Source organism: Lissotriton vulgaris, unplaced genomic scaffold, assembly GCF_964263255.1.
Source record: "Lissotriton vulgaris unplaced genomic scaffold, aLisVul1.2 SCAFFOLD_1570, whole genome shotgun sequence".
Lineage (NCBI taxonomy): Eukaryota > Metazoa > Chordata > Amphibia > Caudata > Salamandridae > Lissotriton > Lissotriton vulgaris.
Genome location: NW_028249592.1, coordinates 306,147 through 583,475, shown reverse-complemented (window position 1 = coordinate 583,475; position 277,329 = coordinate 306,147). Strand labels below are relative to the sequence as shown.

The 277,329-nt window shown below is 46.8% G+C and overlaps 1 protein-coding gene, 1 non-coding gene and 1 pseudogene across 3 annotated transcripts; all 3 read right to left on the bottom strand.

The window, feature by feature from the left end:
* Positions 1-33,962: 33,962 nt before the first annotated feature.
* LOC147663537 (uncharacterized) lies at positions 33,963-210,976 on the bottom strand (annotated as a pseudogene). Its single transcript, XR_015305299.1, has 2 exons — positions 210,905-210,976; positions 33,963-36,106 (listed from the first exon to the last, which is right to left on the bottom strand). The product of XR_015305299.1 is annotated as an uncharacterized LOC147663537 (transcript).
* Positions 209,003-210,955, bottom strand: LOC147663538 (uncharacterized). The gene has a single exon (XM_086950380.1). It carries the CDS (start codon positions 210,789-210,791, stop codon positions 209,823-209,825), a length of 969 nt encoding a protein of 322 aa, XP_086806506.1. The 5' UTR covers positions 210,792-210,955; the 3' UTR covers positions 209,003-209,822.
* Positions 210,977-261,305: 50,329 nt separating the features above from the next.
* LOC147663536 (U6 spliceosomal RNA) lies at positions 261,306-261,412 on the bottom strand. The gene has a single exon (XR_015305301.1). It is a non-coding gene; the product is annotated as a U6 spliceosomal RNA (small nuclear RNA).
* Between the last annotated feature and the right edge of the window lie 15,917 nt (positions 261,413-277,329).

The following is a 277,329-nucleotide window of genomic DNA, read 5'->3' as shown; positions in this document are numbered from 1 at the left end:
TGATGTCACCGCTGCTGGTGCTGTCTCTGCCGCCACTAACCCGGAAGAGGAAACCTTTCTCCCTTTCATACAGTGTGCATGTCCAGTGGGTTTCATCAGCAGGCAAGGAGCGCCCTCTGGTGGCCGCTGACGGAACTGCCGCCTCCAGGCTCCAGCAGTGAATATATTTCACACAAACAAGCATTTATACCTGTAAAGACCAGGGATTTCAGATGTCACAGACGTGAATGTTTTTAAGGGTCAGACCGTTCAAGTACAGGGCCTCACACTTGGCTGCTGTAGAAAAGTATTTATAGCTTCACTTCAGATGAGCATCTTCGAAACACTGATGTAAAGAACTTAAGAGTATTTACAGAAAGGTGACAACTGGAAGTGATAGTCTGAATTTCAATGAATATATCTGTATTTCAATGAATATATCAGTATTTTGGCTAGTTTGGCAATTAAACTGGGCAGCGTATTAATTTTTTAAAATTATTTATTTGCAGTTTTTTCAAATCCACAGCGTGGTACGTAGGAAAGTAAACAGAGAAAAATACCATGGAGTTTTAAACACCAGATCAGTGACAATGCAGCATAGGTCATGTGTCAAAGCAACAATTAAAGAACATACCTGCAAACTGTACCTGTAGTTGCTCGTGCTGCTGACCGAGGGTGCGCCTCTTCGTGGGATCCTTAGCGCTTCTTCTGGGACCTTTGACCTCGCCGGACCCGCTTCGCGGGTCCCGCAGCGCCTGGTCATCTGGGGCTGTGGTTGTCGAGTGTACACGGCTGAGGAGCGGGCAGGCAGAGGAGCCGGCGGGGCTGCGAGCACAGGCAGGGACTCCAGTATCCAGGAGCCCCTGCGCGCCCATTGTTCACACCTGGGCTGCTCTCCCCGCTGGCCACGCCCCCCGCCTTGGAGGTGAAAACCGGGCTGAGTCCTTCGACCTGTGGAATACCTGCAAACTGTACCTGTGGTTGCTCGTGCTGCTGACCGAGGGTGCGCCTCTTCGTGGGATCCTTAGCGCTTCTTCTGGGACCTTTGACCTCGCCGGACCCGCTTCGCGGGTCCCGCAGCGCCTGGTCATCTGGGGCTGTGGTTGTCGAGTGTACACGGCTGGGGAGCAGGCAGGCAGAGGAGCCGGCGGGGCTGCGAGCACAGGCAGGGACTCCAGTATCCAGGAGCCCCTGCGCGCCCATTGTTCACACCTGGGCTGCTCTCCCCGCTGGCCACGCCCCCCGCCTTGGAGGTGAAAACCGGGCTGAGTCCTTCGACCTGTGGAATACCTGCAAACTGTACCTGTAGTTGCTCGTGCTGCTGACCGAGGGTGCGCCTCTTCGTGGGATCCTTAGCGCTTCTTCTGGGACCTTTGACCTCGCCGGACCCGCTTCGCGGGTTCCGCAGCGCCTGGTCATCTGGGGCTGTGGTTGTCGAGTGTACACGGCTGAGGAGCGGGCAGGCAGAGGAGCCGGCGGGGCTGCGAGCACAGGCAGGGACTCCAGTATCCAGGAGCCCCTGCGTGCCCATTGTTCACACCTGGGCTGCTCTCCCCGCTGGCCACGCCCCCCTGTCCACCGACCAATGACAGTCACTGATAGGGAATAAAACGGAACGAGACACCCGCTGCGCGGGAACGCGCGGGAGGGCGCCGGGAGAAGCCCGGGACAAGGGCAGGACCGTTTGAGGCCGTTCGAGGACTGAGAGGACTGGACTGGCCCACCCCTCTTGGCTCAATATTTCTGGTAGCTAAATCATTAACTGAGGGGAAATAGATCTATCTTCGTCACAGTGCACCAGTGCTATGGATCCAAGGGTAACCCGTAGCAAGTCTTCTAAACGTGGGTCACTAATCAGTGGCCCCATGGATGACTTTATAACCCGCACCAACATAGCCATAGACGAAGAAATATCTAAGCTTCAAACCCGGGTCTCGCTAGAACTAGATGCCGCAAGAAGAGTGTCCCAAGTAATTGCACTTTCCAAGAAATCCTCCCTAGGCCACATAGCCACCTCTGTTACCCCTGAGCGCCCAGCCCGCCCACATTGCATAGTCGCTCAGGTAGATGTTCACCATTCACCGACCCCGGCTATTCCCTACCTGCCTCAGGAAGTAAGGATGAGGATATTCCATCGACACCTCTTAGTGTGCTCATCCCTGCTCCCATTGTACCTCTCCTGAATCTGTCTCATAATATCTCCAGTGGCAAACAACCAAAGAGGAAACGCAATTCTCGCTCAGCTTATTTCCGTAAGAAAGCGAAAATTGCTGTTCCAAAAGATCTGCCCACGAATAACATCACAGCATCTAATGCTGGAGCTGAGTTCACCCCTAATACCCAGTCATGTAGTGAGGGACAGGGAAAAAATCCATCCATTCCCCTCCTTAATACCACAACAGGCGAGGGCCCTGAAGTAGACGGGCTAACCAATAACAATAAAGAATTTATAGAGGTGCTTTGGGATACACTTAAAAAACTTTTGTCACCTCTGGACCTAAGACTATCAAGGATAGAAAATAACTTGTTAGAAATGGAGAAGAGCATTATTGCGCTGGCCACTCTTGGGCTGAAAAGTCTGGAAAACCAGGGCATTATTGCAGCTGACCCAATGCCACAACCTACCGCACCCCAAACCAATCTAGCTTCCTCTTCAGTACCACCTACAATAAAACCCGTTCCTAAACCAAGGACAGTCACGGTGGAGCAAGCTCGCGTTAAACCAAAGGCTTCTCCACGAGGCTCCACACGTAACTTGCAAACTCCCAAACACGAAACACCAATTAGACCGGTTCCTAGTGAAACCCAGGTCCCTCCAGTTAAAGACAACTTTAGAGGTGGCTATATTGACCTTCCCCCAGAGGCAAACGACTATGTCGTTGTCTTGACGGGTGTTCCAACGTTAGGTAATGGCCAATTTGAAAATCACTGGTCGCTTAAAAATAAAATAATGCACTGGTTAAATGTCAACAGACCAATCCCCAATGGCAAAAGAAGTAGGGTATTGATGGTTCGCAGAACTCCCTGGGTAGGGCCAACGCTGAAATCCAGTCCGGGTGACTGCATAGTAGTGACCTTCGAAGATCCACACACGGCGCACCACATTTGTAGTTGGCCCAGTAATGATGACTCCTTAGTCAAACCCAAGCTACTATCCTTTTTCTATCCTCCCCGACCTACCTGTAATCAGGGGGACAATTGGACATTGGTCCAGCACCACCAACGGCCGAATAGGTCCCGGGGCCACAGGGAGACCCTGCTACATTGGAATGGCCTCTCTACCTATAATAGATTTGGTGGTCTAGAGGAGGTGGATTGACTCCCTGTGCAAGCAGCCAAGCAACCCCGAAGGGTATTCTTAACTTCGCAAAGGCATCATTCCACGGATTGTCCTGCCCCTGAATCTGTAACAAGCCGAGTAGGACGATCCAACAACGCAAGGGTTGATGGGGTGACAACGTCATTGGACATAATAGCAAATTGTAACAGGGAAGATTGGCCAAACCCGCTCTGCGTGACCCCCCCTGCACCGACATCTCTTGAACAGTCGGATCCTACCTGCCTTGCCCCCTATGTGACCTCCAATCTCCAGCAAATCGAGCCACTTGTGAGGTCTTCAAAACCTGTGGGTGTGACTGTTTCTCTTATGCCCATGCCTATTGACCCCACCAAGGTCTCTCCACCATCTGACTCTGTCTTAAAAATTCTATCCTGGAATGTGGCTGGTCTTGGTCGTAACTTTGACATCCCTGAATGGAACGACTTCCTGGAACCCTTTCACATCTGCCTCTTTCAGGAAACCTGGTGTTTGGAGCCAAGACACCGAGTGGGATTCTCCACCTTTTTTATCCCCGCAGTCCAGGAACAAGGATCCAAAAGTCGCCCGTCAGGCGGCCTTATTATATGGATTAGTATTGCTCTAGGCTTCAGGGTAAAAGAAAGAAACACCCAATCTTCGGATCTCCAGTGGCTAACGATAACACACAAAGGGGGAAGAAGTATGGAAGTCTTTAACATCTACCTGAGGGGTGCCAAAGGCGGTGCATCCCATCTACCATCCACAGGTCTAAACCACAACCTGGCTGCCTGCGATGCAGATTCCCATATAATGCTTGCAGGGGATTTCAACTGCTGTTTTGAGCCCTTGGCCAGTGAAGATATCTTGGACACTTTTGAGGAGGACACCAGGAGAGGTATTCCTATTTTGAATCTGGACCCGATTCCCAAATGGTCGCAAAACGCAATAGAGATCAATGCCCTGTGCATGGAGCATAATTTGCGACCGACAAATGGCCGATCCAAATCTGACCATATGGGTGCTCACACTTATAACAGACAAGACCACACGTCTAGGATTGATTATATCATGCTTAATTACAACCTCTGGCAGCACACCTAGATATGGAGGTTATAGTGTCGGGTGATAGCGACCACAACCCCTTGTCGCTATCTATTTCATCTCCTTGGCAGGCTGGAAGGCAAGGCCTAACCGGTCATAAGTGGAAATCCTCCCATGAATTAGTCCCCACAAACTGTAGTAGGCGCTTAAAGTGGGCAAAAGTCTTAGCCGATGATACAAGGATGGCCCAAGCAGGGACAATTTTGGAAGAGGTGGAGCCCCGGATGATCACTTTAAGCCAAACCGATAACAAGATCCTACCTCTATTTACTGAGACTGTACTGGCGCTGAGTGACTTATTTATTGCTCCCCAAACCACTCGAAGGGGTCCCTTGAAATCATTGCCTAAACAGTCAGACAAGTGGTATACTCCAAAATGTCGTGAGGCTAAGAAGGAACTTGTTGTGACATTAAAGTCCAAAGATGCAGTTGCTATCAGGGCTGCTAGAAAATTTTACAAAAAAATCATAGTTGAAGCTAAACAGACTTATGATTTTAACTTTTGGGGAGATCTAGTAGAGGCCAGCGCTAGGAAGGATGCCAAGAGGTTTTGGGACCTATTAAGATCCAGGGAAAAGCCCATTGACCAGCAGCTAACTTGTAACATTACAGGGGGTGCATGGTTCGACAATTTTTCGCAACTGTACTCTGCTCCCTCAGGCCCAGCCCAGGTAGCTTGCCCACCCATGGGTTTTACAACTAACCTCCCGTGCCATGATGGCCTATTTACCAACTTAGAAGTAGAAAGAGCAATCCAATGCATTGTCTCGAACAAAGCAGCGGGTCCTGGCGGAATCCCAGGAGACCTAATTAAGAATTATCCATCTCCTTGGAGTAGATTAATTGCCTCGCTTTTGAATGAAGTGATGTTGGGTGGAGTCTTTCCTGACTCATGGAGGGGCGCTGAGGTTGTACCTATTTTTAAAAAAGGCTCTAGGGACGACCCAGCGAACTACCGCCCAATTAGTTTATTAGACTCTTCTCAAAAGGTAGCAGGAAAGGTGGTATTGGGCAGGATCATCGAGTGGGCAGACGATAATCACATCCTGTCAGATCTCCAAGCGGGCTTCAGAACAGGAACAGGCACAATCGAGCAGACGTTCCGCCTTCTAATGATCTATTGGAAAGTGGTGGTGCTGGGAGGGGGCAGTCTGTATTTAGTCTTCATTGACCTGCGGACTGCCTTCGACCTGGTACCACGCGCACTTCTATGGAACGTCCTCGATGGGTTAGGCCTCCCCCCCTATTTGCTGTCGCTGCTTGTAAAACTTCACGATAGGAATTTTGCCCAAATTAGATGGGGTGCACAGGGAGAGAAAACATCTTGTATCCCCGTGGACAGAGGTGTCCGCCAGGGGTGTGTGCTTGCCCCCACTCTGTTCTCTCTTTATATTAACGGAGTGGTGGAGCATCTTCTACAACAACCATCAGATGCACCCACCCTGGCTGGAAGGAAGATCCCAACGCTACTGTTCGCGGACGATACCCTCCTAATTTCAAAATCACCGATGGGTATCCAATCGTTGCTTTCCAGCTTTCAAACCTTCTGTAATGAAAGGGGTTTGGCCATAAATATAGGCAAAACTAAGTTTTTAGTCCTTAACCCGCCAAAAAAATCTGTTTATCCCCCGGTCCTAGATTCTGTCCCACTTGATCGCGTAAAAGAATTTGACTACCTGGGTATACGCATCAGTGATACTAAGAGCTGGAAGGCACACCACCAAAAAGTCTTCCTTACCCACAAAAGGGTGGCAGGTGCGCTTCTCAAGGAGCAGCGAGCATCATCATCAAAACCTATTGGGGCTCCCCTAGATATCTATAGGGCAAGGGTTGTAAGCGCGGCACTTTACGGTGCTGAGCTGTGGGGCACTCAAAGAGTTGACACTCTGGCCCACCTTGAGAACAACTTCCATAAAGACCTAATGGGTTTGCCCCACAGCACGCCAAAAATCCCATTGCTGATAGATGCAGGTACCCGGGCAATCTGCGACCAAGCGAAACTACGCCCACTCCTGTTATGGTCCAGAATATGGAATGTGCAGGAATTAAGTAGTTACGCAGATGCCTTGAACAACATTTTGTCATTACCGGGTTCTCATAAGATCATCTGGCTTAGGGAGGTTAAAAAGCTGCTCTACAAATTAGGCCTAGGAGAGGCTTGGTCCAACAAATCTGCACCCACGAAACAACAGCTAAAGAAGGTCTATTGGGCATGGGTAGACAGTGAGAGGGCCCGAAGCACAAACCATTGTTAATCTGTAGCTCTGTTTCTGTCAGCCAAGGAGTTACCGTTAAGGGAACCCTATCTAGACACCATTCAGAGCTCAAGGGACAGAGCACTGTACATCAAGTTCAGGTTGGGGATGCTTCCATTATGTGAGTTCACGTCCACTTGGAAACCGCCCGCTCAAACTGTACCTTATTGCCCCTTTTGTGATCTAAGGGTAGAGTCTGTGTCCCACATGTTGTTCGAATGTAGTGTCTATATAGCCCCGAGACGTAGGTGGTTGAAGCCCCTTTGCAGAAGTCTGGGAACTCGCTCTCACTTGGAAGCCCTGCGTATTTTACGTACAGATGCTAGACCCTTCTTCTCCACTTGCATGGCAAAATTTTTGGGTTGGGCTTGGCGTCTAAGAACTGCAAGAAAACTGTTAATCCAGTGAACGAGCCCACCCACCCAATATGCTGTTCTGGATATGAAATGTTTTTATGTTGATGATTGTTGTTAAAAATGTTTTTTAAAGATGTGTAAATGCTTTTATGATATGTTTTTATCGAATAAAGCTACTTACTTACTGCAAAGAACATAGCTGCCAAGGTTTCATATTGCTATGTGTGACATTTTCATAATTTCAGTGTGATTATGAGTGACATTTCAATGACAATGAGTGACACTTTTTTCGCGAGAAGAAATCAAGCAATGAAGACGAGGGAAACATATTTAATTAAAAAAAATTTGAGCAACAAAAAATCTTTAAACTGCTGCAAAGCACCTGAAACGCATTAAGCCTCAGGCTGAGGCGTAGAGAAGTCTCAGGCATAGCCAACAGCTAGTGCGCTGTACTGTTTATAATTTTATAAACGAGTCTGCCTCAACATTTACACAGTTGTTTCGAAGTTTTTCAAGGAATGGCTTGTTCAACTCGAGGCAGCTCAGCACGAATTAGTAAATAAATTTCCATCCACATGTTCCAATAATTGGTGTATTTTTGCTGCACTTTAGTTCAGCTAGCATTCATGTACCACACGTATACATTCAGGTACGAGCTGCCTCACAAACATGGGCACTACCTTCGAGAGACACATACCAGCCTCTTGAGAGGGCTGAATTTAATTTCCTATCATCACCCAAGTAAAGCACAATTTTGCTGTTGGCTCGCCAGGATAAAGTCAAGTGAAAACTAAGGGGGGGGGGGGGCAGACTGGAGCAGTAGCACGCACCCCAGGCATTTTGGTCGAGGCAGCCTCAGGCTCCTTGAAGCACACACTTAGAGGCTCATTATGATGGCGGGAGTATCGCCACCTCCGGGACGGCGGTGGCGATCCTTCCGCCATCAAATGTTGATTTACCCACCACCAAATTAAGATGACGGTGGGTACCGCGGTGGACGGAAAGTCCGTCCGCCGCATTTCTGCCAGTGGCAATCATTACAATTGTGAAATTTGATTTTAGCGATAATAAAGCATTTTTGAAAATGTGCTTATTTGTTTTGTACTATTCTTAGTCACCGCCTCTCCAGAGGTTATAGAGGGTGGTGGTGCCAGTGTAGGATGGGAGAGGTGAGCAGGAGCCTGCTGCCGGTACTGAAACGTTCATGGCACAGGGCTGTACGACAAAGACCGAGACAAAGGCAGCGCAAAGCCAGCATTCTGTTCCCTCTCTGCCCCCTTCCTTGCATATGTGCAGAACACTAAAATCCAACGGCCCTTGCACTTCAGGTACAGTAATACACACGCAATGTACCCTGCAAACACTAATAATCTGTACACGTGCTTTCTTGCACACAGTTGCCTATTTAGTGCCACACACAACCACGCAGTCACTCATGCCCAGGCCTCTCCCATACAAATCATCACGTGTGTCCTTTTACACTCCCATCACCATAGCAGCTAAAATTGTGGCCACAAAACAACACAAGAGAAACAGCGGAGGTGGTTTCACATGATAGAGCAACATGCCTGGCGGGTGGAGGGGAAGAGGATAGGAGGGGGAGAGGGGTTTGTTCACTTATTAAAACATTTTTTTTTTAAACAGCTACTTTTAAAACTGTCATTCTTTTTCCCCATGGTACGCTCCCCGGTACGCTTACCGGTGCGCGTACCGGTGCGCGTACCGGGCGCTCACCCCGCGAAAATCAAAAAAAAATTTATGTTTTTTTTTGCTCCGCGGGGCCCTTTTATGGCCCCCACATCAAACCTAGGGGGTCAAGGGAGGTCTACTCTGCCCCCTTATGGTCATTTCCCTCTTTGTTTTGGCCACCTCTCGTGTCTCGATCCTACCGAGACACAAGATGGCGGCCGCTCCGGACTGTTTAGAATGTTTACAGACACCCCAGAGCCAATCAGCTTTCTGCGCGCAAGTCGCGGTAAGCGCCCGGTGCGCGTACCGGTGCGCGTACCGGAGCGTGGCTATAGATATATATATTTTTTTGAACCTTTATTACTCAAAATCCACTGGAGCACATATCTTGAGACATAGCAAAGGCACATCGGGCTACCAGTCCCTACAATTTTGCCAAGTTTGGTGGAAATCCATTCAGCCGTTCGGGCTAAAAGTGAAATCGACCGCCCTATGGAAATTAACATGGGGAAAACGCGTTTTGGGACCCCCCTTTTATCTCGGCCCCCGCTTGACGAATCCCCCCCAAACTTTCAGGGAAGGACCGGAACGCCGCGAGGCCATTTTGAGGAAATTTTGAGGCAGATTCGTCAACCGGCGCCAAAGTTATTCCAAATAGAATTTTGAGATTTAACATTGAAAAAAATCCTAACAGGAACAGGACCAACAAAAAGGGGATGTGTCAGGTGACCTGCAACCGGTTAATGACGTATTTTGGTGCACCCAGATACAGCGAGTTCCCGTAGCCCAGCTGTGACATGATTAATGCTTGGATCACAATTCGACGAGATTGTTCAGGTAGGATGGGGAGAATTTTACAAAGCATATGGAGTAAGCCTAAACATTTGCCTGAAAGTTTCTTTGCTTGGGTCTCCACGCTTAAATGTTTGTCTAGCCAGATTCCCAGGTTTTTGATGGCAGTCTTGGGGGTTGGTGGTTCTCCCAACTGAGTAGGCCAGCTTATAAGATTCCTGGGGACTGTTTTGTTTCCCTGGAACATAAGTTCAGTTTTATCCCCATTCAGTTTAAGGGACTATTTACACATCCATTCAGCTATTCATGTCATGCAAGGCCCTAGGTTGTTGTGTAGGAAGTGGGGGTCGTTCTCACTGCTAATACAAGTTGTGTATCGTCCGTGTACGACACTCTGGATAGACCAAATTCTTGTACTATCCCTGTAAGAGGTTGCATGTGGATATTAAAAAGTGTGGGGCCCAGTGCAGAGCCCTGTGATTTGTCAGTACAGCAAAAAGCAGTGCAACCCATATATTGCCGTCATGCCGAAAAAAACAGCGTGGTGGGAACGGATTACTCATAGTGTAGTAAGACACAGTGTTTTCAAAATGTAGTACAACGCAATGCAGTGCTCCTAATTCCCATGGTGCAGTTAAAAGTAGTGCAGCTTTTACTTATTTCTCAGTGTAGTAAGATGCTGTGCAGTGTGCACAGATCATTCATATTGCAGCATGATGCAGAACAACATGCACACATTTCTTACGGTGTAGTTAGCACCAGGGCAGTGTGCACAGATTCCTCATAGTGCAGTAAGATGCAGTGCTGTGTGCACTGATCGCTCATATTGCAATAATAAGCAGTGCAGTGAGCACAGATTCCTCACAGTGCAGTAAGATACAGTGCAGTGCACAGAGCCCCTCTTTAACACAAATTATGCCCACAAACACCCCCAGAGCAGAAGGAAAGCCCACCAGGGCCCCCTGATAGAAGAGCCCAGCTCAGCCCAAGGGGCCCCCGGATAGAAGAGCCCAGCTCAGCCCCAGGGGCCCCCCAGATAGAAGAGCCCAGCCCCCACCCAGGGGCCCCTGGATAGAAGAGCCCAGCTCAGCCCCAGGGCCCCCGGATAGAAGAGCCCGGTTCAGCCCAGCTCCTGCAGAGATTCCCTCCAGGATTATTCAGTCTATTTCTACAAACACAGCAGAAAGTGCTGACAATCTCCTACCTGAGCAGAGACCTGTGCAGACATGTCCAGGCCCTCTCCTCCTCCTGGGGGGCTGATGGGGGGGGGGGCATCTGGGGTCTGAGGGGGGCAGGGGCAGATCTGGGGTCTGAAGATGAAGGTATCTGCCCACCAGACAGGGCTCCTTCCTCCTCTGCAGCAGGCTGGACACACCAGGAGAGGCTGGAAGTGATGTCACCGCTGCTGGTGCTGTCTCTGCCGCCACTAACCTGGAAGAGGAAACCTTTCTCCCTTTCATACAGTGTGCATGTCCAGTGGGTTTCATCAGCAGGCAAGGAGCGCCCTCTGGTGGCCGCTGACGGAACTGCCGCCTGCAGGCTCCAGCAGTGAATATATTTCACACAAACAAGCATTTATACCTGTAAAGACCAGGGATTTCAGATGTCACAGACGTGAATGTTTTTAAGGGTCAGACCGTTCAAGTACAGGGCCTCACACTTGGCTGCTGTAGAAAAGTATTTATAGCTTCACTTCAGATGAGCATCTTCGAAACACTGATGTAAAGGACTTAAGAGTATTTACAGAAAGGTGACAACTGGAAGTGATAGTCTGAATTTCAATGAATATATCTGTATTTCAATGAATATATCAGTATTTTGGCTAGTTTGGCAATTAAACTGGGCAGCGTATTAATTTTTTTAAATTATTTATTTGCAGTTTTTTCAAATCCACAGCGTGGTACGTAGGAAAGTAAACAGAGAAAAATACCATGGAGTTTTAAACACCAGATCAGTGACAATGCAGCATAGGTCATGTGTCAAAGCAACAATTAAAGAACATACCTGCAAACTGTACCTGTAGTTGCTCGTGCTGCTGACCGAGGGTGCGCCTCTTCGTGGGATCCTTAGCGCTTCTTCTGGGACCTTTGACTTCGCGGGTCCCGCAGCGCCTGGTCATCTGGGGCTGTGGTTGTCGAGTGTACACGGCTGAGGAGCGGGCAGGCAGAGGAGCCGGCGGGGCTGCGAGCACAGGCAGGGACTCCAGTATCCAGGAGCTCCTGCGCGCCCATTGTTCACACCTGGGCTGCTCTCCCCGCTGGCCACGCCCCCCGCCTTGGAGGTGAAAACCGGGCTGAGTCCTTCGACCTGTGGAATACCTGCAAACTGTACCTGTAGTTGCTCGTGCTGCTGACCGAGGGTGCGCCTCTTCGTGGGATCCTTAGCGCTTCTTCTGGGACCTTTGACCTCGCCGGACCCGCTTCGCGGGTCCCGCAGCGCCTGGTCATCTGGGGCTGTGGTTGTCGAGTGTACACGGCTGGGGAGCGGGCAGGCAGAGGAGCCGGCGGGGCTGCGAGCACAGGCAGGGACTCCAGTATCCAGGAGCCCCTGCGCGCCCATTGTTCACACCTGGGCTGCTCTCCCCGCTGGCCACGCCCCCCGCCTTGGAGGTGAAAACCGGGCTGAGTCCTTCGACCTGTGGAATACCTGCAAACTGTACCTGTAGTTGCTCGTGCTGCTGACCGAGGGTGCGCCTCTTCGTGGGATCCTTAGCGCTTCTTCTGGGACCTTTGACCTCGCCGGACCCGCTTCGCGGGTTCCGCAGCGCCTGGTCATCTGGGGCTGTGGTTGTCGAGTGTACACGGCTGAGGAGCGGGCAGGCAGAGGAGCCGGCGGGGCTGCGAGCACAGGCAGGGACTCCAGTATCCAGGAGCCCCTGCGTGCCCATTGTTCACACCTGGGCTGCTCTCCCCGCTGGCCACGCCCCCCTGTCCACCGACCAATGACAGTCACTGATAGGGAATAAAACGGAACGAGACACCCGCTGCGCGGGAACGCGCGGGAGGGCGCCGGGAGAAGCCCGGGACAAGGGCGGGACCGTTTGAGGCCGTTCGAGGACTGAGAGGACTGGACTGGCCCACCCCTCTTGGCTCAATATTTCTGGTAGCTAAATCATTAACTGAGGGGAAATAGATCTATCTTCGTCACAGTGCCCCAGTGCTATGGATCCAAGGGTAACCCGTAGCAAGTCTTCTAAACGTGGGTCACTAATCAGTGGCCCCATGGATGACTTTATAACCCGCACCAACATAGCCATAGACGAAGAAATATCTAAGCTTCAAACCCGGGTCTCGCTAGAACTAGATGCCGCAAGAAGAGTGTCCCAAGTAATTGCACTTTCCAAGAAATCCTCCCTAGGCCACATAGCCACCTCTGTTACCCCTGAGCGCCCAGCCCGCCCACATTGCATAGTCGCTCAGGTAGATGTTCACCATTCACCGACCCCGGCTATTCCCGTACCTGCCTCAGGAAGTAAGGATGAGGATATTCCATCGACACCTCTATTTGTGCTCATCCCTGCTCCCATTGTACCTCTCCTGAATCTGTCTCATAATATCTCCAGTGGCAAACAACCAAAGAGGAAACGCAATTCTCGCTCAGCTTATTTCCGTAAGAAAGCGAAAATTGCTGTTCCAAAAGATCTGCCCACGAATAACATCACAGCATCTAATGCTGGAGCTGAGTTAACCCCTAATACCCAGTCATGTAGTGAGGGACAGGGAAAAAATCCATCCATTCCCCTCCTTAATACCACAACAGGCGAGGGCCCTGAAGTAGACGGGCTAACCAATAACAATAAAGAATTTATAGAGGTGCTTTGGGATACACTTAAAAAACTTTTGTCACCTCTGGACCTAAGACTATCAAGGATAGAAAATAACTTGTTAGAAATGGAGAAGAGCATTATTGCGCTGGCCACTCTTGGGCTGAAAAGTCTGGAAAACCAGGGCATTATTGCAGCTGACCCAATGCCACAACCTACCGCACCCCAAACCAATCTAGCTTCCTCTTCAGTACCACCTACAATAAAACCCGTTCCTAAACCAAGGACAGTCACGGTGGAGCAAGCTCGCGTTAAACCAAAGGCTTCTCCACGAGGCTCCACACGTAACTTGCAAACTCCCAAACACGAAACACCAATTAGACCGGTTCCTAGTGAAACCCAGGTCCCTCCAGTTAAAGACAACTTTAGAGGTGGCTATATTGACCTTCCCCCAGAGGCAAACGACTATGTCGTTGTCTTGACGGGTGTTCCAACGTTAGGTAATGGCCAATTTGAAAATCACTGGTCGCTTAAAAATAAAATAATGCACTGGTTAAATGTCAACAGACCAATCCCCAATGGCAAAAGAAGTAGGGTATTGATGGTTCGCAGAACTCCCTGGGTAGGGCCAACGCTGAAATCCAGTCCGGGTGACTGCATAGTAGTGACCTTCGAAGATCCACACACGGCGCACCACATTTGTAGTTGGCCCAGTAATGATGACTCCTTAGTCAAACCCAAGCTACTATCCTTTTTCTATCCTCCTCGACCTACCTGTAATCAGGGGGACAATTGGACATTGGTCCAGCACCACCAACGGCCGAATAGGTCCCGGGGCCACAGGGAGACCCTGCTACATTGGAATGGCCTCTCTACCTATAATAGATTTGGTGGTCTAGAGGAGGTGGATTGACTCCCTGTGCAAGCAGCCAAGCAACCCCGAAGGGTATTCTTAACTTCGCAAAGGCATCATTCCACGGATTGTCCTGCCCCTGAATCTGTAACAAGCCGAGTAGGACGATCCAACAACGCAAGGGTTGATGGGGTGACAACGTCATTGGACATAATAGCAAATTGTAACAGGGAAGATTGGCCAAACCCGCTCTGCGTGACCCCCCCTGCACCGACATCTCTTGAACAGTCGGATCCTACCTGCCTTGCCCCCTATGTGACCTCCAATCTCCAGCAAATCGAGCCACTTGTGAGGTCTTCAAAACCTGTGGGTGTGACTGTTTCTCTTATGCCCATGCCTATTGACCCCACCAAGGTCTCTCCACCATCTGACTCTGTCTTAAAAATTCTATCCTGGAATGTGGCTGGTCTTGGTCGTAACTTTGACATCCCTGAATGGACGACTTCCTGGAACCCTTTCACATCTGCCTCTTTCAGGAAACCTGGTGTTTGGAGCCAAGACACCGAGTGGGATTCTCCACCTTTTTTATCCCCGCAGTCCAGGAACAAGGATCCAAAAGTCGCCCGTCAGGCGGCCTTATTATATGGATTAGTATTGCTCTAGGCTTCAGGGTAAAAGAAAGAAACACCCAATCTTCGGATCTCCAGTGGCTAACGATAACACACAAAGGGGGAAGAAGTATGGAAGTCTTTAACATCTACCTGAGGGGTGCCAAAGGCGGTGCATCCCATCTACCATCCACAGGTCTAAACCACAACCTGGCTGCCTGCGATGCAGATTCCCATATAATGCTTGCAGGGGATTTCAACTGCTGTTTTGAGCCCTTGGCCAGTGAAGATATCTTGGACACTTTTGAGGAGGACACCAGGAGAGGTATTCCTATTTTGAATCTGGACCCGATTCCCAAATGGTCGCAAAACGCAATAGAGATCAATGCCCTGTGCATGGAGCATAATTTGCGACCGACAAATGGCCGATCCAAATCTGACCATATGGGTGCTCACACTTATAACAGATAAGACCACACGTCTAGGATTGATTATATCATGCTTAATTACAACCTCTGGCAGCACCACCTAGATATGGAGGTTATAGTGTCGGGTGATAGCGACCACAACCCCTTGTCGCTATCTATTTCATCTCCTTGGCAGGCTGGAAGGCAAGGCCTAACCGGTCATAAGTGGAAATCCTCCCATGAATTAGTCCCCACAAACTGTAGTAGGCGCTTAAAGTGGGCAAAAGTCTTAGCCGATGATACAAGGATGGCCCAAGCAGGGACAATTTTGGAAGAGGTGGAGCCCCGGATGATCACTTTAAGCCAAACCGATAACAAGATCCTACCTCTATTTACTGAGACTGTACTGGCGCTGATTGACTTATTTATTGTTCCCCAAACCACTCGAAGGGGTCCCTTGAAATCATTGCCTAAACAGTCAGACAAGTGGTATACTCCAAAATGTCGTGAGGCTAAGAAGGAACTTGTTGTGACATTAAAGTCCAAAGATGCAGTTGCTATCAGGGCTGCTAGAAAATTTTACAAAAAAATCATAGTTGAAGCTAAACAGACTTATGATTTTAACTTTTGGGGAGATCTAGTAGAGGCCAGCGCTAGGAAGGATGCCAAGAGGTTTTGGGACCTATTAAGATCCAGGGAAAAGCCCATTGACCAGCAGCTAACTTGTAACATTACAGGGGGTGCATGGTTCGACAATTTTTCGCAACTGTACTCTGCTCCCTCAGGCCCAGCCCAGGTAGCTTGCCCACCCATGGGTTTTACAACTAACCTCCCGTACCATGATGGCCTATTTACCAACTTAGAAGTAGAAAGAGCAATCCAATGCATTGTCTCGAACAAAGCAGCGGGTCCTGGCGGAATCCCAGGAGACCTAATTAAGAATTACCCATCTCCTTGGAGTAGATTAATTGCCTCGCTTTTGAATGAAGTGATGTTGGGTGGAGTCTTTCCTGACTCATGGAGGGGCGCTGAGGTTGTACCTATTTTTAAAAAAGGCTCTAGGGACGACCCAGCGAACTACCGCCCAATTAGTTTATTAGACTCTTCTCAAAAGGTAGCAGGAAAGGTGGTATTGGGCAGGATCATCGAGTGGGCAGACGATAATCACATCCTGTCAGATCTCCAAGCGGGCTTCAGAACGGGAACAGGCACAATCGAGCAGACGTTCCGCCTTCTAATGATCTATTGGAAAGTGGTGGTGCTGGGAGGGGGCAGTCTGTATTTAGTCTTCATTGACCTGCGGACTGCCTTCGACCTGGTACCACGCGCACTTCTATGGAACGTCCTCGATGGGTTAGGCCTCCCCCCCTATTTGCTGTCGCTGCTTGTAAAACTTCACGATAGGAATTTTGCCCAAATTAGATGGGGTGCACAGGGAGAGAAAACATCTCGTATCCCCGTGGACGGAGGTGTCCGCCAGGGGTGTGTGCTTGCCCCCACTCTGTTCTCTCTTTATATTAACGGAGTGGTGGAGCATCTTCTACAACAACCATCAGATGCACCCACCCTGGCTGGAAGGAAGATCCCAACGCTACTGTTCGCGGACGATACCCTCCTAATTTCAAAATCACCGATGGGCATCCAATCGTTGCTTTCCAGCTTTCAAACCTTCTGTAATGAAAGGGGTTTGGCCATAAATATAGGCAAAACTAAGTTTTTAGTCCTTAACCCGCCAAAAAAATCTGTTTATCCCCCGGTCCTAGATTCTGTCCCACTTGATCGCGTAAAAGAATTTGACTACCTGGGTATACGCATCAGTGATACTAAGAGCTGGAAGGCACACCACCAAAAAGTCTTCCTTACCCACAAAAGGGTGGCAGGTGCGCTTCTCAAGGAGCAGCGAGCATCATCATCAAAACCTATTGGGGCTCCCCTAGATATCTATAGGGCAAGGGTTGTAAGCGCGGCACTTTACGGTGCTGAGCTGTGGGGCACTCAAAGAGTTGACACTCTGGCCCACCTTGAGAACAACTTCCATAAAGACCTAATGGGTTTGCCCCACAGCACGCCAAAAATCCCATTGCTGATAGATGCAGGTACCCGGGCAATCTGCGACCAAGCGAAACTACGCCCACTCCTGTTATGGTCCAGAATATGGAATGTGCAGGAATTAAGTAGTTACGCAGATGCCTTGAACGACATTTTGTCATTACCGGGTTCTCATAAGATCATCTGGCTTAGGGAGTTTAAAAAGCTGCTCTACAAATTAGGCCTGGGAGAGGCATTGGTCCAACAAATCTGCACCCACGAAACAACAGCTAAAGAAGGTCTATTGGGCATGGGTAGACAGCGAGAGGGCCCGAAGCACAAACCATTGTAAATCTGTAGCTCTGTTTCTGTCAGCCAAGGAGTTACCGTTAAGGGAACCCTATCTAGACACCATTCAGAGCTCAAGGGACAGAGCACTGTACATCAAGTTCAGGTTGGGGGTGCTTCCATTATGTGAGTTCACGTCCACTTGGAAACCGCCCGCTCAAACTGTACCTTATTGCCCCTTTTGTGATCTAAGGGTAGAGTCTGTGTCCCACATGTTGTTCGAATGTAGTGTCTATGTAGCCCCGAGACGTAGGTGGTTGAAGCCCCTTTGCAGAAGTCTGGGAACTCGCTCTCACTTGGAAGCCCTGCGTATTTTACGTACAGATGCTAGACCCTTCTTCTCCACTTGCATGGCAAAATTTTTGGGTTGGGCTTGGCGTCTAAGAACTGCAAGAAAACTGTTAATCCAGTGAACGAGCCCACCCACCCAATATGCTGTTCTGGATATGAAATGTTTTTATGTTGATGATTGTTGTTAAAAATGTTTTTTAAAGATGTGTAAATGCTTTTATGATATGTTTTTATCGAATAAAGCTACTTACTTACTGCAAAGAACATAGCTGCCAAGGTTTCATATTGCTATGTGTGACATTTTCATAATTTCAGTGTGATTATGAGTGACATTTCAATGACAATGAGTGACACTTTTTTCGCGAGAAGAAATCAAGCAATGAAGACGAGGGAAACATATTTAATTAAAAAAAATTTGAGCAACAAAAAATCTTTAAACTGCTGCAAAGCACCTGAAACGCATTAAGCCTCAGGCTGAGGCGTAGAGAAGTCTCAGGCATAGCCAACAGCTAGTGCGCTGTACTGTTTATAATTTTATAAACGAGTCTGCCTCAACATTTACACAGTTGTTTCGAAGTTTTTCAAGGAATGGCTTGTTCAACTCGAGGCAGCTCAGCACGAATTAGTAAATAAATTTCCATCCACATGTTCCAATAATTGGTGTATTTTTGCTGCACTTTAGTTCAGCTAGCATTCATGTACCACACGTATACATCCAGGTACGAGCTGCCTCACAAACATGGGCACTACCTACGAGAGACACATACCAGCCTCTTGAGAGGGCTGAATTTAATTTCCTATCATCACCCAAGTAAAGCACAATTTTGCTGTTGGCTCGCCAGGATAAAGTCAAGTGAAAACTAAGGGGGGGGGGCAGACTGGAGCAGTAGCACGCACCCCAGGCATTTTGGTCGAGGCAGCCTCAGGCTCCTTGAAGCACACACTTAGAGGCTCATTATGATGGCGGGAGTATCGCCACCTCCGGGACGGCGGTGGCGATCCTTCCGCCATCAAATGTTGATTTACCCACCACCAAATTAAGATGACGGTGGGTACCGCGGTGGACGGAAAGTCCGTCCGCCGCATTTCTGCCAGTGGCAATCATTACAATTGTGAAATTTGATTTTAGCGATAATAAAGCATTTTTGAAAATGTGCTTATTTGTTTTGTACTATTCTTAGTCACCGCCTCTCCAGAGGTTATAGAGGGTGGTGGTGCCAGTGTAGGATGGGAGAGGTGAGCAGGAGCCTGCTGCCGGTACTGAAACGTTCATGGCACAGGGCTGTACGACAAAGACTGAGACAAAGGCAGCGCAAAGCCAGCATTCTGTTCCCTCTCTGCCCCCTTCCTTGCATATGTGCAGAACACTAAAATCCAACGGCCCTTGCACTTCAGGTACAGTAATACACACGCAATGTACCCTGCAAACACTAATAATCTGTACACGTGCTTTCTTGCACACAGTTGCCTATTTAGTGCCACACACAACCACGCAGTCACTCATGCCCAGGCCTCTCCCATACAAATCATCACGTGTGTCCTTTTACACTCCCATCACCATAGCAGCTAAAATTGTGGCCACAAAACAACACAAGAGAAACAGCGGAGGTGGTTTCACATGATAGAACGACAATGCCTGGGGGTGGGGGATAAGGGGATGGGGAGGGAGAGGGGTTTGTTCCCTTTTTAGTTGTTGAGATAGATATGTGTGTAGATGAGAACAGACAACCGAGAAGCTGATCTCCGATATAAAGACAGTGAATGTAAAGTTACGGGAGTTGTTCGGAATTTGGGGCGTGGTTGCCCTTGCAGTGACAGCTATAAGGGGCGAGAAGCGGGGAGCAGGACTGAATAGATGCAACTGAACTTGTTGACACCCGCTGCTTAAGTTAAGATGAGACGCTCTTGTTGAAATGTACTGCTACTAATTGACAAGATGAAAATGAATAAAATATGTTTACAAAAAAAAGAAAAAGAGAAACAGCGGAGGTGGTTGCGACTGCAATCGCATCCTGAATAACAACTGGCTTCTCATCACCACTGTAGTGGCAGTGGTGCTTCGTATGTGCTCCTCCATCCCTCATTTCTCCACACAAATCCCATCAACACCAATGGTGACTAACCATCTCTACTTTTCACGGACTCTCCCGAAGAATGACTTTATACGAAGCCATTTGTCTGTAATTTTCATTATTTTGGGTGACAGCCAATGAAGCTGGGTGTTTCACCCTCTAATGGTTGCCCCAGACTTTTTGTGGAGAGCTACTATGATTGGCTTGAAAGCCATCAGCCAATCCTAGTGCTCGCTGCTCCACTGCAGGACTTATATGGGCCAATGAAAACAGCTTTGGTTACCCAGCCGTGGGTTGCTTTAGCTCCCGCAAATCACGCTTTCAGTGTTATTCTAAATTGTTTACAGGGTCCTGCACTTTTGAAACTGCAACTCCGTTTGCAACCGGCCACCAAGTCAGCCATGGGCTTCATTACCCCCTTCAATCAACTTCACCAAGGTAAGTAGAATAATTATGCTTTTCATGTTTTGAAGTTTTACATTTGCGTTTAGTTTCAGTAGAATGAAATGTATCTATGGTCACAGTGTTTTCACTCTTCCTCTCTGTCTCCACATGTGTACTCGTTCCTTCGCTCTTTCCATCTTTCTCTTTCCCTATATCTCTCTGCTGGTTCCCATTCGCAGTGCACTAGGTCTGACATTTACGAGAGTTTGTGTTATTGGCATTGTACATGATAATCCCTTTTATTTACGTTTTGTTTCTCAAAACATAAATAAAAGGCATTGTCATTTACAATGCTTATAGCTTAAACTCTTGCAGATAGGAAACCTATTGCATTGCAAATCATTGTTTAATTAATTTAGTATGTCCCTGAGTTTGGTAAAGGCTGCCAAAACATATTGTTCAGGTTGAAACCAACCAATCAAGATTGACTACTTCCTCTTAATTTGGTTAATCAGAGCACATCTAGACACCAACTGCCTAAATATACAATTATGTTTGACACTTCATTTCTCAAAAACTACTTATCGGATTTACACCAAATAACAAAAGCTAAATCTGAGGGCCAAGATCTAGCTTCATGCCAAAGTTAGTGTAATGCTGTTCAGCAGTTTTTGCTACAGCACTGTTTAAAGAAGTCTATGGAAAATACAAGGGGGAGACCCCTGCTTTTATCGCCCCCCGCCTGATGGGTCACCTTGAAACTTTCCAGGAAGGAGCTGAAATGAGAGGCCTCCTTGTTTTTTATAATGCCCCCGGGTGGGACAGATCCTGGGGGATAATAAGCTTCAAAATTAGGAGAGAGGGGGCACACTTGGCCCCACTTCCCCAGGCCAGTTATGGACCTGGAGATCACCACTCCCCAGCCATCGAAACTTCAGTTGAGGGGGCATCTGGCCCCTCTCCCGGGCTGATTTCAGCCCTGGGGACCACAACACCCCCAGAGCCTAGCTATCCAAACCAGACAGGAGGGGGCAGATGCCCCCATCCTGGGCCAATTTCAGACCAGGGAACCCCATTACCCGGGGCCCAGCCGTAATTGTACTGAGGGGAGCCATGCAGCCCACCTCCCCGGGCCGATTTTGGATCTAAAGGGGGCATCCCCATGCACGAAGCAAAAATCATGAGGGAGGGGGACAAGCAGCCAGCTCCACAGGTCAATTTCAGCCCCAGGGACCATCTGGGGCAGTGCCCTAAGGTAACTATAACTCGCACCCTGGCCATGCACTGCTAATTACCCCACATATTACATCACTCATGATAACTTCTATGCCATCATTGATGAAATAATTTGCAGCGAAATTATTGATAAAAAAACTGCATGGTGGGCGCACAAGTTATAGTTACCCGAGGGTACGAATTATAGTTTCTTGAGATAACTTTAACCATTACTGCTGAATTTCTATCGTTTTGTGTATTAATTGTGAACCGAACTATACCGTCCCGTAACCTTTGTTTTTGTAGCTAATTTCTCAGGTTTTTAAAATTCTATTTCCTAACTATAATGTCCCTGTAAACTTTGTTTTATTTTCCAGTGGATAAATATATAAATATATGTATATATAATATTGATAGTTAAGCACCAATAGAACTATGGAATTACTATCCCCTAGACAAACTCATAAAATTCTCTTTTACAGGTAACTTGGCAAAGGTGTAAGAAGATCTTACTCAGTAATCACAGTGAAGTAGCTCCATAGATAGGCTTTGCTAGGACTTTATCACTGTAAGAACAAACAGGGGCTCAGAAAAATAGCCTCTCATACTATGAGAAAAAGTATAAAATGATGAGTTATTTCGAGACCGAGGAGGAGCAACATTCTGGATTATGACCTTTGCTGAGCATTTCAACAAAAAACAAAAAAATCAAATAACCATTACTGTATAACTGCTGACCCTTCACCCTTACTTGGTGCTCATAGATTTATGAGAAGCTCTTTGTACTGAGCTCCTCCATTCCACAATAATTCCTATCAATAATTTTGCCATCATGCATTGATTCTGTCCTATAACCAGTTAGAATTTGGTTGAATGAGTCTCTGTAAATAAGGAACTCATAACATATATTTATACAATTCAACTCACCGTGACTCATTTACACAGCCAGCTGTGACCAAGATCCAGCTCGATGAAAAACACTTCTGTTATATATAATTCATCTAACCCCGACTCATTTACACAGCCAGTGGTGAGCCAAGATCAAGCTCAATTATAAACACCTTTGTTGTACACAATCCATCTAACCGTGAATCAGTTACATAATCAGCGGTTGATGAGTTAAGATCCAGCTCGATGATAAACACCTCTGTTATATACAATTCATCTAAGCATGACTCGTTTACAGAACTAGTGGTGAGTCAATATCCAGCTCGATGATAAACACCTCTGTTATATACAATTCATCCAACCATGAATCATTTACAGAGTCAGCGGTGGCCAAGATCCAGCTCGATGATAAACACCTCTGTTATATACATTTCAACTAACCGTGACTTATATACATACCCAGCGGTGAGCCAAGATCCAGCTCGATGATAAACACCTTTGTTGTATACAATCCATCTAATAGTGAATCAGTTACATAATCAGCGTTGGGTGAGTTAAGATCCAGCTCGATGATAAACACCTCTGTTATATACAATTCATCTAAGCATGACTCGTTTACAGAACTAGTGGTGAGTCAATATCCAGCTCGATGATAAACACCTCTGTTATATACAATTCCTCCAACCATGAATCATTTACAGAGTCAGCGGTGGCCAAGATCCAGCTCGATGATAAACACCTCTGTTTTTTTTTAAACATATTTTTATTGCAGATTCATAAACAAACATTGAATTATTTCGACCTTCCCGTCCCTGACCATCATAATTCCCAGATCAGCAATAAAACTGCACACAGCCATTCAGCCCACACCCCGGAGGCCAGGCGGCGTTAACCACTGATCTGTCAGAGATATCAAAGAAACCAGCTCACAGAGGCATCCGGTCAGCAACACAATTCAGTATCGGCTTTTCTATAACTCCCAACGCCCATCCCCAATACAATCAGCCGAATACAGTATTCCACAAACAGTGAATAATGTCAATGCAAATGCGACTCACCACAACCAATCATCCTCCGTGACATCTCTGTTTGAGATCTCTGAACCTTCCACAGTTAATCAATCTAAGCGTTTATTGAGAATCTGTTCCATGGGCATTCCTTCCGCTCACCCATGTCTGAGTCTAGCTTCCACTTAAATCCTTCCTCTATCTGTATCGGATCCCTACTAACCCTCCCTTTATCCCTCCCCCCTCAACTGCTGCTGACGTGGGCCATGTCCATATACTCTCAGTCAAAGCTCTCGCGACCTGAGGGATCCATACATACGTATCTTCGTGTCCCATGGAACCTCCCACACTGACTATTCCCTAGTCTTCATCTTCAGTTAAATAGTCCTTCAGGGCCTGCACTATTGCCTCCCAGCCCCTCGCCATTTCTAAGCCCTTCTCATTAGCTGTACGAGTGGCTTGTCGTGGCCTAATCACACTTTCACTCCGAGCCCATTTCTGCAATTCGCTCATCCATCTCCTGGCTGATGGGCCCTTCCTCGATTTCCAATGCCAAGTGATCTCTCACTGGGCCACAATAAGTCCCAAGTCAATGAATTTACTTGTGATTCTCGTCTTGGCCGTGTGAGGGAACCAGAGCAATAGACATGTTGCCATGTCGTACTCCACCTGTCGGTCAGTGACTGCGTTGAGAAGCTCCCCCACCTCCGACCAATACGTCCCCAGTCTTGGGCAGGCCCAAAGTAAGTGGTCCATCTCCACCTCAGGTGTTAAGCATCTAGGGCATGCTGCGTCATGCACCCCGAAATACTTCCACATCTTACCCGGGGTCAAGTAGGCCCTATGTATTACAAAGAAATGCACTTGCTGAAAGCGTGCATTCCTGCACCCCTTACATTTTCTCTCCAAGATGTGGCCCCAGATCGTGTCAGGTATGGGTTTTCCTATAATCTCTTCCGATTTTGCTTTCAGGGTTGTAAGCGGCTCCAGTCCCTCGTGCAACATTCTAGAGTGAAGGCAGGTAACCGCCTTAATTGTTCCCGCAGCCATTACAACATACTGGCAGGCCATGGTTGGGCAGGGTTCTGTTAACCCCGCCTTCCAGTGCTTCTGCATCGCTGCCGTCACCGCCGCATGTAACAGGAAACTTCCATCCGGGAGACCAAATTGATCCTGGAGCACCCTGAAGGGCGCCAACACCCCATCAATATACAGGTCCCCTACCACTTGAAGGCCCACATCCTCCCATTCCAGTAATGGGGACCAATCCCCCCCCATGTGGCAGCGCTGTCAGCATCCCCAGAGGAATCTCCGGTGCGTACGGGCGCGTCGCCCTCGCTCTCTTTATGCTCCTATGCCAGCATAGTCGCAAAGTCATCTCCTCCATGGTTAAGCTCCGCAACTCTAGCTTCTGTTGCATGATAATATATGATAGGATATGTCTCTGAATGCCTGTTCCTCTATCTTGGTCTGGACCCCTAAATTCTTTAGCGATATTCTGTGTTAGTGTCTGCAGTTGTGCTGCCAAATAATATAGTTCAAAATCAGGGACCGCCATTCCCCCCTCAAGCTTGGGTCTCATCAACTTATTCAGTGCCACCCTGCGCCTCCCATGTCCCCATAGGAAGTCGGTCGTCAGTGTTCTCAACTCCTTAAAAACCCGCTGGGGGATCCACACCGGCAACGTGCGAAAGTAATAGAGCAATCGGGGCAAAGCCACCATCTAAAGCAGGGCCACCCGGCCCTGCACCGAGAGGGGGAGGGATGCCCAAAAGGTCATGCACCCCCTCAAAGCCCTAATACCGCGTCCTATGTTCCCCTCCAGCATATCTGTAGCCTCGTGATATATGCGGACCCCTAAGTAAGTGAAGCACGATCCTTCCCAAATGACATCTACCGTCAGGGATGGACGGGGCATATCCGCCCGCAGCGGAAAGATACATGTCTTGTTCCAATTGACCATAAGGCCTGATAGTCTCCCAAAACTTGACAGCATTGTAACTGCTCCCTCTAACGCCGTCCCTGTGTCCTCCAGGAACAGCAGTAGATCATCCGCATACAATGAGACATAATGCGACGTCCGGTCATTCACTATCCCATTGTACACCTCCCCATAACGCGCCTGGGCCGCCAGGGGTTCTATTGCCAGCGCAAATAGCAATGGTGAGAGCGAGCACCCCTGCCTCGTCCCTCTACGCACCGGGTAGTCAGAGGATATCACAGTCCCCAGTCTCACCCTGGCTGTCGCGAAAGAGTAGAGAACCCTCGTCCAGCGCCCAAATTGTTCTCCTAAGCCGAACTTCTCCAGTACCCTATCAAGGTATCCCATTCTAGACTGTCAAAAGCTTTCTCGACATCCACAGATAACACAAGTCAAGTCAAGTCAAAGAATTTATATAGCGCGCTACATACCCAGAGGGTCTCAAGGTGCTTGAGGAGGGGTGGGGAATTACTTGTCAAATATCCACGTTTTAAGTTGCTTTCTGAATGCTAGGTGGTTCTGGGTAAGGCGAAGGTAAGTGGGAAGTGAGTTCCAGGTTTTAGCTGCCAGGTAGGAGAAGGATCTACCTCCCATGGTGGTTTTGTTGATGCGGGGTACAGTGGCAAGGGCTTGGTTGGATGATCGTAGCTGGCGGGAGGGGGTGTAGAAGGACAGTCGTGTGTTGAGGCATTCTGGTCCGATTTCGTAGAGTGCTTTGTGTGCGTGGGTTAGGAGCCGGAAAGTGATTCTCTTATTGACGGGAAGCCAGTGGAGGTTTTTCAGGTGACCAGAGATATGTTCTTTACGCGGGATGTCTAATATGAGCCTGGCTGAGGCGTTTTGGATTCGTTGGAGTTTTTTCTGAAGTTTAGCTGTAGTACCGGCGTAGAGGGTGTTTCCATAGTCCAGTCGGCTCGTGACCAGAGCGTGGGTGACCGTTTTCCTAGTTTCGGTGGGGATCCAACGAAAAGTTTTTTTGAGCATGCGAAGAATGTTGAAGCAAGATGAAGAGACGGCGTTGACTTGTCTGTTCATCGAAAGTGAGGAATCCAGGATGACGCCCAGGTTCCGTGCGTGGTCTGTCGGGATGGGTGCTTTTCCAAGGGCTTCTGGCCACCAAGAGTCGTCCCATGCGGAGGGGGAGGTACCCAAGATGAGGACTTCTGTTTTATCTGAGTTCAGTTTCAGACGGCTGTGTTTCATCCATTCGGCTACTTCTTTCATTCCTTCGTGTAGGTTAGTTTTGGCGGTGCTAGGGTCATTGGTGAGTGATAGGATCAGTTGAGTGTCATCCGCGTAGGAGATGATGTTGAGGTTGTGTTGGCGTGCGATGGCCGCGAGGGGGCTCATGTATACGTTGAAAAGGGTGGGGCTGAGTGAAGATCCTTGTGGCACGCCGCAGATGACTTCAGTGGCCTCTGACTTGAATGGTGGAAGGCGGACTCTCTGGGTTCTTCCGGTGAGGAACGAGGTGATCCATTCCAGAGCTTTTCCTTGGATTCCGATGTTTCTGAGGCGCTGTAGAAGGGTGCTATGGCATACTGTGTCGAAGGCTGCGGAGAGGTCGAGGAGGATGAGGGCGACTGTGTCTCCATTGTCCAGTAGAGTTCGAATGTCGTCTGTTGCTGCGATGAGAGCGGTCTCAGTGCTGTGTTTTGCTCGGAAGCCGGACTGTGAGGAGTCGAGGGATTTGTTGGCTTCGAGGAAGGTGGCGAGCGGGTTGTTGACTGCTTTCTCGATGACTTTGGCCGGGAATGGAAGGAGCGAGATGGGGCGGTAATTTTTGAGTTCGGTGGGGTCAGCTGTGGGTTTCTTCAGGAGGGCGCTGAGTTCGGCATGTTTCCAGCTTTCTGGGAAGGTGGCGGATTTGAAGGAGCAGTTGATGACGTCTCGGAGGTGCGGTGCTATGATGGAGTCTGCTTTGTTGAAGATGTGGTGAGGGCAAGGGTCTGTGGGGGATCCTGAGTGGATGGAATTCATCAGGCGGATGGTGTCCTCAGTGGAGATAGGGTTCCAGTCATTAAGGGTGTTCGAGGGGGGTGAAGGTCCAGTAGCTGGTTGGGAGGGTTGGTCTCCGGGTTGGTTGTCGAAGCTGTTGTGGATGTCTGCAATTTTGTTGTGGTCTGGCTCCAGTTGGCTCTCTAGTACTTGAACAAGGCAACGGATATTAGTTGAGGTGTTCCTAGTGGGAATGAACCCGGCTTGGTCTGTGTGAATCAGTGTAGTCATGTGTGGTAACAGTCTGGTGGCCAAAATGCGACTTAAAATTTTATAGTCCACCGTCAACATGGACAGCGGCCTATATGAGGTGACATCGTTAGCTTCCCTCCCAGGCTTCAGCAACGGAACTATCAGCGCCACTCTCATCGATTGAGGCAGATGCCCCAGTTCCAAAGCTTCAGAGTACACCTCTAGCAACTTGGGCGCCAAAACTTAGGTGTATTTCGCATAAAATTCAACCGGCAGGCCATCAATCCCCGGTGTCTTGTTCCTAGCCATCTGCTTGATGGCTACTCTAATCTCCGAGGCAGTTATATCACGGCCCAATTCCTTCGCACTGTTCTCATCTAGCACCGGGAGTTGAACGCCCGCCAGGTAGTTCTCTATGTCAGAAGCCTCAGCTTCCAGTTGGCTCCCATATAAGGTCGTATAATAACTCAAAAAGCGCAACAAGACTGCAGCCTGCGAATAAACCACTTCTCCCGTCACCTCCCGTATGCTCGGAATTGGACTCCCTCTAGGCTCTGGGTTTGCTAGTTTCGCCAACAGCGTACCCACCTTGTCCCCTTCTGCATGCACTTTGGTAGTATACAACTTATAGTCATAGCTCCTTAATCGTTCAGGGTCCACCAGATGGTTCGTGGCCTGGAAAGGGATTCCCGCCCTCACCCAGATCAACGCCCCCCTGGCCACGCCACCGCCTCTGCAGAGCATTACATTCCTGTTTGGTGAGATGTGTTTCTTGCAGTAGCGCTATTTGAATGCCACGCCTCACCAAATATGCATGCACCTCATAACGCCTTGACATGGTTCGAAGTCCATGGACGTTCCATGTAAGACATTTCAAATTAGGTAACGTCCCCATTGTAGTCATCCCTCATCCGCCTCCACAGTGTTTCCTGACCGCCCACATCATTGCAGCACAACCCCACACTCAAAACTCCCCCGAAAACTCCTGTATCCCACCCCCCCAGAACAGGACCAAATAACACAATATCAGCCCCCATCCAAACTTCCAGCACTACACACATACTTCTATTCTGTAGTCGCCACTACAGATGGCCTTAAGGGCAATAGGAGGGTGGTTCAGGGCCAGCGGGGGGCAGACCAAGCCCCCACTTCGAGCCCAAGATCCCATATAATGGTCCGTCACAGTACCTGCTGATCTGTAGTTTTCCGGATTAAACAGTTCCACCAGAGCCAGCTATCAGTAGTGCACCCCCGGTGTTGTCATTCATTAAAAATCCCATCTGCTGTTTGGGGGGTGACCAATGGTCCTCCAGCACTATCCGCATCCGAGAAGTCTGCTCCAGATTTCCCTCCTCCATCTTCAGATTCCGAGCCCACCGACTGCCCCTCTTGCTGCGAGCCCGTGATCACTGCCGTCTCCACCAGAGCCCCTCTTTTATCCGCTGCCATTCGGGCATCCTGCGTTGTCTTCTTGATTCTGTTGCGCTTGCGGATGCATTGCGATTTGCGCACCTGGATAGGCTTCTGCTTTTCTCGGTCCCCCCTACCTCTGCGGTCTGTACCAGCCCTGTACGATTCAAGCCAAGTCCATGCTTCATCAGGAGTCTGGAAGAAGTGTGTCGACCCATCCATAATTACTCGGAATTTAGCTGGGAAGAGCAAAGAATATTGTATTCCTTCATCTCTTAGTTCTTTCTTCACAGACAAGAGGCCCTGCGTTTTTGAACTTCCTGAGTATAGTCCGGAAAGATCGTGACCGCACTGTTGGCCACCTGGAAAGGACCTGCCGATCTCGCTCTCTGTATAAGCAAATCTCTGTCTTTAAAATGCAGAACCTTGACCACCACTGGCCGAGGTGGGCGGCCCGGTAAAGGCAGTCGGGCTGGAACCCTATGCGCCCTTTCCAAGGAGAAAAAGGAGGACAGGCCCTCTGTGGCCACTACCGTCTTGAACGAGTTTTCCATGTAAGCGACCATGTCATCCTCTTCAGTTTTTTCAGGCAGACCTACTACCCGTACGTTGTTCCTCCGATTATGACTTTCGGAATCTTCTGCCCTCTTTTCCAGTGTTGCCAAGCGATCCAGTACATCATTCAGCTTATGTTCCGCTGTCACCACCACAGGCTTGAGATCCTGAAGCAGTAGTTCATTTTCCTTCACCCTGTCTGCCAGCTTGGAATGATCAGCTCTCAGGAGACCCAATCCTGTTGCGACCTGCGCAATATCCTGATGCAGGGACTCCTTGGTCGCCGTTATGGCCTCCAGTATTCCATCCAAACGTTTGTTCAGTCTCTGCTCCTGCGCCGTTCCCTCCGGGTCGTTTTGAGCATTGCGGTCTTCTTCCAGCCCTTTCGCCTGATCTTGCCCCAGTTTCAGTTTCATCTCCCGGCTGTTCGTGGCCTTCCCGGTCACCAAAACCACCGTTTCTGTCACAGGTGTGCGGAATCCGCCAGTCAGTTATCTAGCGCCAGGTCGGTACCTCTTCAGTCAGCTTTCCGCAGTGACCTTGTTCTCTCTTCTGCACGTGTGCACCTCTCCAGGTATTTGAGTCGTCTGCGAACCTTGGTTGCTCCCACCACGCTATCCTCAGTAGGTTTTAGGTTTTCAGGATATATGTGGATCAGACAGTATTCTCCTCCTGCCATTTATCTCCCCGTGTTAGCCCTGGCCACTTTACATCAGTGCTATATCCTGTCAACGGGACCTGGCTGTGGGTCGTCACGGCCCTCCAGGTGCGTCCAATCCGGATCCCCGCACCCACGTCTGAAAGGGCCGTCCACTGTCGCACGCCCCCTGTTCTGGTGACCCGCTTATGTTCTCTAAGGGTTCTTCACCTCTCTCAAAGAGAGGGTCAACGGTGTATGAACGCTCCTCACCGTGGTGCACCTCTTCTACATGCGATCGGCACCCCCGAGATATTGATGGTCCATAGGGGCTCCGCACAGTATCCCTGCAAGTACGGGTAGGTATCCCTGATGGGGGACGACAGCGCCGTTCAGGTAGCCAGGACCATTTAATGCCCGTTAGCGCCCAGGGAGCTGCTCAGCGCGGTCCCAGGATGCCGCCTCTCCATCGCTCCTTTCCCTTCCTGCTGTGTCCCCTCCCGGTCCGGCCACGTGCCACACTGCTACTCTCTCTATCTGGTGCCGTCTCGTATCGCGGCATGTACCGGGGCAGAACTCCCAGCGTCCCGCCGTCCTCTGCTTCCAGTCAGCCTCCCAGTTGTACCTGCAGCCGCTGCTCTCCACAGGGTCGCAAAGTCTCGTCGAGGTCCCGGCGGGGGAACCGCCGACCGCCTTCAGTACTGGAGCGGCGGTCCTAGGCTATCACGCACCTGTGCCCTCACGGTGCCAGTGTTTCTCCTCGCAGCTGCTCTTCGGCAACCCACGGCCGGTTCCTCCCCAACAGCAGTCGTCTCGGACTGCACTCGGGAGTCGGGGCTCTCACCTCGCGGCCGCCATTTTAGTGAGCAGACGCCGCTTCTGCTTGTATTGTCCCTTGAGGCCGCGGGGGGTTCCCACCTTCTTCAGACCCCTCTCTCAGCTCCTTCGTGGTGTGATCTCTGCTCCGCTGGCCCTTCGAGCTTCTGTTCTCTGTGTTCCTCACTTCCTCGCCGCTCCGCTCCTCCTCATCGGTACTCCTCGGTTCGGGGCTGCCGCCATCTTGTGCTCGGATCGTGGCACCTCTGACTTTGCAAACCGCTCTCCTCACGCCACCTGGCAATCCGTTTCGCCGAGAGTGAGCACCTCAGCTGTTCCCGATGTTCCGCACAGCACGCCTGCACCGTGAACGGCGCTCAGGCAAGATAACCAGGAGAAATAGCGGGATAGGGCGTGGAGCTACAAGCTCACGCCACCATCTCCATCGGCGCCCAAGCCACGCCTTCAATAAACACCTCTGTTATATACATTTCAACTAACCGTGACTTATACACATACCGAGCGGTCGGCCAAGATCCAGCTCGAAGATAAACACCTCTGTTACATACAATTCATCTAACCGTGACTCATTTACACAGCCAGCGGTGACCAAGATCCAGCTTGATGATAAACACCTCTGCTAAATACAATTCATCTAACCGTGAATCATTTACACAGCCAGCGGTGACCAAGATCCAGCGCGATGATAAACACCTTTGCTACATACAATTGATCACCTCTGGTAAAGGGCCACTATGATGGGTCCATTTACAGATGCAACGATGGACATTGGCGTCACTTCTTCCATATCCGGGCTTGGGTGGTGAATGCCATGCACTGCAAGAATTAACCCTGAGAGTCACAGCTCACATTCTTCTCCTTTCATTCTTCCATGTCAGGGCCTGGGTAGTAAATGCAGTGCACTGCAAGCATTAACACAGAGAGTCGCAGCTCTCATTCTGATCCTTTCACTGGTTCCGCGTCAGGGCTTGGGTGGTAAATGTTGTGTACTGCAAGCAATATATCCGAGTGTGACAGTTCACATTCTTCTCCTTTCACTTTGCTTTTGGACACTGTTCTCTGGCCGCTGTCACTGAATCATTACTGTTGTAGAATACAACCAAACACCACAATCAGCTGTGACTATTCACCAGTGTGTGCTTGTTAACTTAGTTATTCTTGCAGGGACTCAGTCCAAGTGTCTTGAGTTTATAGGTTTTATCACTAATCCCTAAAGTTAGCTGAAAATACCCTTCTTAGTCCAAGCATTGTTTTGAGAGCTGCTTTTGTTGCGGGATTCTGCTCATGCACAGAACTATGCGCAGGAATCCAGGACCTCAGTGTATTGTGGTGTACCAAAAATCCACCTCAGTGCCCAGAAACCCGATCCGACTAGCAACAGTGTCTCATTCATTCTCCGTACTACAGCGAAGCTACCAATGATTAGACAACCCAGAACAAGCGACTTTAGGAGCTCTCAGGAATAGTGGGAATCAAGAACACTCTTTCTTTTTTTCGTATAGTTTAAAATGTTTATTTCAACTCCGTGCTCTAAGATGCAGTATCTTTGCTAACATAAGTAAAAAGATGCATAAAATCAATACAATCAGCATTGTTACAATTCCATAAAATACAAAGGGAGAAATCATATTATAATGATAGTGAAACCAGGTCTATAGCGCCTTGTGTACCACCTTTCCCTTGCTAGGAGCTAGGTATTATAATAATAGAAGATCTCTAGGTTAAAACAGGGAACCCCATACCTCCAAAGTCAGGTGAAGTGAATCACATCCCAGATCAGCACAGCTCTTTGTCGATTGAAAGGTTTTTTCCAAGTGCTAGTCTCATGCCTGCAGTGCAATATTAAAAGCACCTGAGTTTCAGAAATGAGCAGCTGTGTTCGTGTTGTGTTTAGAGCGTGGGCCGATCAACCTGCATCAACAGCATACATTGTTATTTTAGTCTTGAACACTTTGTGTAGACTTGAGGTCGCAGTGTGAGTCTAGAGATGTGAAAAACAGACCGTTCTCATGTGAAGTAAAAGCAAGCAGTTTGTCTTTATAAAAACAGAGACGTAGTGTCATGTGCAAAAGCAGAAAAATGGCGTTTTCGCAACTAACTCACTTATGCTAATATAGCAATGTGTGCAGGCAGAATCATATTCATCCCTACACTTTTACAGGTAGCATGAACAGAAACACTTGCATGTTTTTCTTTGTAACTCTTCATTGCCAAATAAAAACCACCAGTGTTTCTTTTCTTTTGTTCCACATTGTGCTAGTCTCCCAGTGGATGTCCTGTTATATCCCGTTGTTCTTTCTATGTGTACCGAAGTGAACAATCACTGGAAACAGACACTTTTATTATTCTACAAATCTTTGGTTTTCTTCATTTCTTCTAGTCGAGTCTTCATTCATCTGGTATTTGAATATCCCACATAATTATATATTTGTTCCTGTAATTCCTTCATCTCACAATAACTGCACTGTTCTGCTCCTGTCTATGTCCTCAGATGAGTCAATATTATTGTTAATGTTCTTAAGTTCTTTTTGAATTCACTGCATCTCTAGGATTATTTCTAAGTGAGTTAAATGAAGGTGTGCGTTCGCTGAGGCTATGTAGGATCAGAAATTGACAAAAGCTCGTCACACTTTTAGTGCAATTGTAAGGTTTACCCCAGGTGTGTTTGCAATTGACAACATCACTTCTGACATTCATTGCAATGCCCATTTTTACTCTGTGTATGTTAGTTGATGTATCCGTAGGTTTAATAACTGACAGAAGATATTCACACATTCACTGCACCTGAAAGGATTTTTCTTTGTGTGCATTAACTGATGAATCCTTAATGCAGAAGATTTCCTAAAGGTACTTCTATACTCACTACAGTTGTACGGTATTTACAGAGTGTGTGTAAGCTGATGTCTACATAGGCTTGATAATTGACTACATTTGTTCACACATTCATTGCACTTGAAGGCTTTTCTTCTGCATGTGGTCGCTGATGCCTGCTTAGGAGTGATAATGGACTACAGCTTTTCAAGCATTCATGGCATTTAAAAGATTTGTTACCCCTTTGTGAGCTCGCTGATGATTTCTTAATGCTGAAGAGTAAGTAAAACTACTTCCACATTCACTGCAATTGTATGGTTTTTCCCCAGTGTGTATTCGCTGATGTCTCTGGAGGTCTGTTAACTGACTGAAGCTCTTTACACATTCACTGCACTGGTATAGTTTTTCCCCGGTGTGTGTTTTCTGATGTGTGTGGAGGTTTGATTGTACCCTAAAACTACTTCCACATTCACTGCAATTGTATGGTTTTTCCACGGTGTGTGTTCGCTGATGTCTCTGGAGGTCTGTTAACTGACTGAAGCTCTTTACACATTCACTGCACTGGTATGGTTTTTCCACTGTGTGTATTCTCTGATGTGTGCGGAGACATGTAATTTGACTGAAGCTCTTCACACATTCACTGCAATGGTATGGTTTTTCCCCTGTGTGTATTCTCCTATGTGTGTGGAGCTGTGAAATTTGATTGAAGCTCTTTACACATTCCTTGCAATGGTATGGTTGTTTCCCCTGTGTGTGTTCGCTGATGTGTTTGGAGTTTTGCTAACGTACTGAAACTCTTCACACATTCACTGCAATGGTATGGTTTTTCCCCTGTGTGTATTCTCTGATGTGTTTGGAGGTCTGTTAACCGACTGAAGCTCTTTACACATTCACTGCAATGGTATGGTTTTTCCCCTGTGTGTATTCTCTGATGTCTATGGAGGTTTGATAATTGACTGAAGCTCTTTACACATTCACTGCAATCGTATGGTTTTTCCCCTGTGTGTATTCTCTGATGTGTTTGGAGGTCTGTTAACCGACTGAAGCTCTTTACACATTCACTGCAATGGTATGGTTTTTCCCCTGTGTGTATTCTCTGATGTCTATGGAGGTTTGAAATTAGACTGAAGCTCTTTTTACATTCGTTGCAATGGTATGGTTTTTCCCCTGTGTGTATTCGCTGATGTGTTTGGAGGTCTGTTAACCGACTGAAGCTCTGCACACATTCATTGCAATGGTATGGTGTTTCCCCTGTGTGTGTTCGCTGATTTGTTTGGAGATGTTTTAACCGACTGAAGCTCTGCACACATTCAGTGCAATGGTATGGTTTTTCCCCTGTTTGTATTCGCTGATGCTCTTTTAGGGTTTCTAATTCGCTAAAGTTCTTGACATATTCAGTGCAATTGCACGATTTTTCTCCTGACCGTGTTTCCTGAAGGGTCAGCATAGTTAATAAACCACTTGCGTTATTTTCACATTCCCTGTATGTGTGTGATATTTCCGATTTAACAATAAAATACAAGACTCACTAAATACCTGCCACATTCATAATATCAGTAAAGCTTCCTTGTGGGTGATTGCATCTTTAGATAGGATAATGGCTTCGCATGCTTGCGGGTAAAGCTTAATCTTCGTTCCGGTAGGTGCAAATTGGGACAATACTCTGCACTTCAGAGAGCAGATCTCCCCTTTCCTTCAGCCTTCAGTTGTTTGGCTCCACTTCGTTGTGCTTTTCCCTGGTGCCTGTGGTTTGGCTAGAAAGAGTTTGCAATACACCTAGAGCACTGAATGGTGGTCTGTTGCCAGTTTAGATAGCGAAGCACTGCTCTAGCCATATCATGATGGTGAAGCGACTCGTAATGTGTACAGCTACTCCCAAGAGTGTCCCGGGGCCAAGCAAAGGACAGAAAAGAAAGTAAATCTGTTTGTTTCAAACATGGTCAAAAAGCCAAGTTTTCAACCCTTTTTAAACATTATCATGTTGCTAACAGCTCAAAGCTGAAGAGGGAGTTTGTTCCAAGCTATGGATACCAAATAGACACAAGACCTTCCTCCAACTCTCATAACGGCCTCATGATCAAAGCTGGTGTTGGACGCTTGTTTATACACGAGGTGGTTTGTCAGTTTTGTTGTCTTGGTTTTGTTGAGGTAATTTCTTCGTCTTGGGGTGTCGAGGTGCAGAGCTCAGACTCGTACACTCACTGAATTGCCTTTGACTGCTTCTTCCTGGATATGTCCTCTAACTCTGATTGCTGTGATGTTTTTGGAGCTCCTTATTTTTGATAATTTTTGCAGGTTTGAAGTGTTATCTTCATTATTCATAATCAATCCGTGCATTTAAGGATTATTCTCTGTTGGATGTAAAGAAATGCAATATTACTAAATGCAAATGTAATAGAATGTGAATAAACAATATTTAACCAGCTGTAGAAGACATCTCTTCTCTACCATATTTGAAATTTAGTAAAGAACATTTTACCATACATGGATATTTCATTAAAACTGTGGTTGAACATGTCACATTGTATTTACTTCTGAAAAGGCAGTGATTTACCATTGTTCCAGAGTAAATTACTAACGAAAGGGCAGCCACAGAGCACTCATGCTACAGGTACAGTTTTAGGTAGATACACATGGACAAGATTTCAATTAACCAGAACAGATTGTGGAAAAAGAGAGGAATCAGGAAGCGCTGCCGTTAATTCAGTTTAGTTTAGTTTATGACATTTGTTAAGCGCTTGGTTGCACAGAGAACAGTGCGTCCCCGCGCGTCAGGGTCAGGAAGTCAGGGTCAGGGTCAGGAAGTATCTACCAAAGGTAGCTCTTCAGAAAGTGCATAACAAAGGTAACTCTTCAGGAAGTATTTCACCAAGGTAACTCTTTTGGAAGTGTATAACAAAGGTAGCTCTTCAGAAAGTGTATAACAAAGGTAGCTCTATAGAAAGTATATATGACAAAGGTAACTCCAGACACCTTTTTCCACAATGCTTTCCTGTTCACACTGGATCAGCTCAAATGCCAACTCCAGCCTTTACCTTGCAGCTCATTAAGAGCCTTACTACGAGTGTGACGGCCCTCATGATCGCCGTACTCAGGGTTGCGGTCCAAATGCCACCATCCTGGCGGACTGATTGCCGTATTATAAGTGTGGTGGTGGGACCGCCATCCCGCCAGGATCAAGGATCCCGCTGTGGAGGCAGTATGCAAACACCCTGAATATGTTGGCAGTGCAATGCCGACATCGCCAAGCATATTACGGTCTGCATATCCACTGCCCTTTTCCTGGCGGGGACCCCACCATGAAAAGGATAAAGGACATGCAGGTAAGGGGCCCTCACAGGGCCCCGGCCGATTCTGCTTCTGGGGTTGCATGCGGGGGGCACATGTTGTGCCACCCCATGGAATTGCGCCCTTGTTCCTGCACAGTGTGGCATGCATGACATGGTGCAGGAATGTGCTGCAGGCACTCTTAAGGTGGTGGTATGCTGTTTAGGCTCTCTAATGAGCCTAATACAGCCGCCGCGAGACCGCTGCTGCACCGCCCACCCACCCTGGATTTAGGTCATAATCCGGCATTGGGCTCACAATGGGCTTGGCAGTCTGCCTGGTACCGCCGCTGTGGTAGTCCCATTGGAAGACCGTCACACTCGTAATAAAGCCCTAAGTCACCTTCAACACATTTTACAGCCCTCCTGGCTCAAGCATTTCTAGATCCTTCTAACCGGGAAGACTGGAGCATTATCCTGAGTTGAGGTGGATTTTCTATCAGCGTAATATATATCCATCTCCCTTGAACTATTGACTGATTCTGGCCTGAAAGACAACTTAAAAAGTGAGTCTTTAGTTCTTCCTAAAGTAGGTAAAGTTAAGATCCTGTTGTATTTCAATCAGCAGCTCCTTCCAGGGTTTTCTGTGAAACAGAATGAGGGGCTGATTCCAATGGCCCATCTTTATATTGCGCACACAGATATGGCAAACAAACATTAAATCGTGTAATTTAATATTCAACGATATCAGTCATTTATTCCTTATAGAGAATCCATCACAAGCAATAATTTAACTGAAATATCCCCCAATCCAACAGATGTGTGCATATTAATAATTGCTTTCCATGTTCCTGTTTTCCATGTTATTTAACTTATTGTTGTCTGTCTTGTTGCGTGTTTACCTAGGTTCCTGATCGATACTGCGACCTTATGCCCCTATTCGGCTATAAATCCATTTATTCCCTATTTTGGCATAACCGTTCAAGTGCGATATTCAGAAAGTCATCTCTGGCCTCACACGAACAGAGCCACATTCCAGCATAGTTCTCTGCCACTTCCTTTGCAACCAATTAGTGCAATGACAGAGCAGAAGTCACTATCTGATATTCCTAGATTAACACTCCGAGTTCTTCAACAAGATAAAAACTCAGCAAACCTGGAAATCCCCGCTTGCTGTGTTTTGATTAGTAATGGAACTCTAATGAGCAACTAGCTATCACTTCCTAGTGACATCTTTAATTGACGTCTTATGTCCAGCAAACTTCGGTCAAACCAGGCACCTGTCAGGTATAAATACTACCAACGTTGCCTTAAGCAATTGCTGGTATCCCATTGCTGTTGTATGCTGTATGCAGTACGCTGATGCTGCTGCTGCTGTCCCTTTGGTGGTGAAGCTACTGATACCATTATCGCTGCTAAAGCGCGAACGATGGTGTGGTGAGCTTAGGAGCTGAACAGCCGTCCCTCTGCGAAGAGCCCAGCAGATGCCAAGCTGCCCGCGGACGCTGTCCCCCCTCCTTCCTCGACACGCTGAAGAGAGACGCTGCATTTCTTCTGCTGAGAAATCCAGCGCCAGCGTTTCCAGTTTGCCCTCGCGGGTGACTGGGATACCGAGTACCTCCTGAAGGAAATACCAGACTTCCATCATTCTATTCAGAGGTATGGTGTTGACTAAACCCTTAGTGAGAATTCTTGAAGCAAACCTTGGCAAAACCAACTTAACTTAAAGCTACTTACTTACTCCCCTTCCACGTGTTAGGCTTAGGTCAGGCACAATGGGGTAGGTGTAGTTAGGAGCACCAGTTGAGTATTTTAGCCTAATGTATATATGACTGTATATATGTTTTATTACTTTTAAATCATTGTATGGCTAAGAAACCATATCAATGCTTTTACAGTATTATTTCGCAATCCTTATCTTACTGTACGTACTTTTTATAATAACAAGTCTTGCAATTGTGGCAATACATTTCTCTTGTACGAGAAGAAAGACTGTTCAATAAATGTTAACCCTTTATTGACAAACGCCCGTCTCTCTATTCTCTACATCTCGTGAAAGTAAACTGCACTAACCTGACTGAGTGAAATACATGTCTATTGTTTCACACGACCCTAGAGATTGACTCTTAATCTGAGGAGCAAAGTTGTCATGTTGCACGGTTGTTGGAAAGCTGAATCCCTTCTTGTCTGTGCCAGGGAAGCTGATCACTTCCCATGCAGAGAAGAAAGTTTCCAGTGACCTCTGAGCTAGTTGGTAACACACCCAATTAAGTTTAGCATAGTCAGTGGAGGCCTGGAATATCCGCAGTTCCACGTCGATACTACTGTTTATGTTATTCCAATGCGCAGGGCCTAGTGGGAAACTAGGAACTACACTACATGGCGCCCAACGTCTGGTAAGGCGATAAACTAACGCAAGACGTTAGAGTAACTCAGTCGTGCATATTTCACAGACCCCTTTCTCCCGTAAATACTCCAATAGACGTCTGGAGTGGGTGAAAGGTTAAAATCCGCCCGACCTTAGTAGGAAGAGATTCCTATGTAAAGCTCTGGTTTATTCAACGTTGAAGGATACAGTGTTCCAAAATATTGTGCACCTAATCTTTGTCTCCTTGGAGACCAACTCTGCAAAGCCTGCATTTATAAAAAATGACAGACAGTGAAGAAGAAAGGGAAGCAGTTAGACTGGCATCTCTACTAATAGTGGAAGACTCGAGTCTCCTACAGACAGACCCGGGTGCAATTATCATCCCGGTCCACTTAAGAAAATCTATAACTTTAAAACTTATAGAAAACGGACTGACACCACAAGGTGGTACAGTAATTTTCGTGATAGAGGCTCACGAATATCGGCAGACAGAGGTATTCTATTCATGGATAAACATTCCAGCGGCAAACGCTACAACAAAAGAGTTTCACTATTACAAAATAGCGGAACCTCCGGAAGAGTACGCTCCTTTCGAGGAGATTGAAATTCCACTTAAATTTCAAGAGCACCTGCTCTGGTTTAATGGCGCCCTAAAACACAATGATCACATTACCAGGCTCGGTCCACTAGGTAGACCAGGAGCAACGTGGCCGGTTCTAGCCAGCTACACACCACATCCTGACATTGCAAAAATGTCAAAGGAAGAGCTGTTAGTACAGCTAAAAACATTAATTAAAATACATAGGCAATTAGTCCAATATGTAATGCGGACTGCAACAGTCCAGCCAGCTGTTAATGTACCACAGCTGACCCCTCATCAGGGGAACACTAATAAAATTACACCACAGAACATACAGTCATGTCTTGGTAAAACACCCGTAAAACGGGAACAAATTCCTTTCTGGCTAGCACAGAAAATCACTCAAATAGAGGCAGTATTTCCTGATACTACCCCTATAGAGAAACACAGAATCTTGACCATCTGCCTTCCTATGGGAATCGCACCACACGTGGAGGACTGCGACACTTGGGGTACAGTCTTTGCTTCCATTTACACAAAAACACACGGTGTTCCGTCTATGGCGGTAATACCAGAAGTGCTAAAACAGATTCAAATTGAATACGGTCCAGAGCCCGCTTTAAATCTAGGTATGAAATTACTGAAAGACTTCAAGCAGGTCTCGGCTATATTATTAGCCAACATAAAAGGAGAAGCAGCATCTGTGGCGATTCGCCAGAAGTTGAAGGAAACAGATATAAAAGATCCAATTGAGCTTGCCAGAATCATAGAAAAATGCTATGAAGAATTAGGTAGAGACAGCTTGGGTGGGAAACCAGTAAAGCCCCAACTGCTCGAAAATCCTGAAAAATTATTTATTAAAAATAATTTAATCACTCCTAAAAAGAGCTGGGATGGAAATAAACAATCCACTCCCAAGGAAAAAGTTTTTCAGTCCAGAGGAAGGTCTCCTCGACGGAGGGAAAGAACTCCGACTCGAGAACACCAGTCTCCCCAGAGGGAGCCCTCTGAGAAAAGATATAACCTTAGAAATAGGGATAATCTGAAAAAACCTGATAGATATCAAGTATTGATACACGTCCCTCTCGATCTTTTCCACAGAAATCGGAAAGAAGAGGACGGTCAGACTCAGGAGAGCACACCAAGTCCAAAGACAAGGAACCTGCTCAGAGTAAAAAATCTCAATTTCAGAAAAAGAAGGTAGCCAGTATTAGAGTAATCAACCATGCCGAGAATACTGAGGACACAGTTGAAAAACGGGGAGTGGGCATTGACAATGTTGGACAGTGCAGCAGAAATCAGTATAGCGCGCAAGATCCTGATGAGTCATCTGGAGACAGTGGACACGAATGAATACATTCAGGTTGAAACTGCCGACACCAGACTTAGCGAGCCCCATAGAATATACGAAATAACATTGCGTATGGAGGGTGATAAGACTAGGAAAATTAGAGGTCTGTTTTGGGATAAACTCTCAAAAGGCTATGATATTCTGTTAGCTGAAAAAGATTGGCCCCCAGAGTTTGTCAGGGAGTGCCCTCGTGGCGAAGAAGTGATTATGCCTGCCTTCTCGAATCACATTCCGATTCACAAAAAATATACTTATGCAAGGAAATGGGCAGTAGCCCAGGCTTCGGCATTGTATAAAAATCATGTAGGATGGGATGAGGACTCACCACCTCACAAAATCCAATTAAAAAGTGAACCAACTGCCCAACGGCAGTATCCCATAAAGCAAGAAGCTAAAAAACAAGTCAGGGAGATCTTAGATCAACTTGAATACCAGGGGGTGATTGAAACATGCACCTCTCAAATGAACAATCCGTTGTTTCCTGTCTCCAAGCCAGACAATTCATATCGTCTAGTTTTGGACTACAGACATCTTAATACTTGTTGTAAAGCTTTTGCAGTACAAAACTCGCATAGTGCAGCCCTAATGAATAACATAGTTAGGAAAAAATATAAAACAACATTAGACATATCTAATGGTTTCTTTTGTCAAAACATTGCACCAGAAAGCAGATATTTGACCGCTTTCTCTGCATTTGGGTCGCAGAAAAAAATTCTGTCAACTCCCACAGGGGTTCAAGAACAGCCCAGGACTATTCCCAGCTAGGGTAACAGAGTTACTACAAATCTATGATGATGAGGCATTATCTTACGTAGATGATATCTATCTCACAGACGACGACTTGGATATTCACTTGAAAAGAGTGAACACCATTATACTTGGATTCGCAGCAGAGGGTTACAAATTCAACTTTAAAAAGTCTCGAATTGCCCATCTGACAGTACTATTTTTAGGGTACGAATTATCAAGTGAAGGGAAAAGCCTAGCGGACAACTTCTTAGAGAAGTGCGCTGTACTCCAAGCTCCAAAAACGCTGAAGAATTTACAATCCATTCTAGGTTTTCTGAATTTCGGAAGAACATACATTCTAAATTACGCAGAGAGGGTTAAACCTCTCTACGAACTAATTAAACCCGATTTTAAACAAATCACCTGGACTCAAAAACACACAGAAATTTTGAGATCACTGCAAACAGACATGTTAGCAAAAACAAAATTAGATACACGTGACAACACACGTGATCTTGTAATCCGAGTCATCCCAGGAAGATGTGGATTCACGTACCTAACCTCTAATGAGGGAGAAAAGGTACCTATTTCAATTAAATCACACTTGTACACACAAGCAGAAAAAACATTCAGTCACACAGAAAGAACTGTGAAAGCAGTGCAAATCGCATTAGCAAATGAACGAGAACTAGCACACGGCAAACGGATTAATATCCTCACAGCGGAATCCGCCTTCGAGGCGCTATTCAGCCCAGTAAACCTGCCTACAGTGTCACTGGATCCGAAATGGATACAGTGTGTAGATTCTCTAGGAGCAGAAGATGTGAAATACTATTTCACCCCGCAATTCGAAGAACTGAATGATTTAGAATATGAAGAAGAATATCCTCTGCCAATCGAAATTCTGCCTCTCCCACAATACGCCTGTATAATCTATACAGATGGATTTGTACAGCATTTCAACGTAGAGAGAAAATCCTACGATGCAGCATGTGCGATTATTAAAGGTCGTTGGCTGTGCGGTAAATTCAGACCGAATGTAACAAAAACTGAATCTGTAAGAAACTGTTCGGTTCAGAGAACTGAAATCAGATGTTTAAAGATGGCGCTCGAAAATGCAGAACGTGAATTCCCAACACTTATCGTGTGCGATTCTCATTTTTGCGTCAACTCTTACAATAATAAACTGCAGAGTTGGATTGAAAACGAATACAAAAATGACACAGGTGACACAATAAAGCATAAATTGCTCTGGAAACAGGTAGCTCTTTTACACGAAGAACTACAAAAGACTCACGTGGTACACGCACGAGTCTTCAACGTGATGGCGTTCACGTTGCAGGGAATTCATTGGCTAATACAGCCACAGCGGAAGCAACTAAACCGGCTTCCGTAGCCACAAAAAAGCGTACAGAAAAATACATAGACGGGGAAACCATGCTGGCAGTAAAAACGACCGTAAAAGGCGACTGTGCAGCACTACCCGTAAACTATCCACTCAATTATGCATACATAATCGATGCAAACTCCGTTCCTTTTGCTCGAATCCCTGGAGTGGGGGACAGAGTAATTCCAAACATGAACAGGAGAATATTTTTAATAGCAGACGCACACATGGGATTGGGTCTGAGACACCAAACAATCAGGGACTCTCTGACTGAATTACAATCAGTATACTGGTGGCCGGGAATGAGTGTAGAACACCAATATATGCAAATAACTGTGAAAACTGCAATAGGGATCGCAGTAGTGAACCATGCTACCGGCTACCGATCAGAAACAGCGTAACGCTGCCTGCACCCCAACCTGCGTCCTATTAATCAGTTAAGGCTAAACACACTTGAATAATGTGGCCTCCAGCACTCGGCTGACGCTAGAACTGTTATAAAAGATTTGCGAGTCCATATCGGCATATACGCAATTACCACGTTCCATTCTGACCAGGGTCCTGCTTTCAGCTCTCGAGCTTATAGGGAGGCCATGGCTAGCATGGGAATTGGGTTGCAGTATTCTTGTCCGTCGCACCCCGAAGGGAATAGTGTGGTTGAAAGAAAAAACCGGGACATAAAGCGATCTATAACAGCGAAGGTATTAGGTTCAGGCGCTGGGTGGGTCAAACATTTAATAAGTGTCCAAACTAGTCTTAATAACTTGCCAAGAAATTATCTAAAAGGTTTCAGCCCATACGAACTATTGTTCGGAATTAGAATGAACATTCAGGACCTCGATAGTCAGATGTCAGTGGTACAAGAAAAAACAACAGACTTTGACATCAAAGATCGTTTGGCTGTTTTACAGGAACTGAATGAAACAAGAAAATCCTTAAGCAACATAAAGTTAAAGCAACAGCCATCTACCACTGACGAGGCACCACAAGCAACAGCCCCAGCAAGGCCTGTCTGGATTCCAAAGATTGGAGATCTAGTCAGAGAAAAGATCGCGGTGAAGAAGGAACTTGGGCCTTCTTACAGAAAAGCAGTACCTGTCCTGGCAGTCACCGGAACAAGATCAGTAGTACTACCGCCCCTTGCTGGTAAAAAGAAGAACAGAGTCGTGTCTATCGACCTGGTAAAACCACAAGCATGTGGCCTATAATCAACAGTAGGCCCAGTGGACTCCCAAGAAACAACAGAATACCCAAACTTGCAACAATCCAAGAGGTTCAAACTGAAAGACTCATCACATTCGATCAGCCTGCAGTGCACAATGAAGGACTATGCAATAATGCCATGGAACTCGTGCCTCTTGAGACACAGATTGAAACAGTTTGTCAAGAAACAACACCAGTCTACACTAATGTGGCATCAGAAAATGATACCGAAAGACAGATTGAAAGACCAATCCCAACAATTGACAGAACTGCCTCTGGTTATTTCATCAACTTCGACAACTTCTCTGAAGATCAAAACGACCCCGAAGTGATGCCAGAAACAAAACAGACTTTTAAAGAAAAAGCAACGGAACTCTTTCATCAACTGAAGGAAATCTACCTTATTTCACCTTGGTTAGAGTTCTGGTTCGGTCTAGGTGTATTTTTCCTCCTGCTTTGGCTCATCATGGTACTGTGTTTGGGAAAATTCATTGAGGGAAAATATATTACAATGGACACAGCAAGTCAGAACATCAACCTAGTCCTGAAACCACACAGATCATCCCATGTGAAGAAAAGAGAACTGTCAACAGTAAATGTCACAGCAATTCCAATACCTGGTGGGGTAGTATGGGAGAGAACTGACTATGAGATATATGGTCCGGTCGAAATCCTGAGGTATCCTCATCAACTGAAGGTTTCCTTAAGTGACCTTGTAACACCTAGTACATTCTCTGATGATTGGGACTTTAACAGTATTAATGACATGATGTCTGATTTAGTAATGTCAGCTAGATTCACAGATCATGATTATTTACAAGGTTCATCTAGTTATGAGCAGTTATTCTGTTACACACACTATGGTGATCATTACTTGCATAAATCTGCACAGCCTAGAAATGTTTTTATGTATAATCAATAGGAACATTGTGCTACACCACCTAAAAGCAGTTCTAAAGCATTTTTTGAGAAATTCAAATACTTCTCAGGGTTTAACACCAGTGATGCAGAAACGTTTTATTACAAACTGTTAGATAAAACAGGAATGAAAACAATGCTGACAAATTCTAAATTGATATATTCAGAAGCATTTTATGACAAAATGATGACATTTGGTTTTGATTATTGGAAAAATAACATTGAAACGAAAACAATTTGGGGTACAAAAGATTGGCAGGTACAAGGCATTGAAGCACTATTTAGAACCTGCATGATACCAGAACAAATGTTGTTTTTAAATGACACAATACACCAAACATCCTGTCTTGGCCCAGCTAAGATCAAAGAGCTTAAAAAACCGTCTATACCAAAGCCAATACCTGAAAATATAACTGCAGATATTGAATTAGACGTAACACAAATTTTACATTTTAACAGAACACATCCTGATTGGAAAAAGTGGTTAATCTGGCCTACTGACACAAACAGCTGTCAAGATAGATTCCTGAATAAAACACAGGGGTTAAAAATGACCAGACTAGACCCGAGATACTCCCAGAGACAACATCCAGGGATAATAACGGCATACAGTGTAGTGAAACTCTGCCTCGAATGGCTAACATCATCCACACTGGCTGAAATTAAGCAACACTTGTCTTTAATAAAAGATGGTGCTGATTTGCGCGATTTCATTCTTGGACCACGCAAACAGCGTCAAAAGCGTTTCATAGCGACCAGTATCTATGCTGCTTACAACGAGGCTTGGAAAGTCAAACAAATTGAAACAGCTGAAAAAATACGAGAAATTGATCGTATTAATTTGGAGAAATCACTTTCTGTAGTAGACAATGGGTTAATGACTCTGTCTTCCAGAATATATTAGTTGGACAATATTGTATCCTCTGCCTTTGATGTGATAGATAGAGACTTGCTAATGTTACAACATGGCCAGTCACAATTACGTTCTATTATACAATTAGGCTGGACGCTCCAAAATCTTCGTTCAGGCTATGTGCCTTGGCGTTTAATCAACACAACGTCATTATTTTCCATTTTTAACCTTACTGATAAACAGATCAGTTTGGCACAGAAAGGAGCAGACTATACAATCCTGAGCATCGAAAAACTCGAGAGATTACCATAGACAATGTCAGAGAGTCCTGTCATTGAATGGATAATACACGGAATTATCACTATTCCGATAACAACTTTCCGATTTAAAAAGTGCCTTGAGTACATACCTACTGGCCAGTATGAACAATTGGGTAAAGGATATGTAAAATCTGAATGGAAATTACCATACACACATTCTTGCTATAGTGACAGCGACAAAAATGTATTTCTTAGTGGTGACAACTGTAAACATTCACTAAGCTGTATACTTTTGTGTCAGGGTATTAATTTACACGGAGCATGTGATGGAAATTCTAACAACCTTTCATGCCACCAGCTAGTCACACCTGCAACTCAGATAGAGCCCTTCTTTATGCAACTCGCAAACGGGAGTTACATTCTTAGAACGGATCACAGATGTTGTGGCCTAGTGCCAGGGAAAAGTTATCTAGTAAGCGTAACATCCATGGTCAAATGCTGTATGCAAGCATTGTTCCCGAGTGGGCCTGCAGACACAGTGACTCCCATCTGGCCTCGTCTGAATCTCTATTCTATACAAATTGATACTTTAAGCAAAATGAAGTCTGTGCTTTTGCAGACAACAGTGCCTATAACGTCATCAAAAGAGACGTATGATCTTCTAGTTGCAAGGACAGCTACTGAAGTTCATGAACTTTTATCAACAAATTGCCCCGTGCATTTCGTAGAAATGCTCAGCCAACTTCTTAACATGTCTAGTGCCACGAGCATCCCAGGCATATTTAAGTCGATTTTTACGGGACTGCTAACACCTTTTCAGGCAATTTTGGGAATCGTTCCTAATTTTGTTCACTCTGTTTTTGGCGGCATACCATTATTTTTGGGACTTGTAGCAGGGATTTTATTTTTGACCCTCCTGCTTCGTTATGGCAAGCCGAAACTCAGACATAGCTCCCATGGGAATGGAAGAGTCAATCCTAGCAATGCGCTACCGGGACAGGATAACTAACGTCCTTGGATTGGCCAGGCTGAGAGATCTAAACATGACCTGGTTCCTTTCATTCAGACCTATATGGCAGAACTGTATCTTACCGGTACTAAGATGTATGCTATGCGGAGATGAATGCGTGTTGGACATCTGTCTTTCACTTCCATCAGCAGTACCAATGGACGTCGATACTTTGCTCAGTCCAATTGCGGCTCACGCATTGTGTTGTCCCCGGCGGCTACCAATCCTGATGACGGCATTCGTTGAGACTCCTGTACTACGACTAGGTGGTAACAGTGGAGCGAGTGACAAAAGCAGCATCACCCAGGTACGACCTTCTGTGAGCATTGCTGAACCCGACTATGATGACAGCAATCATTCTCACACCTGCCAAGTTACAGCACTATCGAATTTGGTTGAACTGTCACCTGATTTTGTAGACCAATTCTTTGAGAGCCTGTCTGATACGATGTTCTCACCCGTACAAAAATAATAACTTTGGAGAAGCTTTCCGACACACAGCGTTCCCATGAACTCTGAATTCGGCCTTCAGTTTTGATCAACAAAAACTGCAAAAAGCGCTGGAACTCTATTTCCCCGTTCAAGCAATAATTCTTTTGAATTGGACATTTTTAATATTGACCCTTTTTTTTGGCACGAACAATTCTTCGCTTAACGTAAAAACTATTCTTAGAGAACAGAAGCTTCACACTTCTATTTCTAAACACATCTAGAGACATAACAAACTTACATCAGCCTCTAGCACATTTATTGCAATGCATTTATATGTGATGATTTATCTCGCCCTTCTTCTGTTTCAGAGATACTTCATGTGTAATTCTTTATGCATAATCGTTCATTGATTTCATATGCAATAATTTTTGAATGATTTCTATGCTTCAAAAACGTACAGTACCTAAAAATTTCACGTATGACAAATACGCCTATTTCGAATGCATTTATGTATTTTGGGGTGGGCAATGTTACACATGCATCTAATTGCTCTAGTTTTAGTAATTTGATGGACATGAAAACGTGGAGTGGGTGTTGGACTTGGCCTTTTTCCCCCAAAATTTTTCGCTTTTGACCCCCTTATCTGGATTGTCTCCCCCATGGGATTAAACCTGTATAGGCCATGAGTGGTGTGAGACCCCTTTTGAAAAATGTAAATTACCTGACATAATGTGAGACACTTTGGGAAGATGTAAAATTACATGTTGTAAATGGTGCACTTGTAAATATCCCCATTTTGAAAACGCACCTGACTGAAATGTATTGTTTTTAAAATGGATGCCATGGCCATGGGTTTTGCCACCTGACTGACATAGGTCAGCTGTCTAGATAACATTACCCAGCTACCCCTAGTTTTGGAGGGAAAGCCTGGCACCCAGGGTGCTCACCCCCTCCCCTAGAACCAGTTTAGGCTAGATGTGCCAACGTTCTAGAAGGTCCTGGCACTGCCTGGGAGGAGGGTATAAATAGGGGAAAGTGTCACCAGAGGTTTAGTCAGCGCTGGGACAAGGAAGGGAGGGGGACCTGCTGTGAGGTGCGACCGCCACATGGGCCTGTGAGCTGGGCCCTGCACCCCTATAAACCCCCCCGCTGCTGTCCCCATGGGCCCCTGACAAAGGAGGGCCCCTACCCAGGTCACTGACGCCGTTTTGGACCAGGTACCACGTCAGCGCTGCGTGAAGAAGCGCCCAGGAGGTGAGGAATGTGCCCCTGAGGAACTGCTGTGGGACTGTCTGCCCCTTTGAAGCACCATGGGGAAGATCGTGCCCCCAAAGGAAATGCTGCTGGCTGAGGTGCTGTGAGGCCCTGTGAAAGCGCTGGGCCCTGGGACTGTTGTGGCCCCCTAGAGCTGTGAAGCCTATCTGACAAGCGCTATAACTGCGAAGCGCTGAGGAAGTGCTAGATTCCTGCCCCCCTGCGTAGTCTGAGGAAGGAGCTGAGGTGGTGGGCAGAGGGAGGAGCAGTGCGCTGTGAATAGCGCCGTTTTCGCTATTTTCTGAGGAGACTGGCAGCCTGTGAATAGCGCTGTTGTGGAGGCGCGCTTTGGCCGATATAAATAATTAATTAAAAAGGGAGCCTACCCCTTGTCCTGTCCTCGCGCTGTGTGGCAGCGCCGAAAATCACCGCCGTGGCCCGGCGCCGCCTTGAGGAGACCCCCCCCTGCTGGGGTGATCGTTGCGGCGGCCCCCGGTACCAGGAGAGGGCCGCCGAGGTGAAGAGAGGGCCGCGCTAGGCCCTGAGGCCGGCAGATCCCCCATCACGTGACGGGGGCCCGGCCGCGTCATCGGCCCGCCCCCGCCGCGCACTGATTGGCCTGCGCGGCCGTGACCTTTGAAGGCCGCGCAGGGATTGGTTATCGGCCGAGAAGGCCGGGAGAAGGGAAATCGAAGCCCCGGGTCCCCGTGAGGTAGGAGGGGGACCCGGGTGAAGCTCCGTTGAGGGGTCCCCATGACGAGGAGGGAACCCCGAGTGAAGCGACCGTCGCGGGAGGCTACCCCGCTGGTCTGTGCCCCCCGCGAGGGGCCGGTGGAGAAGGCGGGGCCGGGGCACGCTGTCGGTGCCGGCCCGCCAGATCGAGGAGAGCGTCGCCAAGCCCTAGGTCCCCGTGAGGCAAGGGGACCCAGGTGAAGTGTTGGTGTGGGGCCCCCGTGCCGAGGAGGGAGCCCCGGATTGGAGCGACCGGAGCGGGAGGCCACCCCGCCGGTCTGCGGCCCTGAGTGAGGGGCTGGTGAGAAAGGCGGGGCCGGGGTACATTGTCGGTGCCAGCCCCGCCCCCTCCAACGAAGCCGGCTGAAGGGGCAGACTGCCTGTGGGGCTCCCACGCAAACGAGGGAGCCCCGATTGCGCTGCAGGAGCCGTGTGACGTGGGAGGAAAGCCAGGCAGGCTTCCCCCACGGGTGCCCAGACACCGTGTTGAAGCCCCAGGCCCCTGTGAGAGAAGGAGGCCCGGGTGAGGCGAGTGTGGCCGTCCAGAGGCCGTCTTGGAACCCCTGGGCCCCGGGTGACGCCGCGGAAAGGGGGGCCTCGAGGCACATTGTCGGTGCCTGGTCCCCCCCCTACAGAGGAGACCCCAAAGGACGCCCCGCAGGACCTACTGAGCCCGGTGAGTGGAGCCTACGCTTAACGGTGTGGGGGACAGAGAGGGCAGCGGGGTACATTGTCGGTGCCCGCCCCGGGGACTGAGTTGCTTTATCAGGTGCCCAAATGACAGGGGGCACCTGCGACTTGGGCTCCAGATTTGCTGAACTGCCCTGACGTTCCTGAAACTAACTGCCCTTCTAGACAACTCAGGAGCAAGCTGGTTGTCCTTATAGCATATTCTGGGGTAGAGAGTTTTATTCTCCCTTAGTGCAAGTATAGGTCCCTGCTGTACGGGTTGCCCTGAGGTCCCCAGTTATTAAGGAACCCTGGGGAAGGAAATGTCTAAGGGAGTCCAGAAGTAAGGAGGGTTGACTGCTGTGTACACCCTGATGTTGATACCCCTTAGTTGATGGTAAAGGGAGCCTAGTTGAGTCCTGACAGGTGTTCCTGATCTAGGAGGAGGGCCCCTACCTGATACCTATGCTGGGCGATGTATGTTCCGCCTAGGTTGGTCAATGGGTTGGCCTGATGTTATTCCAGGCCCTTGTTATGTACCAGATTGATGGGCCAGATAGGCTGATTTATTGCAGGTGTTCCTGCCCATGTTATGCCGTGATGCCCTAATGTTTTCTTTCCCTAACAGGGTTGGGTTGGTGTTAACGTGCATGAGGTATTTCTATGCTAATGTAGAATTTTGCAATTACAGCCTTCCCTGTAGGATGAGACCCTGAGTTGGCCCCGCCAGATTGGCCCCAGGTCTAATGTTCACTTAACCAACCATTTTTATTACAGCATGGACTTTGGACTCAACCCTTTTTGTCCCATGTAAATAATTCCCCAGGATGTACTTGGCTCTGGCGCCAGTTGGCGCCTTGTTGTGATTACCAGTGTATTTTTCCTTTTTGCCTTGCAGGTTGGAGATACTAAACTGCTTAATTTTCCAACTCAAATTGGTGTCCCGCCTCTTGTGTAGTGTGCCTGGTGCGTTGACTGAGGGTACTGCGTGAGTGCTTCACATGTCCTCCAAGTTTGGCCTACCCGCTTGATGCCATGCTACCCCCTTTGAGACTTGGGCAACCCCCAATTCCAACAGTGTTGCGTGTTTATCTAGGTTCCTGATCGATACTGCGACCGTATGCCCCTATTCGGCTATAAATCCATTTATTCCCTATATTGGCATAACCGTTCAAGTGCGATATTCAGAAAGTCATCTCTGGCCTCACACGAACAGAGCCACATTCCAGCATAGTTCTCTGCCACTTCCTTTGCAACCAATTAGTGCAATGACAGAGCAGAAGTCACTATCTGATATTCCTAGATTAACACTCCGAGTTCTTCAACAAGATAAAAGCTCAGCAAACCTGGAAATCCCCGCTTGCTGTGTTTTGATTAGTAATGGAACTCTAATGAGCAACTGATAGCTATCACTTCCTAGTGACATCTTTAATTGATGTCTTATGTCCAGCAAACTTGCGTCAAACCAGGCACCTGTCAGGTATAAATACTACCAACGTTGCCTTAAGCAATTGCTGGTATCCCATTGCTGTTGTATGCTGTATGCAGTACGCTGATGCTGCTGCTGTCCCTTTGGTGGTGAAGCTACTGATACCATTATCGCTGCTAAAGCGCGAACGATGGTGTGGTGAGCTTAGGAGCTGAACAGCCGTCCCTCTGCGAAGAGCCCAGCAGATGCCAAGCTGCCCGCGGACGCTGTCCCCCCTCCTTCCTCGACGCGCTGAAGAGAGACGCTGCATTTCTTCTGCTGAGAAATCCAGCGCCAGCGTTTCCAGTCTGCCCTCGCGGGTGACTGGGATACCGAGTACCTCCTGAAGGAAATACCAGACTTCCATCATTCTATTCAGAGGTATTGTGTTGACTAAACCCTTAGTGAGAATTCTTGAAGCAAACCTTGGCAAAACCAACTTAACTTAAAGCTACTTACTTACTCCCCTTCCACGTGTTAGGCTTAGGTCAGGCACACTGGGGTAGGCGTAGTTAGAAGCACCAGTTGAGTATTTTAGCCTAATGTATATATGACTGTATATATGTTTTATTACTTTTAAATCATTGTATGGCTAAGAAACCATATCAATGCTTTTACAGTATTATTTCGCAATCCTTATCTTACTGTACGTACTTTTTATAATAACAAGTCTTGCAATTGTGGCAATACATTTCTCTTGTACGAGAAGAAAGACTGTTCAATAAATGTTAACCCTTTATTGACAAACGCCCGTCTCTCTATTCTCTACATCTCGTGAAAGTAAACTGCACTAACCTGACTGAGTGAAATACATGTCTATTGTTTCACACGACCCTAGAGATTGACTCTTAATCTGAGGAGCAAAGTTGTCATGTTGCACGGTTGTTGGAAAGCTGAATCCCTTCTTGTCTGTGCCAGGGAAGCTGATCACTTCCCATGCAGAGAAGAAAGTTTTCAGTGACCTCTGAGCTAGTTGGTAACACACCCAATTAAGTTTAGCATAGTCAGTGGAGGCCTGGAATATCCGCAGTTCCACGTCGATACTACTGTTTATGTTATTCCAATGCGCAGGGCCTAGTGGGAAACTAGGAACTACACTACAGTCTGAAGGCCAGGATGCTACTTTGTGACTCATCAGGGCTTTGGTAGAGCGGGAGGAGGTGTCTGTTGTCCACAGGTGAAGTCTCATTTCTCCATTCCCATATTTCTTTTATCCAGGTGTACCTCATTCCATGTCCTTCAGCTCCCTACTCCCCTCTGTTTGAGTACTCACTCTACACACTTGAAGCATGCACACAGCAGACGTCAGATAATAGTCATAGAATGATAGTGCAGAGGCCATGGTTGGTAGTATGGTGATCACAAGCTTTGTTTCAGAAGCTTATCTGGGAGGTACAAACAGAGGAGGCGAACAGGCGGGTGCTTATGAGGTACAAACAGAGGAGGAGCACAGGTAGGTGCTTATGAGGTATAAACAGAAGGTGCACAGGTAGGTGCTTAGGAAGTACAAACTGAGGAGGAGCTCAGATAGGTGCTGATGAGGTATAAACAGAGGAGATGCACAGGTAGGTACTTATAAGGTACAAACAGAGGAGATGCACAGGTAGGTGCTAATGAGGTATAAACAGAGGAGGTGCACAGGTTGGTGCTTATGAGGTATAAAGAGAGGAGGTGCACAGGTTGGTGCTTATGAGGTATAAAGAGAGGAGGTGCACCGGCAGGTGCTCATAAAGTATAAACAGAGGAGATGCAGTGGTAGGTGCCTATGAGGTATAAACAGAGGAGGTGCATAGGTAGGGGCTTATGATGCACAGAGGAGGCACACAGGTAGATGGGTGCACCCCTCTGCGTCTGCTTCCATATGTACTATTTACAAAAGGGGGTGGTGATGAACAGAGTGTCTGAATTGAGCAGACCACTCTTACCCAGTCCAAAGATCAGGGCTTGATCCATCACCGTTATTTATCTCACTGCCCCATCCCAGCTCAGAACATGGCTATATGCAAATCAGTCTGTCCCTGGCCCAGTGCATCATGGGAACAGGGCAGACTAAACTACCAAGCCAATTCTTTACCAGAAAGGAGACAAGCTACCGGGGACCGGTTTCTGGCATTTCAGCCTCTTCGGCCCGGCTTGCTTGAATCCTGATGGAGCAGTGAGAAAGGGACTCATGTCTGAGTATACCCTGCCACACCTATAGTGGCCAAAATCGATTTACAAAAGGGGGTGGTGATGAACAGAGTGTCTGAATTGAGCAGACCACTCTTACCCAGTCCAAAGATCAGGGCTTGATCCATCACCGTTATTTATCTCACTGCCCCATCCCAGCTCAGAACATGGCTATATGCAAATCAGTCTGTCCCTGGCCCAGTGCATCATGGGAACAGGGCAGACTAAACTACCAAGCCAATTCTTTACCAGAAAGGAGACAAGCTACCGGGGACCGGTTTCTGGCATTTCAGCCTCTTCGGCCCGGCTTGCTTGAATCCTGATGGAGCAGTGAGAAAGGGACTCATGTCTGAGTATACCCTGCCACACCTATAGTGGCCAAAATCGATTTACAAAAGGGGGTGGTGATGAACAGAGTGTCTGAATTGAGCAGACCACTCTTACCCAGTCCAAAGATCAGGGCTTGATCCATCACCGTTATTTATCTCACTGCCCCATCCCAGCTCAGAACATGGCTATATGCAAATCAGTCTGTCCCTGGCCCAGTGCATCATGGGAACAGGGCAGACTAAACTACCAAGCCAATTCTTTACCAGAAAGGAGACAAGCTACCGGGGACCGGTTTCTGGCATTTCAGCCTCTTCGGCCCGGCTTGCTTGAATCCTGATGGAGCAGTGAGAAAGGGACTCATGTCTGAGTATACCCTGCCACACCTATAGTGGCCAAAATCGATTTACAAAAGGGGGTGGTGATGAACAGAGTGTCTGAATTGAGCAGACCACTCTTACCCAGTCCAAAGATCAGGGCTTGATCCATCACCGTTATTTATCTCACTGCCCCATCCCAGCTCAGAACATGGCTATATGCAAATCAGTCTGTCCCTGGCCCAGTGCATCATGGGAACAGGGCAGACTAAACTACCAAGCCAATTCTTTACCAGAAAGGAGACAAGCTACCGGGGACCGGTTTCTGGCATTTCAGCCTCTTCGGCCCGGCTTGCTTGAATCCTGATGGAGCAGTGAGAAAGGGACTCATGTCTGAGTATACCCTGCCACACCTATAGTGGCCAAAATCGATTTACAAAAGGGGGTGGTGATGAACAGAGTGTCTGAATTGAGCAGACCACTCTTACCCAGTCCAAAGATCAGGGCTTGATCCATCACCGTTATTTATCTCACTGCCCCATCCTAGCTCAGAACATGGCTATATGCAAATCAGTCTGTCCCTGGCCCAGTGCATCATGGGAACAGGGCAGACTAAACTACCAAGCCAATTCTTTACCAGAAAGGAGACAAGCTACCGGGGACCGGTTTCTGGCATTTCAGCCTCTTCGGCCCGGCTTGCTTGAATCCTGATGGAGCAGTGAGAAAGGGACTCATGTCTGAGTATACCCTGCCACACCTATAGTGGCCAAAATCGATTTACAAAAGGGGGCAGTGAGCTAAAAAACGGTGTTGGATCTAGCCCTGATCTCTTGACTGGGTGAGAGCTTTCTATTTAATTCAGAGACTCTGCCCCTCACCACCCCTTGTTGCAAATATTTTTGTCCACCCTAAGCGTGGAAGGGTATTCTCAGATGTGAGACCCTTGCTCATTGCACCATCAGGATTCAAGCAAACCGGGCCGAAGACGGCTGTAATGCCAGAAACCGGTCCCCGGGAGCTTGTTTCCTTCCCAGTGTAAGAATTGGCTTTTGTAGTTTGGTTTGCCCTGTTCCCATCATGCACTGGGACAGGAACAGACTAATTTGCATACAGCCAGGTTCTGAAACTGGGATGGTGCAGTGAGCTAAAAAACGGTGTTGGATCTAGCCCTGATCTCTTGACTGGGTGAGAGCTTTCTGCTTAATTCAGAGACTCTGTCCCTCACCACCCCTTGTTGCAAATATTTTTGTCCACCCTAAGCGTGGAAGGGTATTCTCAGATGTGAGACCCTTGCTCATTGCACCATCAGGATTCAAGCAAACCGGGCCGAAGACGGCTGTAATGCCAGAAACCGGTCCCCGGGAGCTTGTTTCCTTCCCAGTGTAAGAATTGGCTTTTGTAGTTTGGTTTGCCCTGTTCCCATCATGCACTGGGACAGGAACAGACTAATTTGCATACAGCCAGGTTCTGAAACTGGGATGGTGCAGTGAGCTAAAAAACGGTGTTGGATCTAGCCCTGATCTCTTGACTGGGTGAGAGCTTTCTGCTTAATTCAGAGACTCTGTCCCTCACCACCCCTTGTTGCAAATATTTTTGTCCACCCTAAGCGTGGAAGGGTATTCTCAGATGTGAGACCCTTGCTCATTGCACCATCAGGATTCAAGCAAACCGGGCCGAAGACGGCTGTAATGCCAGAAACCGGTCCCCGGGAGCTTGTTTCCTTCCCAGTGTAAGAATTGGCTTTTGTAGTTTGGTTTGCCCTGTTCCCATCATGCACTGGGACAGGAACAGACTAATTTGCATACAGCCAGGTTCTGAAACTGGGATGGTGCAGTGAGCTAAAAAACGGTGTTGGATCTAGCCCTGATCTCTTGACTGGGTGAGAGCTTTCTGCTTAATTCAGAGACTCTGTCCCTCACCACCCCTTGTTGCAAATATTTTTGTCCACCCTAAGCGTGGAAGGGTATTCTCAGATGTGAGACCCTTGCTCATTGCACCATCAGGATTCAAGCAAACCGGGCCGAAGACGGCTGTAATGCCAGAAACCGGTCCCCGGGAGCTTGTTTCCTTCCCAGTGTAAGAATTGGCTTTTGTAGTTTGGTTTGCCCTGTTCCCATCATGCACTGGGACAGGAACAGACTAATTTGCATACAGCCAGGTTCTGAAACTGGGATGGTGCAGTGAGCTAAAAAACGGTGTTGGATCTAGCCCTGATCTCTTGACTGGGTGAGAGCTTTCTGCTTAATTCAGAGACTCTGTCCCTCACCACCCCTTGTTGCAAATATTTTTGTCCACCCTAAGCGTGGAAGGGTATTCTCAGATGTGAGACCCTTGCTCATTGCACCATCAGGATTCAAGCAAACCGGGCCGAAGACGGCTGTAATGCCAGAAACCGGTCCCCGGGAGCTTGTTTCCTTCCCAGTGTAAGAATTGGCTTTTGTAGTTTGGTTTGCCCTGTTCCCATCATGCACTGGGACAGGAACAGACTAATTTGCATACAGCCAGGTTCTGAAACTGGGATGGTGCAGTGAGCTAAAAAACGGTGTTGGATCTAGCCCTGATCTCTTGACTGGGTGAGAGCTTTCTGCTTAATTCAGAGACTCTGTCCCTCACCACCCCTTGTTGCAAATATTTTTGTCCACCCTAAGCGTGGAAGGGTATTTTCAGATGTGAGACCCTTGCTCATTGCACCATCAGGATTCAAGCAAACCGGACCGAAGACGGCTGTAATGCCAGAAACCGGTCCCCGGGAGCTTGTTTCCTTCCCAGTGTAAGAATTGGCTTTTGTAGTTTGGTTTGCCCTGTTCCCATCATGCACTGGGACAGGAACAGACTAATTTGCATACAGCCAGGTTCTGAAACTGGGATGGTGCAGTGAGCTAAAAAACGGTGTTGGATCTAGCCCTGATCTCTTGACTGGGTGAGAGCTTTCTGCTTAATTCAGAGACTCTGTCCCTCACCACCCCTTGTTGCAAATATCCATATGTACTAGGCGGTGTATTGGTGTCCACTGGATCCAATTCCTGCGGCCTCACGGGGAGACAACCTTTACAACGCAACTTTTACAACGCACTACCATTACGACGCAACTTTTACAACGCAAGTTATTACAACGCATTGCGCTGGGGGGCACTCTAGGATAGGGAATAGGTTTAATTTACTATCCAACACCTTCCCTACTATCCATGGGGACTGGAGTTGGAACAGTAAATTAAACTATTCACTATCCAGCACCCCAAAGCGCTATGCGTTGTAATGGTATGCGTTGTGAAAACAGCGTTGTAAAGGCATGCGTTGTGAAAGCATGCGTTGTGATGTCATATATCCGGCCTCACGTGGACACTTGCTGCGTGGATGTCACAACATCGACCCCTTAGTTCAGGGGAGCAGAGCCTCAGGAAGCACAACACCTGGTGGCCGTCTGCCTCGAGGGAGAGATCCAGGTGTGGGTTCCTTGTTTAGGACTAACTGCTGTCAGCTCATTGACACCTTTAGGCATTTGTTTGCGCTCTATAAATCCTTTTTATTTCATACAACGTTAGAGAGACATCAAGATGAACAGGAAAATGGAAAAGTGATGAGGGTGAAGAGGGAACACCAGGAGAACACCAGGCATAAACAAGCTATTGAAGGCTAGCGACATCTTAGCCCCCCTCACTAAATTCCCTCGGTCACGGCACAATCACTCCCATAAGTGGTATAACCCCGATCTTAAAAAGCAACATCTTGAACTTCGCCAACTGGAGCGTAGGTGGAGAAGGGACTACCACACCTCTAGCAGGGAGTCTTACTTGGCTGCGCGCAACAAGTATAAGAAAGCCATCATTGCGGCCAAATCTACATATATCGCGGAAAGAATCCTCTCTGCACCCATTCAATCCAAAGAAATTTTCAAAGTGATCGGGGAACTCACTACTGACACCAGGACTCTCCCTACCCAGGCCCCTACCCAGGAATCTTGCAATGCCCTTAGCCACTTTTTTGTTGAAAAAATTGTTATGATTAAGGACTCTATCACCACCCCTTCTCCTGACGCTGTTTCCACCCCGGTCCCCCATAACTCATCCTCACTTCTACATTTTCCTACTCTTGACTCGACCACTCTAGCAAAACTAGCTACCCGGGTCAAGTCTGGTTCCCCGGATGATTGTTGTCCCCCGTCTATACTGCGAGACATCTGTCTCTCCCTTCCCGAAAGCATTCTTCCATTGCTGAACTCGTCCCTTTCCTCGGGCATGGTGCCTGGCTCTTTTAAGGAGGCCGTTCTAGTTCCTCTCCTGAAGAAGCCAGGGGCCGACCCATCGGTCCCTGCCAATTACCGACCTATTTCCCTCCTTCCCTATTTCTCCAAAATCCTGGAAGCTCATGTTACGGCTAGCCTCTCACAGTTTGTCGAAAATTCGAACTTCCTGGAACCCAACCAAGCCGGTTTCCGACCCGGCCACTCCACGGAGGCAGTCATCTTAGCCGTGCTCGACACTCTGAGAGACAATGCTGACAAGGGCATCCCCCAGGCCCTGGTCTTGTTAGATCTGTCGGCCGCATTCGACACGGTGGATCATGACATCCTTATCCGCCGTGTCGAGCAGGCCGGCCTCCAGGGCCCGGCGCTGGCCTGGATCCACTCCTTTCTATCTGGTAGGTCTCAGACGGTCAGTCTGGGGACCTTTCGTGGACCCAAAGCCTCCTCCATTTGCGGTGTCCCCCAGGGTTCTTCTCTGTCCCCTCTCCTTTTCAATCTCTATCTTCGCCCCCTTCTTCTTTCTCTGAGGCAGTGGGACGTCACCGTCTTCAACTACGCTGACGACCTACAACTCATCTTTCCTCTCTCCACCCCTTCTGCTGTCTCTAATTTTCACTCTGTTATGTCCCACATTCTTCTCTGGATGAGCCAAAATCAGCTTAAGCTGAATCCTGGAAAGACAGAGCTCCTTCTTCCCGGCAGGAGCTCCATCCACTGGGGCCCACACTTCTGGCCTTCTGGACTTGGTCCCCCCCCTGTCCCTGTGACATCTGTGAAGAGCTTGGGTGTCATTATTGACTCCGAACTCTCCCTCAAGGCCCAAGTGGGGGCAGTGGTTTTGTCCTGCATGTTTCAGATCCGCAGGATCAGGAAGGTTGCTTACCTCCTGTCCCCCGCTGTCCTACTCCAAGTCACTCTGGCCTTAGTCCTGTCCCGTTTGGACTTTTCCAATTCTCTCTATCATGGCCTGCCTAAAACCCTGCTTCACAGGCTACAGGTCGTGCAGAACCAAGCGGCGCGTCTTGTATTCAGGACCCCCAAATGGCAGTCGGCCAAGCCCCTCCTCGCTAAACTGCACTGGCTCCCTATCAATCTCAGGGCAGCCTTCAAGATCGGCTGCCTAGTATTCAAGTCCCTTACTGGTTCTGCACCTAGCTTTCTGAAATCTCTTACCACCCCCTACTGCCCCCCCCGCACTCTCAGATCCTCCCATCTTCACCTCCTGGTCATCCCACCCTTCAAGCTTACAAGGATGGGAGGCCGAAGCTTCTCATATCTTGCCCCTACATTCTGGAATTCTCTTCCTCTTTCTCTCAAATCTGTCACATCACTTGTCCTTTTCCGTAAGTCCCTTAAAACCTGGCTCTTCCCCCAATCTGGATAAACTCTAATCTGCCCCTCTCAGTATCCCAATCAGCGCCAGGAAACTTATGGTGATAGTGCGCTTTACAAAAACCTCCTAACATAACATAACATAACATAACATAATGAGGACCAGAAATGGGGGCAGTGACAAAAATGTCAGCCTTGTTGGCTGCAATAAAGCACTTAAAAGCATTGTGAGAAAGTGAGGATATGCAAACTGAGCTCTCTTTGTGTTGTTGCATTTATTACAATCATTTCAGTTGTTGTTATTATTATTGTTAATGTATAACTATTATTGCATACACTAGGTCTCACAAGAAGAATCAAAGCACTAAGTGGTTCTCTCCTCCTGGAAACCACTGAAGGCTTCCAGGAGCACACAACAAACTCTGTGACATGCCCCGGTGTGAGCAACACTCTTAGATAAACTGTAACAAAAGCAATGCAAGCACTGGATAAATGCTAGCGCGGTACAGTATCTTGCAGGCACTGAAGGATGCATGGCTCAGCAGTCTGTCACCAAAAACCCTAAAGAGGCATGCATGACTCAGCAATTAGAGCACAAATATATCTGAAGAATGCATGGCTCAGCAGTCTGTCAGCAAAAAACCCTAAAGAGGCATGCATGGCTCAGCAATCAGAGCACAAATAATTCTGAAGAATGCATGGCTCAGCAGGGTCCACTATCACACTGTTGTGACGCATGCAGGCAGCAGGATTCTTGGATGAAGTTATGCTGTTCTATAACTCACTCTTTAACTTGTTATCATCCATGCTCCTGGTTACTTGTTCAGGGTCTAATGTAGTATAGGCCTCTAATCTTGTTTTGCCTGAAGAGCCAATGTCTCTCATTTAATATCTCTGTTCTGCCCATAGACGGTACTGCCGTCGCACATCCTAAGTTCTTACATTCGGGGAGGGAGGTAGGGAGGGGATGTGGGGGACAAGGGTGAGAATGGGGAGAGGGGTGGGGAGGAATTGAAAATGGGGTTGTATACTACACTGGTTGTTTCCTTCTGCTTTGTTTTCTGTTTCTTTTACGTTGCGAAAGATAACTCTTTTATAGTATCACACAGGTCCTGCGTTTACCAATGCCCACATACTAGAGATAAACCACGAACCCTTCGAATAGTAGTCTCATACCGCGCAACGACTGGTATACAGAGGGCGACTCTCTCAGCGACCACAACTCTTTAGATGGTTAAAACCAATTTCTTAGCTGAAAATCTCAATGTAGTCTCATTGAATGTCAAGGGTCTCAAATACCCAGTGAAAAGACGGAAGGGTTTTGAATACCTATCTAAATCAAAAGGCGATATCATCCTACTCCAAGAGACTAAGCTCTCAGAGGAGGACATAAGCTTTATAAACTTCAACTGGATCTCCCACACACTCTGCTCCTCGACAAACCACAAGAAGGGAGGAGTGATCACCATAATCTAAAAAAAATTGAACCTATCTGTTACCTCACACACACACGACACAGATGGAAGACTATTAATTACCCACCTGTTAATGGAAAAAGATCCCATTCATGTAGTAAACATATACGGTCCTAACTCTGATGCCCCAGACTTTTGGGAATCAGTCTCCCTAGCCATAGAGAACATCCCACAAGACGAACTCCTAATTGTAGGCGGCGATTTCAATCTCCCAATGGACCCTTTATTAGATGGACAATCAAAATGCATGTTCCAACCTTTTCGCTCCCACAAGTCACTCACTCCCCTGTGCACCAAATTCCTACTAAAGGATTCTTGGCGCCTCCAACATCCTGACGGGAGGGACTATACCTTCTACTCAGCCCCAAACAATTCATACTCCAGAATTGACTATATTTTAATCTCTAGCCCTTTCATTCACCTCATCGAGGAAATAGACATCGCTCCAAAGCTGATCTCTGACCACTCCTGCCTTAGCGCCAAACTCGCGGGCTCCCATTCGATTTTACCCCTAAAACACTGGCGATATAATGAGGAAATTCTATCAGACCCTGAAAGCAAACAACACATAGAAAACGCCATAAAGGAATACATCTCACTGAATGATTCCCCTGATATGAACACCTCAACAGTCTGGGACGCCTTGAAAGCCACAATTAGAGGGGTGATTATTGGCATTAGAGCAAGGACCAATAAAAAACTTAATGAATATCTAGACAAGCTTGAAAAAGACATCAAGATCCTAGAAACCACCCACTCGACTGACCTTGATAACAAACTGGTTTTAGAGCAACTGATCAATAAGAAGTACGAATATAACACTATTGCAAGCAGACGAGCCGATGTTTGGGTTAATAAGTTCAAAGCCATGAAACTATGCGAAGGGAATAGAGCTGGAAAACGTATGGCGTCCTACCTCAAACACAGACAAAAATTATTCACTATTTCATCAATCAAAGACTCCGCTAACAATACACACACCAAACAAGAAAAAATTGTAGACACCTTTAAGACCTTTTTATGAAGACCTCTACAAGAACAAGATGTCATTCGACCCGGTCGCTTGCACTAATTACCTAGATGCCCTGAACCTCCCCAAACTCTCTGATGAAGATAGTTCTACAATAGGGTCCACCATCAAAGACACGGAAATCCTGGCTTCTATTAAATCACTTAAAAGCAACAAAGCCCTCGATCCGGATGGGTTTTCTGGAAGCTTCTACAAAGCATTTGATAAGTCGCTCTCCCCCATGTTCTTAAAACTTTTTAACTCGATTGCCTCCTCTGGCAGTGCTTCGGAATCAATGGGCGAAGCCACTATAATTGTTATCCCGAAGGAGGGTAAAGGCCCCCTTCTAACTAAAAACTTTCAGCCCATTTCGCCTATAAATCTGGATTGCAAAATGTATGTGAAAATTCTAGCGAGTAGACTTAATGCCATTCTCCCCAAATTAATCAGTAACTCCCAGGTGGGATTTTTAAAACATTGTATGACCAATGACAACACAAGACTATTATGCCATATCCTTGAGAAAGACAAAATAATACCCACCCTAATTTTGGCCATAACCCTTGATGCTGAAAAAGCGTTCGATAGAGTATGTGGTGCTTCTTACATCACTGCATGAAAGCCTTTAATTTAGGCTTTAATTATGGGAATTCTTACATCAATATGGTAATGGCCCTTTATTCTTCACCGTCTGTTAGAATCGCCATCAATGGCTCCCTTTTGGACTCATTTCGTTTACAACAGGGCACCAGGCAAGGCTGCCCCCTCTCTCCAGCCCTGTTTCTCCTGGCCTTTGAACCGCTCATATCAGGCATAAAACAAAATAAAGAAATAGTGGGAGTGAGCTTCGGGGACACACAGGTGAAACTAGCTGCATACGCTGGCGACATTCTAGTGGCGATAGAGAATCCAGAGACTTCCATCGAAGCTCTCATGACAACCATAGAAAGATACTCGCTACACTCTGGGTACAAATTGAACCGTGGCAAGTCAGAGGTTAAGCCCCTAAACGTTTATGGTACCAGAGAAATGCTGGGTGCCTCAGGCCTCACATGGAAAACTGGTTTTATTAAATACCTGGGAATCGAATTCGGCATCTCCCTTCTCAAAACACTTCATCACAATGAATCCATCACTCTAGACAAAATTAAATCACAACTGGATGGCTGGTCCCCCCATTTTATAACTTGATGGGGAAGGGTCTAAACCATTAAAATGACGATCTCCCCTTTATTTAATTATCTCATTACAATGCTGGATCACTGAAAAAATATCGAGGGACAAAATATCGACTTGCCAAAATATCGTGGACAAAATATCGACAGTCAAAATATCGAGTTTGTATCTACAAACAGGTAAGTACAAAAATATCGAGTACAAAATATCGTTAACAATAATATAGATGTAAAAAATATCGACTTTATTAAAAACAGTGTTAAATTAAATTAATATTAAATTTTAATTATTAAAATATACTTAAAACTACTTAAATTAAATTATAATAATTAAATAATAAATGAAAATAATAAAAATAATTTTTTACAATCTTATTTGTTGACCCTGAACCCTAAAAATACCCCTTTACCCAAAAACCCAAAACTGACCCTGAACCCTAAAAATACCCCTTTACCCAAAAACCCAAAACTGACCCTGAACCCTAAAAATACCCCTTTACCCAAAAACTGAAAACTGACCCTGAACCCTAAAAATACCCCTTTACCCATGAACTGAAAACTGACCCTGAGCCCTAAAAATACCCCTTTACCCATGAACTGAAAACTGACCCTGAACCCTAAAAATACCCCTTTACCCATGAACTGAAAACTGACCCTGAACCCTAAAAATACCCCTTTACCCATGAACTGAAAACTGACCCTGAACCCTAAAAATACCCCTTTACCCATGAACTGAAAACTGACCCTGAACCCTAAAAATACCCCTTTACCCTAAAACTGAAAACTGACCCTGAACCCTAAAAATGCCCCTTTACCCAAAAACTGAAAACTGACCCTGAACCCTAAAAATGCCCCTTTACCCAAAAACTGAAAACTGACCCTGAACCCTAAAAATGCTCCTTTACCCAAAATTTATCAATATTATTTAATTACCAATTAATTATTAATTAAAAATATTAACAAACATATATTAATTAATTAATTATTAAATTACTTCCCACCCTATTCCCCTATAAACCCACAACCCGCTACAGAATTACATTACGCAAAACAAAATTCATTTAATAAAATATTTTATAACATTAATACACACTATTCACACATATTATTACATAAAAATACACTATAACATATTATATATTATTAAAAAATCGATATTTTTGCTATCTATATTTTATACAGTCGATATTACTTCACTTACCTGAAAAACGATATTTTTGTAGTCGATATTATGTCCAGTCGATATTTTGTCCAGTCTATATTTAAAACTCGATATTATGTCCAGTCGATATTTTGGAGTCGATATTTTGTCTCTATACCTACAATGCTCCCTCTCACCTTGTCCCAGTACTTCCATCACAAATTAGATACTCTACTTTCTAAATTACTATGGAAAGGGAAAAAGGCTAGAATTAGCCTAAAAAAGCTACGCCTCGACAAATCCTTGGGTGGGGTCAATAAAGCGGATTTTAAACTATACCAGATTGCCTTCCTTACCAAACAAGGCTCTTACTGGCTGGCACCACCAGCTGAATACGTTCCTGTATGGCTAAACATTGAGAAAACCCTTTTCAAAAATCTTGCTCCAGCGTCCATTCTTACTGCTAAAATGAATACGGGCGGTTGCTCAATATCCATTTTTAAAAATACAAGACTTGACCTCCTAAAAATTGATAAACTCCTGACTAACCACATAAGGTGCTCTGACTGGGAGTCGCTATGGCACAGTCAATTAATAATGTACAAAGGGAAACCACTACACAATGAGATCTGGATTAATAAAGGTATAGTTTTCCCACACCAACTGTTTAGTAATTCTTACCCATTCTCTTTTAAAGAACTCCAAACCAAATATGATCTAGAAGCAATAGAATTTTACAACTTTTGGAATAATAAAACAGGGAAACTGTCCAAAAAGCCGCCCTCCCTCCCAAGCTCCCTAGCTGCCTTCAATAGGCTGGGCCACCAGGTCTCCAGGCTTCACAAAATCCTACGGCCACAGCATTTCAATCTCAATAAAGACCTTCGGCAGTTCTGGGAATCATACTCTTCGGTACCAATTTCAGAAGTGGAGTGGTCCAAAACCTGGGAATCAACCATGAGACACAAATAATAAGCCCTACACTCTCCCAGACTAAGTTTTGGCATCTCCACAAAGCTTTTTGGACAACGGCGCATCTCTTTTCACACAATATTAGAGACAATGCCACATGCTGGAACTGCAACAAGAAAGATGGTGACCTTGAACACCTTTTACTAAGCTGTGTCTGTGTTACAGCCTTCTGGGACAAAGTCTTTGCATTCATTGCAAAAATTTTCTCCTTCTCCCCCACCAAAGAGTTGTCTACCTTAGTGCTGGGCTTTACCAGAGCTGATTCGCTCTCAGATGATGACAGGGCCTTAATTGACCTTTTGTTCACCGTTGCTGTGAAGATAATTCTGAACGACTGGAAGGAGACGCGTAAAGCCTCCTTTAAATGTTGGCTAAACTGGATCACCAAGCTGAGAGGTGCTAATAATATCTCTCTCCAAAATACCCCATGGCACCCTCCTCATAGACAAATATGGATTTCCCTTGACAATTATTTTAGCGTACATAAACCCCCATGATTTTTCACCACACTTCCCAACCTTCATGCCCATATGACCGCATATACTTACCACCAAGCCTACTCTGTAACGTACTTGTCGGCTTCAGGTAATCTTTCCCAGGGAACGTTGAAGTCTGTATTACCAGTGTCCATCACCCTTGTGTAGATACTATATATGATGTTTATGACGGTTACTATGCTGCTTCCATTTATTGCTTTATTTTTGTCTTAGTCTTAATTTACTCTGATTTTCTGTGATTGTCACTCCCAATACAGATATTTTTCCATTCATTTACTTATTGTCCCTTATGTTTTCTTACTGTATGTTTTTGTTTTGGAAACTACCAATAAACATTTGTGAAATAAAAAAAACTAAAAACAAATATACTCTATGTAGGAAGAATGAGAGTCGATTTCTGTGCGTGCGTGCACAAACTTATGGTATGCAAATGTCGTGCACGGCTCTTCTGTGTGCACACAACTGCGCTGTAGAGGATACAAACACAGCAAGCATAGCTTAACAGTCTTGTGCACAACTGCGCTGTATTGGATCCATACAAGATGTGTGTGGGGGGTGTGGTCTGGTGTGTGTGTGTGTGTGTGTGTGTGTGTGTGTGTGTGTGACTGGCACACGGGTTGAAAGCAGGATAGCGCAAGTGTGCACAATTGTACTGTGTTGTAGTGCACAACTGCATTGTACAGCAAACCAGGTAGGAGTTAACAGTGTGCAGAACTGCACCATACAGGAAGCATGAAAGGCGTAACTGTTTATACTCCGCAGCACAGCAGTCTATATAAAGCATATATGGTACTAAAGTGTGTGTACAATTGTACTGTGTAAAAAAGAACGCATGGCTCAGATGTAAGCAAACATTATTTTCACACTAAGCATTTAAGGCCTAACACTATCAAATCACATGATAGAATATTTATTAAGCGCACATATCACTCGAAGGTCTCATGGCGCTGGTGGATAACTCTGAGAAGAGCTTGATTAGGTGCAGTTAGTGCAGGTGGTGAGTGGGCGTGGCAGTGACCTTGAGCTGCTGCGTACGGTGCCTTCATTTTAACTACGCTAATGACTTTTAAATAATTGTTTGTCGCGTGTTGCTGCAATCTTGTGGGACAGCAGTATTTTAAGATTTTATTTCTGCTAATAAACTTCTGAAGCTTACCTGAGTGGGGGCTGCACACTTGAACCTGAAGGCTGATGACGATTTCCTCCTTCCCGCCCCGGTCCGACGCAGTGATTAGCACCGTTGCATGAAGGGTGAGGAAGGGAAAAGACAGTCACTTCCGGTGGGCTGGGGGGCCGGTTAGCAGTCTAGTGCTCTCGAGCTGTAGAGGCTTTGAGGGATAAAAGGCGGATGCTTAAACGACCGTGCAACGGACACAAGCAGTGGCAAAGACAAGCCCGTCTGTGCCCGTCTGTGGCCGGACGGGGGCAGGGGCCAGCTCTCCTGGTCGGTTAATAGTAGCTAGACTGAAATATAATGCGGAAGAACTGCGAGGTCTATGTCCGCCCATAGCCAGGGACTGCAGGCACAGTGTGATGGTTATCAAAGATAGAGCCTGCAGACATTGTGCGTTTAGGTGGAACTTGGAACACTTAAGGCAGTCAGAGAGTAGGGAACTCTGTGGGGGGTTACTAAACTGTAGATCCCTTAGCAAACACAGAACTGAAATCTTTGACCTGCTCCTGGATAGAAAGTTGTATCTACTGTTTCTTACGGCTGGCTGGCTTGAGCCCGACATCCTGGAAGCACTCCCCCCAGGCTATATGATAGCCAGAATAGATAGAGTCACAGGGAGAGGAGGGGGGATAGCGGTTATTTCTAAAACCCCCCTTGAATCCTCACTTGAAACCATTGCGGTATTTGAAAGTGAGGCGGGCCTTTTTTCGATTAAAGTTAACCCTAATTTCGCCGTAAAAGGATTCTTGGCATATAGACCCCCGGGCCCCCTACATGTTTGTTACCCAGTCTGGTTGAGGGTATTGCCCCTCTAGCTTTAAGACATGACAAGCTACTAGTACTGGGTGATCTTAATCTTCATTTGGAGGATCCCATGGAAATAAAGGCTTTGGAGCTTTGCCAGGATCTTAAGGCGTTTCAATTGAGCCTTAAATCTAATGCCCCTACTCACCAGCATGGGTATTTACTCGATCCTGTGTTTGCCAGCTGGGAGAGCATAGATGTAACTACCCTCATCCCTATCCCTTGGTCTGATCACTTTTAGGTCCCTCTTGTAGTAAGAGTACCTGAGATGGGAATGCAGGAAAAAGTTACCTCCAAACACCAACACAGGAAATGGAAAAAGTTTGTGCGAGAGGACTTTAACAAGGCATTTACTCTGGGAGGGCCCCCAGGGGGCGCAGATAGCAAAACCGCCTGCCTTAATTTAGAAAGGCGGATAGTGAATGCTCTTGATAAGGTGGCCCGCTACTCCCTAGTAAATCGATATGAAGGGCACATAAGTCGGCACCCTGGTTTACCTCCGCTGTACATGATGCAAGAGCTGAATGCAAGCGCTTGGAAAGGCAGTGGAGAAAGGAACTCCTATGTCAAGATAGATCCAAGTATAGTCAAGTCAAGTCAAGTCAAGTCGGAAATTTGTTTAGCGCGCTACCCACCCAGAGGGTCTCAAGGCGCTTAGGGGAGAGGGGTTTGCTACTGATCGAACAGCCTGGTTTTGAGTTGCTTTCTGAAGGAGAGGTGGTTCTTTGTAAGACGGAGGTGGGTGGGGAGGGAGTTCCAGGTCTTGGCCGCCATGTAGGAGAAGGATCTTCCTCCCATGGTGGCTCTTCGGATGCGTGGAATCGCGGCGAGGGCTTGGTTGGACGATCGAAGTTGGCGGGTGCGGGTGTAAAAGGTCAGGCAAGTGTTGAGGTATCTGGGTCCTAGGTCGTGGAGGGCCTTGTGTGCGTGGGTGAGGAGACAGAACGTGATTCTCTTGTTGACGGGGAGCCAGTGCAGGTCTCTCAGGTGACCGGATATGTGGTTGTGGCGAGGTATGTCTAGGATGAGTCTGGCGGAGGCGTTCTGAATGCGTTGAAGTCTTTTCTGTAATTTGGTTGTGGTTCCGGTGTAGAGGGTGTTTCCGTAGTCCAGTCGACTGGTAACAAGTGCTCGGGTGACCGTCTTCCTTGTTTCGGTGGGGATCCATCGGAAGATCTTTCGGAGCATGCGTAGGATGTTAAAACATGATGATGAGACGGCATTGACTTGTCTGGTCATCGAGAGGGAGAAGTCTAGGATGAATCCCAAGTTGCGAGCATGGTCCGTTGGTTTGGGTGCGCTGCCTAGGGCCGGGGGCCACCATGAGTCGTCCCAGGCCGAGGGGGATGATCCTAGGATGAGGACTTCCGTCTTGTCTGAGTTTAGTTTTAGACGGCTGTTCTTCATCCACTCGGCTTCGTCTTTCATCCCTTCGTGTAGGTTGGTTTTGGCGGTGGTTGGGTCTTTGGTGAGGGAGAGGATCAGCTGGGTGTCGTCTGCATAGGAGATGATGTTGAGGTTGTGTTGGCGTGCGAGGGGACTCATGTAGACGTTGAAGAGGGTGGGGCTGAGCGATGATCCTTGTGGTATGCCGCAACTGACTTTGGTGGCCTCTGATCTGAAAGGGGGAGGCGGACTCTCTGGGTTCTTCCGGCGAGGAACGAGATGATCCAATCCAAGGCTTTATCTTGTATCCCGACGTTCCTGAGGCGTTGTACAAGGGTGCGGTGGCAGACTGTGTCGAATGCTGCGGAGAGGTCTAGGAGGATGAGGGCCACTGTTTCCCCGTTGTCGAGCAGTGTCCGGATGTCGTCTGTGGCTGCAATGAGGGCGGTCTCGGTGCTGTGGTTGGTTCGGAAACCAGACTGTGAGGGATCGAGGGAATTGTTAGACTCAAGGAAGGCGGCGAGCTGACTGTTGACAGTCTTCTCTATGACTTTGGCGGGGAATGGGAGGAGCGAGATGGGGTGGTAGTTCTTAAGCTCGGTGGGGTCTGCTGTAGGTTTCTTCAGGAGGGCACTGAGTTCGGCATGTTTCCAGCATTCCGGGAAGGTAGCGGTGTTGAAGGAGCAGTTGATGATGTCCCGGAGTTGGGGGGCGATGATGGAGTCGGCCTTGTTGAAGATGTGATGGGGGCATGGGTCGGTTGGTGATCCGGAGTGGATGGAGTTCATCGTGCGGGTGGTGTCTTCGGTGCTGATCGGGGTCCAGGCGCGAAGGGTGGTGGTGGGGGGCTTTGGTTCTGTGGTTGGGGGAGTGGTCAGGTCGCCGAAGCTATTATGTATGTCAGCGATCTTGCTGTGGAAGAATGAGGATAGGGAGTCGCAGAGGTCTTGAGAGGGAGTGATGTCGTTGTTGCCGGCGCTGGGATCGGTGAGCTCTTTGACAATGCTGAAGAGTTCCTTGCTATTGTGGGCGTTGTTGTCTAGTCGATCCTTGAATGCTGATTTTTTGGTGGTGCGGATCAGCTGGTGGTGTTTGCGGGTGGCGTTCTTGAGGGCGGTCATGTTGTCTGTGGTTGGGTTTCTTCGCCAGGCTTTCTCGAGGGTGCAGCAGTTCTTTTTGGAGTACTTGAGGTCGCGTTGAACCAAGAGGCTTTTTTGCTTCCTGGCTTGTTGGGAGGGTTTTTCAAGGGTGGTAGTTCGTCAGCGCAGTGGGTGATCCATTGTGCGAGATTGATGGCTGCTTGATTTGGGTCCGTTGGTCTGGCGGGAGGGTTTTGTTTCAGAGATGTGGTGAGGTGGTCGGTGGTAATTTTGTTCCAGCTTCTGCGAGGAACTTGTTGCGGGTGGTGGTGGGTTGTGGTCTTTCTGAAGCTGAAGTGGACGCAGCTGTGGTCTGTCCAGTGGAGTCCCGTGGCGTGATTGAAGGAGATGTGCTTGCTGGAGGAGAAGATTGGGTAGAGTGTGTGTCCGGCATAGTGGGTGGCGGTGTTCACTAGTTGTTTGAGTCCGAGATTGGCGAGGTTGTCCAGCAGGGTGGCGGTGTTGTTGTCGTTGTTATTCTCCAGGTGGAAGTTGAGGTCCCCAAGGAGAATATAGTCATCGGAGGGGAGGGCGTGTGGGCTAATGAAGTCAGCGAGGTCTTCGCTGAATTGTGTGCGGGGTCCTGGGGGTCTGTAGCTGAGGGTGCCTCTGAGAGTGGTCTTGGGGTCGGTGTGCATCTGGAAGTGGAGATGTTCGGCGGCTATGAGGGTGTCGTCGGGGTTGGTCATGATGCGGATGGTGTTCTTGTGGACGATGGCGATGCCTCCTCCTGTTTCGTTGATGCGGTCTCTTCGGATAATCTTGTATCCGTCCGGGATGGCTATGGCGATGTCGGGCGCTGATGAGGCGTTCATCCAGGTTTCCGTGAGGAAGGCGACGTCCGGAGTTGTGGTGTCGAGTAGGTTCCATAGTTCAATGGCGTGTTTGTGAATCGAGCGGGTGTTGACTAGGATGCACTTCAGGTGGTTGATGTTTGAGCTCTGTTTGGCGTTATTGGTTGTAGTGTGGGTCCTGATGCAGCAGAACTTGTAGGATTGGCAGGTGAAGGGTCTATGGGTACGTCCTGGTGCGGCTCGGTGGCAGTCGGGGAGTCGGCCAGTGTTGAGTGAAGTGAGGGATGCGGCGTCGTATGTTAGGCGGGAAGGGTAGCTTTTGCGGGGGCCAGGGGGTCGGGCGCTGGGCGCGGTCCAGGCGTGGATGGGCGTAGACGGGCTAACCTTTGGCGCGCCTTCGGCGCGCATGGGGCGCACCCGCTGCGCGGACGCGACTCTGCCATAAGTGGAGAGTGGAGGGGGGTGGAGCGAGGGAGGAGCAGCTGGGAGGCGAGAGCGGGGTGGCGAGGGCGGAGGGTCGGAAAAAGCTGGAGGGAGCGGGGGTGGAGCCGCGGGGGAGCAGCGGCAGGGACGGGCTAAGGGCACAACAAAATGCAGGTCGCTGGCACAAATTAAATCAATGGCGCAAATGGCTGGCACAATTAATGACTAATAACAGTGAACGATACCAGGCAGCAACGAGATACCACACAGTGAACGATACCAGGCAGCAACGAGATACCATGATACCAGGCAGCAACAGGCAGGGAGGGACGAGCTGCGAGTGGAGCGACCGGTTCTGACCAGGTCAGGACGGTCACAGCTCCTTGGCTCGCGGGCTCAGTCTAGAGTTTGTTTGTGGGAGGGAGGAGCAGCTGGGAGGCGGGAGCGGGTTGGCGAGGGCGGAGGGTCGGTAGAAGCTGGAGGGAGCAGGGGTGGGGCCGCGGGGGAGCAGCGGCAGGAACGGGCTAAGGGCACAACAAAATGCAGGTCGCTGGCACAAATTAAATCAATGACGCAAATGGCTGGCACAATTAATGACTAATAACAGTGAACGATACCAGGCAGCAACGAGATACCACACAATGAACGATACCAGGCAGCAACGAGATACCACAATACCAGGCAGCAACAGGCAGGGAGGGACGAGCTGCGAGTGGAGCGACCAGTTCTGACCAGGTCAAGGTGGCACAGAAAAAATACTATGGTCTGATTAGATGGGCTAAAGCCACTTATTACCAGGCAAGAATTGGGACAGCAGAGAACTCGACTAAAGAGCTCTTTCAAGTCTATAAGGAGATTTCCTCCATTTCAACTAGGGCCACCCCAACAGAAGGCTCAGTGGAGTATTGTAACCGGGTTACGAGCTATTTTTCGGGAAAAGTGGAGAAAATGTACTCCTCTTTTTCAGGGACGGTAAGGAGAGGTCTGGAATTCGAGGAGACAGTGGATGTAGCCGTAACGGGTCAGACACTGCGCAATTTTACCATCCCTCCGGTGGAGATGCTCATCAAAATATGTCTCAGCATTAAGTCTGGCTCTCTGAGAGACCCCGCCTCACCTAAATTGTTGAGCAAGAGTATGGAGATACTTGAACCATACATTAGGCATGCTCTGGAAGTCTCACTTACATCATATACGGTCCCAGCGAGATGGAAAAGACCTGTTGTTTTGCCACTCCAGAAAAAGCCTAACATCAGCCAGGACATACTGGAGAATCTCAGGCCTATCTCGCTTTTGCCATATCTAGCTAAGGTAGCTGAGAAAGTGGTAAACCAACAGCTCATGACTTATATCGAAAACTCTAACCTCCTTCATCCGTCTCAATCGGGCTTTCGCACCGGTTACTCCACGGAGACCGCACTACTGCTGCCACGGAGTCCATCAGGAAGGGGGTTGACGCAGGACATACTATTGCCCTGATTATGCTCGATCTGAGTGCCGCCTTCGACACTGTAGTTCAATACACCTTGCTACAGTGCCTGAATAATAATAAGGGCGGTGTCTCAGATCTGGCTCTGAAATGGCTGAAGTCCTTCCTGACTGAATGCAGCTTTTAGGTTAGACGGGGAGCACACTACTCCAAGGATTTTAAACTAGAGCAGGGTGTGCCTCAGGGCTCTGCTTTGAGCCCTACCCTGTTCAACCTGTACGTAACACCGCTGGCGGAAATAGCGCAGGGTTTTGGTGTGGAGGTAGTCTCTTACACCGACGACACCCATCTGGTGATCTCCCTGTCGCGGGCACCTGACGTGGCTGCCTCGAACTTCAGTGCATGCATGCAGGAGCTTGCCTCCTGGATGGCTAATAACTGCCTGAAGTTGAATGGCAACAAGACGGAGGTGCTTGTGGTAGGGGTGATCAGACGGTTTGGACGTCTGCGTGGGGGCCTTGTAGTCTGGGCCCAACACCTATACCATGTACCCAGGCAAAAAACCTAGGGGTGTGGTCGACCCCAATCTTTCCTATGAAGTGCACACCAGGCGCGTAGTAGGGAAATGTTTTGAAGTCCTCAAAAGCCTCCGCAAAACAATGGATCTCCTGCCGATAGAGGCAGGAAAGACGCTGGTACATGCCCTTATTGCATCCCGTATGGATTATGGCAACATACTCTATTTGGGTGCCACTGCTAAATGTTTTAGTAGACTGCAGGTCATTCAGAATGCTGCTGCACGACTTGTTCTCATGCAGCCAAGGAGGGCTGCCTCTAAAAGAGCCCTCGATATCCTGCACTGGCTCCCAATAAGGAAAAGAGTAATGTTTAAAGCACTCCGCACCTGCAACCGCATCACCGAGGGATCTGGTCCCGCCTACTTGAGGGATCTCGTAACCAGCTATGTACCAGGGAGATCCCTGAGATCAAGTGGGACCGGTCTGTTAACAGAACCAAGGGTCAAGAAAGTCAGAATGGGGGGCAGATGCTTCCGGGTTCAGGCAGCCCAGATTTGGAATAAACTCCCGCTAAAACTCCGGATGGAGACCTCTGAAGTTAATTTCAGAAAGGGACTTAAAACCCACCTATTCGCTAGCTAATCCCGCAGCAGTCGTGTAACGCAGGCTGGGCTGCCCCCTCCTCTCTCACTACAGCGCGGGGACACGCCGAGATGGTGTAACCAGGCACTTTACAAAATTCATTATTATTATTATTATTAATATTATTTACAAAAATCATTATTATTATTATTATCGATGTCAAACAGCCATGTATTTAAATTCCTATGAAAACAGTTATGAACACTTGTGGTGCGTAGATATAAGAACAGTTTGTTCCAAAGAGACGGAGCAAGGAACGAGAAAGATTTCCCTCCATATGTGGTGCTACGAATTCTGGGAGATGAGAGGAGTGCTTGGTTGCTGGATCTCAAAGTTCTACCAGGTTGAAACCAGCTTAACTTTTTGGCCCACAAATCTGGACCTTTTACGTGCATATTCTTATGGGTCAACCAAAGAATCTTAAACAGTATACGTTTTGTTACAGGCAGCCAGTGTAAACACTTCAAACAGGGTGTCGATGGAGATCTTGGTGGAAGATTAAGTACCAGCCTTGCTGCTGTGTTCTGCAGAACCTGCATCCTTGAGAGAAGGTTTTCATTGGTAGAAGCTAGCAGGGCATTTCCATAGTCAATACGACTAATAATTAGTCCCTGGACTAGGGGTTTTCTTGCCTCCATCGGAATCTACTTAAAACTTGGCGCAGCCTACGCATGACACCAAAGCAGGAGCCAACTGTTTGATTAACATGGACTTTCAGTGACAGTGAGTTGTCCATTTGAAAGCCCAGATTTCGCACCGACTGGGTTGGAGTAGGACAAAGGCCAAGGCTTGAGGGCCACCAATCAGGTGACCAATGCTCATAAGCCTTGCCATAGAGCATTATCTCGGTTTTCCTCCATTCTACTGCAAGTGGTTGGTGCACATCCACTTATCAATATGAGACATGCAATCTTTGAAACAGGACTTGGTTTCCAATGGGTCTCGACCAAGAGCTACCAGGATCTGAGGGTCGTCAGCATACGACACAACATCAAAGCCATAGGATCTAATCAATTTTGCCAGAGGTGTCACATAAAGGTTAAAGAGTGTGGGACCCAAGATAGAGCCCTGTGGTACTCCCATCCTGACTAATCTACTACTGGAGCTGGTATTTCCTACCTGTACTATCGTAGTTCGATCGGTTAGATAGTTGTTGAGCCACTGTAAAGCCTTTCCCCTGACACCAATCTCCCAAAGCTGATGTTCAAGAATGCTGTGGGAGATGGTGTTGAACGCTGCAGATAAATCTAGCAGAATGAGGATAGATGACAGTCCCTTGTCTAGTGCCAGCCTGATATTATCAGAGACCTCCAGAAGAGCTATTTCGGTACTGTGGGCTGCCCTAAAGCCAGCTTGTGAGGGGTCAAGCAATCCATGGCTCTCAAGATGGACAAATAGCTGTTTATTGACCAGTGATTCAAGCATCTTACTGAAATGAGGGAGCAACGATATAGGACGATAGTTGGAAAGAAGTTTTGGATCTGCAGTAGATTTTTTTAATATATTCCTGACTCTGGCAGTTTTCCATATTTTGGGAAATTCTGATTCTGACAATGATTTGTTGAATAGATTGGTGAGGCAGTCTAAGAAGGCTGGAGCTACAGATGGAAAAAGGTCGGTGGCAAAGGGTCTGCAGGCGAACCAGATTTAACTTTTATGAAAGCTTTAGTCACTTCTTCAGAGCTACACTGGGTAAATTCTTCCAAAATATGAGCGGGATCAAAGGCAGTTACTGAAAAATTTCCTGTGTCATTGCTAATATCTTGTGCAGGGAAGGAAGTATGAATAGCCATGATCTTATCATCAAAAAATTGAAAGAGAGTCTATCCAGTCCTGAGAGGTAGAAATAAATCCCTCGGGTGACCTAGTGCGCTCCCAAATGGACATTTTAAATGCTTTCCAGCAATACTACACTGTGATTTATTGCACCCCAACACATCTTAGACAGGAGGCGATAAGCCACTTTCTAGACCCATTGCCGATCCCACACATCACGGAAGCAGACAAAACCACACTGGATGCCAAAAAATCGGCGGCAGACATCTCCTGCGCGATCCGTGCGTTGGCCCGGAACAAGGCACCGGGACTGGACGGTCTACCTCTTGAATACTACAGTACCTTCTCCACCCTATCGGTCCCTCGTCTGACGGAAACGTTCGCAGATGCACTCGAGAGGAGGGAGCTGCCGAGCTCTCTTTGCGAATCAGTCATAGTGACGTTTCTCAAACCACACCAAGACCCACAACAATTGTCTTCCTACCGCCCCATCACACTTCTCTCTACCGACTGTAAAATATTGGGGAAAATTCTGGCAGATAGATATGAACAAATTCTACGACCCCTGGTCCATCTGGATCAGTGGGAGTTCGTCCCCGGCAGGAACACGTCCCAAAACATAAGGCGGATGTTTCATGTCCAGGATCAGGTGGGAGACAGGTACCCTCACACGGCCTGTATAATTCTCGATCTTGAAAAGGCCTTTGATACTCTCACGTGGCCTTACCTTTTTGTCGTCCTGCGACAGGTAGGAATAGGTCCAACTCTTCTGCAGTACACGTGGCTCCTTTACACCAACCTCACATCTAATGTCAGACTAGGCTGATACGTCTCGTCTCCATTTCCGGGTGGAGAGGGGTACTAGGCAGGGCTGCCCCCTGTCACCCCTGATCTTCGCCCTGGCAGTGGAGCCCCTGGCGATACGTTTGAATCGGGAGGGGCCCACATGGGGCATTCCCATAGCGGACACAGTCCACTGCGTTTCCCTATACGCGGAGGACCTCCTCCTGTACAGCCGAGATATTACTGCAGACATTACACCCATATGGACAGCCTTGACGGAGTTCGCGGAGGCATCTGGACTCAAGGTAAACTGGGATAAATCCACGATTTACCCATTGCACCCGTCCCTTGAGCCACGGGAGATCCGAGTGGGTATGCAGAGTCTGCCCTGGGGCATGAGCGCTCCCCGTTATCTCGGTGCCCGTCTGTACCACTCCCCCACTGACATTTATGAGGGTAATTACCGTAAAGTGTTAGCCGGCATCAGATCGTTGGTGGCTTCTTGAGGAGCCTCCCGATGGCCCCGATCGGTCGAGTAGCCATAGCCAAGATGATCATTGTTCCCCGGCTATTATACTACTTCACGAATTTACCAGTTATTCCACCCAGGACTTTCTCTCGTGAACTAGATGCGCTCCTCCGCACACTTATATGGGGGGCTAGTGGACACCGGATAGCTCTCACCAAACTGCAGTTACCCACCACGCAGGGGGGGTCTGGGCACCCCAGCTTTCGAGTCGTATTTCCTGGCGGCACAACTGCAGTGGCTGTCGTACTGGACGGCGGGTAGGCATACTGGGGAAACATACACTGCGCAGGGCCCAGTCCCCATTCCCGAACTTTGCCGTCTGCTGCTTCCGGGTATCAAACCTCTACGGAAATATCCATTGCAACTGTCGGTGGCCCGCTGGTGTATGCAAAGAATTCACCGCATACCGGCGGGGACCCCATGTTACTCCCCTCGGCTGCTACTAGTCGACTGGCCCAAACGAGAAACTTATTTTACACTCACCACGCTCCGTGCATGGACGGAATGTGAGATAACCGAGGCAGAAGCGTTATTCACGGGAGGGCAGCTCCGTCCCTACGAACAGCTCATGGAGGAATATGACCTCCCCCCGGGACAGTTTTTAACACACCAATAGCTCATAGACAATTATCGCCCACACTGTGATCTTACAGCTGGCGAGCCGTCAACACACCCTGTCATTCACACCATCCTATATATGGGTATCGGCCGACACCTGCTTACTTGGCTGTATAAGTCCATAAGAGAACTCGCTAACAGACCACTTCATAATCTTCGAGCCACCTGGAAGATTAATTTGGGCGACAGCTACACGACTGGGAATGGGTTAGAGCGCTTTTCGAAGTCCAGAACCCAGTGCCTCGCTCCTAGACCTGCCGGACCGATAACAGGATCATTTCTTCATTTGTCAAGATTAGGAAAATCCTCACATCAAGAAGGTTTCCTATGCTTCATCCGGGAGTGAAGTATTTAAAACTCACGAGATCTTTCATTTGATTTAAAGGGTCTAGGGAGCGAGTGCCTGATTACAAAAAATTATATCAGGAAATGTATTATTTCTTTGAAAGAATATATAAATCATCAATAACTAAAGGAGACACGAAGGTGAACAATATAAATCAGCTTTTTATCCGGCTACCATCAATTAGCAATTATCTCAATTCGCTGTGCTCTTTCAAAGAGTGACATACGTGGCTACTCCAGAAGAAGGTGTTGGTCGCCGAAAAGCGTGTAGAGAATTATTCCTTTATGCCACTTTTTAAATTATGATTATATGTCTTTTTTATGTATTGATTGTCTTTTCATGCATTTTATTAATTTGTTGATAAATAATTTGCTTTTAACTTCATGAATTGTATTATATAATTTATATGATTAATTCTCTTTGCTTATATATTGTATAGCACTGATTGTTTTTTATGTCTCTATTAATTTGTTATAAAATATTATGTTCATGATTTTAAGATTTGAATTATATATTCTGTATGATTGACTCCTCTTTGTTTATATACTTTATAATAAAAATATTTTAATTAGACCTACTCACACTATTTCGTTTAATATGATTATTCTATTGTGATAAAAACAGTTGGTTGGTTAAAGTGCCTTGGTTGTTATCTCTCATGCCAAGATTAATTTGGGTGACAGCTACACGACTGGGAATGGGTTAGAGCGCTAGAATTCCCCAAGAAAGTGTCCAGAAATGCACGCTTGAACAACATACAGTTCTATATCTTGCATAGAGCGTATCAAACACCAGCGCGCCTAAAGCGGTTCTACTCAGACACTCAGTTCCTCCGCCCCAGATGTCACTCATCAGACGCGCAATTCTAACATATGTTTTGGAGCTACCCCACTCTACGACAGTACTGGTCTATAATTCTGGACACAATCAAAGCACTCACAGGTCTTACAGAGTTACACACGTGGGAAGCAGTCACTCTTGGAGTATTCCGAAGGCCGAAAACACACAAAGTGCAAGTCCGCTTTGCGGCTCTATCTTTGCTCCTAGCCAAAAGGAACAGCGCCATGAACTGGCAAGCCACATCGGGCCCACCGATAGAGGCATGGGTAGGAGCGCTGCAGAAATGGGCAAAGGCAGAGGAGCAAACCCAGAGGGAGGAGGAAGCAAAGAGACTGCGAAAACAGCCCATATCATTGGAGTGGGCCAAGCTATCCCACCAGTTTAAACAATCACACACGCGCACGGATCCCAACACCTCTCAACATATACCGCAACCCCCACGCCCCAAACCATCATGTGTTGTATGGGCATACCGTTGCGCGTTGCACTCTCTACTGCACCTAGTGACATCGTCCATCTGATAGCCCCTACAAACAATACAAGACCATACTAACAAATTGTAGCTGACACGATCCGGACATCCTCCACGATCCTCATTCCCTGACCTCCCTCCTGCAATGCATCCCCAGTTTATCCCTCGCAGTTCCCTTCAAAATCGCATTACAGTAAAGACAAGTGGACTACAACCCATGGTGTCCCTGCCGAATGCAGGTGGCATGTCCGCTGGTTGAACAACAACATCACTGTTGCTAAATGGTGCATATCATAATGTAATGTGAGTTTAATGAAAAAATGTTAATAAAAAATCCAGTTCTGAGAGGTAGAAAGTTGTGTCTGAACAGGCGGTTTAGAGAATTTCTTCAAAATTTGATAGAGCTCTTTGTTTGAATTTGCTGCCTTCTAGATACGGCGAAGGAGAAATAATTTTCTTGTTTGTCTTATGTTTTCCATATACTTTTGGTGAACATCTTTTTATAATTTATGATCTATTGGGTCTTTAGTTTTCCTCCATTTTCGCTCAGCAGTCCTGCAAGAGAGCTTCACTAGCTTTAATTGTTCAGTAAACCAAGGAGCGCCTCGGGCTTTAATTGTAACTCTGGTCAGAGGAGCAATTTTGTCCAAAGCATTGGTTATTGTTCTATCTAGGGAGATTGCACATTGATCAATGTTATCAATTGTGTTAGGTAGAGCTGACCTGAAGGTAGTAGTAAAAAGAGGTAAGGTGACTTTATGCCAGGATCGTCTCCAAACTACTTCCCTACAGGGGACCGTATTGATAGTACGATCTAGAATAACGAATTTTAATAAAAAATGTTCCGTCCACAATAGTGGTAGTGGAGACTCAGCCTTAACCATTGTAGAGTTTGTTAACAATAGGTCAAGTGTATGACCCGCAATATGAGTAAGCCCATTTACCAATTTGACTAGTTCCAAGGTGCTGAGACTTGTGATTAACTGATCCGTGTCAGGGTCATGTAATAGTTCTACATGACAGTTAAAATCACCTAACAGAAGGAAAGAGTCGGAGGCTAATACATGTGGAGCAATAAACTCCAATAACTTATATGGAAAGTCATTTTTGGGACCTGGAGGTCTGTACGCTAATGCTCCTCCCCATGTTCCTCCCAACAGATCTTCCATTTTTAAAGATACATAATTCCATTTTGTTTGTGCTTATGGACTCTATAGAGGTGATGTTCACTTCGGGAGTTGCGGCTATGAGTAGGCCACCTCTTCTATTCTTTTCCCTGTCCACTGTTATTATGTAATATACTGCACAACTGCACCTTAAAAGAAGGCAAGAGAGAGTGTTTCACAGTTGGTTAAAGGGTGCATTGAGGACACAGCTCAGCAGTGTGCACAACTGCACAGTATCATAAGCATGCCTGGTTAAGAAAGGTGCAAAACTCACCAGTATATGAAGCATGAAAGGCGCAGCAGAGGGTGTGTGCGCATGTGCAATTGTATCGTATAGAAATTATTCATGGCTCATCTGTGTGGGCACAACTGAAATGAAGATGAAGCACGCGTGGGTCCGCAGTGTGCACAACTACCCAGTATACGAAGAATGTTTGGCTCAGCAGTGATTGCCCCATTACAGTGCGTAGAAGTATGCAAGTTCAGCCGTGAGCGTCTGACTGGAAGCATGCAATGCTCAGCAAAGGGGTTACAATAGTGGTGTTTAGGGATGCATGGCTCGCCACGGCGCTAAATTGCACTCAAGGAACCATGTATTGCTCAGCAGTGTGTACTACAGCAAAGTACCATGAGCATGCAAGCTACTGCAGTGTGCACAAGGGTTACAGTATATGAAATGAGCTTGACTTTTTTTTAACAAACAATCAAACAAATATTGAGAGAATACATGGTTTAGTAATGCATGCATGATTAAGTAGCTACTGCTGGTTATAGCAGAAATGTCACAGCCAACTGTGTGTGACTACCCAGATCCTAGTTGCCTAGAAAACATGTACTGCTCAGTACTTTATTTTGCTGCTGTGTGTGTCAGCGCAAAGATTAGGTGTGGGATGCTAACCTCTGTGTTTGTGGGATGTGCATGCACCGCAACGTGGCCGACGTCGTCAGTTTGGTTGCTAGGAAGCGTACACTGCTCTCCTGTCAGCTCGCTGACCCTGACCACGCAGGGATTTACTTTGCACTCGGACAGCGGATCTAACAGAGCAGAGAGGTCACTGCAAGCCCTAAAAGCAGCAAGCACCTTTCACCTCTGTTCACATGCACCACAAACAAGTACTTCCCAATAAGCACATGGTTATTGAGAGTGCCGGCCCAAGTGCCCTATCCGTGTTCTGCCACAAGCACATGCAGACCCAGATGCAAAGTGCAACAATTACCTGGGGGCTCCAATGTAGCTCAGCATGTAGAGGGGGCCCAGGGGCTGAAGCATGGCTGAAGCGGGGCTGTCCGCTGAACATGGAGGAGAGCGCTGCAAGGTGCTGCCGTGAGACGGTCATGCTGCTAAATCTTTTTCTTTTTAATTACTTAAAAAAGAATCAATGGATTTGCACCAAATTACAAAATGAGATCTTTCTGGTCCAAGCTCTAGCTTGCTGCCAAATTTGGTGTTATTCTGTTCAGCGGTCCAGCCTGTAGTCATGTCTAAAACTCCTATGGGAAATTGCTTGGGGAAAAGGCATTTTGGAACCACCCTTTTACTCGACCTCTACTGACGAATGACCCCAAAGCTTTCCAGACAGTAGCTGAATTGAATGGTAAACTAGCTTTAAAACTTATGTAGACTCGTCAAATGGAGCCAAAGTTATTAGCAAAACAAAAAAAGGTCCTAACTATAACTACCTACGGTGACAGCTAGTGTGATACATATATATATATATATATATCACACCAAAATTCCTCCAAAAGAAAGAGCAGCAGCTGCAATGGGGGAAGCCACGGAGACACCTTTAATCACAGTGCAGCGGCGAATGCATTTCGGCCCAGTCGGCCTTCATCAGCGCCAAAAGGGGGTTCAAGAGGCATTCCAAACATCACTTTAAATATGTCCCGCCCCATGCTAATTAAACATGGCTCACCCCACCCCTGAGGTATTTGCTCACCCAAAGCAGCCCACGTGATCCTCGTGAACTCCAAGTCCCAGAATTCAGTTCTTAACCAGGTAGGTGATGCAGGGGTGTTAATCATACCTTGTGGCTATACGGGCTTTAGCAGGACAGTCCGTGATGTTTAAAAAATGTTTCCCTGTGTTATTGCATGATTATTGGCGCCTCCTCTGGTCCCCTCACTGGATCAACCCACAGGTCCGGAAATCCTTTCGGCGGGGGCAGGAAGGGCAATCGATCTAGCCCTGCGTGAGGTTAATAACCTCAACACCGCTCCATCTCCTTCCGAGCCCAGAGGTGGGCCTGAGTCATTCCAATCCCTCAGAAAACGCAAAGTCTTTGCCGTAGCAAGAGCCAGTGAAACCCAGGCCAGCTTATGATGCAGGGGCCTCTGAAACGCGCCTCTGGCTGGCGCGTGAAATGTCACACCAAAACTCCTCCAAAAGAAAGAGCAGAGGCCGCAATGGGGGAAGCCACGGAGACACCTTTAATCACAGTGCAGCGGCGAATGCATTTCGGCCCAGTCAGCCTTCATCAGAGCCAAAAGGTGTTCAAGAGGCATTCCAAACAACACTTTAAATATGTCCCGCCCCATATACATAAAAACGAATGTATGTCTGTCTATCTGTTTGTCTGTTTGTCCTTTATGCATTACTACACCATTCATCCGATCGCCATGAAACTTTGGGAATTGTTGAGTACACTCCCGCCAAGGTTTCTTGCATACATTTTTTTTAATTATCGGCCCCCCAGGGCCCTCATAATCTTTCGAATACTGAATTTTTCCATTTACAGAATACCAGACGAAGCAACAACGTATAAGTCCATCGATACTGTGATGAATCAAGATGAAGTTGTCAATTACCCAACGGAATTCTTGACTTCCCTGGATTTGCCAGGTATGCCACCGCACATTTTAACATTGAAAATTGGCGTGCCTATCATTCTTCTCCGAAATATCAATCCACCACGACTTTGCAATGGTACAAGACTTTCGGTGATAAATATTTGGAACAAGGTCATCAAAGCTACAATTTTGAATGGTAAATTCAAGGGGGAAGATGTACTGTTGCCACATATTCCAATGATCCCAACAGATATACCTTTTGAATTCAAACGTTTACAGTTTCCGGTGCGACTCGCTTTTGCAATGACCATCAACAAAGCACAAGGACAATCGCTACAAGTGTGTGGACTAGATTTGGAGAATCAATGCTTCTCACATGGACAACTGTATGTGGCCAGCTCACGCGTCTGAAAACCTTCTGATTTATTAGTGTACGCATCAGACGGAAAAACAAAAAATATTGTGTATCCACAAGCACTCGAATAAATAAATAGAATTAAAACGACACTTTGAAATGTTTTCCATATTAAAATGAATAAGTTTCAATAAAAAATGACACAATGTAAATTGAATGTTATCATAACGACTTTCCTTGAATATCCTTTCTTCTGAGATTGCAGCAACGTGCGGCGGGTAAGCTAGTGTATATATATATATATATATATATATATATATATATATATATATTACCTACTGGCGGTCGCCAGTAGGTAGTTATAGTTAGTATTTTTTTCAATGTTAAATCTCAAAATTCTATTTGGAATAACTTTGGCGCCGGTTGACGAAACTGACTGAAAATTTCATCAAAATGGCCTCGCGGCGTTCAGGTCCTTCCCTGAAAGTTTGGGGGGGACGCGTCAAGCGGGGGCCGAGATAAAAGGGGGGTCCCAAAACGCGTTTTCCCCATGTTCATTTCCATAGGGTGGTCGATTTCACTTTTAGCCCGAACAACTGAATGGATTTCCGCCAAACTTGGCAAAATTGTAGGGACTGGTAGCCCGATGTGCCTTTGCTATGTCTCAAGATATGTGCTCCAGTGGATTTTGAGTAATTTATGTTAAAAAAAAATATATATCTGTAAGCGCGCCCCGGTACGCGCACCGAGGAGCGCACCGGGCGCGCCACGCGACTTGTGCGCGGAAAGCTGATTGGCTCTCGGGTGTCTGTGAACATTCCAAACAGTCCGGAGCGGCCGCCATCTTGTGTCTCGGTAGGATCGAGACACAAGAGGTGGCCAAAACAAAGGGGGAAATGACCATAAGGGGGCAGAGTAGACCCTCCCTGACCCCCTAGGTTTGATGTGGGGGCTTTAAAATGGCCCCGTGGGGCAAAAAAACTGTATGTTTATTAATTGTTCTTTTTGTTGTTGTTTTTTTTTTATTAAGTACCAACTTGTAGGTACCAATGCAGAGTCTATAATTTAATATACACCGTCTTCTTTGTAGATTTCTTGCATGTTGTTACAGAAGTTATTGTGGTATATGGAATTCATAGCGTAGTCTGTCAGGAAAGCAGAAACAACATGGAGCCAGGAGATGATAATGTTAAATACACATTGAAGATAATATAGTGGGAGAAAGGAAGTAACTATGAGTAAACTTACTATGTAACACAAAAAAGTTGCACAGTATACTATAAGTCTCACTTTACATTATAATTAATTTAGTACTAGTTTAAGAAATACAAATAAAAATTAATAATGTCTCAAACATTTTTAGAATTATTAAATATAAATTTATTTTTCAGATTCTTTTTCAAAATTTAACAGAACTTCTAATATTTGATTGTTGGAAATGTCCTAATTTTGAATCAGGAAATCTACTGATTGAACACATTGAAGTAGTTCATAGTCCCGTGATTCATCCATGAATTCTAAGTCATCATCATTGGGTTCAATAACTTTATCATTGTTGCTCTCCAGAACAATTTCGAAGGAAATGTTTTGATCTCCTTCCATTTTCGTGCTGTAATTTGCATTAAAAAAAAATATATCAGTAGAGATAGGGCACTGTTGGGTTTAAGTTCAGACAGGTAGTTTTGATTTTTTAACAGTGAAGTTATCTTTGGGCAGTGTATGGTATCAGGCTGGAATTAGAAATTGAAAAAAGTGTATGTGATAAAGCCTAAGTAAATTTATAATTATATAAGAGAAGTGTAACTCAATCAATAACTATAACAGAGACGCCTATCTTAATCTCTAACTATTACAGTGGGATAGTATATAACTAACAGAATATTTTTTTCTCAAATTAACTTAAAGTGCACAACATACTTCACTTTCCAAAATAACAACTTACCTTTGAGAAAGCAGTTGAAGTCAGTGTAATTTCTTTTCAAATGTACTTCAGGAAGTAGTAGTCAAAATGGCTGTGTTTCCTTCTCTTTTTTTTTATATATTCATGTACTTAACCAATCAAATGTCAGGAAATAATTGTAGAAAATGAAAGAAACTTTTTAATTGGTTGTAAATTCTAAGACTTCATATGTGTTTTGGTCATGTAATTTACCTCAGGATATTTAGACAGGCCTGTAGCCTAAATGTCTCAATGGAATTTCACCAAATTTGGGCAAATGGTAGGGACTGCTATGTAGTAGGGCCTATTCTATATTTGGTGAAAGTGTCTCCAGTGGTTTTTCTGTAAATTACTTTCCCACCTTTTTTTGCGTGCGCTTACCGGCGCGCGCCCCGGTACGCGTACCGGCAGCGTTACGGGAGTCCTCCATTTTGTGTTTCGGTACAATCGAGACACAAGATGGAGGACAAAGAACGTTGGGAATGGGTAGAAGGGGGCACTGTAGTCACTTCCTGACCTTCTAGGTTTTCTGAGGGGGGCTTAGGACGCTCATATATGTAAAAAATTGAAAAAAAAATTGAAAAATTTCGCGGGGGAGCGCTCGGTACGCGTACTGGGGAGCGTACTTTGGTGAAAAAAGTTAGAAAAAGATAAACGTTTTGAATGATCAGAGGTAGGGTAGCTCTGAAAAGAGCTTTTGGGTTCTGTGGCTGTTTTAGGTACCTACAAGTAGGTTCCAATGCACAGTCTTAAATTCAGGAGGAATATTCTATTCCCCTCATCTGAGAAGTGCACACCATCTCCTCTGTAGATGTCTTGCATGTTGTAACGTAAGTTGTTGTTGTATATTGAACCCATTCCAAAGTCTCTCATGTAAGCAGAAACAGATTTATTCACATGTTTCCGTGCTTTGTCAAATTGTGGACAAAATTGGTTGGACCAGTTCCAGCTGTAAGTAACATAACAGTTCAGAGTCCGATTCAGGCCGTTTCCTTCGGTCACTGTTTCGTGAGCATAACCCCTGACAGCTGTCTCCTAATTTCCTCATTGCAGAATATGGCAGTCTGAGTTTTAAATACCTTCCCTCCACCCCGTGAAGCCTAAAAGATCCGTAATAGGAGTAAGCCTTGATTCCTTCTTCGGCCTATGTATGTGTGTTGTATGTGTGTATGCGTAGTGTGATTGTATGCTTGATGGGACAAACGTTTCGCGTCGTTATTTACTCACTTCAATCTAAACCGTGAGCAGTCGAGTCATGCACACGGAAGTGCTGAGTGCTTTGGACTGTTTAAAAGTTAACGACCATTCGACCACTGGGCACACCACATTTACTAGAGTGTGCCAGTTGGAGTCAAAGTTGAAAACGTAGATATTCCACGTCGTTGTTTCCTCACGCTAATGAAAATGCGAGCAGTCTAACCACGCACTATTAAGTGCTGAATGTGTTCGAATGTTGGATTAACTACCTAGTGATCACCGAGCACAACACCATTGATAGAGTATGCCAGCTCTAGTGATAGTCAGTCACTACCGATCACATTAAGCTCTGAATGGGATGCACTATATAGCAGCAGACACGTGAGAACCAGCATGGCACTTCGTAACAGGCTTGTATTAATCATACTTGTGACTTTTTGCCTCTTTCTCCCTCCAGGTCTTTTTGCTTTAAGCTCGACTATTTTGTTTTTGAGCTCCTTTTTCACTTTGACAAAATTGTCAGTAGTGTACAGGAATCTAGGGAACGGCAGGGCGTTAGTGTGTCCTGACCACCCATTTTCCTTCTGGTCCTGACAAAAACCCGGTACCTTCCATCCTACGGGTTGAAACATGTAGACTTCACACATAAGTGATACACACAGTCATAACCCCTTATTGTATCCACACATTTAATTTTAATATTGTCCAGTTCCTTGCGAATACATTTTTCCCACAAGTATACCAGGACAATTTTTAACAACTTTTTTTTTTCACTTCACACACTCAAATACCAGCTCCACTGTAGTCCAGGTGTCGCAGCACACCCTGATGGCACTCGGCTATCAGGGTGGACCCCGATGATGAAGCATGTCACCGACTAGGTCGGTGAGTGAGGGGTTTATTAATAAAGGAAGGACTCTCTTCTTTTTTCAGTCATCCCACTCAGACCGCTTTATCAAAGCAATCTCTGATGGTACACCTCTTTTGTTTATATATATTGGAATATACCAAGGCAGTTTGTGGAAAAAGTGTCATCAATTGATCAAAGGTGTCCTTTAAAAGCATTTCCAGACCAACCCCAGTCATAGTGCCCAAATCATTTCCACCACAGTGCACTATTAAGAGGTCAGGGTTTGGCAGATGCAAAAAGGTTTTCACCAATGGTATCAATTGATGTCATCTCAGTCCTCTCTGGCCAATACACTTGATTTCCACATTTGATAAATCAAGGTTGTGATAATTTCTGCTTGCTGCATACCTTTGAGCCCAGTGGATGTAGCTATGTCCAATAATCCATACAGAATACATGGTGTGAGAAGGTTCTGGTGTAGTCAGATGAAGTGTGGGAATGAAATGGCAGTTGGAACAGTAGGAGTTTACAAAAAAATAATTGTGGAGTTTCCCTGCTGTTGAATCACAAGCAATGATTGGTGGATTCAGTTAGTTGAAAACAGAAAGTTAGGGTGCATGGTTGTGTTGTGTGTAAGAAGCAATTTGAATGGTTAAGAAAAAGTCACTAAAAGCAATAATGTCCTGGATAAGCTGGTGTATTGAGAGGTCAAACATCTTTGCTGACTTAATTTGCAACATTGTAGAATAAACTTTTGAACCTGAGAGTTCAGTTAGGAGGGAGTTGCTATGGTAACAGATAGAAAGGTTAGAGAGGGGGAAGGGTGTTGGTTTGAAAACAGTGAGGGAAGACTTTTGATTGGTTGAAATAAGGCATATGTGTGTAAAGTTAGAGATTTTCTATGCCAGTCTTGGTTTCAGTGTATTGAGTGCACACCTTTTGCTCTGCTAAAGAAAAATTGGTGTGTGTGTCTGACACTGTTTTCAATCTCCCAAAGCATTTGTAAAGGTAAGTAATGATTTATTTAATTTAGATAGAGACTTGTTTGCTCTATGGAGAATATTTGGAAGTAGATAGTTAAGTTTCAGCAGTGAAATTGAATGTTTGTACATAGGTCCTGTGCTCTGTTCCTAAAATGTTAATTAAAAAACGATTTTAGGGAATATGAATGGGTTTGAGTAGTGAAATTCAGTGCTTGTAAATAGGTTCTGATCTGTGTTTTTTAAATGTTAATCAAAAAACGATTTTGGGTGCAAATCAATGGAAATTATATTTGGCTGTTAATTATGATTGTCTTGTGGCGCCAGTATGTCACTTTTAACATGGGAAGAAAGTGACGCATTGGTGGCGCAAGGCCTTCATAAATAAGGCCCTGAGTTTCTTTGTTCTTGGTTTGTGTTCTGCTTTTTGATAATGCTTGATATTAACATTTGCAAAGTAGAGGATTTGTATTTTGGGAAACAGTGATGTTTCAAAAGTGAAATTCTGTGCTTGTACATAGGTTCTGCCCTGTGTTTTTTTAAATGTTAATCAAAAAACGATTTTGGGTGCAAATCAATGGAAATTATATTTGGCTGTTATTTATGATTGTCTTGTGGCGCCGGTATGTCACTTTTATCATGGGAAGAAAGTGACGCACTGGTGGCGCAAGGCCTTCATAAATAAGGCCCTGAGTTTCTTTGCTCTTTGTTTGTGTTTTGCTTTTTGATAATGCTTGATTTTAACCTTTGCAAGGTAAAGGGTTTGTATTTTGGAAACAGTGAGATTTTAAAATTGAAATTCAGTGCATGGACATAGGTTCTGCCCTGTGTTTTAAAAATGTTATTCAAAAAACGATTTTTGGTGCCAATCAATGGTATTTATATTTGGGTCTTATTTATGATTGTCTTGTGGCGCCGGTATGTGTCTTTTAACATGGGATGCACTGGTGGCGCAAGGCCTTCATAAATAAGGCCCTGAGTTGCTGTTGTATAAACTTATATATGTTGCAATTTATTGTTTATATTGTTTGCTTTTTGTCATTACTTTGTTGTTTGCTAATAGTGGTCTTTCATGGTTTTTTTTTCAGAACAACAGATTCAAATCAACTTTTTAAAAGCAAGCAAAAATGCCTTCAAGGCAAAGAAGTATCAAAAATACCATACGTAAAAGGAGAACATCAGCAACAGAATTTATGGAATCCTCTACAACTACTACTTCAAAAAACACCAGAAAAGCTCCTGGTAAGACAATTAAGTCTTTTCTTCGCAACATATGTCGTACAAAAAGAAATTATATTGGTAATGTGAATATTCAGAAGGAGACAGCAAATCTAAAAAGGAAGGAGAGGCCCACAAAAAATGTCTCGATTGGAGTAGGAGAGAAGAGAATGGATAGCAATAGAAGGGTAAATCAATTTAGGGACATTCGTAGGCGAATGTTTCGTAATAGGGTAGTTTTAAATTTGCTAAAAATGATAAGAAAGGTAAACAGAGAACTGCTTTTTATAAGAAAAAGAAAAGTGTAGAGAAGATTGTTGATCAGGCTTTTGAAGTTAAGAAAAAATTATTTATTTTAGTAATCAATAGAATTAGGATACTTAATAAGGCAATCGATGTTTTCAAATCGAACAGTAGATGGAAAAGAATTATTAATAGGACTAATTTTTGTGAAGTATTTTCTGGCGAATGGATGCATAGTTCAAGTTTTGAGCCATTTTTCAATGAAGAGAGTTACTTTCAGGAAAATGATTTGGTGCATGCAGTTGACACCAGTGGTCGAGCATATGAGGTGAAAGATGGTTGTGTGATGGAAAAAGAGAAACTTGTGTCTAGAGATGCAGAAGAGGTGTTAGCTGATGAAGTTTTAGGGAGACGTACTAAGGGTCCCGTGTACACATGGAAATGCAGTAGTATTTGTAGTGTGCAACAGGATTCAATCGATTTGCTTTGAAATTTCTTACGTACATATAGTAAGAAAAGTCTCAAACAAAAAATGAAGATCTTGCAAGAGTTAGATCCTTGCAGAGTGAGAGAAAGCACAGGTTTGCATGGGCATTCACTGGCTTGTCTTTCTAGAAAAGTATGTCAGAGTGTTTTTCATCATTTTAGGATGTTAGCAGTGCATCATAATAAGGTGAGGAAATTAGTGAGAAAGTTGTATTATGCAAAAAGTCCAGCACTTAAGATTGAACAGTTAAAAAGTGCTCTTTTGCATGGATCTGAAGTGGATGTGAAGACTATTTGTGAAGAAATTGAGTTTTGTTATTTTGGGAACAAAGAGGACAGTGTAGAAATGGATATAGTAATGGATGGTAATGTGGAAGACAATGGACAGATTTCAAGTACAGAAAAGTTTGATGAGGAAATTACCAAGTTTAAGGTGAAATCAAGTGAAAGGCCTAATTTAACTTGTGTGTGTTGTCGACGGACTCATTATAAGATTCAGACTAGGTTAGTTGATTTATATGCAAAATGTGAATTGGAAAATAATAGTGAATGGAAGGATTTTGTAAGTTATTTGTTGGTGGAGAATTCTTTTGATTTGAGTTTTGATCAGCGTATTTGTAATTATTGTTTGAAAAAATTAAATGAAAATAGAATGCCTGCTAGAGCAGTTCATAATAATCTTCAGTTGATAGATATTCCTTCTGAATTGATGGACTTAAATACTTCTGAATCAATTTTGATTCAATGTGTCCATCCTTTTCAAGCTATTGTTCGCATGGAGCCTAAGATAGGGAAATTACCTCCTACAGATTTACAAAGAGGATTAAAGGGAAGAGTTGTTTATTTGCCTCTAGATGTCAAGAAAAATATTGATACAATTGGTGTAGAAAGAGTAGAAGAGGATCCTCTAGTTATTCTAGTTAATGGGGTTCCGACAAAGAGTAAGAAAATCTGGCAAGATTTAGTGGATGTTAGGAAAGTCAAAAAGGCAACGTTGTATTTGGTCAAAAACAATGAGTACTATAAAGATGTAAGTGTTGGAGCAGAGGAAACAGCTACAGAAGAAGACAGTGATTGTTCAGTTGGCCAAATTGAAAAAGTTGATGTGTCTAGAAGTGAAGAAATATATGAACATTATACTGTTCATCCTTTGCAAGAAGTAATGGGGAATGCAATTGATTTGTTTCAAATGAAAGCAGCAAAAGGAAGTCCCATTAGTGTATGGGAAGAAAGTTTGGAAGCTCGTTGTTTTCCACAGTTATTTCCAACAGGTCGTGGAGGACGATATGACGATCGACCAGTTCAAATTTCTGCAGCTGAATACCAGGCTTTAAGATTATATGCTGAAGATCCAAGGTTTCGGCAATGCATTCCGTATTTGTTTCATCTACTGTTTGAAAGTGATTTGTCTGGGCTTTCTTATGCAGTAAATCATATATTGAAAAGTGGAGCTCATCTGCAAAATGTTTGAGCAAGGGACTTTATGGAGAAAGTCAATCTGCAAGATAGTATTTTGAAATCTCAGCTAATCAATCTCATGGCATGTCAGCGTGGAACAAATGAGTATTGGTTCCGTCGTCATGGGGAATTAAAATGTATGCTAAGAAACTTAGGAACTCCTACATGGTTCCTCACTCTTAGCTGTGCTGAGTATGCATGGGACGACTTACTTCAATTTCTTCGAGAGGCAAATGGAAACATACAAAATATAGAATTGAAAACACCTGGAGAATTGTGTTCTTTGGATCCAGTGAATGTTTGCATATATTTTAATCATAGATTTGAAGCTATGATGTCTTTTATTACGAACAAAAAAAATCCTCCCCTTGGAGAGGTTTTGGATTTCTTTTGGAGGAAGGAATATCAAGCGAGAGGTGCTCCTCATATACATATGCTGTTATGGATTAAAGATGCACCCAAATTTGGATTACATTCGGATGAAACAGTGATGAGTTTCATTGAACAGTATTCAACATGTGCTGTTCCAAAAACTACTGAAGAAAACAGTTTAAGGCAACAAGTTTTACGTTTTCAATCTCATCGTTGTGGAAAGTACTGTCGTCGAAAATTCAAAAACAAGGAAAAGTACTACACGAAATGTCGTTTTGCGTTTCCACGACCAGTGATTTCTAAGGGAAGAATAAATAATTTGATGTCATCTCTACGACATACTGTGACGAGGAAATCTCCCAAAAATACATATAATTTAAAAAGAAACGAAGAGTCCAAGTACATCAACGATTACAACCCAGTGATTTTGTCCATGTGGAATGCTAACATGGATATTCAGTTTGTTGCTGACAACTCTATTGCTGTGGCTCGATATATGACATCTTACATCACAAAAAAAGAAAAGACAGACCTGAAGGAAATGTGGGAGGACATTTCACATGGAAAGAGTCTAAGCAAGAAATTATACAGTTTCAGTCTGAAGATGTTGACGCATCGAGAAATTGGAGCATATGAATGTTCTGATCGGTTATCATCAGCAAGTCTCTATGCCAAATCAAGAACAATCATTTGGGTGAGTCTAGGTCTTGCTGCAACACGAAACAGAGTTTTGAAATCTGTACAAGAAATTGAATATTTGGCGGAGAAAGAACCAAACAGTACAGATATTTTGAAGACAAACACGTTGGATACATACTATCCAAATAGAAGTACTCACCTTGAGAACACTTGTTTGTATGAAGTTCTGCAAAACTACAGTTATAAGAGGAACATCACAGAAGATATCAATAATGGAAAATATGCTGTCATTGGGTATGAAGGATGTCTAGTGAAGCAAAGAAAAGGCCTTTTCATTAATCATCGAAAATTGAGTTGCGAAGCTCCAGACAAAAGAGAATTTTACTATTTAGCTCTTTTGCAACTCTTTAAACCATGGTGTACAGAAGAGGAACTACTTGGAGATTTTCTGTGTTATGAAGACTCTATTAATGCAACTAAGGATACCATAGAATGTCCTGTTTTTCCAAATTATCTGCAAATGTTGAACGAAGAAATAGAGCAAGAAACCACAATTGCTGAAGAGATTGCTAGAGACAGTTCTCAAGACAGTCAGAGTTCTACTTCATTGAGCCAGGATCCACTAGGAGGACCAATTATCCAAAATGAAGTTGCCACTGCCATGGATGAGGTGGAAAGAACTATGGAACAAGCTCAAGAGGATGGAGTTAACTTAGAAGATTTGATAAAGCAACTAAACGTTGAGCAGAAAAAGATATATGACGAAGTCACAGAACAGATTGAACATGGATTCAAACATGAGAAAAAAGAGTGCTCATGTACATCATTTGAGCCAGTCCGACTGTACGTAAGTGGAGAAGCGGGAACAGGAAAAAGTTTTCTGATTAAAGTCATTTCAACTTATCTTCAGAAAAGGACTGATTCACTGCTATCTTGTGTTGTAACTGCTCCAACTGGACTGGCACTGGGCCAGGGACAGACTGATTTGCATATAGCCAGGTTCTGAGCTGGGATGGGGCAGTGAGATAAATAACGGTGATGGATCAAGCCCTGATCTTTGGACTGGGTAAGAGTGGTCTGTTTAACTCAGACACTCTGTTCATCACCACCCCCTTTTTGTAAATCGATTTTGGCCACTATAGGTGTGGCAGGGTATACTCAGACATGAGTCCCTTTCTCACTGCTCCATCAGGATTCAAGCGAGCCGGGCCGAAGAAGGCTGAAATGCCAGAAACCGGTCCCCGGTAGCTTGTCTCCTTTCTGGTGAGGCATTGGCTTGGTAGTTTAGTCTGCCCTGTTCCCATGATGCACTGGGCCAGGGACAGACTGATTTGCATATAGCCAGGTTCTGAGCTGGGATGGGGCAGTGAGATAAATAACGGTGATGGATCAAGCCCTGATCTTTGGACTGGGTAAGAGTGGTCTGTTTAACTCAGACACTCTGTTCATCACCACCCCCTTTTTGTAAATCGATTTTGGCCACTATAGGTGTGGCAGGGTATACTCAGACATGAGTCCCTTTCTCACTGCTCCATCAGGATTCAAGCGAGCCGGGCCGAAGAAGGCTGAAATGCCAGAAACCGGTCCCCGGTAGCTTGTCTCCTTTCTGGTGAGGAATTGGCTTGGTAGTTTAGTCTGCCCTGTTCCCATGATGCACTGGGCCAGGGACAGACTGATTTGCATATAGCCAGGTTCTGAGCTGGGATGGGGCAGTGAGATAAATAACGGTGATGGATCAAGCCCTGATCTTTGGACTGGGTAAGAGTGGTCTGTTTAACTCAGACACTCTGTTCATCACCACCCCCTTTTTGTAAATCGATTTTGGCCACTATAGGTGTGGCAGGGTATACTCAGACATGAGTCCCTTTCTCACTGCTCCATCAGGATTCAAGCGAGCCGGGCCGAAGAAGGCTGAAATGCCAGAAACCGGTCCCCGGTAGCTTGTCTCCTTTCTGGTGAGGAATTGGCTTGGTAGTTTAGTCTGCCCTGTTCCCATGATGCACTGGGCCAGGGACAGACTGATTTGCATATAGCCAGGTTCTGAGCTGGGATGGGGCAGTGAGATAAATAACGGTGATGGATCAAGCCCTGATCTTTGGACTGGGTAAGAGTGGTCTGTTTAACTCAGACACTCTGTTCATCACCACCCCCTTTTTGTAAACCAACTGGACTGGCAGCACATAACATTAAAGGGATTACTCTACATCGTTTACTGATGCTGCCAGTTGAGCATGATAATAAATTGCATTACAACAAGTTATCTGGAGATGCGTGTTCTGAAGTTTCAAGAGTCTTGAAGAAAATGAAACTTCTTATCATTGATGAAGTAGGCATGGTCTAAAAATCTAATGCTTGCTTTTATGGATTTGAGAATGCAAGAAATTCTTAGAACAGAGTATGATGTTTATTTGGAGGAAAACACATTATTGTTTTTGGAGATCTATTGCAGTTGACTCCAGTAAAAGGACAACCAGTGTTTAAAATGCTTACGCATGAAGATACCAGGAAGTCCCTTGGAAGCATTGGAAATGTTAATATATGGTTAAATTTTAAATATGCTGAACTGCTTCAAAATATGCGACAGGCAAAGGATGAAGATTATAAAAATATTCTACAAGATGTAAGAATTGGAAAAGTTATTGAGCTTGGGAAGGAAGCTTTACATACTCGATTAATTTCAAATTTGTATCCAAATGAAAACATTCTTCCAGAGAATATTTTTTTAAAAATGACTGAGAAGAAATTTGGGATATGTTTGATGCCAACTCTGCAAGAATGTTCCATCTTCAACAACAAAATGTTAGAGTTAGAAAATGAAGAGATTGTGAAACTGGAAGCAATAGATAAAATAGAGCATATGGGTGCAACAATTGTTTTGTCCGAAAATTTGAAAACCAAATTGGATTCATTAGAGAAAAGTATTTCTAAAACAGCGGGTTTTGAAAAGACTCTGAATGTGTGTTTTAATTGTCGTATCATTTTGAGAAGGAATTTAAATGTTGAAAGAAGTCTGGTAAATGGAGATTTTGTGAATTATAGAAATAGAGATGGAATTGAATTTTTAAAAATAAAATTTGATGGTATTGAGCAAGTACAACAAATCAGTCGTTGTTCTGCTAGATTTTTACTTGTAAAAGATTTATATGTTCGCCGAAAACAGTTTCCTGTTTGTTTGGCATATGCAGTAAAAATTCATAAATCTCAAGGTTTAAGTGTAGATAATGCTTTAGTGAACATTGGAAGATCTGTGTTTAAAGAGGGTATGGCATATGTGGCATTATCCTGAGTCAGAACTTTATCAGGATTGTACTTGATTGAGTGTGATGAGACAAAGATGTGTGCAGATCTAGATTGTGTTAAAGAATACAATAGGTTAAGAAGAGAGTATGCTCCACATTTGGCTCAATATCCTCTGTTTGAAAAACGTGTGGTAGGCCGAAAAAGAAGAAATGAGGATAATTGCAGTGAGGTAGTGGCAAAAAGACAAAAAGTAGATGAAACTGTAATTCAAAACAGAAAGAAAAAGGATTGTGATGAAAATGTTGTTGGATTTCAGTTTGAAAATAGTTCTGGTGTCAACTGCTATGCTAATGTAGTGGTTAATATTGTTTTTTTTCTTCAAACTTTACAAGAACAGATTGTTGAAAATCGGGATCAAAGATTGTGCGGTTTATTGAATTCTGTGTTTGAGAAATGTAGCAGTGATAGAGCAAAAATAGAAAGTGTAACAGAAATTCGAAATATTTTAGATATGTGTTCTGGTCAAGATAAATTTTCACAGAACATTCAGCAGGATTGTCAGGAATTTTTAATGTATATGTTTTGTGTTTTGGAAGATGAAGGTGTAGATGTAGATAATCTTTTCAGCCTTTCTTATCAATGGCAGCATGACTGCCACAATTGTAGTTCATCAAGTAATACTAGAATAGACACTGAAAGATTTATATATTTGACTTTACCTGACTGTAAATCAGTGTCATTTAAAAATCTAGTTAAAGCAGCAGATCATAATATGGTGTGTACCCAATGTAACTGTCCAATGCTATCCACATTATATATACAAAGTTATGGTCAGTATATCATTTTAGTTTTCCAACGATGTAGACCTGATGGAACTAAATTGTCAACTTGTATCAAAAATTTTGTGGCTTCTCAGTTATCAATTTCAGGAAGAACCTTTACAACTGAAGCTATTATTTATCATGACGGTCCTTCGACAACTTCAGGACATTATACATGCTACTTAAAATGTGAAAAAGGTTGGAGTTACTGCAATGATTTTCATTTGACTTATAAACAACGTTTGCCTTATGACTCTAAAAATTCTTACCTAGTGTTTTTAAAACCAAAGTTTTAGTAAAGGGAATTGGCCTTTGAAGACGGGAATAGATAATAAAAGTTAGTTAGCTAGTTGGTTAATCTAATGTTTTAAATTATTTATCTCATATAGGTACTGTAAGTGGATCTCAAAGTAAAAAATACTCATATATCAGACACAATTTAGCCGTAAGGAAAGTGTAAGGTATGATGTTCTTAGATTAAGTGGATCTCAAAGTAAAAAATACTCATATATCAGACACAACTTGGCCGTAAGGAAAGTGTAAGGTATGATGTTCTTAGATTTTTTTTATCATAGGAAGTCGATGAATTGGAAGTTATAGAGAACAGCAGACTTTTTTTCCACCAAAAGGACCTTCACTATCTTCTATTTGGCCTCACGGAAAAGTAAGTGAATTAAAGATTAGTGTACTTATATGAGTTGTAAGTGTTTATAATTTTTTTTAAACACAATCTTTTAGATTGTGTTTTTTTTCCCCCGCTGTTATATGATGAAGAGTTTGAACTCACTAATTTAAGTGAAATTCAATATATTCTGAGAACAGCAAAAAAAAACTATGTAACATGTTGTATAAGTTCTTCTATAGTTTGCATTGTGTAATTTATATTGTATTCCCATTGTCTCACACTCATTTTCCTTTTTACACCCGTATTTAGCTGTCTTTACTCACTTACACTGCCTTTTTTTCACTTTGTTTCATCGCTGTTCCTTTACTCCACTTCTTTCACAACTCCTCAATCCAATTTCAACTGTCTGCATTTTCTCTGTCCCTCGCACCACTTTTCAGCTTTCTCACATTCTCTCAGTACCACTGCTATAGTTCTCTTCCCCTCTCTTCCCTTGTTTGGCTCCTTTTCTCTTTTTCCTTTCTTCACTCGTTGTACTGCAGTTCTCTCAGTCCTTCCCTTTGTCTTTCTGTGTACTTACTCTCTCACTCCTTTTTCCTCTATCGTTCTATATTAACCTCATTCCTTTCATCCCTTCACTCTGTGACTCCCCTTCACTCACTCTCAGTCATCTTCCATTCCTCTTTCTTATTAATGGTTCCTCATTTAGACTCCTTTCCCTTTCCCTCATTTTCCTCTTACTTACTTCTCTTTCCTGATTTCGTTTTGGTATCTCACATTCTTTTAGTATTTTACTTATCTTCAATAATTTGTTCTCCTTCTATTTCTTTTTCCCTCTTTTTTGTCTTTCTACATTACTTTATTTCTGTTTTTGTATCCTTCACTTCTTAGTATACTTTTTTTGTTTTTTTTCCCCTTGACCTGTTTCTTCTATTTTAAAATATATATTTTACTTATTATAACTTTTTTTTCTTTTGTCTTTCACAGATACAAAGTGTACTTTTAACATGGAGTAAAGTTTTCAATAATTATATGGTAAGTGTGATTAAAATAAGTAGTTTATCATCACCCTTTGCTTTAATCTCACTACTTTTCTCTCACCCTAGCACACCCCTAATTCTTTACTGTGCTTCCCTCACTTATTTTTATCCTCCATGTTTACTTCTCTTTTACTTACTTTCCTACCACATTCAACTTCTTTCAGTGCCCCTGCTCATCCACACTCCCTCACTTATCTTTTTATTCTGATTCACTCAGTCCCCTTTTGACACTCCTTCCTTTACTCTCTCTGTTCTTTCTCTCTATCACTCCCCATGTCTTACCCTTATTCCCTTTTATCCACCGTCTTTCACTCCTCTTTACTTACACTCACTGCTATTTTGTTTCCCTTGGTCACTGCTGTTCCTTTTCTCTGGTTCTGTCACTACCTGTCATTTCCCATCCTTTACTCTCCTTCCTTTTACTTTCCTCAGCGCACGACATCGCCATCCGAAGGGACCGCATCAACCACACCAGAGGAGGCATCGCCATCGTCCACAGGAACACCATCCGCATCACGACCAACACCGACGACACCCTCGCAACCGCCGAGCACCTGCACTTCCAGGTCCACATCAGCCCCAACACCACCCTCAGAGGCACCCTCATCTACAGACCCCCGGGACAATGCACACAATTCTGCGAAGACATCGCCGACTTCATCAGACCGCACGCCCTCTGCTCCGCTGACTACATCCTCCTAGGGAACCTCAACTTCCACCTGGAGAACAACAACAACCGCAACACCACCACCCTGCTGGCCAACCTTGCCAACCTGGGACTCAAGCAGCTGGTGACCACCCCCACCCACTACGCCGGACACACACTCGACCCTGTCTTCTCATCCAGCAAGGACATCGCCTTCAGCCACACCACCGGACTCCACTGGACGGACCACAGCTGCGTCCACTTCAGCTTCGGAAGGACCACGATCCACCACCACCAGTAACAGGTTGCACGCAGGAGCTGGAACAAGATCACAGCCGACCAGCTCGCGACCTCCCTGAGCATGAACCCTTCCACCAGCACAACGAACCCAAGCCAGGCGGCCACCAACCTCACGAAATGGATCAGTGACTGCGCAGACGAGCTCGCCCCCCTGAGGACCCCGCCTAGCAGACCCGGTAGCAAGAAAGCCCCATGGTTCACCGACGACCTCAAGAGCTCCAAGAAGAACTGCCGAGCCCTCGAGAGAACCTGGCGCAGAGACCCAACACCGGACAACATGACTGCCCTCAAGCTAGCCACCCGAAAACACCACCACCTGATCCACACCACCAAGAAAACTGCATTCAAGGAAAGACTGGACAACAACGCACACAACAGCAAGGAACTCTTCAACATCGTCAAAGAGCTCTCCAACCCCAATGCCGGAAACAACGACATCACCCCCTCGCAAGACCTCTGCAACTCCCTCGCCTCCTACTTCCACAACAAGATCGGGGACATACACAACAGCTTCAGCACTCAACCGACGAACGCCACGACCGAACCACCGCCCCCCACCTCCACCCTCCACGCCTGGACTCCGATCAGCACCGAAGACACCGTCCGAACGATGAACTCCATCCACTCCGGATCTCCGACCGACCCCTGCCCTCACCACGTCTTCAACAAGGCCGACGCTGTCATCGCACCCCACCTGCGGGACATCATCAACACCTCCTTCGTCACCGCTACCTTCCCGGAGAGCTGGAAGCACGCCGAACTCAGCGCCCTACTCAAGAAGCCATCGGCCGACCCCACCGACCTCAAGAACTACCGCCCCATCTCACTGCTCCCGTTTCCTGCAAAAGTAATCGAGAAGACCATCAACAAGCAGCTGGCCGCTTTCCTCAAGACGAACGGATCCCTCGACCCCTCGCAGTCTGGCTTCCGGGCCAACCACAGCACCGAGACCGCCCTGATCGCAGCCACCGATGACATCCGAGCGCTGCTCGATAACGGAGAAACAGCGGCCCTCATCCTCCTCGACCTCTCCGCGGCCTTCGACACTGTCTGCCACCGTACCCTAGTACAACGCCTCAGCAACGACGGAGTCCAGGAGAAGGCACTGGAGTGGATCATCTCCTTCCTCGCCGGAAGAACACAGAGTCCGCCTCCCTCCGTTCAGATCTGAAGCCACCGAAGTCATCTGCGGCGTTCCTCAAGGCTCCTCGCTCAGTCCAACCCTCTTCAACATCTACATGAGCCCCTCGCAGACATCGCACGCCAGCACAACCTCAACATCATCTCCTACGCCGACGACACCCAGCTGATCCTCTCCCTCACCAACGACCCCGCCACCGCCAGAGCCAACCTTCACGAAGGGATAAAAGAGGTAGCCGAATGGATGAAGAACAGCCGCCTGAAACTGAACTCGGACGGAAGTCCTCATCCTGGGATCCTCACCCGCCGCTTGGGACGACTCCTGGTGGCCCCCCGCCCTAGGCAGCGCACCCAAAACAACAGACCACGCACGCAACCTGGGCTTCATCCTGGACTCCTCCCTCTCCATGACCAGACAAGTCAACGCCGTCTCCTCGTCTTGCTTCAACATCCTGCGCATGCTACGTAAGATCTTCCGGTGGATCCCCACCGAGACCAGGAGGAGGGTCACCCAGGCCCTCACCAGCCGGCTGGACTACGGCAACTCCCTCTACGCCGGAACCACCGCCAAACTCCAGAAGAGACTCCAGCGGATCCAGAACGCCTCAGCACGACTCATCCTAGAAATCCCCCGTCGCTGCCACATCTCCGGACACCTGAAAGACATGCACTGGCTCCTGGTCAACAAAAGAATCACCTTCCGACTCCTCACCCACGCACACAAAGCCCTACACAACCAAGGCCCAGGATACCTCAACAGCCGCCTCAACTTCTACGCTCCCAAACGTCAGCTTCGATCGACCGGCCACGCCCTCGCCGCCGTCCCCCGCATCCGAAAAGCCACCACAGGGGGACGGTCCTTCTCCTACCTCGCCGCCAAGACATGGAACTCCCTCCCCACCCACCTCCGCCTGACCCAGGACCACCTCACCTTCAGGAAGCAACTCAAGACCTGGCTGTTCGAGCAGTAGCGGACCCCCCTCCCCCAGCGCCTTGAGACCCTCCGGGTGAGTAGTGCGCTATATAAATGCGATGATTGATTGATTGATTGATCACCCATTCACATTCTCCCAGAACTTCAACTTTAGTCTTCTTCCTCTTTCTTCTCTTCTTTTGCTCCCTTGTTCATTTTCCTTTTCTCAGTTACTTCCTTTTATACCTTTTCTCTGTTTTACTATCTATTACAGTCCCTCTGTGTTCCTCCCTCTAGCTCTCTTTCTCTTTACACCATTGTTTCTGACCCCTTTTCTTATGCTCTCACATTCTTTTTTTTTTCTTTTTTTTTTGGGTGCGCTAACGGGACGCGCCCCGGTACGCGCACCGGGAGCGCTCCAGGGTGAAAGATAAAAAAAAAAGGAATATAGTTAAAAAAAATACAAATACAAAAAAAAAACCAAAGGTTTCACACCAGTTATAGTTCGGAATTAGCAGTTAAAAAACCTATGAAATTCACTGAAAAAACCAAAGGTTTCACTCCAGTTATAGTTAGGAATTAGCATTTAAAAAACCTAGTAAATTCACTGAAAAAACAATAGGTTATAGTTACCTGGAAATTTTACTGACATAAAACCATTGAAATTCCCACGTTATAGTTAGTTGGACTCACTATAACTTGCACGCCTGCAATGCACTGCTGATGACGTCACATATTACATCACTCATGACATGGTCAGTGACATCACTCATGACATCACTGATGACACCATCCTTGTGACAGAGTGACAGACCTCCTTTCAGTGTAATGTAACCCTTGTAACACATATTCAAAAATAGGAACTAACATTTTCAAAAACATGGAGATACCCATACCAGTTACAACAACGAATTCAGTAATTCCACCATCTATATACACATCCACTCATTCACATACAGTTCTATATAGTCACTCATACATATACTCACTCATCATATGTAGTGATACACCTATACATCCTGTTACACACCGACAGTCATCCAAAAGTTACTCACACACATAATCACACATGCAAATAAACTGTTGAACATCCATTTATTTGCATATACAACTATACACACACTACCACCTTACTTCTAAGGAAACCTACACATACTTACTCTCTTAAAGAATCACTTATAGAAACACATACTTATTTAAACAGGAACTCTTACAATCTCTCACTCTCTCATATACTCAATTATATACATCAATACTCACATATACTAGATTAAAACATATGTTGTTACTGATAAAGACACTAGTGAGACAGTCATTCACTCACTAACACACACATATACACACTCATCCACCCATACAGTCCTGCACATATGCTGTCTTCAAAACACATACAAACAGTGAGTCAGTCATTGATGCATCTATGTGCTAAGTAATACCCCCACCAAACCATACAGACACTCATAATGATACTAAAAAACATCTAATAACCCATATACACACACATGTAGCTACTCACCAACTCATGCAGCCACTTATACACAAAGTGAAACACTGATACAAACATTTAAATATTTAAACATTACTCGCTAATATATGTATTCACTAAGATACACTTAATAAGCCAGTTAATCAAACAATTTTTTTTTTTAAACATCCATTTACACACTTATTTAACCATTTATTCTTCCATCCACCTTTACAAATACATATATAAAACATATTTATTTTTCAGAAAGACACACATTCACTGGATGGTGTCATCAGTGATGTCATGAGTGATGTCACTGACCATGTCATGAGTGATGTAATATGTGACGTCATCAGCAGTGCATTGCAGGCGCGCAAGTTATAGTGAGTCCAACTAACTATAACGTGGGAATTTCAATGGTTTTATGTCAGTAAAATTTCCAGGTAACTATAACTGGTGTGAAACCTATTGTTTTTTCAGTGAATTTACTAGGTTTTTTAAATGCTAATTCCTAACTATAACTGCAGTGAAACCTTTGGTTTTTTCAGTGAATATATATATATATATATATATATATATATATATATATATATATATATATATATATATATATATATTACATACTTGGCGAGTATTTTCTCGCACACGGGGTTCCGGCGACACGTAGAAGGGCTCTAACCTGCAGTGACTAGGGTACGTTAGGTATTTACACCTACACCACGCAGTATACGGAATACACATGGTGAATGATATGTTAAAGGAGCGCGAAGCATTGTTTCTTAGAATCTTTAACTCGAAGTCAGTTGTGAGAGGAGACGGCGACGCCAATGTAAGTGATGCCGATGGCACAATCAGCACTTTGAAACAACGAGGAATTACACTGGAAAAAATGAGGAAAAAGGAAATCAGTCGATGGTGGGAAGCCACATCGCTTCAAAATTACCTGGATGTAAACAGGATAACGAGAGGCCTGAGAAACATTATAATCCCCACATTTGCAAATCCTAGACCTGAGCTAGTGAAGGATTGGACAGAAAATACTAATCCAATCAAGAGTGCATGGATAGAGCATATGGAACTAACAACTAAAATCAAGGGCATAATGGATGAATTTGAGAAAGAAATATATCAGGAAGCCGTTAAGAAAATACTTAAGCCAATTGAAGACGCCTCTAGACCCATGAAAAGAACGTAATAGAGCACAAACAACGCAAGTTCCTTCGGGATGAACTGGATTAGGCAGCAGGAAGAATTCCGACATTTGCAAAAAAAAAGTGATAAAGCCCACCAACAAATTGCTAAAGATAGAACACTGGGAGCAATGGAGCAGATAGTATCCGACTAAGGCATGGAAGAGAGCTCTGACCCCGGATAGTTGGAAGACCTGAGAAACAAGATTTATTTTATTTTTATTTTAAAAGTTTTATATAGCACTGGCTAGACCCAGAGGTATCAGAGCGCTTTACATGAGTAAGATAATATAAACATGGCTTACAAGTAGATAAAAGATCATGAAAACAACATGCGAAGAATACAAATCAAAATAGATAAACAGGTGCAAGAGATAAACACTTCAAGTAATTAGGTGGGTGATGTTAAGGAAATGGACAAATAATTGGACAAATATAACATGGTGATTGGGGATCAAGTGCAAGTCACAGGTTAGGACCCCCAATAATAATTGGGCCAACATGGCATACAAGTAGATAAGAAACAATGAAGACAACATGCGGGATATACAAATCAAATATCCATAAGGCACTTCTAAATACAGGTCCACAATTTCTTCAAAGTTTGATAAAGGCTTACACCCTTTTCGGAATCATGGTCCTGCTACGCTCAGCTCGTACTGGTGCCCAGGCTAGATAAAGTTAGAGAAGTAGGTTGGTCTTTCAAAATTCATGCCTAAAAAATCTGGAATAACATACTATTACAGCTCCAGCAAATCTCTTCAGCAGCCTTTAGAAGACAACTAAAAACCTGGCTTTTTAAATAAATTCAATCTTTGCATCTATCCAGCAGTTTTTAGGCAATCCTAAGTTAGTCAGAATCTGAACGCTGGGACATTTCGGAAGAAGCAGCCATGCAATGTACCAATTAACATCATCCTGGGCAGGGAAAGGAAGGGACTTTTCAGAATCAGATGTGGGGGTAGCCCAGAAGCTTCTCCCACTTCATAGGCTGACACTAGGGGGTCGATTCCGATTCGGGATAAAAAAACGTCGTATGATTCGTATTCATAGCTGTCTCTGTACGAATGAAAAAAGTCCGTCCGAATTGCGTAGTACGATCCGAATTCCGAAAATACGTCCGAATACCAGCGAACCGTACAATCCACAATCGAAGACCCGTACGAAATGTCATCGGAACTCCAACCGTACGATTTGTAAACATGCCGTACGAACTAACAAGTACGATCCAGACCAGGGACCAAGTACGCGATTTGAACGGGCAAACGTAGTTCCGCATGAAGCATGATTCGTAAAGAAAACATTGCGTATGAGCGAGCTGCACCAACAAATACGACTCAAGATGGCACCAGAGATTTCATTTGCGATGCTACAAAAAGAAAACGAACACTCATTTCAGGCAAAACAGAGAGGCAGAGGAAGGGGCACAAAAGTGAAAGCAAGAGAAGAAGGCAATGTATGCAAACAAACAAACAGTGGAATGGGAATACTGGGCCAGCAAGGAAAGAACACGTTATGGCAGTACAATCGAAGGACGTAACGGTAATAAACCTCTATGAAACACAAATCTCACATGAGGACATTGAGACTCTTAAACTTGGACTATCCTTTTGTCCTACATGACAAGTAAATTATGCACAATTAAGGATTTATTTATTTAAGGTTGTTAGGAAGTTGAAATTGTACAAAATGCATGCATTACGTCCAAACAGGGAAACAATTGATGTGACAACAACAACCACATCTCCCCAGACTGCCCTTACAATAAGAGACCTTGAGATATTACAAACACTACACAATTTAGAAGGAATGGAAGAGCCCACAATCATATCTAGTAATTCCAATGACTCTCTAGATCCCACTAACATTGACTATATTAACAACATCCTTGGTATCGACACAGGGGGAACTGAGGCGACAAATTTTAGAATGCCATCTAGATCCATACCCTAACTACCCGAAGACAATATTGACGTATTCTCAGACACAGTTGCAGAGAACATTTTGAAACTAAGTAGATAATACTTGAAACAGAGTAACTTGAACAAGAGACAATGGAACACATTAACTGAGTTACAGAAAGATCAGACTGTAGTAATTAAACCCTCTGACAAGGGGGCAACATAGTGATAATGTGTAGAGAGAACTATGTAAAAGAGGGACTCAGACAGGTGAGGAATAGCACCTGTTACGGTAGAACTGACAGGGAATATTTACAAAATGTAATTACACACTATAAAGAAAGACTACTGGAGTAGCATGAACACCGACTACTCAGTTGGGATGAACTACAGTTCCTATAAAATGAAACACCTACCATCCCCACACATACTACCTGTTACCAAAGGTGCATAAGGATGCATTAAACCCACCAGTTTGTCCTATTGTTTCCTCAGAAAATAGTATTTTTGAGAATACTTCAATATATGTAGATCATTTGCTGGTGCCATATGCACAGAATTTGGATTACTACATCAGAGATATGAAAGACTTCATCCAAAAATCCAAAAATCTGTGTTGGGACAAGAAATGTTGGCTAGAGTGCTTAGATGTGGAAAGTCTGTACACTAGTATTAGGCATCAAGATGGAATGAATGCCTGCAAATACTTTCTCAGAATGAGAGTTGCTAAGGTACTACAACACACACAGTTGATCATGGAAATGATCGAAACTTGTCTAAAGGAGAACATTTTCCTCTTTGAAAATACATTCTATAAGCAAATACAAGGAACAGCCATGGGGACATGCTTCGCCCCCAGCTATTCCAATCTTTTGGTGGGCTGGTGGGAGGAGCCCGTCCTATGGAATCAAGATCAGAATAGATTCATTGATCAAATAAGTGTGTGGCTCAGGTACATTGATGACGTCTTCCTCATTTGGGAGGGGAGCGAGGAAGACCTTAAAATCTTTTTATCTGTCATCAATAACAACATCAATCTGAGAATCACCATGAATTACAGCCAGGAAACAGTGGATTTCCTTGATATCAAAGTTTCACTCAAACATGGCACACTCCAGGACTGATCTCTATAGGAAGTAAACTGCTGGCAACTCGATCCTCCTTTCAGATCTATCATCCACCAAGCTACTGCTGGAGTATCCCCTATAGCAAGTTTTGTCAGAGCCAAAAGAAACAATAGCACCAATTAAGGCTATATGAGAACCAAACAGGACGGATCGCCTTAGTGCCAGAAAGTATCCTATGAAAAGCCTTATAAAAGCTAGCATAAGGGCTGATGAAAAATTGAGAGATGAACTTTTACAAGGAAAACCACACATATCAAGGGAACCTGACAAAGAACCAATACGATTTATCACCAAGTTTACATGTCAAACAAACAACTTATGCAAGATCTTAAAGAGTAGATGGGCAATATTAACACATGAGACCACATTGAGAACGAAGATAGGCAAATACACCCAACATCACTTTTAAGAGAAATGTTTCCATAAAAGACATGTTAGTACACAGCCATCTCACAAGTAACAGACAAACTTGGATGCAACAGAGTCGAGGTTTCAGAAAATGCGGTAACTGCAAGGCGTGCAAATTCAGCACTAACAACTATGAGATTACCCTAGACAGGATTAGGAAGAAACACTGTATCACTAACCAATCACATGCGAAACAGACTATGTACTATATGTAATCATCGGCCCATGTGACAGATGAAATATAGGGTTGACTACCTTTCACATACAAAAGCGTATACTAGAACATTGGTATGCCATCACAAATGCAGACATGAGCTACAGCACAGCACGACACTTCAGGGAACACTGTGATGGAGACTGGACCAAAGCCAGATTGTTTGGCATTGATACAGTTGTGAAACACCCTAGGGGTGGCAACAGAACTACTGCATTACTCAGAATGAAATATAGGTACATACTAGAATCAGGAAGTCTCGCTCCACATGGTATGAACCAGGGCAAAGAGCTTTACACACACTTGTAAATTAGAATCTCCTATGTGAAACTCATTTTTCTTTTCTTTTGATGATATTTCTAATTGTCACAAATGTATATATTTCTTTCTGAAGACATATCACATTCATCATCGATATTATTTTCTCCTCTTATAATGGTTTTCCAAGATGCAACACAAAGAAGACTGTACTTAGGTTGTACTTACGTTACGCTGATATACTAAATTGCTCTTTTTCTCACTTATAAATATTTGGAAGCTTCCATGCACATCTGCTGGTAGCGTTAAGGAGACTATAGAAGGCGACCCACGTGGGGTAACACCTTTTTTTATTCACTGAGGTGGAAGTACTATTTAGTTTCATTTGGGTACTATACCCTTAAGCACAGCAGCATTTGTTTGTCAGTTTTGAATTAGTGCACTAGACTCTAACAAGAAATTGTTTATCAAAATAAAAATATAATTCAGAAATAAGCCAAACATAGCTGAACAACTGTCATAGAAACTGTACTATACCTAATATATGGTGGCTAAAGTCAATATTATTGGTAAAACTTAGTTTACTAAATAACTACTTTTGTTCGTCATTGATAACTTTTTTGTTGACAAAGAGTTGAGGAGGAATGACAGAATGTGAAGTATTTTGTTTATGTTTACTTGAACGCGTTTTTGCACGTTGTATAAATGCAATGAACATAGAGAAAAACGGGTTATGTGAAAAAGTTTGTCAGATCGAAACGCGCCAGTTTCGTTTAACAAATAAATACCAGTGATAAAATACTACTGCATTGGTGAGGCTGTTTTCTCAGGAGTGACAGGCAAGGCAGAATACATGTGGAGTATACATATATATATTCACTGAAAAAACTACAGGTTACAGGGACGTTAGAGTTAGGTTCAGATTTCACTGGGTCAAAACATAGAAATTCAGCTGGTATAGTTACCTGAGCTAACTATAACTTATGCCTCTGCAATGCACTGCTTAGTTATGACCTCACAAATTGCATCACTCATGACATGGTCAGTGCCATCAATAATGACAACATCCACAGAACCCCTCACATACCCACTCCTACCCCATAGAACCTATTATAGACCCAAACCCAACCCCACATAACCCCTCACATACCCATTGACAGACCCATACCAGTACTCACACAACCAATGACTCATCCAAAGAGCCACTCACACATCCACTCACTCAGATAGATACAGCACATTCCTGCCCTTTTCCTATCACGCAGCGCAGCTAGGTGGCTTGCTGAGCTGCGCTGCGTGCCCCTAAGTATAGTAGAAGGAAGTGCAGTATGGGCAGCTTTTTCCCAGTGAAGAGTAAAGAGCGGTGCAGCGTGCCCAGATTTTCTCTTTTTTAAACGCCCCTCGGACTGTAGTAAAAAGTGATTCTGTTTGCAGACCACAGATGGGCTCTAAACACCCTGCACAGAATAGTCAAAGGCAGAGGAGTCTGCACAGATTTCCTCTTGTATATTAAATACCCCTCACAGTGTAATAAAAGGCAGTGCAGTGTGTGCACATTAGCTTTCCTGTCAACAGCCCTCATAGAGCAGGGAAAAGCAATGCAATATACAGATTGTCTCGGTTCTCAGAGATTATTAGTAAGCTGTGCACAAATTTCTCACAAAGTAGCAAAAAGCAGTGCCGTTTTCACAGACATCCTCTTCTTCAAAGTGCAGTAAAAAGCAGAGCAATGTGTACCGATTTCTCACAGTGCAGGAGGCACAGACTACTCATAGTGCAGTACAATGCATGGCAGCATGCACAGATCGCTCATAGTGCAAATAGCCGTGCAGCATGCACTGATTCCACACAGTGCAGTATGATGCAGGGCAGCGTGCACAGATTTCTCATAGTGGAGTATGATGCAGTGCAGTGTGACAGGTTTCTCATAGTGCAGTAAGATGCAGTGCAGTGTGACAGGTTTCTTATAGTGCAGTAAGATGCAGGGCAGTGTGCACAGATTTCTCATAGTGGAGTATGATGCAGTGCAGTGTGACAGGTTTCTCATAGTGCAGCACGATGCAGTGCAGTGTGACAGGTTTCTCATAGTGCAGTAAGATGCAGTGCAGTGTGACAGGTTTCTCATAGTGCAGTAAGATGCAGTACAGTGTGACAGAGTTCTCATAGTGGAGTATGATGCAGTGCAGTGTGACAGGTTTGTCATAGTGGAGTATGATGCAGTGCAGTGTGACAGGTTTCTCATAGTGCAGTAAGATGCAGTGTAGTGTGACAGGTTTCTTATAGTGCAGTAAGATGCAGTGCAATGTGACAGGATTCTTATAGTGCAGTAAGATGCAGGGCAGTGTGCACAGATTTCTCATAGAGGAGTATGATGTAGTGCAGTGTGAAAGGTGTCTGATAGTGCAGTAAGATGCAGTGTAGTGTGACAGGTTTCTTATAGTGCAGTAAGATGCAGGGCAGTGTGCACAGATTTCTCATAGTGGAGTATGATGCAGTGCAGTGTGACAGTTTCTCATAGTGCAGTAAGATGCAGTGCAGTGTGACAGGTTTCTTATAGTGCAGTACAATGCATGGCAGTATTCACAGATCGCTCATAGTGCAAATAGCTGTGCAGCATGCACTGATTCCACAAAGTGCAGTACGATGCAGGGCAGGGTGCACAGATTTCTCATAGTGGAGTATGATGCAGTGCAGTGTGACAGGTTTCTCATAGTGCAGTACGATGCAGTGCAGTGTGACAGATAACTCATAGAGCAGTAAGATGCAGTGCAGTGTGACAGGTTTCTCAAAGTGCAGTAAGATGCAGTGCAGTGTGACAGGTTTCTTATAGTGCAGTAAGATGCAGGGCAGTGTGCACAGATTTCTCATAGTGGAGTATGATGCAGTGCAGTGTGACAGGTTTCTCATAGTGCAGTAAGATGCAGTGCAGTGTGACAGGTTTCTTATAGTGCAGTAAGATGCAGGGCAGTGTGCACAGATTTCTCATAGTGGGGTATGATGCAGTGCAGTGTGACAGGTTTATCATAGTGCAGTAAGATGCAGTGCAGTGTGACAGGTTTCTTATAGTGCAGTAAGATGCAGGGCAGTGTGCACAGATTTCTCATAGCGGAGTATGATGCAGTGCAGTGTGACAGGTTTCTCATAGTGCAGTAAGATGCAGTGCAGTGTGACAGGTTTCTTATAGTGCAGTAAGATGCAGGGCAGTGTGCACAGATTTCTCATAGTGGAGTATGATGCAGTGCAGTGTGACAGGTTTCTCATAGTGCAGTAAGATGCAGTGCATTGTGACAGGTTTCTTATAGTGCAGTAAGATGCAGGGCAGTGTGCACAGATTTCTCATAGTGGAGTATGATGCAGTGCAGTGTGACAGGTTTCTCATAGTGCAGTACGATGCAGTGCAGTGTGACAGGTTTCTCATAGTGCAGTAAGATGCAGTGCAGTGTGCATAAATTCACCCTTAAACACACATAATGACCACAAAAGTCTCCAGAGCCGGAAGTAAAGCACCTTCACCCTCCCAGAGGTCCCCAGGTAGAAGAACCCAGCTCAGTCCACCCCTTTCAGTGATTTCTCATAGTGGGGTAAGACGAAGTGCAGTAACACCGATTCCTTATAGTGCAGCAAGGTGCAGTACAGTGTGCACAGATTTCACACAGTGCAGTTAGATACAGTGCAGTGCACTGGCATAGACTTGACATAGTGCAATAAGATGCAGTGCACTGCACAGACTCCTCATAATGCAGTCAGATGCAGTGCAGTGTGCGCAGATTTCTCACAGTGCAGTAAATAGCATTGCAGTACTCCGAATTCCTCATAGTGCTGTAAGGTGCACTGTGGTGTGCACAGATTCCTTATAGTGCAGTAAGAGGCGGTGAAGCGTTCACAGGTTTCTCAGAGTGTACTACGTTACAGTGCAGTATGAACAGATTTCTCAGAGTGGAATAGGACGCAGCACAGTGTGCTCAGATTTCTCAAAGAACACTAAACTGCAGTGCAGTGGGCATATATTACTCATTGCAGTACAATGCAGTGCACTGTGCACAGATTTCTCACAGTGCAGTGGCACAGACTTCTCATAGTGCTGTAAGATGCAGTACAATGTGCACAGATTTCTCATAGTGGAGTATGATGCAGTGCAACATGTTTCTCATAGTGCAGTAAGATGCAGTGCAGTGTGACAGGTTTCTTATAGTGAAGTAAGATGCAGGGCAGTGTGCACAGATTTCTCATAGTGGAGTTTGATGCAGTGCAGTGTGACAGGTTTCTGATAGTGCAGTAAGATGCAGTGCAGTGTGACAGGTTTCTTATAGTGCAGTAAGATGCAGGGCAGTGTGCACAGATTTCTCATAGTGGAGTATGATGCAGTGCAGTGTGACAGGTTTCTCATAGTGCAGTAAGATGCAGGGCAGTGTGCACAGATTTCTCATAGTGGAGTATGATGCAGTGCAGTGTGACAGGTTTCTCATAGTGCAGTAAGATGCAGTTCAGTGTGACAGGTTTCTTATAGTGCAGTACAATGCATGGCAGTATTCACAGATCGCTCATAGTGCAAATAGCTGTGCAGCATGCACTGATTCCACACAGTGCAGTACGATGCAGGGCAGGGTGCACAGATTTCTCATAGTGGAGTATGATGCAGTGCAGTGTGACAGGTTTCTCAAAGTGCAGTAAGATGCAGTGCAGTGTGACAGGTTTCTTATAGTGCAGTAAGATGCAGGGCAGTGTGCACAGATTTCTCATAGTGGAGTATAATGCAGTGCAGTGTGACAGGTTTATCATAGTGCAGTAAGATGCAGTGCAGTGTGACAGGTTTCTTATAGTGCAGTAAGATGCAGGGCAGTGTGCACAGATTTCTCATAGTGGAGTATGATGCAGTGCAGTGTGACAGGTTTCTCATAGTGCAGTAAGATGCAGTGCAGTGTGACAGGTTTCTTATAGTGCAGTAAGATGCAGGGCAGTGTGCACAGATTTCTCATAGTGGAGTATGATGCAGTGCAGTGTGACAGATAACTCATAGAGCAGTAAGATGCAGTGCAGTGTGACAGGTTTCTCAAAGTGCAGTAAGATGCAGTGCAGTGTGACAGGTTTCTTATAGTGCAGTAAGATGCAGGGCAGTGTGCACAGATTTCTCATAGTGGAGTATAATGCAGTGCAGTGTGACAGGTTTATCATAGTGCAGTAAGATGCAGTGCAGTGTGACAGGTTTCTTATAGTGCAGTAAGATGCAGGGCAGTGTGCACAGATTTCTCATAGTGGAGTATGATGCAGTGCAGTGTGACAGGTTTCTCATAGTGCAGTAAGATGCAGTGCAGTGTGACAGGTTTCTTATAGTGCAGTAAGATGCAGGGCAGTGTGCACAGATTTCTCATAGTGGAGTATGATGCAGTGCAGTGTGACAGGTTTCTCATAGTGCAGCACGATGCAGTGCAGTGTGACAGGTTTCTCATAGTGCAGTAAGATGCAGTGCAGTGTGCATAAATTCACCCTTAAACACACATAATGACCACAAAAGTCTCCAGAGCCGGAAGTAAAGCACCTTCACCCTCCCAGAGGTCCCCAGGTAGAAGAACCCAGCTCAGTCCACCCCCTTCAGTGATTTCTCATAGTGGGGTAAGACGAAGTGCAGTGACACCGATTCCTTATAGTGCAGCAAGGTGCAGTGCAGTGTGCACAGATTTCACACAGTGCAGTTAGATACATTGCAGTGCACTGACATAGACTTGACATAGTGCAATAAGATGTAGTGCACTGCACAGACTCCTCATAAAGCAGTCAGATGCAGTGCAGTGTGCACAGATTTCTCACAGTGCAGTAAATAGCATTGCAGTACTCCGAATTCCTCATAGTGCTGTAAGGTGCACTGTGGTGTGCACAGATTCCTTATAGTGCAGTAAGAGGCGGTGAAGCGTTCACAGGTTTCTCAGAGTGTACTACGTTACACTCCCCGATCCTCCTCGGCAATACTAGCCAGAAAGAATCTACACTGGCTTCCTATAGAGCATCGTATTTCTTTCAAAATCACTTGTCTGGTACACAGCGCTCTTAAAACTGAAACATCAGTTGGGCTGGGTGCACTTCTATCCAGCTATGTCCCCAGCAGATGTCTGCGCTCACGGCAACAAAATCTTCTGGCTATCCCTAGGACCAAGAAGACCAGATGGGGAGGTAGAGCTTTTTCTACAGTCGCCCCCGTCTCTGGAATGCACTCCCTTTGGAACTTAAGTCTCTATCTTCACTTTCCCTCTTCAAAAAGGCCCTGAAAACATGGTATTTTAAGAAAGCCTACCAGTAATCAGCTCCTGGGACAGATAATCTATCAATATTGAGCTAGGCGCCTTGATGCCCTTTGGGGCTTAGTCTGCGCGATATAAATTTTCCTTCATTTCATTTCATTTCAGTATGAACAGATTTCTCAGAGTGGAATAGGACGCAGCACAGTGTGCTCAGATTTCTCAAAGAACACTAAACTGCAGTGCAGTGGGCATAGATTACTCATTGCAGTACAATGCAGTGCACTGTGCACAGATTTCTCACAGTGCAGTGGCACAGACTTCTCATAGTGCTGTAAGATGCAGTACAATGTGCACAGATTTCTCATAGTGGAGTATGATGCAGTGCAGTGTGACATGTTTCTCAGTGCAGTAAGATGCAGTGCAGTGTGACAGGTTTCTTATAGTGAAGTAAGATGCAGGGCAGTGTGCACAGATTTCTCATAGTGGAGTTTGATGCAGTGCAGTGTGACAGGTTTCTTATAGTGCAGTAAGATGCAAGGCAGTGTGCGCAGTTTTCTCATAGTGGAGTGTGATGCAGTGCAGTGTGACAGGTTTCTCATAGTGCAGTAAGATGCAGTGCAGTGTGACAGGTTTCTTATAGTGCAGTAAGATGCAGGGCAGTGTGCACAGATTTCTCATAGTGGAGTATGATGTAGTGCAGTGTGACAGATTTCTCATAGTGGAGTATGATGCAGTGCAGTGTGACAGGTTTCTCATAGTGCAGTATGATGCAGTGCAGTGTGACAGGTTTCTCATAGTGCAGTAAGATAGAGTGCAATGTGCATAAATTCACCCTTCAACACATGTAATGACCACAAAAGTCCCCAGGGCCAGAAGGAAAGCCCCTTCACCCTCCCAGAGGTCCCCAGGTAGAAGAGGCCAGCTCAGTCCACCCCTTCAGTGATTTCTCATAGTGGGGTAAGACGAATTGCAGTGACACCGATTCCTTATAGTGCAGCAAGGTGCAGTGCAATGTGCACAGATTTCACACAGTGCAGTTAGATACAGTGCAGGGTTGTAAACGAATCTAGGAACCTAGTGTAATTTTCTGATTCATGCCCTTATATAGGTATACTTAACCATATCCTTATATAGGCATAGAAATCATTACCATATTTGGCCTAAGCCTTACAGCCCAAATACGGCACGGCTACTTCCACTAAGTTCTGAGAATTCACGAGGATTTCTTGGAAAAACCCGCCGTCAGCAGCTAGGAACATCCCCCTGCTTGAATATTAAGTTATCCAAGAAATCCTGGAGTTTTCTAGGAATTGAACATTTGAGTGACGTTATTAAGTCCAATCACGCGTCAAACTCGGCACCTTCATGGTATAAATATGCCTACATTTGCCCAAACTAACACACGGTGGTTTTGGAACAGATCAACTAACTACTTGCCCGACGCCCTGCAGCAGCAAGTGCGGAAAGAAGCCGACCCTGCTGCAGATGCACTGAGAGCAGCTGTTTCTTCTCTTGCCGAGAAATCCAGCTCCAGTGTTTCCAGCTTACCCTTGCGGGTATCTGGGAGATCGAGTCCTGAGAGAGAGATACAAGACCTCATTCATTCTAAACCAAGGTACGGAGCTGATTAGACCCTTAGAGAATTCTTGATTAGACTCTTGCAGATTCCAGGCAAAGAATACTAAACTTAAAATTACTCCTAAAATGTATTTCTTCCCTCGTGCTAGGCTTAGGTCAGGTACACCGGGGTAGGCGTATTTTAGAAGCACCAGTTGAGTACTTTCACCTGGACTTGCTTTTGTTTCCCTCAACTGTGAGAAAGACTAATCCCTGCTTTAGTGTCTTCAGCGCTGCTGGAATAGCGCAAATCACCATCGTTCTGCACTCCGTGTTGCTGCCTCCCCGGGGACTTGCTGGTGTGAGCGAGAGCTCCATTCGGCACGCTCTGTCACCCGCTCCCAGCTAGAGTCCACAGGGTCGAGGCCGGGCGGAGCAGCGCATTCAGCCCGGGGGACTGCGAGGACCAGCAACCCTTGCTGGGACCAGCTGGTTCCTCTTCCCCCAGGCGACACGCCCACGGACACGCCCACCGGCGAATGAGGAAGCGGGCCTAATTTGCATAAAGCTTCGTGACACCCGCTTCGCGGGCGCCACTCACCTGGACTTGCTGTTGTTTCCCTCAACTGTGAGAAAGACTAATCCCTGCTTTCGTGTCTTCAGCGCTGCTGGAATAGCGCAAATCACCATCGTTCTGCACTCCGTGTTGCTGCCTCCCCGGGGACTCGCTGGTGTGAGCGAGAGCTGCATTCGGCACACTCTGTCACCCGCTCCCAGCTAGAGTCCACAGGGTCGATGGCCGGGCGGAGCAGCGCATTCAGCCCGGGGGACTGCGAGGACCAGCAACCCTTGCTGGGACCAGCTGGTTCCTCTTCCCCCAGGCGACACGCCTACGGACACGCCCACCGGCGAATGAGGAAGCGGGCCTAATTTGCATAAAGCTTCGTGACACCCGCTTCGCGGGCACCACTCACCTGGACTTGCTGTTGTTTCCCTCAACTGTGAGAAAGACTAATCCCTGCTTTAGTGTCTTCAGCGCTGCTGGAATAGCGCAAATCACCATCGTTCTGGGGACTGCGAGGACCAGCAACCCTTGCTGGGACCAGCTGGTTCCTCTTCCCCCAGGCGACACGCCCATCGGCGATACAGTTAAAAATAACATCCGGGTCAACGCGCAGCGGGACGCGCGCGGGACCAAGCGCGGAGCGAAGCCCGGGCAAAGGGCGGGCCGTCTGTGGCCGTCCGGGGACGACTGAGGACGGGACGGGCCCGTCTAGCCTAAGAGGAACTCGCTTAGCCATACTCTGAAACTGATTTGAAAATATATCTCAATCTTTACGGATCAATCCTCATCGCAGACCCTGAAACAAAGTCATTACAATCACATAAAACCAGCTGAGACTATTATAACCAACAAGCATTGGAAATGCAAAAGGTCTCGCAGCATTAGAGTTAGTGCTTTTAGAATTGTTTATGGTTTTTTTTGTAAATCTTTAGCATTTTTGTTTCCTGTAGCCAATGCTAAAGAATAAAAAAAAAAAGCCATAAACATTTCTAAAAGCTCTAACTCAAATGCTCCGAGACCTATTGCACTGTGTGAGGGTGAGGGGTTGAGGGTGAGTGAGGGTGAGGGTGGGTGAGGGTGAGTGAGGGTGAGTGAGGGGTTGAGGGTGAGTGAGGGTGGGTGAGTGAGGGTGAGTGAGGGTGAGGGGTTGAGGGTGAGTGAGGGTGAGGGGTTGAGGGTGAGGGGTTGAGGGTGAGTGAGGGTGAGGGGTTGAGGGTGAGGGGTTGAGGGTGAGTGAGGGTGAGTGAGGGTGAGTGAGGGTGAGTGAGGGTGAGTGAGGGTGAGTGAGGGTGAGGGGTTGAGGGTGAGTGAGGGTGAGTGAGGGTGAGTGAGGGTGAGGGATTGAGGGTGAGTGAGGGTGAGGGATTGAGGGTGAGTGAGGGTGAGGGATTGAGGGTGAGTGAGGGTGAGGGGTTGAGGGTGAGTGAGGGTGAGTGAGGGTGAGTGAGGGTGAGTGAGGGTGAGTGAGGGTGAGTGAGGGTGAGTGAGGGTGAGTGAGGGTGAGGGTGAGTGAGTGAGGGTGAGTGAGGGTGAGGGTGAGTGAGGGTGAGGGTGAGTGAGGGTGAGTGAGGGTGAGGGTGGGTGAGGGTGGGTGAGTGAGGGTGAGTGAGGGTGAGTGAGGGTGAGGGAGGGTGAGTGAGGGTGGGTGAGGGTGAGGGAGGGTGAGTGAGGGTGAGGGGTTGAGGGTGAGTGAGGATGAGTGAGAGTGAGGGGTTGAGGGTGAGGGGTTGAGGGTGAGGGGTTGAGGGTGAGTGAGGGTGGCTACGGTATGGGATGTCTCATATTAAAATTACGTGTGACCTGTGAAAACGTGAGTGAGATACCGGCATGCCATGTTCTCTTGTACAAGCGCAATCAGGTGTTCAACAATGCCATAGTGGGCCGGTTCATGGCTACTATGGCTATTATAAAATAGCAAACGTTCGTCGTTTGGTGAATCATCAAAGCGGTTCTGGCGGCGAGCAGCAGGGGCACTCGACAAATAAAAAAATGTTTGGGTAGCGTTAACGTTTGAATAGCCCTCTTTGCTCACTGGAATGACTCATGGGTCAGCATAGTCACAGTGACTAGTACACAGCGAATCAAGCGCAGAATTCGTGTTCCCTTAAAGGTCAGCACTTTGTTGCTTTGTCAGCAGAGCATCAAAGAGGGATATACCAGGTTACATGTACACCATTGTAATATGGCCGTCCACATTTAAAGCCTCGGGTGAGGTGAACTACGTGTATTGTTTGCTTTTACCCGCTGACGTAAAGATTATTCGCGATAGTTACATAGCCCTATACTAGCCATAACTCACTGGCAAACAAGACAGACTGGACCCCGCAAGGTCACCTTCTAAGGTGTCACAACCGGCTTGCATTCCGAGAGAGAGGAGACACGCCCACAAGAAAAGAGAGTTGCTATGTGACAGGAGTCTACAAACGACATAAAATGTGAACACGGACAGCTGCACTAAGGCCTTTCACAGCTGGATACTTGATCTACCGGTTATTACAGAGTGGCAGACAACACCCTGACAAGGGGACAGGCTTCCCTGGGAACTGTACGTTCTTCCACTCTCCTGCGAGACAGTATGAGGGGAGGACGGAAGGTTGCGTCATCTGAAGCACGAGGGAAGACCTCGGGCGCACTGGGAGAGCACGCGCGGGATCAGTGGAAAGGAACAGCATGGCCTGAGACACCGGACCCGCCTTCTGCATTCCGGCCGGGGCCTCACAAGAGCGACGCCCTGCGGCCAGCGATACTTGCAATATGCCGCCCGCCGCTGGTTTCAAGTCACGCGGAAGCTCCACGTGTGAGGAGGGTGTGTGACGGGCCCGACTGGACCTTAAGAGAAGCCATGTGCTGTGCCCGACTTGAACGAGGAAGCTTCAGGAAAGGAAGGCTCATTTATTAGCCTTTACCATTAAATTGGGTTATAGGAGCATACGTTGTGGAAGCTCCACGTGTGAGGAGGGTGTGTGACGGGCCCGACTGGACCTTAAGAGAAGCCATGTGCTGTGCCCGACTTGAACGAGGAAGCTTCAGGAAAGGAAGGCTCATTTATTAGCCTTTACCATTAAATTGGGTTATAGGAGCATACGTTGTGGAAGCTCCACGTGTGAGGAGGGTGTGTGACGGGCCCGACTGGACCTTAAGAGAAGCCATGTGCTGTGCCCGACTTGAACGAGGAAGCTTCAGGAAAGGAAGGCTCATTTATTAGCCTTTACCATTAAATTGGGTTATAGGAGCATACGTTGTGGAAGCTCCACGTGTGAGGAGGGTGTGTGACGGGCCCGACTGGACCTTAAGAGAAGCCATGTGCTGTGCCCGACTTGAACGAGGAAGCTTCAGGAAAGGAAGGCTCATTTATTAGCCTTTACCATTAAATTGGGTTATAGGAGCATACGTTGTTGTCACGCCTAGAAACAACTTGAGGGTTGTAATGCCTCATCGCACAGGGGAGGGGGCGGAGCGGGGGAGAGGGTGTGTGTGTTAGGAGGGCATTGCGAAATGTGAGACGGCGGGAAGGGGGCAGACATGGCGGGGAGGGGGCGGAGCGGGGGAGAGGGTGTGTGTGTTGTTAGGAGGGCATTGCGAAATGCGAGACAGCGGGAAGGGGAGGGGGCGGAGCGGGTAAACAAAGACTGACGTGCACGCGCTTTTAAGCTCAATGCGCATGCGCATTGAGCTTAAAAGTCACGGGCACTGCAAGGAATCGCCACGATTCCTTGCAGTGTAGATAAAGAGCGGATAAGTCCCAATACTCTCGCCTTGCTCGATGCGCATGCGCATCGACAGGCGAGACCTAAAAAGCAGATCTCCGGCCCCAAACATGAGGGCTTTAAAAAAACTACGCTCACGAACAATCTACATGAGGTGCATGGGTACAGACGCAGCTGTCAGAAAATCCGTAGACAAATCATTGAAACCTGGTCAAATATCAAGTACTCCAGCTATAAGCAAATATTTCTCCACCCTCTCCAAGAAAAAGTATCCATCTTCATACACACTTGAAGATCAAAATAAGCTGGATCCCTCAATAAATAAGGCTGAACATGATTCGTTACTCTTCTCTGATCAGAAATTCTATAAACAAGGACAGACAACAATAGAAAGTAATCTGGCAAATATCTCTTATTCTGAAGAGCGTCAAAAATCATTCCTAGATACGTCTCAAATAATATCTATAACACCTATAAAAAACCAGGACAACGAATTACCTTCCGATGCGTCTGTAAGTAACAATACGAAGACAGAACAAGAAAAATCAGAAATATTACTAAGTCAAAAACACCCACTAACCAGTTCACCAGAAAAATCACCTAACCTTTACTCTAATCAGGTCAATCTCACTGACCCCAATTTTACAAATTTAAATTCTGGAAATACTGCCTCTCCCCTGTCAAAAGCACTTTTTTCGTTGCAAGAAATCTTGGAATCAGTACTTACTCACCTTGGTCAAATTCTAGCTAACTCTGACGATACTTTAGACGTACAAATAGGAATACTCAAATTCCTGGTTGAAGAAAAAAAGAAAAAAGAACAAACTAAAGTTACACCAAAAAAACTTGAAGCAGTCGAATCATCACAAACCGAAGATTTTCAAAAAAATGGAATTACGACTCCAAAACAACAGGAAGCAAGCTCGCAAACGAACGACGTATTCACTTAAAAAATTGTTCAAAGAAGAATCGGAAAACATCACCGAAAACAATACTAAGCATTATCCTATCTTTTCGAATAAAGTACCCAACATCAACCCAGATCAGATTATCCGGGACAATAAAGCAGAGTCATCAGGAGTTACTGCCGAACAGGAACCCAGCCAACCAGAAAAGTTTGAAAAAAGTAATGACAGGGAAAATGCAAGGGGGAAGAAGAGGAGAAAACCTTTGAGAAGAATACAGAAGAAAAAAGGGAATAAACTTAAATTTCAAAAATTCACTCCCTTAAACTTGGTGAACTCTCCAGAAATTAAAAAAACACCGCTGGCAAAACCCTTGAACCCAAAAGTAGAAGAATTTTGTCCACCGACAGAAAACAGAACAACAGCGCGAAATTCCATGGATACAAAAGAACTACATGACAAGAAATCTCAACCATGGGAAGGAATTCCATCTAAACACATAATTATTGAAGAACTATTTCCCACAGATAAGATGCCGTTTAATCGTGGTAGAATAATCAATCTTTTACAAGAAATACCATCCTTGAACTCTCACAAGCAAAGAAATCGACCTAGTACTCTTTCCAAAAAAAGAAAACGATAAATTAGTACAGGTATCCTTTTTTTCTCCAGTTTTGCCTGTAATAATAATTAGAGAGAAGGAATTTCTACACAAGAATGGCTATGATGTAATCCCTGTAGTAGACCTTAAAACCAACAATCAAAACAAAGGTATATTAGGACAAATCAACAGAAGAAATGAAAATATCAGTTCAAATTGGGGAGAATCAGTATCAAATATTATGAGAAAAGATTCACTTAAAATACAAGTAACGCAAGGTGAGAGGTCAGTATGGTCTCGGGACTCAAGTTTTAGTAATACTGAGAACTCAATAAAATCTTGGGCATGGTTATCAGAAACTTTAAACAGCAAAAAAACGGATAATCCCCAACAATATCAGGTTTAGCAAAGGTTTGACGTTACTATCTTGGAATTTGGCTGGGAAAACTGCCATAAAAATGAAACATGCAACTAAAGACTTCCCAGATATCATTGCCCTCCAAGAAACATGGTTAACTAATCCCTTTACACAAAAAGGATATTACGTATATGAAACTCTGGCAAAAAGATCTATAAGGGGACATGCCAAGGGTGGTCTAGCAATTTTATTAAAAGAAGATCACTCTTGGTCACAGGAAATAATTGATACAAACATAGATAATCTACAATGTTTAAAGGTATCACTTAAAACTCAAACATCAGCCACACTTGAAAAAATATTGCTTTTCAACATCTATGCACCTCCCAGTAACAACTGTGATTTGCTGTTTGACCGCCTAATGGAGATCATCACTCACATCATCGATGACCAACTTTATTTGCCATATATTATAATGGGAGACTTGAATGCTAAAATTTCAAACTGCGAAATAAAGAAATGGGCTCTTCTATTTAAAGAGGAATCTCTGGAAACATCACTCCCTGAATTCCCAAAAGGAGTTAAATCAGATAAGAGAGGTCGCGCACTACTATCATTTCTCCACAGTATCAATGGGACAATATTAAATGGTAACATCAACGGAGATAAACCGACATCGTACACAAGGCAGGGAAATGGATCTCCCTCTATCCTTGATTATTTTATATGTGGGATCGAAGAAAAAGAACAAATGACTCAACTTTCGATTATATTCAATGAGGAAAGTGATCATGCTCTTTTATATCTATCAACTCATTGGATTGCACAGTCTTCTTTCCAGAACCAGCCAATATTTCATAAAACCAAAACGGAAGTAAACACAATGAGGCGTCGTATTTATTGGGGGACAGAAAATCTGGACCATTTGAGGCTATTAATCTCCCATACCAATCTGTTGACTACCATATACTCAGTCGATCCTATAAAGAACTTTGAACACTTAACAAGTAAGCTCAAACATGCTTTACAAAGTAAGTTAGAACACAGCAGACCAGAAAAAAGTAAATGGAGAAGTAAGAATAAAAACTGGAACCAACCAGTCGTAAAACAACTCAATAGGTTGATTCGAGCCCAGTATCTGAGTTTCTCGTCTATAAATAAAATGGAAATCAATAGATTAAAGAACCAAATACGACGAGAAAAAACCAAACAGAAAAAACTGAAGCAGGACTCTAACTGGACCGAAATCCAACAAGCAGCTAAACAAAACAACCAGCGCAAATACTGGGCCCTGATTGCAATAATGACTGGATCCAAAAAAAAGCTGGAAGCCACTCCCGTTTCGGAAGAAGACTGGGATATTTACCTCCGTGAGCTATATAAACTGAACAAGTCTATTAAGAAAGGAGAGGCTGAAGAACAATTCATGGAAACAAATGATACTAAAATCAACAAAACGTCGGCAGTGTCTGTTCTCTATGAATATCAGAAAAGCAAGAAGCACGGGTGCATCTGGCCCCGATCAGATACCTATTAAGGTCTATCAATCCGACCATAAAGAGTGGGGACTGTTGCTCTCGCCACTATTTAATTATATATTTGACAGCGGCAAAATGCCAAACTCCTGGAAGGGAAGTATAATAATCCCGATTTACAAAAAAGGAAAAAGAAGCATACCGGGAAACTATAGGCAAATTGCCCTCATGGACGCTGCCGGGAAGATTTTTGCAGCAGAAATTTTGGATAGGTTGAAAACTTGGGCATTTACATTGGGTCTAATCCCTAAGTTTCAGTCTGGATTTCGTCCAAACCACTCAGTTACCGACAATGTAGCAATCTTCCAGACCATTTTAGATAAGTATGTATCAGGGAAAAAGCAATCCATTTATGCAGCGTTCATCGATTATTCGACAGCCTTTGATCGAGTGGATAGACCGACCCTGTGGTCAAAATTAAGAAGAATGGGCATTCCGGAACAACTATTACATTTAATAGTGAATTTACATAGTGACACCTGGTGCCGTGTCCAAGTGGGGAGTGACAAGGGTCTGTCGAAGATAATACGAACATCAAACGGCCTAAAACAAGGGTGCCTCTTGGCTCCAATCTTATTTTCTTTGTATTTAAGTGACTTGCCATCCCAACTACAACAAGGGCTATGCACTCCTCCAAAGATAGCCACTGAGTGCATTTACTCCCTTGCTGTACGCGGACGATATAGTCATGTTTGACCTAACACCCTTTGGACTTCAAAATCTTCTAAATATTTTACACCAGTATTCTAGAAAAAAAATTCTAAATCCAAATATAAACAAAACTAAAGTGGTTGTTTTTTCGAAACAGAAGAAAATGGTGAGGTACGAATGGAAGTTGGGAGGTGAGAAGCTAGAGCAGGTAAAGGAATATACATATCTCGGCAGAATTTTCTCACAAAATATGAGTAACATCAATCAAATCAATCACCTAAAAAGGAAAAGTGACCTACATGCTGGGGCCTTGTCTCGCCTATATACTGCCACTGGACACAGGCATTTCTCTGCACTAATACAAGTCTATCGAGCCAAGATCCCACCGGTCCTGTCTTATGCTTCGGAATATATTCCTTTTAAACAATGGACCTATATGGACTCAATTGAAGGTAAAATATTAAAAAATCTATTGAAAGTCTCTACATCTACCCCAGTACAGGTGTTGAGACTGGAATGTACCATCACGAGTGCTTATGCCACAGCAGTAGCTAGTATCATAAGGTGGGCCTATAACCTTCTCCATTCAAAAGAAGGCACTCTACGAAGTTTACTAAAAGTCGAGACATTCAATATCGGTTCTACCCATCTTACCTTTTCCAAAAATATGCGAGAGGACTTTCAGCTCGCAAAAGTCAGTTTGGAAATTTTGTCTATGTGGTCACCAGCACAACTCAAACTTTTTCTAAAAAATTTCACCCCCAAACTGAGCTACGAGATTGACCACTTACATTGCGATAGACTACACTTGTATAAGATCTATGCAGACTCCCAGGAATATAAGCAAAACCAGCCGTATTTAGATTATACTCTTATACACGGTGCAAGGCGTGCAATCATGATGTTGCGCCTGGGAATACTTCCTGTATTAACCTTTACTTCTTCCTGGAGATCAGACAGCTCTGCTCTTTGTACCCTTTGTCAAGGGGGAAATCAGAATTTGGAACACCTTCTTTTTATATGTCCAAACACAAAAATAGTAAACGCAAGGTTAACATGTCTTAAGCCCATTTTTCGGTCCTGTAGGATTGTTAACACAAAAGATTTTTTATCATTATGTAAAAACCCACCTAATGAATACGTCTGTTACAGAATTTTTAAGTTTTTGAAAATTTCACTGAAAATGTATTAAATGGAATGTAAAAAGTATATATTTTATTTATTTTGTGGTCCTCAAAAGAGTACCGTAACAAAAATAAAAACTTTTGACTTTGACTTTGAGTACTTTTAGCCATTCTTTTATCACTGTATGTATTTTATATATTTTAGGCAACTTATGGCTTAAGAAACCATATCATGCTTTTACAGTACTACTTTATAATACTGTTCGTATTATATGCCCTGTACTTTATAACCAGCATTACTATTGTAGCAGTACATTTCTCATACTTGAGATAGAAGACTGTTCAATAAATACCTTTTTATTGAAAACGCCTGTCTTTCTAATTTCTCAGCAACTCTGGTGAAACAAAGCATGCACGATTGACTGAGTAAAATAGTTATCTACTGTTTCCGCGACTCTGAAGATTGATTTCTTATTCTTGGTAAACAAAGTTGTCATGTTATATGGTTGTCAGAGACTAATCCCTTCTTGTACTTTCGAGAAAGTTTCTAGTGACTTCTGAGCTAGCTGGCACACACTATTAAGTTTAATATATTCGACAGAGACCTAGTAGACCTCAGTCCTACGTCTAAGCTGCCTGATATATTATTCCAATGCGCAGAGCCTATTGGGAATATAGGAACTACACTACAGCAGTGCACTGACATAGACTTGTCATAGTGCAATAAGATGCAGTGCACTGCGCAGACTCCTCATAATGCAGTCAGATGCAGTGCAGTGTGCACAGATTTCTCACAGTGCAGTAAATAGCATTGCAGTACTCCGAATTCCTCATAGTGCTGTAAGGTGCACTGTTGTGTGCACAGATTCCTCATAGTGCAGTAAGAGGCAGTGAAGCGATCAAAGGTTTCTCAGAGTGTACTACGTCACCGTGCAGTGTGAACAGATTTCTCAGAGTGGAATAAGGCGCAGCACAGTGTGCACAGATTTCTCATAGAACACTAAACTGCAGTGCAGTGTGCATAGATTACTCATTGCAGTACAATGCAGTGCAGTGTGCACAGATTTCTCTCAGTGCAGTGGCACAGACTTCTTATAGTGCTGTAAAATGCAGTACAGTGTGCACAATTTCCTCAGTGCTGTAAGATGCAGTGACGTGTGCACAGCTTTCTTATAGTAGTAAGAGGCAGTGTGCACATATTTCTCACAGTGTAGTAAGATGCAGTGCAGTGTGCATATAATCCTCACAGTACAGTAAGAAACAATGCAATGTGCATAGATAATTCATAGTGCAGTAAGATGCAGTGCAGAATGTACAGACTGCTCATTGTGCAGTATATACAGTGCAGCGTGCAGAGATTTCTCACATTGCAGTAAGATGCAGTGTAGAGTGCAAAGATTCTTCACAGTGTTGTACAGATGCAGTGCAGCAGCACATATTCCTCATGCAGTAAAATGCAGTGCAAAAAAACACACAAATGCCCAGACCACTCTTTTTTTGAAAAGACAAAAACAATTACTGAAGGTTCAGAATACTCTTTATTGAATTCTGACCTGATAGTTATATTTTATACCTTTGACATCTTTTTTTACTTTCAAAGTTTTTTTTCACATATATATTCATTAGCAAAAATAGGACAAACTGTACATATATTTACCATACTATACAAAAAAGAGTGGCCTAGGCATTTGTGTGTTTTTTTGCAATTATAAATGGTCCAGCCTTGTCCACGTCCAAAAAGGACCTAACTCCTTTGGGTTACAAAGTAAAATGCAGTGCAGCATGCAGTGATTTCCATTGTGCAGAGGGATGTTGTGCAGAGATTACTCATAGTGCAGTCAGTTGCAGTGCAGTGCGTACAGATTCCTCACAGTGCAGTAAGATGCAGTGCACAGACCTCTCATAGTGCAGTAGTATGCAGAGCAGCATGCACAGATCCCTCATAGTGCAGTAAGATGCACCACAGTGCACAGATTCCTCACAGTGCAGTAAGATTCAGCGCACTGGCCTCTAATAGTGCCGTCAGATGCAGTGCAGCGTGCAGAGATTATTCATAGTGCAGTAGGATGCAGTGCACAGATCCCCTCTTCAACACAAATGATGCCCACAAACACCCCCAGGACAGGAAGGAAAGCCCCCCCGGGGGCCCCCGGATAGAAGAGCCCGGCTCAGCCCCAGGGGTCCTGGATAGAAGGGCCCAGCTCAGCCCCAGGGGCCCCCAGATAGTAGAGCCCAGCTCAGCCCCAGGGGTCCTGGATAGAAGGGCCCAGCTCAGCCCCAGGGGCCCTAGATAAAAGAGCCCAGTTCGGCCTCAGGGCCCCCGGATAGAGGAGCCCAGCTCAGCCCAGGGCCCTCAGATTGAAAAGCCCAGCTCAGCCCCAGGGGCCCAGGATAAAAGAGCCCCGCTCAGCCCCAGGGGCCCCACATTGAAAAACCCAGCTCAGCCCCTGAGGCCCCCTGATAGAAGGGCCCAGCTCAGCATCAGGGCCCCCAGATAGAAGAGCCCAGCTCAGCCCCAGGGGCCCCCAGATAGAAAAGCCCAGCTCAGCCCCAGGGGCCACCGGATAGAAGAGCCCAGCTCAGCCCCAGGGGCCCCGGATAGAGGAGCCCTGCTCAGCCCCAGGACCCCTGGATAGAAGAGTCCAGATCAGCCCCAGGGGCCCCGGATAGAAGAGCCAAGCTCAGCCCCAAGGGCCCCGGATAGAAGAGCCCAGCTCAACCCCAGGGCCCCCGGATAGAGCCCAGCTCAGCCACAGGGGCCCGGATAGAAGAGCCCAGGTCAGACCCAGGGTCCCCCGGATAGAAGAGCCCAGCTCAGCCCCAGGGGCCCCGGATAAAAGAGCCCTGCTCAGCCCCCCCCAGGGGCCCCCAGATAGAAGCGCCCTGCTCAGCCCGGCTCCTGCAGAGATTCCCTCTAGGATTATTCAGTCTATTTCTACAAACACAGCAGAAGGTGCTGACAATCTCCTACCTGAGCAGAGACCTGTGCAGACATGTCCAGGCTCTCTTCTCCTCCTAGGGCTGGGGGAGGTCTGGGGTCTGGGAGTGGTAAATCTGGGGTTTGAGGGGGGTCTGCAGATGAAGGTATTTATTTATTTATTTATTTATTTATGTAATTTTATATAGCGCGGACTTTACCCAAAGGTGTCAGAGCGCTTCACAATAGGAACAGAAAAGATACAAACTGAGAACGTTACACGAGCAACAGATTGCAGAGGCATTCGTTATGTTACATACGGTAAAGTGATAATTGTGAGCAACCAAGAATACATGAGGTAGTAAAAATTGTGAGAAACCAAAAATACATGAGGTAGACAAGGTAATTGTGACACTTGTGAGCAAACAAAATACATGAGGTAGTAAAAATGTGGGCTACCAAAAATACATGAGGTAGTAAAAAGTGCTCAGGAGGGAAAAGTGACAAGTGTGCAGGCTACAAGAGAAAATAGAGTATAATTTGTGGTATAATACTGCAGTATATGTTACACACTCAAGCACAAGAACAAACGATTACGTAGGCAAAAGTAGCACTTGTGCAAGTATCAAAGGTAAAAAACCTGTGAGAGGAAGCAAACCGTGTGTTACAGGGGCAAAGTGGTGAGTGCAAGTTGCAAGAGGGTACCAAACACAAGTACATGGATAATACTGCAATAAAAGGCAAACACTCTAACCGCAAGAACACACTGGGAAGGCAGACAGGGCTCCTTCCTCCTCTGCTGCAGGCTGCACACACCAGGAGAGACCGGAAGTGATGTCAGCATTTGCTGCTGGTGCTGTCTCTGCCGCCGCTGACCCAGAAGAGGAAACCCTTCTCCCTTTCAGCCAATGTGCAGCTTAGTGGGTTTCATCAGCAGGCGAGGAGCGCCCTCAGGGGGCCACTGACGGAACTGCCGCCCCCAGTTTTTAAAGGTGAATTGGAAATAGCCTGAATTTCATAAATTATATGCAAATGTAAGAAACTGCTAGAATTAAACTGGACAATGTTTTCTATTTTTCATGTTTCTGTGGGTAATTTTTTATATTTGGTAGGAATGTGTGTATTCAAACAACTTTCCGACTGCACCAAATTAAGTTTTACATTTGTCTGCTTTGTTTACCCGCTCACTCCCTTCAAAGGTTCACTTATAAAATAAACAAACAAGTAGATTACAGTCTCAATAACTTCATAAGACAGAACAATCAGATTTGACTCTCACAGATTTCTCCCTCAGTGGATGGTGTCATGACAATGAGTGAACAGTCCACAGATTCCTCACAATGCAGTAAGATGCACCACAGTGCACAGATCCCTCACAATGCAGTAAGATGCACCACAGTGCACAGATTCATCACAGTGCAGCAAGATGCACCACAGTGCACAGATTCCTCACAGTGCAGCAAGATGCACCACAGTGCACAGATTCCTCACAGTGCAGCAAGATGCACCACAGTGCACAGATCCCTCACGGTGCAGCAAGATGCACCACAGTGCACAGATCCCTCACAGTGCAGCACGATGCACCACAGTGCACAGATCCCTCACAGTACAGTAAGATACACCACAGTGCACAGATCCCTCACAGTGCAGCAAGAATGCACCACAGTGCACAGATCCCTCGCAGTGCAGCAAGAATGCACCGCAGTGCACAGTTCCCTCACAGTACAGCAACATGCACCACAGTGCACAGATCCCTTACAGTGCAGCAAGATGCACCACAGTGCACAGATCACTCACAGTGCAGCAAGATGCACCACAGTGCACAGATCCCTCACAGAGCAGCAAGATGCAGCGCACAGACCTCTAATAGTGCAGTAAGATGCAGTGCACAGATCCCCTCTTTAACACACATGATGCCCACAAACATACCCAGGGCCCGAAGGAAAGCCCCCCAGGGCCCCCGGATAGAAGAGCCCAGCTCAGCCCTAGGGGCCACAGGTAGAAGAGGCAAGCTCAGCCCCAGGTGCCTCGGATAGAAGAGCTCAGCTCAGCCCCAGGGCCCCCAGATAGAAGAGCTCAGCTCAGCCCCAGGGGACCCAGGATAGAAGAGCCCAGCTCAGCCCCAGAGGCCCCAGGATAGAAGAGCCCAGCTCAGCCCCAGAGGCCTCGGATAGAAGAGCCCAGCTCAGCCCCAGGGGCCCCCGGATAGAAGAGCCCAGCTCAGCCCCAAGGGCCCCTGGATAGAGGAGAACAGCTCATCCCCAGGGGCGCCTAGATAGAAGAGCCCAGCTCAGCCCCAGGGGCCGCCGGATAGAAGGGCCCAGCTCAGCCCCAGGGGCCCCCGGATAGAAGGGCCCAGCTCAATCCTAGGAGCCCCTGGATAGAAGAGCCCAGCTCAGCCCCAGGGGCACCTGGATAGAAGAGCCCAGCTCAGCCCCAGGGTCCCCCGGATAGAAGAACCCAGCTCAGCCCCAGGGGCCCCAGATAGAAGAGCTCAGCTCAGCCCCAGGGCCCTTGATAGAAGAGCCCAGCTCAGCCCCAGGGGTCCCGGATAGAAGAGCCCAACTCAGCCCCAGGGGCCCCCGGATAGAAGAGCCCAGCTCAACCCCAGGGCCCCTGGATAGAAGAGCCCAGCCCCAGGGGCCCTGGATCTAAGAGCCCAGCTCAGCCCCAAGGGCCCCTGGATAGAAGAGCCCAGCTCCGCCCCAGGGACCACTAGATAGAAGAGCCCAGCTCAGCCCCAGAGGCCCCCGGATAGAAGAGCCTAGCTCAGCCCCATGGGCCTCCGGATAGAAGAGCCCAGCTCACCCCAAGGGCCCCTGGATAGAGGAGCCCAGCTCTGCCCCAGGGGCCCCCAGATAGAAGAGCCCAGCTCAGCCCTAGAGGCCCCTGGATAGAGAAGCCCAGCTCAGCCCCTAGGGCCCCCGGAAAGAAGAGCCCAGCTCAGCCCCAAAGGGCCCCCAGATAGAAGAGCCCAGCTCAGCCCCAGGGGGCCCTGGATAGAGGAGCCCAGCTCAGCCCCAGGGGCCCCAGATAGAAGAGCCCAGCTCAGCCCCAAGGGTCCCTGGACAGAGGAGCCAGCTCCGCCCCAGTGGCCCCTAGATAGAAGAGCCCAGCTCAGCCCCAGAGGCCCCCGGATAGAAGAGCCCAGCTCAGTCCCAAAGGGCCCCCAGATAGAAGAGCCCAGCTCAGCCCCAGTGGCCCCGGATAGAGAAGCCCATCTCAGCCCCAAGGGCCCCGGATAGAAGAGCACAGCTCAGCCCTAGGGGCCCCCGGATAGAAGAGCCCAGCTCAGCCCCAGAGGCTCCCTGATATAAGAGCCCAGCTCAGCCTCAGGGGCCCTGGATATAAGAGCCCAGCTCAGCTCCAGGGACCCCCGGATAGAAGAGCCCAGCTCAGCTCCAGGGGCCCCGGAAAGAAGAGTCCTGCTCAGCCCCAGGGGGCCCCGGATAGAAGAGCCCAGCTCACCCCCAGGGGCCCGGGATAGAAGAACGCCGCTCAGCCAAAGAGGCCCCTGGATAGAAGAGCCCAGCTCAGTCCCAGGGGCCCCCGGATAGAAGAGCCCAGCTCAGCCCTAGGGGCCCCTGGATAGAGTAGCCGAGCTCAGCCCCAGGGGCCCCTGATAGAAGAGAACAGCTCAGCCCCCGGGGCCCCGGATAGAAGGGCCCAGCTCAGCCCCAGGGGCCCCCTGGATAGAAGAGCCCAGCTCCACCACAGGGGCCTCCGGATAGAAGAGCCCAGCTCAGCCCGGCTCCTGCAGAGATTCCCTACAGGATTATTCAGTCTATTTCTTCAAACACAGCAGAAGGTGCTGACAATCTCCTACCTGAGCAGTGGCCTGTGCAGACGTGTCCAGGCTCTCTCCCCCACGGGGTGACGGGGGGCAGATTTGGGGTCTGGGGGGGCAGATCTGGGGTCTGAGGGGGGCGGGCAGGTCTGGGGTCTGAGGGGGGGCAGGGGCAGGTCTGGGGTCTGGGGGTGGTAAATCTGGGGTTTGAGGAGGGTCTGCAGATGAAGGTAATTGCAGGCAGGGCTCCTTCCTCCTCTGCAGCAGGCTGGACACACCAGGAGAGGCAGGAAGTGATGTCACCCCCGCTGCTGGTACTGTCTCTGCCACCGCTGACCTGGAAAAAGGAAACCCTTCTCCCTGTCATCCAATGTGCAGCTCAATGGGTTTCATCGGCAGGCGAGGAGCGCCCTCTGATGGCCGCAGACGGAACCGCCGCCTCCAGTCTTTAATAGTAAATTGGAAATTACAGCCTGAATTTCATTAATTATATGAAAATTTAAGAAACTTCTAGAATTAAACTGAACAATGTTTTCTATTTTTCCTGTTTCTGTGGGTTATTTTTTTATAATCGGTAGGACTGTGTGTATTCAAACAACTTTCCGACTCTGCACCAAATGAAAATTTACATTTGTCTGCTTTGTTTACCCGCTCACTCCCTTTAAAGGTTCACTTATAAAATAAACAAACAAGTAGATTACAGTCTAACTTCATAAGACAGATCAATCAGATTTGACTGTCACAGATTTCTCCCTCAGTGAATGGTCCCATGGCAGTGAGTGAACGGTGCCGGGTCTGAGGAGGAGAGGGTATTCCAGCACTAACTAATGTCAGACTCCTTCATACAGGCTCTTATTAGAGTTACCACCTTTTAGTCATGTTTTAAGATTTTGTAAAGGCCGGTATATTATTCTTCAATAAGACTTTGTGTAAAAGTGTTTGTATTCATTATTGACAGTTTTGCTGTCTTTGTTTACATTAAGTCATTATTCATAAAGGCAGCTCTAGAAAACATTGAACAAGTGATTTATGCTTATATTTGATATTTTAAGTTTACACTGATTGAAGGAAACAATACCAGCTACTTTTGCACTGCCAGGAAAATGAATATACTGGCCATGCCGGTAAAAGACCGGCCAGGTGGTAACCATCTCTCCGATCATAAGACATTCCTCGTCCACGCACCATCAATGTGCGGGTGTAGGGGGGCTTCGTAGCACTGTCAGGCAAGTTGCATTTGTTGTCTGGGAAGTGACATCAGATCCGACATGCACACACATCAGAGCATTCAAGTCTCACTCAACATGAGTGACACTCACACATTTAGAGGTCGTGCTGAAGTCTCACTTACACCTAGCTGAATCTTATAACTGGGAGACGGGTCCTAGTACTCCATATGTGACTTTGCTCGCACTTCTACTGTGTGCAGAGTAGCCGTTTACAAATAAAGAGGGAGACACTATTCACTTCATAGAGTTCAGCAAACCCACTGTCCTATATTTTGATATCACTACATTTTCAATATTTCACCTTGACGGCTGCACAGATTATACATTCCGTGTAATGTTAATTTGGATGCCTGTAATAATGATTTGGATGTTACCTGTGTACCCATCATTCCTATAATATCACCAATGTCTCTTCCTCTGACATTTTCAAAGGCACTTCCTGTAAGGTCATCGATAGGATAGTTTATTTTGGCTCTTAAGAATCTCAAAAACTTGAGCTCTCTGAAGCACATATATGAGCTCTCATCTCACAGTGAGTGCCTGCCTCTACACACCAGTGCACCAGGAGGCTGTATCGGTAAACAATATTCTTTCTTTCTCTCCCTCGAAACCTAGGGGGGAGAATCCTATGGTTTGCTCAGAATTGGAGGAAAATCACCTCAGACCCACGGGTTCTATCTACCACCTAGAGTTCTATGGATCCCCAACCCAGGTGGTACGTCTGAGACCTCTGATCTTCTCATCTGAGAAGATGAGTCTGATAGACTCCGAGTTGATAGATCTTTTTGGAAAAGATAGCAAACAGGTATTTGGAGGCAGAGTTCTGAGGTGCCCTTTGGGACTTAAGGTGCTCGGGCGGAGGGCCAAAGTACCACCAGCAGTTTTGTTTTACCTGCCCCAGAGTGTCTGGGTGCAGAGGTTCTGGTCGGGATGGCGGCCTCAAGCACTACACCATTGAAGTCAATGGGACTTGAAACAAGGGCTGCAAGGAGGGACTTGGGGGCAAGTCCAGGTGAACGTGAAGGAGGGCTCAGCTCATGTGGTGCCTAGACCAAGGGGACACAGTCAGAAATCACAGAGCTCGGGTGCAGAGGGTCTTGGCAGGCTGGTCATTGGTATTCAAGGCTCTCATGGTTGTTGATGGATCTCCAGAGGGAAGGAAAACAAAACAACAGGGCCACTTTGGTCATGGGTCTCCTCTGTCCTGATGTCCCTCGATGTGCAGGAAGGCTTCCAAGTCAGTGGTGTTTGGGCAGGACACAAAAGATGCCTTGGATGGTGCAAGTGCCTTGGTGCGTAGGGTATTGGTGCAGGGAGAGCTCCTGGAGGGTCTGGCATCTCAAAACTCCAGTGGTGGATAGATCATATGGGGCTGGAATGGCAGAGTGATATTTGGAGCCACACTGGACATGGCCATAGAATCAGATGCCAGTAGTCGGGACGGGGGAGTCAGACGCAGGACAGAACTCCAGCGGTGGATAGATCATATGGAGGCTTGGAATGGAGGAGTGATATTTGGAGCCACACTGGACATGGCCATAGAATCAGATGCCAGCAGTCGGGACGGGGGAGTCAGACGCAGGACAGAACTCCAGCGGTGGATAGATCATATGGAGGCTTGGAATGGAGGAGTGATATTTGGAGCCACACTGGAGATGGCCATAGAATCAGATGCCAGCAGTCGGGGCTGGGGAGTCAGAAGCAGTGACATCTCCATGGGGCAGCGGGGGCGGGCAGATGGATGAAGGAGGAACTGAAGTTGCACATCAACTACCTGGAAATCCTGGGTCGATCCTTCACAAGAAAATCCCTCACTGAGTCAAGATCTCCTGCTGCATCCTGCTGGGGATGGACAACGTGTCAGCAGACCAGTACATCACCGCTTGTGAGGCACTCGCTCGAGGGCCCTGGCGGAACTATCGAAGAACTTCTGGCATTACTGCCTGCAAAGACAGATCTTGGTGATGACAGAGTACCTTCCAGGGATCCAGAATACAATATAGCGCAATTACTGAGAGCTGGTCGGAGGCCTCGCCCGCTTTCTCCAACACTCTACAGAAGAGACTACTAGTTAAGAAAACATATGAATTGCCTGAAAAAACACAAAGGTTACAGGGAAGTTATAGTTAGGAAAAAGGTTACAGAAATATTAAAATGACACCAAATTTGTCGGAAAGCTAGCTCTTGGTCCAGAAAGAGCCCTTTTCGAAATTTGGTGTAAATCTGTTCAGTAGCTTTTGAGTTATTACAGAAAAAAGATATGTAGAACGCTAGGGACGTGGATGGTCTGCGGGTCCCAGAGATCTCTAAATGAGATCTGACTGGCTGTCACCAAAATAAAGGTGGCAGAGTTGAAATACCCTGACCCTAAGTCTAGTGGTTGGGTCCACAGGGGCCAAAAACATTTTTAATTCCGCAAAATGAATAAAAAACAAGTGGGGACTTGTGCACTTGTTTTTTATAATACCCCCAAGGTGGGCCAGGTTCCAGGGGGATAATGATCTTCATAATTGCAAGCAGCCCCCTCCCTAGACCAATTTTGGCCCCGGGGACCGCCATCCCACCAGGCCCAGACACCCAAACTGAAGTGGAGGGGCCAATTTTAGCAATGGGGACCCCATCCCTCAGGCCTGCATGAAGTAGAAATCATGGGGGAGAGGGCACGCAGCACTCCTCCCCATGCCATTTCAGAGGGGCTGATTTCATCCCCAGGGACCACCGCCCCACAGGAAATGTGGGCAAGTGGCCCCCCTCCAGGGCCATTCCTAGCCCCAGGAACTCCATCCCCTAGGCCCAGCCTCAATTGTAATGGGGAGAAGGGTTGCTCGACTGCCGATTTCAGCCCTGGGAGCCCCATCCAGTGGGGCTCTGCCATAAATCCAAAGGATCAGTTATGCCGCGGGGTACCCACAGCATGCACTGCTAATAACCCTACTTATTACATCACACATGACATCTTTTATTACATCATTGACAATATCACTGTTGCATTTGCAGAGAAATTATTGCTGAGAAAACTGTGCATGGTGGGATTGCGACTTATAGTTACCTTAGGGCACAAGTTATAGTTTCTTGAGATAATTCTATAACTGCTGAATTTCAATGGTTTCTATGATTTTTGTGTGTGAATTGCGAACCTAACTATAACGCCCCTGTAACCAATTTTTTTGGGGTGGTTAATTTCTATGGTGTTTTAAATTCTATTTTCTAACTATAATGTCCCTGTAACCTTTGTTTTTTTCAGTGACTATATATATATTATCTACTGGCATTCGCCAGTAGGTAGTTATAGTTAGGACCTAGTTTCCAAAATAATTTTTTGATTTGCGACTAACTTTGGAGGCGTTTGACGAATCTTCACGAAATGTTCAAAACTAACAAGTCTGTCACATCAGCTGCTGTCTTCAAAATTTTGGAGTGATCCGTCAAGCGGGGGCAGGGAAAAAGGGGAGTCCCAAAAAGTGTTTTCTCCATGTTAATTTCCATAGGAAACTTTTGAAGCAGCTACAGCCCGAACCGCTAAACGGAATTACACCAAATTTGGCAGAAGGGTACATTTTGGTCCAGAAAGCACTCTTATTGTTAAATGGTGTAAATCTGTTCAGTAGTTCCTGAGAAATTTAAAGATTTCTCAGATATACAACTGTGGCAGCGGTGGATTCGCGAACCCTCCTGATCTCGTGCCTGAGATCTGATTGGCTGCCAACACTTCAAACCAGCAAGTGTTGGCAAACATCTTGTGCCTTGGTTGAACCGAGTCACAAGCAGAAACATAAAATAAAAAGAAAAGGGGGCAGGGTAGGAACACCCAGACCCGTAGGCCTGTTCCTGGGGTCCCACAGAAAAAGTAATTTTTTCTGCAGGGTTTGCAGTGGATCCGACAATCTGGCCCAACATTTTTTTTAAATGAAGCATGGGCTCCCTCGCTTCATTTAATGTAGCCCCCCCCCCAAGGGACGAAGTCATGGAGGCAATAAAAAATTAAAATGTGGGGGCCCCCGCAGCACTTGGGACCCCCACCGCCCCAAGGCTGGTTTACTAAAATATAGAAGGCCACGTGGTCCCCGCTGCCCTGGGGACCACCACCTCCACTGGGCTTATAATGTGAAATGTGGGGGTGGCCCCGCAGCCCCCTCTGCAGCCTCAGGAACCACTACCTCCCCGAGGCTAGATATAAATAAGATGCATGGGTGCACCGGCCCCAACACACAGCCTGGGACCACCACCTCCTTGGGGCTACTATATTTAATTGCGGGGCACCACCACCCCGGGGCACTTTTCAAAATGGGAGGGTGGCATGCAGCCCCCCTCCTGGAGCAGTAAATAGCCCAGGGGACACCACCCACCAGGGCCATCTCCAGCAATGCCCTGGGCAACCTCCAGGACATTGCTATCGGATGGCAGTACTGCTCCCACCATCCTATAGCAAACAGTGTGCTCTGGTTTGAACTAGCAAAAGCATTTTTCTCTCGCTTGCTCAAAGCGGAGCACACTTTGCTTTTTACATCCATGGAGCAGCATGGTGGAGAAAGGGGGCATGGCCTCGGACCACCTTTCAGAAATCCAGCTGTGTGGAGCTTACTAGAGGTAACCTGAGTCAAGGGGACTCCATCCCCCTACTAGTAGTGCATCAGGAGGTACGCTTGCAGAGTGGTGGAGAAATGGGCAGGGCCTGCTATCAGATCTTAGCAATCCTGCTGTATGGAACTTAGTGGAAGTAATAGTTGGGGCCAACTAACCCTCCTGTTACCTCAGTAAGTCCCACACAGCAGGATTTCAGAGAAGTTGTCAGAGGCCATGCCCCCTTTCTCCACCACCGTGCAAATGTGCCTCCCGGCGCACTACTAGTTGGGGGACAAAGTCTCCTTCGCTTCAGAGGGGCCTTAGAGGCCAAGTAGCCCTCCTGGTCCCTCTGTAAGTTCTACACAGCGGAATTCCTGGGAGGCCCAGCCCCTTTTCTCCACCACTCTGCAAATGTGATTTCTAGTTAAAAAACCTTTCAAATTCACTAAAAAAAAAACAAAGGTTATAGGGACGTTATAGTTAGGAATTAGCATTTAAAAAATACCTTTGAAATGACCTGGAAAAAAAAGGTTACAAGGACGTTATAGTTAGCAAATAGAACTAAACAAACCTTATTGATTCACAAAAAAAATAAAGGTTCCAGGGACGTTATAGTTAGGGTCAGATTTTATTCATACAAAACCAGAGAAATTCAGCCATTATAGTTACCGGAATTAACGATAACTCGTGCCCCCGCAGTGCGCTGCATATGACCTCACATATTACATCACTCATGACATGGTCAGTGACAACTGATGATATCACTGATGACATCTCCATTGACATCCCTGATAAGTGATTGACATCATCCAAATCATCTCTGACGTACTTACTCACACCCCTATTGAATCTTTTGTACACCCACTGCCACACAGTCATTCACAAACCTATTCACAGAGCCATATCAGTATTTAATACACCTATTCACTGATTGCTAGATTTATACACACATCCAATCGCTCACCCATACAGCAGCTCATACACCTACTCACTAATGCAGCTATTGTCATATCTACTCATACAGCCATACAGGCGCTCATACACTGAGTGATTCACCCATAGATCTACTCACACACCTAGACACTCACCCATACAGTCAATCACACAGCCACTTACTTACCTGAACAGTTATACACACACATACCCTCTTACTTACTCATAAAAATAGTAACACAGTCACTCACCTATACATTCACTGACAGAAGCATACACTCATCCATATAGCTGCTCTCACATTCACTCACTAACACATACAGTCACTCATATACCCAGTCACTCACCTATACTGGTTTTTCACATACCCAGTTACTCACTGATACTGACACAAGCACTAAATCTCTGACATAGCGATACAGACACTCACTCAACCTACAGCTTCTCACACACATACTCACTACCCTATACAGCCACTGACTCACTGATCCATAGTGGCAGTCACACACCCTCTCACCCACACATACACACACACACACACCCAGATAAGCAGAGATAGTCAGACAACCAATCAATAACCCATATAGCTATTCACGTACCCACTAACACAGTCATACACCCACTGACAGATTCACACATTCACACAACCAGTCACTCACCCATCCATTCACTGAGACACCTAATCACTCACTCATACAATCAGCCATGCACCCACTGATTCCCCAATACACCTAGGTATATATATTTAACACTCATAAACTTTTAAAACTTTTTTTAAAACAGTCACAGTCACTGTATGATGTCATCAGTGATGTCAACTCAGATGTCATCAGTGATATCACTGACCATGCCATAAGTGCTATTCACACAACCAGTCACTCACCCGTACATTCACTGAGACACCTAATCACTCACTCATACAATCAGCCATGCACCCACTCAGTCATCCATACAGTCACTCATACACACAGTCACTCATACACCCACTGATTCCCCAAAACATTTCTCTGGTTTTGTCTGAGTAAAATCTGACCCTATAACATCCCTGTAACCTTTGCTTTTTTCTAGTGAATTTCTAAGTTTTTTTTATCTTATTAGTTAACTATAATGTCCTTGTAACCTTTGTTTTTTTTCAGTGAAAAAAATATATATGTATAATGTTTTTAGTTAAGCACCCATTGGACTATGGAATTACTAGCCCACAGACAAACTCACAAAATTCTCTTTTAATGGTAACAAATGGCAACAGCTTAAGCAGGTCCTATTCAGTAACACCAGTGGAGTAGCTCCATAGATTGCCTTTGCTAGACTTTTAGCACTGTGCGTACTTACAGGGGCTCAGAAGAACAGCCTTGCATATTATAAGAAAAAGCGTAAACACAGAGTTATTCTGAGACTTAGAGCAACATCCTGGATATGATCTCTAAAGGAGCGTTTCACCAAAAATCAAAACCACATTTAACTGCTCACCCTTCACCCTTTCATGGTGCTTTGTACTAGGCTTCACCAATGCACACTATCAATAACTTTGGTGGCATGCATTGAATTTGTCCTATAACCATGTAATGATTTTCTGTTAGTAAGAAACTCATAACATATATTTATGCAATTAATCTAACTGTGAGTAATTTACCCAGCCAGGGGTGAGTTAAGCTCCAGCTTGATGATAACACCTGTTATATACAATTCATTCAACCATGACTCATTTACACAGCCAGCGGTGACCAAGATCTAACTCAATGATAAACACCTCTGTTATATACAATTCATTTGACCGTGACTCATTTACACAGCCAGCGGTGACCAAGATCCAGTTTGATGATAAACACCTCTGTTATAAACAATTCATCTAACTGTGATTTGTTTACAACAGCCAGCGGTAAGCCAAGATCCAGCCCGATGATTAACACCTCTGTTATCTACAATTCATCTGAACATGACTCATTTACACAGCCAGCGGTGACCAAGATCCATCTTGATGATAAACACCTTTGCTATATACAATTGATCTAACCGTGAATCATTTACACAGCCAGCGGTGACCAAGATCTAGCTCGATGATAAACACCTCTGTTATATACAATTCATCTGACCATGACTCATTTACACAGCCAGCGGTGAGTCAAGAACCAGCTCGATGATAAACACCTTTGTTATATACAATTCATCTAGCCATGACTCATTTACACAGCCAGTGGTGAGCCAAGATCCAGCTCGATGATAAACACCTCTGTTATATACAATTCATCTGACCATGACTCATTTACACAGCCAGCGGTGACCAAGATCCAGTTCGATGATAAAAACCTCTGTTATATACAATTCATCTAACCATGACTCATTTACACAGCCAGCGGTGAGTCAAGAACCAGCTCGATGATAAACACCTCTGTTATATACAATTCATCTGACCATGACTCATTTACACAGCCAGCGGTGAGTCAAGAACCAGCTCGATGATAAACACCTTTGTTATATACAATTCATCTGAACATGACTCATTTACACAGCCAGCGGTGACCAAGATCCAGCTCGATGATAAACACCTCTGTTATATACAATTCATCTGACCATGACTCATTTACACAGCCAGCGGTGACCAAGATCCAGTTCGATGATAAAAACCTCTGTTATATACAATTCATCTAACTGTGATTTGTTTACAACAGCCAGCAGTGACCAAGATCCAGCTCTGGGAAGGGCCACTATGATGGGTGCATTTATAGATGGGATGATGGACATTAGCATCACTTATTCCGCATAAGAGCTTGTGGCGTAAATGTCGTACACTGAAAGTATTAACCCTGACAGTTACAGCTCATATTCTGCTCCATTCGCTTATTCTGCGTCAGGGCTTGGGTGGTAAATGTTGTGTATTGCAAGCATTAACCCTGAGAGGTACAGCTCACATTATGTTCCTTTTACTTCTCGTACTTTTGGACAATGTTCTCTGGCTGCTGTCACTGAATCATCACTGTTGTAGAAAACAACCAAAGACCACAAACAGCTGAGAATATTCACCAGTGTGTGCTTGTTAAATTAGCTCTTCTTGCAGAGACTCTGTCCGAGTGTGTTGAATTTACAGGTTTTATCACTAATCGATAAAGTTAGCTGAAAATACTCTTCTTAGTCCAAGCATTGCTCATAATACTGCTTTTACAGCACTTGGATATTTTTCTTTTGAACTCTTCTTCACCAAAATAAAAACCACCAGTGTTTCTTTTCTTTTATTCCACATTGTGCTAGTCTCCCTATGGGTTTCCTGGTATATCCAGTTGTTTTGCTATGTGTAGAAAAGTGAGCAAGCAGTGGAAAAAGACACTTTTATAATTCTACAAATATCGCTATTTATTTTTCTTATTTGTTTTTCTTCTTTCCTTCTAGTCGAGTCTTCTATAATCTGGTAGTTCATTGTCCCACATAATTGTAATTTTACCTTTTTGGGTAATTCCTACACAATAACAGTGCTGTTCTGCTGCTGTCTATGTCCTCGGTTGGGTCCATATTATTGTTAGTGCTCTTAAATTCTTTCTGGATTTACTGCATCTCTAGGATTATTTCTAAGTGAGTTAAAGGAAGGTGTGTGTTCACTGAGGGTTATGTAGGATCGAAAAATTGACAAAAGCTCGTAACATTTTCAGTGCACTTGTATGGTTTTACCCCAGTGCATTTGCTGATAACTTTGGAGATCTGATAATTGACAAAATCTCTTCTGACTTTCATTGCAATTATATTGTTTCTCCTCTGTGGGTGTTTGTTGATGTATTCGTACGTTTAACAACTGACAGAAGATATTCACACATTCCCTGCACCTGAAAGGCTTTTCTCCTGTGTGCGTTAACTGATGAATCCTTAATGCGGAAGATGCACTAAAGGTACTTCTACACCCACTGCAGTTGTATGGTTTTTACAGAGTGTGTGTAAGCTGATGTCTATATAGGCTTGATAATTGACTAAAGCTCTTTACACATTCGCTGCACTTGAATGGCTTTTCTCCTGTGTGTGTTCGATGATGGATGTGTAGGATTGATAAGTGACTACAACTGGTCAGTGGTGCAGTTTAATGCAAATAGAGCTAGCAAATTTGTCAGCGGTGACCAAGATTTGTCAAAATGCACATATAAATGTAATTTTACACAAGGGAGGTAGTTTCTCTCCAAGGGTAACTTGAAAGAATATGAATGGTGACAGTGTGCATTAACTAATTGGTTCAATATCTGGAAAGGTTTGATGAAATAACACAAAAGTGAATTATTTTAAAATGTACTAAACAATAGGAACATTTTATAACAGTTTGGCGTCTATGAAAGGACAGAAATGCCGAGGTGTATTCAATCACATGCTGGGGAACAATGTAACAATGTAATTGAGGTACTCACTAATATGTAATGACTGTCCCATCCCTAGCAGCCTTCCAGAGACCCCACTTATAATGAAACTTTATCACTCATTAATGATCTATCAGCAGTGTACGGAATAAAGTCAAGGAATGGGACGCCGGCGAGATCCTGACCGAGAACAATGCAGGTTTGAGACGAGGGAACCATTCCTTGACGAATGTGCGACTATAGGGGAATCCCCTTTGCAGGATCAGTATGGCAGCTTAATAAAGGGTTAAAATAACTACCTTTCATGGGTCTGTAAGTACAACACACCCACCACACTCACAGCCCACTTTTGTACGCGTGCTGACATTTGCACTTTTGTGGCTACTTCACCTTTTTAGCCACTTCACACTGGTCCTGATGAAAGCCACACGAACCCCGTATGAGGCTGAAACTAGTTGACCTTCATTCTAGAGATATTCAAATACAAATTTTATCTTCACTATATCCCGCCTATGTTTTTAACCATGTCCTAAGACCCTTTTATTACAGTTTTTCATAAGGGCACTCCTTAGAGACATTTTTAACACTTTGTCACATCACATAGAGCACTCCCCTCACATCACAATACCCGCTCCACTGCAATCAGGCGTTGTAGCACAGCTGGGTTGCATTTGGCAGCCCAGCTTGGACCCCGATGATGAAGCATGCCACCAACTAGGTTGGTGGGTGAGGGGTCTTCTTATACATCCACTGGATGTCTGTGCTCCTGTACAAATTAATGTGTCACCTAAAGTGACCCCATTTCTTTGTGTGCTTGTCCACGTTGCTTATTGTTTACTTACTTGGGGAAGAGGACGTAGCCCCATTTAATCCTTCCCTCACTCTCTTGTTGTTTATAAATAATCCATAAGAACTTGGGCAAAGGTGCAAAGGCAGATTTATCAAATGACAATGCTTCACAGTCCATAATGGTCCCTCATCACTTTCCATGACCCTCATTCTTCCAGCAACGAGCACCAATACAGTTGATCCAGTTAATCCTGTTTAGTTCTTTCATTTCCTGAAAATAACAGGGCTTTTCACTGTCTCCGCAATTATAAAATCCATTTTCATTTCGATTATTAACAATGCAGATGTACCAGTAATTAGTTGTTACGCAGGCATACATTGATAACTCCATAGCCTTGTTCATGCTTTCATTTACCTAATCCTATATATGAAACATCTATTAGCAACAATCTAAATTACCTACTGTCAACATTTTCATGTTTACCTCTGTCCATTTAATGTCCCCCGGTGGGGTGAATGACCTTCAGTCGTTTGGTGGGATAATCCTTACCTCCGTGTCTTTAATAGAATTGAAACATTCAGTTACGTTAGCAAGGATATTCTTCATCTATGCCCGGACTGAGAGCGAGGATTATGGTTGTTTGAGGCATATTGAGTCTCAGAGTAGCACATCAGCGACCGCTTTAAAGTAAAACCTCTTGAAGGTTGAATCTGAAGACCAGTCTGCAGCATTAAGAGTGTCCTCTCATCCAGCACCCAGTGAGAAGGCTTTCGGTGCCGTATTGTCTCTAGTCGAATCTGCACCGTACTCTTTATTCTCAATTCAAGCTTCCTGCATAAACCGGTGAACCCATCTAGCCATGGTCGGGAAAGTAACCGCTTTATGAGGTTTTTTATGGCACTGAGCAATTGCCTCTCACCTGGAGGGCGAGGTTCCTCTGTTATACTATCCTATGCCTTTATTCATTTTACCAGGCACTATTTTGGGAAATCCCTAAACGCCAGGTATGAAACAATTCTAGAACTACATTTTGCCCTTCTGGGTATGTGAAAAGTAACCGCTTCTGGGGTAAATACCCTACTTGTTAGGTTGAGAGGTCAGACGTCTCGGACCCTCCTGCTTGAGACTAAGCGCAGGATCACGGCTACTTGCCAGACAGTTCCAGATGGATATTTAGGGCCATATTTATCCAAAAGAATTGCAGTGAAGCAAGTCCTCTTGCTGCGCTGCATTACAGGGAAAGGACAGGAATGTGCCATATTTATCACAACGCAGCGCATTCCTGCCATTTACCAGCCCTGGCGCACAATGTGCTGCCGAGCGCCAACGCACCCACCCTGGCACCATCGTGCAAGAGTGGCTGCGATGGATGCAGGATTGTTTTTGTGCAGGAAACGGCATAGCATTTTGGCGCTTCCCTCCGAAATGCTGAGGTGTATTCAATCACATGCTGGTAAATCTGGGAATCTTGTCAACATCCGTGGGTGTCTGGTGGAAACACCCACGCAACGCCCATGGAATGCCTCTCTGGGGCAGAGTAATGCAACGCGGCAGTTTGTGCTGCGTTGCGTTAGTTGAGATTTATCAATCCACTCAGGGACCAACAAGGTGGCCTTGGTGGTTTGATAACATCGCATTTCAAGGGTTGCGTCGCTTCCGCATCACATTGCGATGCAACCATTGATAAATATGTCCCTTGTTATTCTGTACTGAGAGGAAGAGATTGAGAACTCTATTCACATCCCATGGTAAGGAGTACTTAGACTCTGGAGTTAATGAGAGACAAATACACCACAATAGCTCACTAAGTATCAGGTGCTCGCCCACTGGTTGGTCCTCGATAGTCGAGTGCCTCGCTGAGATTGCTGATCATAAAGGTATTCACCGACCTGCACTCCATTCGGTCGGAGGGCACGCTTGCCAAAGAATTCAGTATATGGACCACTTTTGTCCCCACGGGCTCCTAGTTCCTCTGCAAAGACCATGACATTCATCTCGACCATTCCAATGTGTATTGTCTAATTGTTGCATCAACAGAGCCTTTAGATAGGAGTGACTGAGCTTGGCACATATGTCCTTCAATTTCCATCTTTCCCTGTAATCCTCCGAACCATAAGACGTAACCTGCCCTCCATTATTTGACGATGCATGCTCCTCGGTGGATGCAGCAGCAGAACTGGGAAAGGGTTTGAGTTATTGGAGAAAGTTTCATTATAACTGGAAACCACACTAGAGATGTCCTGATCAGGGTTACCACTACCAGGTCTGTGTGCATTCGCCACGCCTGTGCTGAGATCTGCCTTATTATCTAGAAAGGTGGAAAACCATAGCCCTATTTCCTTGGTCCAATTCTGCAGGAAGGCGTCCATTGCTCCCACATTTGGGTCAAGACTCCAACTGTAGTATCGTGATAACCGGTGATCCAACATTGAGGTGAAGAGATCGATGGTGCACGGACCACAGCACATTGCGATCTGCTTGAATATCTCCATCTTCAACCTACAGAAGCTTACGTCCGACAGGTGTCTTGTGCCAACCCGCTACCATCTTTAGGAGGACTTGGCACTGCTTGCTGTCCTTATCCCAGCACAATATCAACAAGGAGCTCTTCACAGTTGATACGCAGCTGCTGTTTTATTTGATTATTTATTTATTTATTTTTATTCCCAGTAGAGAAATCGCCACATCTGGCCACCCTGTCATTTCTACTGGTGTCTGAGTCACTTTCCATACTTGCATGTGGAACCACCGCCAAGCTGTCTCCTCCTTTGCTTTAAATGACAAGGGTGCTTTCTGTGAATATGTAAGGCCTTTCATGAGATATGTCTCCAACCTCTACAGGACTCTGTAGTGCAAAGGACCCAGGACGATGGTCTGTATTGACAAAGAGGGGATGCTGAACATGTTGGGGCACTGAGGTAGTTGCTTTGGCCAGGGTCTTCCATCGTTATTTTGGATTTTTTTTAAACTGTTTTTTTTGGTCTTTTACAAGAAGTGACAGCATCCGTGTTCCATACATTCAGCGTCAACTTAGGTTTCTGTAACATCAGAAAGATGAGGAACAGGCTCCTCAAATATATAAATCATCTCCACCAACCTGCTCGGGGCTACATAGTTATTCTATTTAAACAATAGTGGTCATAACATTTGAAACCATTGATCCCACCCGCATCGAGACACCCCTCATATGCTGCGTGCTGTACCTCTCATGTACCCACTCCAGGTCCCCGAGCTATGCCTCCCACACAGGGGACCCACAGAACTTTATCTGACAACCTTGCACTGTCTGGAGTTCCCAGGCGTAATTCATCACAACACATCAGTTGTGGGCAAAATCTACCAACCTTAGTAAGAAGAGGAAACACTTCCCGCTAACCCCATCACCGCGGTGCAGAGGGGAGGGGGGCCGCGCGTGGTGCTGATGACGAGCTTGGCTCATCATGCAGCACGGTGGCGCTGTTCTGATGACGAGCTGAGCTCGTCATGGCCACGCCAGCTCAATGGAATGCCCAGCACAGCGGGGTAATTATCCCCGCGTGGGCGTTCTGCGGAGGCCATGACGAGCTCAGCTCGTCATCAGCACAGAAAAGGTTAAATGTGATTTGGGTGTTTCCCCCACAGCCGTGGCCTCTGGCCCGTTGTGCCTCGGGTATTCTCTGCAAAACTTGTGGGAACCTGTGTAGTGTTCTGGCATCCTGTTTATGCTTTGCATGTTATCTCCCTCTCTACCCTAGCTTGTGGAATGTTGCAGCTATGATGCTTTGTAGAATGTTGGGGCTCTGTGGGCTGTAGATGACAGTTGGATTGGGCTGAGCATCATGCTAGATGTTCCTGGTGGGGTGTCATTACCATCTTAACTACTTGACAACTAATAAACATCTCTACATCTTCATCTGTGTGGACTTCATCACTACAACCTGCCACTGATCATGCCTTGGATTCTGGCCTCTGGAAGGGGTATATGTGAGAAACAGCCAGTCATGAGGCCCCTTGCCATGATTAATCCCAGAGAAAACCTTTGCGGCAAAGATCTGTTCAATAGAGCATGGGCCTCATCCAAAGAGGTAAAGGTGACCACAAACTTTCTGAACTCCTTAATAACAGTATCTCCGTAGAGACCCCCTTGAGCTACGGCTCCAGCCTCTGAGGATGCCAAATCCCCAAACATGGGGTCAATTTTAATGAGTAAGGTTGGTGCCTCTTAGTAGAGAAGGACACACTTAGCGTTGGCTGGGAAGATTACTGCTCATAAGGCCTAGCCTAAGAGAGTTTTAAGGGAGATCGGACAGCCTGCATCCGTGGCCTCTTCGCCATGCCGAGAAACGTTGTAAGCTGACCACTGATGGACAGATGTTTCTCTTGACATGTTTGCCATGAGCGATCCATGCTCTTCTTGCGGTCTCTAGCCAGTTTGGCCAAAAAGGTCACCATTTTGGCATCAATGTCTAACGTGAGACTGACTTTGCTGTCCAGAGGCAGACGGGGGTATTCCGCCCTTAGGCGGTTGAGAATCTTTGCTGAGGGCCTTACGGAATCTGCCCACCACATAGGCATTACTTTTTCACTTGGGCCCATCTGATGAGTGAGGATGTCCTCCAGGCCTAGCATGTCTGAGACCTTTGTAATGTTATTAGCGAACAATCCTTCACCGGGAGTTGTTGGCCTATCGTGTCCCCATTCGGCATCAGAGTACCCCTGGATATCATCGCCCTGGGGATTCTGGATTGTGGAGTCGAATGTAACTGGGTTAGGCCCTGCGTTATCTGCCATCCCATGTGCTGGGGCACCCTGATCTCCCTCATGGGGGGGTTGGTTATTAGGAAGACCCTTTTTGGTTTATCAAAGGAGTCCATGTCAAATATTTCGCTTTGTCGGAAGCATTCCCTGGTTGCCCTTGAGATAGGGGAGTCATAGATGAACCAAGCGCGGCCTTTCTGCACCGGGCACATGAGTTTCCTCTCAAGATGGGCAACTGCTATGATTATTCAGAGGTCCACAACCTCATGTAAAATGTCACCCCATGGGAGGTAGGACATATACTACTCTTCTGTGTATGACTGAATAGAATCCTACATATTTAGGGCAATGACTTTGGATGGGAAGGAACGCAGTGAGGTATACGAGTCCTGTAGCTCCAATGGAGGGTGCTGCCCCCGGGTGAGTTTCCTTGAAAAACGTGGCATTTTAGCGACCCAGGGCTGGTGTTCCTTTAATATTTAACTTTTCTTTATCCCAGGAATGCAGACCCCATTAGTATATTATTAAATGAACTAACTTCTATTCTTATTACAGGTCATTCCATGAACCTGCCACACCGACGATGAAACAAAAACGTTAATGTACTGTCTCTGCATATTATAAAATCTTCATTTAAAAAAAAAACTGATACTTGTCATTGTTTTTTAAATCATATTTATTGGGCTTGAAAGGCAATTAGCATGTCATGGGCTGCCAAACCAGCTGCCAAAAAGAAGACTAAATCAAGCATTGTAATCTAAAAGGAGAAACTGCCAAAATGATTGTCCGAGGTACATTAGTACATGCTGGACAATTATTACCAATGCGGGCATCAAATCAATAGAATAATCAGGTGAAAATAAAAATAAAGTCTAAAATACCTTAGACAGGTCCATTATTTGTGGTAGGATTACATTGTGGTTACGAAATGGGGAAAAGAAAATGGTTAGAGTGAAATTCAACAACACAGAAGGGATAGCAAAAACTTTCACTCTATATCACACTTTAGAACACCGCAACTGCTGACTATACCAATCACTGCATGCCTTGATGATAACCGATCACATAGCTAACCCAACAAATGGCTATAGAGCAGTAAATCATGGGGATGTGGTACCCTCTTTAGGAACATTCTGCATCTCAACTTGCTCAGCAAGGGGAAATAGACAGCCCTAGAGGTTGTATAAAGACACCGGGTTTGCCATCGCAAGGGACGCACAGCTCCAGCAGGAGATAGCTGCTTGTCGTTGAAATGAAAATGATGGCTAAAAGCAGGTGAATTCACGGAGGATTGGTCATGGTGAGGAGTGGAGCCAGAGAATCGGGACGATGGACTGGAAAGAGGGCGGTGGAAGAGAAAAGCTGGTCATACGGGGGGAGGAAGAGTGTTTAACAAAAGTAGCTCAAGTTAAGTAGAGGATTGCCATCCATGGGTCTGGGAGGTGGTTGTCATGGAAGAAATGGTGAGACTACAAGATGGAAGGGAACAGGTGGACTGAGAGAGTGAAAGCATTATAGTGATGGAAAAAAATTGCACAGGGTAGGATACAGCGCACAGGGAGATTACCAAAGCCATACGAGCATAGTGGCTGGTGGCAACAATAGACACGTTCCGAACAGTGGATTATGGGAAAGCTAAGGAAAGCCCCAAGAAGAGGGAGTAGGAAGTAGCCAGCCAGGCAGTCAAGATGTGGACATAGTAAAGGAGAGTGTGGCAAGTATGACAATGCAAATGGCAACTGGAAACGTGTCCCAGGTGGCGCCTCACTTTCTGAATATGTAGGCGGACTCTACAAGATAGGCCATCTTCGGGGAGGTAGCATGGTGGTGGTAGGAGGAATTTATAGTAAGGACAGGGGAGGGATATTGAGGGTGGTTTGAGTTTTTAGGAATTAGGAGGGCAGGGAATGGAAACAAAAACAGGTCTGGGTGGGGTGGGGGGCAGGGATCCAACCCCTGAGTATGTGGGAACGGACTGTACAGATTCAGGCAAAATTTCGTTTTTCACAAATAAGACTAGAAAGTGATGACTACTATTACTACTCTGTATCTTTTGACTTTATTTGTAATGGATCGCAACTTTATTTCGTACAATTACATTACTTGATTGTAGAATAATTTAAACAATAACAGTATTAAATAAGCAACCGGTTCATTAACGACAATAAAGCATAAAATAATACACTTTGCCTGTCGAAACCCAGGCTGCTCCAACATCAAAGAAACTAAAAGAACGCTTTGTCACTTTAGCTATGAAACACATGATAAATTGTATTTTCTTTAGGTGACTGATAAGTCGAAACAGCACCATCACATCAGCCCAATACTAATATAAAATGAACATGCGCATACAGCACACACAACGCACGCTTCCGTAAGGTTCCATAGCCCTTCCTTCATTTGTATGGTTATGATCTGCAGCTGGGGGATTTGCACACATTTGTTTTGTAAAATGCTAAGATTTCTTAACAGCAAGCAGTGAGCAGTCTATATTTACACTAAAACGTTAAGTGATTTGCGTCATGTTTGTCTGTCGGATTATCATTGATGTTCCATCCCAATCACCTATCCAAGGATGGTACTCCAGGATGATTGATCAGCAGCCCCTTGCTAACAAAGTCTTCATTGAATTGTCAAAGGTAAGCCCCTCTACTCACTCTCTGGATCTCCAGCCACAGCAAAAATGTAGGCAAAACCCTTGCACTGTCTGGGGAAGCCGCCCTCCCCTCCGTCTTGTCATACCAGAGGTCTCCTACATGGACCTCACTGTACAAATAATGCTGTTTGTTTCTCCAGTCTTGCATCCACATATCATATGCTATCTCAAAAATGTCCTGTATGTTCCTAAAATCTGGATTGGAAAACGGATCTTTACTTAAATCTTTATCTGTCCGTGCGCTAGGTGGCGCTTGACCAAGATGGCCGCGCTTCTGTTAGGCTCTAGCCCTTCTGAGCTTTTCATGATCCTCCAGACCATCCTGAGTGCTTATTAATACCTGCAAACATCACCGCTAGCACCGCGACGCCGAGGGGATTCCGCCGATACCCTGCATGCTGACTTGCTGGTGGTAGAGAAAAGGGGGTGGTGATGGACAGAGTATCTGAATTAAGCAGAACACTCCTACCCAGTCAACAGATCAGGGCTTGATCCATCACTGTTTTTTAGCTCACTGCACCATCCCAGCTCATAACCTGGCTACATGCAAATTAGTCTGTCCCTGGCCCAGTGCATCATGGGAACAGGACAGACCAAACTACCAAGCCAATTCTTTTACTGGAAAGGAAACAAGCTTCTGGGGACCGGTTTCTGACATTACAGCCGTCTTCGGCCCGGCTTGCTTGAATCCTGATGGTGCAGTGAGCAAGGGACTCATGTCTGAGCATACCCTTCCACGCTTATGGTGGACAAAGCGATTCAGAAAAGGGTGGTACGCACCATGATTCAGCTGCCTCTACCCCTCTACGGTCCCTGCTGCCTTTCGCACGAGCTCGCGCCTGGGCGAGTTCGAAATCTACTCAGCGGCATTGGGGCCTACATGGGCTCTGCCGGGACAGGGGGCCACATCGAGGCCGGTGATGCACTTCAGGGCCGGAGCCTGGGCCCTTCTCATCGTGCTCCCCGGCAGCCTGCAACCAGCGCCCGCCATGCAAAGCGGGGAGCCCTTCACCCTATCTGACCGCTGGAAGATAAGGTACATACGTGTCTGTGACGCCGGGGGCATTTTCGCTGCACATCCGCCCCCCCTCACTGGCCTGTACCTGCCGCTTTTGCCTGGGCTGGTGGAGCCTGGGTGTACCACAACGCCGCCCCTTGGGGCAGTTCTAATGGGTGGAGGACAGCTAACGATATCGGCTGGAGACTACCACTTACACTTTCACCGCTCTGTCAACAGGCCGTTTGAACCGGCCTCTACATCACTCCCTGGCCTGGTTCCTCTCCTCTGATGCGCTCCATACACGCTGCCATACATCCCCTTCCTCCCTCTCGGCCGGTGCTGCCTAGAAGACTCATGAGCGGCACCGCTGCTCCGGATGGGATGTGACTCTCTGCCGTCCCACGCCCAATCCCATCATAAGAGATGCCATTGATCCTTGCCGTCTCGCGCTAGACTCTACGCGACAAGAGGGCCTACAGCGCTTCACCTTCCCGGCATTGCTGGCAACATAAGTCTGGTCATCACACTGCACCCCCTCCCCCCTATCCAAGGGACACAGATACTGTCCATTGGACTCTTCGGCGCCCTGTGCGGCAGTGCTTCATGAACCACAATCAGCTACTATGAACGCCTGTGATCAGCACTTACACCTTGGGGCCCCGAAGCTGACTTATCCCTTACCTGCGCTGTTAACTTTCCCCCCCCACTCTGCCACACTTTACTCCCCTGCTACTCCTATTTCATCGTACTCCTATTGACGCTGCACTGCCACCCGGGGTACCCCCTATTTGAACCAACACCATGGGGCGGCCGGACTCCAGGCAATCCAAACTGCCCTACGAGGCCCGCAAGAACTCCGAAACCCAATCAATGGCGCTGACCGCCTCTGGTGCCACGGCCCCACCCGATGAAGACTGGAAGTTGCTCCTACTGGGCATGAAACAAAGCCTCACCTCGATCGATACCAAAATTGACGTGCTTAACTCGGAAATGGACACTGTGGAGGCGAAACTTGGCCAGCATGATACTCGCTTGAAGGAGGCGGAGAGTCGTGTTTCTGATCTGGAGGACACTGCCACTAATACTGGACGCCAAGTCACCCAAATGGACAAGTTACTCAAAATCATCGCGGAAAAAAATGAGGGCCTCGAAGCCAGGTCGCGAAGAAACAACGTGCGAATTTTGGGCCCTGAGGAGTCAACCAATACAGGGCGTATGGAGGACTTCATAGAGAAACTCGTAGTCGACCTTTTTGGCAGGGACTCCTTCCCTGCTCACCTTATGGTGGAGAGGGCGCACTGTTCTCTTGCGGCCCGTCCCCGCCCTGGCGCCCCACCAAGACCCATCATCGCCAGGTTCCTAAATTACCGCAACAGGGACACAGTTCTGTGGCTGGCATGTCTCTTACGAAAATACTTCGCTATCCTTTTACCCTGACTTTACCGCTTCGGTACAGGAAGCGCGCCGCAAATTCTTAGTTGTCAAGAAGAAGATGCAATCTTTGGACATACCGTAATCCATGCTCTACCCGGCCAAGCTCAAGATCACGCACCATGGAAAGCAACACTTCTTTGGTTCCCCGCAGCAGGCCGAGGACTACCTTAACTGGCATAAAAAGGTGAACTATGACGCGGCGGCTCCCAGTGGTCGCTACAGATCACCCTCTCCTCTCTCTCGACCGGACTGAACCTTCTAGCTTGGACTGATCCATGTGGAGGTTTTGGCTTCGTGGACTCTGATCCGACATTCTGAACTGCTGGTGATGTATAAGAATGCTATACTGTTTGCCTTTTCTTTTTTTGCACTCAATATATTGCTCAGACATCCATCTCCATCCCACACTCATGTTCTCAGCTGTAGGCTGGGTTACCGGTGGGCAAAAGTAGGGAGATGTATGGGCGGGTCGATTGCCCCTAGTGACTCTTCCCTTGAGATAGGGCGAACCCCTGCTACCCCTTCACTACTACCTAATTGAGAATCTACTGTTAATCTGTTAAGTTACAGTCCACAGACACGGCCGCTCCTCCTCACTGCTCCCCGACCTGCCTCCCCTCACAGCCTGGTATCGTTGGCCTCATTTGCTGATTGTGCTCATTGCTATTGATTCATTTAATAACGCGCATTGAAGACCGCTGCAAGCATCTACTTCGCTATTAATTATTTATTTGCATAACTTTGCAGGTTCGCTTGGCTGTTTATCACCGTAACCTGATAGCGCTTACCACCTCACCAGCTTATTAAGCGCTTGTAGCACTGTGCTGTGTCTGTGTTGCCCTGACCGCATTTTTGTTGTACTTTTCTCCGCACTTTGAGAATCTCTGGGGCTGCCTGCTCCGTTCCGCGCTGCTGGCCATTTTGGTGTTTACCTTGTTGTTGTTTGTTGTGCCACGCCCCAGTCTCCACCCCGCTCCCGCCTTCCCAGCTGACACTCCCTCGCCCCTCCCCTTCCACCATCCACATATGACAGCTGATTTTGCGCGCAGCGTTCACGCGCAGCGACCGCGCCCAACCCGCGCCGAAGGTGCGCCAAAGGTAAGCCCGTCTACGCCCGTCCACGCCTGGACCGCGCCCAGCGCCAGACCCCCTGGCCCCCGTCCCTCCCATCCCCCCCGCATTACCTACGATGCCGCCACCCTCCTAACCCACCCTCCAGCCCTTAACCCCGGTCGCGCTCCCAACTGCGTCCAAGCCGCCCCTGGCCAAACCCATGGACCTTTCTCCTGCTTCTCCTGCAAATTCAGCGGCACCGTCAACATCTCCGCTACGACCACACCACAGATTCCCGACCCCAACCAACTACAATGCATCCTCCTCAACACCCGCTCGGTGCACAGGCACGCCATTGACCTATGGAACCTACTGGACACCACCTCTCCGGACGTCGCCTTCCTAACGGAAACATGGATGAATGCTTCCTCCGCACCAGACATCACCATTGCCATCCCTGAAAACTATAAGATCACTCGCAAAGACCGTACCAGCCACACAGGAGGAGGAATCGCTATCGTCCATAAGAAATCAATCCGCATATCAACCAGCTCGGACGCCAACCTCGCCAACTCCGAACACCTTCACTTCCAGATCCACATCGACCCCAAGACCACACTCAGAGGCACCCTCCTCTACAGGCCACCAGGACCCCGTGCACAATTCAGTGAAGACATCACGGACTTTATCACCCCACACGCGCTCCCCTCCAAAGACTACATCCTTCTGGGAGACCTCAACTTTCACCTCGAAAGGATCAACGACCGCAACACCGCCACCCTCGTGGACAACCTCGCCAACCTCGGACTTAAACAACTAGTCACTTCCCCCACCCACATCGCAGGTCACACACTCGACCCCATCTTCACATCCAGCAACCATGTCTCCTTCAGCCACACTACGGACCTCCTCTGGACTGACCACAGCTGCGTTCACTTCACCTACAACAAACCAAAACCCAGCATCCACCTCCAACCTACCCTACAAAGGAACTGGAACAAAATCACCACGGACCAAATCTCCGCATCGCTCCGTCAAAACACCCCAGCCCTCTCTTCTAACGCTAACGAAGCCGCCGCCAACCTCACCATATGGTTATCCAACACCGCTGACACCTTAGCACCACTGAAAAAACGTCAAAACAAACCTGGCAGCAAGAAGGCCCCTTGGTTCAACGATGATCTCAAGAAGTCCAAGAAACTCTGCCGCTCCCTTGAAAAGGCCTGGAAAAAAGACCCAACCACCAGCACCAAGGACGCCTTCAAAAACGCCACCCGCACTCACCACCAACTAATCCGAAAAGCCAAGAAAACAGCATTCAAGGATCGACTTGACAACAACGCCCACAACAGCAAGGAACTTTTCAACATTGTCAAAGAATTTTCCAATCCCTCGGCCAACTCCAACGACATCACCCCCTCTCAAACCCTCTGCGACTCCCTAGCCTCATTTTTCCACAACAAGATTGCAGACATCCACAACAGCTTTGACAACCAACCCGGAAACCAACCCACCCTACCATTTGCTGATCATCTTCCCCCCGTGAACACCCTTAACGACTGGAACCCAATCTCCACTGAGGACACCATCCGCCTGATGAATTCCATCCACTCAGGATCCCCCACAGACCCATGTCCTCACCACATCTTCAACAAAGCAGACTCCGTCATAGCACCGCACCTCCGAGACGTCATCAACTGCTCCCTCAACTCCGCCACCTTCCCGGAAGACTGGAAACACGCTGAACTCACCGCCCTTCTGAAAAAACCCACAGCGGACCCCACCGAACTCAAAAATTATCGCCCCATCTCGCTTCTCCCATTTCCGGCCAAAGTCATCGAGAAAGCTGTCAACAACCAGCTCGCCGCCTTCCTCGAAACCAACAAATCCCTCGACCCCTCACAATCTGGCTTCCGAGCAAAACACAGCACTGAGACCGCACTCATCGCAGCAACAGACGACATTCGAACTCTACTGGACAATGGAGACACAGTCGCCCTCATCCTCCTCGACCTCTCCGCAGCCTTCGACACAGTCTGCCACAGCACCCTTCTACAGCGCCTCAGAAACATCGGAATCCAAGGAAAAGCACTTGAATGGATCACCTCGTTCCTCACCGGAAGAACCCAGAGAGTCCGCCTTCCACCATTCAAATCCAAGGCCTCTGAAGTCATCTGCGGCGTACCACAAGGATCATCACTCAGTCCCACCCTCTTCAACGTATACATGAGCCCCCTCGCGGCCATCGCACGCCATCACAACCTCAACATCATCTCGTACGCGGATGACACTCAACTGATCCTCTCCCTCTCCAATGACCCCAGCACCGCCAAAACCAACCTACACGAAGGAATGAAAGAAGTTGCCGAATGGATGAAACAAAGCCGTCTGAAACTAAACTCAGATAAAACAGAAGTCCTCATCTTAGGTACATCCCCCTCTGCATGGGACGACTCCTGGTGGCCGGAAGCCCTCGGAAAAGCACCCATCCCGACAGACCACGCACGGAACCTAGGCGTCATCCTGGATTCTTCACTCTCAATGAACAGACAAGTCAACGCCGTATCCTCTTCCTGCTTCAACATTCTTCGCATGCTCAGAAAAACATTTCGCTGGATCCCCTCCGATACAAGGAAAACAGTCACCCACGCTCTGGTCACAAGCCGACTGGACTACGGTAACACCCTCTACGCAGGTACTACCGCAAAACTTCAGAAGAAACTCCAACGAATCCAAAACGCCTCAGCCAGACTCATATTAGACATCCCACGCAACGATCACATCTCTGGTCACCTTAAAGACCTCCACTGGCTACCCGTCAATAAGAGGATCACCTTCCGACTGCTTACCCACGCACACAAATCACTCTACGACATCGGTCCAGAATGCCTCAACTCACGACTGTCCTTCTACACCCCCTCCCGCCATCTACGTTCCTCCAGCCAAGCCCTCGCCACTGTACCTCGCATCAACAAGACCACCATGGGAGGTAGATCCTTTTCATACATGGCTGCTAAAACTAGGAACTCTCTCTCCGCTTACCTTCGCCTTACCCAGAACCACCTAGCATTCAGAAAGCAACTTAAAACGTGGATTTTTGACAAGTAATTCTCCTCCCCTTCCTAAGCGCCTTGAAACCCTACGGGTATGTAGTGCGCTATATAAATCCTTTGACTTGACTTGACTTGAAAATGCTACCCGGCAAGTTGGGGAAGCCGGTGTGGGTGGGGGGAGGGATCACTACAAGTCATATCACACTGCATACTGATGCAATTATTGTATTTATGCCACACTCTTACTTTGAATCACAGAATCCATTACTGTCTTTTGTTGCACACTCCAAATGCTCACGACTAGAGATAATGCACATGTATAGCTATGGTCTTCCCGGGCGAGGACAGGACACTCCAGCACATTAAGCTTATCACCTGGAACGTACGATGCCTAAACAACCCCAGAAAGCACAGACATGTGTTGGGATATCTAGATAGCAAAAAACACAGTTGATGGACAGAATGTAGAACAATGTCATACATTCACCCCAGTACAAGGATCTGGGCCTAAATCCATCGTTTTTTGCACTCCACACCACCCTGGGTTAGACACTGGCTATATGCAAATCAGCTCTGACCCTGTGCCTCATGGCAACAGTCCAGTCCGAACTACCAAGCCATGTATGACATTGTTCTACATTCTGTCCATCAACTGTGTTTTTGCAATTTTCACCCTGAGTGGGCTGGGGATGCTCAGACGTGTAGGCAGTAATTCGGCATAATCATGTAAGATTACTGCCTTTACGATCCAAGACTAAAGACGTCTGGGCCCCCCTTTTGTCCTTCCTACTTCGTCAACAGGAGGGGGGTGATGAGGGGCATGTGGAATTATCTACTGGGGACGCCGGTGCGTCGTAGTCTTCTAGCGGATGTCTGCACCTGGACTATCATCAGCTCAACCGAATGGGGGGACGCCCCCCCCTGTGTATACAATGTGATGTTTTTATAATGTTAAATACCCACTACCCACACACCGACCTCACATGGGTCTTATTGTTTCAGGATGTATGTCTCGCCAGCTAGATCTTTTGACAACAGCTGTGATCGTTTTCATTTCACTGATCTGCATTGGATTCTGGACTTACTTCTTACTTTGGAAATGCATATTCTAGTGACTTATTGGGGTTAATGTTCATCGGGGAGGTTGAAGTTAATGTCAATTACTTTCTGTACAATTTGTTGCCTCATATCAGATCCTGAGCATGGGAATATGGCCATAATCTGTATAATGCTTGCCACACAGCTGCCTGGACTCATGGCATTGATGTATCGTGCTTTTAATATACAATAAAGGTTTTTGAAATGAAAACAAAAAACAAAAACAAAAAATAAAAAATAAACGTTATCTGTCCTTATTCTTTTTAAATACTCCATCTGCCCTTTCGGTCCTCTGCACGCCTCTTCTCACTGAGAACAACCTTCTTTAAGTCACATGCATGTTTGCCTTAATCTCTATGAATGTATTTCTGAAAATTGCACACAACAAATTTTTAAGTTCACTTACCCTCCTTTTTTGTGAAAAGGGACACCCTTGCAACCCAGCACTACCTCCTCTCCTGTAGGTCATTAGGACATTTATTAACCTTACCAAACATTTCCGTAAACTCACAGATGCCTTCTCCCACTAACGATCATACCTAAATCCCTAACCACACCCCAAAGAAGCCGGAGTGAAGGCACGGAATGGTCTCCATGAGCGGCCACGAGTAATCCCAGGAACCAACCCCACTGGCCAACCCGCTAACCCCGGGCTCTGAGCAGGGTGTGGCCTGGAGGAAAGCGCTTGAATGCTTTGTCAGGGGTAGTAAGCGCTATATAAATGCAATTACAATTTAATACCAGCGCCTTGCTATGGGCTGTTTACGGAGACCCTTGGCTTGCCCCATGCAGCGCTTTACTCTCTGCGTCTTCACTGCTGCATCGAGCCGCTGGGCCAGCGCTCTTCCGGTTCAGCACATTGGTTCTCTAGGCCAGTAAGAGAGAGAATTTTTTTTAAATTTGTTTTTATTGCAGAATTAGAAACCCTTGCATACAATAAATCAACCAGCACACTCATGGTGTCCCCCCGCATGGGTCGAGTAAACATAGATTATACACAGCCATTCAGCCCGTATCCCGGGGGCCGGGCGGCACAATGTTCCAGATTTCCAGAAAGACATCATAGTGAGCATCCCTGAGGGACAATTGGTCGAAAATCTCTTCATGTATCTGCATTTTACCCCCCTAACCCCTAACCCACCCCCAACACCGTCCAGCATATTCTAACAGTCCGGTCACATGGCGACATTGCGATCCCGTCCCCCAGTCCCTCCTGTGGTGGGCCCTAACATAACAGTGCCACGTGTTCCTGCCCCTGCTCCGCTATCTATCCAAGCTCTGCAGACCCGTTAGGACAGGCACAGGCCCGGAATTACCTCCGCTTCCCAACCTGGATCCCGGTGCCCAACCCGCCCCTCAACAACCCCAAAACGAACCCCCATCCCCCCCCCCCCCCACGCCCCCCCCCCCAGCAACCGCTAATGATGTGGACCGCGTTCCTAGCGCCAGTATGGGTCCCGCTACAGATCTACTAATACCTCCATATTCGTAAGCCTCACGGAGTCCTCATGCCCTATTCATTCAGTCCTCATCGTCCACCAGGGAGTCACGCAAAGCCTGCACTATCAACTCCCACGCGTGCGCTGATTCTAGGTTCTTTTCATTGTCAAGCTTAACAGCTTGTCTCATACGGAGCACAGTCTCGCATTCAGACCACCTCAGCAATTCATTCGTCCATCTCCTCACAGACGGCCCCTCCCTGGACTTCCAGTGCCAGGTGATCTCCCTCTGCGCCAAAATCAGCCCCAGGTCAATAAATTTACTTGTCACCTTAGTGTTTTTAGTGTGCGGGAACCAGAGCAACAAGCACGCCGCCATGTCAAACTCCACCTCCCTGTCGGTCACTGCATTTAGGAGTTCCCCAATCTCCGCCCAGTAATCCTCCAGTTTCGGGCAGCCCCATAATAGATGATCCAAATCCGCCTCCAACGCCAAGCATCTCGGACACCGCGCCTCCTGCACCTGAAAATACCGTTTGATCTTCTCCGGGGTCAGGTAGGCCCTATGCAACACATAAAAATGCACCTGCTGGAAGCGTGCGTTCCCCGTGCCCTTCCATGTACGCTTACGGATATGACCCCACACCGTGTCCGGAATAGGCCTGCATATGCTAACCTCCCATTTCGCTTTCAGGCCCAGGAGCGGTTCTAGCCCCTCATGCAACATCCTATTATGGAGGCAGGTCACCGCTTTAAAGGTGCCAGCGGCCATCACTACATATTGGCAAGCCATAGTCATTTCCGGTTCAATGAGCCCCCCTTTCCAATGCTTCTGCATGGCCGCCACCACGGCCGCATGCAAGAGGAAGCTCCCCTCCGGCAACCCAAACTGTTCTTGTAGCGTTTGGAAGGGTACCAGCGTCCCATCAATATACAAATCCCTCACCACTTGCAGTCCCAGCTCCTCCCACTCCAGTAATGGAGACCAGTCGCCCCCATGCGGCAGCGCAGTTAGCATACCTATCGGTATCTCCGGGGCATACGGTCGGGACGCCTTCGCTCTCCTCAGACTCCTCTGCCAGCATAACCTGAGCGTCTTCTCCTCCATGGTAAGGCCTTGCAACTCCAGTTTCTTCTGCATGATAATGTAGGCCAGGACATGGCGTTGTATTCCCTGCTTTCGGTCGTGTTCCGGCCCTCTGAACACCCTAGCCACAAGCTGTGTGAGAACCTGAAGTTGCGCAGCCAAGTAGTACAAGTCAAAGTCAGGGACCGCCATCCCCCCTCAAGCTTGGGACGAAGCAACGTGTTCAGTGCCACTCTACGGCGACCATGCCCCCAAAGGAAATCGATGACCATCGTCCGCAGGTCCCTAAAGATCCTCTGAGGAATCCAAATGGGCAGAGTGCGAAAATAATACAAGAGCCGCGGGATCGCCACCATCTTCAGCAGAGCTATCCTACCCAACACCGACAGAGGGAGGGAGGCCCAAAAAGACATGCAGCCTCTCAGCGCCCGTATGCACCGCCCAATATTACCCTCTAATAAGTCCACAACCTCGTGGTAGATACGGACTCCCAGATAAGTAAAGCAAGATGGCTCCCAGACCACCCCTACATCACGAGAGGGGCGGGGCGCGTCCGCCCTAAGCGGAAAGACACAAGTCTTCGTCCAGTTAACCCTGAGGCCCGACAACCGGCCAAATTCAGACAGCATGCCCATCACCCCTTCCAGAGCCCGCTCCGTATCCTCCATTTACAGTAGCAGATCAACTGCATACAATGATATGTAGTTCAACTGCCCGCCTCTATCGATCCCTGCGTACATGTCTCCCGACCTGGCGCGCGCCGCCAGTGGTTCCATCGCCAGTGCAAACAAAAGCGGGGGGAGGGAGCACCCCTGTCTCGTCCCCCTACCAACTGGATAAGCCGCAGACACCAGAGTGCCCAGCCGTACTCGCGCCGTTGCCGAGGAATACAACACCTTCGTCCATCTACGAAACCCCTCACCAATGCCGAACTTCACTAGGACTTCATCCAGATAGACCCATTCCAGACTATCAAAAGCTTTCTCAATGTCTACAGATAACACCGACTGGGCATCGTCCCCGTCCGTTGCACCGTCTAATATCCCAATCAGACGGCGAATATTAAGCGCTGTGCTCCTCGTGGGGATAAACCCCGCTTGGTCCCTGTGCACCAGTCTGGTCATATGTGGGGCCAACCTGGTGGCCAAAATACGGCTTAAAATCCTATAGTCCACCGTCAACATGGACAATGGCCTATAAGACTTCACATCAGTTGCCTCCCTGCCGGGTTTCAGCAATGGTACTATCAGCGCCTCCCTCATTGATCCGGGCAGACCCCCCAACCTGTGAGCCTCCTCGTACACCACCAGTAGTCTGGGTGCCACGCTATCAACAAACTTCTGGTAAAATTCAAACGGCAGGCCATCTACCCCGGGTGTTTTATTCCTCGCCATATGTTTAATGGCCGCCCTAATCTCGGCTAGCGTGACAGGTCCACCTAAGTCCTTTGCATCGTCATCGTCAAGCACCGGAAGCTGCATCGACTCCAAATATTCCGCGATCTCCCAAGCCTCCACCCCTAATTGACTCTCGTACAACTCAGCATAGTAGGTCCGAAAGCATTCCAGCACCGCCGTTTGTGAATAGACCGTCTCCCCCAGTACATTTTTAATGCTCAAGATCGGGCAGCCTCTGAGTTCAGGATTAGCGAGCCTAGCCAGTAACGTGCCTACCTTATCCCTTTCAGCATGCGCTCTGATGGCATATTGTCTGTAGTCATAGCTCCGCAGCCGTTCCGTTTCGGTAGCCACCACCTCCTTGGCTTCCAATAACCGGGCCTGTATGTCCGGTCGGTCCGGCCTACGCCGTTCCAGATCGCTCAATTTCTCCTCCGCACTGGCAAGCGCATTCAACACCGACATTCGAGCATTCGAAAACCTACCCATGCATACTCCTCTCACCACCACTTTCATCGCGTCCCATTCAGTGGACCTACAAGTAGCTGTCCCCTCATTCTCATCAAAATACTGATCTATGCCCCGTTGGACCGCGTCACTAAACACCGAGTCCTCCAGGGTGTCGGGCCGGAGCCGCCATGTTGGAATCGCGGAGCGCGACCGCTGCCATTGGACGTGCACCAGCAAAGGATTATGATCCGAGATGGTCCTGGCCAGCTACTCCGTATGGGAGACCAATGGGGTTAGGGACCCGCTGCACAGGACCGAGTCGATCCTAACATGTAGAGCGTGGAGGGCCGAGAAAAAGGAGTAATCCCTACCACCCCGGTGTTGTTCCCGCCACACATCCAGCAGTCCCCATCTTTCCTGCCAATCCTTCCTGTGTGCAGCTAGCTTACGTACAGGGGAATCGACCAGTGGTGGGTGAGATCTGTCTAGGCCACATCGGTGATCGAGTAAAAGTCCCCCCCCAGTATCACAGGACCCGCTAAGAAAGAGGCCAAGGAGCAGGATAAACCATCAAAGAAGCGGGCCTGATCAACATTTGGAGCGTATACACAGCTTAAAACCACATCCCGACCATACAACCTCCCCTCCACCACCACATATCTACCCTCAGGATCCACCGATTGATTCAACACCTGGAACGGTATCCCCGCTCGCACCCATATCAGTACCCCTCTAGCAAACGCGGAGTAAGGGGTTCCAAAGACCTGACCCCTCCATCTCTTCTGCAATGCGATGCATTCTTGTTTCGTTAAATGAGTCTCCTGCAACATGGCAACCTGGACCCCCCGCCTCACCAAATAAGCATGCACTTTGTGGCATTTGACCATAGTTCGCAGTCCTCGGACATTCCATGTTAGGCATTTCAAGTTAGGTAACGTCCCCATACCAACGCAGAATGATCCAGTTCAAGTGTAGCCATTCATTGCCCACACCATAGCAGTCGCCCCCCCCCAAACGAACCATAAAAAAAACTCCCCAAACCCCACTCCCCAGGACAGAGCCTACAAACCCAGTTTCAGCCCCGATCCAAACCTTAAACAAAACACACATCCGACTAAACTGTGGTCGCCACCACAGAAGGCCTTAAGGGCCCAGAGGGGGTGAGTTATCGCCGACCTCGGGCAGGCGGAGCCCGCGCCCCGCGCCTTCCATCCCGCAATGCTGATGCTTCACCCTACCTGGCAACCCATCTAGTGCCAACCGGATACCTCCCCACTAGAGCTACAGTGTCCCAAGTCCCATGCAGGAGTCAGCCATGAATAATCTCATCAGACGTCTGGGGGGTGACCACCGGTCCCTTCGAGCTCTCCGCCTCCGAAAATTCCTCTCCAGTCCTGCCACCGTCCTCGCCAGAGTCCGTAGCCGCCAAGTCACTCTCCTGCTGTGATCTCGTAATGGCCGCCGTCGCTGCCAGCGCCCCTCTTTTGTCCGCAGCCATTTGGGCCTCCCGTTTCGCTCGCTGAAGCTTGTTGCGGGAGCGAATCCGTTGCTTTTTCCGGACCTGAAGCGGTTTAGGCCTCTCTCGCTGACTTTTGCCAGTCCTGTCCGTGCCGGCGTGATACAATTCCAACCATGACCACGCTTCATCCGGAGTTTGAAAAAATTGAGTGCTCCCATCCAGGATTATCCGCAGCTTGGCCGGGAAGAGCAAGGAGTACTGGATGCCCTCCTCTCTCAGCTCCTTTTTCACCGCCAGGAAAGATTCCCTATTCTTCTGGACCGCCTGAGTATAGTCCGGGAAAATCGTGACTCGGCTATTTTCCACCTCATACGGACCCGAGGCCTGAGCTTTCTGGATTAGGAGGTCCAGGTCTTTATAATGGAGGAGCTTCACCACCATTGGTCTAGGGGGGCGACCAAGCGCTGGTGGGCGAGCCGGCATCCTGTGTGCTCGCTCTAACGTGAAGAAGGAAATGAGACCCTCCGGTGCCACCACTGTCCGGAACCAGTTCTCCATGTAGGCCACCGCAGCCTCCCCTTAAATTCTCTCCGGCAGGCCTATGACCCGCACGTTGTTCCGTCTGTTGCGGCTTTCGGCATCCTCCGCTTGTCGCTCCAACGTGTCCAGCCGGGTCAGGATGTCCGTAATCTTATGTTCCGCAGTCACCACCGCCGGTTTCAGGTCTAATAGCAGCTGCTCATGGTCCTTAACCTTATCCGCCAACTTGGCATGATCCGCTCTCAGGAGCCCCAGCCCCGTGGTGACCTGCGCAATGTCCTGCTGCAGTACCTCCTTGGTCGAGGTGATGGCATCCAGAATAGCATCCAGGCGCCGGTTCAGTCTCTGCTCCTGGTCCATCATCGGCGGGGAGGCCTCACCGACCTGGGATAGCGCGGTCGAATCCTCCCGGCCCTGCTCCGTGATGGCCGCTCCTCCCGCAGCCGCCATCTTAGGTGCCTCCGTCACCATTGCACGGGCAGGCCCGTACCTCACCAGGGCCCGATATCCTCTGCCCGGGGGACGTGCGCATCAGCAACGATCGGGGTAGGGTGCCTCCGCTGTGCCTGCAACTCTAAGAATCAAGAGTTCTAGCGCTGTCCGCCCCACTGTCGCCAGAACCGGGGGGAAGTAGAGACGAAAGCGTGCCCCCAGTACACCAATCCAATGTCGGTCACCAAGCCCCCCGCTCCTCAGGTCTGTGCCAGCAGTTCCCGCAGCTCCGATCTCGCATAGGCGGGCCACCTCGCAAGCCGATGCCAACTCTCCTCAGTTTCGGTTCAGAGACCATCGACCCTCACCGCCACCATTTTCTTCGCACTCCGGGCAACACCTCGGGCGCCGACTTTCTAGGTCTCCATGGGACTAGCGGTCCCCAAAGAGTTCTCAGCCGCTCTCCAGTGGTTCCCCAACACCTCGCGGGCCAGTTGCGCCGATCAGGGGTCGCCCCAGTTGTAGTTTTCAGGAGAAATAGCGGGATCCTGCGCAGAGCTGCAAGCTCACGCCGCCATCCCGATCGGCGTCCAAGCCACGCCCCTCGCCAGTAAGAGAGAGAAATCCAGGAATTGTGATCCTCATACTCTTCTTTTGACAGTGGGTACCTTGGAGACTGATAGGTGTATTACATACATTTTAAGGAGCCCTGCAGTGGAACACAACCACCCAAAAATGTTTTGCCACAATAATTGCCTGCAACTTATCTTTTAAATGCTCTATTGATCTAATGAATCTGATCAAAGGTAAACCCTCCAACACTTTGAAAGATATCTTGGCCGCTCAAGGACTCATCACTGAGAGCTGGTGTAATAAGGAAGCGGCAATCTCCCAACTTTCTCTGGTTCCAGGTGTGGCACTGCACCGCTTTCAAGGCTACAGGCAGAGCGGGCGGGCATGGTTTGTCTAATATCACATCTGCCGCATGCTGTGGATCCTGTGGACGAGTCTTTGGAAGAACAACTTCAAACCTACTTTGAGGACAGTAGCCAGCATGACCCCGTCCAGGCGGAAGAGTCTGTTGTCTCCACCATTTTATAAAAATTTACATTTGAGCTGAGTTATTAGAGTTTGGGGCAATTGGACTTTATTTGGTCAATCAGCAGCCCTCAGCACCTTTTGATCTTTAGTGGTCCTGGGTTAATCTTCCAACATGGTTACACTCTGAGAAAGATGTTCGTTCATGCCGGGTCCGGTGGCTTATTGGAATAATGCATCCGCTGTAGGGGCATGTGTTCGACCTCATGGTTACAGGTTTAAATCCCAGTGGGTCCACTCAGCCTTTCATTCTTCTGAGCTGGATAAAATGAGCGGTAGCAATAAACATCTATTATTCATCGCCCAGATACCCTTGGGTGAACATGAACTTTACAAATACACATTATGTTCATGGTGGATGCAGAACTGTTGTTGAAACTTCACATCTCAGATGTTATGAGGCAGTAGTGGATTTCAGCTGCACTCCAACAAAAGGCATTCTCTGCACCTCTCAGAGTGATGTCAGACTCGTTGCAGCCTGGGCACACGCCCACCCGAGAAGGGGCTTTGCAGGCAGCTGCTCGTTCACCTCATCTGAACACTTGAGTCAGAAACTCCACTCATTCATAGTCCAATATCAGCAACATACCCCTCCTGCAAACACAGCAAGATCATAATTAAGAACACACAAGACACATTGTTTGTTGGAGAAAATATTGCTGCAGGTTTATTTGCACAGTAAAATATGGGCGATCCAAGGGCAGGCAGAAGTGACATCCCTAAGCTGCCCTGCCCACTTGATGAGCCAAATTGCACTGTGGGCCTAACCAATTGGTGCTCACCATTTAGGGGAATTACCCCTTACATCCCGTGGACCACCAGTCCACCCATTTGCTCACACCCCTTGAGGGGGCAGAAGTATCCAGGCAAGCCCCCGGTTGCTCAGGTTTACAACCGCCTGCAGGACTAACGGTGCACCGTTGTTCCTCCAGGGTACTGCCATAAGGACTTCCTGGGGCTATTTGGCATTTGCACCCTAGTTGTGCTCTTGAAGAGGGTACCACGATGTACCATTCAGCCTCTGGATCGCCCTGCAACAAAGATCTGGCTGTTGCCCCCATCACACCCAAGGGCCCTCCACCAAGACAGGCATTCCTACTTACACCCAGTTGATTCTAGGACATGACCCAGGTCCAACAAAAACAGGTCCATGCCCACTTTAGACAGGTGGAACCCATCCTCATCAAAACACCCAGTGGACTTGGCATGCAAAAGACGGTGCCTGATAAAAACCAAAACCCCTCTGTTCAGTGAATTTGCATATGGCATTGTTTACTCTCCTACACGAGATTCCCAAGTCCTCAGCCAACCAGGCCCCTTGCCAACTAAACGCAGAGTAATCTCAGCCCACTATAATTCCGATGCCCCCAATTGGTTGCTCAACTTACACATGGAGGATTTCATCTCTTGCAGCAGGCTCTTCCTACCTATGAAAGTCAAGTCATTGCCTCTCAAGTGTATGACCAGAATGTTGGGAGGGGATTCGCCTCCATCTAGTCTGGGCAGTAGCTTCTTCAGCGAGCTGCGCCAGTGCATGCCTGGGAACCCCAACCAGATTATCTCAGTGAAAAGAAATACATGCCTCCATTTCCTGCTCTCTGCCCACCATGCCACTCTCGAGATGTAAGAATGGCCAATCACCCAGACCTTTGATCCTGGCAAAATAAAGAAATGCAGTGTCGCAAAACACAATTCTATCACTACTACGCAAGATTGCCCATAGTTTGCACAGAAATTACACAGCACACATATTAGCACATGGTGGGGGCTTTGCAGGCAGCAGCTTTCTCGCCTCGTCTGAACCCCCCTGGCGGAATCTGCAGCCCATTCACAGGGCAGCAGGGCTCACTCTGTCATCTCAACCTCTGGGACCTTGAACCGCCAGAAACAGCCCCTTGTCCGTCAGTCTGTGAGTTGTCCTGTCCTAACCCATGGGCGTCGCACACAATGGGTCACCAGCGGAGTCAGTGCTTGTGTCCAGCCCACCCCTGGTGGACACTGTGCTGAGGGTTACACGATGTGTGCAAGTGGGAGCCGGTGCAGTGCTAGCAGCCATGCACAGGAAGATGGCTGTCATGTACTTCAAGATTGCGGCCATGCACGGCAATATGGCGGCCAAGCACTGCAAGATGGCTGCCATGCACTGCAAGATGGCGGCCCCAGAGAGATGCACTGAGCCGTGTGACCTCCATACAGCCTTAGATGGTGCCTTAAAGTCCTAGTGATCTGTCTCAGCGTAAAGACACCAGACTCTGGCACTCTGACCCGTGTCACACAACTGTACCGAAATATTCATGTGCCAAGTGTCAAGTGTACCAGGGGAGGGCCAGGCTAACACGCAGTCTTACACGTAACATAAAGACTTTGTTTAAAGTGACCTGGTATGTCAGTGGATGATCTAATTTGTGAACCAGAAGTGCCACAATATTCCGCATTATTTCCATGGACACAATCCTTCCTCTCACATGCAACATTCCGAAGCTATACTTCTCGAACCCGCAGCAGCAGTATTTAGGCCCCACCCTTACACATCACAGAAGTGCCTTATTTACGTCTACTTGATGATATAAGCACTGTGCGACTTAACTCTTAACGGCAGTACCGCAGAACCTCTCACACTTGAGGTTGACTATACCTTATTATTGAGCCGTGTTGATACCGACTTTTGAGACTGATTGTGGGACAAATAATATTTAAGGACTGCCTAATATGCAAGCCTCTGGTTAAGCCTGATGAATAATCAACTGTTGAAAGCCCTGATGAAGTCCGAATTCTAATAATGACGGACGAAACACGTGTTGGCATGATCCATGGGCAGAATCTGTGATGTTGTTAAGTGAAGAAACTTATGACATGATCCACGGTGCTGTATGAATAAAGAAGAAATTAAAATACAGAAGAAAATAAGATATGTGGAGTAAAGAAAGGAGATTTAATGTCTGAATAAAAGACATTGGACACTGACAAGAGTGTTATACTATATTGTGTATAATGTTGAGTGCCTGGAGCTATATAACACATTTTGTGATCATGTTAACGTTAGCCTAACTAGGCCTGCATTTTATTTAACTTGAAATTGTTTTTTCTCACTTTTCCTTGCAGTAACGTTTTCTTTGCAGGTGCTTTCTTGTGGGTTTGTCAATAGGAATTATGAGGTGACAGCATGGTTGGGAAAGACGTTTTGCCCAGAACATGTCCAACATGCTGCAAGCGAGCCTCCTGTTCAGCCTGTACCACGAGTGACGTGTTGTTCAAGGCTGAGAACTGCTGTCTGAGCTGAAGCCTTGGGAATTGGGAGCCATGTTGCAAAGCACCTGAACACTGCTTTCTCATTGGATGACGGTGGCGTGATCGAGATAAAAGCATCTAAATCTCACGTTATTTCAAATATCTTGGTGTTCACTGTGGTTAGATTCCCTTGGGACTTTGAGAGGTACAGACCGCTCTGCTTTCTTTATCCCTCTCTGGGTGAGGCTTTGTGCTAACACTTTTTACCCCTTTGGAATACGTCGACAGAAGTTTCCGCAGTGCTCACACCTTCCAAATCGCCCCATACTTTCCAAATCCTTTTACAGACCCAGGCTTGGAACCAGCCCTGTCCTAATTCAGAGCTCAGAGCAGATGATTACCAGTGTTATAGATTCTACTTGGACTTATAGCTCTGCTCAGTCATAATAAATGAAGAGAATTGGAGTTTCCTTAAAGAACATCGAAATTATTTGTAACCTTTTGTATTTTTGTGATTGCATTTGTTTCATGCCTTCTGCTTCAAAGGCTGAACTTATTTCGAAAATCGAACTGATCTTTAGTTTTTTTTATCTCATTGACATTATTGTGACTTCGTGTGGCCATAATTGGTTACACGAATGTTAGTCTGTTCAATTGAATATTAACTCCTTTTTGCCTCAATCAGTCAACTACAGTCCAGTGTGGATGAATGAATGACTTATAGAGCGCTAACAAATGCCCAAGGGCGTCAAGGCACTGCTAGGACAAAGAAGCTGAAGCCATCCAAATCCGCCTCAGCAGAGAGAGCCATGAGAACCTATTTACGGATTGACTTACAATTGTGTTGGTGTGTGAACAACAGTGCCAGCGTGTCGGATCTGAGGTTCTCCTGCTCGCGGGACGCGCGTGGAGGTCCTGGACTGGAGCCATCAGATGGGGCGAGCTCGATTTCTAGATGTATGAAGGAAGACCCACACAGGCTGGGACAGAAGCCAGAGAGAGCAGCTCTCCAAACTTCCTTCCTGCCATGTTGTGTCTCGCTCAGCCACACCTTCTGAAACTCATCAAAGTCCCTGTAGACCGTCACTGCTTCCTAAGGATGCTGGCAGTGGGGCTTTGCCGTCAAAGGAAAGGCAAAGAAGGGGTCAGATTGGCGGAGAGGCCTTTCCATCCAAAGTGCTTTGGCTTCATGACAAATGCCACGATTATACTAATATTTTACCACACTTATGGTGATTGTGAGTTTTGGGGATTTTATCATATCTAGATAATATCCACATTCTCAGACACTTTTCTGCAGGTCAAACATGCCCAAAGTTATGAGTGGAAATTTGTTAGACCAAAAGAAAATTTAAAATAAGTTCTCTCTTCTCAGCCAAGATCCCACGCGACACTAGAGCGGAGGTGTCCACAGCGTGTCATGTTGCAGGAGGTTGACGATGCTGCCTGTCATGAGATCTGGTGCAAATGCTGCATCTGTTGCGTACAGTTCTTCATCAATGGGCGAAGTAGCACATAATAGTTACCAGGTAGTAAAGTTCTGGTTGATTTGAAATACATGCGTACTACATCTCTCTTGCAATCATAGGGAGGTACATCATAGGATGTTCGTATATGGCTGATTAATCCAAAATAGTTAGTATTGGGTTTCCATCAAATAGACTCAATGATCAGTCCTATCATTATGGTAAAGTAGACAAGTTCTTTACATCACGCAGCTGCTTTGTGGGTTACCTATACAAGCGCCTAGACGCCCTTGGGAAGTTGTGCGCTAAATAAATATATCAGTAAATAAATAAATATGCATGCAGGGGAGTCTCCGAAGCAGCATTGAGACCATGAGGAGGATGGCCTTTTAACTGTCTTATGATATTGAAGCCAAATGGTCTATTTCCCTACCATTAAGGAATTCACAGTAGCCAAAGTGAATTGGAGGGTTAATGCCCATGGTTGCTACAGGTTGTACCGTTTTCAACCAGTTTTATCATACTTTATTTCTCTGGTGATGGTGGTGATTTCTTTATTCCACTACTAGGAGTGCAACTATTATAAGAGCAGAGGCCCTGATGAATGCCAAGGGATTAAATACCCATCAGGCAGAAACATGTTGGCCCATTTTTAGACAGATATTTGTCACTGTCTTTTTTGCACTGTTCTGGTTTTTTAATTAGGAGGCGTGTCTTGTCCGCAGAATAAAGTTGTTAGAAGGAGGACATTCCATCCTATTTTAAGTCACTAATTTTCCTGTTGCACTTGTCTACTTTACCATCAAAAGATCAGTCATCATGGACGGTTTGTTTATTTTGGTGGACTAAATCCTAGAACAGCAATAAGGTGCGGTGTTGTTTGTCCCATTGATCAGGGGACCAGCCTAATATGCACCAGGGTTTGGCCAAATGATAGGACTGATCATTGAGTCTATTTGATGGAAACCCAATACTGACTGTTTTGGATTAATCAGCCATATACGAACAACCTATGATGTACCGGTCTCTTCTATGCATGTAGTGTTCACCCCTCTCTTTCTCCATGGGCAAACATGTTCCCTGTGGAGGAAATTAATAATGTGAAATGTTTACATAGGTGCAAAATGTAGAGGAGGCTCATTTAAAGATATGGAAATTCTTATGATGGTTAATAGTGACTGCTTCAACTTCCAGGAATACTACTGTGAGTCTAGAAAAGCTAGAATAGAACCTCAGACAGTGGAGCAAACCTACGGATTATAATTGTAATTTAATTCAAGAACCAGGCACACTCATACTAAATCTGTTTGAAAAAAACTTAAAAACATCTGAAAAAGAAATGCATGTTCTTAAAAGCAACTGACAGTGTTGGGTTTTTCCAAGGCTTCAGACAAGAGTAAACCAGTCAACTCTTGGCAGGATGAACTCCCAAAGCTAGACAGTGTAACTTCAGGACAACATCTAGAAGTCGAGGAGACCCTCAAGTATTTGGCTTCAATATCATAAGACAGTCAAAAGGCCAGCCCCCTCATGGTCTCAATGCTGCTTCGGAGACTTTCAGATCTTGCCCATTATCTAATCGATTTGTCCTAGTGATATTACCTCTCTGTCTCAATTCGCTCTCGTGCCCTCCATCAGGTGCAGAATTGTGGGACTTTCCAGTGTTCCGATAAGCTTCCAGACACTCCCCTGCATGCATATTTATTAATTTATTTATTTATTGATATATTTATTTAGCGCACAACTAACCAAGAGCATCTAGGCGCTTGTAGTGGTAGCCCACAAAGCAGCTGCATGATGTAGAGAACCAGTACTTACAAAGTATAAAGCCAGGTCTTCAGTCCTTTCGTAAAGGACGAGAAATCAGAAGAGTTCTTCAATTGAAAAGGTAGCTTGTTCCACCATCTAGTGGTGATATTGAAAAAGCTTTTTCCACCCCATCTCTGAAGACAGGAGGATGGCACTGTGACCAACTTCAGTAAAGCCGAGCGGAGTGTGCGGGCCGGTGTATGCCATTGGAAGCGTTTTACCAGGTAGGTGGGACCCGAGTTCTGTAAGACCTTAAATGCAATACACAAAGCCTTAAATCATATATGAATCTCAATAGGCAGCCAATGCACGGTGTTCAAGGACTGTTTGGCTGATGAATATTTGGAAAGACCAAAGAGCAATCTGGCGATGGAATCATGAAGTCTCTGCAATTTTGCTATTACTGATTTATGTTATGTTAAAATGTTAAGTTAAAATGGGACTTTTATAGCGCAACGGCTACTCCAAAGGAGTGTCCCGGCGCTTTGTGCTCCAGACCTAAAGAAAGAGCTGGAAAACATAACAGTAAAAAACAGGAGCCTAAAAGAGGAAGCGGACTATCCAGAGAACAGCCAAGTTTTTAAGTCCTTCCTGAAGACAAGCAAGTTCGAGGTAGTCCGCAAGGACAACGGTAGAGAGTTCCATAGCTGAGGGGCAATGTATCTAAAGGACCGGCCGCCTAGACGAGCCCTTTTGATGCGTGGTACCCGAGCCAGAGCCAATGTTTCCGACCTGAGGGATCGTGTAGGTCGGTAAAAGTCCAACCTCTTCTGGAGATATTTAGCACCATTGCCATGCAAGGCCTTATGGGCTAGGGTCATGGCCTTGAACAGTATCCTCTTCCGTACAGGGAGCCAATGGAGGGATAGAAGAAGGTTAGAGGCACTAGTGCGACGATGGAGGCCAAAGATCGCTCGAGCAGCAGCGTTCTGGGTCACCTGCAAACGCTGAAGGAGATATTCTGGCAGACCCAGATATAGGACATTTGCATAGTCCAATCTGGATCCTATTAAGTGCCTGGACAGTAATCCTCCGATGTTCCTCAGAAAGAAGGGGAAAGAACTTGCGCAACATTCTGAGGATCCCGAAACATGTTCCCGTAAGAGTAGAGACCTGGGATTTGAGCGAGAGCTCATTGTCAATTTTTACTCCCAGGTTCTTAGCCCACTTAGATGACTGAGTTGGAGGGAACATGTCAGCAGGCCACCACCCATGCCAATCTGGTTCCGATGGGCATCCGAAGAATAGTATTTCGGATTTATCCGAGTTGCACTTGAGGCTGTTGTGTTGGAACCAATTAAAAACAGCCCCAAGGCACTCACGGATCCTTTCTCCATCGAACTCATCGCTCTTACGGCAGGTGAACAGAAGCTGGGTGTCGTCAGCATAAGAGACGATCCGGGCCCCATAGGACTCCGCCAATGTCGCCAGAGGGGTCATAAGGATGTTGAATAGAGTGGGGCTCAATACAGAGCCCTGAGGCACTCCGACTCCCAATGGCGGCATTTCGGCAGACCCAGGTGGGACCCAGACCGTCTGCCGGCGGTTGGCTAGGAAGGAACGAAACCAGTTGAGCACCGTCCCCCCCAGACCGATGTCGGGTAGTCTAGTGAGGAGATCCTCATGGGGGACGGTGTCAAACGCCGCCGACAGGTCTAACATAACTAACATCACCCTGCCTCCGGTATCCAGCACCTCCTTCACGATCTCAGAAACTTCCAGAAGCGCCGTCTCGGTGCTTAAGTTGGAACGAAAGCCCGATTGGGATTCATGAAGTAACTCGTTTGACTCCAGGAAGTTAGAAAGCACGCTATGTACGTGTTTCTCCAGGATCTTGGTAAGTGCTGGAAGGAGCGAGATTGGCCTATAGTTGGAAGGCACTTCTGGGTCAAGATTAGGCTTTTTAATAAGAGGGATGACCATGGCCTGTTTCCAGGACTGGGGCAGAAATCCCTGACTCAGGGAAAGATTAAGAATGGGATTAGCTATGGGGTTAACGGCGTCTGCCATTCTCGCTAAGAATTTTGCTGGGCAGGGATCTAGCGGTGAGCCCGATTTAAGGTTCCTCATCAAGGCATTATTCGCTCCAACCAGTAGTCCATTGCAGTAGTCAAGTTTGGACAGCACCAAGGCTGCCACCACTGTTATCTGCAGTCCTACCGGTATGAATGGAAGAGTCTTTCTCAGGATCTTTAGAATGTAATAGGTGGATGCAGTGAGTGTATTTACGTGGTGGCAAAAGGAGAGGAAGGTATCTATGATGACTCCAAGATTTTTTGTCCTAGTGACTGGTGCTGGGAGAGTCCCCAACTCCGATGGCCACCATTCTGAAACCCAGAAGATGTGTCTCTCCCAAAGAGTAGTACCTCTGGCTTATTTGATTTGAGACAGTTCTCGGCCATCCAATCACTGACACATCTCATGCTCTCCTTAACATTCTGGGCTATATCAGGATTATTGCTTGAGATTGACACAATAATCTGGGTATAATCTGCGTCTGATACTAATTCAAACCTGTGAGTTTTGATCATTCACGCCCGAGGGGCAAAATTGGTTTAAAAGGGTAGGGCTCAATGATGAGCCCTGTGGGCACCCCGCAAGGAAGCCTGACGCATATCCTGACTTCCAGCCTTTGAACACTACTTGGATATTGCCATCCATTCCAAATCCATGCCGGGCTTTGTGTAAATCAGCCTGCTAATTCCTGAAACTCTATTATCTAGAATTCCCTGCTCTCTGCCTCATCTCCACCCCTGCAGGATGGGTGGATAAATCCAGTTCACCTGTGGCTGGCTGCTGCTAGCCTGCTCACACCTGCTGCATGTGAATACTGTGAGCTCTTTTAAGCTCCAGATCCCTTCAGTCCAGCTTTCGTCATTGTAGCTGTGGTCCGGTGAGACCGAGCCTTGTTTCCTAAGCTTTTGATTTCCTTGTTTGCAGAGTTTCCTGAGCTTTAGTTATTTCTTGTTCCTGAGCTTTAGTAAAATCCCTGTTCCTGAACTAGCACTGCCTGCAGTGCTACCTTGGCCCTTGAGCTTGTGTTCAATTCTTGTTCCTGCTCCAGCACAGCCTTCAGTGCTACTTTGTTTTCTTGGCTGCTGATCCAGCACTATTCTAGTATACCCCTGTAGCCTCCCCTTCTGTCCCTGCCTTTCTTCCCATTCTCTTGGTTCCAGTTCCTAGTTTGCTGTTTTTCTATTCTTGCTGTCTTGCTTCTATTACATTGTATGTTTGCGACTTGCTTTCCTCCAGGTGTGTCCTTGTTTCTCTTCTGTCCTGTTAAGCACTCCTCCATGCTAGCTCCTTGTCTGTTGTGCTTGTGTTTAGTTCTACACCCTTGCTGTGTTCCTGTTTGATCGCCAGGATCCGTGGGCACAGCTGACTACCTAGGTGGCGTTTCTTGTCTACAGTGACTATTGTCTTTGAGTTACATTTATAACATCAAAATAGGTATCCGCTCCACAGACCCTGCCTTTGCATCTATATCCTATATGTGAGTATTTGCAGTCAGAAACTGTAACAATTTGTGGGCGAAGAACTTATTGAGTTTCAGTCTTACCGTGAGGAGCTCCCGAGTGCTTTACCCCATTATCCCTTTATTGTTAATGTTGTTTCATATACATGTCTTGCACGTCCGTCCTGGGTGTAGTTATTCTGAATGCTAAATCACCTCTTGAGTGCCCATCCTTGCTGAGGTCTAGCTATCTTTTACCTTTGTGCAGGTTTCTCCTTTGGATCCCTTTTCTCCTCTGACTCCCTGTGTGATCCTGAGCAGTGCTGTGCTGCCCTTTCTGCTTATGTTTTCCACCCCGACACCAGTCCTTGACCAAGTCCCTGACGCCCGTCTCAGTTCATGAATTTACAGTTTTGTACCTCTCATGATTATGCTGTTTCCTTTCTTGTTCTCTTTTCTGTTGTACTGATCTTCTGTAAAGCGCTCTGATACCCTCACAGGTCGTGTTCACGTTATATAAAACTTTATGAATAAAATAATGAACCCAAGGAAAGGAGTGTTGAAGTTGCCATGGAACTGATGGCCTAAAACTGTTTTCCCCTCTAGCGTAACAAACGCCAGTCTCCTTGTTTCCTTCACTCAGTGAGCCTGCTCTCTTGCGCAGATTTAATTTTGTTTCTACCAGACACACACCGAGGTGCGGTGGCTGCTCTCTTGCGCAGATTTAATTGCAGAGGTCACTACTAGAATTACTACTTTATTTAGTAGGTGCAAGCCAAGTACAGGAGGTTGGGAAGAAGAAGAGGAGGTAAAGAGAGGGGAATATGGAGCAAACGCTAATTTGAAAGTGAGACTTAATAGAGAATATCACGCCCAAGGCTCGGACTGTTCCTGCTCCTACCTTCCTGCCGTGAGGGAAACGGCCAGCTTGCATTGACACACGCCATGAGGGGAACGGCCAACTTCTCTGATTCCACGCCATGAGGGGAACGGCCAACTTCTCTGATTCCACGCCGTGAGGGGAACGGCAAAACTACATCCCCCAGCAGCCCTGTGCCCACGACGCTGTTCTCGCGCTGGGAGGCGATAAAAGCACCGCCACTGCCAACTCCGGCAGGGTGGGCCCGTTATTGGCAGCGACAAGAAGAGGCAGGGCAGGGCCATGCCCCTTGGCTATGTATACACGCCCAACAGAGAAGCCTGGTAAGGTGATTCATCATTTCTCTATAATAATCCAACTGTTTGAGTCCCTCCTCGTGGGAAAATGGGTAAAAGGAAGCAACCATACTCCATTGGGAAACCGCTTGCAGATAATACACCACTTACGCCGATTACGAAGTATTTAAATTCTGCTGTGGGAAGAATTGACAGTGAAATTGTCCTTGTGGAGGAACAAGTGGTGGCTACAAAAACAGCACTTGATGCCGCCTTAGAGGATAGTTGTGACCCTGTGAAAGAAGTGTCCATTGGCAAAGAGAACTATATAGAACTAGAGGTGATATCAAATAGTCAACCTGTGATTATAAAGGCCAAATCACGGAACCTAGATAATCTGTGCGTATTAACATCGACGCTGGAGATTACAGCCCTATCTGACAACTCGGACTCAGTCTCACCACAAGGAAGACATGGCTTGGCAGTTCGGGCTGGACTGTTCCCATGAGGCACAGGGTCAGACTGATTTGCATATAGCCATGTCTGAACTGGGGTGGCAGAGTGGGCTAAAGAACGGTGATGGATTAAACCCAGATCTTTTGACTGGGTGTGAGTGTTTGATTGATTCAGATGCTCAGTCCATCACCACCCCCTTTTGTACCGCTTTTGGCCACCATAAGTGTGGAAGGGTATGCTCAGACGTGAGTCCCTTGCTCACTTTGCCACTGGATTCAAGCAAGCCGGGCTGAAGACGGCTGGAATGCCAGAAACCGGTCCTCGGAAGCTTGTTTCCGGTCTAGGTAAGACATGGCTTGGCAGTTCGGGCTGGACTGTTCCCATGAGTCACAGGGTCAGACTGATTTGCATATAGCCATGTCTGAACTGGGGTGGCAGAGTGGGCTAAAGAACAGTGATGGATTAAACCCAGATCTTTTGACTGGGTGTGAGTGTTTGATTGATTCAGATGCTCAGTCCATCATCACCCCTTTTTGTACCAGTCTCACCACCAGCAAAAAAACCTAAACAACTGCCAAAATCCAAGCTTAGCTCTGACGACAGTAAGAATGGGAAACCCAGAGCAAAGCAGAGAGTAAAGAAAGGTGGTAGTTCAGACGGACTAATAAAGGAGGGGGGAAATCTAAAAGGGAGTGACCAAGCGATCCATAATTATGAGACACTATTTAAAGAACTGCATTCTAAATTGGACAACATTGAGCACAGTGTAATGATGGAGATTAAACTAGTTCAAAAAGATGTCATTTCCCTAATGGACCTGGAATTGGGACTTATCTCTCCTAAAAATCCAAATGTACCCTCTCTGAGTGACATATCAGTATTAAAGCAAAAAGAACACTCAACTGTTGTCCAAACAAAACAAAGTTCCATCGAGCCTTCTACAGGGGAAAACATTCGACCTACTCAATACCCGCCTCGGTGGGTCCTGGGCTCAATTTCCTCGGACCTGATAATTCTCGCCTCAGTGCCTATTCTAATCATGGGTCCCACTCTGCAACTCTGGGCAATAGCTTGCTTAATCTCCACAACGGCCCCAACAGCGCTCGGATGCCTGGCTTCGCCTTGGGGATGTCCAGGAGTGGACATTTCACAGGGATAAAGCCAGGAAGGGTTCCTAAGCGGTATACGGACAGCGCCGGGACACCTCGGGTGAGGTAGCTGTGCGCTTTACAAATGCCCTCATTTAATTTCATTTCATATAAAACCCCTCCCACATGCCCTAAAGAAACCAAGAAAGAGGCTGATTCAAGTCGATTTGTGAATCAAGAGACTAATAAGATACACACACAGCCCCTCTACATCTTCCACCGCAGGCGCCACCATATGTTATTATACTTAGAAATGTGATTAGGTTGGAAAATAAGAGCCTTAGTCTTATGAAACATTAAAAAATCATGTGATATATTGGTTCACAGCACATATGAATATGGATATTAATGTCTTACAAAGAAACATAATAATGCTGAGAAGGGTGAGCTGGGTGGGTAGATCTATGACACAATGCGTAGGAGACTGTGTAGTGGTGAATTTTCATAGAAGGGAATTGGTAAGGAATTTGCTGGGGATACTTGAAAATAAAGTAGCAGCAATGAATCCTAATACGGCTGAAGATATAATTGCTGTTCCGCACGGTTATTTTTATAGGAAAACTAAGAAAAACAAGTAAGTAAATGGGTTTAATCCTAATGTGTATAGACCCATGATAAATGTGCCGACATATAATAGGTATGAACTACTTCAATCCTGTAATGAGATTGATTGACATAGGGAGGACACAAACTGCTGCTGTTAGAACCCCAGATCACACTCCGATTGTAAACAAGCCTGATGGCGACTTATGTCCACCAATACCTATTAATGAACAAAGTATATTTGATACTACTAGGTTTGATACCCCTTTTAGAGATATGTAGGGGGTTGTCGCAGGCCATCTAATTGTACAAAATCACAAGTCTGCGAGTATCATGTGGTTGGAATGTAGCAGGAATCAAAAATAAGATAAGTATGATGACTGGCTTAAAACGATAGAGGGGTGTGAAGTAATCATGATCCAGGAAACATGGAATACTGTACCTTTTTTCATTAACGGTTTTAAAGTAATTTGGACTAATGCTAGCCCCTCTAGAAGGGAGAGAGCAAAAGGAGGTTTAGCAACATTAATAGCGGTACCTGCGCCTCTAATAGTTAAAGAAGTTAATATTAAGTCACAATATTATCAATTAATACAACTTCATTCAGAAGGGAAACAGACAATGGTCTTAATTAAAAATTTCAATAATGTTTTTGATGCTACTAGGCCAATGGTAATTAAGGCCCTAGAGGAAGACCTAGAGCCTTTCATAAAGGGATTGGGAGGGGAGTATATACTTATTTGGGCAGGTGATTTTAATTGTGAAACTTGCACTATTGTGGCAGGTGAACAGTGTGGGTTCAGCGATTGTTTTGGAGATCGGATTCCACACTTTTTACATGATACTTATGGGAAAGAAATAAATAAGAGTATTTCCAGATATAATCTAGCGATTATAGAACACAAAAACCAGAAGGGAGAAGTAGCCAAGCAAACCTATGTAGAAGGTAGATCATCATCAAGTATTGACCATTTTATTATATCTACAAAGTGTAAGGGTCTGGTGGAGAAATGCTTTAATACTGAAACATTGCATAGTGATCATCGCCCACTAACACTAATGTTGAGACTTAACCTCTTACAAAAACCAAGGAGAAAAACCTCAAACTTAGAATTAAAATCTCAAGGAAAAAATACCGAGTATCCATTAAGTGGTCAGGTGTAGACCCAACAACCTTTTTGGATAATCTAAAAGGGAAAATGCAAAAGGAGGTCAATATCTGTATGAATAGTTCCTCCACAGACTATAAACACTTTTAGTAATATTACTACGGAGCTAGCGGATGGCCTAACACTTAAAAAGAAGCATAAGGCTTGTGATAACAATCCAAGATGGTTTAAAAGAGAATGCTCCAGATTGAACAGAGATTTAAAAACAGCCCTTAAAGTAAGACCAAGGGACAATGTTAAACTTAGTACCTTAAGGAAGGATTATAAGAAAACATTAAACCAAAGAAAAAGCGAAATTCGCGAGGATGCCTGGACAAGCCTAGTAGAGGCCGCAGAAACAAGAAATGAGGTCCTATTTTGGAAAACAATAGACCACCCATTTTTTAGAGATAATGCAACAGGGAGAATAGAAATATCAGTCTCTCATGAAGACTGGATTATGCACTTTGAGTGTATTTTCAATCCAGAAGCCTTAAAAATTAGTAAAATAAAGAAGAGTAAATTTATTTTAGTTGAACCCGTAAAAACCCTACCAATCACATCTCAGAAATTAAAACCGCCCTACATAAAAGTGCTACTGGTAAAGCCGCTGGACCAGATGAGGTGCCATCAATATTTTTAAAGGTAATGTGGACTGGCACCTCTGCAAACTGGCTTGGCTGTGGACTGGCACCGCTATGGACTGGCACAGCTGCAGACTGGCACTGCTGCAGACTGGCACTACTGCAGACTGGCATGGCTGTGGACTGGCACTGCTGTGGACTGGCACCGCTGCAGACTGGCACTGCGACAGACTGGCACTGCTGCAGACTGGCATTGCTGCGGACTGACACCACTGCAGACTGACACCACTGCAGACTGGCAAGGCTGCGGACTGACACCGCTGCAGACTGGCACGGCTGCGGACTGGCACTGCTACTGGCTGACACCGCTGCAGACTGGCACTGCTACAGACTGACACCATTGCAGACTGGCACCGTTATGGACTGGCACCGCTACGGACTGACACCACAGCGGACTGACACCACTGCAGACTGGCACCACTGCTGACTGGCACTGCTACAGACTGGCACTGCTACAGACTGGCACCGCTGTGGACTGGCACGGCTGTGGACTGGCACCGCTGCGGACTGGCACCGCTACGGAATGAAACCACTGCAGACTGGCACCACTGCTGACCGACACTGCTACAGACTGGCACTGCTGCAGACTGGCACCACTGCAGACTGGCACCGCTGTGGACTGGCACCGCTGTGGACTGGCACCGCTGTGGACTGGCACCGCTGTGGACTGGCACCAATGCAGACTGACACAGCTGCAGACTGACACCGCTGCAGACTGGCACCGCTGCAGACTGGCACCGCTGCAGACTGGCACCGCTGCAGACTGACCCCACTGTGGACTGGCACTGCTGTGGACTGGCACTGCTGGCAGTAACACTGCCAACATCTAAATCAGGCAGAGTTATGTAGTGCTCCGCATTGAGCGATCAAGCCAGAATATGAGTCGCTTCCATCTTTGATTATTAGTGCCCTTCCATATATTTTTTAAAAGCTCTTTGAAATGTGCTCTCTCGAAATGTGTGAATCTGGGAAAGTTTAGAAAAACATATGAATTGGAAAGAGCTTGAATTGCAAACTGCGATAAATACACAGAGGGCACAGACAACAGGCTTATCCATTAGACCCAACATTATGGAAGATATGTAACTCTTACTTATTAGACATGTCAGAGCTGGATAGATGTTCTTGGTGTCTAAACAACCACTGTCTCACCACCCTCTGTTGATTTTGTATTCTCCCCCATGCAACTCCTTGGCCCAGCCCTGCTTCTTCATGGCCCTCCTCGATCCAGAATCCTGGCTGACATGCCCCTCAGAGCTAGCTGGATGCAATGGCAGTCTGTCTTGCGTGGGCGTAGGCCAGTCCTGGACCCCGTACCAGACGCGACTGCGCCAGTCAGGTCACAGTTGTCTGGACTACCACTGGGCTGTTAATGACCGGTGCACAGGGGAGCAGAGAGGCTCTGGGAGGCTGAAATGATCTGCTGAGGTTTTACATCCGATTCATGAACAAATATCTGTCTCCGGAGGTGGAGCTTGGAGAGCACAGATAAGGACCAGATGGGGGAACTCCCACCCACAGCAGAGCAGGTCACTGGCAGGATATTCAGATTATAAATATCAAGTGACAGAAATATTGAGTAAAAAAAATATCATTAGTAGAAGTATTGTGGTCCAAGACTTTGAATGTAAACAAAAATATTTTGTCAAAAATATCATTTGTAAGAATCTTAAACAAAAACAAGGGAAAATATAGTTTTTTTAAAAATAAATGTCGATTTGAAATTTGTTTTTTAAAACAGTTTATTCTTTAAATGTAACATGCTTATTTATTCATTTCAAGTATATTCTTTTAATTGGGGGGGAATGGCTAGCTGTGCTTCAAGATGGCTGCTAGTCCGATCCCCGATCCCCAGCCATCCCAACAAACAGGAGGAGCTGGCAACGATGCGCGTGGCAGCCTGTGGCAGAGAAATGTTGGCAGCATTGATGGGCACATTGTAGTGCGGAGCAGGGCCCAGGCAGCAGCACAGTGGCGACTAGGCAGAGCGGCGCTGGCCCTGAAAAAAGGGGGCATCCAGAGTCAGCGGAGGCCGCTGCTCGGGGAGCGGTGCCGCCGTGTGACTGCCCCAGAGTTCTCTTGACCCCCAAAGAGGACTTTTTGCTCCAGAGAGAGTTTGATGGACTATACTTACATTAAGGGACCTACCCAGAGGTCAGATGTAAAGACTGGGGTGTCCTTGGTGGGGTGGTAACGCCTCCATCCCTTGTGGGCCCACTCTGTGGAGGTTGAACATTGCACTGCCGATCTGGAAATAACTCCCTCCTTGCTTTGTTCACAAACCCTAACTGACTTCCAGGTCCTGGCCATGATGGGGAGGCCTCGGTATGTAAGGGACACATCTGGATTGCAGAAGCAGGGCCAGGGGGAGCCACACCACTGTAGGAGGGCCTGAATTGACAGAGCAGCAAGATGCACACAAGGCCCCGGCTCCGGAGGATAAACTGGACCAGCTATTCTACATGGTTCACACCTCTGGATCAGTGTTGGAGGGTAAAATAGACATGGTAGCCATCGACCTGAACATTCTCCAGGAAGACCATTCAAGATAACGGACCACGTCAAACGTCATAGGAAAAGGTCTATTTGCAGTTAAAGGGGCTCAAAGACCAGGTCTACCACCTTTCCAGATGAGAGGCAAGTCTGGAACATAGAATGGAGGATGCAGAGAAGTGCAGCAGGCACAAAACATCCGGATCGTGGGCTTCCTTGACGAGACAGAGGAGCAGAGCTGGTTGCACCCCTGGAAAGTTGGCTGACAACAGTAGTGGTCCAGTATGGTCTCTTGAAGTTCCTTGTGCTGTAACAAGCCCACAGAGTCCCAGCGCACCCTCTGCCACCAGGGGCACAGCAGAGACTAGTGGTTGCACATCTCCTGCATTGTAGGGATAGGGTCCTGGTGCTGCAGAGGGCACGCATATGTGGTCACATTCAAGCGGCTGGGGCCATGGGTGCCAAGTTGCGGATCTACCCCCAGCAGTAAGAAGCAGATGTCATTTATGGCAACCAAAAAGGCCCTTCGGGACGCAGGTATCTGCTATGCATTGCTCTTCTTTGCTTGCCTGAAATTATAGTGGAGGAGAACACGCGGTTCAGTGTCAATCCGGAGAGTGATTGGACCTGCCTAGAATTGCACAAAGCAGGGACAGACACTATTACATGCTCCAGGTCACTGCAACCAAAGCACAAAGAAACTTAGAAAAGCAAGGCCGGGGAGACCGACTCGGCCCTCTGAATCTCAGATAGCGCTGGCGAGAGCAGCGGCTCTCAAAGTGTCATCCATCTTTCATGCCCAGTGGACCAAAATGGACAGTGAGTAGAGCTCCAAGTCATCTCCTGGTTCTACGAACAGAGAGCACATGCTGGGATCTTTGCGATGTGGGCCAGCAATTACTCTGCAGACAGCAAAGGATGTATAGCTTTATGGGGACTCTTACGCACCAGCCCCAAAACAGCCTGACTTTGGGGAACCACCAGCGACTGGCTGAGAGGAGGTTGTCAATGATCAATACTAGGTACGGTCTGGCCTGCCATGCTGCCTGAGACAATGGCTGGTAGTCACATTTAAGATGGATCCAGGCAACTGCAAATGTGCAAATGTGCGGCAGCTGCAGGAGAAGCCACCCCTTGCAAGAAGGCCCAGCAGACGAAGTAGTAGTGGTGGGGGTTTATTGAAAGGTTTTATGCTACCAGGTATGCATCGGTTTGGCCAGCTGACTGTTGCTAGCTCAATCTGGAGAGGGAAAGTTAAGTTTTCTTCTTGTACTTGTATCCAAGCTTATTAGGAGGGGACTGTGATGCCTACCTTCAGGGGATAGGAGTAGGAGAAGGGGGAGGGGGGGTTAACATATTAGCAACACATGTAATGCAGACACGACCCTCTAGGTACAACTTCCTTACCCAGAATTTCAGGGTGATGTGCTCCATGGCCAGATGGTACAAAGTCTTAACATGGGACACAGAGCAGTCAATGGTAAGTCCTCCTCTGGGAGGAATGTGGCCAAAACATATAATAATTTGTCTCATGGACTATGGATACGTGTATCCTATAGAGATTGAACCATAATCCTTGCTGTCTCACTATGGAATCTTTTTGTATTAAAAAAGATGCCCAACTCACTTCAAGGAGGGATACTGGTCAAATGACACGCGGCGCATTAAATGGGCCCAGGTTGTTGACTCCCGGACATTTTTCTTACAATTACTGAGGACCTAGCGTCCCGCTTAGAGGAGGTGTCCACTAGGCTATCTAGCGTTGGGGACATAGGGGCAAGTATTGGCTCTAATAATAGCCTTACTTCCTCATTCCTGCATAATTAACTCGCAGGTCCCCTTTCACAACAAAAAGTTGGTTTAATAAGGAGCACAGTAGAATCGTTCCCTATTGGTCAGGGCAATAAAAGCTAAAGATATGCAGCAGGTCCACTTCGCAAGGAAACTATAAAACTCATGCCCAGGTGAAAAGAGAGAGGGATGAGGGGAGATGGAAAGACCTCCAAGCTGCTTCTTCTGCCAAGACTGTTAGATTTTGGACCCTAGTTAAGTGGGGTAGAGACGGGCAAGCCCACCCACCCCATAATTCTATTGCCCTTGTCCGTTGCTCATTTTTTCCATTTATAGCCTGAGGTCACTTCCTCTAATGCTGCCAGGAGTGAGCTAAATGATTTCCCTGTAGCCTCAGTCTGAGGTCCATATGATGGTGCAGATGTCGCTAAAGCCCTATATGCAGTTGGCAGAGCCAGGCCCAGGCAGCATTCCTGCTGAGGTATTTTTGCAAGATTGGGCAAAGTGGTCTAAGTATCTACTCATTCTGGCGAACGCCATCTCGAGTGGTGTCACCATTCCTGCTTCCTCCAAGGGAGCTGCACTAATTCCTATTTATAAAAAAGACCGGTGCCTTAATTGACTCAGCCCAAAAATCTTTGCCCAACTTGTTTTGTTTAAAATCCAGGATTGCATAATTGATAATTATATCCTTTCATGCTTGCAAACAGGTTACCGCAAGATCAGCACTATCGATCACATTTTCAGTTTCTTACTTCTATACTGGAGGGTAGTGAAAATCGGCAGAGGCAGCATGTATGCTACCTTCGTCGACCTCAAATCGGCCTTTGATTTGGTTCCCCATAAGTAGTTATGGTCATTACTCCTTGAATTGGGCAGGATGTTAGATCTACTTTCTCTGGTAACTTATATGCATCAAGGTAATTTTGCCCAGGTTTGTAGGGGTGGGCTGGGTAAACTTACCTATCAGCTACCTATAGACAAAAGTGTTTGCCAAAGCTGTGTTTTGGCCCCTACTCTGTTCCCATTGTTCCAAAATGGCACTGTTCATTTTCTCTCTTGCTTTCCTACCGACGCCCTAACTCTGGCCAGGATGAAAAACCCCATATTGTTGTTTGCAGGGGATACTTTGCTGATCTCGGAAACACCAGGATGTCTGCAACGTGACCTGCACCATTTCAAGGAGTTCTGCAGAGTGCGAGGTCTGGAGACAAATGTCATCAAGACGAAATATATGCCTTTCAAACAATATAGATCTAACAAGGAAAGAATAATGTTGGGGGACAAGCCACTTAAGAGGGCAGATGTCTTTAATTATCTTGGTGTCTCCTTGTGTTCGACCGTGTCCTGCAAGCAGAAGTGGATGCCATGGTTCCTAAGCACAGACAGATTATCTGAGTTATAGTGAAAGAACACAGTCGCTCTTTTTCTTAATCAAGCGGTCCAACTTTAAAAATCTATGATGCTAAAGTGTTGGGTTCGGTTCCATATGGTTCAGAACTCGGGGAGTTCCCCAACATTTCCTAACCCTCTCAGAGAACAAGTTTCTGAAAAAGTGCAACTCACCTTCCCCCCACCTCTGATACTTGATCTGGGCAGAAAAGGGTTAGTTAACACCTTCGCTGCGGCGGCTATTCCGCCCCAGCGCTAAGGGGGCGGGGGGGCCGCGCGGCGTTCACACGCTGGTGACGGAACCGCTCCGTCACCAGCCTCAGTTGAACTGTGCTGATGACGGAGCGGTTCCGTCATGGCCCGCCCGCTCAATAGAACACGCCACGCAGGCACGAAATCAGCGCCACGCAGGCGCGTCGGGCAGGCCATGACGGAACTGGAGAACCGCAGCTTCAGGGCCCGGCGGCGCAGGGTACGCCTAAATCCCCTGGGTTCACCTGCCTTATCAAATACAGAGACACGGACTCTTCGCTCTGGCGTAGAAGATGGTATTTATTAGCTGCAGCTAGTACAATGGTCTTAGAAGTCGTCAAAGCAACGAGGTTCAAAAGAGACTGCCATTTAACTCCGTGGCGCACAGGTTTAAATATAGTACAACACAATGCAAAATGGCAATTTCACAAGAGCATGAGCTATAGGCAAACGTTAGAAACAATGTTTGAAGACTAAGGCAACTCAAATTCCCAGTCTCATTTGTCACTCGACCTCTTAAGTAAATTACAAATGACAAATGGGGGTGGGGTCGCACACTACTCACACACGGGCGGTGACGCCCCTAAGGACTCTGGTCAATGTAGTAAAGTGTTCGCGATGCATCATCTTTCAATCTTCTGCTATCTTCGCCATCCCTGGACACGTGTTTCGGGGTATTACCCCTCATCAGCAGGGATAGGCCGTGTACTGGGGTTGCCGATGGCTGCCAATATCTGCCAGGTATAGTACCACTCAGGCGCGTAGGTGCGGGATCCCAGGCTCGTCAGCCCACTGCTCACGGGAGCTTTAAAGTTACAAATGGGGGTGGGGTCGCACACTACTCACAGACCGGCGGTGTCGCCCCTAAGGACTCTGGTCAATGTAGTAAAGTGTTCGTGATGCATCATCTTTCGATCTTCTGCTATCTTCGCCATCCCTGGACACGTGTTTCGGGGTATTACCCCTCATCAGCAGGGATAGGCCGTGTACTGGGGTTGCCGATGGCTGCCAATATCTGCCAGGTATAGTACCACTCAGGCACGTAGGTGCGGGATCCCAGGCTCGTCAGCCCACTGCTCACGGGACCTTTAAAGTTACAAATGGGGGTGGGGTCGCACACTACTCACACACCGGCGGTGTCGCCCCTAAGGACTCTGGTCAATGTAGTAAAGTGTTCGCGATCCAGGGATGGCGAACACAGCGAAGATAGCAGAAGATCGAAAGATCTTCCACAGATACCCACAAATAATCGCTGACCACCCTCTACACTCAAATCCTGACCACTGTGGTCTATTAACGTCTCTTCGAAACGAGTGAAGAAATCCGAGACACTTTTGTCTTTCTTTTGCTTGCATGCGGCCAGCTTATCCCAATTTACTCGCACTGCAGGCATCATCGTCTTCATCAATTCAATTATTCTACCTGGAAGAGCCGTAATCAAATCCTCAGGCTTCGCACCGCCTACCTGATTCGCATCTGCGGCTCTAATAGCAGCCCAATCGCCACCTAATTCAGCCAGGTGATTTTCCTTGCGAATCCGTGCCCATATACCCTGCGGAACCACATTTTCGAACAGCATATCGATATCGGCCAAATTCATAATGCAAGTGTCGACTGTCTGGGACAATTCTTTATAGTATCCAGCAGGATTCTTACGAGGGTCCGGAAGAGTGTTCTTAAGCGCTAAAACTTCAGACCTCTTCCAGGGTTCATGGACCCATATACGCTGGAAATGAGCGGGGACAGGAGGTGGACCAACCACCGCTTCTCTCCATACGGGAGGAACCTCACGCATCGGATAATTCTTACTACCTTGTTCGTTAGCGGTGTTAACTTCAGAAACAGACAAGGACAAGAACATAGTGCGAAATGTAATGAGTTTATTCACTGCCTCTTCAACCCCGTTTCCTACAATAACGCCTTTATCGAAGTCAACCTGTAATTTTATTAATTCCAAGGGAACTGTATCTGACTCCATATCATCCCAACCTTTAATAAGGGTTTGACACATAACATTAAAAACATATCTCTGCGTAGGTTCTGACCACTGATAGAAGTTACTCATAATATCTGCAGTACTGTATTCTAATCCCTGCTCAATCCATCTACGAGCGAGAGAAACCAAAACCACTATCTCGTCCGTAAGAGGAAGCTGACAACGAGATTGTCGTCTAGAAAAAGCTGGAACCAGATTGAAAGACCCGATAAGAGGAGAAAGGAAACTTGAAACAGCATCCGTTATCCTCCTCTGTGAGGTAGGAGAATTCTTCAGAAGAATAGGGGGCATGACAGATGTAGAAGGCAGCGGAGACTGAAATATAGCAGGCTGAGGAGTAGGAGCAGGAGAAGGCAGAGGCTGAATCACAGACTGCAAGGATGGAGCAGAAGCAGAAAAAGAAGTATTGACAGGCTGGGCCTGTTGCTGAACAATTGGCAACTGAGCAACCACTTGCTGAGCAACGGGAGGGGGTAACGGAGGTGCGGTAGCATTTTGCACATAGGGCAGAGGGGACTCAGCAAACAAGTCATTAAGGCATCTTCTTCTACTTCCTTATGTTTATCTGAGGAGGAAGTAGGCAACATTGGATAGCATCTATCTATCGCCACGCGAGGTTGTCTTTCTGACACCTCCTTCGCACCATCTTCTTCATTATCTTTAAGCTGTTGTGCAGCCTGTAAAATCGACATATCTTGTGCTTTCTTATCCTTTTTCGCTTGTTTAATTTCTTTCTGTTTGGCTTCTTTACGCCAAAGGCGAAAGGAGTCAAACATAGCCGGCCGGGTTTTTCTTTTAAACAAAATCGTTTCTAAATTATCCAGTATAGTGGGGTCAAAGCTACCATTTTGGGGCCATCTTAAAACTCCACTATTTTTCGTATATTGAACCCATGTCTCGTTAAAGGTAATGGGACCAATACCATGTTTCGAATAGAGCTCATAAGTGGGAGTTCCAACTGGAGGGATCGGGCACGATTCTTCCAACTGGGAATCCCTCGTACAACCTAAACAACAAAATCTCTTAAACTTACTCAGTCCAGGCATCGTTACCGCTCTAGACTGATCACAAACAACAAGGGGTAAAAACCAGTAGGACAGTACAATCGTACTCACCCCTTGGCTTCAAGGATTGCAATACCTGAATATACCAAAGAACAAAACAAAGCAAAGGTCTGTGGGAGCGACCCACCAAATACTTAACTAAGAATCGTTCCACACCAGCGAAGGTTCGTCTATCGTCTCGCTCTACTAAACGTCATCAGAAGGGTCCAAGGCAGGGCGACAGTCAGGGCAGCAGTCGTCAGCAGCCGTTGGAGAGGAGTAGCCGCGCTGTCAAAGACCTTTGGTCCACTTCCGACATACAGGGGTCGATCAGGTGGTGCGCCTCCTCCAGAATTTTCTTGAGGGGCTCCTCACGACCCTCAGGCTCAACCGCTACCGCTGAACTCGCCCCGCGTTGGGTGCCAGTTGGAGAACCGCAGCCTTAGGGACCGGCGGCGCAGGGTACGCCTAAATCCCCTGGGTTCACCTGCCTTATCAAATACAGAGACACGGACTCTTCGCTCTGGCGTAGAAGATGGTATTTATTAGCTGCAGCTAGTACAGTGGTCTTAGAAGTCGTCAATGCAACAAGGTTCAAAAGAGACTGCCACTTAACTCCGAGGCGCACAGGTTTAAATATAGTACAACACAATGCAAAAAGGCAATTTCACAAGAGCATGAGCTATAGGCAAACGTTAGAAACAATGTTTTAAGACTAAGGCAACTCAAATTCCCAGTCTCGTTTGTCACTCGACCTCTTAAGTAAATTACAAATGAATCCACATTATTCCGTTTACGAGCAAAGGAAACACACAGGTGTATGTCGCAGGAGGACAGTCGTAAAACAGGAGAATGCAGGAGACATGTAGCGAAGGACAGCAAGATAAACTAAAGGAAACAATGGGGTGAACCAACATGTAGTCCGGACGGGGATTACTCAGCTCAGACATGAATTAGTGTACTCGGCCAGACCCTGACACTCACTGGTAAACATCAGCAGAGAAGCCACCTGACACGCAAAGGCAGAAACGACAGAAAGACATCGCGCTCGTCAAGCTGCCTGAGTGAGGGCAACGTAAAATGGCGGCGGTCACAAAATGGAGCCTGAGTACGAACGAATTCGCAATTTTCAGAACCTCAGAACCGCTCTGTCATCAGCACAGCGCCACCGCGGCTGATGATGGAGCGGTTCGGTCATCAGCGTCGAAGAGGCTAATAAAGTCAAACTACACCAGTTAGTATACTGGAGACGGGCTTGGTCCACACGTGAACTTGCTCACTAAGCTTTGGCTCAGCGGGATGTTATAGATGCCAAAAGTCTTCACCAAATCAAGTGGCTACAGAAAATTTAAAAGCTTTCTACTAGATATGGGTATGAGGGTACTTTGGGGAAACCCATCCTGCAAACCTATCCCCTCATCAGAAATCGCATTGCTGGCTATGGATCTGCAATGCAATGCGAGAGGTGGAGAGCCATGGACAGGAAGGGTTCTTGATTTCAAACGTCGCTCCTTCCTGAAATCCTACTGGGACATTATCACTGAAGTGAAAATAGAGATTTCTTTCAAGAGGCACAGAGTTGGCGCTTCGCCTTTGAAATCTTTTACCAACAAATGGGACTCAGGTGAATACAATTCTACGTCGGGACCGGAGGCTTCGGATTATGCCATTCTTTCATCGCTTTATTCTCTACAGCAGCAAGAAAAAATATAACAACTACTTTTCCCATGAACATTTGGGGAAAAAATAAAGTCAAACATGAGTCCTATTACAGTGTCCATGTACAGGTGTCTCCCATCATGCTCCACTGTACTTGTCTCCTCCTCGTTCTTCGCTGCTCGCAGCAAGTTAAGTTGTTTTTTTCCTTCTCTCCTGGGTTTTGGGTTTCTGTATGGTGCCTTTGGCCTTTGGGCCGGGTGTCGGGTTCTGTTTTTCTCCACAGATTCCCTCGATTGGTCGCGGGACGCCTAGTGCGCTCCTTACGCGATCCTTGCCCAGTAGTGTGCGGTGCGGTGGCGCGGCCACCAGGGGCCGGCGTCGCGTTTGCTGAAGGGGCGCTCCCAGAAGCTTCTCGAGTGTTCTGGCGCGCTCCTGTCACCAGCGGACCCGTGCCTAGCCTCCCGGCTCTGACACCCTGCGGGGTCGCAATTAGGTTTTCCCTTGCTTCTGAACGCCCTTTGGGTTGTACTTTTGGCGAACACCCTACGGGGTCGTAAGTGTGCTGTGGGACCGCTTTGCCGGGAGGCGCTCCAAGACTCGGTGGGCTGCAGCGTTCCCAGGGCTCTGCCCGTTCATTGTGCGCCTCGGGCCACCCATATCGCTGGGACTCCCCAGACTATAGAGCACCCTGAGGAGGGTCATTGTCTTGCCTGCCGCTCCCGTTGCTAGAGTCTAATTTACCTCGCTATGCAGGGGAACGCGGACAACTATCCGGAGGAGGACCCTCTGAATTTTGTCCCGTTGGACGAGGACTTCTATCAGGCAGTCGACGATTCCATCTACCGCGCGGTCGACCAAGCTATGGTCCCCCTGGAGCAACGGCTTTCTGCGCGCCTGGACGAGGCCTATGCCAAGTTTGCCGCCTTGCTTCCGGCGCCCGTCCCGGCCCCAGGGGCTGATTCGCCCCCTACCCCGCCTCCTCCCAAGAAACCTTGCACTGAGGGGGTTGATTCGGCGGCTTTCGACGGGGTGAAGAGCGCCTTCAAAGCCCTGGAGGACGCACAAGCTCCTGCCCCTCTTCCTTCGGAGGCTCCGCCACTGTCTCCACCTGCGATGTCCCCGGACCCGCAACGTGACGACGACGAATCCCCGGAATCGGAGGAGGAGGCCTGTTCTTCCAGGTCGTGGCTCCCTTCTCAGCCATCGTCCTCCGCAGGTCCGTCGGACATGTTGGACCCGGACGATATCGTCCATCCCCGTTCCTCGGAATGGGTCCCGTGCGAAAAGGTGGCCCTGTACGTCGCTAATAGACTTCGCAAACCGGTGGACAAGGATGCGAGGAGCCGCCTGCGCGCGGAGTGTCCCCGGCCGTCGTTGGATGATAAAGTGGCCATGACCCCGGACATCGATCCGAAGATGGCGACCTTCCTACAGAAGTTCGTCAAGGACCCGCGGAAGATATCGACAGGTCCTGGCGCACTTGCCAGGACAAGCTTCTGGATGCTGTAGGGCCCCTTACCAAGATCCTGGATATGGCTGAGGAGGCCAAGGTGTCGGGTGACGCGATTTCCCCTGAGGTCCTTTCCAACTGGGCCCAGAGGGCCATTTTCCTTGGCAACGCCAACTGCGCCCTCTCAACGGAGCGGAGACGCTCCCTGTTGATAAAGGTAGATCCCAAGCTGGGCGATCTCGCCTCGTCGGAGGCGGGTGCCGTAGCCCAGGGGGGCTTGTTTGGTGACCCGCTCATCAAGGACCTGGGGAAGTTCGTGGCGACCTTCACGTCCCTGGATCGTGCCCAGATGGAGTTCCATGGCCGTCCGTGTCAGCCACAACGTCCTCGCCCCATTACCTTTTCCCAGCGCGATGCGGCTTTGGTGAGCGAAGAGGTCGCTGCCCTCCTCCAACAAGGGGCGATTTGTTGCGCTTGCGAACACCCCTCGGGTTTTATAAGCAATCTTTTCTTAGTAGACAAGGTCGACGGGGGCAGTCGCCCCGTGATCAATCTGAAAGAGTTCAACGAGTGGTTGGTGTATCGGCATTTCAAGATGGAGGGGATACATCTGCTGCGCGACGTCTTACGACAGTCCGACTGGATGGTCAGGCTGGACTTGAAAGACGCTTATCTGACGATTCCCATTTTTCCGCCTCATCGGCGTTTCCTCCAATTCAGGTGGGACGACCAGGTTTACGAGTTTACTACTCTTCCTTTCGGGCTCTCCTCCGCTCCGTGGTGCTTCACAAAGGTGTTGCGGCCGGTGGTGGAGGCCTTGCGGGCTCAGGGAGTCAGGATGATTGTCTATTTAGACGACATGCTGCTCATGGATCAGTATTTACAACAAGGGGTGGTGAGGGACAGAGTCTCTGAATTAAACAGAATACTCTCACCCAGTCAAGAGATCAGGGCTAGATCCAACACCGTTTTTTAGCTCACTGCACCATCCCAGTTTCAGAACCTGGCTGTATGCAAATTAGTCTGTTCCTGTCCCAGTGCATGATGGGAACAGGGCAAACCAAACTACAAAAGCCAATTCTTACACTGGGAAGGAAACAAGCTACCGGGGACCGGTTTCTGGCATTTCAGCCGTCTTCGGCCCGGCTTGCTTGAATCCTGATGGTGCAATGAGCAAGGGACTCACATCTGAGTATACCCTTCCACGCTTAGGGTGGACAAAAATATTTACAACAAGGGGTGGTGAGGGACAGAGTCTCTGAATTAAACAGAATACTCTCACCCAGTCAAGAGATCAGGGCTAGATCCAACACCGTTTTTTAGCTCACTGCACCATCCCAGTTTCAGAACCTGGCTGTATGCAAATTAGTCTGTTCCTGTCCCAGTGCATGATGGGAACAGGGCAAACCAAACTACAAAAGCCAATTCTTACACTGGGAAGGAAACAAGCTACCGGGGACCGGTTTCTGGCATTTCAGCCGTCTTCGGCCCGGCTTGCTTGAATCCTGATGGTGCAATGAGCAAGGGACTCACATCTGAGTATACCCTTCCACGCTTAGGGTGGACAAAAATATTTACAACAAGGGGTGGTGAGGGACAGAGTCTCTGAATTAAACAGAATACTCTCACCCAGTCAAGAGATCAGGGCTAGATCCAACACCGTTTTTTAGCTCACTGCACCATCCCAGTTTCAGAACCTGGCTGTATGCAAATTAGTCTGTTCCTGTCCCAGTGCATGATGGGAACAGGGCAAACCAGACTACAAAAGCCAATTCTTACACTGGGAAGGAAACAAGCTACCGGGGACCGGTTTCTGGCATTTCAGCCGTCTTCGGCCCGGCTTGCTTGAATCCTGATGGTGCAATGAGCAAGGGACTCACATCTGAGTATACCCTTCCACGCTTAGGGTGGACAAAAATATTTACAACAAGGGGTGGTGAGGGACAGAGTCTCTGAATTAAACAGAATACTCTCACCCAGTCAAGAGATCAGGGCTAGATCCAACACCGTTTTTTAGCTCACTGCACCATCCCAGTTTCAGAACCTGGCTGTATGCAAATTAGTCTGTTCCTGTCCCAGTGCATGATGGGAACAGGGCAAACCAAACTACAAAAGCCAATTCTTACACTGGGAAGGAAACAAGCTACCGGGGACCGGTTTCTGGCATTTCAGCCGTCTTCGGCCCGGCTTGCTTGAATCCTGATGGTGCAATGAGCAAGGGACTCACATCTGAGTATACCCTTCCACGCTTAGGGTGGACAAAAATATTTACAACAAGGGGTGGTGAGGGACAGAGTCTCTGAATTAAACAGAATACTCTCACCCAGTCAAGAGATCAGGGCTAGATCCAACACCGTTTTTTAGCTCACTGCACCATCCCAGTTTCAGAACCTGGCTGTATGCAAATTAGTCTGTTCCTGTCCCAGTGCATGATGGGAACAGGGCAAACCAAACTACAAAAGCCAATTCTTACACTGGGAAGGAAACAAGCTACCGGGGACCGGTTTCTGGCATTTCAGCCGTCTTCGGCCCGGCTTGCTTGAATCCTGATGGTGCAATGAGCAAGGGACTCACATCTGAGTATACCCTTCCACGCTTAGGGTGGACAAAAATATTTACAACAAGGGGTGGTGAGGGACAGAGTCTCTGAATTAAACAGAATACTCTCACCCAGTCAAGAGATCAGGGCTAGATCCAACACCGTTTTTTAGCTCACTGCACCATCCCAGTTTCAGAACCTGGCTGTATGCAAATTAGTCTGTTCCTGTCCCAGTGCATGATGGGAACAGGGCAAACCAAACTACAAAAGCCAATTCTTACACTGGGAAGGAAACAAGCTACCGGGGACCGGTTTCTGGCATTTCAGCCGTCTTCGGCCCGGCTTGCTTGAATCCTGATGGTGCAATGAGCAAGGGACTCACATCTGAGTATACCCTTCCACGCTTAGGGTGGACAAAAATATTTACAACAAGGGGTGGTGAGGGACAGAGTCTCTGAATTAAACAGAATACTCTCACCCAGTCAAGAGATCAGGGCTAGATCCAACACCGTTTTTTAGCTCACTGCACCATCCCAGTTTCAGAACCTGGCTGTATGCAAATTAGTCTGTTCCTGTCCCAGTGCAGGATGGGAACAGGGCAAACCAAACTACAAAAGCCAATTCTTACACTGGGAAGGAAACAAGCTACCGGGGACCGGTTTCTGGCATTTCAGCCGTCTTCGGCCCGGCTTGCTTGAATCCTGATGGTGCAATGAGCAAGGGACTCACATCTGAGTATACCCTTCCACGCTTAGGGTGGACAAAAATATTTACAACAAGGGGTGGTGAGGGACAGAGTCTCTGAATTAAACAGAATACTCTCACCCAGTCAAGAGATCAGGGCTAGATCCAACACCGTTTTTTAGCTCACTGCACCATCCCAGTTTCAGAACCTGGCTGTATGCAAATTAGTCTGTTCCTGTCCCAGTGCATGATGGGAACAGGGCAAACCAAACTACAAAAGCCAATTCTTACACTGGGAAGGAAACAAGCTACCGGGGACCGGTTTCTGGCATTTCAGCCGTCTTCGGCCCGGCTTGCTTGAATCCTGATGGTGCAATGAGCAAGGGACTCACATCTGAGTATACCCTTCCACGCTTAGGGTGGACAAAAATATTTACAACAAGGGGTGGTGAGGGACAGAGTCTCTGAATTAAACAGAATACTCTCACCCAGTCAAGAGATCAGGGCTAGATCCAACACCGTTTTTTAGCTCACTGCACCATCCCAGTTTCAGAACCTGGCTGTATGCAAATTAGTCTGTTCCTGTCCCAGTGCATGATGGGAACAGGGCAAACCAAACTACAAAAGCCAATTCTTACACTGGGAAGGAAACAAGCTACCGGGGACCGGTTTCTGGCATTTCAGCCGTCTTCGGCCCGGCTTGCTTGAATCCTGATGGTGCAATGAGCAAGGGACTCACATCTGAGTATACCCTTCCACGCTTAGGGTGGACAAAAATATTTACAACAAGGGGTGGTGAGGGACAGAGTCTCTGAATTAAACAGAATACTCTCACCCAGTCAAGAGATCAGGGCTAGATCCAACACCGTTTTTTAGCTCACTGCACCATCCCAGTTTCAGAACCTGGCTGTATGCAAATTAGTCTGTTCCTGTCCCAGTGCATGATGGGAACAGGGCAAACCAAACTACAAAAGCCAATTCTTACACTGGGAAGGAAACAAGCTACCGGGGACCGGTTTCTGGCATTTCAGCCGTCTTCGGCCCGGCTTGCTTGAATCCTGATGGTGCAATGAGCAAGGGACTCACATCTGAGTATACCCTTCCACGCTTAGGGTGGACAAAAATATTTACAACAAGGGGTGTGGAGGGACAGAGTCTCTGAATTAAACAGAATACTCTCACCCAGTCAAGAGATCAGGGCTAGATCCAACACCGTTTTTTTAGCTCACTGCACCATCCCAGTTTCAGAACCTGGCTGTATGCAAATTAGTCTGTTCCTGTCCCAGTGCATGATGGGAACAGGGCAAACCAAACTACAAAAGCCAATTCTTACACTGGGAAGGAAACAAGCTACCGGGGACCGGTTTCTGGCATTTCAGCCGTCTTCGGCCCGGCTTGCTTGAATCCTGATGGTGCAATGAGCTCATGGATCAGTGCCCAGAGAGGCTATGGTCACAGTTGCAGTCCGCGGTCAACCTTCTGCAGGGCCTGGGGTTCGTAATCAACGAGAAGAAGTCTCTCTTGGTTCCCATGCAATGCGCTACGTTCCTAGGTTTCACCATAGACTCGGTGGCGGCCACCTTGAGCCTGCCGGCCAGGAAGATAGCGCGGATCAGACACGAGTTGCGTCAAAACCCTAGCGAAGCAAATGATTTCTTTGCGCCATCTGGCGAGGCTAGTGGGCCTGTTGTCCTCTTCGATCCAGGCTATCTTCCTGGGACCCCTTCATTACCGCGCCATGCAGCGGTTAAAGGCGTTCCACCTGCGGAAAGGCCTGACATACTCTCAACTGATTCCCTTGTCGGAGGAAGTGAGGGACGAAATGCGGTGGTGGCTTACACACATGGAGGCCTGGAATGGCCGTGCGATTTTCGGTTCCGCCTCAGACATCGTGATAGAGTCGGACGCCAGCCGTTCCGGTTGGGGGGCGCGGTGCGGAGACTTCTCCACGGGCGGCGCTTGGTCTGCTCGCGAACAATCCTTGCATATCAATTGCTTGGAGTTGCTAGCGGGCTCCTTCGCGGTGCAATGTTGGACCAAGGACAGGGTGCAATCCTGCGTCCTTCTGAGGATGGACAACGTGTCGGCGGTCCGCTATATCAACCACCTGGGCGGCACCAGGTCCAAAATGTTGGCGGACCTGGCCAGGGATTTCTGGTACTTTTGTCTGGACCGCCAGGTTTCGGTTACGGCGGAGTATTTGCCGGGTCGTCAGAACGAGGTGGCCGACTGGCACTCGAGGAATATTCTGGACGCCAGCGTGTGGAAGCTGGACCCTACCCTGTTTGCGGAGCTCTTGGACCTTTGGGGCCCGTTTTCGGTGGACCTGTTCGCATCCCGCTTGGACCACCAGCTCCCTCGATATTTCAGCTGGCGCCCCGACCCTCTGGCGGAGGCGACGGATGCGTTCCTCCAAGACTGGTCGGGGATGCAGGGCTATGCGTTTCCACCGTTCTCAATGATAACGCGGGTGTCAGCGTTGTTACGCCGCCAGTCGGCACAGGTGGTGATGATCACTCCGTGGTGGAGGTCGCAAGTTTGGTTTCCGGTTCTTCTGGAACTTTCTTGGGATTCTCCGATCCTACTCCCCCAGTCTCCCCACATTCTGCTGAATCCGGAGGGGGCTCCCCACAGGCTAGTCCTGGAGGGCTCGTTGCGCCTGATGGCGTGGAGGCTCTCCGGCGACACTGGACGTTGCCTGGCCTTTCGAGAACGGCAGAGGACTTGCTCTCGAAGGCCGACAGCACGACCAAATGCTACAGATCGGCTTGGCTCCAGTGGAGCCGTTGGTGTGTGCGACGCGGTTTGGATCCCGTGGGGGCACCTGTAGCGCGTGTCTTGAATTTCCTGGCGGAACTGTCTGATCAGGGCCTGGCCTATTGATCGATCAATACGTTCCGGTCAGCGGTGTCTGCGGGGCACGACCTGGTTCAGGGGTCCCCGGTTGGTGAACACCCTTTGGTCTGTAGGCTCTTACGGGGTATACGGCTTGCCTTGCCACCGGAGCCTCGGTATTCGGCCCAGTGGGATGTAAACAGGGTGCTGAATTTGTTCCTCTCCTGGCAACCGAACAGGTTTTTAACGCGTAAGGAGTTGACGGCTAAGTTGGCAATGTTGTTGTGCCTGGTGTCCTGCAGGCGTGTCTCGGATGTGAGGGCGTTGGATATAACGGCAAGGGTTTTTTCCCCTGAAGGTGTTTCCTTTACCGTCCGCAGACGGACCAAAACGCATACTAGGGTCATTTCGTATCCGGCTTTTCAGGACTCCCCTAAGCTGTGCGTGGTGCAGTGCCTCCGTGCTTATGAGGATATGACAGATGATACTCGCCCTTCGGGCGAGCGACAGCTGCTTATTGCCCTGCGTAAACCGTATAAAGCAGTTACTTCACCGACGATCGCCCGTTGGGTGCATTGGATCATGCAGGAGGCGGGGATTGATATTAAACAGTTTGGGGCTCACTCTACGCGAGGTGCCATGGCGTCTAAGGCTTTTGCCCTTGGGGCTAGGTTGGAGGATCTGATGAGAGCGGCCGATTGGTCCTCGGACTCCACGTTTAAGAGGTTCTATTTCAAGCCAGTTATTGATGTGGCCAGGTTGGTGGTCGATAAGCTTTGAACTGGCATAATCCGAAGCCTCCGGTCCTGACATAGAATGCAAATTTGCCTAGCCTTGGTGCTGGTAAGTTCCAATTCTATTAAGTACTCGGAGGCGAGGATTATCCCCCCCAGTGACTTCACGGAAGTGTGCCCTCCCCGTATGCAATGTAAGTAAAGCGTTTATGTTCCTTTTCGAATGTGCGCTTATGGCTCTGCGGTGTACTGCTCTTCCTGTTTTACAGCTGACGTTCTATTGGTATAGAATGGATCTGATGGTGTGTTCTTTTGCAGGAGCAGATAATTCTAAACAGGATGTGTGAGTGGACGGATGTTCTGGCTTCGCGCGAAGAAAGAGGAGGAGACAAGTACAGTGGAGCATGATGGGAGACACCTGTACATGGACACTGTAATAGGACTCATGTTTGACTTTATTTTTTCCCCAAATGTTCATGGGAAAAGTAGTTGTGTTATATTTTTTCTTGCTGCTGTAGAGAATAAAGCGATGAAAGAATGGCATAATCCTCGCCTCCGAGTCCTTAATAGAATTAGAACTTACCAGCACCAAGGCTAGGCAAATTCGCATTCTTTATAACTAAACATATTTTAGCCCTACTCTAATCTAATGTATCATAAAGATGCCTTACATCAACACTATGGAGCATTATTTGAGGACATTGGAAAATGGATGGTGCTCAGATTTTGAATCTAACCTACTTGTATGCTGCGATGCTTTGGCTCTCATGAGAAAAAATAGGATGTAATTTATGTAATGCTTTAAAGAAAATGTAATACTTCAATTGCCGAATGGAATTGTAAAATGCTTTTATGAAATGAATTGTCGGATTAAAACGTATTAAATTGCTACTAGAATATAACATACTACTAATGATAATAATATTAAAGTATACATTAAAAATAACATGCAGGCAATGGCATTTAGAAGGTGGACCTGACAGAAGGTGTAAATAGGAATCATGAATGTTCTGACATCAACCTAAGGTTTTAAGAACAACGTATGTCCTTGAATGTCATCACAGGCAATGATAGATCAATAAGTCAGAGTTGTAATCATTATTTTGCTTATACTAATATGACTGAATGGCCACATTTCTCTTTGGATGTTTTTATGCATTTTATGTATTTAATATCATGCGTGTTTTATTGCTTTCATGATTTTATTATATTTTTAGCGATCAAATAAAGCTATGGTGAATATATTTTCCTAGAACAAATATTCAAGTCATTTAGAATATTAGATAAAAGCCATCATAAAATGTTCTTGTTGATTGTCCTGATGCGTTCAATTACTTCATTTTGTGAGTGAGAGGAGCGCAAGGTTGTCATGGTCTGCAGATTTGTAGAGCGCACTATCACCCGGCAGGGTAGCCCGACGCAGAGTAGTTGTGAGTCTAGGCATCCTTTGGACCTAGTGGGACTACTCGAAGCGCCGGGTCTTCAGCTTCTTCCAGAATTCAAGAACTGAGGAGGAGGTCTTTATGGGTAGCAGCAGTTTGTTCCAAGTTTTAGGATCTATGTACGAGACATTTCGACCACCGAATCTGGTTTTCACTATGCCTGAGATTTGTGCAAGTAGGAGTCTGGATGAGCAGAGGTGTCTGGAAGGTTTGTAAAAGAAGAAGGGATTGTTGAGTTATTCTGGGCCAGTCTTATGTAGTGACTTGAAAGTATGGGTCAGACGTCTGAATTGTGTTTGCCATCAGCGCGGGAGTAACAAGTTCGCTTTTTACTTCACTAATTAAAGAGCCACAATAAGATTATTGATGTTCAAACTGTCAGTGAGTTGTTGCATCTGATATTTAATAGATGCAACAGAATCTGCTTTAGCCCACAACTGAAAGTTTACCAATTTTGTGAATAGCGACAGTAACAAGAATAGATGTATTTGGTATGTTAGTTGGGGAGCAGGAAGGATATTATTCACACGCTCACTGTAATTATACATTGCATGTGAAGCATAAAACAGTGTACATAACAATAGGTGTAGCAGTTGTAACAATACACATTTTGTAATAATCAATGAGTGAGCAGGGTTAATTATCTTCAATTGATCCCTATGACTTTAATGTATTCAATATTTGTTTAATGGCGCAGATATCACCTGGCCTGCATAAGGTGCTGGAGAGATGATATCATTGAAATTAGGATGGAAGCTGTGGTACCTGGCCAGTCTCTGGTAGTCCTCGGTCTGGTGGTTGACTTTAGGCTTGTACAAGACAAGCTCTTGCAGATTACAGTGAGGTTCACACAGATAGATGTGAAATGTGGAGCTTTGCAATGATTTGAACTATAGTTAGACGATCTGACAAGTAATATCCACTTACCATCTGACTAATAGTCACACTTATCATTTGCAAGTACCCGAGAGGTGGTTTCCGAGAATAGTATTCCTTTTGAGTGGCGTTGTTAGGGCTGTGAGGACGGAACTAGCGACTTGTGGGAAATATTCCGTGTTGTGCGTACCTGAGGATTCTTGGGTTGCTGGCAGCTCAACGAGAGGAATGTCTCAATAGTATTGATCTGGTGACTATCTAGTGTCAAATCAGAATGAACAGAACTGGCCACATGGTGAGATTTATGACAATAAAAACCTTATGATTCTTCTTTCCTCCGCGAGTGGTGGGTGTTTGTAGTGGGAGGTGTTATCTCCAACACAAACAATACAGTCATGAAATAAAGAATGTAATACTCCAGGCCAAATTCAAATTTAGCAGGAGAAAACAATTTATGAATAATAATGACACTTTTGGAGCTCATTTTTGGATTCCAAATTTAAAAATGTCTATAAAAACAACCCCTGACCCGGGGTTACTCCCTACAGACATCTTATGGGAGTAAAGCGCATTTGCACTTCTGCTGGGGAGTGTTGTTTAGTTCGAACTGTAATTCTGTGGATTGGGGGAAAAAGATTTGGCCAAACGAGGGGGTATTTAATCTAGGTGTGGGTGGCAGAGAGTAGCCAGGCAGCATATAGGTGCTTGCAGTTTAGCTCAAAGGTGCCAAACAACATGTTTAAAAAAGTATCCGCACCTCTGTGAAAGGAGTGGGAGCGGCTATTGGCCCTGTGGACTGAACGCCCCTTTGATTGATGTTCAAGACGTGGGTGGGAACGAGCACCATTCAGTATGGCCCTCTGCATCACAGATGGAGTCCATCATTCAAAACTGTTGCTGGTGCCTGGCAGCTCATTGGCAAAGAAGCAAATCTGTTGGCTTGGCTCAAAGCTGGCACAGTAGGAGGTGGATCATGGCTCAACATGCATGTTGTCACTGGTCTAAGCCATTTTAACATAATTCTCCTCTTCAGGAGAGTTCTAGGAGTTGCCAAACCTAGAGCCCTTTCGGGGGTATTCTGTGATCATCTGTACTCCTCTGGTTAAAAAACCCTTGCAACATTTCATCTCGCAGCTTCTTGAAGCAATTTCATCCAACCGACAGTGTTTGCAACATAATAGGTCAAATAATCCTGTGAATCAGAATCAAGCCCTGAAGGCAAAGATTCAAGTTGAACCACCTTCATCAAGTTAGACTGGATAATGTATACTGCTCAGCTTCTGGCATTATGCAGAAAAACCAGGGTAAAGGGTGATGAGTGGGATTTTTTTTAGAGTGGAAACAATCCCCATGTTCAGGGTCTGTGATATACAAAATCAGTAAAATTTTTCAGAGTATGTGGGAGGAGTCAGATTTATAGGACGGCCACTCCAAGCCACACCACAGAAGCCAAGATGTTCGGAATACTGTCTGGTTACCAAATGTAGAATTTTACAGCCTTCCGGTGAATGTCTCAGCTCGTGTGCTTCCTGAGTTTTTTATTTTATTTTTAACTGAACATGAGTGACAAGACTTTGCCTCAGAGATGCATTTTAATTTTATTTCGGCACATTGCAGAGTTCTGTAACTGAGGGTGAAGAGACCCTGGTAATTAACCCCTTATACTTAGCAGGCTGCAGCGCTAACACTGCTTTGAGAAGGGACTGGAGGCAGGCAAACGCAGACAACCAATAAGTTGTCCGCATTGATTCAGTAGATCACTTTGCCTGAACCAATGAAAGCAAACATTTATGGATGTGTGGACTTAATCACCTGAGGATTCAAGAACAAAATAAATGGATGTATTTCAGGTGTTTCGGTAGGTTCAGGTGATATAAGAAGCAGCTTAGGACCATATGTACAGATTTTAGGGATAGGGGTTTCCTAATTGCGATTCTCTTTGAATTACAATTAGGAAATCGCTATCCCAAATGTATGAAACTCTTTCAGTTTTATTCAGCGATTCCTAGGTTGTTGCAAATCTACCTACCTCATGAATATTCATGAGGTAAGTCGCAGTTTGAGACCCACTAGGAATAGCAGCCATCATAGATCACCATATCTGTGATTACTTATTAATGAAGCAACTTTTTTTTAATTAAATGCAGCCCATTTTCTTCAACGGAACACAGGATGCATTTTGAAAAAAACGTGAAGTTTAATTTTTAAAAAAAATTTTTTTAGTTTAGGTAGTGGTCTCCATAGGACCACTCCCTGCTGTTAAAATATATTCTTTTTGCTGTTCTCAAACGGGAAGGGGTCCCATTGTGAATGGGTTAACCCCTCCTTCAAGGAGTCAGTAAAACTTGAAAATGATGCAACTGTAATTTGGTCGCAAAACATTCATACATCTCATTCAGATTCAGTATTTGGGCGGGACATCCTAAACACGCCGCTTTCAAATACTGAATCGCAAAGACAAACTGAAATTCACAAATCTGCTACCGAATCACAACTTGTGTTTTGTACATGTGTAAAAGTATGTTTTGTACATGTGTAAAAGTATGTTTTGTACATGTGTAAAAGTATGTTTTGTACATATGTAAAAGTATGTTTTGGGGCAAGAAACGGCCAGAGTGCAAAAATGGTTTCTACATACGGCCCTTAGCTTCCAGTGAGTTAAGCTTCAACAACTGTCAGGCAGCCTGGCCTCAGTCTCACTCATGGATCAGTTGATGAATGCTGATAATTGATGTCAGTCCGCGATGTTGTTGACTGATGTCAGCTCTGGTTGTTGGAAGATGTTACTTTATTGTGAGTTCTGGATGTTGTTGCCTAATGTCAGTTCTGGGTTTTGGTAACAGACGTCAGTTTGGGTTGTTGGTGCTGGATGACCCCCAACTCCCAGCCCCACCCCCGAGGCAAAGTTGCATCTATCGTGAAAAATGACGGACCATTTGTATTCTGCACTATGAAACATTAGGATCAGTTTTGCAGTAGCTTTTTCAAACACCTGCACTTCTTAATTTGTGCACAGGGGCAATATTACCATATTTCAGATGTTTGCGTGATTTCATCTTTATAGATAGACTATTTATGTTTTCTTCTGATTCAGGTCTCTGAATAGGCTTTCATTTTACACACAGCAGGAGTCATAACAAAAGATCAAGCAAAAGAAGCATCATATTTGAAAAACTGGAGCCGTCGGAACCTCGTTTCTCGCCGTCAGACGACTACATTAGCCACAATACCAGAAGCTCTGTAACAAAACTATAAAGAATAGAACTTCCATATCCACATCAGGAGGAAGTATTTATCCAGGGGTATTTTGAAAGCCGTACAGAGCCTTGTAAACAGACACACGCATCTGCATCGTACCTTGTATCCAGTACCTATAACCTTGCCCATGTGACGACGAGATACACCTAAGTCGCGCTATTTACACTATCAGAGACCTGCAAAAACATGCCCAGAATCCTGCTTTTGTGACGGCGAGAAACTCAAGTCGCTCCATCTACACTATCAAGACTTACAAATATACGCACGTACCGTACCTCCTACACAGTGCCTATAATCCTGTTCCGGTGACGGCGAGAAACAACTTAGGTCGCTTTATTTACACTATCAGATTTGTTTCTCGCTCTCTCTTTTGGTTTCCATAGACCTGGCTCCAAAAGAATAACACAATCCTTATATATCATAACAAGCTTGTGTTCCTCTTGTCTATTTCATGCAGACATCCCAACCAGACATCAATTCTGGTGCTTAACTAAGTTGCCCATCACTTTTACTACCCTGGAATTCTTTGAAAGAAATTTTCTGAAGAAAGAACATCGCCTTTGTCAGCTTGACTTTTTCCATATGTATATCATAGCAGCATAATATATTTGGCTTCTCCAGAAGAAGGCGCTGGACGCCGAAACGCGCGTCGAGGATTATTAAGCCATTTTTACTATAATGTATTGTGAATCATGTATGACATTTGCTAATTTTTTTATGTATTATGTTTGATTATTTTGTTATCTACTTTGTGTGTATATAATTTTATGCTAATTTTTGACTATATGTATAACTAAATAAATAAATACCAGAACTTGCATTTATTAGTAGCTTCTTTTTTCCTACAATTCCTCTTTTTCTAAATCATATCTTTTTGCAAACTTTTATTATGATTGCCTAGGTTGTTGATTATTGAGTAGTCATAACAAAAGATTCCATGAGGAAGGATACGTTAGTGAAATGTTCTACATTACTAATCTTTACACTATTGACAAATACTATCAATATCATCCGTGCAAAAATAGATACATTCGTAGAATTGATTGTGTTTTCACTTTCACAGGCAATATCTTTGAAGTGGTTTTAACCACTTCGGGGCTGATGACAAGCTGGGCTCGTCATCGCTTAGCCTCCTCGCACGCTGATGCCGAGCCCAGCTCGTCATGTAAAGTGCACTTCATAAAATCTCAGCGTGCGAGCAAAATAACGCTAGCACGCATGAGGTTAATAGGCCATACAGGGCAACAATTGGTCGCAATTTGTTTTACTAGTATGACAACGTGCCAAGGCTAGAGTCTCTTTGGCTTTTTGAATAGCAGCACATTTAAATTACCCTGTTGGCTTTCATTCATTAGCTTGTTGTAGGAATTTAGAGAAGAGCATTTCAGTTAACTGCTTCCACTTTTTTGCTCATCACAATTTTCTTTTTTATATATGTAATCGCCTTGATCTTTTCCATGAGCAAAGTCACAGGAGGGAGCAGCTCTCTTACTACTGCAACTTATTTTATGTCAATCTGCTGAACGTTTGGCATGGGAATGTTTATAAAACAGTGTGAGTGTGTTGTGGGTGGGATGTGTGTGGGTGGGGGTGTGTGATTAGGGGTGAATGGGGTGTGTTGTGAGAGTGCATTGGGACTGGAGTGCGTTGGGGGAGGCGGGGACGTTGGGGGAGGCGGGGGCGTTGGGCGGAATGCAGGGTCGTTGGGGGATTTTGTCATTTAAAAAAAAGCCCTTTACAAGTTCCACCTTAAACAGGTTTGCAACTAAGCTAGATTTGCGCTCACCCATTAAGTCAGATTACCATTCTCACTTTAGCTTTTCAAAGATATTATTTCTCACGCAAACCGGATATTTTCTCCCTCATACGCCTAGGCAGACTGAGTTATTCATACCTTCAAACACTAGCCGCTTGGTTTTGCAGCGCACTGCTAACTGTTTTGGGAAAATTCCATGCTATCTCATCAGTAAGACTGATTTCACTGCACTTGTAGGGGTTCAGTTCAGGTTAATGTCCATATGTTGTACTTTCTTTTAGTTTACATGGAATTATGTGAATGAACATCATTCCTGAGCGGAGGCGTGCCTAGCGTGCGTTCTCTCATGGTGAGTCAGGCTAATTTTGTGGTTGAATCCTTTCTGACATTCACTGCACCAGTAGGGTTTTTCCCCTGTGTGAGTTCTCTCATGCTGGGTCAGATGAATTTTCTGACTGAAGCTTTTTTGACATTCTTCACACTGATAGGGCTTTTCTCCTGTGTGGGTTCTCTCATGATGTACGAGATGGATTTTCTGACTGAAGCTTTTTTCACATTCGGTGCACTTATAGGGTTTTTCTCCGGTGTGTGTCTTTTCATGCTGAATTAGACTACATCTCTTAGTAAAACATTTTTCACATTCATTGCACTGATATGGCTTTTCTCCAGTGTGAATTTTTTCATGCTTAGCAAGAGTACTTTTATCGTGGAAGCTTTTCTGGCATTCAGTGCACTGATATGGTTTATGTCCCAAGTGTGATCTTTCATGTAATGTGAGACTGATTTTATGACGGTAGGTTTTACCACATTCAGAACACAAATACCGTTTTTCTCCTGCATGTGCACCTTCATGCTGAATTAAACTCGCTTTTTTGCTGAAACTTTTTGGACATTCAGTGCACTGATATATTTTTTGTCCCAAATGTGTTCTTTCATGTCGTGTCAGATAGTGTTTTTGACTAAATCTTTTCTCACAATCAGAGCACTGATAAGGCTTTTGTTCAGAGTGCGATTTCATATGTCGAGTCAAGTAGGATTGTTGAGTAAAGGTTTTCTCACATTCGGAACATTGATAAGGTATCTCTCCTGTGCCCCTTTTTTTCTGTACTGTCCTGTTCAAATTACAAGCTAGGTGAGTCTCTTGTGAAGTGCATGGGTACACTACTTCTGCAATCTGCACAGTCTTATAAATAATGTACACTGTTTTTTGATTCAAATTGTGCTGTTGTTCTGGCTCTTGCTTTACAGTCACAAAACCCTCCATCTCCTCCATCATGTGTGTCCTTACGGCCCCCAATTTAAGGGTTCATTGACATAAGAAATTAGAGAGAATCCAGAAACTGCATTTACAATCAGTCAGCGACTCGGCTCTGTATTGTCGTTACTTACAGACCAAAACCAGCTTTTAGAAATTGGTTTCTTCTAAAATCTCTGGAACATCTCTCTCTTTGTAGTCTATTTGCTACAAATGACAGAATTCGTTAGTTTTGTTCCTGTCCACACTTGAAGCCACCTGCAGTATAAAAAAAAAAAGAATTAAAGTGAAATATCTTTCAAGGTGTAAACTAATTTTAACGAAATTATTTAACAGTGAATGTCAGCATTCTGGAAGAAATGCATGTACTTTTCCGATGGGATAGAGTTGGTAGGGTTTTGAGGAAATGATAAATGAGACCAACATAAAATAAAGCAGATTGATATGTTAACAATAAGTGTGCACTCACTCATATCAGTAACATAAAATGATAAATCTATTTACATTTTGTATAGACCGTAAAAGAATTAAAAACAAATTGTTTTGCCTTGTCGAATGATATCAAAATGAATAAACTAATTTTGAAAATTGCATAATCTTGTAAAAGGCAGACACAGAAAGATGGCTGAATGAAAGCCTTGAACGATTGCGATGCCGAGCACCCAGCCTAATCCTACAGAATCCAGTACTCTCCCAAGGAGTTAGAGGTCAGATCCCTAGAGGAGGTCCCACACAGAGACCTTCAGGTGGTAGACGGGGCTCGGACTGACTTCCTACCATGATCGAGCGCACAGATGCCAAGGTGAGTGCCATACAATGGCAGCCCAACAATTGCAAATTGAGTTCGGCGGACCAAGGGGGAGGCAGACTCCACTTCCCGAGCCCCACGAAACCATGATGGGAAGCGCATAGACGCCTGCAGAAGCTTGGCTGAAATGTACTGGCACAGCCGGGCACACTGGGGCTGAATGGCTTCCTGAGAAATAAACTGATCGCTGGGGCACGCAATGCTGGTTGGAGCCTAGAAGCCTGGAAGATGTTTGCCACAATGACAGCGGCTAGATAATGGAGATGAGGTCAGCACAGTCCCCAGGCGTTAACTGCCCCTACCCTTCCTGCGTTGCGGACTGCTGATGCAGAGAGCGTATACAGTTGCAGGAGGCCTGCCTTAGAAGGCATAGAGGGCCGGGCCTGTGAAGTGCATACAAGTTGACATACAGGTGCCACCTGTGCAACCCCTTCTCCCTCCCCATTGACGTGATCATATAGTTGGGACTGCGACCCGGTAACCCTGAGCTTCCAACTGATAAGAGGTTGCTGAGAAGGGATCTTCCAGCTACTAACCTTTGAGACGTGGGCGGTAGTGGATGAGAGGGAGGCTGGAGGGCTAGGTCCTTGCTCATGCCTTGGAGGACATTGCCTGGTTGTCCTTCATGTTCTTGTTCTGGAGGTAATAAGTGGCAGACAGACCTGAAGAAGACAGTCTGATCTGCAGTGGGCTGGGCCGCTGTTTTGAGAGGGTACCCAGGGGATAGCAGAGCACCTGCTGAGACATAGAATTTGAGGAGCGGGATAGGCCCCTGTGGCAATAACTATTCTGTGTAGTTATGGGCAGAGATAGATCTTCTAGAACAGGCCAATAACAAAAAATGTACAGATATACAGAGGTGGGAGGAGGCCCTGCATGGAACTCGCAGAGCAGACAGGATGAAATGTCCACTCCCCAGATACTGATGGCTATTACCCAACTGAAAGAGGTGCTAGAAGAATAAATGGATTCCATATTCATTGATAGTAATATTTGGATCGCCATAAGGTGAGGGAGCGACTGCTGCAGACAGAACTAAATGTGGTTGAGCTCACTGCAAAACTGGCTTCTAATCCTCACCCAGGTTAAACTTCCATCATTAGCAATTCAGGGGTCCTGAGTTCCAATTGTTACCCTTCTTCCTCCCCATCCTCGCCCAAGGTGGAACCCAACCCATCCACCAGACCCCCTAACCATTGGGACTTTACTGCCCCTCAACACAAGAAGCCCATCGAGGACCACCCTTTCACCTATGGAGGGAACTGGCCTTCTCCTGCTACTCACATATCATCACCCAATGTTCATTCCCATAACAATAAATAACTATGCCTACTAAACTCCCCATCTCTCATCACTCCTACCTCAAGGAGCACCCCACTCACCCACTGTGCTTCCCAACACCTGGCACTCAACTCCCCTATAGCACAAAAGACACATGGAGGAAAACTGTAGAACACCACTTCCCTCTACTCTTCATACCCCCTCCATGCCACCAACCACCAGCCCCCAACCTCCAATAAACCTCCACTTATACTTTCATCCGGGACTATGTGGAACCTACATTACCTACCACTGTTCCTTTTACGAGGAGACTTCACTCACTTCCTATCACCAGACCAACTAACCACTCCTTATACCCCCGCACCCCCCCTTGAGGTTGAACTGAAAGACATCAAGCAGGGTCTTCTGAACCTACTGCACTTTTCTTCAATGATGGAGGAGCGCTGGAATCTCTACATGCCCTTCAAGAATAATCGATCATGCCTCCCCAGTACGGCTAAACTCTGCCAAAGTCAAGACTCATCTTGGAAAACGAGACACATTTTACCTGGAAATCTAGGCCTCATTGACCATCACGCCAGGCCACATAGAATCACTGATAGGGAGACTCAAGAGAATACAGTTGATGGCGGCCAAGTTTGCACTAATGAGACCATGCCAGTCTTCAGCGTCTCAGGCCTTGGCCGAGCTCCACTGGCTCTCAGTTATGCAGAGGGTACAGTTCAAGTCAATGTGCATAGTCTCTAAGGCTCTGTATGGCATTGGGCCCAAGCCATTACAGAGCAGGTTTGAATGGTATGTCCCCCCCCACGTAACCTTCGCTCCTCCTCAGCTAAACTGGTGAGAGTATCCAGGTTTAGAAGAGTTAGATATGGAGGAAGAGATTTTAGTATTGTAGCAGCTTCGGCTTGGAACAAACTCCCAGCCGAACTTAGACAGATAGATAATCTGCTGCCGTTCAGAAAGAAGTTAAAGACCTGGCTCTTTCCTAGGACGTAAGTATGTGGCTGTGACTTTCTTATCCTTTTTGACCCTGTACTCGCTATTACACTCAAGGTTAATTGATCTCACGTGTTCAAGCGCCAGGATACCGTAGGGTCACAGTGCGCTCTATAAATGCGGAATACATTACATTCAATACTTTAAGCCTTGATAATTTACCACCAGTCTCCATATCTCTCCAAGAAACTGATGTTACCAAATCCCACCTCAAGTCAATGCTTTTGAATTGCAGGTCAGAGGTTAGGCATGCTGCGAATACAGCCGACCTCTTATTCTTGCAAGATCTGGAAGGCTACAAGATCATCCGTAAGGACCGCACCGACCAAACAGGAGGAGGCATCGCTATCGTCCATAAGAAATCCATCCGCATCTCAACCAGCTCTGACGTCAATCTCGCTAACACAGAACACCTTCACTTCCAGATCCACATCGACCCCAAGACCACACTCAGAGGCACCCTCCTCTACAGGCCACCAGGACCCCGTGCACAATTCAGTGAAGACATCACGGACTTTATCACCCCACACGCCCTCCCCTCCGAGGATTACATTCTTTTGGGAGACCTCAACTTTCACCTGGAAAAGAACAACGACCGCAACGCCACCACCCTTCTGGACAATCTCGCCAACCTCGGACTCAAACAACTTGTCACTACCCCCACCCACACTGCAGGTCACACACTCGACCCTATCTTCACCTCCAGCAAACATGTCTCCTTCAGCCACACCACAGCTCTCCCTTGGACGGACCACAGCTGCGTTCACTTTACCTACAATAAGACCACAACCCACAACCATCCTCAACCCACTCTGCGAAGAAACTGGAACAAAATCACCATCGACCAGATCGCCTCATCGCTTCTTCAAAACCCCCCTGCCCACTCCTCAAACCCCGACCAAGCAGCCATTAACCTCACCCAATGGCTATCCAACAGCGCCGACATCCTAGCAACGTTGAAAAAACGTCAAATCAAACTAGGCAGCAAAAAGGCCTCCTGGTTCAACGATGATCTTAAGAAATCTAAGAAACTCTGTCGCTCCCTTGAGAAAGCTTGGAAAAAAGACCCAAACACCAGCACCAAGGACGCCTTCAAAAACGCCACCCGTATACACCACCAACTGATTCGGACTGCCAAGAAAGCCACTCTCAAGGACCGACTAGATAACAACGCCCACAACAGCAAGGAATTATTCAACATCGTCAAGGAATTTACCAACCCCTCAGCCAACTCCAACGACATCACCCCCTCTCAAGCCCTCTGCAACTCCCTAGCTTCATTCTTCCACAACAAGATCGCAGACATCCACAACAGCTTCGACAACCGACCCGAAGACCAACCCACCCAACCCTCCGCAGGACCTCCACCTCCCTTGAACATCCTCAATGACTGGAACCCAATCTCCACTGAGGACACCATCCGCCTGATGAACTCTATCCACTCAGGATCCCCCACAGACCCATGCCCTCACCACATCTTCAACAAAGCAGACTCCATCATAGCACCGCACCTCAGAGACGTCATCAACTGCTCCCTCAAATCCGCCACCTTCCCGGAAAGCTGGAAACACGCCGAACTCAGCGCCCTTCTGAAAAAACCCACAGCTGACCCCACCGAACTCAAAAACTACCGCCCCATCTCGCTCCTTCCATTCCCGGCCAAAGTCATCGAGAAAGCTGTCAACAACCAGCTCGCCGGCTTCCTCGAAACCAACAAATCCCTCGACTCCTCACAGTCCGGATTCCGAGCCAAACACAGCACTGAGACCGCACTCATCGCAGCAACAGACGACATTCGAACTCTACTGGACAATGGAGACACAGTCGCCCTCATCCTCCTCGACCTCTCCGCAGCCTTTGACACAGTTTGTCATAGCACCTTAATACAACGCCTCAGAAACATCGGAATCCAAGGAAAATCACTGGAATGGATCACCTCGTTCCTTGCCGGAAGAACTCAGAGAGTCCGCCTTCCACCATACAATTCAGAAGCCACCGAAGTCATCTGCGGCGTGCCACAAGGATCTTCACTCAGCCCCACCCTCTTCAACGTATACATGAGCCCCCTCGCGGCCATCGCACGCCAACACAACCTCAACATCATCTCCTACGCTGATGACACTCAACTGATACTATCACTCACCAAAGACCCTAACACCGCCAAAACCAACCTACATGAAGGAATGAAAGAAGTAGCCGAGTGGATGAAGCACAGCCGTCTAAAACTGAACTCAGACAAAACAGAAGTCCTCATCCTAGGTTCCTCCCCCTCCGCCTGGGATGACTCTTGGTGGCCTGAGGCCCTTGGAAAAGCACCCATCCCGACGAACCACGCACGGAACTTAGGTGTCATCCTGGACTCCTCACTCTCTATGAACAGACAAGTCAACGCCGTCTCATCATCTTGCTTCAATATTCTTCGCATGCTCAAAAAAACATTTCGCTGGATCGCCACCGAAACTAGAAAAACGGTCACCCACGCACTGGTCACGAGCCGCCTGGACTACAGAAACACCCTATACGCCGGTACCACCGCAAAACTCCAGAAAAAACTCCAACGCATCCAGAACGCTTCAGCCAGACTCATACTAGACATCCCGCGTAAAGACCACATCTCTGGCCACTTGAAAAACCTCCACTGGCTCCCCGTTAACAAGAGGATTACTTTCCGCCTCCTAACCCACGCACACAAAGCACTTTACGAACTTGGACCCGAATGCCCCAACTCACGACTTTCCTTCTACACCCCCTCCCGCCAGCTACGATCCTCCAACCAAGCCCTTGCAACTGTACCTCGAATCAACAAAACCACCATGGGAGGCAGATCCTTCTCCTACCTGGCAGCTAAAACCTGGAACTCACTTCCCACTCACCTTCGCCTCACTCAGAACCACCTAACATTCAGAAAGCAACTTAAAACCTGGATATTCGACAAGTAATTCCCCACCCTTCTTCAAGCGCCTTGAGACCCTCTGGGTATGTAGCGCGCTATATAAATCACTTGACTTGACTTGACATCCTACCACAAACTTGGCTTAATGTATCCTCCTCACCAATTTTGGACATTCTAGTTCCCCCTGAATATAACCTAATCACATTGTACAGCCCTCACAAAGTTGGGGGAGGCGTAGCTTGCATCTCGCTCAACTCTCACCGGTTGCTTGTCTCTATTTGCGTTTTCTCTCCCTTCTTCTTTTGCCTTCCTCTCTATATCACGAGTCCGAAGCTGCTGGGTTCTGCTCTCCCTCTTGGCGCGCGTGGATGCATGATAATGCAGAGATGACTGCAACTGCTGACAAGACACGCACGGTAAAAGCTGTAACCTGGAATGTGAAGGGCCTAAACTGCGGTAGAAAGATGCAGTTAGTGGCAGCATTTCTTAATTGATATGGAGCAGACTCTGCTTTTTACAACAGCTGAATCTGATAGGAGCCTCATGTTCACGCCTACGAGCGGGAAGGATGGGTGAAAAGTTCATAGCGGGATACTTCAACTACGCCAGGGGCACAGCCATAGTTCTCAGAAAGGGCTTCCCTTGGCATACGCGCACTGCAATATGCGATCACCAGGGTCGGTATGTGATAGTGGAGGGGGTTCTTGAAGGTCGCCCAGTGAGACTCATATCAATATACGGCCCCAACACCGAGGAGCCCCAGTTTTTTAGCGAGATGCGGCGGTTGGCGGACTCCCTAGGCCCCGGGGCAGTGCTATGGGGAGGTGATTTTAACATGGTTCTCAACTCCAATTAGGACAGGTCAAATGGTTCTCGACGGCGTCACGCCTGAGCTGCGACGCAACTGCAGGCCCTTATGGAAGACCAGGATCTGATAGATGTCTGGCACTGCCAACACCAATCCAGCCGAGAGGAGAGTTGCATTTCCTCTGTGGGCCCCTTGTGTTCTAAAATTGACTACCAACTCATATCCTGTGACGTGGACACTTGGGTTAGACACTCTGCCCATCTTGCCTGAACCCTATCGGATAACGCTCCAGTACTATTAGAATTTATTTTAACAGACGCGCTGAATAGAGCCTTCAGCTGGAGACTTCCATCTGGTGCCCTCTGGGACCAGGTGTTGCGAGAGGACATTGGATCAGCCATACTTTGACACCAAACTCAGCTCTGCAGACACCTCGTCCACTCTACGGGAGGAGTTTACAGCAGTCATTAGGGGCAAGTGTATTGCTAAACAAATTGGTGTTCTACGTTCACTGAGGAATGATCTGCAGTGGCTAGAGAAAGATTCACTCGCTTGTATTAGAATTCTTCAAGTCCAATCAGCTCACGACCCTTGGGCAGATCAAGGCTAAGATAGCGGAATTTGAGGATGCTGAAAACAGAGAAAGGCATTTCCTAGATCGGGAGGAGCGCGCTCGCCAATACGGGGAGGGTGACGAGGTCGGCAAAACCCTTGCGCGTCTTCTTAAAAAGCCTTGGGCAAATGCCCGCCAAGCTCTTCAAAAATCTTATACCTTCCATAATCCCACTATGGTCCAAGATTGTCCATGAATCTCTCCTTCAAAGCAGGATTCCAGATTGCCTCAAGACTGGCCAAGTGACCTCCATACCTAAAAAGCCAAATGCAGACTTACATGATCCTAACAACTTTAGGCCCATTTCCAATATCATGACCCTAGCCAAACTACTTGAGAAATACGTTCACACACAACTGTGTAATCACATTGATCAGTTTCAACTCCTTGATCAATTCCAATCAGGTTTCCAAGCGGGTCACAGTACCGAATCTGTCCTGACACATATTACTGATGACACTCAGATTTCTTGACCGAAATGAAAGCTGCCTACATTTTTCTCCTGCATCTCTCCTCAGTGTTTGACACCGTCAAACATGATAACTTGATTGATCTTCTCGAAAAAAGGAAGGGCTTATCAGGCACAGTTTTAAATTGGTTTGCCTCATTCCATACACAATAGCTCACAGAGAACCAAAGTCAACCATTCCTTTTCTAACAACACCCCGATCTCAACTGGGGTCCCTCAAGGATCTGCATTATCACCCACGCTCTTCAACTTGTACATGGAACCACTTACAGAAATTCTGAACTGCTCGAACATATCTTATCACATGTACGCAGATGACACTCAAATATACCTAAAAGTCTCTTCACCTGACAATATCATGACATATGGGCTTTGGTGCGCGTAACAGACACCAATAGGCCATAGGCGGAGCTACGCGACAGCCTATGGCCTATTGGGTGTTCTGTTAAAAAAACAACATACACGCAAAGCCCAATCAAAATGGACCTTGGAAATGCACGAGCTGTGTGGAATTTCAAGGTCCATTTTGAAAACCCCTACAAAACGGCTCGCCTACGCGAGCAGCATCACGGGGGCTCACCCTAAAAAGGTACACCCTATATACAGGTATCACATGAAGCCATAAGTTAACATACACAATGTTAGAATTTCTTAGGCTTGTTGGTCAGACAACCAAATCTTCCCCAGTGGATACCTTCAACCCCGGATGAAGACAGCTCTACCATAGACCACTGTGTTTCAGACCACTTACTCTCACTGCCTCATCCAGTTCCATCCCTGATCCAAAGTCCAGCACTGAATTTCACCGGCTTTACCTCCTTGCTTTGCATCATACCATAATTTATATGGAGTTTACTCCTCTTCTGGTGACTATTCCACCTGTCTAACCTATGGCCTCCACCCACGGTTGTCCGTGATAACTGGCAGCCACCCTTTCATCAAGACAAAAGGACTGTAGCCCATGACCTCACATGGTGTGATGTGGTATGCACAAGCCACAAACATCACAACTTCCAGTTCAGGCCATTTTCAGAAATGACCATAGATCCCCAATATGCATTTACTTTAACGGCCATTCTCCCATATGGGTCCCATCACCTCAACACTAACTCTTTACCAAGACATACGGGGATTGTTTACTGGGAATAAAGTTGGACTGAATGTGAGCTGTGATTTATCAGAATTTATGCTTCCATGGAATCCTTCACCTTCCTGGTCTATCCTAGGCCCCCAATACAATATTCTTTAGTTAGCTAAATGCCCCCTGTTGTGTCAAGAGTTCTCTTTCTCAAACTTTCCAGAGAAATCACAAGTCTGCCCGCAACAATAATCCATCCTCTTCAGCCAATTCTTCCTTACTTCCTATTCAGTCCATTATTCATAAGTTAATAGCATCTAATTCATTCATTCATGCCTATCAATTTTTTGTCTTCCATACGTTTTTTGCTCCAATTTCTCATGGCTGAGGCCATGGATCTTTTTCTTTTTACAATCATGTAATAAAAAAAAATTCCATTCATTCTTTGGTACTTTTTTGATGGGTAATGGCATCAGACTTAAGTCAGAATATTTTTTTCCACACTTGGCACATATTGTACAGTGTCATTTAGACAAACAACTTAATGGCCATGTGAGCCAATGCAGCCACCGCCGCCCACCACAACCTCATCAGATACTCTAGAAAAGAGCTCTTAAAACTTTTTTACTCTGAGCCCCCCCTAAGTAAAATGTTTGGAGGTCGGGCCCCCCTCCAAAACTTTATGGCTAGGAAAGGGGGAGCGGGAGGGACATGGCTGCATTCAGGGAGCGGAGCTTATGAGATGATTTCAGGAATACTTTTTCTATAGCTTATGAACTGCACCACTTACGAAACTTATAAAACAGCAAATGCATCAAACAAAAACAGATATCCCAAACAAACTGCTCCCCATAATTGGGGTGTTGTGATCCCCTCACACTCTTTGACCCCAATGCAACTATTCTTGCTGCACTAATGATAACCGCAGTCCAGAGTAGCAGGCTGTCTCCTCTGCCTCTTTTACCTCCTCCCCACCATGATCGATCATCACCTCTGTCCTAATGCTTGAAAGGACAATACGCTCGGATGCCACTTTTTTTAAAGTTAGACAGCCATAATTGTGATGCAGTGGGCCCCCCAAATTCCTGAGCCCAAGTCCTTCTGCATCTACTCCTTTATGATAACCAGCAGTGGCCACTTACACACTTGGCAGCAGTACCAGCTTCAATAATGTCCCTTTAAAAAAACACTTATATCATCCCCTTTGGGGTAGCTCTCTAAAAGAGCGGTCTCTGGCCATTTGTAAACCTAAAAATTAGTTTGCGTAGAGTGCTCACTATTCTGGGCCTTCTCTTTGACAATATCTATGAATCTCGCTCTTTTCCTCGGTCTCCCAGACCATTTCTATGAGGCCCCAAGGTTTGGGAGGATTAGGGCTCTGCATTTGAATGCAACCCTGCTGGCCTTCTACCAGCCCCCCATGGACTCAGCTTTCACACAAAAAACTTTCCCTGAATCGTTAATACTGACTTTGACATGCCTGTGCCTGAAGTCGAAGTGGGTGGTGGTAGTGCAGAAAGTTAAAAAGAAACCGACCTTCTTACCAGCCATTAATTGATTGAGTCACTTAAAGCCAGGGCCACTGGAATTATGAGGTTCTGCAGCAGCAGCGCTTTCCACATAATTATCAGTTTACTGCATTTGCTACATAATCTCCAGATTTCAATGACAAAAACTTGATTCTAGCTCAAACGGAACAAAAGTTACTTAAAGCGTGACAAAGTGTTCCGGAGCAGTGGAAGGCCCTGCAAAGCCTAGTAATCTTTTAGTTGCTTACTGCTGTATTTGTTTGTTAAACTGGTACTAATGAGGTGAAATATTTCCCCTGACAGCGTTACTGTGAGTTAAAATGACAACTACAAAATGTGGCGCATTGTGCCGCATAACTTACCTTTTCTTGCTGGATAATTTAGTCAAACCTGCCGCATAATTTTGTTCTTTTCTACTGAATAATTGCAGTGGATCTGTTTAAAGTTTTATGGTGGCAAAGATCTATTCTTTTTAAGATGTAATGTAACAGAGTTATCAGCTGGGATCTGGAATAGTGGAGACACTTACAAAAATGTCTGCATTAGATACAGTTTGATTACTTATTACTAAAAAGTATATTTTGTAAGAACTTGTTTTATCTCAATCACTGCATCATTTTGCAGCAGTCTAGCTTAGAGTATGTAAATACTGTTTTAAAATAATGACTTACATATTCACAGTGCTTTCTGCCACAGGCTGAGACTTCATAGCACTATAAACAGGGCCATTGGAATTATGCGGCATGGAAAGTAAAAATTTTGGAAACAACTTTATTAAAGCCATTAAAGCCATTTACATCAAACCCACGGCTAAAATCTCTATAGCTGGTGACGAGTCGGATTTGATTAAGGTTCAAAGAGGCACGAGGCAGGGCTGCCCATGTTCCCCGGTCTTATTTGCCCTATATATCGATCCCCTTATTCAGAAATGATTAACCTCACCCGCAATTCAACCAGTTATTACTGGATCTTTCTCCACTAAAGTCATGGCATACGCTGACGATGTCGCTGTTATAACCACCAATCCGTCTGAAGCAATTTCTGAAATTGAGACAATCACTCAGACATTTGGGATGTATTCAGGGTACTCTTTGAATAGAGACAAAACAGTGGTATTAGCCACTAATAACACCCAGTATGAAAGTACACTTAGGGTTAAACAAGCTACATATTTAGGAGTAGGCCTCTCTGCTAAGATAAGCAAGATTAGTGAAATAAATTATTCTCCCCTCATTGATAAAATCAAAAGTGATCTTAGAAGGATAGACAGCTTGCACCTTTCGATAATAGGTAGGGCCAATTATGTTAAAATGAACATATTCTCACGGGTTTTATATTTTTTCAGAGCAATCCCTCTACTGCCTAGAGAACACTTTATTAAGACTATAGATTCCCTTATGGCAAAGTTTATGTGGAGCTATGGTAAAATAAGACGGGCCCTTCTCCTGTTAGCGCTCCCTCAAGATAGAGGTGGCTTAGCTCTACCAAATTTGAGATTATATTTCTGGGCAACACTAGTACAACATATGGACCCTCTTCTGACTGCCAAACCTGGAGTTTTAACCCCTATAGCTCCATATATTCCATCAATATATGAGCTTGTTTAGGTGAAAAACATAAGGGACTGTTCTTAAGGCAGGTAGAACCATCATATTACAAAAAAATTAAAATAAAGACAGTTTTAGACGCTCGAGTAGTATGGAAAGCTATTTGTAAACATCTGGGTATTCCTACATTTACGAAATATACACCATTATGGCAATGCAAAAATTTTTCCTCCATTCTTTACGACAGTAGATTTCAGAGGTGGGAGCTCCTAGGCATTAAAACAATAGGCAATTTTTTTGGTAACAGTATTCCACTATCCTTTGAGTCTTTTCAAGAAAGATACAACATTCCCGCTTGTGATTTTCTAAAATTCTATCAAATCTCAGCTAGCATTTGTAATACTATACCAAAAATTCTACCAGATAATATACCATTATTGGATATTATAGGGAAAAACTCCACAAGAATCGGGGTCCTATATCAGTTATTCATGGTCAATGCCCCTGACGACCTTGAGCGCACGGAACAATCCTGGGCCTCGAAATTAGCTAACCCCAATGTAGATATAGATTTCTCACTAACCCTCTCAGCAAAATATTTTATAGCCTCTGATTTAAAGGCTCAATATTACAGAACCATTTATAACCTATACTATACGCCAGCTAAATTGTTTGCTTGGGGGCTCAGGACTGATGATAACTGTCCTAGATGCAATCAGCCACTTGCAAATCTCCTACATATGTTTTCTGAATGCCCTGCATTGGCAACAGTCAAAGCTATGATGCTGGAATATTGGGCCCAAATCTTTGGGCATCGAATAAAAGACTCTATAACATTGCTCCTATTAGGCCATGATGATTCCTTGGATCACAACAGTGAAGAACAGGCGGTTCTTTTTCTGGGATACGCTGTGCTTCGGATAATTTTGGCAGCTAGATGGAAAGATGCAGAGCCCCCTACCTTTCATATGTGGCTTAGTCGCTTTATAGCTATCTATAAACAAGAAACTGCAATTTATGCCACAAGACGTAGGAAAATGAGGGCAATAGGGAAACAGTTATGGGAGCCTATTACTAGGTGGTATAATATTGAAAGTGGAAACTAAGTGTTGGATATTTGATGTATTTTGATACTATCTTTCTTTTCGCTTCCCGTCTTATTTATCTTTTTTTTTTCCCTTATTAACTATTTTGATCTACTGTGCGTCTGACCTCGCATTATAATGATGCTCGCAATGTTTAAAAAGTATATGCTATTGGTTGCATTGACTTTTAATCCATTAAGATATCTTTAATTCATGGATGTTCTATGTTCTATATTCTCTAGGTATTATATTGGTTTCTCACTTCAACATATGACATGTTCCTATGCTGTACTCCATGCATATCGTACTTATCTGCATTGTTTATTTTTGTGTACTTGTTTTGTTTGTCTGAATTTGCCAACGAATACATATACAAATTTTTTTTTTTTAATTAAAAAAAAGGAATTATGCGGCAGGAGAAGGCCAAATTATGTAGCATGGTTGGCTAAATTCTGCAGCAAGCAAAGGCGAATTATGCTGCATATTTTGTGATAGCATTACTGCACTATTTTGCTATTTTTACACTTCTTAACATTGTCCTGGCCTTTATAGCCCCTCATAAGTACCACATTACCACCCACATATAGCAATAAGCAACAGAAAGGTGACCAGTCAACCTTTAGAAAGGCCCTTCCACTGTGAGGTAACATGTGTTGCTGCATTTTTAATCTGCAAATTATGCAGCAGACGATTGATTATGTGGCAAATGCGGGAAAACCATAACTAAGCGCTGGGAGTGCAGGGTGAGCATAAAAGTGAAGGGTGAGAATGAGCAGTGAGTTGTCTGAATGCAGGGTGAATTCCCAGACACTTGAAGTTAATCAGCATGTTATTGGCGGGATGCAGGATTTCAGATATAAGTTAAACTATTGCTATTATGGAATTAATCAGGGAATCAAGGGTGAAAGAAATGAATAATGTGCTGATCCTGCAACAAACTTCCAGTCTTATGATTAGGGTTGCCAACTCATTATTTTGATGTTGCAGACGGCACAAAAATAAACAGTCACCTAAAGCCCTATTTTCAGCACTTATGTGTGCGTACTTCGAGAAGCAAATATAAAGTACTTTTACATGTGTTCTAGGGCTGCCTGAATGATTCATGACTGAAAATAAAAGGACCAGACAGAAAGTCACATTACAAATGAATACATACTTTTTTATTTAAGACCCTATTTAGTGTCAAAGCAAGGTCTTTGCAGGCTCTTTAAACATACATGGCTGCCATTTTATCTATTGGCAACCCTTTTTTGTATTTCTTTTCATGAAATGCATTTTCACACTACAGCAGTAAGTTTAAAATGCAAATGTAAGGAATAGGCAGAGTCGGGGCACAGGGGGTACTGGAAAAAGAAAAAAAACTAAGCTTACTTAGGCAACCAGTTTCCAAAAGTATGCATATGGTCTTTTAAGACCTGTGAAAAACTAGGCTGTGCTGGAGTCTTAATAAGACTCCAGACACTGCCCAGCCGAGCCCCCAGCAGCACACCCACTGACCTCTGGCCCCACGGCACTCCGAGGCCTTCAGAGTAAATGAAGACAGCCTGGAAATGCAGCAAATAAACATTGCTGCACTTCCAGGCGTCTTCATTTACATGTGCTGGCAGAGGCCTTTGCGCCCCCCTGAGAACCCATCCACGCCTCCTCAGGGGGCGCGCCCCACAGTTTGAAGAACTGTGCTCTAGAAGAACGCACTCCAGGGCAGAATCTCCACCCACGCACACAACAGCAAGGAACTCTTCGGCATCATTAAAGAGTTCGCCCACCCAACAGTGAGACAACCTACTTCCCCCCTCACCTCCCCTACAGCTCTGCGACAGACTCAGCACCTTCTTCCACCACAAAATCAAGACCATCTATGACAACAACAACCTACACCCACCACCCCATACACCACGCAGCTTACGCTAGACAGCTGGACTGCTGTCACCATTGAAGACACCCTGAAGACTATGAAGTCAACCCACTCCGGGGCTCCCACGGACCCCTGCCCCACCAGATCTACCACAGACCAGCTGACATCATCGTCCGAGCTTCATGAAATCATCAACAGCTCCTTTGAGACTGCCACCTTCCACAACGACTAGAAACATGCAGAGATCAACCCTCTCCTGAAAAAACCCACGGCTGACCCAACCAACCTCAAAAACTACAGACGGATCTCCTTACTCCCGTACCAAGCAAAGGTCATCGAAAAAGGCATCAACAGCCAGCTTGCATCCTTCACAGAAGAAAACATCAATGACCCCTCTCAAACTGGCTTCAGGAAAAACCACAGCACCAAAACTGCCCTTCTCGCCGCAACAGACATCCGCTCCCTCCCTGACAGAAGAGAGACTGTGGCCCTGATCCTCCTGGACCTAGCCACAGCCTTCAACAGTCTCTCAAAGCACCATACCCCACAGACTACATGACGCAGGAATCTGGGGCATGGCCCTCAGCTGGATCCGCTCATTCCTCTCCGGCAGGACACAGCAGGTCAGGCTCCTGCCCTTCCTCTCAGATCCGAAACTGACCACCTGCGGAGTTCCCCAAGGATCCTCCATCAGCCCCAAACTGCGACTATATGGCTCTGCTCGCACCCATCGTCAGATCCCATGGTCTCAACATTGTATCCTACACAGACGACACCCAACTCATCCTCTCCCTATCCAACGAACCAAACATCTTCATACAAAACTTTCAAGAAGGGATGGAAACTGTCGCTAGGTGGATGAAGAACAGCTGGCTACAACTCCACATGGACAAAACCGAAATACTCATGAAGGGGCCACACCCGATGCCTGGAACGACACCTGAAGGCCCCCCACCCTTGAGAACCCACCCTCCCACACCGCCCACGCACGCAACCTTGGAATCATCCTGGACTCCGAACTCAAAATGGACTGTCAAATCAATGCTGACTCCTCCCGTTTCCATACCTTCTGCCTCCTACGAAAGACCTTCAACTGGATTCCTCTCGAGCACAGAAAGACCGTCACCCACACCCAGGTTAGCAGCAGACTGGACTATAGTCATGCACCCAACGTCGGGATCAACAAGAACCTTACCAGCAAACTCCATAACGCCTCCACCAGACAAGTCCTCAAACTACCATGTCATTGCCACATCACCCAACACCTGCGGACACTACATTGGCTCCCTGTCGAGAAGAGAATCGCCTTCAAGTTCTCACTCACGCCCACAAAGCCCTCCACAACACCGAACCCGCCTACCTGAACCACCGCCTCTCGTTCTACGCACCCCAAAGATCCTTCCTCTCAGCCCAGCTCTGCCTTGCAACGGTGCAGCGCATTAAGAAGACCAGAACAGCAGGTTGCTCCTTCCCCTTCCTCGCAGCCAAGGAATGGAACACCCTCCCTCTCCACCTCTGGCACACAAACCCTCTCCAAGTTCATGAAGGACCACAAGACCTGTCTCTTTGACGAATCACTGTGAACTTCCAGGAGCCTCCCCAGCGCCTTCAGACCCTCTCAGTTGAGTAATTACGCTTCACCAACCCGTTGATTGATTAAAACTGGTGAAAAGGTTTAAAGCCCTCTCTCTGGCAAGGAATATTCTGTTTCTGCAGGTCAAACACAAAGGTTATAACTAATTCACATCCTTTCTTACCACTTGGGTCAGTACTGTTCCTAACCAGAGGCGCAACTAGAGCCATATTTCGGGGGGTGGGGAGGGAGCTTAGAAAAAATTTCGGGGGGGGGGGGAAACTTTAAGCAGTAGGTAGAGTGGCGCTGCAGGGGCTCATAGAATGGGGGAAATATCAACAAAGCCTCTTTAACATGCACATGGTCTTTTAAAGACCTGTGAAGGGCTCGGGTGCAGCTGTGTGTGTGCCAGGGAGCTGTCTGAGTCCGGGCTGCCACACAAGACGGGGGGGGGGGCTGAAGCCCTTTGATTCCAATGGGTGTTGCTCGCCTGTTCCTAACCCATTACCAATTGCAGCAATAGTTACTACACCTTTCAAGATTGAAACCACATTCAGGCGGTGCACTACAAATGTCTTTATTTAGTTCGCTAAACCCTTCCCAACACTACTGGCAATTCAAATGTATACGTATTATTTAGCAGTTGCCTGACAGTGTAAGCATTTTCTAGAAAGATATTCACAAACGTTGTGTAAAATTCCACGAGGTATAAAAGCGCCCCTGTATCTTCTTTACTTTTGGGCGGAGGGGCAGTGTTAATTGACTCCATCAACTTCTCCTTTGGTGTAATACCTTCCCGGCCAACTTCTTGCCTCAGACATGCCACATCACCCTTAAGTGGTCAAAGCTTTTTGTTTGAAAACTCCCAACCAACTCCTTCGAATTTTTATCGTGCCCATTTTCATGGTAGTGATTTTGTGTGTATTGGCGAAAAAAGTGCAATTAAAAATACCTCCTTTCCTGTGTACCGTATTTTATTAGCCATAAAGGGGTAAGGTTAAAAACTGCGTGAGGTGCTTGGGTGGATGTATTAATGGCCAACTGTACCTAAATGATTATTGTGTTGGTGAAAAGTACAGACTGTCAAGGCCAGCCTGCTCCGCTCTCCAAAACCGACGTCAGGTAATTTTAAGTAGACGCATGCGCAAGAGCCTGTTGGCAGCATTGATGGAACTGAGGTTCCGTGACAGTTGTAAGTGGTGCATTCGACTCGCACGAATATAGTCGAGTCTGGTATCTATGAACCGCAAATGACGAGTTTAGTGGGTGTACGCAGTTTCGCTGTGCTAACCTAAACCGTTCGTCTGTTACGTGGGTATTTCTATCTGTACCCACGGGTTCCATCTTAGATACGGCATCCATTTTGTCTCTTGCCCTCAAGTAGCCAGCGAACAGACGTTGTCCGCTTCGCGACCCTGGGACTCCCAAGATATTTGCGGAAGACACATGTCCTTTGTAAGTGTCTTTATGACGAGGGGGATGCTACTGTAAAGCAGATGGCGCCGCTCGAGGCTCATCTTGCCGCACGGACTTATTGTCTTAGCCGTGCATCTCATTAGGCACGTCCCTTTGATGCCTGTATCTCGTGTTTCCCGATACCTCCCCTTTTACACCCTTTCCGATCTCCCCACTGTCTCCGTCTTCCTCTACACCTGTCCTTGTTCCTATTTCGATCTGTTTTACTGCTGATTGGAATTCGCTAATGGTGGGAAGATGGGTTTTTACAGTTGGGAACCGCCAAATGTTTCCGCACTTATGTTCCGGACCTCATGTGTTTCAAAGTGACCAAAGTGACCCCTCTGGGGGATGATGGTGGGAACCGGGTTGTAAACCTTTGTGTACCATGTTGTCTTATGGGTAAAAACTGTATAAAAGGAGCGATCCACAGAACCAATTTGAAGCAGTCTCCCCGAACTACACTCGATGTACTTCCTGTGATTTCTGTGTTCCCTGCAGCAAATAAACCTTGAATCTTTGACGCCGAAGGAAGTGTCCCGTGTCTCTGTGATTCGTACACCGGAGCAGGTTACCCACGAAGGTTTCAGGTGTTGTGCCCTGGCACCGCTGGGTCTTAAAGAACCCAGTCCTTCAGTTGGCGCCCAACGTGGGGCTGCATCAGTGGTACCGGTCCAAGCCCGACGATCGTGAGGAACTTTGTGTGAAATCTCCGAGGGAAGGTGCACTCCGCTTCATCGATCCTGTTGTCGAAATAAGTGGCCCGAAGACTTTTCCCGCGAAGATTCCCGCCTCCTGACGGCTGCGACGGACTGCTGCCCTGACTGTAGACCGGTTTTGGCGCCTGGCGTAGACCTTGGTAGAGCGAGACGATTGACGGGCCTTCCTGGTGACGCCATCGATCTTTGAGTTAAGTATTTGTGGGTCGCTCCCAGAGTTCTTGGTTGTGGTTACTCAGTGGTTGCATGGTTCCATTGCATTTGTAGTTCTTGGTACTTTGTTGTGTTGTTTGACGACTGCAGCCGCCAAAAACCGAGGGTTTTGTTCTTTGCTGGGACTTGGTAAATCCCGTAACCCTTGAAGTTTGTGAAACTCGGCTAGTGTGCAAGATGCCTGGTCGCAATACTTTGTTTAGTTGTTTCAGACCTTGTGGTACGGATTCCCGACTGGAGGACTCGTGTCCGATACCTCCGGTTGGAACTCCCACTTATGAGCTCTATAGTAAGCATGGGCTAGGCCCAATTACCTTTAACGATTACTGGATTAAATACACGAAGAAGGACGGCGACCTTCGTTGGCCACCTCATGGTAGCTTCGAGGCCCCGATCTTAGATAATCTAGAGATTAAATTGTTCGAAAAAAAAGTCAAGGCCGGCCATGTTTGATGCCTTTCAGTTGTGGCGCAAAGAAGCCCGACAGAAGGAAATCAGACAGAATAAACGTAATCAGCGAGATAATGTTGCTACTATGGTGAAGAAAGCAGAGCAATTTCAGCGTGATAAGGAGGATAAGGATAAGGAAGTGTTTGACAGACTATAGCGTATGACCATAGATAAATGTTATCCCGCTTTGCCTACGGAGTCGGAAAAGAAGGAAGAGCCAGTTGAGGATCCTTTAATGTCTTATCTTATGAAGTCGCCACCTCCGTACGTACAGGGTACCGCAGCTCCTGTGGTCCCTGCCGTACCTATTCTTCCGCCTATTCCTCCTCCGCCTGTTCCTCAACCTGCACCCGCCCTTCCGACTGTTCCCGCTCCTTTGCCTGTTGCAATCCCTACTGCTCCTCCGCTTCCACATACTCCTGCTCCCGCTACTGCTCCTGTGTTGTTAACTCCTGCTGTTGCTACTGTTTCTACCCCTTCTCTTGTTAGTCCTGTGTCCTATTCTTCTCCCTCTACTCGTAGTCGCAATTCTCCTCTTGCGGCTAGCTTCTTTCATTCGCTCGGACCCGTTTATGGGTCCGCTGGTTCTGATGGTCCTCAGAGACGTAGTCAGCTTCCTGGAAACAGAGAACGCGTTGCGTTATATAATATGGCGATGGGTTGGATGGTTAATCCTCTTCGAAGTCCACCCCGTGTTGTCCTCGAAACATTTTGTCAATTCAACATACCAACCCAAAGATATGTGTTTAATGAAATGTGTAAGTTCCTTCACGATCAGATAGCGGCCGATGCGCCTGACGAGGTGCTGACCGCTTTATCCGATCTTCAGCTTCAGTTCTCGAATGGACTGATAGTGGATACCAATGTTCGACGTGCTGTGGAACGATTGCTATCTTTTCGTCCCGCTCCGATCCCTCATGCATTGTTTGTTGAGGATATTGAAAAACAACCAGACGAGTCTGGCCAATACCCCATGCGGGAAGTTCCACCAGTGTGGATGCCGGACGATGCTACTGCTATTCCTATTGTTCCGCCGCATTTCCAGAGAGTATGGATACATCTCCCGTGGAAGAGATCGGAAGTGTTGCAGGTGAAGCAATCCTTGCCTGACCCCCGCAAAAATCCTACAGGTTATTACAAAGAATTATCGCAGCTTGTAGACGCTACAATCATGAATCTTGCCGATATCGATATGTTGTTCGGCAATGTCGTACCGCAACCAGTATGGGCTAAGATTCGGCAGGAAAATCATCCGAATGAATTAGGTGGTGATTGGGCTGCCATTGTAGCGGCAGATGGTTTACAAACTGGTGGGGCTAAACCTGAGCAGCTGATTACTGCTCTTCCTCAACGAATAATAACGTTGATGAAAACTCTTATGCCAGCTATGAGGGTGAACTGGGACAAATTGTCAGCTTGTAAGCAAAAGAAGGACAAGAGTGTTTCCGACTTCTTTACAAGGTTCGAGGAAGCATTCATTGACCATAGTGGACAGGATATGGGTACCGAGGGTGGTCAGCGATTGTTTATGGATAAATTTGTTTCGAACTTACTGCCCGATTTGAGCAATAAATTAAAGAATTCGGAAAGTGCATGGGCCGTTTCTACCTCAGCTCAGATATTGGCTACAGCACAATATTATGAGAATAGAGAGAACGAGGAGAATGACCGTGCTGATAAAAAGACGAAGGAACTGAAAACTAAAGTGTTGTTGCAACAAGCGTATCCTCCGCGTTCAAATCAGAATGCGCCTCAACAGAATAGATCGCAGTCGCAATCGAATCGATCGCAGCCGCGTAATGATTCCTCCTCCCAAAGATCATCGTTAGGGTACAATCAATGTGCTTATTGTAGACAGGAGGGACACATTAAATTCAATTGCCCTGTTTTGACTGAACGTAATAATGGTAACTCAGCTAGAGGAGGTCGTGGTGGTTCACAGCAGGCATCACGTGGTAGAGGTCGTGGTGCTCAGAACGATCGCTCAGATAACTCATCCAATTCTAATAATTGTTTTGATCAACGTGGATCATCGCAAGGACGATCTGCGCAGTACAATGTAGACGATTATTACGTCGATCAGGGAACTGACGACAGTAATTACTAGGACAGCCAAAGACAAGGAGAGGGAGTGGTATCAGTTCCGGTTGATCAGAGAGGGCCCTACGTCGCACTTGCTACATCGGGCGTCGTTGAGCCTTTTCTGTTGGACACTGGTGCAGCGAAAAGTTCTATCATGCATTCGAAACTCCCTGGCGCACCTTTGTCTGGCTTAACAAATGTTTCCGTTGGATTCTCTGGCGCCCCCGTTAGCAATCCAGTTTCGCGCCCTTTGCCCCTTACGATAGGGCCACGTGAGCTTCAAGCTCCGTTGATTTTGACTACTGGTTGTGGTGAAAATCTTTTGGGCCTGGATTTGCTTAAACGTTTGTACGCAACTTTGTATTGTTCTCCTGCGGGTGTAAAACTTACGTTAGGAGAGAGGGTTGTCTCTCCTATGTATTTGTCTCTCGACAAGCTTCCACCGGAATTGAGTTCTCTTCCTGCGTCTTTGTGGGCAACGGGTCCAAATGACGTGGGCCTACTTGATATCTCCCCTTATGTTGTTCAGTTGAAATCTAATGTGCGTTTGCCACGTATTCCCCAATACCGTATCTCTCTTGATGGTGAACGAGCACTGTTCGCGATCATTTATGATCTGATCGAGAAAGATGTTATTGAAGAGACTCGGGGAAACGTGTGCAACAGCCCTGTGCTGCCCATTCTTAAACGTACTGATCCTTCAAAACCGCCTGTTTATCGTTTTGTTATCGATTTACGGGAGGTGAATAAACTTGTGGTTCCTCAATTTCCTGTTGTGCCTGACATCACGGCGCTACTGACTCTGATTCCAGCCTCTGCATCGTGGTTTTCGGTGATTGACTTGAAAAATGCGTTTTTCAGCATCCCGATTGCCGAGGAGAGCAGGGACCTTTTCGGTTTCTCTCTCGGTGGACGCAGCTTCCGGTTCAAACGCGCTCCTCAGGGCTACTGTGAAAGTCCATCGATTTACAGTCAAGCCTTGAAGGGTCAACTGGATGCGTTTAGGTTGCCGGTTGGTGCGGCCTTAATCCAATACGTCGACGACTTATTGGTGGCTGCTGATATTCAGGACATTTGCAAAATTGCTACGGTGTCGTTGCTGCAACATCTCTGTGAGTTGAATCATAAGGTGTCCCCTTCTAAACTCCAATATTGTTGTCAAGAAGTAACCTATTTAGGTCACTTATTGTCAAAGGAGGGAAGGAGGTTGACCCCAGAGAGAATTGCAGCGATTGCGCGAATGGCTGTGCCAAAAACCCAAAGAGATGTGCGTGCCTTTCTAGGTATCACGTCGTACTGCAGGCAATGGATTCCTAATTTTTCATTGCTAGCGAAACCATTGGTGGCTCTTACGTGCAAGGATGTTTCAACTCCTTTACCATGGACGGAAGATTGTCAGAAAAGTTTTTCTGAATTGCGTGATTCATTATGTTCGGCTCCTGTGTTGGGTACTCCCGACTACAGTAAACCGTTTACATTATATGTTCACGAGAGGGAAGGTTGTGCTTTGAGTGTCTTAACGCAACCTTTTGGTGGTAAACAGCGTCCATGCGCATATTTTTCCTCGACCTTGGACCCAGTAGCTAGAGCATTGCCGAGTTGTTTGAGAGCAACTGCGGCAGCTGCGGTCTCCATCCGACAATCAGCAGGACTGGTCATGGATAATATGCTTACGGTGATGGTTCCGCATGCAGTCGATACTCTTTTGAATCGTACGAAAACTCAGCACTTGACGAGTGCGAGGTTGTCTGGGTACGAGTTGACGTTGTTGGCAAGTCATATTCAGATAAAACGTTGTAATGTTCTGAACCCGGCAACTTTGTTACCTATTAGCGCAGAGTCAGATGAAGTAGTAGAACATGATTGCTACTTGAGGACAGAGGAGGAAACAAAAGGTCGAGTGGACCTTAAAAACACCCCATTGGAAGAACCAGATGGTACATTGTATGTGGATGGGTCATGTTTTAAGTTGCCGAATGGCGATGTGACTACTGCTTATGCTGTTGTAACGTTGAATACGGTTGTTGAGACTGCAAGGTTGAATCAGAATTCTGCCCAAGCTGCAGAATTGATTGCTCTCACTAGAGCATGTGTGTTAGCGAAAGGGAAACGTGTGAATGTGTTTACCGACAGCCAATACGCATTTGGCGTCGCACATAGTTTTGGACGATTGTGGAGAGAGAGGGGTTTCTTGACGTCGCATGGTACGAAGATTCAGCATGGCCAGCTTGTGAATGATCTTTTGGATGCATTGACGTTGCCTAAACAAGTAGCGATTGTTAAATGTAGTGCGCATCGCAAGGTGACGGATGATGTTGGTCGTGGTAATGCGTTTGCGGATGAGATTGCTAAGGAGACTGCCCGGAACCTTAGCACTCGCATGTATGTGACGAGTTCGGTTAGGTGGCCTGCAGAATCGAGCATGTGTGAAGACACTATTTAAAGCGTGAAGGAAATTCAGAATGAGGCCACCGAGACTGAAAAGGCGAAGTGGAAAGAAAGCACGGGAAAGTTGGATGCGCGTGGTTGTTGGATTGATTTGTCGGATCAGAAAAGATGGTTGTTGCCTGATGCGTATGTGCTGGCCGTTGTGACAATGGCGCATGGGTTAGCACATATTAGCGTGAAAGGTATTTGTAAGCTGTTGTCTCCTGTGTGGAAGAATGATGGTATCACGAAATGTGCTGAACGTCTGGTGAAGAATTGTATGGTGTGCATGATGTACAATCCTGGCAAAGGAACCCCAACTCCTCCTGGCAGTTTTGCTCCCCCTTCATGCCCCTTTGAGGTGATTCAATTGGACTTCATCCATATGGAGCGATGCAATAACCTGAAATACGTTTTAGTTGTGGTTTGCGCATTCTCCCGATGGATCGAGGCCTATCCTCTCAAAGACAATACTGCTTTGTCTACTGCGAAAATCCTACTGAAGGAATATTTTCCTCGGTATGGAATGCCTAGAGTTGTGTGGTCAGATAACGGAAGTGAGTTTGTGGGTAGTGTGATGAAGAGTGTGTGTAAGGGCTTTGGAATTAATCAGAAATTCCACAGCGCCAATCATCCCCAGTCAGCTGGATTGGTTGAGGGGTACAACGGTACCCTTAAACTAAAGCTAGCGAAGATTCAGGCTACGACTGGTCTTTCGTGGCCTGACGCTTTACCTTTAGCATTACTGTCAACTAGGGCGACTGTACACTCCCGAGTAGGGCTTAGTCCCTATGAAATAGTGTTCGGCCGTCCTGCGAATGTGTGGGGGGTTCCTAGGCCAGGAATGTTCTCTGATCTTGAGTACCCAATGTTGATCGATTATCTTCATGACTTGACTGCTAAACTGAGGTTAATTCACCAACAGGTTTACGACGCATTGCCGACGCAGACGGAGGGTCCAGGCCACCAGCTCCAGCCCGGAGATTGGGTGGTGACGAGAAATTTTTCACGCAAGAATAACCTGGACCCGAGGTTTACCGGACCCTACCAGGTGCTCCTGGCCACGAGGACTGCTGTTCGTCTCGAGGGACGCAAGAATTGGGTGCATGCCACCCATACCAAAAGGGTCCCCATCCCTTTGCCGGCAGACCAGTGGGTAAGGAGAGGCATTGCATCAACTGAAACCGAAACATTGCCGGCGTTCATACCTTTCAGCGACGCACAGCCTGTTGGAAAATCCTCAGCGCAGCAGAAAGACACTGTTGAACAATTAGCATCAAAAGACTCAAGACCAGAACACTCAACTGATCAGCAGGACGTTGTCTCTTCAACGGATCCCTTGTTTGACGAGCAGACACGTCCTGGGAAAACTCGATATTTTCTACGATCTAGCACTAAAGACTAATAAAAGATCCTGCTTTGCTGTATTGACAACTGCATTATCCCGTTTTCCGTGATCAGTTTTGAACATTCATATTACTGTGATTATTCCTGTATATATATTGAGCTTCATTCCTTATACCTTTTTGCTTTCACAGCTGAGAGACTTTGTTTTTGCATATATACATATTGTGCATTAAAGGCCGTAGGGCCGCGCGCGTACTTCCTTCTGGATAGTAGGTCTTGACGCTAGGTTAAAGGCCGTCGGTTCCTGGGAACTCCTAGGGATTGACTATTGCTACACAGAACGAAGTGCGTCAAGAAACGTTGCGGACGGTCGTAGGGAATGGCATTCTCGAAGCTGAATGATTTGGAGGGAGCTCAGGCTCACAGATTCAAGCTGCAGCAACTCAGCCGTACCAAATGTTTTATATTCCAACTGTTTGTATTGTTTTTGACTGCTTCTGCATTATTGGCGGGTGGGGTGTATTACACGATGTCTTACTTTTTATCTTCTGCTACACCTACTCCTACTCCTGACCCCAAACTTGCCCCTACTGTTTCTCCTCATTCCTTTCACATGTTACCGGAACACGAGCAGGCTAGACGTGTAGAATTCCGCAACAATTCCTTTATTCAGCTCCTTCATCAGCATCAGTTAGTGGTTAACACTACTAATTGTTGGGTGTGTGGGTTGATGCCACATACTACGGATAAGGGAATTCCATATCTGGTGTTACCGTATAGCTCCCAAGGGTCAGCTCGAGCATTTCAAACAATGTTTCGAAGCGCACTGGGTTTCCACCCCATTCGAGAGCCACGTTCTCCCTACTCTGGTCCTACCTCGTATCAAAATCCTTTGTCGATAGCAATAGAGGATTTAGATAGTGATATCTATGATCCCTCGCTTATTCCCGAAGAAGAGATACAGGCCTATAGGGTCCTAAGTAGAGGTGAATATAGTGCGTTCACTAGCGAAAAGCAGCTTAAAAGCTCGCCTCCGATATGGGTCGTACCCCACACTGGTAATTTTTGTCTCATGGGTCGTGGCCGAAGATCGCAAGCCCGACTTGGAGCAAGTGCTTGCACTGAAAATTACATTCTGCCGATGTTCTCGTCCCCTGTGTTACTGGCTGCCAAGGGTACATACTTTATCTGTTATGATCGTGCATACGCATGGCTGCCCGCTGACTTCATGGGCTCATGCTTCATTGCAAATCTGTTGCCCCCGACGTTTACTGTAGATGCCGATTATCATAAGACTAGAGTTGTGCGAGGCGTAATTAGCGAAGAGGATACTGCCGGTCAAGAGGCAGGAGACTTTTTCAAGGGTTTCCTCCCGTTTTGGGGACCTATGGTTAATAGTAGGAACCTGAGACAGTTGACTCGAGTGGTAGAATCGACAGCTAATATTACTGCCAGTGCCCTTGGTAATATCACCACAGAACTTCAGGCGGATAGACTTATGACGTTACAAAACCGTATGGTTTTAGATGTCATCTTAGCAGATCGAGGTGGGGTATGTAAGGTGATCCATTCGAGCTGCTGCATTTTCATTCCAGATAACGCTCCGACTGTCTATCAAGCCATCTCGAGGTTGCATAAGATCTCCGAATCCATACACGTGGATGTAGGGGATTGGACGCTACTTGGGTGGTTTTGGGGCCTGATGTCGACTTGGGGTTGGAAGATTCTGATGATCATCGGAGTCGTTGTGGTGTTCCTGTTCACGTGTTGCCTTTGTGTGCAGTGTGGTCCTGCCTTATGTGGCCTCTGTGCTACAACGTGTATGAGACAACCACCTGTTACCAAGGGGACTCGGTTGGACAGAGCTATGCTACAGCAACATCTCGATGGTCTGATGAATATCGAATATGATTCCGACTAGTGCTTTCCTACAGGAGGGCAAAAGGAGCGTCTGAGGTTCCGTGACAATTGTAAGTGGTGCATTCGACTCGCACGAATATAGTCGAGTCTGGTATCTATGAACCGCAAATGACGAGTTTAGTGGGTGTACGCAGTTTCGCTGTGCTAACCTAAACCGTTCGTCTGTTACGTGGGTATTTCTATCTGTACCCACGGGTTCCATCTTAGATACGGCATCCATTTTGTCTCTTGCCCTCAAGTAGCCAGCGAACGGACGTTGTCCGCTTCGCGACCCTGGGACTCCCAAGATATTTGCGGAAGACACATGTCCTTTGTAAGTGTCTTTATGACGAGGGGGATGCTACTGTAAAGCAGATGGCGCCGCTCGAGGCTCATCTTGCCGCACGGACTTATTGTCTTAGCCGTGCATCTCATTAGGCACGTCCCTTTGATGCCTGTATCTCGTGTTTCCCGATACCTCCCCTTTTACACCCTTTCCGATCTCCCCACTGTCTCCGTCTTCCTCTACACCTGTCCTTGTTCCTATTTCGATCTGTTTTACTGCTGATTGGAATTCGCTAATGGTGGGAAGATGGGTTTTTACAGTTGGGAACCGCCAAATGTTTCCGCACTTATGTTCCGGACCTCATGTGTTTCAAAGTGACCAAAGTGACCCCTCTGGGGGATGATGGTGGGAACCGGGTTGTAAACCTTTGTGTACCATGTTGTCTTATGGGTAAAAACTGTATAAAAGGAGCGATCCACAGAACCAATTTGAAGCAGTCTCCCCGAACTACACTCGATGTACTTCCTGTGATTTCTGTGTTCCCTGCAGCAAATAAACCTTGAATCTTTGACGCCGAAGGAAGTGTCCCGTGTCTCTGTGATTCGTACGCCGGAGCAGGTTACCCACGAAGGTTTCAGGTGTTGTGCCCTGGCACCGCTGGGTCTTAAAGAACCCAGTCCTTCAGAACTGAAAGTTAAGCAGTATGGGCTGAGCAGCTGGCAGCCCGATTCTTAAATAATTGGGGTCCTCTGACAGGGATGTGGAATTCCTATAGCGCGGAGGGATAGATTATATGAAGTGAATTTTGTTACATGACAGTGGATTGATAAGGCATTCTATTACTTTCTATGGCCCTGCTCTGGGCCAGCCCACAAATTACAATTAAAAGAGTCACATTCCAATGCAGCTCTGGGTGTATACAGCATCAACCCTGTACTCCCGAAGCCGCTTGTCAGCACTGGGTGTATACAGCATCAACCCTGTACTCCCGAAGCCGCTTGTCAGCACTGGGTGTATACAGCATCAACCCTGTACTCCCGAAGCCGCTTGTCAGCACTGGGTGTATACAGCATCAACCCTGTACTCCCGAAGCCGCTTGTCAGCACTGGGTGTATACAGCATCAACCCTGTACTCCCGAAGCCGCTTGTCAGCACTGGGTGTATATAGCATCAACCCTGTACTCCCGAAGCCGCTTGTCAGCACTGGGTGTATACAGCATCAACCCTGTACTCCCGAAGCCGCTTGTCAGCACTGGGTGTATACAGCCTCAACCCTGTACTCCCGAAGCCGCTTGTCCAATATCAGCTACCTTTTTACGACTCCTCCCTTTCCAAGTCTTCACACTGTGCCGACTTGGAAAGGGAGGGGATGCCGCATTTGCAAGATGGTCTTGTGCTCTAAACAGAATACACCGCACATGCTTCTGAGCCTCATGTATTCTGTTTACAGCATTAATGCAGAGAAAGAGCTACAGCTGGGCCTCTTAGAAAGGCAGCGTCTGACTGTCGGTGTGCAGAGCCTCCGGTCCCTCTAAACATACCCTCATAAACATCAGCTTCATTTGTAGTAAAATACATTCACTGGTTTTATGCCTCACCACTAACCACTTTCAAATTCCACCAGCCGCCACTGCACTGATGTGTCCCCAATTGACATCGGTCACAAAATGGATGAATTGTGGAAACATGTTGAAGATTTTGGGAGAATTCATCATCTGACATTTGAACCCCAGATCTCAATGTAGCTAATCTGCACTGCACTGGCAGCATCCTGCCTGAAATTAGCATCTGGATGGTAAAGATCACTGAAGTGCATTACTACTGGGCAGTTATTCCCCTAATCTAATATCTGTCAATAACTCATGAGACTCATGGCAGACCCTCCAGGATTTCGCGATTTGCCGCGAAATCGGCACTTTTGTAAAAATGCAGCGATTTTTACAAAAATGCCCGCGAATTCGGCACTTTTGTAGAAATCGCAGTATTTTTACAAACGCTAATCCATCGCGCTATATCCTGGGGGGTCTGATTACATGGAAACAACTGAATTTATGTACTTTTGATTAAGTGTCAGTCAGTAATACGCTAAAGACACTGAAATGTCACACGTGCTCACAGAAAAACATAAGACTGGCACACATAAGGACAATAAAAACTTGCCAGCACCGAACTGGATGAATATGATTGCCGGGTTTACTGTCAGAAACACGTCCTTTTTTGGACAAGTGCAAGAGTTACATTAAGCCCCCCAATAAAGGCAACGTAAATGTAACGTAAGAGCTGTTCTTTGAACGTCCTTCCTTAGTTTGCATCGCCGACGATCTTACACTAAAGATTAAGTGAACCTCGTACGTGACAAACCTGCGCCATCTAGTGGCTAAACTGAAACTTGCACACCCTGTGCGTTAGCTGCCTCGAACTCGCATGATGCAAACATTTGCAATTTGCAGCAAAACTAAATAGGGAAACCGCCTTGGACCGGGCCTGACAATCTTTCTGGGACCATAATGGTGTTATTTGCTAGCAGTGGGTGTTGCGAGCTTCCTCAATGCCGCACCATTTCTGGGTTTCTTCTCGTACACTGCCCTCCCATAACATGGTCTAGCATCCACTCCACTGTGATTTGAGTAACAACAAAATGTAAAACCAGTGAAGCTTTCAGAGCGGACGGAAGTTAAAAGTGACCACCCTTCTCCCCCACAGTAAAGCAGAGGCCCATCTCCACCCACAGCTCCCCCCTACTCACTTATTGAACACTACATTTGCAACGGGTCATCAGCTCATCTGTGGCTTCGAATATTACGTCGACCGGGAAATAGAAAAATAGTTTGCTGACACCCAAGCTGCATACATTGTAGGTCATTGGATTCTGTGACAAAATCCAATTCCACTAGAAATCAGAGTTTGGAGAGACTGGGCAGGCAACCAAAGTACGAGGTGTGACAGGGGGAATATGAAACTAGTAACAAAAGGAGACTCAAACTCTTGTGTATTCTGCATTTGAAAGCACAACGTTCTAACAAGAAGCCATGCAGACAGTAAATATCTTACACATTTATCACATAAGTGTGTCATACACTGCAAACTAGATACAGAATGGTTGGAGGTTTTGGGCACAGCTGTTGCATTGGGAAGGCGCTGACACCGCGCTATAAAGCGCCGCCTTGCCCCACGCAACGCGGGATGCCTGTAATGCTGCCATGGGCTGCTGACGGGCAGTCTTTTGCTTTTCGAGGGAAACAAAGTATCTACATTGTAAATAAACCAAATATACATAGCTTCATGTTGTTAAATAACAAAAAAGCTAAGATATCTGTGTTTGTTGTAGGAAAAATGGCCAAATAAAATACCGCAAAATTGCCGCTAAATTTCCATATTTGTGCCGCTAAATTTCCATATTTGTGCCGCTAAATTTCCATTTTTGTGCCGCTAAATTTGCTAATCTATGCCGCTATATCCTTGGGGGTCTGTCATGGGGAATAATTGCTTCCTTGCAAAATTAGAAAAGTACGAGGAGCATTGTTGACAGGATAATAGATCTATAATAACGTTAAAGGAGCTATGATAAATTGATATCTTTAATTTCAATATCGAAGTAACACTTGTCAAATTATTTCCCACCCCCAGATATGAACCACTTAAAACTCTGTACTGGCATTTGACATGCCGAAACAATGCCAAAATAAAGGTTATATAGGACTAGAGTGCAAAAAGCAGTGTCTCTATCTCCCTCAGAAAATAGGAAATAATTTAGTTTGGTAAATTAACGTGTAAAACAAATACTAACAGTTTTCTAAAGTGTCCTAATGGAGATTCCTTCTTGCACATGCTCTCTGCTCAAATGAGCTCTCACTTCTGGGCACCCGCTGAGAATCAGAGAGTGGATTTTGTCTAGAATCACACAACTGAATCAAATGGAGAATCCAGGTTTCAAAGGATGTCTCCCTCTACTATCATCAGTAACCTGTCCACTTGCCCATATCTTGGCCGATGTTCTTCCTGTACAGCATTATTTTGGCAAAAACAATAGAATAAGCACTTTATGATCGTGACGGAGATGTACTGAAAGTAAATAAATATTAATGTTCCAGGATAAAAAGTGTAATGGATACTGCTCTACCTGTCACAATAGTTGTCATTGTTAAACAAATTGTATAGGTTTTGTCAGAAACTTGACAGTTCACACAAATAAGTTATAGTCGTGTTGAACATGCAAACACCACTTGACCACACACAAATTAAGGATTAAGCAGAGGTTTGGGCTCACAAGTATCTGCTATACATCTGCTGTACTCTTCAGCACCTGTCACTGTTTCAAGTTAAACACGGAGGTGGGCGTCCACTGTGAGCACGAGCCCGGCTCTGGCTCGGGTCGGCTCGAGGTTCTGTTGGAACCTCAGGGTCACAGGGAGCCGGTTTCTGCTGCCATTCTTGCTCTACTCTGAACCTGACTTTGAAACTTGGGAACCAGGTGCGACTCTTGGCATCAGCTCGACATCCCGTGACTCCGGGCAAATACTTTAATCTGAAATAAATGAATGTGACCTTGTGTAAAAAGTAACTAGTGGAGGGTAAAGTACTCGAATAACTTCGGGTAAGTGCAGAAAAAGGTAAAAAAACAACTCCTTAACATTAAAAAGGAAATAAGAATAAATACTCACTTAGTGGCCGATTTTTACACGGTGAAACCAGAAATACTGGACAAATCGCAGCTTCCCAGCTAACATTGTGTGATCTTAGGCACATATTTAAATTCACCAAAGCTCCCTTTACTCCATAATTATGGATTAAAGTGTCTTCAAAGACGTGAGTTCAGGATGCCCCTGTATAACAACCTGTCTTTGATTTCATGGACCTGAATGTTGCCGGACATCGACCTGGTCCACATACAGGGCTGACGTGGCACGGGTCTTTCATCTTAGTTCACTAATGACTCCATGGCAACATTTTAAAAGAGGGAGATCTATAAATAATATTAAGGAGAATGTATTTTCCCCTCATTACCTTCTATTGAACAGAGGCAATTTAAGGGGGGAGAGAGACGAAGAGAGGTTCGTTTTCGCTCGAGGAGCCGAGCCAGGCACCGGGCTCGGGCCAGAGACGGGCGCAGTACGCATGCGCGGAGCGCAGACACGGACCACCAGGAAGAGCCCGGCCATTGGAGCATTCCCGGAAGAGGAACCCGCGGGCAAAGGTCGCGGTGCCGTTTGAGGCGCGTAACTTCCGCTCTGCCTCGACTCTCAGCTCTCTTGCTGCCGCGGACATGAGGCATGTCCTCGTTATAGTGAAGGAAACTTGTACTTCTGTTATGAACGCGGAGGCGAGGATTGTGCACAAAGTTATTCACTTTTTATTCACGGCAGTTTGGAAGTTAAAAGGAAGTTTAAATGACACTGCCACACTACAACTCCCATGAGTCCGTGGGACGTGTCCATGACAACCATCAACCAATAGCAGCGCAGTCCGTCAATGCCGCCATCTCTCCTGCTGCCTGCAGGCATTGACTCTCTGCATCCCACTATCCTGGAACCAGAGCCAAGGAATAAACAAACCCTTTATTCATCCAGTGGAACAATTTATCAAAACCACATACTTCCTGTTACTCAGAGTTGGGAATATCCCGACAATATTAAAACATATACCTCCTGTAATCCAGGGCAGTGGGAGGGTAACATGAAATGAAATGAAAAGGTTCTTTTATATAGCGCATGGCGACCCAGGAGCATCCCAGCGCTGTCGTGGTTACCAGAGTTGAACTGGACCTCTATGGAAAGGGGCCGTATCTAGGAAGCCAAATTGCAATCGTAAGCACTGAAATTCACAGAATTTCAGCATTTGCGATCGCAATTTAGGCAGTGTGTAATGTAGCACACAAAAACCCACTCGCAAAATAAGGAATCGCAAAATTTGATTTTCATTATTTTGCAAATGCATTTAGGAATCCCAATATGCAATTCCTCAAATGCAATGTTGGAAGCACCTAAGTTGTGCAATTTTGGCTTAAGGAATCCCAAATACCCACCAACTTCAGGTTGGTCGTAATTTGTGATTTCTTTGAAAAAAGCACTTTTTTGCATTTTTCAAAGTCCCATTTGGCGCACACGCATGCACTTAGGGAATGTTGTGCACCACATGTGCACACATGCTTATTTCAGGGGTGCGATAGAACAACGAGGACAAGACCTCAGGCAGGTACTGGTCAGGGTAAATGCCCTATGGGATAAACAACACGTTCTTGTTGTTTAGAAACCCCTCACCCACCTACCTAGTAGGTGGCATGCTTCATCATCGGGGCCCAGCTGGATCACCGAGTGTGAACCAGCTGTGCTGCAACGCCTGTCTACAGCGGAGCGGGATTTGTTGTGTACAAGTGAACAGTGCTATGTGAAGTGAGTTATATGTTAAAAATGCCTAAAGGAAATACCCTTTTAAAAGTTTTAATTGAAGGGACCTATGGCATAGGTAAAAACTGTAATCGGATATGTTTGAGGAGGTGATGCCCCTCAATATCCTAGAAAAGGTGTAGGTCAACTAGTTTCAGCCTTCGTCGATAGTCGTGAGTCTTTCATCAAGACCAATAGTGAGCCTGGCCAAAAAAGTAGAGTAGCCACGGCGGTGTGTCTTATATATCAACGCGCACCCTAAAGCGCATTGTGTATGTAGTGGTCGGTATACTTACTGATCCCATTTGTAAAGTACCTGAAAAGGAAGCAATGCAAAGCATATCTTACCAACATTGATAATGTAAACAGTATTGTGCTTATGGTGAGTTAAAAATGACCAAGTGAAGGTACCTGCTATATACAAACTCAAACGAGTGCTGTATGCACGGGCACACTAGAAAAGAATGACCTTGCGTGGCTACGATGTGCCAACGTGGGCTTCTATCTGTTACTGACGTGAAGTTTTACGGTGCTTAGAGATAATACTATGGCACATCCTGTGGCGATGTATCTCTAAATGGTTAAAATGTTAAAATAACATAACGCGTGATATCAGAAGTTTGGGAATCAGTGGCACATGTGCAAAGACACTACAAGACAGACCAACAGATTACAAAAAATAGAATGCTCACGTTGTCTTTACGTGTAAATAGCTACATGGATCCTGACTCACGTGTGGAGTATTGGGGGACCCTGTGAATGGAATTGCAAAGCCTTAAGGAAAAAGGCGCCCACATATATTGAGCAACGATGGCCAATCGTCAGGGGTGCCTTGCCTAATGCGATCAATAGTGGAAGCTGTCATTACTCACGTTTGTCTCCTCAAATGAAACCATCAAACCTAGTACGGAGCACAGGACCCGGCAGCTCAGCGGTTCCGGGAGCTCGTACTAACAGGAAATGTGTGAAGTCACGTGATCGTAGTGGCGGGTCACGTGGTCTAGAAAGGCTAGAGTGCTAACCCTGAACAGCGTGATGGCTGCAGGGGGATGTATTTACGCAACTAAAGAAGCGTTGCCAGTTAATGCGAGTAACGGAACTTCTAATGTAACTCCTAGGTGGGAAGGACAGCGCCTCGATGTATCGACGCAGGCGCCCTGTATAGAGTTGTAAACTTACTGTAAAGCGTTTTACATGTGCCACATTACTAAAATATCATCAGCACAGGGAAAGACAATAGTGCGTGATAAGGCGCTCGTGGGTAGGCGCTCTAAAGAGGTGCTATCGGTTAAAATAACAGGCTGCTCGATATGGGAGACATGGTAAACCCAGTATGATTAGGTGGCAGTCTGCATGGTATGAGAGGCATGGCAAGCATTGTAAACACTGTAAGTATAATACCGGTGTCCTACAGAATGTAAAGGTCGATGTGATTAAAAACTGGAGTGGTGCATTAGGGACCCAGTTATGTGTCTAAGGGAACCCATAAGAATTAACAATAGAGAATTCACATTTAAGAATTAGGTGGAGGGCTAGACTATGGAGGCAAAGAGATTGATAGACCTGGTAACAGATCAGTTGTCTGAATTAAGAGGGCGCAGAGACCGCCTTGATATTAGTTTAATGTCTTTGTATTGAGTTCCACGGTACGTCATCATTGAGCCCTGAAACGTGGGTCCAGAGTCTATAAACCCAACTTTGTTCTTTCTCAAATAGGGCATTTTGTAGGTTGTGTCTATTACTCTCTAGTTGTTCTATGACAACCCACGTCATGTCATTAGTGGTATGTCCTGTGGTTAGAAAATGATCCGTTAGTTTAGTAGTGTTACGCTTGCAACGAATGTTGCTTCTGTGTTCGCAAATTCTTGTTTTAACCTTTCTGGAGGTCATGCCAATATATCTGAGGCCGCACGGGCATGTGATCATGTAAATTACATTTGCTGAATTGCAGTTTGTATGTTTCCGGATGTGCCAAATATTTCCTTGTTCGAGATTCAGATTTTTGGTAGTCTTGGTCAGGTGGCTTACCGCATGCGTAATGTCCCGTGATATTTGGCATACCCCATGAATTGAGCACTGTGGCTTCTCGGGTCGGGTTCTGTCTTGGACGTGTGGATACCAGGCTGTCTTGAAGATTTTGCGATCTTTTGTAGGAGAATAGTGTTTTTTCCCACTGCAATTTCCCTGAGGTCAGTATCCTCCAATTGGCCTGGATGATCTTAGCCACTTTGATAGAGATGGAGTTATATGTAGTAACACAAGTCAATGGGATGGTAGTTTCTTGTTTGACTGTGGGTTCCAAAAGGGCTTCCCTATTTTGATTTCTGGCCCGTTTTTGTGCCTTATGGACTGTCTTCATAGGGTACCTTCTCGTGGTGAGTTTCTGTTTTAGGGCATTCGCTTGAGTTTTATAGTCTCTGATTTCACTACAATTACGTCTGAGTCTGAGGTATTGTCCATATGGGAGGTTTTCGCGTAGGGCTCTGGGATGGAAGCTCTCATACCTCAGAAGGGAGGCGGCATTGTCCTACAGAACAAAGCTGCCTACCACCAGGAGTGCCTGCGACTATTGGAGGATGACAAAAATTACAAACAACTTGACCAAGACCCGACTGACAGGCTAAAACACAAAATCGATACTTTGGTCTTGGAAGAGGAAGCAAACGGCGACATCAGTAGAGAAGAAGCTCAGTACCTGACTTCTGGAGAAAAACGCATTCCCTATTTCTACACAATAATACCGAAGATTCATAAGAAAAAAATCCCTCCACAAGGTCGCCCCATTGTTTCTGGTATTGGATCTTTACTGGAACCATTATCACGTTTTTGTGATTTTTCTTGCAACTGCTGGTGCAGGCAACACCTGCATATCTTAAAGATACAAAAGACCTACTGGCACAAATAAAAGACATCCAATTTGATCCTACCACATCCATCATGGCTAGTATGGATATTGAAAGCTTATATACCAGCCTGCCCCAAGATGACACTTTGGAGGTCATGCAGATCGCTCTGGAACAAGCGGATTGGCCGTACAGAACACCAAGGAGCTTCATTCTACAATGTGCAGAACTAGTCCTTAAAGATAACTTTTTTGAATATGAAGGCACGCTATACCTACAACAGTATGGTACATCAATGGGCAGCACCCTCGTGCCGAACGTGGCAGGGCTTTATGTCTCCAATTCTGAATCCAAACATGTGCTTAACACAGCATCCCCCTACCATGATGAACTAGTATTCTATAAAAGATATATTGACGATGTCTTGGAGCCATGTTCCAGTCTCCTGGATGTGCTTTGTAATCATTCATGAGTTAAATTAAAATGTGATTATTATAATCAAGGGAACACATGCGTAATTAAATATGAATACACTGGTCTTTTCTCAGTATATACTTACTTACTGGAGCTGAAAAGAGCTCATTGATATTAACGAGGTGGCTTTGTTTGTTCCATGTAGCGGTAACACACAGTCCCTATATCATTCCATCCCCCAGGCACCATCCCATTCTCTCTTCCCCTCCATGTGATCAGTTGAACGTTCCGGACCTGTCCATCCTCTTCTTGGGTGGAGCAGTTGACTGGGAGAACCTTGTGAGTGTGTGATGGTTCATTGACTGGCTAATGCTATAATGTGCATGAACATGTGACAGCCGTGCTCTTGCACCATGACGCTGATCCCATAATGACCAGTGTAGTGTAGTTTCTCTTTCCCTAATAGGCTCTGCGCATTGGAATAATATACACTATAGTTTTGGCATAGGACTGAGGTCAGTATGCCTCTATCGAGTACATTAAACTCAATGACTTTGTGTGCCAGCTAACTCAGAGGCCACTAGAAACTCCTTGAAAAACTAGAAGGGAGTAGTTTCTGGCAACCGCATAAACATGACAACTTTGTTTTTCCCTTTGGAATCGGAATATGTCTGAGAATCGTGGAAAAAATAGATAACAGTTTCACTCAGTCAATCGTGCATGCTTAGTTTCTTTAGAATTACACAGAAAGAATAGACGGGCTTTCCAATAAAATGGATTTATTGAACAGTCTTGTTTCTCGTGTAAGAGATATGAGCTGTTACAATCGCAAGACAGTATGCAAGATATATTACGTACAGCATAAGCAGTAAGAAGAAATAATACTGCAATAGCATTGTCGTTTCGCTATGACACATATTCATATACATATACATAAATAAGACAGGCTAAAAAGTGGATACTCATCTGATGCATCTCACTAGTTCTACCCCAGTGTACCTAACCTAAGTGTAGTACAAGGTAAGACGTAGGTGCTGTATTCTATAGTATGGTAAGCTATAGTTTTGTATGCCAAGAGTCCCTCTAGGTTCTAGTCTGCTCCATACCTTAGAATGAGAGAGGTGGGAATCTCTTTCCAGGTCTCAAACTCTAACACCCCGCGAAGGGAGACAGAACACTGGAAGCTGGATTCTCTGCGAGCAGGGATGACAGCATCTAGTCAGTGCGTCAGGCTGGGACATAAATTCTCCTGGAGTCGTGGTTTCTTCCGAACTTGCCGAGGCGAGCCAAGCCGTATCAAGCCGTGCAGCCGTCATTTCGCTTGGTATGTGAAGGTATATTTATACCTGGTAGGTGCCTTGGAATGTTAGCATTGACGTAAAGTCGGGCAGAGGAAAACATCGTGAATGAACCATTAAGGCATAGCTGTTCATGCATAATAAATGAGTTATTGGAGAAATCAATAATCCTAGACTAGGGAAAGTCCCAATGGCTTACGGGTCTGGTTTCTAAAAACTCGTGACGTTGGGGTGGACGGATGTAGGTGACCATGCCATATTTGGAGAGCATGGCTAATGCCTAAATAAGGGCTGCGATCTTGTGCCTACATAAGGGTAATGCAAAGTGTGCCTATATGAGGGCATGTTTTAGGAAAACCTATATACAGACATCTAAATCGAAACAACATCAGCGCTGTGCGGACACCGTTTCATACATTCCATAACTTCAATCGACGATACTGTAGGGTTTGAACATTCTATGATGCGGAATATTGCACTGCTTGGCATTTACCTCCCAGCAAAGGTGAATTATAGCTGATGTCCACCTTCTGCCCTGATTTTGTCAAGACTTTTCTGAGGAACAGGGCTGTTTTCCATGGACAAGTTCCACAAGGTTTTACCTGACCAAATCTGTCCATGAGTAACCCAGTGAGTGCAGTAGTGTTACTTTTTTTTTGCAACATCCCTTAGATCGGAAACTCCAGTTTCAGCGCAAAAATCGAACGTACAAAAATGTAATGAAGGTGTTTGTGGTGTCACAATGAAGGCATGATGTAATGTTCAGGCCTTGCTCAAATGAAATTTGAGTTCTAAGATTGACAGTTCTATTTTGTAAACGACGTTCTAAGTTTGGAATGAGAGTTCTAATTTGGAATGGAAAGAATTCCTTTAGAATGTAGATTGGAACAACGCTTCTAATTTGGAACGCAGGAGCTATGTATGGAATGCAAATTCTACATTTGGAACGCCTCTTACACAAAACATAAATCTTTTTTAAGGTTGAAGCCGCAGCTGTGTGTGATCTCTTAATTTTTTTAGTAGAAAACAGGAGATTCCAAGACTACAGATTCATTGGGCACCTTGACCCCCAGGGTATACAGAACTACCTTCTATTTCATGAACTTGTGCATTGCTCTTGAAGCTGTGCGTAGTCACATAAGAAGGAGTCCATGGCAGTCTTCACACACATAAAGACTCAGAGCCCGGCCGTAAGAAGGAGTCCATGGCAGTCTTCACACACATAAAGACTCAGAGCCCGGCCGTAAGAAGGAGTCCATGGCAGTCTTCACACAGACGAAGACTCAGAGCCCAGCCGTAAGAAGGAGTCCATGGCAGTCTTCACACAGACGAAGACTCAGAGCCCGGCCGTAAGAAGGAGTCCATGGCAGTCTTCACACAGATGAAGACTCAGAGCCCGGCCGTAAGAAGGAGTCCATGGCAGTCTTCACACAGATGAAGACTCAGAGCCCAGCCGTAAGAAGGAGTCCATGGCAGTCTTCACACAGATAAAGACTCAGAGCCCAGCCGTAAGAAGGAGTCCATGGCAGTCTTCAAACAGATGAAGACTCAGAGCCCAGCCGTAAGAAGGAGTCCATGGCAGTCTTCACACAGATGAAGACTCAGAGCCCGGCCGTAAGAAGGAGTCCATGGCAGTCTTCACACAGATGAAGACTCAGAGCCCGGCCGTAAGAAGGAGTCCATGGCAGTCTTCACACACATAAAGACTCAGAGCCCAGCCGTAAGAAGGAGTCCATGGCAGTCTTCACACAGACGAAGACTCAGAGCCCAGCCATAAGAAGGAGTCCATGGCAGTCTTCACACAGATAAAGACTCAGAGCCCAGGCATAAGACCGCTGCCAGGCTCTGCTAGTCAGTGCAGAAGAATGATGCAGGGTGTCTTCTAATCCTTAGGTCCCACCCTGACATTTGAATACCTGAACACACCTGTGAAGTGGGCAGAGCAGGTAGGAAGAAACAGAATGAAAAGCTGTGCATTCCTGTGCAGTGCACTAGGCCCATCTCCCCAGCGCCTTTACAGAGTCTGTTAACATGGGTATGAAGGACATTCTTTTTGGCAGGAAAATTGATAGATGACTTGTTAATTATTGACCATCGAGGCCACATCTGTAGAATAATCAATCAAGAGAGTGAGCAATTCTGAAACAAATCCTCTGACCCATTCTGTCTTTCTAGGCAGCTTAAAAATAGCAGTCGGTATGCAATAAAGAGAACACAGGAAACTGACTTCCTTCCCTCAATCTTCTGGTTCTGTGATGTTATGTGGCAGATGGGCCCACACCTACCAACATAATGTATCACTGGTCCCCCCCAGGCAGCCATGAGTGCTATCAGTATTTCCCATCAATCGCTTGTGATGTCATCAACTATATCACACCCTTGACCCTGGCCGGTTTGTGACATCATGTACTACATCACACCCTGGCCCTCCAGGCTTTATGACATCATTCACCTCTTAGCTATATATAGAGGTGTAGTCGGGGATGCCTGCAGTGTGTGTGCAGTCTGTGGACTGGGCTATGAATGGTGTGAAAGAGGTGTGAATGGGGGACTTGGGGGCACCGAGCTATCATCAGACTCACAGGATGGCCGCAGCAGTTCTGCTTCTCGAGGCCTCTGCCATGTGTTGTTTGGCTGTGGTTCCAGCGTAGAGGGTGTTCCCGTAGTCCAGTCGGCTGGTGACGAGGGCCTGGGTGATCCATTCCGCAACGTCTTTCATTCCTTCCTGAAGGCTGGCTCTAGCGGTGGTGGGGTCGTTGGAGAGGGAGAGGATCAGCTGGGTGTCGTCGGCGTAGGAGATGATGTTTAGGTTGTGTTGGCGTGCGATGGCTGCGAGGGGACTCATGTAGACGTTGAAGAGGGTGGGGCTGAGCGAGGATCCTTGCGGAACGCCGCAGATGACTTCGGTGGTCGCGGATCGGAACGGGGGGAGGCGGACTCTCTGGGTTCTTCCGGCGAGGAACGAGATGATCCATTCCAAGGCCGTTCCTTGGATTCCGGTGTTGCTGAGGTGTTGTATCAGGGTGCGGTGACATACAGTGTTGAAGGCTGCTGAGAGGTCCAGGAGGATGAGTGCCGCTGTTTCCCCGTTGTCGAGCAAGGACCTGATGTCGTAGGTAGCTGCGATGAGGGTGGTCTCAGTGCTGTGGTTTGCTCGGAAACCGGACTGCGAGGGGTCGAAGGATCAATATGTCTCGAGGAAGGCGGAGAGTTGTTTGTTGACGATCTTCTCGATGACTTTGGCAAGAAAGGGGAGGAGCGAGATGGGGCCGAAGTTCTTGAGGTCCGTGGGGTCTGCGGTAGGTTTCTTCAGGAGGGCGCTGAGCTCGGCATGTTTCCAGCTCTCCGGGAAGGTGGCAGATGCGAAGGAGTTGTTAATGATGTCCCGGAGTTGGGGTGCGATGATGGAGTCTGCTTTGTTGAAGATGTGGTGAGGTCAGCTGGTGGTGTTTGTGGGTGGCATTCTTGAGGGCTGTCATGTTCTCTGTTGTCTGGTCGTGGCGCCTGGCTTTCTCGAGGGTGCGGCCGGTTTTCTAGGAGTTTTTGAGGTCGTTGGTGATCCACGAAGCTTTCTTGCTGCCGTGTCTGCTGGGAGGGTTCTTCAGTGGCGCGAGGTCATCGGCGCAGTTGGTGAGCCACTGTGTGAGGTTGCGGACTGCTTCGTTGTGGTCCCTCATGTTGGTGGGAGGGTTCTGGCTGAGGGAGGTGGTGAGATGGTCGGCAGTGATCTTGCTCCAGATTCTGCAGGGAACCTGTTGCGGGTGGTGGTGGGTCGTGGTTCTCCTGAAGTTGAAGTGGACGCAGCTGTGATCTGTCCAGTGTAGTCCGGTGGAGTGGCTGAAGGAGATGTGCTTGCTGGAGGAGAAGATGGAGTCAAGCGTGTGACCCGCATAGTGGGTGGGGGTGTTCACCAGTTGCTTGAGTCCGAGGTTGGTGAGGTTGTCCACGAGGGCGGTGGTGTTGCTGTCATTGTTGTTCTCCAGGTGGAAGTTGAGGTCCCCTCTAGGAGGATGTAGTCTGAGGAGGTAAGGGCGTGCTGGCTGATGAAGTCTGCGATGGTTTCGCTGAATTGTATGCGTGGTCCCGGGGATCTGTAGATGAGAGTGCCTCTGAGGGTGGACTTGGGGTCGGTGTGTATCTGAAAGTGGAGGTGCTCGGCGGCGGTGATGGTGTCGTCGGAGTTGGTCGTTATTCGGATGGGGTGTCTGTGGACGATGGCGATGCCTCCTCCCGTTTGGTTCAAGCGGTCCTTCCGGGTGATCTTGTAGCCGTCCGGGATGGCTATGGCGATGTCGGGGGCTGAGGAGGCGTTCATCCGGGTTTCTGTGAGGAAGGCGACGTCTGGTGATGTTGTGTCGAGGAGGTTCCAGAGTTCGACGGAGTGTCCGTGGACGGAGCGGGTGTTGAGCAGGATGCACTTGAGGTGACTGTTGCTGGTGTCTGGCTTGGCGGGGAGTGGTGCAGGTTCGGAGGCAGGTGAATTTGCAGGATTGGCAGGTGAAGGGTCCATGGGTGCGTTTCGGGTGGCTCGGTAGCAGGCGGGGTTCCTGGGAGAAAAGAGGCAGCACCTCGCAGACCGCCAGTGAGATGCATTTTGAGGTGGGGGCGGAGCCTTCCATAAGTTGTGGTAAGGCCTTATGAGGTTCCTTGTCGTTTCAGTAAACTGCTTTTAATAGCAATTCCTGGGGTTCTCTTAGCAGGCGAATTGAATTTTGCCTCGAGCTCCAGGAACTCTGGCATCGCCCCTATCTGGAGCTGGGTGCGGAATGTCTGTGGGTCTGATGGGAAGCAAGGTAGTATGAATGAAGGTGTGAATGGTGTGAATGCCCAGTAGCAAAGGTCAAAACCTTGGCGTGGTGCTACTGCTCACAAGTTTACCCATTAACTTGTGCTAATTTGACCTGTTTTGGATGAAAGGGGTGTGCACTGTTTTCTTCCTGTTCTGTGCCTTGTTCCTGGATGCTTTCTTCCTGTCTTTTCTCTACTGCTTCCTGGAGTGTTATCAGCATTTCCCAACAATCCCTTGTGATGTCATCTACTACATCACACCCTTGGCTTTATGACATCATTCACCTCTCAGCTGGGTATAGAGGCGTGGTCAGGGATGGCTGCAGGGTAAGTGCAGTCTGTGGACGGGGCTATGATGGTGGGAAAGAGGTGTGAATGAGGGACTTGGGGGCACCGAGCTAACATCAGACTCACAGGATGGCCGCAGCAGCTCTGCTTCTCATGGCCTCTGCCATTTGCTTGTTTGATCGTTCAGTGGGAGAAACCAGGCAGCCCCTCGCAGACCGCCAGTGAGATGCACTTTGAGGTGAGGGTGGAGCTTCCATAAGGTGTGGTAAGGCCTTATGAGGTTCCTTGTTATTGTACCAAACAGCTTTTAATAGCAATTTCTGGGGTTCTCCTTCAGGCGAATTGAATTTTGCCTCGAGCTCCAGGAACTCTGGCATAACCCCTATCTGGAGCTGGGTGCGGAATGTCTGTGGGTCTGATGGGAAGCAAGGTAGTATGAATGAAGGGGTGAATGGTGTGAATGCCCAGTAGCAAAGGTCAAAACCTTGGCGTGGTGCTACTGCTCACAAGTTTACCCATGAACTTGTGCTAATTTGACCTGTCTTGAATGAAAGGGGCGTGCACTGTCTTTATCCTGTTCTGTGTCTTGTTCCTATCTGCTTTCTTCCTGCTTTTTTCTTTTCTCAGTTTTCAAATCTACATCTCACCTAATTCTCCTTACACTTTCTTTCATTCCTTCCATGTTTAATTCTTCTGTGGGCTGTGTGTTTCGTATTGTTTTAGTCTTAATTTTGTTCTTTTATCTCATTGCCTTCCTAGGCTCCTCATTGCTTTTCTTCTTTCTAAAGTTGATTCTCGGACTTTCTCTTGTCCAGAATATCTTTTCTTATTCCTTCGTCCATACTTTATCTTTCTCTTTTGTTTCTTCGCCATTCTTTACAATGTCTTTATTTCATTTTTTAATTTCTTTATCTTGCATTTTTACTTTCATCATGTTATTTTCCCTGCTCCTCATGTCTTTTCTTTTCCTCACTTTATTCGCTGCTGTTTTGTTTCTCATCTTACTCTGCCATTCTTTTATTTCTTACTTGATTTTGCTGGGTGCAATTCCCAAGTTGTTTTATTTGCTCTCGATTTTAGTTTTTACAAAATGCACACAGATGATGTGATAGGGCATCGGGCCATCCATAGTGACGCTGCAGCCCCAGGAGGATGGGGGACGGGGTGGGCCAGACCGTCATGCGCAGTAGCCTTTCTCCAACCCTTAGCTGTGTTGTACAGCCGGGTGGAGAACCAACACAGGCTCCCAGTTCCTGTCTGGGGGCGGAACCAGGAAACAGTATTCCCAGCATGAGACAAGCCCTGGGATTGGCATCTGGGATCCTGCCCAGTGGGCAGCAGTTTCTGACGTCAGGAAGAAGAGGATCGGGAGCCCGTGGGCAGCCGTCGGAGCAGGTAAGTGCAATTTTACATATTTTTAATTCTGCCTTCCGTGATGTTTTTGGTTTGTATTCGCCCTCTCCCGCTTCACCACTTTGCAATGGGAGCAGCCGCTACTTCGATATTCGAGTGCCTAGAATTCCTTCAGCGTGTCTCATCAGTTCAATAGTTGTACTATATAAACATTTATTTGAAAGAAACACACATTTCAGACAACCCTCACATATCCCAGACCTACCACAGACCCAGAACTCATGGTTGTTGCATGAGGGAGTGGTAGTACACATTACCTGTCCACAATAAGGTTTACAACGTATTTCTAAAGACTCCCAAATGGTTAACACTTTTAACAGAAGTGGGCGATACATTGATATCGCTGCTGGTGAGGCTGATGTAAAGGCAAGTGAGGAAGCGACCCAGTGTTGGATGAGAAACCGTCTGTTGCAGGCGCTTTAACATAAGCTAGGCACTATATTTAGTTGATACCGGACACAAGCAGATCTATAGGGTTATGCTTGAAATACTTCAAGCATTGGTCTTTACTAAAACTTTGCTGCTGAGACGTTTTTTGTATTTTTCTACAACTGGAGGGGTTTCCCTCTACACGTCATTCACCACAGAAGCACACCTTAAGCTAGACGCATAAAGTACCTTGCAGGCGTAACACAAACTGCTACCAAGCAACAACAGATATACATGGACGTCAATTCACCAAAATGCCAGGGGTAGCGGAAGTGACATTACACGCCCTTTGACACCCACTTTCATTCGCACACACATACTTACACATTAGTGGGATAAAGAATTGACAGAAAATAAAGAGTTGAGCCCAAGCTGACCCTGTGTTCCTGGCACTGAATTTGCCACCTCCGAGGCCAGGGGTCGCAAAGGCAGTGCCAGGGGTAGCAAAGGGCGAGCCAGGGGTCGCAGCTTCGACCCTTAAATGACGTCCATGATGATATACAGTTTAATGGTGCATTGTGGGTGATTTTGGTGGGAGAAACGTTCCCTCTTTCCTGGTACTTTCAGTGACTGTTGCCCCTGGGGTGAACGCCTGGAGGCCTGCAGGATGCACGCGGCTGCTGGTGGGGCATGTGTAGTGCCTGCTCCAGCTGTCAAGGTGCATTACACTGGCAACACATTTCATGTGTCTCTAAGTTCAGGAAATAGGAAAAAGAAACTGGGCAAAAGTAGCTAGGAAAGATCCTGTGCTCAAAAGGGGAGAAGCAGAGAGACACGGAAAGAAAGGTTCCGCTTTCATAAGATCAAAAAAATGTTGAAATCCCCGCACCTGTCCATAGAGGTGACAATCTCTGGGTGGAGCTTCTCGGCACTACAAGTACCTTAAATATAAAAAGAGGACTGGGCAGTAAACCGTGGAGCTACACCCCCACCCACAACCCCAATGCCTCCCCCACGGATCAAATTATCCACGTGGTCAATTAAGGTGATAAATGGGAGAAAAATTGTCCCTGGAATTATAGATATCCATTTGCAGTAAAGTGCCTGGTAATTTCATGTCTACGTCATCTTTCTCCATTCTGGAAACACAAGCTCATCATTACATGTTGCAGGGGTGCCATACCCAGCTGGAATCAGTAATTTTACCAAGCAACTGGTACCCAGGCACATGGTCTTCTGTGACGCTCATCTTGAGATCCACTGATGCCTATTCTAGCTTGGGGCCATTAATGCCTGTTAGAGCCTGTGGACCATTAATGCCTGTTAGAGCCTGTGGACCATTGATGCATATTATAGAATGTAGGCAATTGTTACCTGTTACACCGTGAGACCCATTGATGCTGATTACAGCTGGAATCACATAAATGTCTGGTACTACTTGGGGCTGATTGATGCCCAGAGCTGCTTGGGGCCAATGAGGCCTTTGAGCATGTCACGGGCTCGGGGCCTAATAACGGCAATTACAGCTTGGGACCTACTGCAACCTGTTACAGATCGCTGCCCATTTGATTCATATTAAAGCTTCGGACCCGCTGAGGCCTGCCACAACTCACTGCCCATCGATAGATACATGTTACATCTTGGGACCCACTTCGGCCTGCTGCAGCTCGCTGCCCACTGATAGATGTTACAGCTCGGGACCCCCTGTGACCTGTTACAGCCTGCTTCTCATTTATTCATGTTACCAGAAAGCTGGGTCTGGGGCTCAGTGGACTAATGCATCCACTTCAGGGTCCTGTGTTCGACCTCATGGTCACAGGTTCAAATCTTGGTGAGTCCACTCAGCCTTTCATCCATCCGAGGTCGATAAAATGAGTACCGTTGAGATGGGTAACAATAAACATCTGGTATTCAGTGCCAAGATACCTCTGGGTGAACATGCGCTTTACAAATACTCATGTAATGTTATGTTACCTCTTGGAACCCAGTGAGACCTGTTACAGGCTCGCTGCCCATTTATACATACGACAACTTGGGCCCACTGCAGCCTGTTACGACACGCTGCCCATCGATACATACTAAAGTCTGGGACACGCTGAGAACAGTTACAGATCGCTGCCCATTGATACATAATAAAGTCTGGGACACGCTGAGAACAGTTACAGATCGCTGCCCATTGATACATAATAAAGTTTGGGACACACTGAGAACAGTTTCAGCTCGCTGCCCATTGATACATAATAAAGTCTGGGACATGCTGAGAACAGCTACAGATCGCTACCCATTAATACATAATAAAGTCTGGGACGCGCTGAGAACAGTTTCAGATCGCTGCCCATTGATACATAATAAAGTTTGGGACACACTGAGAACAGTTTCAGATCGCTGCCCATCAATACATAATAAAGTTTGGGACACGCTGAGAACAGTTTCAGGTCGCTTCCCATCAATACATAATAAAGTTTGGGACACGCTGAGAACAGTTTCAGATCGCTGCCCATCAATACATAATAAAGTTTGGGACACGCTGAGAACAGTTTCAGATCGCTGCCCATTGATACATAATAAAGTTTGGGACACGCTGAGAACAGTTTCAGATCGCTGCCCATCGATACATAATAAAGTTTGGGACACGCTGAGAACAGTTTCAGATCGCTGCCCATTGATACATAATAAAGTCTGGGACACGCTGAGAACAGTTTCAGATCGCTGCCCATTGATACATAATAAAGTCTGGGACACGCTGAGAACAGTTTCAGATCGCTGCCCATTGATACATAATAAAGTCTGGGACACGCTGAGAACAGTTTCAGATCGCTGCCCATCGATACATAATAAAGTCTGGGACACACTGAGAACAGTTACAAATCACTGCCCATTGATACATAATAAAGTCTGGGACACGCTGAGAACAGTTTCAGATCGCTGCCCATTGATACATAATAAAGTCTGGGACACGCTGAGAACAGTTTCAGATCGCTGCCCATTGATACATAATAAAGTCTGGGACACGATGAGAACAGTTTCAGATCGCTGCCCATCGATACATAATAAAGTCTGGGACACGCTGAGGACAGTTACAAATCACTGCCCATTGATACATAATAAAGTCTGGGACACGCTGAGAACAGTTACAGATCGCTGCTCATTGATACATAATAAAGTCTGGGACACAATGAGAACAGTTACAGATCGCTGCTTATTGATACATACGACAACTTGGGCCCACTGCAGCCTGTTACGACACGCTGCCCATTGATACATAATAAAGTTTGGGACACACTGAGAACAGTTTCAGATCGCTGCCCATTGATACATAATAAAGTTTGGGACACGCTGAGAACAGTTACAGATCGCTGCTTATTGATACATACGACAACTTGGGCCTACTGCAGCCTGTTACGACACGCTGCCAATTGATACATAATAAAGTTTGGGACACACTGAGAACAGTTACAGATCGCTGCCCATTGATACATAATAAAGTTTGGGACACACTGAGAACAGTTACAGATCGCTGCCCATTGATACATAATAAAGTTTGGGACACGCTGAGAACAGTTTCAGATCGCTGCCCATTGATACATAATAAAGTTTGGGACACGCTAAGAACAGTTTCAGATCGCTGCCTATTGTGTTACAGCTTCGGACCCACAGTGAATCGCAGAAGCCAAAAGGGTTAAGAACCATTGCTCTAAAATATCTGGTCAAAAATCTTGAATGTGTTCCTTCTACATATTAGAACAACTTAGAAGCTACATTTTCTATGAACTCAGTGTACTTTCACCGACACCTCCTGTTCTTGATGGCTAATCCTCACTTTTTCTTTCCATTCATTCAAGTACTTCTTTTCCATCACTTTCATATTTCAAATGTCGCTTTTGGTCCTAAATCTCCCCTTGCCAATCTTTCAGGGGGGCTCATTACCCTTTTTCTACCTTAGTTTTCTTGTATTACCAACAAATGTGTCCACAGTCATCCCCCTGAGCATATGGTCTCTCCTAGTACCCTCCTTACTCTTCTGTTGCATACGTTCTCCTATATGATGTAAATGAATATTCTTCTATTTCCTATGGGCCGTATTCATAGCCTCTTTGTAGCAAAAGCGATTCATGACTTAAATTAAAATGTGATTATTATAATCAAGGGAGCACATGCCCCGGTTACTTACCGGTAATCTTCATTACTCCGAGTATAGTCTTCCTCGCCACATGAGTTACAAAGTGAGCTTTAGCTCCACAACAGAACCCTCCAAAGCAAAAAGAAACCACCTCCCACCCCCTCCCAACATGGCCGACCAGTCCCACCTGACCTCTATAAGAGGCGGGCCGGCCCAACCAATCAGCCTGATCTACCAAGCAAACAATGAAGCCGATAGCCAGACAGGGAGGGGGGGAGGAAACTCATGTGGCGAGGAAGACTATACTCGGAGTAATGAAGATTACCGGTAAGTAACCGGGGCATTACCTCCTCGTTAGTCTTCCTCGCCCCCTGAGTTACAAAGTGAGCCAATACCCAAGCCAACAAGGCTTCATTGACCACCATAACAACAACACCACACGGTGATGCAGAGAAACCAACCCAAGGTTGAAGTATAACAACTGAGAAGAAAACAGGGATCACAGGAAACCTGAAACCAAGACCTCCAGGAAAAGGAGGCCAACCAGGAGTCGCAGCTCCAGCACTCAGAACGGCCCCAGCGAAGTCCCCCCGGGACTGCTAGAGACCCACGTACCAGGCGGGGGACGACCACGCCGAGGCCAGATAAAACTCCCCAGAGGAGACACCCCCTAAGGGGGCCCAGGGAACAGAGCCACACCTCGCGGACCGACCCTGGGACCCCCGCCGGATCCACCGAACCCAGCGAAGCGTAGGGAAGGATGCCCTCCTGAGTAAGCCCGCGAACCAAGGTGGAACGAGGGCTAGCGGCCCGAACGAACCGGGCCAAAAGACACAACACAGGTCACCCCATCGGGGAAGGAAAGACGTGCGGCCAAGAGAAGCCAAAACAGCACGCAGAACAACCAGCACGGACAAGGGTGGAACCGCGTTGGCCGGGAAAAGCGGTAAAGATACCACCTGAGACCGAGGCCCCAGGGAAGGAACCCCGGGAAGGACACGGGGGACATGCCGGAGGAACAACCCCGTCCGGCAAAACCCGCAAGACGGGCGGGGAGCAGAGGAACGACCCCCGCACGCCCATCTGCCCAGCAGACACCATCGCCACCAGGGAAAACCACCTGAAAGGTGAGGAACCGCAAAGCCACCGATGGCCGTGGCCCAAAAGGGCGGACCCCGAAGAGCTCGTAGAACGAGAGAGAAAACTCCTGTGGAACGCCTCACGAATTTGCGAGTCACCCTCGCGCAGGGGCCCTGCAAATCTCCACAGTAACGTACCACTATCAGTATCTGTGCAGCCGAAGCGAGCACCCAAGGGGGAGACCGGCAGAGCACCCGTGGGCGAAGGATAAATATCATCGGAGCCAAGCGAGCCACCAAGGAAACCAGGTCGTCGAACACCGGACTGTGGAAGGCCCGCACGGCCGCCCACCGGGCCCACAGGAAAGAAGGGGCCACGTTCCAGGAACACCCCTCAGACCGGAAAACCAAGACCCGCAAGGGGACCACGGAGGCGGGGACAGCACCAAGCCGACCGCGCCAATGCGAGAAGGGCGCCCAGCGCCGGGCACAGGCAGAGCACGTGGAAGACCTGCGGGAACCCCGTAGCAAGCCACAACCCCGAGCCTCCGCACCAGACCCGGGCCTGCCGAAGGAGGCAGGCCAGCCGACAAGAGCCGGCACAACACCGATGCCGAGAGCGGGGGACCCAACCATGGTATGGGAAGATCCGGGATCGGCCAGGAGGCTCGAACCGTCAGCTCGCCATAGGAGAGGGTACCCGGGGCGGCGGACCCCGCCGGGAACCAAAAACAGGAACGCACCACGACTTGCGTGCCAACCACGCGCGGGTGCCAGGCACCTCTACACTGCCACGTTCCAAACTAAGACCATGCGCAGCCGAGGCGAGCACCCAGGAGTACCCTGGCCCTGCCCAAGCGGGTCCAGCCGCGATATTAGAGGGCACGGGGGAACGCGTACCACAGACCGAAAAGGCCATGCCACAGGCCGGGCAACCCCCAGGACCCGGAAGGAGGAGTAGAACCCGGGCAGGAGGGCCGAGTCCCCTTCCGTGAACAGAGGCACCTAGGCAGCGAAGGAATAGATCCGACACCGTCGAACCGCCTTCACCTAGCCGGACCCCGGGGGAACGCCCACAGCACCAGGACGCTTGACCCGACCAAGACCTGGGGACCCAAAGCCCCCCAATCCTAGTCAATGTGCGGCCGAAGCGAGCACAGAAAAACGACGCAGGCCAGGAGGACATACAGCAAACTCCGAAGCACGAGGAGTTGCGTGACCGCCGGAGATCCCACCGACCCCCAACGACCCGGCGCCAAAGGACGCCTACCCCCCCCCCCCCCCCCTGAATGAACCAGAGGGAAGTACCGGGGCCAGGCACACGCCCCCCCGAAGAAGGACAAGCCCGATACGAGGACCGAAGGGACCACCGTACATAGGTCAGGGAGCCGACGGGTGAGAGACACCGCCAGACGTGAAGGCCGGCCCCACAGGCCACCACCCGGTCCCCGAGCCCAAGGACCGGGACAGCCACGTCCCAGGACGGGTCGGGAAGAGCCGTCACTCGGGCCCGGAAGCCAACCCCGAAAGCACCCCGTGAAGACTGACTTCGGGTGGAAAGGCCGAAGGGCCCCACCCCAGCAAGGGCGGGACGACCACACCCACAGGCGGACGGGGAGTCCGAAGGAAGGCCGCGCCCGGGGGAGCGGGTCCCAATGAAAAGACCGGAGACAGCCCGAGTGGGACATTCGCCTATACCGCCGACAAGGACGCAGCCAGACCCGACGTCCGAGCCAGCCTTGCGGCCAACCGAGTGGGAAAGGCGACCAAGCCCCCCCCCCCCCCACGCCCCTCACAACGGACGCAGGCAGAGGAAGGGAGTCAGGTGACCTGCGCAGAGACCCTACCCCGAGACAACCCGGGAAACACCACTGCCGCTGGCAGAGGGAAAGTCACGCTTCACGCGGAACGAATCACGCACTTGCGTGACCTCCCCGCGCAGGAGCGCTCTCGAACTGCACCGAAGCGCAACACGCCACAGCACACAACACATCCGCAAGGGCCCAAGGCGCTCGCACGAACGCCGATGTGGACACCCTCCTGGCCAATTCCCCGAGGCGTCCTACCCCGGACACCTCCAAGGTGGAGGTCAGGCCTCTGACGCCTGGAGGGGGCCGTTGCGGAAAAAAAACAAGCCATTGCCCAGAGCCGCAGGACGCGACACCAGGAGTGGAATAGGCACCGATACACCAGGACCGGGGACGCACACGACCCCCTGGGCGAGAGGCAGATGAGGCGAGGAGGGGTCCAGGGCCCCCGCCGCGTCCGGTCAGAAGGGCTAGTGCCGCCAAACAGGGAGACCCCGCCGATGGCGCAGAAGGAATCCCCCGCCTCCCCAAGGAGACCAGAAGGCACAGCCACCCTTCCCTCGAAACACACACGATTCCAGAGCAACCAGACGGCCCAGGGCGAGCCAGGGCGCCATCGGGGAAAAAAAAACAGACCAAAGGGCTCCGAAAGCGGATGCCAGGCATCCACCGCGTCGTGGAGTTGCAAGGTGTGACTCCCTCAATGGAATAGGCACCGAGCCGAGCATTAACAGGTCCGGAGAAAATTTGAGCCCAAGGCCCGCCGAGGCGGGGACTAGAACACTGGTCCCGGGCTAGACCCTTGCCTCAGGGTCTGCCGCCCTAACCATTGAGCCACACTTCTCCACTTCACAACCTCGGCATGGTTCAGTGTAAGAACTGCCGTACAAGTACCGCGCGCAATCGATTGTGCACAGCGAAGCCAAGATATAAGTGCATACAGTTCGTGCCAGACCGATGACAGAATCATCGGATTTGAATATTAACAACACGAACACACTACCCCTGTGTTGCACGCTGCAGTCCGCCAACACGGGGCCGGACACCACTTAAAATGCGGCGATTTTGGCAAAGTACAGTAGAGACTTTTTAACACACGACTAATTTCATGTTGTCATTAATTACGGCACTTCTTAACAAAGGGATGAGCACTTTGCAGAGTCGAGCCAGCCAGGAGTCGAACCCTATTGCGCCCCTGGCCCACTGCTCCAACAATTGCGAAACGGTACTGACCTCGCGCAATTTCAAAAATTTCACTGTTTGAAAATATCCCACCTCGGGACACTTCTACAGCCCTGGCAGGATTCGAACCCTGGCCTGTGGGGGTTGTCCCCACCACAGGCACAAGCCTTACCTTTGAGCCATAGCTCCTTGGTTGAAAAAAGCCCTCATCGAGGATCGAGCCGCGCCCTGCATGCTGCGTCCAAACCTGTCGGAAAATGCCGTGTCAGACCGATCACAGAATCATCGGACGCACCTGGTGGCAATCAAACCCCGCCCCCGAGGGGCGGGGAGCGGTCGGAGCACACACCCGCACGGCCAACGGCCGCGGCCCGTAGGGGCCCAACTAACACGGAGGGAGGCGGCAGCGCCCAGCGCCGCGCACCAGAGAATCCCGAGGAGAGCCTCCGGACCCGGACCGTGGAGCCCCCGCCGACATGCGAGGTAAGACTGAGCCAGCTGCCGCCCCCGATACCCGGGATCGAAACCAGGCGTTTCGAAAGTCACCGATGAACGCATGAACTCACAGCAGGGTATGTGCGGAGCTCCAGCGACTCCCAGCTCAGAAGCCGGGAACCACACGCTGTGAGACTCTGTGCCTTCCCAGGCCAGGCCAGCGTCGTGCTCTACCACAGAGCCATGCAGTGAAAGCCCAGCGCCGGCTATGCCGCCAGCGCACACGCTCGTAGTGTAAAAGAGCATGCATTTAATATACATATTCTTTAACCAAGCTGACTGAGCTATCCCAGCTCTTCCCTCCACTCGTGGAAAGAAGGCAGAGCGCCATCTGCATAAAACACAGCAGAGAGAGGCGGAACAGTCAATTTGCATATAACCACAAAACGCACCGCAGCAGATACACTGAGAAAGAAAAAACTGCAGGCAGACCGTAACAGGGCAGCAGCTCGAGCCCAGGGGTAATTCACACGATGGGCGTCTGCTGCGCTGGACCCAAAAGCCCACAGAGTGGCCAGGGCCCATCAGTAACGACCTGGGGATACAAGGGAATGACCAAACACCCCACATCCCCGGCCGCCCCCCCCGCCCTGTAACCCCCTGGCACGCTAGAGCAGCACCTAACCGGCCCCATAGGACCGGGGGAAGGAAGAGGGGGGGGGATTATTTAGGCCTAAGGCACTCGAGACCGCTAGAGCAGGTCCTCCACCCTAAACCCCAAGGGCCAGCTCACGCCGGCCCATCTTACCTGAACAGTGTTCTGGAGAGAATCGTGCAGAACAAAAAAAACAGGCTGATTGGTTGGGCCGGCCCGCCTCTTATAGAGGTCAGGTGGGACTGGTCGGCCATGTTGGGAGGGGGTGGGAGGTGGTTTCTTTTTGCTTTGGAGGGTTCTGTTGTGGAGCTAAAGCTCACTTTGTAACTCAGGGGGCGAGGAAGACTAACGAGGAGGTAATGTGTAATTAAATATGAACCAACTGGTCTTTTCTGGGTATATACTAACATACTGGAGCTGAAAAGAGCTCATTGATATTAACGAGGTGGCTTTGTGTGTTCCGTGTAGCGGTAACACACAGTCTCTATATCATTCCATCCCCCAGGCACCATCCCATTCTCTCTTCCCCTCCATGTGATCAGTTGAACGGTCCGGACCTGTCCATCCTCTTCTTGCATGGAGCAGTTGACTGGGAGAACCTTGTGAGTGTGGGATGGTTCATTGACTGGCTAATGCTATAATGTGCATGAACATGTGACAGCCGTGCTCTTGCACCATGACGCTGATCCCATGATGATCTGTGCTGGCACCGCATCAGAAATTCCATAACTTCAATCGACGATACTGTAGGCTTTGAACATTCTATGATGCGGAATATTGCACTGTGAGGCATTTTCCTCTAAACACTGGAGAATTATAGCTGATGTCCACCTGTAGAGGATGGACAGGTCCGGACCGTTCAACTGATGTCCACCTTTCTGCCCTGATTTTGTCAGGCTTTTCCCAAGTACAGAGATGTTTTCCATGGACAAGTTCCACAAGGTTTTACCTGACCAAATGTGTCCATGAGAAACCCAGTGAGGGAAGTACTGTTACTTTTTTTGCAACATCCCTTAGATCAGAAACTCCAGTTTCCGCACAAAATCGAATGTACAAACTTGTAACAAAGGTGTTTGTGGTGTCACAATGAAGGCATGATGTAATTGTTGTAATCTCTCTCCTTTTTCCCCTGGCTCCTTCCTCTCTGTTGTTTCTTTCCTCCCTGCCCCTTTTGGTATCTTCCCCTTCTCCCCAACTCCTCCTACCTTTTGGAACGATTCCCCTAGAGTTCTTTTTGGAATGTTGGACATGTGGTCAGTTACGGCGAGTGGATGACAGAATAAAGGTGCTTGAACTTACCTTGCTTCAGTCTCATCTTTAATTTCAACACTGGCGACGAATTGGCAAAGGGGGCCATTCCTGTCATCTCCCCTTTCTTTACTCTCTCCTTCCTGCTGATTCAACTTGATCAGTTCTGATATATTGATTCCAAAGAAGTGTTCTCTTTAGCTATGAAGAATTTTCTCCCTTTCTGATGGAGCGGAGGTCTCACTGAAGGTATACCAGAGACTTGCTGATTCCTCAGTTGTATTCGTTTGAATTCAGAGAAGGTTTTCTCAACGTCTTCCTTTGAGATATTTTCTCATCCCGGTGGATTCTCCGATTTTCTCCTATCTGTGACACCTCACTGGGCATCCGGGTTGCCTGAAGGAAGCTGCTCTGCTGATCGCTCCTAGCCCTGCTGTGTTGGCGTTAGCGGGTACCTCACGCGTGTCTGTTTTCTCTAAGGCGCCTTTGTTGAGGACCCTGTTTACGCTGTTCCTCCTATCCCGATGTCCGATGTGGTTGGTCGACCGGAGAGTGTTTCCTCATGAGTGTACTACTTCTGCTGTTTTCCAGGACATCCTAGCGTGCGAATCAACATCCGTCGAAGTGTCTGTTAGGAGGAGTCCTCACCTCACTACTGTCCGGCGCACCAGCCCCTCAGAACCGTACTACTGTGAAGAGCCCTGTGGGGTTCTCCATTCCAGTGACGCACCAGCTTTTCCAGCTCAGCTGCGTCACAGCAGGACGGGTGCCGGCGCACCACCCTTTTCAGCACCTTTCCTTTCTCTAGGGCTGTGGTGGTCGCCTGCATGTTCGCTTTGCCTCAGTCTGTCGTCTCCAGGAGGCACCTCTTGAAAGCTGTGGTGAGTTGAACAAGCGTTGGCAACAGCAACCTTTGTTATAACAAGTAAGCTTTCCTCGCTTGTTGTTTCAAGGGTTTTGTCTTTTTCACGGCTGCCTCTGACTTTTCTGCAGTTTGCCTATACTTCCAAGCCTCAACTTTTACTCTTCTCACCAGAATGTTCCAGCCTTCTTGTTATTTTGCCTATTTTCCCTCCGGTTGAGGCACTCACTTACTCTGCCGCATCAAGTTTTTCCACGTTTCTTTTGACATTTGGCAGTCTATCAAGCACTCCATATCCTCTTGGTGGTCAAGGTCTCCTGTCGTCGTGTCCTCCACGGTGATACACACACCTTAAATATCTTTTTGTACGTTTACCCCATGGTGAAGTGGACACCTGACATTCTGCATGTTAGATTTGGGGGTCTCTGGTTGGCACAGGTGAGCACTTGTGACACGCAGGGACCGACTCCTCTAGTCAGGGCAAGGGACTTATTCTTTAAAATAACCCCTGCTCTCCCTCAAGGTTGCGTGGCGTGAGCAGACAAGGCTAAACTTCAGAGCATTATGGGTTAAGCATTTATGACCACATACAGTAATTGCAGAAGCCCTTCAGCTGGGCTAAGGAGTAGCTCTCTAGTCTCTCTTCATCCCATTCTATTCCTTCAATATCAGAGACTACACATGCTGCCTTTTCTCCATTGACTAAAAAGGGAGATCTCTTGGCAAAAACAAAAATCAACAAGTATGTGGCTACGTTATTGGTCTGAACTCATTACGTGGTGTTCACCAATTACTGTATATTAATCACAAATGCAAATTCGAAATCCTCACCGCTGCCTCCAATGTTAGATTTGGTGGTCTTTGGTTGGCACAGGTGAGTGCTTGTGGCAAGCATCGACCCTCTCTCAGGGCAAGAGACTTAGGGGTAGATGTATCAAAATTCTATTCGCAAAATAAAATGTATGTAAAAAATCGCTATTTTTTTGTGATTACTTAGTCTTCCTTATTTGCAAATTCGCACTTTGCGAATTCGCAAATAAGGAATAATTTCCCATGCATTCCTATGGGCCAGGAGGCCCATAGGAATGATTGAGAAATATTTCTCAATCAACACCCCCTTTTCTGAATCATTTTGTCCACCATAAGCGTGGAAGGGTATACTCAGATGTGAGTCCCTTGCTCATTGCACCATCAGGATTCAAGCAAGCCGGGCCGACGACGGCTGAAATGCCAGAAACCGGTCCCCGGTAGCTTGTTTCCTTCCCAGTATAAGAATTGGCTTGGTAGTTTGGTTTGCCCTGTTCCCATCATGCACTGGGACAGGAACAGACTAATTTGCATATAGCCAGGTTCTGAGCTGGGATGGTGCAGTGAGCTAAAAAACGGTGATGGATCAAGCCCTGATCTTTGGACTGGGTAAGAGTGGTCTGCTTAATTCAGACACTCTGTTCATCACCACCCCCTTTTCTGAATCATTTTGTCCACCGTAAGCGTGGAAGGGTATACTCAGATGTGAGTCCCTTGCTCATTGCACCATCAGGATTCAAGCAAGCAGGGCCGACGACGGCTGAAATGCCAGAAACCGGTCCCCGGTAGCTTGTTCCCTTTCCAGTATAAGAATTGGCTTGGTAGTTTGGTTTGCCCTGTTCCCATCATGCACTGGGACAGGAACAGACTAATTTGCATATAGCCAGGTTCTGAGCTGGGATGGTGCAGTGAGCTAAAAAACGGTGATGGATCAAACCCCTGATCTTTGGACTGGGTAAGAAAAGTCTGCTTAATTCAGACACTCTGTTCATCACCACCCCCTTTTCTGAATCATTTTGTCCACCATAAGCGTGGAAGGGTATACTCAGATGGGAGTCCCTTGCTCATTGCACCATCAGGATTCAAGCAAGCCCGGCCGACAACGGCTGAAATGCCAGAAACCAGTCCCCGGTAGCTTGTTTTCTTCCCAGTATAAGAATTGGCTTGGTAGTTTGGTTTGCCCAGTTCCCATCATGCACTGGGACAGGAACAGACTCATTTGCATATAGCCAGGTTCTGAGCTGGGATTGTGCAGTGAGATAAAAAACGGTGATGGATCAAGCCCTGATCTTTGGACTGGGTAAGAATGGTCTGCTTAATTCAGACACTCTGTTCATCACCACCCCCTTTTCTGAATAAATGTGTAGGTTACACCACACTCTTGCCAAAGGGATTTCATATACTTGGAGATGAAATTAGTAACCCGGTCAGACACCACCTCTAGAGGTAATCCCATTCTGGAGAAAATTCCCATCAGCGCACGTCCCACCACGGGGGCTGTCACTGTCCTCAGGGGGATGGCTTCTGGGTACCGGGTGGCATGGTCCACCAGGACCAGTATGAACCTGTTGCCCATGGCTGTCCTGGGGTCCAGTGGCCCCACAATGTCAATTCCCACTCGCTGGAATGGGGTACTGACTACAGGGAATGGCTGGAGAGGAGCCTTCTGCTTCCTCCCACTCTTTCCACTTGCCTGGCAAGTCTGGCAGGTCCTTCAGTGAGGATCAGAGTTCTTGTGCATTTGAGGCCAATGTGCTGATCTCTTTTAAGGCTGCTTTCTTCCACTTCTTCAGTCCACGCCAGGATACTCCGGTAGTAATAGAGCGCGTTATAAAACAGCATAATAATAATAATAATAATAAAAGTGGGTGACAAGCCTTTCATAGTCCTGCCCCAAATGCCCTGCCAATGGCACATCGTGAGCCAGCCCCAGTAGGAAGGCCCTGAATCTCTGGGGTACCACCAGCGCACGGGCTGACCCAGGTTCAGCAACCTTAGGCTCTAAATACAGGAGGTCATTCTTCCAATCAATTAAATGTGTTCCAGACTGATCACCGTTGGCCCGGTCTGCAGCCTGCTGCCGCAGACCTATGAGAGAAGGACACTCTTTTTGCCGCCCGCAGAATTCCTCCCTGGAGGGACCTCCTTCCTGCTGCCAATGGGTCAGCTCAGGCAGGTCCCCCATTTCAGCTATCTGTTCCCCGGTAGGCTCCAGGGCATCCCCTTCAAGGTCTGCTTCCTCCTGGGCTGTGGGATCATCAGGGGCCGGTTTACCGCACCTCCTGCACCTTCTCTCTAAGGCCGGTTCCTGGGCCTCTCCCTCAGGATCCAGGACCTCTTGAGCACCCCTACTGGCTGCCATTGACTGGGTGGTCATGCATGCCCAGTCAAGCAGACCCACAATCCTTAGGTGAGTACTTTTCTCCACCATTTCCCAAGGTGAACTTTCCAAGTTGTTCCCTAACAAACAGTCTACAGGCATGTCAGTTCTCACAGCTACTTGAAGAGTACCAGAGACCCCCCCCACTCAAAGGGAACCTGAGCCATTAGACAACAACTCTCTGTGTTGTCAGCGTTGACAACCCGGCAGTATGCATGGGGGACAACCTGCTCTTGAGACACCAGGTGCTGCTTGACAGCAGTCACACTGGCTCCAGTATCTCTAAGAGCCTCCACCCTTTGGCCATTGACGATCACCCACTGCCCATATTTCTTAGTGTTAGAGGGCAGTTGGTTCTCAGGGACCATCTCACTGTCTCTTAACGAGACCAGGGTCATCTGAACAGGATCCCACCCACCATGGACTTCTACCTCCCCCTCAAAGGCTACACTAGCCATCGGCCGGGGCGGAGCACCAGTGGGTGCTGGTTTACCAAACAGGCGACACTTGGGATTATTGGCAAAATGCCCCAGTTTGCCACATTTGTAACACTTTAGGGGCCCTCTTTGAACAGGGCTACCTGTCGGGACCCTGGTCGGTTTCTGGGGTGGGAGTGGCTGAGAACCTTTCCCTTGGTTCCCTTGGGGATTACTTTGGGGCCTCTTCTGAAACTCCCTCTGTTTGCCCTTGTCCCCCCCACTCCTCTGCTGGGGACCCTGCCCACCCTTGGCGGAGTCTCCCACTTGACCCTTGTGGACCCTGGTGCTGACCCAGCGGTCCGCCTCCTAAGGGAGCTTCCTAGGGTTAGTCAGCTTGCTATCAATCAGGTGCTGGCTTAGCTCAGTAAAACAATTACTAGACAAGTGCTCCCATGCAATTAAATCAAAGAGACCTTGAAAATCATTAACTTTGCTACCCTTCACCCAACCATCCAGTGCTCTGCAGAAAAAAGTTACATACTCAACATACGTACTGTTGGGAATCTTTGCACAACCCCTGAACCTCTGTCTGTACAATTCAGGAGTTAACCCATACCTGGTCATCAAAGCTTCCTTCATGTGTGGGTAAGAATTATAAACTTCAGATGGCAAATCTAGCAGTGTGTCCCGCCCCTCACTAAGGAACCGCCCCCACAACTCAGCTCCCCAATCTCTCTCAGGGACCCTGTGGGAAGACATGGCAACCTCATAAGCCTTGAACCACTGCCGTATGTCTTCATTCTTTCATCACATCCTTTGGCGTGTACACCCTTGATTTAACCTGCCCTGGCGATGCGCTGCCACCAGAGGGAGTAGTTTTCATACTTTTAGCTTTCAGCTCCAGCTCCCTCAATTTCATTTCATGTTCCATTTGAATTTTCTTTCTTCCATAGCCAGCCTTTTGCTTTCCATCTCCAGCTGACCATTTAGTTTTGCCATATCCATTGCATATTCCCGGGTTTTCTTCCTGTCTGCCAACCCCTCTGGCGACAGGACTCTGCCAAAATCATGGATGTATTCTGCTGGTTCAATTTCCACTCCATTCTCAGGTGCCCTTGACTCAATCCAGGCCCTCAGCGCCTTTTGGAAATGAGTTTTGTTTTTACATCCAGACCGTGAAACACTAAACTTTAAGCAGAAGTCCTTCAGCTGGGCTAAGGAGTAGCTCTCTAGTCTCTCTTCTTCCCATTCTATTCCTTCAATGTCAGAGACTACAGATTAAGCATGAGCGGATTTTGCGGATTGGCAATCCGCGAATTTGCGGATTTGCAAACTCGCAATCCGCAAAATCCGCGAATTCCCGCGAATTTGCGGATTTTTTTTTTTTTTTGTGTTCGCCCGTGTTTCTGCCAGTTCGCGAGGGTTTTTACAATTTCGCAATTTGCGAACTTACCTGTCGGGTCGCAAGTTTTGCGAACTTGTTGTTTCTACGTGTCCAACCTGTTTGGGACACTCTTCTTCATCACTGCCACTCTCTGTCACCACTGCCACTCTCTGACTACTCATGCCACCCTCTGGCCCACCCATGCCACCCTCTGTTTCATCACCACACCCTCTGGTTGTCCAGTGTACATTATTTTTGGCAAAGCAAAGCACACCTTCCCTGCCTCAAGTGACCTGAATTAATTTGGGGCTGATTAATGTGTCACAGAATATTTTTTTAGCTGGCACCTGCTTCCTTAGTGCGCCCTGATTAGTGATCTTTTGCACTTGCTAAGTGCTTTCATTGTTGCAAAATTAGTTACAACACCTGCCCTGCCCCAACTGACAATAATGAATTAGGGGCTGATTAATGGATTTTAACTTCCAGCCTGGCTCCTGCTTGTCTCCCTTAGCTGTAATTCAGGACCTTTGTGGCATATGTGTAACTATTCTGAGGTTCAGAGCAGGGTCACATAATAGTTGCAACTGGCAACTGAACTCTGGAGGGGCCCCTCAGGAAGCACTACAGGAAATGGCTACTAATGATGAGCCTGAACTTTTGAACCTGGTAAGTAGTTACTTTCAGTTTTGCTAAAATCGTATTTCTGCAATTTCGCACTTATTCGCGGGGCGCGAACTCACGCGAACAGTGCGAGCAGTGCGAGCAAAATCCGCTGCTCGCGGATTTGCGGATTTTTCAGGAAATTCGCAAATCTCGCGGATTGCGGATTTCCCGAAAATCCGCAAAATCCGCGAGCGGAACGGATTTTCCGCCCATGCCTACTACAGATGCCGCCTTTTCTCCATTGACTGAATCAGGCATGACTTTTCTTTAAAAAAAAGGGAGATCTCTTGGCAAAAACAAAAATCAACAAGTATGTGGCTGCGTAATTGGTCTGAACTCATTACGTGGTGTTCACCAATTACTGTATATTAATCACAAATCGAAATTCGAAATCCTCACCGCTGCCTCCAATGTTAGATTTGGGGGTCTCTGGTTGGCACAGGTGAGTACTTGTGACAACCAGGGACCCTCTCCTCTAGTCAGGGCACGGACTTACTCTTTAAATAACCCATGCTCACCCTCTAGGTTGCGTGGCTTGAGCAGACAAGGCTAAACTTCTGAGCGTTATGGGTTAAGCATTTCTGACCACATACAGTAATTCAATGACACAGCACAAATGGACACCAGTCTAGTTTTGTATCATAACGTGTGTAAAATGAGGCTATATTACTATTTAGCAATAAATTGAGGATTCTGTTAAAAATGCGTAATTCTTGGTTCCTGTGCACGTTGCACACTCTTGTCCGACTCTTACAGTTCAAAAACAATGTCGAAAACAAATTAAACCAGCGTTGTGGACTCCGTGGTCCGTGGCGTACAGACTGTGGTACGCGTTGACTGACAGTACCTTTTCTGCGATGAGGAGTCCGGTTCAAATGCGGGGTCCGGGACGTGCAGGCAACACAAAGATCCCGGTGGCTCCTCTTGTAGGCGGGCCCCGGCTCTGGTAGGCGTCTCGGTGTGAGGTGTAGAGCAGGGGGGCCTTGAGGAGCAGGGTGGGCGATGCGGGTTGCCTCCGGCGTTCACGGCGTTCGAGCCGTACCTTCGGTTCGTAGCTGCTGATTCAATGCGGGCAGGCGCGGCACTAGGCAGCCAGTACAAGGCATACGGCCGGGCTCTCTTAGTGCGGCGCGTCCCCGGTGATCACGAGAGCGATGCGAGGTGGCTGGTACGCTTCATGCGTACGGGGCGTCCTTGGCTTCGGGAGGCACTCTGTTCGGCTTCCAGCGGTGGGGGCGGCGAGGCGAGCAGAGTGGCTCGAAAAGGGGGGAAGAGTGAGGCAGAGTGCGGGCGGCCCAGCGGTACGGTGCAAGGAACGGCTCAAAGCAAAGCAGGCTCACAAGGTGCAGGGCAAGCTCACCCACAAGTCCTTAGAGATTGTTTGAAGCACAAGTAGCAAAAGTATCTTTCAGTCCTTTTTCTCTCCTTTCTCAGCAAGGCACCCACTGCAGGCTAGTCCACCAGATCAGGGACCAGTACTCCTCCTCACAGCTTCTTCCAGGTCCTTCTCATCGGTCAGAGGTTCTTCTTGGTCAAACAGGATCTGATTTCTTAGGAGCAGGGCTTCTATACTTATACTGCATTTCTTTTGTTCTTTCAGGCCAGGGGGCATTTTCCTAGTTAAGTCCAGTTTCTGAGCACTTTGTTGATAGGATGCATGCTTCTGCTTTCAGTGTGCAGGGCAGAGACATCAGACACTCCGCAGGAGGTGGAGCCAGCATTGTGGTGCGAAGTACAGTCCAGGAGTACTCTGTTGACAGTCTTTCCTCTCTCTTTACAAGGTGCAGGGCAGAGACCTCAGACATTCCACAGGGGGTGGAGCCAGCATTGTGGTGGCAGAGCACAGCCCTATTCAGAAGCTAGGTGCACTCCTCCCTCCCATCTGGCTGTCATCTTCCTATTCACCACCTGGCAGCCCCAGCCTGTCTCATGGAATTCCCCAACCCTGTCACACACAGAAACCAGACAGCAGATACACATCAGAGCAGAGGCGGGCTGAAATGGTTAGGCAAGCAAATACCAACTTTCTAAAAGTGGTATTTGCAAACACAGAACTTTAAAATAAACTTTACTAAAAGATGTCTTTTATTATTCTGAGTTTAGGCATACTAAACTCGAATTTCTACCATGTTCCCTGAGTCTGTTAGCAATGTAGAATGTAACAATTCCAACAGCCCATTCTGGCCTATGAGAACAGGTAGCCTTACAATAGTGAAAAACGAAAATGGCTGTAATTCACTATTAGGACATGCCACACACATCAGGGCTTGTCCTACCTTATGCTTACAATGCACCCTGCCCTTGGGCCTACCATAGGGGTGACTAATATGAAGTTAAGGTAAGGTTTAGGGACTGGCAAGTGGGTGCACTTGCCCAATCAGCATGACAGTACCAGACTGCATGCAGGTTCTACATCGGCAGACCGCAGACACATTTTACAGGGCTGCTTCTGTGGGTGTCACAACCAGTGCTGAAGGCCCACTAGCAGCATTTGGATTTACACGCCCTGGGCACTCCTGGTTCACTTTACTGGGGTCTGTCAGTAAACCAAATAAGTCAATCATGGAAACCAATCAACATATACACTTTATACAGGGAGCACGTGCACTGTGGCACTGATTTGCAGTGGCACAGTGCTCTGAGCAGCTAACATCAGCAAAACGCATGAGGCAACAATTACAAAAATGGAAGTGAGACCCACGCCAATGGTGCCAAGTCTAACAAGTGTCCCCTCCAGCTGAAATGTGGAGAGAACTACCCTACCCCAGGGAGTTCTCATCACTAAGGCGGAAAAATCTGGACAGACCATCAGCATTGGCGTGATCTGTACCAGGGCAATATTCCACCGTGAATCCCATACCCTGTAGGGAAATGGAAAACCTCAACAGCTTTGGATTCTCACCCCTCAATTGCATCAACCATCTGAGGGGCCTGTGGTCTGTCTGAACCCGGAAGTGAGTCCCAAACAGGTAGGGTCTTAGCTTCTTCAGTGCCCAGACCACAGCAAAAGCCTCACGCTCAATTGCACTCCACCTTTGTTCCCTTGGAAGTAACCTCCTACTGATGAAGGCTACGGGTTGGTCAAAACCCTCCTCAGTCATCTGTGAGTGAACAGCCCCTACACCATGCTCTGAAGCGTCTGTCTGCACAAGGAACTCTTTGGAGAAGTTGGGTGTCAGGAGCACGGGCGCCGTGCACATGGCAGTTTTCAGGGTCTGAAACGTTTTCTGACAGGTGTCAGTCCAAATCACTTTCATGGGCTGCTTCTTGGAAGTCAGCTCGGTCAAGGGTGCAACAATGTTGCCATAACCCTTGGCAAACCTCCTGTGAGTCCTAAAAAGACCCTCACCTCTGTCTGGGTCTTTGGGGGTTCCCAAGCCAGGATGGTTTCAATCTTGGGTTGGAGGGGCGCCACCTGACCACTCCCCACTTGGTGTCCCAAATACACCACGGAACCCTGCCCGATCTTGCACTTAGTCGCCTTGATCGTGAGGCCTGCCTTGCGCAGGGCCATCAACACTTCCCAGAGGTGGCGCAGATGTTTTTCCCATGTAACACTGAACACTGCGATGTCATCCAGGTAGGCGACACTGAACTCATCCAGCCCAACCAACACCTGGTTGACCAACCTCTGAAAGGTGGCAGAGGCATTCTTCATCCCAAATGGCATAACCCGGAACTGGAAATGCCCATCTGGTGTGTAGAATGCTGACTTCTCTTTGGCCCTATCAGTCAGGGCGATCTGCCAGTACCCAGACGTGAAGTCAAAAGTGCTGAGGTACCTTGCAGCCCCTTACCGATCGATGAGCTTATCAGCTCTGGAGATGGGGTGAGCGTCAGTCTTCGTGACTGAATTGAGTCCTCTGTAGTCCACACAGAACCGGAGTTCCGGTGTGGCACCCGGGGCTGCAGCCTTCGGGACCAAGACCACTGGGCTGCCCCAAGGACTGCTGCTTCATAGGTAAACTTTCTCCTGTATCCATGTTGGATTTGGCCTTTCTGGCAGGTTCACCTCTGAACTTTTTGCCTTTTAATGTTACATCATTGTAGTGATTTCTGGTCTTCACGCACTTTAGCACTGGGGCGCAGTGTAAAGTGCGTGCGTTTTCTGAGTGCATGTGTGAGATTGGCCTGCCCTTCCATAGGAATGCATGGGGGATATGTATGTCCATGGTAATTCTTGATGCGTGGGGAGTGCAAGGTTGAGTTTGGTATGTGCGGACTCGTATTATTAAATGCTGCGCAATGATGTGTGCGGCTTTAATGTGTCTAGTGTGCAAGTGCCACTTCTAGAAGTTGGCCTGC

Bases quoted from the DNA above. Each gene is read 5' to 3' on its own strand.
- LOC147663538 (XM_086950380.1), bottom strand. From the start codon at position 210,791: ATGATGGAGGAGATGGAGGGTTTTGTGACTGTAAAGCAAGAGCCAGAA.